The sequence below is a fragment of the Athene noctua genome, chromosome 1, assembly GCF_965140245.1.
Source record: "Athene noctua chromosome 1, bAthNoc1.hap1.1, whole genome shotgun sequence".
Classification (NCBI taxonomy): domain Eukaryota; kingdom Metazoa; phylum Chordata; class Aves; order Strigiformes; family Strigidae; genus Athene; species Athene noctua.
In genome coordinates, this window is record NC_134037.1 from 190,680,627 (window position 1) to 190,913,625 (window position 232,999).

The 232,999-nt window shown below is 41.3% G+C and overlaps 6 protein-coding genes across 13 annotated transcripts; 2 read left to right on the plus strand and 4 right to left on the minus strand.

The window, feature by feature from the left end:
- Nucleotides 1-20,093: 20,093 nt before the first annotated feature.
- CHST7 (carbohydrate sulfotransferase 7) lies at nucleotides 20,094-21,763 on the minus strand. Its single transcript, XM_074908150.1, has one exon. The coding sequence runs from the start codon at nucleotides 21,647-21,649 to the stop codon at nucleotides 20,198-20,200; it is 1,452 nt and encodes a 483-aa protein (XP_074764251.1). The 5' UTR covers nucleotides 21,650-21,763; the 3' UTR covers nucleotides 20,094-20,197.
- A 33,015-nt stretch (nucleotides 21,764-54,778) lies between these two features.
- Nucleotides 54,779-80,648, plus strand: TUBGCP5 (tubulin gamma complex component 5). 2 transcript variants are annotated; one of them, XM_074908162.1, is made up of 24 exons: nucleotides 54,779-55,045; nucleotides 58,040-58,093; nucleotides 58,170-58,278; nucleotides 60,361-60,457; nucleotides 61,037-61,147; nucleotides 61,698-61,777; nucleotides 62,255-62,390; nucleotides 63,417-63,534; nucleotides 64,953-65,042; nucleotides 65,586-65,679; nucleotides 65,980-66,226; nucleotides 66,421-66,623; nucleotides 67,358-67,473; nucleotides 68,650-68,918; nucleotides 69,882-70,080; nucleotides 71,508-71,696; nucleotides 72,597-72,779; nucleotides 73,037-73,121; nucleotides 73,219-73,339; nucleotides 74,343-74,521; nucleotides 75,296-75,421; nucleotides 76,004-76,092; nucleotides 78,528-78,628; nucleotides 79,618-80,648. In XM_074908162.1, exons 1-24 carry the CDS (start codon nucleotides 54,882-54,884, stop codon nucleotides 79,662-79,664), a joined length of 3,207 nt encoding a protein of 1,068 aa, XP_074764263.1. In that variant the 5' UTR covers nucleotides 54,779-54,881; the 3' UTR covers nucleotides 79,665-80,648. The 2 variants fall into 2 exon arrangements, with proteins under 2 accessions (XP_074764263.1, XP_074764272.1); XM_074908171.1 differs by lacking the exon at nucleotides 61,037-61,147 and having other exon boundaries at nucleotides 54,780-55,045.
- Nucleotides 80,649-87,781: 7,133 nt separating this feature from the next.
- CYFIP1 (cytoplasmic FMR1 interacting protein 1) lies at nucleotides 87,782-168,139 on the plus strand. Of its 3 annotated transcripts, none has more exons than XM_074908192.1 (31): nucleotides 87,782-87,978; nucleotides 106,157-106,280; nucleotides 106,466-106,555; nucleotides 107,933-108,010; nucleotides 109,042-109,143; nucleotides 110,372-110,553; nucleotides 111,687-111,783; nucleotides 111,920-112,048; nucleotides 113,233-113,337; nucleotides 113,509-113,600; nucleotides 114,844-114,961; nucleotides 115,680-115,802; nucleotides 119,311-119,436; nucleotides 119,688-119,854; nucleotides 121,250-121,397; nucleotides 123,271-123,424; nucleotides 124,645-124,801; nucleotides 125,373-125,469; nucleotides 125,793-125,869; nucleotides 125,962-126,070; nucleotides 126,645-126,764; nucleotides 128,793-128,992; nucleotides 138,594-138,681; nucleotides 150,830-150,973; nucleotides 152,491-152,581; nucleotides 160,531-160,661; nucleotides 162,899-162,971; nucleotides 164,109-164,203; nucleotides 165,347-165,585; nucleotides 166,455-166,602; nucleotides 167,073-168,139. In XM_074908192.1, exons 2-31 carry the CDS (start codon nucleotides 106,164-106,166, stop codon nucleotides 167,235-167,237), a joined length of 3,762 nt encoding a protein of 1,253 aa, XP_074764293.1. In that variant the 5' UTR covers nucleotides 87,782-87,978; nucleotides 106,157-106,163; the 3' UTR covers nucleotides 167,238-168,139. The 3 variants fall into 3 exon arrangements, with proteins under 3 accessions (XP_074764293.1, XP_074764284.1, XP_074764301.1); XM_074908183.1 differs by lacking the exon at nucleotides 123,271-123,424 and adding an exon at nucleotides 122,819-122,966 and having other exon boundaries at nucleotides 87,847-87,978; XM_074908200.1 differs by lacking the exons at nucleotides 87,782-87,978; nucleotides 106,157-106,280; nucleotides 106,466-106,555; ... (10 more) ...; nucleotides 119,688-119,854; nucleotides 121,250-121,397 and adding an exon at nucleotides 121,460-122,966.
- On the minus strand, nucleotides 143,195-147,517 carry LOC141972332 (fibronectin type III domain-containing protein 9-like). Its single transcript, XM_074930213.1, has 2 exons — nucleotides 147,155-147,517; nucleotides 143,195-145,158 (listed from the first exon to the last, which is right to left on the minus strand). The coding sequence occupies exon 2, from the start codon at nucleotides 145,026-145,028 to the stop codon at nucleotides 144,363-144,365; it is 666 nt and encodes a 221-aa protein (XP_074786314.1). The 5' UTR covers nucleotides 145,029-145,158; nucleotides 147,155-147,517; the 3' UTR covers nucleotides 143,195-144,362.
- A 2,246-nt stretch (nucleotides 168,140-170,385) lies between the features above and the next one.
- On the minus strand, nucleotides 170,386-183,888 carry NIPA2 (NIPA magnesium transporter 2). Of its 4 annotated transcripts, none has more exons than XM_074908211.1 (8): nucleotides 183,622-183,888; nucleotides 180,925-180,981; nucleotides 176,135-176,193; nucleotides 175,555-175,777; nucleotides 173,874-173,930; nucleotides 173,032-173,122; nucleotides 172,233-172,393; nucleotides 170,386-171,352 (listed from the first exon to the last, which is right to left on the minus strand). In XM_074908211.1, exons 4-8 carry the CDS (start codon nucleotides 175,691-175,693, stop codon nucleotides 170,715-170,717), a joined length of 1,086 nt encoding a protein of 361 aa, XP_074764312.1. In that variant the 5' UTR covers nucleotides 175,694-175,777; nucleotides 176,135-176,193; nucleotides 180,925-180,981; nucleotides 183,622-183,888; the 3' UTR covers nucleotides 170,386-170,714. The 4 variants fall into 4 exon arrangements, with proteins under 4 accessions (XP_074764312.1, XP_074764326.1, XP_074764319.1 ...); XM_074908225.1 differs by lacking the exon at nucleotides 183,622-183,888 and adding an exon at nucleotides 183,274-183,393; XM_074908218.1 differs by lacking the exon at nucleotides 180,925-180,981.
- Nucleotides 183,889-187,589: 3,701 nt separating this feature from the next.
- NIPA1 (NIPA magnesium transporter 1) lies at nucleotides 187,590-202,724 on the minus strand. Of its 2 annotated transcripts, XM_074908243.1 has the most exons (5): nucleotides 202,480-202,724; nucleotides 199,350-199,397; nucleotides 195,499-195,589; nucleotides 194,049-194,209; nucleotides 187,590-192,809 (listed from the first exon to the last, which is right to left on the minus strand). In XM_074908243.1, exons 1-5 carry the CDS (start codon nucleotides 202,637-202,639, stop codon nucleotides 192,298-192,300), a joined length of 972 nt encoding a protein of 323 aa, XP_074764344.1. In that variant the 5' UTR covers nucleotides 202,640-202,724; the 3' UTR covers nucleotides 187,590-192,297. The 2 variants fall into 2 exon arrangements, with proteins under 2 accessions (XP_074764344.1, XP_074764352.1); XM_074908251.1 differs by lacking the exons at nucleotides 199,350-199,397; nucleotides 202,480-202,724 and adding an exon at nucleotides 197,819-197,932.
- Nucleotides 202,725-232,999: the final 30,275 nt, after the last annotated feature.

A 232,999-nucleotide genomic window follows, 5' to 3' on the forward strand; every position in this document is an offset into this window, starting at 1 on the left:
CCTATGAGAGGACCAAACCAAATTTATTTATTTTTTAACACTGTAGGAATTGCTTTTGGAGAAAGGACTGCAGCAATTTTAACTGGAGGGGAATAAAATCCAAGCTTTTTTGGCTGAACTTCCAAAGAGCTGATCTGAAGCAAGTACATAGCAAAGGTTAAAATGATGTCTACTACTAATGTGATAGCTACTATGATTTACTCCTGGGGAGAGGGAAAGACCTCACAGTAGGAAGTCTAGCAACCTTAATAGATAGCATGAGCAGCTTGTAACAACCAAGAGGCCAGATCCTGTGATGTTAATCTTTATAATCAGTGAGACCATTTTGAGGTTGGCATGGAGAGCATGGTCCTTCTTGTATAAGTTAAATTAAACTTGAATTGCAGTCTCTCTTCAGACAGTATTGGTCAGAGGAGCTTCCTTGAGTCTAATTTGTAACAGTAAAACCCAGGAAACTAATATGCTTCACATGCTTTTCAAAGGAAGGTTCAATGTTTCTTTTAACTCTGTTTGAAGTAGGTCACAGGAATAACATGCTTGACCTCAGCTTTGGCAGACATGATCTCTGCTTCTGCACAAGTGTGGGAATGGAATTTGAGTAATCAGAAGCCTCAGCTTCATGTGCTTTTCTTTAAGATGTGAGGTGAGGACCTTTTCTGGGGAGAAACCAGAGAAGTTACAGATGCATCAGCAGGGACTACTCCTTGCCAAAATGCTGAACTCATGACCTGCTGAAACTTAGAAGCAAGAGAAGATAAAGCATGACCAGGAGGCACACACCATCCAGCAGGAAAGCAGGCACTAAACACCCCATGCTGGCTACGTACAATCTCAGTCATAATCAGTCACAGAAAGTAGGACAAAGCTGCTGAGTAGCTTGAACACATTCCAAAGAGAAAAACATGTAGAATAACAATTTCAAATGTCTCTATATTGAAAAATGTTCTTTTTAAGAAGAAGCCTATGCAAACTTTATTTGCAGTGCAGGAGGAGGGTCTCGCTTCCCAAGTTTGGGGAGGGGAGTTTACTACCACACAGTTGAGAAACCACAGATTCTTCTTGGCCTGGGATTTTTGGGAGTGTCCCTCTGAAAAATAACTTCCAGCAGAAATAAGCCTGCAAAGTGAAAAAGAAGGAAAGCATGGAGGAAATAGTGAATTACAAAGCCAGGAAATGTCTTAAACAGGCAGCTTTACTGTGGGAACAGTGTTGTAAACAACTGCTGCTCTTGCAGTCCTAAATGCTGAGCAGCTTTGTAGGCTTCTGCATACCTCATCCTAAAACAAGAGCCATGGGATACCTCAAAAGTCATTAAACTACACCATCGTAAGTGATCACAAAATCAAAGGCTTTCACAGGGAAGCACTGACCACCTTCTACTCCAGAACAAAGAAAATAACTGATAATTTTTTAAAGAGTAATCTCACATCACTACTATGTTTTCTTGAATCTAAAAAGCCTTTAGCAATTTTGAAAGAAGTTCTAGGGTGACATTAGTCTGATAAATATGGTGGTGCCTTACAAAAGGTGCATACATATAAACAGGGTGTAAATGCTTGGCCAATCATATCTGAATCTGTGTTGCAGACTCAAATGATGTTTCATATCTCCATTTGATACTTGCAATTTATGCAAGCTTTTGCTATGGAAATTAAGCAGTTGTGACCAAGTGATTAAATATTAGAACCAGTTCATATTTTAAGGTAATAAAATGATCTGGTTTGGATACTTTTTCTACTGTGCCTTTATCCTATGCTGTTTTCTTGATCATAATCTGTTTTGCACCACCCCATGTGGATTTGCAGACCTTCAAAATGCCATTGGCTTTGAAGCTTTAGTAGGGACTAAAACTTAACTGGGGGAGACAGCTCATAATAATTTATACTGGAATAAAGGACTTCATTGATTGCTTGCACTGTCCGTACCAGAGAACTTGGTGGTGTAGAAAGGTGTCTGCAGGGAAGGAGAGAAGCCCTGGTTTTTTGAATACCTGCCTATGCTGGTGTGGATAAAGCCAGTACCACTTCCAGGTTCATGTATGGAGCCAGAAAGGATTTATATTGGTACATGCAAGGGAGCCCTAGGGAAATTAATAACGTTTGGGTTAGCTCTAGCTTCTGTTAATGCAATGTTTTTTCATTTAATTTTCTGATGCTCCTAGTTTCCTGCATTTTTTTCATGTTTTGGAGCTTGAAAGTATCCCATATAAACACAGTGGATATATATGTAAAAAGGAGAGGTGGGGTGGGTGTAGAATAGACTTCATTTCTGTGCCTGAGCACAGTGTCAAAGCTATGCTACATTGCTAGCTTATACAAATTTGGTTAATCAGATGGCAATAATTTAAAATACTGCAATTAAAGGACACTTTCCCACTTTTATTTGCAGAAAACCAGATTTGCATTCCCTCAGAGAAAGTGAACACTCAACTTAAAAGGGTTTTGCTGAAGTGTTAAAATACTTAACTTTAGCCTATAAGAAACAGATTGGATTTATTTTTTTAACTAGTTAAGTTTCTGAAGTTGTTATTACAGAGGCAGGGAGAAGTAGGTCATGCGGTTCCATGTTATATTTATGAATTTTATTTCCAGATTTTAGTTTTATCAGGGAGGTTATCATCCACTGCCTGATCCTGAATTTCAGTCCTAAACTGCCTGGCTGAATGTCTTGATGCTGACACAGATTAATACCAGAAAGCAAAACACCAGAAGATACTCTTCTGGGTTGCATCAGCTGGTTAGTAATAGTCATTGTGAAATAACAGCTTCCAGCACACGGGGTCACTTGAGGTAAGTTTGTCTGATTTTAGTTTGGGGTAGCGGAAGTAAAGAAAGGGATATGACCCATAGGTTTCGGTGGAGCAGAGAGAACATAAGCCATCTAAGGACGTCCCAAATTTGCTTCCTTCCTTTAAGGGAGACAGGCTACTGTGCCTTTTCTTTGTACTTACAGGATGTGTGCCACAGGTTTTCTGTGTGTTAGTTCTGATCTGTTCATAAAGCACAAAATCAGAAGCAGCACTTTAACCTGATTTCCATCAGTCTACCGTTTTGTCCTTTAAGATATGAGCACGTCAGTAAGGCTGCAGGTGTCTTAAGATCCCTTCAAACATAAAAACATGCTAGGTATCCAAGGAATATCATGCTGTCCTGGGTAAGACTGCTATGGTAGATGGTCTGTCCAAAACTTTTGGTGATTTCTGTTCCCTTGTTATTGAAGCACCTAAAGCCTGTGTGGTGTGACAGGTTTGATCTGGGGGTGGGCCAAGCGCTGTGTCAGGGAGGGCCATAATGCATATTAAGTCCTATCCTTCCTAGTGGTGGGTTTATCTCTTGTGTGCAATAAACTGGGTGCTACTGCACCAAATGTCTTTTAACAGTGCTGAAGTAATTCCTGTAACCAGAGGTTTGTAGAACTGGAATATAACACTATCCCCCGATGCATCCTCTTCCTAGTGTTGATAGCTACAGCAACAACAGTCTTTCCAATACTTGCAGTTTAGGCTGTGAGGATTTAAGGAGGACAGCAACTATCTGCAGTGTCAGGGTTTGGTTTTTTGGCCTTCAGCACTTAGTGCAGGTGCTCTGAGCCCTAGTTTGGGAGCTTAGTACCTCAATGAGGTTAAATGGCACACTACAAGAGTGGGTGGGGAAGAGAGAAAAAGCAAGATATTGTGAAAGCTCTCCATGTTGTGGGGATAATAGTGGTGAAGGAGGGGGAATAAACACCTGCTGGACTTTCTGCTATTGGCTGACTTTTGTACATAGTTAGCGAAACATTCAGTTGTGTGGACAAGACACTGCAGTAATTTCAGCTTTGAGCGTGCTGATTGCAGCTTCATCCAAGCATTCCTTTCTCGAGAAGAAAGGCCAGTGCTGCTTAGAGCGCCTGCTCTGTCTTCAGGTTTCAGGTTAGGTATGAAGATGGTGTTACCATTCTAGGTCAGTGAAGTACTTCATCTTTCTTTTTCATTTTAGTACTCCCTTACTTCACATACACCTTGGAGTCACTGGGAAGTAGCAGGTACAAGGTGGTGGTAGCTTTTGTGGAGTTCATTGTTTTACATCGAGTTATACCATTAGCTGCACTAACACAAATAATATTTGTTATCTATAGTCAAGTCAGAAATATGTCATCTCTTCTCATTTGATTAATAGTGGTGCAAAACTTACTGTGGCTTGACATATACATATAAACTCCGTATTTCAGCTCACAAGTGAAAAGGGCTGATACTGGCAGGTCTTGCCTCAAGGCAAAGCTAGCAACTCAGCCCTCCTCTTGTGGTACAGAATTGACTTGGAGTTGCCTTCCTTAAAATATAATTAATGATTCCCACATAGGAGCATCACTTTAGGAAGGGCTGCAAGCCACAACTAAAAGTAAACATTATTATATTGAGAAATATAAATTGATATCAGTATGGCTGTGATGGGGAGGAGTTATAATTTCTGACTCTGTTCTTAGAGTGAATGATCATGCAGACAAAGGAGGTCTGGATGATATACTTTGTTTTATAAGATAATATTTGGAAAGTTCTTTGGCAAGAAGTCTTAGCTCATGCTGTCCTAGTCACTGTAGGAAGAATATCAGGATTAATAACTGAGCATTTATTCTTGGTTCTGTTGGTTATCTTCAGTTTTCACAATGGAGAGAAGTTGCTAGCAATGTCATCCATGGGTTTGTGCTGCTGGATCTGGAGAAGGGAGTGAATAGAAAGGTGGAAAATGTCTGGAATATTCAGTTGCTCAGGATTATGCAACCCAAGGTTGACTGTAAAATGTGGGAAAGCACTTGCTGAAAATCATCTCCATCTATACAAGTGCAACGCCCTCTAAAATAGCTGTTTCCTTGTAAGAAAAAGCTTGAAATCATTCTGGTTAGTGTTCAAATAACAGCAGGAACAGTTAAAAAAACAAATGGTGTTGGGAACTGAAGTCAAAATCACAACCTTCTGTTGCTCTATAAAACCCCCATGTGTCCCTGCTACCAGCATCCCATGTAGCTTTGGTCATCTCTGAAGGGACATAAAATCCCTGGAAAGTCACAGAGCAGGACAAAAGGTGGCCAGAAGTACAGTGAAATTTTCATGTTGTGCGTAAACACCTGGGTTGTTTCAGTTGAGAAGAGATGGCAAAGGAAGATCCGATACTCTTTTGTCAAATTAAAAATGTTATGGCAAAGGAGAACAGGGAATGGTGATTCACCCGTTACTAAAACAAATCAGAGGGGACTGGCAGACATGAAACAGCAAATCAAAACCGAAGGCAATGTAGTTATCCTAATCAAATAGTGAAACTTGCTGATCAAAAGTGTATCAACAGGTTCAAAAGTCAGTGTTTCTGACCAGACCAGCTGCACTGATAGTCGTTCCATGCAACCCAGCCTCTGCCTTAGGCACTCCCAGAACAGCTGAGGAGCTGGGGGAGAACTAAGGATGTACTCCATCGCACTGCCTTCCCCAAGCATGGCCTGCCAGCCTGCATCAGGTACCGCTGCTGTGAGTTTTTATCCCTTGTACACATGCAGTGAGCTAGTCTGAGTTTTGTAATAAAGGAGATGAAACGGGCATCTTGCGTTAACCCCTCTGCTGTACCTGCACAGACCCCGGGCTGGGGAGTTGGGGGTCTGGTTAGCACTGTGCAGAGCAGCGATGCACGGGGGGCTTTGCCTGTCCTCTGAGGCGGCATGAGGTGGAGCCTAGGCAGAATGCTGATTCCAGTGTGAGATACTGGTGGACAGTTTTATTTATCTTATGTTATCTTATCATGCATTTTACACCAAAACCACACTAGCTGCATACAGATTGAGGTATTTGTTACTGTAGTGACCAGTTAGCAATGGGATTATTTTTCATCTTAATGAAAAAAGGCACTTACACCTCAGGATAAATATTTCCCTCACATCTTGCCCTTTTTCCATAAGAACACTGAAGAAATGGTCACTTCTTGGTAGCTTATGAAATCACTGGTGAGGCTTCTGCTCACAGTGTGACCACCTTTGAGCAGGCACTGTTTTCCCAGTGACACAGTCTAAGGGCTTTGCTGTACTTTTCAAGCAGTATATCACTTCTTTTATGTTTTGATGGCAGTATGATCCAGAGAGTCAGCAAGTCTGAGCATGAAATATTACAGCTCCAGTTAAAGGAGGTGAAACCCATCTCGGGCTATTCTTGTTGTCTCATTTCCTTATGAATAGCTGGAAACAGTGTCTCCAGTCATTCAGAGTTGCTGCATTTTGACTGTACTTGTCCATCCTCGTCAACAATGAGATTTTTTTAAGGAGACTGGAACTTGTTTTAAGAAGAAGTAGTTTTTTAACCTTTCCAGAGGAAAAGTTTGGCTGAACTGCACAGGTGCTCTCCATTTGGGAGTGTGACTTCAGTAGTTCACTATCCTACCATGTATGCAGTGCATGTGCTTGCTGACAGGGCAGTGCAGGTACCACTGCTTTCAGTGGGAGCAAACTGCCCCCTGCACTAAAGTTCATCCTGCAGTCAAGAAGGGAACCTCTGCACTGAGTCTGCAAGCGAGAAGCATATCAGGTTTTACAGTAATGTGTAGGTTTTAGCATATGTGGGAAGACGTAAAAGCTTGTAATCGGGTAAGTTACGAAGCTCAGAACTGTTATTTAATGAGAAAGGGACTCTTCTTCAACATTACCAAGTGTGTTATCTTGGAAAACTGAGATCTAAGAAAATTACAGCTATTTCCTGCAGTAAAAAAAACTACAGAAACCCTTTGTTCAGGAGGCCCAAGAATTGATGTTTTTAATGCTACTAGTTTTCAACATTTTTGTTGCTGTTCAATCCAAATAAACCATTCTTTCGCTTTTGCAATATGTTTTCCTCACATATGTGGGAACTTCCTTCAAAAAATAAGCTTTTTAAGGGTACTCAGTAAATTTTCAGTATTCTAACATCGCCTGAATATTTGAACTGGATCAAACAAGGGAGGAGTGAAAATAATGATAGGAGATGGTGATCAGAATTAAATTCTCCTTGAAGAGCTACAGATGTTCTGTATGCTGTCTTTCTTTCCTCCAGCCACTCTGCATATTTATAATCAACCAAGGGTGTTTAGGTGTTTATCAATCTAATGTAGCTTCTGTTCCAAGATTAATGTAACTGTGATATGACTGAGTTCAGTATTCTCAAAGAAACTAAATTTTGTTAATTAACTTACCTCCTACTTTCCCTAACCTAACCCAAGAATTGGTTCACAAAGTAAAAACTATTTCTGTTAAACTAATCCCCACTCCACGACAAAATGATTTCTGCAAAACACTTGAAGTAATACAGGCCATGTGCGTTCCTGAAGTTAGGAGCTGTTTTCTTCTCTGTTTTTAAGAAGAAAAAAAAGCTAAGCTTACATTGTTGTTATAGTGTAATGCTTGAAAATGTGACTTTTTAAAAATATGCTATACATTCTGAGCCATCAGATCAATGAAATAAAATTATCAAATCCATCTCGATTAAGAATCTTAAACAAAACAAAGTCTACTTTCTTGTTATGGGACATTAATGGTATTTAAGTACTAAATCACAGAATCACAGAGTTGTTTAGGTTGGAAAAGACCTTGGAGATCATCCAGTCCAACCATTAACCTCACACTGACAGTTCCCAACTACACCATATCCCTCAGTGCTATGCCGACTACTCTTAAACACCTCCAGGGATGGGGACTCCACCACCTCCCTGGGCAGCCCATTCCAACGCCTAACAACCCGTTCTGGAAAGAAATGCTTCCTAATATCCAGTCTAAACCTTCCCTGGTGCAACTTGAGGCCATTCCCTCTTGTCCTATCACTTGTTACTTGGTTAAGAGGCTCATCCCCAGCTCTCTGCAACCTCCTCTCAGGGAGCTGTAGAGGGCGATGAGGTCTCCCCTCAGCCTCCTCTTCTCCAGACTAAACACCTCCAGTTCCCTCAGCCGCTCCCAGTACGACCTGTGCTCCAGACCCTGCACCAGCTTCGTTGCCCTTCTCTGGACACGCTCGAGTCATTCAATGTCCTTTTTGTAGTGAGGGGCCCAGAACTGATCACAGGAATCGAGGGGCGGCCTCACCAGGGCCGAGTACAGGGGTCAGATCCCTTCCCTGTCCCTGCTGGCCACACTATTGCTGACACAAGCCAGGATGCCATTGGCCTTCTTGGCCACCTGGGCACACTGCTGGCTCCTGTTCAGCCGGCTGTCAATCAACACCCCCAGGTCCCTCTCTGACTGGCAGCTCTCCAGCCACTCCTCCCCAAGCCTGTAGCGCTGCTGGGGGTTGTTGTGGCCCAAGTGCAGCCCCCGGCATTTGGCCTTATTGAAACTCCTCCAGTTGGCCTCAGCCCATGGCTCCAGCCTGTCCAGGTCTCTCTGCAGAGCCTCCCTACCCTCGAGCACATCAACACTCCCACCCAACTGGGTGTCATCTGCAAACTGACTGAGGGTGCACTCGATCCCCTCGTCTAGATCATCAGTGAAGATGTTAAACAGGAGTGGCCCCAAAACCGAGCCCTGGGGGACACCACTCATGACCGGCCGCCAACTGGATTTAACTCCGTTCACCACAACTCTTTGGGCCCGGCCATCCTGACAGTTTTTTACCCAGCAAAGCGTGTGCCCATCCAAGCCTCAAGCAGCCAGTTTCTCCAGGAGAATGCTGTGGGAAACAGTGTCAAAGGCCTTACTAAACTCAAGGTAGACAACATCCACAGCCTTTCCCTCATCCAATAAACAGGTCGTCCTGTTGTAGAAGGAGATCAGATTTGTCAGGCAGGACCTGCCTTTCATAAACCCATGCTGACTGGGCTGATCATCTGGTTGTCCATTGTATGACTTTTAATGGCACTCGAGATGACCTGCTTCATGACCTTCCCTGGCACCCAGGTCAGACTGACAGGTCTAGAGTTTCCTGGATCCTCCTTTCCACCTTTCTTGTAGATGGGTGTCACATTTGCCACCTTCCAGTCCAATGGGACCTCCCCAATTGGCTGTGATTTCAGGTAAATCATGGAAAGTGGCTTGACGAGCACATCTGCCAACTCTTTCAGCACCCTTGGGTGTAACCCATCCTGTCCCACAGACTTGTGTGCATCCAAGTGGTGCAGCAGGTCTCTGACCACCTCCTCTTCAACTGTGCTGACCTCAATCTGCTTCCCCTCCCCATCTCCCAGCTCATGAGGCTGGGTGTCCAGGGAACAGCCAGTTCCACTGCTAAAGACTAAGTAGGCGTTGAGCACCTCAGCCTTTTCCTCATCCTTAGTTACTATGTTTCCCTCTGCATCCAGTAAAGGAGGGAGATTTTCCCTAAGCCTCCTTTTGCTGTTAAGGAATTTATAGAAACATTTTTTATTATCCTTAACAGCTGTAGCCAAGTTGACCTCTAGCTTTGCTTTAGCTCTCCTAATATTCTCCCTGCATAACTTCACTACATCTTTATAGTCCTCATGAGAGACCTGGCCCCTCTTCCAAAGGCAATGGATTCTTCTTTTGTTCTTGAGATCAAATGATTACATACACTCTGAAAGAGGAAATAATAACCTGAGGTAAGACTACAGTTATCTTGAAAACACTTTATTCTAGAAAGGGTATTTAAACACATGCCCCAGCTACAGACAGAAACTTAGTTTATGGTGTAAGATTTTCAGTACCACTGGTGGTATTGAAATGTGCCTCTCTTTCTCTAGAAACTCCAACCTCACCTCTCCAGCAGTGCTTTTAGTCTTTGTGCTACAATGAGCAAAGACCTCTTCTCTGTGCTTGCCCATGTCCCACCTCTTGCTGTACACTAGCCATCCTGCACAGAAAATTAGAAAATTGTTTCTGTCGTATTATACCAGTGAGTTTGGTTTGTGTGGCGACAGCAGGTTTTAAAACAGTGAACGGGAGTGGCGCTGGGAAGGAGGCAGAGCTTTCCTGCTGTGCTCCGCTGTGCCAGAGGCAGCCTTCCCCTGGCACTGGGCCAGACCAGCACTGCAGGGCTGGATGCGGCCACGGAGCTCCAGCCACCTGCTCCCACACGGGTCCCTCGCTGCCCAGACCTAGCTGTGTTATCCAAAGAGTGGGATTTCAACTGTACACATCTGTGGGTCGGGTTTTCAGCCAACAGTAGAAATTAGGGTTTAGATCCCGGAAAAGCAGCAGCGTTGGAGTGGTTTAAGGCAGTGAACGGGAGGGGGGCCCAGGGTGTGAAGGTGCAGTTTTGTCTAATGGACCATGGGAGAAAGTCTCCTCAGGTGTGAGTAATGCCCATGTTGGTAAACCCTTCGTCAAAAATAAAAAGGACAAAACATGATTTACTCTGGCTTTTGGTATCTAGAAAGGGAGGAGAAGGGAATACAATCAAGTGTAATCAAAGCTACCCTCAGGTAACTAAAAGCTATCAATAGCTGCTAGCTTCAACAAAGATGGTACAGCTGTGTGGGGCAAGAGGCAGCAGTAAGAAAAAAAAAAATGCTTCTGAAAAGGAAGATGCTCCATCCTGGGCCTTTATCCAAGAAAATTTGCAAGATAGATGTGCATTTTTTTCTTGTAGATGTTCACACTTTATTTAGACAGTAATACTATGCATGTATGAAAGCACTTGGTTACAATAATCAACCTCATTTTAACTTTTGGCACTTATTCCAAAACCTGACTCTACAAAGGATGTAAACTTTGCTCTGTATTAATTGCACATGCCATTAGAGGTATTCAAATGACTGCTCACAGTTAGATGCTTCTAGTACCAGAGCTGCTTTAGTTTAAGGAGTAATTCACCTTCCCTAGAGAGTTCTTACCAGTTTTATCCTGGACTTTTAACTCCCATGCAATAGGAAAGATTTTTTTTTAAATAAACTTTATTAAAGGCACAGCCTAACTCTTCAGAAGGGTGGAATTTTTGCCATAAGGATGGGGTATCACCCACCTGCTCTATAGCCAGTAAAGTGGTTTCACTCTCTGCTTCTACCCACTGAGAAGTGCTCCAGGTGCAGGCCTGAGGAGCTCAGTGTCTTGGGGCTGGAATTCCTCCCAGCGGGAATCTACAGAGCTGTAAGTACAGGCATGACAGGACAGGTTTCGACAGCTCCAAGAAACCTGAAACTCGCTTTAGAAATAAGTTGAGTTTGTTCAGTCTTAAAACCGCTGAGTAGCTGTTTCTTTCAAAGTTAGCATTAGCAGTTTACAAGTAACACTTAACCTGTAGTGGAGAGCTAAAAGCAGCAAGATGGCCATTTTCCAGTGCAGAAATGTCAAGACAGCTACACATAACCTATACTACCTGCCAAGATTTTAACTCCTTCCCATTAAGGAAAAAAAGAAGTATCAGCTAGTTACCTCCAATCTGAATGTAATTGCTTTAATTGTAAGGTCTTAGAAGAGCCAAATAACACAAATATTTTACTGAGAATTTGTTATCAATAGGAAAATATGGTTTCCAATTTACAGTTTAAGGTGAAAAATGAAATTGATGCTAAAGTGACGGCTCATCTGCTGCACAGTATAATCAACAGTCACTTGATCAGAAAGAAGCAGCTCAAGTCCTCCTTTCTATCAGTTTCCATGTCTTAGAGCGCCCAACAATAAAACATAAAAACTTTTGTGAACAGCTAAGACCAAGTTTCAGGTATGCAGAAGCACCTCCTCAAGCAAGAAATTGAGGTTATATAAACAACTAAAAGATTTATCTGGTGGCATTAATGCAGAACTGGAAGTAGTTCTGGGGCTTGAATCAGGTGGCATGTGGCAGTTGCTCCATATGAAAGGATGAATGAACCAAAGCGCTTTATCAAAGCAAGAATTGTTAAATTGAGGCCTGAATTGGAAACTAATAGGCTTGAAGGCTGATTAGGAGTGGTGGTGTTGTTGTGTAAAAATGACTCATATAATTAACATGCTTGCTTGTGGTAAGACCAAATTAGCACAAAGAAATGGCAGCAGGCTGTTTTCTACAGCCAGTAAGAGAAGTAATAGGCTTAAACTAAATGAAGGATTCATATACATCAGTGAATATACTGACATATTGGAATAAATGACTGCTGGAGGATAAGGGAAGTCTCCATCCTTTATGGTTTTAAGAACAATTTGGGGTGGGTGACAAATGTCCCATCCTATAGTCTTTAAATCAATTTGAGACAAAGTTAGGTATCACTAATTGTTCTTAAACTGGTTTTAGAAAAAAAAGGAGGGGGAGGAGACAATTCACCCAAGTCATCCTTTCTCAAGCAGTTACTGAAATGACTGTGAAAAACTGAAGAAAGATTTCCAAAACTTCCACTGGAGAAGCCTCTGCTGGCCTTAGACTGATCTCCTGCAGCCCATTGCTATTGCTTTAACAAGTGCACTTAGATCTTTGCTGCACTTAGAATGCTATCCAGAGCACACCTGAAACTAGTACTGTTTCATGCATGTGCATAAACGAGGGGCTAATCATTTCACAGATCTATGGCAAAACATTAAAGACAGCTCATCAGCAGCCAGGGCTGTATGGCCCCACACCCTCTGCTTGCCTACACAGCCCGGATTTCTACCTATTGCAAGTGAACAACCACCCAGCTTTTGCTTACATAAACACATACCACCTTTCCTTTCCCCTCAGCTCTCTTCTCAAAAAACGGGGGCAAAAATTACTAAATAAATGGTGCGGAGTTTGTTCTCTTCTTGATTTATTGTACAGCTCTAATATATTTCATACAAATACTGGCAAAGACAAAATTACCAGATTTCCTCCTAGGAAATGTTATGAGACATTAACCCATTGCAGAATACTCCAGAACAAACTATTTTACAACATTTCCCAGAAGGTCAGCATTGCCTCCTTTTCACAGAGCATAAAGAAAATGTACAAAGCATCTTTAGACTGGTGCTTGGGTCTTTTTGTACATTAAAGCTGATTTTTCAGGAAACTTCAGCACTCTGTACAGAACTTTCCCTGGATCACAGGGCTCCTGGGCCACACAGCTTCAAATCTTGCCATAACATGGTTGTCTACCATATCAGTTCTTTTCTATTTCTAAATTAACAATTGTCTTTTAAAACAAGTTGTCTTTTTTCCTTCCCTTCCTGCCACACTGTTCTCATGGTGAAAAAAACACACCTTCTTCCAACTTCCAGGCTGAAATGATTCATTGCTCATGTACAAAAATCTGTTCTTATGCCAGTATTGTCCATAACTTGATTACCTTTCTCCCACACTGCTGCTCACGATGCTGTGCACCGCTATCCTCTTTCAACCTTGACTTCGAAGCTAATTAAACCATGCAGCTTACTCTTCTCCAGGACAGAGGGCCGTTATTTCACTTGACATTTCTCTGTAGCTATTAAAAATCTGAATTCATCCCCTTGGGACGTGGGAAGCTAAGACAGAGAACATGTCAGTGCCACTGTACATTTGCCCTTTTTACAACTAGCTGCTCACTCAGGGGTTCAGAGTCACCCCGTGAGCCACCGGTGCTCCCTGACGAGGCCCACCTGCATGCTGACTGCTGCTACAGCAGTTCTGCAAAACCAACTCCAGCATACCAAAAATGTCACTCAGCTGCTGGCAGCCTGATACGGACTTGGCCTCTTCAGAAAAGCTTACTTACTTGTCTAACATCTCACAGATAGTCTGGCGCCAGGGACTGAGTCCAGTTCCTCTTAAGAGCTTTTGAAAAACCTCAACCATGAGACACTGCCCCCATCTTTTCTCCTTCAGTCTCCTACTGGATTCCTGCATGCTTTCTAACTTCTGCCACAGAACAGACAATGCTCACTGTGTCAGACACGTTGCATGACCCGTTCCTTCCTCAGATGGGTTTAACCTCATGTGTTGACAGAGTGCTGCAGAGGAGAAAAAAATCACCACTTGTCATAGATGACTGTCAAGGAGCACGAAAGGGGAGGCAGCAGATTTCCTTTAGTGCTTGACTTTGCAGCACAGACATCGAGCGCCTCTGGAACAGCGTGCACATATTTCACAGGTTTCCTGGCATTTTTTAAACAGCTCATGCTGAAAACAATAGATGTCAGTGGTACACATGTGAGTCACTGCTAGAACTGTGACTTTCAAATCCAGTGTGCGACATCTGTCACTTGAACCAAGGCCAGGGACAAAGGACCTCCTCCAGACTCCTCTGTTCTGGTGGCTGGTGGTGACACCCACCACAGAAGGGACCACAAAGGCACTCCCAAACACACCTCGGGCAAAGGCAGCTGGATGAGACAGCTCTCGCATCATCCCTTGTACTCACATGCTGAGTCTGACAGGACCAGAGGCAGGGGAAGGCTCTATTTTTACAAGCTTAAGCTTTAAAACTTCAGTTTTGCAGGAGAGCACTTCTTCCCATGCACTTCACCCTGATGCTGCTAGGAGAGCTGTGGTGCAGTTAATAAATTCCTTATGCAGAGGGGAAGAGAGGAGTCTGGTCTGCAGGAGAAATGTGTTTGTACGGGCTGAGGAAGGAATAATGGAAGGCAAGCCACCCTTGCACTGTGGACCAGCACTCCACTGAGGGGCTGGTCCACTGCCAGTTGTCTACATAACTGTTTGAACAGAGAAGCAGGAAAACCTGACTTTGAAGAGCTACCAGTTTTCCCTCTACAATTTGGATTCTGCCTCACCCTGCTCTCCACCCCCCTGAGCTCTCTCCCCTGCCTCCATCTCCTCCAAACAATGGTCTCAGGGCAATTCCTAGCACCTCACTGCAGCCCAGCTCTTGGTCCCTACTTCTCCTCACAGCTTGCTCTCTCCATATCCCTTCCTTCCCTCCCACATGCTCCTAGCTGACCTTTCCAATTAAATCAGTCCCAGCTTCCCGCTGCTCCTCCTCATCAAATCCCAGTCCCTTATCCCATGCACATCTCAGCCCTTTGCCCAACAAATCCTGTTCTCTACAAGTTGAAGGCAATTCCCTTCCCTTGCCCCATCTGTCATCAACATCTTCTCCCTCTCACCTATAGCCCCTTCCATTATTAAGCACTGGAAAGCCACACGCTGGATTTGGGAATCTTCCTTAGGACTACCAGCAACAGGGGAAGAGGGGCTAGAGGAGAAGGCATCAGCGGGAGGCTGGGATGACACACTCCTCCCCGCTCAGCCCCAGTGCCACAGTTACGTGGCTGTAATTGTCGCTGTGCCACACTGAGCTTTTCTATGGGAAAGAAAGAGGTTTGAGCATGCTCACTGAAGATAAAACCAATGCAGATTTTATTTGGTATAAAACAAAGATACACACACATACCAAAACCACTTTTACTGAGCACATGCTATCTGTTTTTTACAAACATGAATGTATTTGGCCAAATTCAAAGGTAGAGGTAAAAACAAAACACGGGGGGCATCCTCTACACAGAGGTCATTTCCCCTACCCAAATGGGAGTTCCTATCCCAAAGCACTGAAGTGACAAATAATTTCAAAAAAAACATCTTTGAGAGTATTTGAACATAGACGAGAGACCACCACATCCTAACCCTGGGTTCAAAAGAACATGCACTGTTTTGACTGAAGTTCCCCAGAGACTTAAACCTTCAGACCAAGACGAAAAGCTTCAGCCTATGTACAATTAAAAGTTTGGCAAAGCTGGACAACTAGAAACAGGGCACAAACATGGAAGTGCCAGGGAAAGACCTGATTTCCATTTACCAACACCAAGAAATGGCACTGCAGGTGCCGCAGGTCAGCAGCAGAGCTGGAAGCAAGAATTCCTCAGTACTCGATACTCAGACTCTAAGTACTAAAATGTTAACCAGCTTCCAGCCTGTTGTCCAGAGCCAAGGCTGCCAGCAACAATCAACAGGTCCCATAGTCATCGAAACCAACCACCTCAACAAGTTTGGACTTAACATTCACCTCTTAACGCACAGTCAGGAGAAGGACAACCCAGAGCCCAGCCCCTCACTCACACACGCACACAGCCAGTGAGGTGCTGAAAGCTTCTACTAGTGCAAGATTTGATTTGACAGTCGTCTTTTTCCCACATCCTTCTCCACAGTGGTAGGGGCCATGTCAGGTTAAACAGGAATGGCAGGATAACATCCAAGGTAGTCCCAGTGCTGCACAGACGGCAGGGTGATTCTGAGAAATGACCTGCACCGTTTCTACTGTCCCAGTCCTCCAGACACCATCAAGAGTCACAGTGACAACTCTTTACGTTCAAGAAAGGAACAGAACATGCTGTCAGGCTTGTCGGCTCTTAGTGTTTCAGGAGATGAGTTCTTCACTAAGATGTTGTTTAAATTGCATTACCATAATAAACCCAGAAAATCTGCACACTTGTTTTTAATCATCGAGCTTACTGAAAACGGTAATATTAAGAACTTAATGTGAAAACTCATAACGATGCAGACTTATGGGGGAGGCTACCATGACCTGTGCAATACTGTTAAAAAACTCCAGGATCAGTCCTACATTTCTGTTAGATACTGCAACTGAGGCAGCTACTAAACTATTTCTATTGCATGTGAAGTATGCAAGTACCTACTGCAGATATCTATACGGACTCTGTCAGTAACGTTCTAGGGAGTAAAAGTAAGGCAGGGGCTAAGTATTTCTTGGCCCTGGACTTTCAGCTTTTCTCACAAGTATGTCACTACAGTTGTCTTGCTAAAAGCAACCATTTAAATACAGATAAAATGTTGCAAGAGAGTAATTAACAATTCCAGCGTGGAAATATCACAGCCTTTTATGTAAAATTACAGTACTCAAGTTTCCACCTCCCTTAAGGCAGACACATGACGACCACAAGTTAAGTAAAAACAGATGATAGAAGTAAGTCTTGTGAGCATTTGTCAGTTTTGTTCCTGTTTCCCACTATGTTTTTAATATATTAAAGCTGTTAATTCATTGTATGTAATGTAGCACAAATAGGTATTTCTCCCAAATCTCAGTCTGAACTACTAAAACTCTGTGGCTCAGTCCTGCTCTCCAATTCTACGCCTGCCAAGTTCAGCTTGGCTATAAAATGCGCTTATTGTTCCCTTGCTTATCATGCCATCCTCTGCTCTAAAAGATGTGGTTACGGTTCATTTTTCTACATCATATGATAAAGCTGGGACTTTACTTCAAGATCTCAGGTGAGCCCAGTAACAATAAAAAAGCTGGTGACCAAGCCATAAATGTCGAGCTTCTCTCAAATGCAGTTTAATCCCGGGTGTCCTGCTTTCAGCAAGTTCTGCTTGCTTCCAAAGACCTCTGCCAGTGAAACTCCACGCTGCTCATCCTGTTTCTGCCTTTTCAGGTAAGTACCAACACTGACATTTGACAGTACTTTTCTTTTTTTCTTCAAGGTATGAATTTCAGGACCAAGTATATGCTGTAATCATCCTGAACGATGCTTTCCAACACCATCAAACCCCTTGAAGAGAAAAATGGGATGCCTGTGTTGGTGAGCCTTAGTTGTCCTCCTTAGGCAGGGGCATTTTAGAAAGCCGCCTAGTGACTGACACGCACACATCGCAGCATCAGTCATTAAGTAACCGTCACGCAGTGCCGCCGTGATGCTCTTGCGCATCCTGCTCTAATATCCCACTCTGGGCTACTTACTCCTATTCCAGCTTTGGATATTCCCTGTGGATTGTTTTGAAGAGTCTTCTGATGAACTGAGGCACCCCAAATGCAAACCATGAATTGCACTTGCTGTATTTTGTTTGCCTTGCCCAACAGAGCCCTTTTCACAGTATACAGAAAAACCCTACAAGAACAGCTTGGGGTAAGAAAAAAAAAAAACCAAACTAAATTAATCACTAACAAAGAGCAATTGTGTTGGTGAACAACTTCCGTTGAAATAAGTCCTGATACAGAAAACGCATCTATGTCAAACACGGAAACTGCCTCAGAAAATACAAAACAATTTGCAATTAGTGGATTTCTTCCCAGCTATAAGCATCAAGTCAGGCTAGATGGCAACACTTCTTTCATCATGATGGATTGGTGTAAGTGAAACTAAGCGTGGATTTCTAAAAACTTCTTATGAAAGACATTTACCACCTGAAACAGCAAGATAAGATTCCCTGTGGAGGTGAAGCAAATGCTTAACAGTTGCACTGTAGGAATCTGTGTCTGCAACTTGCTAAAAACAAATCAGTAAGATATACTGGATTTTCATCTCCCACCTGACATAAGAAAATAAGTACCGTATCATCTTTTGGCACGCAAGAAAAACCTTGTTTTCTTCCCAAGCCTGTCAGTACAAGCCAGGCTGGGTGTATTCCCAGAAAAGCTTTCCAAAATAAGTTACCCGACACAGGTTATCAAGGTATTGCCCACCTATACAAATACCATTATTAAATACCACTAGAACACCCAGAGGTAAATTCTGCTCTCACAGTGTCTGTGAGAGAATACAGAAACATCCCTTAGATAATATGAAAGGTTGTTCCAGCACAAAATGAGCCCCTGTAATTTTACTTCAAGCAGAAACCAAAGGATGCAGAATTGTATGAAGCATGCTACCATGGAACGGATAGATTTACTCAAAAACATTTTCATGACTACATATTCCTGTCAGATAATTAAAGAAACCTGCTTCTCGTGCCACTGTACTCTCAGGTGGGAGGGTCAAGGAAGAAAAAGGGCTAAAAATACATGAAGGTTCATCCTAACTCACTGACACGTTTTACAGTACAATATTCAGAGCACAAAAACCTACAAAGCAATTCAAACATCTCCTCCAAGATAACGTCATGTCTTTGAACAGCCTTTATTTCAGCGCTTTATATTAATATTGCTTTCTTCCTGATCCTGGATTATCCTCAATCTGAAGTTCACATTATCAGTCTGTATTTGAGAACTGCACATAAACATCCCTATAACCCTGTATACTCTTGTGGGGCCGTTTGAACGTGGCCAGACCCTAACGGACTCAGCAACAGTCTCTAAGAAGTTAGAATACTGCATTCCTAAATTACAATGGAACCTTCTTTCCCCAAATTAAGAAACAAAGAAAAAAAGGTACTTACAGATACACATGCACACCCTTCTCATACAAGTTGCAGAATATCTACAGAAAAATGTAATTTTAAAATCCAAAATGAAACTTTTTTTTTAAACATTTTTTTTTATTTTTTAAATAGAAGCTTCTATTTGGGAACTCGCTATTAATCTGTCTTAGCCTCTTAGGAAACATTTACTTTTTTCCGGGAGTTGCCAGCTGAGAGGATGTTATTGTTCGGAAGGGATGTGACCAGGAGGACCACCGCACAATGTGTCAGCCCGGAAGCGAGGGGAAAAAAGTGATTCTCTCATCTGGCTGAGAAAACAAAATGAAGTATCGAGCGTTTGCCTTCCATTTAAAGTCACCCCTACGCACATCCCCAAGAACCATGTTAGTCACCTGTACCTCACATGAGTATCACCACCTGACTATATCAGTATATTAAAAGAATTCCTACTTTAAAAAGAATTTCAGGTTTCTTTAGAAAAGCAAAGATTTCTGCCACAAACATCTCTGAAACACGTAGAAGGCGAATGCTTACCCCCTCCGCACGACTGCTTACCCTGTGGCTCTGAACGACGGACAGAGTCGGACACGGGTCCCCTGCCCTCGGCTGCCGCCCCCTCTCCCGAGCATCAGCGGCCCGTGGGGCAGAGGCCAGCCCCACCGAGCCGCCCCCGGGCCGGGAGCGGGAGAGCCGAGCCTGGCCGGCGGCAGGCACCTCCCTACCCCCAGGCCTCCCCTGACCGCCGCAGCCCCTCAAACGCGCTGCAGCAGCAACGCGACAGCGGCCGGCGTGCGCCGGGGAACGGCGACGCTCTCACGGCAACGCCTTTCGGGCCCTTCAGCTCCTTGCCGAGAGCCTTCGGCCGGGGGGGGTTTAAGTTTCGACGCCGTTTTTTGGAAGAACACCCGTGCTTCACGCGCGGTGGCGGTTTCACACGGCGAGGGCTTCGAGCTGGCGGCCGCGCCCAGAGGACGCACACCTCTTGCCAAAGCCTGCTCTTCAAACCGCCGGGTGCGCGGGCACACCGCTCCCCGGAGGAAACTCGGTCCCCACGGCGGCGGGGCGGGCCGGGCCGGGCCCCGCCGCGCTGCCCGGACCCGGGGCCAGGCGGGTTTGCTTCTGCCGCATCGCCACTGTGTCCGCCCTGGGCTCCGCCCGGCGGCGCCCCAACTCCCGCCTGGGCCGGGCCCGGCCCGGGGGCCCGCCCGGGGCGCTGCGCCGCAGCCCAGCCCGGCCCGGCCCGGCCCAGCGCGTCCCGGCCCGTCCCTCACCCGGCGGCGGGCTCTCCCCGCCGGCCGCGGGTCGGGGCCGCTACCGGGCGTCGCCGCCGCTGAGTGGGTAGGCGAGGAGGCTCATGGCCTCGCCGCAGGCCGCCTCCACCTGCCGCACCTGCTGGCGGCTGAGGCGCTCCCGCCAGGCGTGGATGGCCTCCCGCGCGTCGCGGGCCGAGATGAGGAAGGGCCGGTCGGAGGAGTAGGCGGCGCCGCGGGTCATGTTGAGGACGAAGGTCTCCAGGGCGGGCGGCACCGGCAGCCCGGCGAAGCGCAGCAGGCGGCGCAGCTGGGCGCGGGGCTCCCGCACCAGGTCCTCGTAGCGCAGTTGCGTGTAGCGGCGGCGGAGCCAGGCCGGGGCGCGGCGGGCCAGCAGCAGGTCGCGCAGCCAGGCCTGGCAGATCACCTCCAGGGCGCCGCCGAGGAAGAACTCGGCGCGGTGCTGGGGCTGCGGCGCCCGCCCGCCGCCCAGCAGGCCGGGCGGCAGCAGGAGCTGCTGCTGCGGCGGCGGCGGGTGCTGCGGGTGGCGGGGCGACCCCCGCGGCTCGGCGCGGTGGCGGCTGCGCAGCACCTGGATGCTCTCCCGCAGCAGCGCCTGCCGCGCCTTCAGGCGGGAGTTGTGGACGGCGCGGGGGTCGCGGAAGAGCTGCACCACCCGCAGGTTGAGGCCGGGCTCCCGCAGCAGCGGCAGCAGCGCGCCCAGCTCCAGCAGCCGCACGTCCTTGATGACCACCACCGGGTACTTGCGGCACTCGGCCTCCAGCTCCCGCAGCGCCCGCGGCGGGCACGTCTCCTCGCAGGCGGCGCCGTCGACGAGGCCGATCTCCCGGCGGGGCCGCGGGGCGGCGGGGCAGAGCGGCGGCGAGCAGATCACCTTGTTGGTCCGCCAGCCGAAGATGCCGGCCGTGGTGAGGTTGGTGGCGGCGGGCGGGGCGGCGGCCAGCGGGTCCCGGGGGCCGGGCGGGGCGGCGTAGAGGCGCAGGACGGAGAAGTCGCATCGGAAGAGGGCACGCAGCATGTCGCGGAGGGCGCCCTGCAGGCTCAGCGCGTCCCCCGGGTAGAGGGCCTGCCACAGGTGCCACATGGGCTCGTAGAGGTAGAAGACGTCGGGGTGCTGGTTGAAGAGCTCCCCCAGGAAGGAGGAGCCCGTGCGCCAGGTAGCGTGCAGGTAGATGTGCCGCTTCCCTCCCGCCGCCGCCGCGCTGCCGTTACCCGCCGCCCCGGCCGTGCCGCCGCCTTCTGCCTCCTCCTCATCATCCTCCTCCTCCTCCTCGTCCAGCGGCGGCTGCCGCTGCTCCCAGCCCCACTCGCTCAGCGCCTCCTCCAGGCTGGGGCAGCGCCGCAGCAGCGGCTCCTCGTCCGCCCGTCCCCGCCGGGCCCCGTAGTCCAGCGCGTAGGGCACCAGCAGCAGCAGCAGCAGCGTGTACAGCACCAGCACCGCGGCGAAGCGGCGGTGCTCCCCCCGCCACCGCCACCGCCGGCGGCCCTTCATCGCGGGGGGGACGCGCTCCCGACCGCCGGGGCTCCGCCGCCCCTCTGGCTGCCGGAGGGCGGCTCTTCCCGAAGAGGCAAAGTTAGCGGCGGCGGGAGGGAGGGGGGGTGTGGGCTGCGGGCGGTCCTCCCCGCCGGGGAGCACGCCCACGGGCACGCCGGCCGCCCGCCCTCTCCTTCTCCTCCTCCTCCTCCTTCTCCTCCTCCTCCTCCTCCTCCTCCTCGCAGCGCGGTGCGGAAGCGCCCGCACCTGCCCCCGCTGCAGCTGGCGGGGCGCGGGCGGCCGCTGCTGCCGCCGCTGCGCGGGGCTCCGGGCCGCCCGTCGCCCGGCCTCCCTCCCTCCCTCCCTCCCTCCTTCCCCCCCTCCTTCCCCCCGCCCCGGGCAGGGCCGGAGGGGCGGGCTCGGCAGGCCGGGAGTCACCCCTGCCCGCGAAAGGGCGCACCGCGAAGGAGGTCTGTCAGCCGGGACAGGTACCGAGCGGCTGAGGCCGGCCTGAGGAGGGGCGTTTGGTCCTGTTATCTACCCGGTGGCCAGAGGAGCAACACGCTACAGTAACGACAAGAGGTGCAAATGTATTTCTGGGGTGGATGGCAGCTATTAAAATCTGCAGCGGGTTTCGGAAGCGCTGCAGTTCGGCGTTGTCGAGAGCTGAGGGATTTCTCAGCCACGCTCTTGTCTGTGTGTGCCTGCTGAGGGGATACGGACATCTCGTTCGTGACTCATTGCTTCGATTCATGCATCTAAAAGTTTCGTGTCTGTCTTGAGCTGGTCACCCTTTGCAGTTGGTAGGAAGAAATGGGCACCCACAGAGGGACATTCAACCTGTCTTGGATGTCTGATAGCCTTTTGATAACCCTCTTCTTTATTAACTGCACTGGAAGCATAATGTTACCGGCTCACACTTAGAATTCTAGGGTTTTTTAGACATCTAAGATTAGCTCAGATAAATCTCTTGTGGGGTGGAGAGCCAGCAAAGGTTGACTTCAGGTGTGTAAATTCGAATGTATAGTCACAAAAACTCCAGCCCAGCCCCTGCCTTCCATCTTGGAAGATGCTCACGGAAAAAGATGGACCACCTTCCTGGTTTCTGGTTAAGGCATCCACCTGGCAGGAAAGCCATGTCCCCCTCCTGCTGACTGTGTAGTGGGGGCTGCTGACCTTTCTTAACCTCTAGCCAATGGATGGCATCCTCTGTAAAACACTACTAATATTTATAGCGTGCAGAGTGAAAATCAGTGAGAATAACACAATTCATGCTCTCAGTGTGTAATGCTTTGACTCCCTGAATAGTCTGTGTGGTAGCACTCATGGTAAGGTACATGACCCAATCTTGGTCAACAGTATCACACACAACAGGGTGCAGAAATGACCCACTAGTTCCAAAGGTTCTAAAAATGGTCCTTCTGTACTATAGATATATAGATACGAAGTCTGCTGCTACTGCACATGGTCTGAATGACTAGCTGTTAAAAGAATAATCTTATTTCAAATTTATTGGGCAAAATACAAGGAGCACAAAGCCATGCAAGAGAAAAAACATCCTTCCTTCTCTTCTGTCCAGGTGGTGAGCCAGCAGTCTGCCTGCTAACACTTTACTTGACCTCTGTTAAATAAGTGTTTAAGACTGGGCTTCCTGCAGTTTATGGCGTGCTGAGTGAGTAGATGGTGCCAAACAGGACTTGTAGGCTCCTGAGCAAAAGAATGTAGAAATGATGGCATTGGAAAGAAAATTCTGCCCCAACATATATTTCACTGCTTGTATTTGTCATGGCTTTGGGCTTTTTAAACAGCCTCTGTAAAGGTCAGTATTTCATCTAGACCCTCAAGCGACTAAAGGAGGACAGCAGAATAAAAACACACTTGCCAAAACCCAGTCACAGTCTTGGCATGTTCCAAAGAACATGCGTATCTAGTATTTTGAGAGGTATCTCCAGTGTAGTTGACTTCTGTGGCATCATGCAAAACAGTAATTTTGGAAGATTTGCCAAGGTGGGATCCTGAGAAGTGCAGATAAGAATGAGTAACTGAGCTGCTTGGGTTTTCCACTTCGTAAGACAAAATGCTGAGTTAGCAGAGCAGCATCAGCACCATCACTGGCAAAGGAGCCACAGTCCAATACATGTTACCTTAAACTAATTTTGTGTTCATTTCTATGACATATACTTGTCTAAAAACTAAAATCAAGGTCTTAAAACTGCATAACTGAAGTAAAGATGTCTTGAAAAGAATGAAACATCTCGTAGAGTAAGACAACCTGCAGACATGAGAAACTAAAGAAATAAAACTACATATGTGTTACGCTGATTTTTTTTCAGACAATGGAGCTACAAACTTCTGTGGCAACTGTTCTGGAAAAAGCAAAAGACGTAAATCGCTTTACCACAGGCTACATCTTTACTAAGATAAAAACATAGTTCTTAAAAGATTATCAACCCAAAAAAGAATCACATTAAATGCTTTGTTCTGCACCTTTACATCAGTTCCTTTACTGAAAGAGGATTAGTCTGTGTGCGTTTACTTGGGTTGTTTTGGGTTAGGGCTTTTTTGGCAGGGGGACATTCCAGCAAAGCCAGTATTCATTCTGCCACCCAGCAGGTGCCTGAGCCAGGCTTGAAATCACCAAGCTCCAGCCTTCCTGAGGGGTCAGGTGGAGTCCCCGATTTGAGCGCTGGGGCACAGATTGCTGATCAGAACAGATGTGAGAGATGAGAAACCAGGCCTGGGCTGAGAAGAGATTGGCTTTCGCTTTTCTCGCATGTCAGTTCTGTATTAATTTGTTCTCTCTTCAGCACAGATATGGGGTATGATTTTCGCCCATTTAGGCTTTTTCTATGAACCATAAAGACACCATCTACACATGCAGATGATCTTCATCTCCTCTTGAAAGCAGGATGGTTCAGTACCTGAGAGAGGCAGCCAGGTTCTTCTTCACTAATCTGCGAAACAGCCTGTCCATTTGGCATCTAGTTCCTGCTGTTTCTTGGTGATAATTCTGTGCTTTAGATTATTTTATAATGGGGGGAGAAAAGAATATGGCATAACATGTTCTGCATAGTTTAGTATAGCGGCATTTCCTTTCTAGTTTCCAAGCTTGTCACTGAAAGTACTGGCTGGTTTTAATCTAAGATAACATTGGCTTCCTGTGTATTATCTCTCTAACTTAATTTTTTCTCTTCTGTCTCCCACAGTACTTCCACTGACAAGAGAGACAGTAAATGCTGGAACACAGTGTTTCAGCCTCAGAATTTTTATCTTCTCAGCAGGGGTTTCAAAATAGAAATAGTTGCCTCTGTATCTAGCCATCTTCCAGCTCTTGCATGCTCTTGTCATTTTCAAAGAGTGCTTTGTGATTAAAAATAGCATGATTAGCTGATAAAATTAAATATGCTTTGCACAGGGAGCACTGCCCTCAAACATCCTGGCTGTTAATGAGCGCTCTGCTTGCAGATATTGTCACTCACAGGCTTCAGCCAAAAGGAAGTATGTGGTTAATGGCAGCTTCAAAAGCTTCAAGAAGGCAACAAACTAGGACAGTGTTTTTATTTTTGAAGTTGCTTTGTCATCAGATGTTTCAACATTTGCAATACCATGTTTCACATGTGAGACCAATCTCAGTAGCTCACATTTCAGAAGGGACACGTTGAGAATGGCGGGATGGAGAAGCTGGTCCAGGCAAAGCAGCTGGTGCAGAAGGGATTTTTTGCAGTGCTTTCCCCCAAAGTGGAACAGAGATTGAGGACCAGCAAAAGGTCAAAAAGTACCACAGAAGTTTTGAGACACTCGGTGGAAATTTAGAGGATCTGAAGAAAGTGGAAAGTCAGACAAAAGGCGAGGGGCTGGTAAGCAGCCAGGAGGAAGGGGCTTTGCATGCAAAGCCATATGCAGAAGGTGGTAATTCTGCTCTCTGCACCTACCTTGGAGGTCATTCTTCAGTATCTGCCCTGCAAGAAAGATGAGGAAGTGGGACAGGAAAACTGATGTTCATGACTGTCTTGGTCTGTGCACTTCTTCTGCTAGTTAAAACAAAACAAGTTCAGACATCCGAGTTTGTGGACTGATTTGAGAGAAGTTGGGTGTACAGCTTCAGGCTTTGGTTAATATAACCAAGTAGTCAACGTGGGAGTCATACCACCCAGTGGCTCTCTGCAAAAGAGCAGGGGCAGCGGCAAAGTACGAGACCCCTCAGTGCCCCTCCAGGCTGAGGGGAGCTGGTGGTTGAGATTGGGGACTGTGTGAAGTTGGAAGGGAGGAGACACACTCCTCTCCCACATTTCTCCCGTTACTCCTAACAGCTGGTAAAGTTAACTGTAAAGTTAGGCACACTGCTGCTCTCCTCTGCCCAACAAAAGAGCTGAGCACAGAGCTGGGGAAGTGTTCAGGTGAAGCCAAAACCAGCACTGCAGTCTGCTTTTGGACTAAGGGATACTTCATAGCACAGTCCACCACCACTGAACCAGCTGCAGCAGTATAACACATACCCATCTAGGGGAGCTCTTCTGCAGCCCAGAGAAGCAGATACATTTCATTTCCACTTCTGATTTTAAAAAAATGAACCTATTACTAATATACTACGCTGTAAGTGTCAGAGCGAGGATTGTCTGTGATCTTAGCTGTCTTCTCTGGTTTTCCAAGATGAGGCTCTGCCAAGAATGTGAGGTCTGGGTATTGAAATGGAAAAAAACCAAATGGAAGCAGGGTTTTTTATAAATTTAGATCATGGTCCCTTCTATGTCACCAGTGATCTTGTGAGCACCTTTAACTTCCTCTAAGAAAATAATCATAAAACCACAGAATCATAGAATGGTTTGGGTTAGAAGGGACCTTAAAGACCATCTAGTTCCAACCCCCCTGCCATGGGCAGGGACACCTTCCACTAGACCAGGTTGCTCAAAGCCCCATCCAACCTGGCCTGGAACACTTCCAGGGGTCATCAACAACTTCTCTGGGCAACCTGTTCCAGTGTCTCACCACCCTTACAGTAAAAAATTTCTTCCTTACATCTAATATAAATCTACTGTCTTTCAGTTTAAAACTATTACCCCTCGTCCTATCATTACAGTCCCTGCTAACGACTCCCTCCTCATCTTCCCTGTTGGCCCCCTTTAAGTACTGGAAGGCTGCTATAAGGTCTCCCTGGAGCCTTCTCCAGGCTGAACAACCCCAACTCTCCCAGCCTGTCCTCATAAGGGAGGTGCTCCAGCCCCCTGATCATCTTCATGGCCCTCCTCTGGACTCTCTTAAGCAGGTCCATGAACTTCTACTGGGGGCCCCAGGGCTTAACACAGTACTCCAGGTGGGGGTCTCACCAGAGCAGAGGGGGAGAATCACCTCCCTTGACCTGCTGGCCACACTTCTCTTGATGCAGCCCAGGATACAGTCGGCTTTCTGGGCTGCAAGTGCATGTTGTTGGCTCACACCTTTCCATCCACCAGAACCCCCAAGTCCTTCTCCTCAGGGGTGCTCTCAATCAGTTCATTGCCCAGCCTGTATCTGTGCTTAAGATTGCCCTAGCCCATGTGCAGGACCTTGTTGAACTTCATGAGGTTTTTGTGGGCCCACCTCTCAAGCCTGTCCAGGTCCCCCTGGATGGCACATCCCTTCCCTCCAGTGTGCTGACGGCACCACACAGCTTGGTGTCATCAGCAAATTTGCTGGGGGTACACTCAATCCCACTGTCCATGTCGCCAACAAAGATGTTAAACAGCACTGCTCCCAGTACTGACCCCTGAGAAATGCCACTCATCACTTTTCTCTACCTCAACATCAAGCCATTGACCTCAACTCTTCGAGTGCAACCATCCAGCCAATTCCTTACCCACTGAATGGTCCATCCATCAAATCCCCGTCTCTCTAATTTAGGGACAAGGATGTCATGCAGGACAGTGTCAAAAGCTTTGAACAAGTCCAGGCAGATGATGTCAGTTGCTCTTCCCCTGTCCACAAGTGCTGTAACCCTGTAACAAAAGGATGATGATAATGCCCTCATTGAAGGTGATAGAAAATGCTACTAGGAAATGCAACAAGAAAATGCAAGAAGTGAATGCAGAACAAAGCACGTATATGAATTTGTTGAGGCTCAAGAGGGAGTTCAGAAGGAAGAATCTATTTTTATTTGTAACAATGGAAATCCAGATAAATCAGTAACAATGAAAGAAGAAAATGTCTATTCCATGATCCAACTCAATGCTAATGTAACTTGAGTATTTCTCAGTTATGCCAAGGATGACTCTAATCTGAAGTCTTTAAGCCTTTCCCCTTCAGAGTGTACTCTCTTATCCCACTAGCAGTGAGACAGTCATCTCACAACCCAGAAATGGGCTTAGGTTACGTGAATAGCCACCACCTCCCATTGAGCCTCCCACTGACTGGCCATTTACAGTAGCTGCCGAAATAAAATTATTCTGATGGTAATGTGTTCGGGGTCTCACCGCTTCAAATGCAAGAAATGCCTCAACACTAAAATGCATGGGAAATAATTATTTGTAATGTCTGAAACCGTGAATCTTTTTCTGTTTTCTTTCACTGTCAAAGACTCACTATTGCTGAATTAGAGATGCTGATTAAGAATAACAGCAAGCTTTCGCAACTCAACAACTTAAGCCATTGTGTTGGTATAATTAGGGAACAAAATCTTTTACAGTTCAGTCGAGCGAAGAAATGAACCAGAAAATTTGAGATCTATTTTTAACTGGGGATTATTTTTTCCCCCCAAAACCCCCCTCTGACAGCCTTTGTAACAAAATACAGCTCTCCTGTGCCTTCATAAGGGAACATTTTCATGCACAGAATGTAATTTTTGGACTGAGAATCTATCTGCCTTTTTATTCATTTCAGTCCTATGTGCAAATCTGTACTGGCATGTGCAAATTAAAATGCTGAGGGCTCAATCGCTGCACCTACTTTATAAATTTGTCTCATCAAGTTTTCTGAAGATCATTTTGTGAATTCTGAATTTCTGATGCAAATGATTTCCAGGAGACATTACTGGGCCTGTATGGAAGAAAGACAAATGCCAGAATGTATAATTCACCTGAAATTTATTCTTACATATGCTTGTGTCAAATGATATAACTTCTATGAGGAAAATCTTAGTGGGCAAAAAGGTAGCAATTCTGGGAAACTCCTGAGTTCCTGGAACCTCTGGGAACCAGTTTAGCTATCTGGCTGTCATTACTGATTATTAATGAGGAAGTCTTCCCTGGATTTGTTAATGCTTTTAATTGGAGCTTCCCAACTTGAATGGTAGTCAGCATGTCATAATTTATTTTTTCCCAGCTGTCTAATGAATGCACAGATTTAAAAATTGGTTGTCATTTCTTGCTTTGGGCCTTCACTACAAGCTTTACAAATCCTAGCCAAAAGGATCATAGCATAACTATGTGGCTGCAACACACCATTTATTTAGTGATGCTTCAATATGCTTAAAACACTACATGAAAACTCTTTTGGTTTGGCTGTAACCTTTGTCAACAAAGAACATGCACACTGGCTAACCACACTTCCTCAGGCTGTACAGGACGACGCTGCTTAAGTTCCCAGTGCCACCATTTCATTTTGTGTCTCCTTGTGGTCTTTGTGAGCACAGGCGTGTTCACCGGAGGCCGAGTCCAACTGAGCTGGTCATAAACTTCTAGATATCAATAGTTTTAAAAATAAATCTTCATGGTTAAGGTTTAAAATAAACTTTGATTACATGTAGTTTATTATACAAAAACCTAAAAGCAGTAAGCTCTGTTTATGTGTCTGTGAGGACAACAGATTATTTCCTGGTAGGATCCCCACACATGCCCACATGTGTGGAGGCTCATGTGTGTCTGAGAATCCCTGTAACAGAGACAACTGCACTCACGTGCACATCAGCTATCACGGGTATTTTATTCCTACTCACCCCGTCAAGTTTGTGGTTGTCAGAGGTAAGAGAGATTTGCTTCTCAAAGCAAAGCAGGGCAAGGACAGGGTGCTGCTCTCTTGCAGTCCCAGGACAGGTGTCTGCTACCTTCACTTCTCTTTGTCAGGACTGAGCTTAGGTGGGAGTAATAAACCACTTGCTCACTCTTCCCCCCCAGCCTCCAGTGGGATAGGGGGGAGAATTGGAAAGGAAAAAAAGTCAAGCTTGTGGGTTGAGATAAGAACAATTTAATAATTGAAATAAAATATAATATTAATAATAGTAATGAAGACAACAAAAAGAAAGAAAAATAAAACACAAGAAGGACAAGTGATGCACAGTGCAATCGCTCACATCCTGCTGACTGATCCCCAAGCAGTGATCCACCCCTCCCAGTCAACTCCCCCCAGTTTATTTATTGGGCATGATGTCATATGGTATGGAATATTCCTTTGGCCAGTTTGGGTCAGCTGTCCTGGCTGTCCCCTCCCAGCTTCTTGTGCACCTTCAGCCTTCTTGCTGGCAGGGCATGAGAAGTTGAAAATTTCTTGACTTCGTATAAACTCTGCTTAGTAACAACCAAAAACACCAGTGTGTTATCAACATTATTCTCATACTAAATCCCAAACACAACACTTATACCAGCTACCAGAAAGAAAATTTATTCTATCCCAGCCAAAACCAAAAAGTTACATGCAATTGCAGAGCTGCTGTGCAAATTAATTTGAACCATGCAGCTCAAACAGAAAGTATTTAAATGCAGCCTGAAAGCTTCAATCTGATCTCAGCACAGTTTCTGCAATACTCCTCACATTCTTCACCCAGAAGAAATTCCTGCCCATTTCACCTATCGCCTTCTGGCTGACTATAGAAATGTTCTGGGAAAACCTGACCTCAGCACCTCCTGGAATTATTCTCTGTCCAGGCAGGCTTCCAGCATAATTTATTAGCTGCTGGACTTGGTTGTATGGAGAAGAGCATTCCAGCATTACTGGTGGTAGGACTGAATGGGTCAAATCAGGCTGCTGCAGCTTGCTGGCCGTGAAGTTCAAGCCAAGACCAGAGTATGTGTTTTGAACTCCCTCCACCTCTGCTCAGCTTACAAAAAAACTTTACTGTAGTCTCCTTTGCTGTATTTTTTTTGCTAGTTGATTGGCTTTTCTTTTGTCCTTCCTTCACTGTTTTCATTCCTCTTATCTATAGGCGCTTTTTTTGTTCATCCTCTAGCTGGATAGTCCAGTCACCCAAACTCCAAGGAAGAGTATTTGCCCACCTGAGCCTGAAGCAGCTGCCCAGGCAGGAGCTACAGAGAGCTGTTGACGTTTGTTTTGATTCTGGGGTGAAATGGAAGGAAGCCCCTATTTTACATCTTGTTTTGACAAATTACCATACTTTGTGGTTTTACTGTTTGGGGATTTTTTTGTGATTTCCCCTTCAACATGCTGTTGGGAGACACTCCCTTTAAACACTGCAAGTATTTGAAATTGTCACTACAGCTGCCTTCATCAGAGTTCTGATGAAATTAGTTGATCTGGACTTTTCCTAGTTGACAGCTCCAAGCTGGGCTGAAGTGGGGTATTTGGGCTGTGGGCAGGGTGGGGGTCCCTGGGGTGGGCTGGGCAGAGACACTGGTGTCTGTGGGTGCCCTCAGGAGCCGTACACTTGGTAATTGATAATTTTCTGCACTCTTGCCTTTCATTTCTGCTAAGAGTCACTTTGAGGCATGTGCTGGACACCCACCTACATCTAAGCTGACTTGCTGCTGTAGGACCAGACCTGTACTCACTAATAATTACTAAAAGAATGGAAACATACTAGTGTGTTGTAAGGCTTAGTCCATACCCTCATATCTCCAGAATAAGCATAACACAAACATGGCAAGGGAGCTGTTTTGCGAAGGGAGTGGGGTGTCCTTTTGATAATCGGGACTGATTGAAATAACTTCTCTGCCATGAAGAATCATACTGACTTCTGAACCAAGCAAAACCAGGTAGCTAAACAACCCCTTTACATTTCAGCTATTTTGGAATTTTATCTGCTCAGTCTTGGTGAAAGGAATTCCAAACGGTTTTCCCCCAAGCTCAGTCTACAGTGTGACTTAAAGGGACTTCCTAGCAGCAGTATCACCTTGGGCTCAAACCATGACAGTCATCAAGAATATCAGTCAATCCAGCCATGCCTGGTACTTTGGGAAACTCTTTAGTCTCAGTTCTTTGGTTCTTGATCCACATTTTTGTTGTTGCTCTTGTAAAACTCTTTTTTTTCTAATTTACAGCGTGAACTCTCTCCACCCAAGATTACCTTGGGCTTTGATGTACCACACCTTACTCTACTAACAAAAAGGTTTTGCAGGAAAATCTAAATCACCACTTCTTACAATAGTTTGTCTTTACTGACTTCAAGTGTCTAGCTGACACCTGGGGATTGCTGAGGGATTGCTCAGTGCCATTCCTCTTCCTCTGGGAAGTCTGACAATATTTCTGCAGGGAAGTCAAATAGATCAGTTTGCCTAAATGTTTTGTCAGGGATCTAAGATGCCTTGTGTCTGTTTACTTGGTTAATTTATCTTTATCCTGTGGGAGTCCTAAGATAATTGAGTTCTTTTTAAAGGGGCTTCTGTAAAAACAATTGAAGTAATTAAAATGATCTGTGCTTGTGTTAGGAGACCTATTTTCCTTCCCTACATGGCCCACATAAAAGCTCCCTGTAACCTGAATTCCATCCCTACATGTTGCAGGATAGAGTTTTATTGCCTTGACTACAATTCCTGCTGCCCAGTAATGCACTCAAATTGAAGAATTTAATGTGTTTTCTGATTTAAGTAGCAATGCCTCCAATTGACTCATGACGAAAGTAAAACTGGTGTCAACGCCAAACTGTGTGGCTTTGCTGAATGCTGTGTCTCAATTTCTGCTGCCCTTGAATGAGAAGATAGTCAAGAAAATTAAAGCAATTTGATAGGTGTAGTAGATTATAGTGACATGTCTCAAGTTTTCAAATGATGGACATTTGTCAGTCATCGCTGCCCTCATCAACACCCTCATCAGCAATTAGTAGCTAACTAGGTAGCTTCTCAGCTGAAAAAATACACAGGTTTCCACTGTAGTCCAAAACATCTTAAACAGTATTTACAGGAAATTAAAAGTGTGAAAGAATTTTAAAATTCAAAATAGGTTTATCTATTTCAGTTTGGGAAAAACTCAGACCAAATGAAAGAGCACATGGCTAATATTTCAATCCCAATTAATTTGCCAGTCAAACTGAACTGCTGTCTTTCTATTATCATTTTGCAGTTCAGAAACAAAAATTTCTTTTCTCAGCCTCTCTTTGTTGATAACACATTGATGTTTTAGTTGTTGCTAAGTAGCGCTTATCCGAAGTTAAAGATTTTTCAGTTTCCTTATATAAACTCTAAAAAATGACTTTGAGTTTCATCAAGAAGTCTAATCCAGGACTGGAGAATTTTACTGAATAAATATAAAAAGTATCTGACCAGAAAAGCAGAGATTTTATTTTCTGAATCACAAACTCAGAACCAGTTACAGAGCTCCCTTTGGTTTTTGTTGTTGATGGGATTATTTCTGTTGTTCTCACGTTACTGTCACAGAGCCTTTGTAATACAAACATTAGCAAAATAGCTTCACGAGTACTCTTAACAACCCTTAATTTAACAAGAGTGCAGGACAGTCTCAAATCTTTAGGTTATTTTAGGTACATAGACTCTATGAAAAAATTTAGGATCGTGCTAAATCCCGGGAAAATTTTCTTACCTGCACTCTCCTATCATTATCCTTACTGACAGTTTTCGCTCCTTCCCCAGCCCTACAGCAAAAATCACTGTATGCATATCAGGAGCTCCCTGTGTTATAAATTGACTTCACATAATTTATTGAAGTAATATCCAATTAAAATTTATTAATTACAGCAAGCAAAGCATAAGCAAATTGCAGCGCTGGGCGGCCGGGGAGTGCAACTCCACCAACGGCACGCCCTTTCGAAGCTTCTCGCCTTCCTTATATGTTACAAAGTATTACATATTAATGAGACTCCTATACATATTTATGATCTATCCCCGCCTACTCTCGCTTCGTATTATAATGAGGTTTCTTCCCACTTGCGCCTGCGTAGTAAACTTCAATAGTTCTGGGCGGTGGTTGCAGAGCCCTGGGCGGTGGGCGCAGGGATGAAGTATCTCCTCTTCCTCGTTGTTGAACTTTACACCCCTGATAGGGTATTTCTTTGACATGTCTCTACAGGCCTCTTCAGCTGTTAAAGTTCTGATAAGGGCGTGCGAACTGTCTCTACAGGTCTCTTTAGTTTGTTAAAGTTCTGATAAGGGAGTGCCCGTATGCCTCCTATACAGTCTTGCTTTATCATGTTTTCTCAGCTAAGCGCTTGCGGTTAGTCTTACACACTGTAGCAATATTAGCTTTGCACGGCTCATGTGGCAACATATGTTTCCATTATTTTAATAAAATTTGGTGAACAAACAATTTACTAACTATCACACCTGCAGCGCTGGCTGGAGTGCTGCTGATATGCTCTGAGCTTCTGCACTCTTTGAACTTTTGTTGGCCCACACCACTGCCTGTCCAGGTATCCTGAACAAACCTAAAATAGTTAGTTGGACTAACGCTTGCTGGACATATGCAGACCAATTGCAGGAGCCCAAATCATCTGCATATTTGCAGAAAATTTGACATGTCTAAAAGATGCTGACACTTCATGGCCTTACCACTCATCTCTCTGGCTGTGTCTCTTCAGCTGCTGATGTGGCTGGGCTGCCTATAGACGTGTGTGCATCTTACATGTGACATGCGCAAAGCTGTCACTTCCCTTGTCACAACATTAAAAAGACAATAACACGGGCATGAATGTCCCATTGGCAATAATAATAAATGAGTGAGAATAAAAGGTGGGGAAAAGCTGGGGGCTCACCTGCTCTGTTTCCCCAGCCCCCAGAACTCTGGAAGGGCAGGGACTGGCACTGCAGGCAGGGAACTCATCACACAAAATGACGGTTTTTCACTGCTTCAAGGGGAACTGAAGAGCATCTGGGAGGCTCAGTTGTTGACATTGAGATGTTTTCTTTTCCCATGGTTTTCTGTTTTGAAGAGTCTAGAAAGTCAGTCTTTCCTCAAATACCATACATCTCAGACTCACTTGATTCTTTTTTTTTAGGAATTTTACACACTCCAACCACCAAGATTTACAGATCTATCAGGTGTGAGACTCATGGACACTTGAAGTAGGTCACTAAAAATGCAGTTACTTTGAAGAAAGCAACTAAAAAAGTGCTCACCATTTTCCACATTACAGACTCTGCTGTTCTGATGTCTTTCTTCAGAAAAACAGTATGACACATACAAGCAGGTTTTTAAATTCTCAACACAGCCTTATCACACTGAACGGTCTTAGAAACACATTGCCACTGTTTTAGTAGAAGTCACTACAAAAATGACTGTTAGGAAAAAACCTCTAACGCAACAAAGCCAGCTGCTCAAACATCAATTAATTGGAAAATTCCAACAAATAACTAATGATTAATTTCATAATCTCTGCTTTTCCTTAGTATTCCCTAAAACCAGGTGACTATCCTTGCTCTTGGTAACAGAGCAGGTGGGGTAACTTTCCTGTTTAAAACTGGGTCATGAATCATCTGACTCATTTCTGAAATCTTGATAGAGGAAAATAGCATGAAAGCTTACCAAAAAGAAATCATTTGACATATAAAACTATTCCTAGGCCAGTTTTTCTCTTCTGGCATAAGCCTGTGCCTCAGCAGCTGAAGGTCATGTACCACCACCCTGCTGTGGTACTCATTAGCCCACACTGCTTTTATAGCTGGTGCAGGCTGATTGTCATTGGGATTTTGTACCTGAGGCAAGTCTGATTTGGCTGTGTAGCTTGTAAGCCTGTGTAGGGGTTTGAGGGTGTTATGTTGGTCATTTAAAAGAGTTGCTAAATTAAAATCCCACTGCTCAATTGGAAAAATCCCCTGTGCCAGAAGCTGTCTAATTTGTTCAAGCACTTTGGCAGAAAATGTCTGGTGGAAGTAGCTGGCATAAATGAAGGAGCATATCACAGCAGACTACATCACCTGGTACAGTGGGGTGATTTTTTCTGCAAGTATGACAGTGTTATTCTCATATGCCCCTATACTTGAGTTTCAGTTACGAAATGCAAATGATGCTAGTGCTTTCTGGTTATTTAGGTGCCAAAGGCTGTGTGGTGATATTCCAGGTATCTGAGCATGGTCTCACTGTGTTTCTGATACTCTTTGTCATCTGTGCTATACACAGTGTATATAATATTGCAAGCATATAATGGCTTCATGAGAGTGCAAAACATTGAGCACTCTCATCTCTCTGTTTCTGCTGAAAGTGAAACATGCCTCTGCTGCAGTGGAAAAATTCAGTTTATATTCTGTTGGATTGAGCCTTATATGAATCTACTATAGTTACTTTTATTATGAGTACAGTGGTGTAGTCATACAGCTATGCAGCCTTACAAAAAATTAAAACCAGGCTCCATTTAAGAAAATAAAGGTTGGGAAAGCCCGTTTTGTTAAAGAAATGAAGTTAATCATGAGGAACATTGAGGATTAAAATGACCTAATATAAAGTGCTAATTCAAAGGATAAAGTGATAGCCACATAGCAGACAGTGTGTTGTTACAGATAAACCATTAGAGTAGGATTCAGGGTATGTGGATGCTATCACTTTTTCTTTTATACTGAGTTACTGCACGGCCTGGGACCAGTCGTTTCCCATGTCTGAGCCACTCAGCATTTGTTTGATCTGTGTTGATCTTGACTGGGAACACTACTGTAATAAATAAAATAAGGACAAATATGTAGTTCTCTGCAAGAATTGAAAACAGTATTATCATTAAAAGGACACAGCGTAAATATCCAGGTCTCAGGATAAACTGGAAATTCAGTGCTCCTCTAGCCACACCATCTGCTAACCTACAGACAGAGCTTGACTGGTGTAGTATCTATTTAGAGTTAAAACAATTTGCAGCACGAGGGAATAAAAGTATCTCTGCAGCGGACAGATTAAGCTGCTTTTTTTCTCATTCTAATCTGTTAATCATGCACAGGGCTTAAGTATAGCTCAAGGCAGACCAGACATTGAATGATTTAATTTTGCACTATTTATTGAACTGGACTGAATTTGAAGATATACTATTATCCGCTGCTCAACAGTTCTTCAAAAAAATGAATGTTCATAATGAGATTTCTTCCATGAATCGGTGATTGTGTGTTTAAAATGGGTCACGGGGCTGGCCCTTCTGGGCTCCTGCAACTGAAGCTGCCTTTACAACAGTTATGCAGGCTGAGCTTTGCAGAATTCACTTGAGGGTCAAATTTGGGGGTACTCCATTTAAAGTACTTGTCATCCTTTTATTTTGTTTATTTAAAAAATAAGTGACGCTCATCAGTACCTTAAAGCAACTTCAGCCAGCACAGAAAGCAGAGGATAAAAATTAAAAGAGGGAGTCACCTTTGGAGGTGAGGGGATGGAGTAGTAAATCTGAGCTCAGCCAAGAGGGTGGGAGTCCAGTGGCCCTGCTGGCCCAGGGGATAGTCCGCAGCAGTTCCTGGGGAGAAGGGGACAGCCCCCGCCACTTTCAGAAGCTGAAAAGAGCTGGGATGCTGAGAATGCATAAATGTGGTCTGGCACCCATAATGCATGTTATTTCTGACAGCATCACAGCAAATCCCAGAGGGAGAGAAACGACCAAACATAGAAATATGATTTGGGACAAGATGGAAAACCAGCTAAATAATGCACACTATTAAAGCGTGCTGAGAAGAGGATTCTATTAATTTCAAAATTTTTGCTTTTATAGTTTCTGGAAGGCTGTGAGCTCCTCCTGCAAGGTTTTTACCAACAAAGCCTTTCTTGAATAATTTTTTTTCCCGTATGTGATTTTAGAGTTGAGTGCACCAAACACCATAAGATTCACTGGCCAGGCCTGGAGACACTGTGCTTGTTCAGAGTAGGGTCAGATATTCTGGAGGCATTGCAAGACACAGGATAGTGTATTTTGAGGTGATCAGTGTCCACACTATGTCCTTGCTGATGCTGTGCATAGGAGTGCATGTTTCTGAGACTTATTCCTGGTTCACATTGGCCATGCTGTGACATTTGCTGCTGTTCCTTAACTCGCTTCAGACGTGTATGCCCATGTGCTCCTTCAGGGCAGTGATTGTTGGCTATTGTGAAAATTTATTTTGGCTAGGTATGTGAGGAAAGACTTTTGTGAGGAACTAAGAAACTGAATGGGACTAACCTAATATATTCATCTGAATTGGTCTGTTAGATCATCTACTCCCTTGCCACATAAGCTGGCTTGCTTCATTTAGCACAGTGAAACATACAGGTATTACTCTCCATGACTACCTGTCATGTAGTTCGTGTGGTGGTGTTTTGGTAGCGGGGTGGGGGAGCTACAGGGGTGGCTCCCGTAAGAAGCTGCTAGAAGCTTCCCTGGCTCCAAAATCAGACTCACCTCAGGCCAAGGCCAAGTGATGGTGGTAGCACCCCTATGGCAACATATTTAAGAAGGGGAACCTGCAGTGGAGAGAAGAGTGAGGAAAACACCTCTGCAGTCACCAAGGTCAGTTGAAGAGAGGAGGAGGAAGGGGGGAGAGGTTCCCTGGTGCAGAGACTCCCCAGCAGCCCGTGATGAGAGGGCAGGCTGGGCTCCTGCGGCCCATGGAGGTCCATGGTGGAGCAGATGCCCACCTGCAGCCCATGGAGGACCCCATGATGGAGCACATGGCTGTGCCCAAAGGAGGCTGGGACTCTGAGGGAAACCCACGCTGGCGCAGTCTGTTGCTGGGAGGACTGCAGAAGAGACCCATGTTGGAGTAGTTTGTGAATAGATGCAGCCTGTGGGAGGACCCATGTTGAAAAAGTTCATGGAGGACTGTCTCCCTTGGGAGAGACCACACAGTGGAGCAGGGGAAGAGTGTGAGGAGTCCTCCCCAAGGAGGAAGGAGCAGCAGAAACAATGGGTAACAGACTGACTGCAATTCCCATTCCCTGTCCTGCGCTGCTGGTGGGAGAGAAATCGGGAGAAAAGGTGAGCCCAGGAAGAAGGGAGGGGTGGGGGGAAGGTGTTTTTAAGATGTAGTTGTATTTCTCACTATCCTACTCTTGATTTGATCAGTAAATTATAGTGGTGGTGGTGTTCAAATTAAATTGATGAAGTTTTTTTCCCCAGTCAAGTCTATCTTTTGCCCGTGACCATAATTGGTGAGTCATCCCTTCCTGTCCTTGTCTCAGTCCCTGAGTCTTTTGTTATATTTTCTCCTCCCCATCCCACAGAGGGGGAAGGAGTGAGTGAGAGGCTGTGTGGTGCTCAGCTGCCCTCTGGGCTTAAACCACAACAACCTGATTTAAAACTGGATAGCAAAGCTGAGAATCAGATCCTTTATGAATTGAACATATCAGGAAAGCAGTAAAGAGGTTGAATATAAAATTGACAATGCCAACCTAATGCATCCATCTTTCTCTCTCTACCTGTTTTGGAGTAAGACAAGGAGTACTTTCAGTAGTCATAAAGAACTTTGACATTTTGTTTTTCCTTCTTCTCCTTCTCTCTTCAATTTTCTCTTAGCCACGCTCCTGGCTTGGTTAACAAGATTTAATTGCATAGTAAATGTACATTTTTGGGATATGAATTGGAAAGGAATGCTAACCACCAGAGGGAAAACTGTGTTGTGGAGATGAATGCTTACCTCACCTCAAAGCCCGGAGAGGGCTATAGCTCTTGAGTATGGTAGGCTGGGGGAATTAGGGAAACAAATTCTTTATTCATTGTCACTCTATTCCTGAATATTTCCCTTGGGCTTACTGATAAAGTCCTCAGGGCTGAAACTGCTGAAAAGTAAAAGGGCATATAAAGCAACAGAAAGTCTTTCCTTCTTCTGAGCACCTGTTTAATCCAAGACAGCTGCCATGGATGTCCATCTGTCCAAGCTACTCGCTGGTACTTAGCAGTGTTTTGGACACATGAGAAAGGTTACTTCTGACATTTTTTCCCCAAGTTCATTAAAAGTATGCAGGACATTTTAAGGTTTTTTTTTGGGGTGGGAATTATGGCTGTCCTAGGTCAAGGTGCTCTTGGAGGACCTAGCCAACTGCATTAAAACACAAACCCAAAGAATGCTGGAAAATAAATCCTATGATGATTACAAAGGGTATTACATTCCCTCTATAATGCAACCAACCTATGGGCAGTTAGATGCTGTATCTGACAACAGTCACAGAGGAGCACTTTCGTTTCCTCACACCTCCGTACTTCACACCCTATCAGCCCACTTTAATCTCTGACTCATAAACAGCTTGGAGATGACTACACTTACTCCTCTGAGTTGATCTATTTCCAGAAATTAGTGGCAGAATGAGACTTTCAGGCAAATAAAGTGACCTTTTCCAAGTTAGTTGCTTCTTTGGCCATTACAGTCTCCTCAGAAACATGCCATTTTGGTTGCAGGCCTCCATCTTTTCCTATGGTAGCTGCACATTTATTCCCTCCAGCCCAAGGCACTTTATATTCCTCGGCAGCTTGAACGTTAGTTCAGCATCTGTTGGTCTGGTCTCAAAGGGATAAAAAAAATATTATTTAGTAATTGGCTAACTCTCATCATGTAAAAAGTTGTTTATTCAGTTCCCAAGATCCACAGTTTCAGCCTGTCTCTTCTTGAAAATGGCCAATGGCACACAGATCAATATCTGAACAAAATTAGGGCTGTCTGTAATAGGACCAGCCCTTCAGTAACTTTTCTTTTGCTTTCCTGACAATCTCTTAATGACTCTCTGCACACGCTATCTTGTAAAAGTTTGCATTTTTTTACCCAGATGAGTAAACGGAGTGACAATATCACTTCCTGTTTTCATTTCAAATACTGCGAAAGACTGGATTTTACAGCTAGTTTGAGTACATGCCTTGAGGGGCAGCTGCCTTTGGCTGCCCCAGTTTTACATGTTGGCACTTTGCCTGGCCTTTACAGCATCACAGGATGGTTGAAGCTGGAAGGGACCTCTGGAGGTTGTCTGGTCCAACACCCACTTTGTCTTCTAACTTGGTTTTATACATCTATGTTGGAAGCATTTACAGCTGAGCCAATCTCCCTGTCTATCCTCTACAGTCAATTGAGGGAAACCAGCAATTTCAGGGTGCAGTTTGTTTGATCTACTACAAATAACATGTTTCAGACGGGATGAGTCATGCCCAGAAACATCTGCTGCTCTCCATTGACTATAAAGACAGCCCAATGCCAAAGCAGATGTCTGCACTGGGAATGTCGAATCTGAGCAGATTAACCTCCTCTCTCATCTTTGTATTCACCCTTTAAAGTCTCCTGACACAGCTCTGTGCATTCTTTGTAGTCTTCTAGCTTGCTGCTGAACTTGAAAATTTCGCCCATGAGGACTGGGTTGAATCTGCATTGTCCTGTCTGAATTAGTGCACATTTTATAAGTGTTTTGAAATTCCAGCTAAGTGATGAAGCCAGACTTTTCCCATGCATCTTCAGATCCAGTGTTTGCTTACCAGGAGTCCTTAAAGAAATCAAAAGTGCCTCTGTGTATCGTCCATACAGGTCAAGCAGGACAAGTACAGCACAGACCAAGAAATCTCTTGGTGAGCAAAGTGGAAATGGGATACTATCATTACTCTTTAGGCATGTCCGTTCCTACTTGCACTCAAGCATACCTTCAGTACTACTCACTTGCCTCTTCCAGCTAAGTCACCATTTTCTGACTGATGAAGAACAGAGTTCAGTGCTTTTTCCTTTTTCACTACCCTTTAAATAAAAGCAATCTGTTTCCACTTGTACTTCCTCGAAAGAACTTAATTTGTTAAATACACTGAGCGATATCCCCATCCCAGCCATAGCTTGTGCACTTAACCAAGTAATTGCTTTCTGGCAGCCTTCTCTAAGAATCTGCTCTTTCTCTCTCAAATGTCTTTCTGTATATTTCCTGCGCATATGAGGAAGTTTCCAGTATTCTTGACTTCAAGTGTCACACTGGGTTGACGCCCTTAGACTTGAAGATGCAAGATCCTTTTCCTGCCCTCAGGCAGGCTCTCTCTGACTCCTGCCTATATGGAGAGCAGACTTGATATGAGAGACAGATGTCTCAGCCCGTGCAGCACCAAGCTGGGCTACTGCTAGTTTGCTCTGGAGACCCACCCTCAGCAAAGTAAAACACTCCTCAGCCTCTCCCTGCTTTTCTTTTTTTTTTTTTTTGTTTTCCCCTTCTGTTATTGTAGTGTTAACTTCATTGTGTTTTGAACACAAGAATACACTTTGAGCATCTGGTTAAAGTCTAAGATGACCAAGTTGAGCTTTTTTCACAAGAACTTCTTCAAGTTTCTAGTAACCTGAAAAATTTATATCTCCCCTCAGATATCAGATCATCCTATTTCTCAGTGTTGAGCTGCCTTATCTTAGTTCCATGTTTCTTGGAAGCTTCCCCAGTTTACTGCTGTCCGCTTCTCGATCGATGATGTCATTCCACTGCTGACTGATTTTCTTGCTCTTTGTTACAGTTTTTCAATTTCCACCTCTTTTCCTATTTATTTATTTATTTAACTTTTCATGTTTTACTTAGGCAGTATTAGGCTGGCTTCTCTCCTACTTTGACTTGCTTAGAAGGCAACTCTTTCTTCTCTTTCACAGCTTCTCCTTGCACTACTTTCTTCCAGAAGGTCAGGACAGACTCTAATTTAAGCACGTGTAGCTTAATACCGTAGGTGTAATTTAGTGGAAGTTTGTTATATTGCTCTCCTCTGAAGTCAGGCCACCTGAGCTATTGCCAGTTCATGCTGAAAGTGTTTTCCAAGCTAGGTGACATTTGCCAGATGACCAGATGAAAAATAAAATAAATTAAGAAACTCCCAAGTAGATTCAGAAAATAAAAAACCAAAAAAAAATAAACAGAGCAACCACAAATATTGGCTATCTGTGTTTGGAGCAATTCCCAAAGTCCTCTCCATGTTTTGTTCATCTAAGAGCTGCCAGGACATGTCTGCAGCTGGTTGGAGCCAGGATCTGTCCCCCTTGACAAGCTGTATGCCCTGGCACTATCCCCCGAGCTACAACCTGCTGTTCACAGCAAAGCTCTTCCGATGTATTTCTCGGTACACTGATGATTCAGTTGAATATAAATGCGCTTCTGGAGACATCCTGTATCCCATGGTCATGACACTTCAGTTTTAAACACAGTATTAATTTATGAGTCCCCAATTTGTGAAACATCATCTCAGCTAGTATTAACTTGTGATCTGCCACCACGCTTTGAGGAGTCCAGGCTGGCCACCTGGCCTGCCCTCTGTTAGTATCAACTTACCAATAGACAGTTCACTTACCTCTCCCTTTTGACAACGAGGTTAATTAAGAGCTGAATTTATGAGAATCCAAGCATATAAATTTTCTATATTGCAGGCCTCATTTTATAACTGTTTCAGTGCTAACGAGAAATATAGCTTATTAGTAGCTTTAGACAAAAAATAATTACAATAACTTGGAGATTGCCCCAATTAGAGCTTGCAGGATCATGTTTTTGCTGACAGTAGGGTGACAAATTTGAAGGGCCTTGTAAGAATTTGGAGGTGATAAAGTCAGGTCCTCTTCCTTAAAAGGATTAGAGTCTCATCTCAGTGTTACAAAGCAGAACTAAGTACAATGAAAATATGCAGTTGTTCCAGCCTCAGAAGGAACTTCAAGCATATGCGACCAGGCAGGGCAGGAATGACTTGTCTTCAGACAAGTTAAGTACTTGTACGGCTTGTGGGACCTATAGGAGTACGAGCTACTAATGTATACTTGATCATAAGAACAACCTGCAATGTACTCTAGAACGCACACCCTTTCTACAGCCTTTCTGATGCTCATGGCAGCAAAGAAGGTGTTTAAAAATTGCTAGGAGTTATCATGACAAATCATAGCAAAGACAGCCAGCTTAAAATTATTTCCCTGACACCTTGCAGAACTAAACATTTGCTCCCACAAAGCCCTTAACTCTCAGAACTTCCTCACCCATAAGCATACTAAGACTGTGTATGAGGAAGAGAATTTTTATTATATAAAAATAATCACAGTCAGGAACTTGCACAAAAAATAACAAGAAAAAATAGAGATCAACTTTGACAGAAACTCATGCACATCCAACTCCCTTTCTGTGATTTCCAGATGGCATCCATATTATCCTATCACTTGTTATGGAAGTCATGTTGATGGTGTCCTAAATGTGTCTGTCAATCGTCTTGCTGTGCTTGATGCTGATGTGGGCTTGTCCTAGTTAGAATTTTTGATGTTGTAAGAAGATCCTTCTCTGAGGATTTCCGAACACCATTTACTTTGGAATAAGTAATTTTTTTTATTAGTCACCCTAGTGGTTTTCCATGTCCCCTCACCAAAACACATGAGGTCCACACTGAAAGCATATATTTCTGGGACGTTCTTAATTTACAGAGGTTGTTTGTTGCTTAGACATTTGTTGCTTGTTGCCTATGCAGATAAGTAAAACTATTTTCTTCCTCTTCTTCCTGTAATACTTCTCTATGCATTCAGGTGTTTTGCAATACACTTTGATTACTTTCATTGAAGAACAAATTTCTTTTGCACTGAGTAATATTTTTAACAGACCGGAGAGTTCAGAATAATCAAGATAATCCAAAGAAATCCAGCTACTCACTATAGTTACTCTCTTTATGGCTAGTAGTGCAGAAATGATACTGCAGTTAGGATGATGTGTATCACACTTCTAATTCTGGAAAAGTTATGGGTGGCAGGTGTCACACTCTGTGAGCACAGCTTGTGTCCAAGCTAGTAAGTCCTACCAGTACCTAAGCTGCTGTGCAGAGCTCACTGCCTTAGTCCATATGGAGACAGCACGTAAGTGGAAGGATATCATTGAATCCTGCATGTTAGCTCTATGAAGAAGCACTTCAGTGTTGTATTGCTGGGCTCCATATACCGCTGCACTCTTTGTTGTAATAGCTGGTGTGTGTGGTCTAGACACATCTGTGTAAGCTAGCTGTAAAAATCTATTTGAACCCAACAGGTTCAGGTTGTTCACTTGGGTTCAGAGTCATGAGACAGTGTTTATGTTGTCTCTGGACTTTGATCCCAAAAGCAATGTAGCTATATTCATACTGTCTGGTACCCAAGCTAGTAGGACATGCATGAAACCAGCCCGTATGTCTATGCACCCGCAGCATAGACCAGTAGAAAGTGGCAAGCAGACTATACATGTTCCAGCCACTCTTGGTGGCCTGCTTAGCTGCTCTATACAGGTTTCAGGATATTCTTTTGAGACTGCTTGCCTCTTTACCTGTTTTGCATTCATGAAGCTTGCTTTGGTCTTCTTTCTTCTGCTGCTTCCTGTTAAGCTGTTTTGCTATTGCTGTTATTCTCCTCCCTTTATAAGTAGTTCTCTCATGTTTTTACATGTTTTGCTTTTTGCAGCTGTTGTTCTGCAACTGAAGCAGTTCTTCAGCTGTAGCTGAAACTTTCAGCTGAAACTGAGTATTTCTGTCTTTAACTGGTGGACTACTGGGGAGGTGTCATAGAATCACAGAACAGTTTGGGTTGGAAGGGACCTTAAAGATCACCTATTTCCAACCCCCCTGCCATGGGCAGGGACACCTTCCACCAGACCAGGTTGCTCAAAGCCCCGTCCAACCTGGCCTGGAACACTGCCAGGGAGGGGGCAGCCACAACCTCTGTGGGGAACCTGTTCCAGTGTCTCTCTACCCTCACAGTAAAGAATTTCTTCCTTAGATCTAATCTAAAATCTACCCTCTTTCAGTTTAAAACTGTTACCCCTCATCCTACTACTACACTCCCTGATAAAGAGTCCCTCCCCATCTTTTCTTGTAGGCCTCCTACAGAAGGGAAGGCTGCTATTAAGGTCTCCCTGGAGCCTTCTTTTCTCTAGGCTGAACAACTCCAAGTATCTCAGCCTGTCCTCAAAAGGGAGGTGATCCTTGTTGAATTTCATGAGGTGTCTATTGGTCCTCTTCATTTAAATGAGTTTCCAGTTACATGCTAGTGTCATGACCATGTTCAACAGCCAATAGGGCATGTGCATTTGCCCATAATTGTTAAGATTTTCCAGAAATGTCTTTTTGCAGCGCCCTCTGGAGAGTTTCATAGCATTTTATGAATCTGTAAGTAGAGCTCTGTGAACCAGCAGCATATTCACACAACAAAATCTGACTTAATCATTCACCATTTTGATTAGACTCATAACCAGTCCAAACATGCCCAAGATTTTAAACAAACCATCATTGTTATTTTGCATTAAAATTGCTATCTAGGCACTAGATGTCATCCCTAAAGACCTCAAGGAACATATGCTGTAGCAAGTTAAAACAAGAACCTTCACATTTTCTGTTTTTAAAATAGGTTTTCAATACTGTATGTTTGCTATTTTTTGCTGATCTAGAAATAAACTCTAGTAGTTCTTTCACTGAGGGGTTCTCCCTGAGTCAGTGATTGCTTCCACAGCACTGAGACAGCGCTGACAGATTTGTGTCATAGAAATTCTGGAAGTGGACAGCAGTGATTTTTGTTCTGATGCTTAATTTGCTTAAACTGGGCCACATGCTAATAGTAATTTTAAGGATATCAAAAGCTCTCTATTTTACCAGATATTTTACCTGTTTCCCTCATTAATCTCACATTGTTCATGTGATCTACAGGACTTTTCAGGACCTGGCTTTCTTCTGTGTTTTGGCAAAAGGCCATCTTCAGATTAAGCTGATCTCTTGTTGAGGCCAGCTTGGCTCCCAGTATTTCTTTCAGCAGCGAGACTTGTTTTATGCAATAGGAAATCCTCTGAGCATAGAGGTGTTGGGTGAGGATGAAAATATTACATCCTCCCTAGCAACAAAACTACCTGGAGTTTATCACTTGGGAATAACCTGCTAAAACCCCATATTATTCATTCCCAAATCCCGCTTCCTTGACTGTCTTTTTGGGAATGCTGTGTGAGGTCATGGTGGGTAAAACTCTGGTTAGTCTCATAACTCTGATGGAAAATCACATAAGTAACTGGATAAACATTCCCCCCTTTTGCTCCCCAAATTTAAACACTTGCGGTATCTCAGTCATAGATCAGATGGATGAAGATTCCTACTTCCCAGATTACCTGGATAACAGAGCTAATAAAACCTTCATAATTTACGCTTGGTTAGCATCTCCAAAGGGATGTATTTGCTAAACTCAGCAAAATGTGTAAACCAGATATACTGTAAGGCATAAAACAAATGCTAATTTGTATGTAAAACTGCAGTCATGTTCTAATGCAAATACTCCTTTTTTCACAGTGATGTGCTACCTGCACAAGTTGTGGGACTAAATTGCATGCAGGCATCAATTTCACCCCCGCTAATGCAAAAGGTTTGTGTGGTATATAAATGTGGGTTTTGGTGCGGATTAGTTGATTTTAAAAGGAAGAATCATGAAGGATCTTCATTTCCAGCACAGTTCTCTGTACTAAAAAGAATGTACAGAGTTCTGCTTTTTTGAACATACAGAGAATCAGACAAATTGTCACAGTTCTCATCACCAAGCTCCTTCTCAGCAAGCACCCCACAAATATCTCTTCTCAGGATCATACTGCTGTGTTTGTTTAAACTGCTCTGAGGTCTGCCTACCTCCTTCACCATCTGGGACTATCTCTCATCCTTCCAGATACAGTTCTTAGAAAGCCCATGGTAGTTCCGGAGAAACTTCTGAGCAGCTGTCATTTTTCTTTCTTCTAGACAGGGATATTACCAGTGTTTCGGGTAAGAAGGCTGTCTTAATCTCTGATAAAGGAATTTATAGATTTCTTGCAATTGTCTCAAATGAAAAATGAAGGTTGCTTCCAATTATTTTGGCTTGTTTAAATCCAGCTTGTAAATAATATTGAATTATCAGTTTTTCCACAATTTAGCCTATCATACAACAATTATGTAATTTGCTATACGTTCATTAGAAATTTTCAGCTCAAGGACAAGCCCAAATTAATTTCTTGTACATCATTGATTCTTGAATGTCATCCTTACACTGTGTCTTCCATTCTATGCCTGGAAATCAGATTCAAACCCCACCATCACCACTGGAGCCCTCAGCTATGCACTGCAATTCCATTACTCAGCTGAATAAACAGAAATGCCCTTAACAGGAATGGGAAACCTCTCCAGCCCAACAGACAAGGCATTGCTCATTCCAGAACAGCACCTTAAATGATTTCAGATTTGCTGATTACCTGTACATCCAGGAGCTAGTGACAGATTCACCTAAGCATAATGCTTGGAAAGAATTTAAAACTTTGAAATGCTTTTCTTGAGAGGCATAAAGAGGTGTCTTTCTAAAAGCACCCCTTGGAAACTCCTGAGGGCCAGTTAAGTCAATGGGACCTGGTAGTATTTCATGCCCCTTTGCATGCTTCTACATGACTGCAGAAGGCAGTAGAGAATTGGGACTGAGGTGTGTTTGGGTACTAGGACCAATGTCACTCACTTGTTTCAGATAGGGCAGGGAGTACTCCCTAGTAAGATAATAGCAAATCCTAGGCCTCTTACTGATTGTCTTCACTTGATTAGATTCTTCTTAAATGCAGAGAGGTCCAAGAGAAAACACATGCTTTTCATTTTTGACTGGCTGATCTACCATATATGAGAAACAGTGGTCATGAACTTGATATCAGTGTGTCAGCTAATGTGAACTGTTAGGATCACAGAGCTAGGCAATTTACAGTAGTTGAGGATCTCTCTGGAGCTCTTTTCTTCCCAGGTGAATGACATTTTCTGCGGTGGTTCAGGCCCTGGCATGCTGTGCTGCAGTTCTAGCAGTGATAGGAAAAAGCCTAGCAAACACTGTGTAGTGCTAGAAGATAGGAAGGCATCCACAGCCAGTGGTGGATAGAGGTCACAATGGGTACTGGATCCCAGAAGGGGTGAGGTTGGAGGTCATCTGGTCCAACCCTCCTGCTCAAGCAGGGTCACCTACAGCTAGTTGCCCTGGACGATGTCTGAATGGCTTTTGAATATCTCCAGGGATGGGGACTTCACCACCTCCCTGGGCAGCCTGTGCCAGTGCTTGGTCACCCTCACAGTAAAAAAGTGTTTTCTGATGCTCAGAAGGAGCCTCCTGTGTTTCAGTTTGTGCCTGTTGCCCCTGGCCCTGGACACCACTGAACAGAGCCTGGCTCCATATTCTTTACTCGCTCCATCAAGTACTGACACATTGATAAGATCTCCCTAAATCTTCTTTTCTCCAGGCTAAACAGTCCCAGCTCTCCCAGCCTTCCCTCATAGGAGAGATGCTCCAGTCCCTTAATCATCTTGGTGGTCCTTCGCTGGACTCTGTCCAGTATGTTTATGTCTCTCGCTCATTCTGGGGAGCACTCCAGCTGTGGCCTCACCAGTGCTGAGCAGAGGGGAAGGATCACCTCCCTCAACCTGCTGGCAACGCTCCTCCTAATGCAGCCCAGGATACTATTCGCCTTGTTTGCTGGAAGGGCACACTGGCTCATGTTCAACTTGCCACCAGGATGCCCAAGGCCTTTCCTGCCAAGCTACTTTCCAGCTGGGCAGCCCCCAGCATACACTGGTGCTTGAAGTTGTTCCTCCTCAGGTGCAGGACTCTGCACTTCCACTTGTTGAATTTCAGGAGATTCTTGTCAGCCCATTTCTATAGCTTGTCAAGTTTCCTCTGGATGGCAGCATGACCCTCTGGTGTATCAACCACTCCTCCCCATTTTTGTGCATCAGCAAACTTGCTGAGGGTACACTTCCCATCATCCCGATCATTAATACAGATGTTGAATGGCATTGGACCCAGTATTGATGCCTGGGGTACACTGCTAGTTACTGGCTTCTGACTAGACTTTATGCTGCTGATCACCATGCCGTTCAGCCAGTTTTCAGTCCTCCTCACTGTCTGCTCATCTACCCCATACTTCAAAAGCTTTTCTGGAAGGATCTTATGGGAGACAGTCCTGGAAGTCTTACTGATGTCCAAGTAGACAACATCCACTGCTCTCTTGTCTACCAGGCCAGTACATGCCTTAAGAAAGTTTTGATCAAGAGATTTTGAAAGTTAGATGGTCCACTAGTTCATAGATTGGAGAGTTTTACAAAGAAGGCTTATGTGGCCAGATCCCTTTGTAAACAAGAGAAATCTGCATTTAAATCTGCAAAGATTTAGATGGTCTTGAAAGCCCATATATAAGGTATTTTTTGTGTATGAGGGAAGAAGCTGTTACCACATTTTTGTTTCTCCGTGAAGTGATTGCACATCACTGCAGCTGACAAAACCAAGCAACCATACTATACAAGTTATAACATTTCTGCACATAGGAACAGAATAACAACATGCTCCCAGAAGGATCTGTCATGGGTGGAAAATTAAGCCAGTGCATTTACAATTAAAAGAAAAATCAGCACAGTTCTAGAAGAGAAAAATATTTTTAGTTGGAAAGGGTACAATAAAAGAAGAAAGCATCTACTTTTTTTAGCAAAAGAAAAAGCAGCATATGGTAAAACTGTATAAGAAAGTTTGAAGGCTTTAATGGGTGGGAAAAGTGAAGAAAGCAGAGCCAGAATACAAATGGCTGTGACAAGCTCCACAAACTGAAACACTTGCTAGCATTTGTGAAGGTCAAGCCCAGTTCTCACAGAGGATTAAAATAATGGTTCCTCAGCCTAATCCACAAACAGGTAAGAAAACCTGGGGCCCAGGGCAACCCCACTCACCTTTCAGAAATATATTACTGAAGGAAAACCCAAGTAAAAATTCAGAGTAAAGCGTCATCGTTTCAGCAAAGAGACTTTCCATGGATCCAGTTTCACTAAGCTACAGCCTGAGGGTTGAAGAGTAACTATTCACTAACACTAGAGATATCTCAATATTCTAACAATTTGCTGCTGACAGTGAGATAGTGACCTGGTATACAACATGATTTCTATGTTCTGTGACTGAGTCTTCCATGAAACCAAACAGCCCAAAGTATTGCAGTGCTACCACTACTGCCCTGATGGGATGGTGCACATGAACCTAAGCTGAACCTCACAGTCTTTTACCCTCCATGTTTTTTAATCTGTACCACACTATGTAAATATCACACATCTCTTGCTTGTTCTTTGTTTTTGAAAAAGGGGTTTTTTTGAAGTCTCCTGCCCAGCTGTTTTTTTCTTCATTTTTCTCTGTGTGCTGGTTGCATCCCTTAAGGCGTCCAGTAAGCCTAGTATCTGCTTTCTATATCTTTCTTTACCCAGCATATCATATATGTTTGTGGGGTTTTTTGTTGATTTATAAAGAAAAATTTACAGGTCTGTAAGGTTTCAGCAATATGCATACCTGAAGGGTGATGGCTGGCTCACCCTGTCCTCCAAGGTCTGTAAGAATAAATCACACATCATCAGAATTTTATCTAATATTCTACTCTGTAATCAAAATAATGCCTTAGGTGCATCAGAAGTGTACAACGATCTTTGCTGAAGCTGATAATAATGGTGTAATTGGAAGACTGGCAGTATCCATTCTGTTTCAGTAGATGAATAACATCCTTGAGTGGAAATTTAACTGCACATTAAATCCTGATTTTTAAGCAGGACTTTAATACAATGGCAAATTCCTCAAATTACTCCTACTGTCCTACTGTTTTCTTTCCACTTGGTCAGCTTGGTACCTTACAATTTATTTATCTGCACTCCTTTATCCTCTTTTATCTTTAGGACAACATCAAAACTTTACCGGTCTTGAAGAATAATCTGTTGGATCTGCAATTAATGATACTCTTAACTAAAGCCCTGAAATGTCTGTTTAAACATACATCCAGCTAACAGGAGGAACAAACCATTATAAATTACAGACTTGCAGTCAATTTCAGCAATTTCTATCCTGTGTTATATTCAGTTGTGAAACTCCACCAGATGAAGAATTGAGAATAAGAAGTTACAGTGCCCTTAAAAAACTATTGTAGTAGAAAGTTATCAGATTACCTCCTTCCTGTTAAGGATAAAGATCAGGTACATCATCTTCCTGTTGCTTTACAGAGAGGTATTTTTGTGTAACTTCTGGTGTAAATCATGAGCCTTCTCTGGTATTCCATCACCGGGATTGATTTTTGTGTGACCATAAAGGCAAGTCTTACTCTTTACTGATAGCTCAGCACTCACATTAGTCTCATACATCCTGAAGTTAGTGTTAAAGGGAAGTATAGCCACAACATATGTATGATAAATAAGTTTTATGTAACCCCCTCCAGTTAGCTATTAAATAATGATTTCTACAGATGCACTGAAAATGAAAAAATCTTAAAATTTTTAAGTACTTCTTTAAACACAGTATTTTAAATACCACTGTTCATCTGTCCTGTGGAATTTATCCTATAACTGATGAAAGTGATGGGAGACCTGGCTAGTCTCATGCTTGAAGCGTGAACCCCATGTAGCTGGCTTGTCTAGTAGTGCACTGCAGCCTGACATGTTTCACCTCATGCATTCCCTCCTCCTGCCTTAGAATCCTGCTTAACAAATTGGCTTATCAATGGGGGTTGGGAAGCAGGGGAGAGTGTCTGCTCAGAGAAGTTTTTCTAAAGGACACACAGTTCAGCAAAAGACTTTCACTGCAATTCCTCATCCAATATGTGACTGGACACAGGTGTTTATATGACATTATAGAGAGGGACAGATCTCCCAAATATGACCTAATCCTGTGAGCAAGGGAGATCTTAGTTGAAATAGATCTAGTTCATATCAGTGTGACCTGGAAGGAAAGCTGGGTGGGAAGTGACATTACCACACAAAAATCAAGGAATATAAACTATTGAGCTTCCTAGCATTAAATCTTATTAAATAAATAGTTTAAATCTACTTTTAGAGAGGGCCTTTGTGTCTTCTCCCTCAGCTGAAATCAAATACCAAGCCTTGCCACTGTAAACTGGCAAAACAAAAATAGAAATGAGGTTTATGCTGAGGGAAAGAAGAAAAAAAAAAAGATGAAGATTTATAGCATTAAAGCCTTTTATGACTGAGGCAGCACAGATGTTATACATTTGTCCCAGCCCTTGTATCCTGTTTTGAAAACCAGCCACAGATTTCTGATTCACCAGCCATGGAGGGTGTACTTTCCGTGCCTGGGGGCTTTAGGGTATGAGGTTCTTCCCTCACTTCTTGACCACTCCAAAGGAATGGATCAATGAATTGATCTGGGTTAAAACTCCTGGCAAAACAGAAACAAAACTGTTTTTAACCCGGATCAATTCCGTGATGCAGTTCACTCTGTTGCTCCACAAACAGCACAGTTGAGGGTGTGGTGTGAGGGGAAGTGGACTTGTACTGGGCAGCCGGGAAGCAGGAAACCTTTCAGATAGTGCTGTCATTAAAGCCCATGGTACTCAGCTTGTCACAAGGCAGCTGTTAAAGTCTAGAATCCTTCTCACTGCAAAAATCCCTTTTCTTTTTTTCTGACAGGGTGCTGAAATGAGTGGCTCCCACACTCCTCACACCACAAAGGGCACAGGTGACACACACATGCTCTTGTCACGCTGCAAAGCCTGGAACTTCCCCTCTGAACAGCGATTGAAGCGATAGCATGGGTATGCTTAAATATATAGGAGTTAAGTGATAACCACAGTTATATTGTATGAAGAACACTCCAAGCCTTAATAGCTATAGTTTTGTTTAAATGCCATTCATGGTAGTTAGTACTGTACACACCATTCCAGCGTTGCGCAGATATGTAGGACTGTAGACCTTTAGTTAACATCTAGGACAACAAATTATGGCTCAAAACATTGTTTGGCTACATCAACTAAAGAGTAAAAAGACTGCTGCTAATCTAAAGTGGGAAAGACATACAATGTAAGAGGAGATGTAGGAACACCAGTAAAGTTTTATAGCCTTTTCCTCTGAATGTTTAGGAATTTAAAGCTTTGTAAGACCCTGGAGCAGAGCCCTTCCGAGCTCACGTTCATGCTGAGCATCCTGCCTGCAGGTGCACGGATGCCATCACTTCCTTGCAGTTCTGCATCTGAACCCGGAGGTAAGGTTTAGCTTACATGAGTAAAAATGTACTAGGGCTTCTTAATACATTATAATTTACAAGAATGTCAATGTTATTTTATTATTGTTAGGATTATGAAATTATACTACTATATTTTTACGTATTTCTTCACATTATGTTGGTACATTAAATATATTCTAACTGAAAAAGAACATTTCTGAGGCCTTCTTTCTACTGCTTCTCCTGATCCATTGCCTACTCCTTTTGTTGTGCCAATGCAAATGTTTTAATGGAGAAAAGGAATAAAAATTTTTGGTAGGGCAGATTACAGTCCAGTATTTATTGATGAGATCAAGCAAGATAAAGCCCAACGACGAAGGATACCAAAGCAGGGACTGTTACAGGAATTGGTCAATGATAATAATATTTCCCATCGATTTGGTTAATTTATTTCTAGAAGGAAGCTCATGGCCAGGCTGTTGTCCTTGCAGCCCTGTAAAACCATATGGAGGGACAAGAGCATTTTAAGCTGCTCAGCAAGTTTGACACGGAAGTAGGACAAAACTGGTTTCTTCTTCCACTCCCGACACACATGCTCGTGTCCTGCTCACGGCGGTTTATCCACCCGTGCCAGAGCACAGAGGTTCAGTCAGGGAGGAACGCACCCAGGTGCCTCAGAGGAGCCGGGTGGCAGCCAGGCCTGTCGGCGCAGCAGCAAGACGCTGAACTGCAGCCTCTGAAGTAACGGCGTACTAAGCAAGCGCGGCTGGGAAGGGTGACGGAGCAGCCGGCCTGATGTGGAAAACCTGAGTGATGGAGCGTCCTGCGCTAAATCACCGACTGGAGATCCTCCTATCAAGACAGGCGTCACATTCTGGTTTGCTGAAACGAACTCCGCAACGCAGCGCCAGCCCCGGGCCCTTATCCGGCCGGCCGCCGATAGCCAGTTACCCATCGCGGGTGATCGTGCCGTTATGGGGGCGTTTCCGAAGACAAGTGACATTTCCGTGACCGGAAGATGCTGCAGGAGCGGGGCTGGGGGCGCCGCTCGGGGATACCCGGCCACCCTGCGGGGAGGCGACGGGCCGCGCCCGCCACCGCCCCACTTCCCCGACGCGCCCTCCCACCTCCCTCCCCTCCAAATCCCGGGGGGCGGGCGGGGAGGAGGAGGAGGAAGCTGTCGCGAGAAGTCAGAGGGAAATCTCGGGCAGTGCTGCGCGCCCGCGCGCGGCGGTGGCGGCCTGAGGGGAGGCTCTGTGGCGCCTCCCGGAGGTGTCACCCCCTGCGCTTCGCCTCCCCCCGCCGGCGGTGCGGCCATGGCGGCGCCGCTGCTGGCCTCGCCCGGCCACCGCAGCCGGTTCGAGCAAGAGCAGGACCGGGCCGTCCGCGCGCTGGTGCGCAGCGTGACCGGCCTGCCCGAGGAAGAGCTGGGCGGCGGCCGGTTCCAGACGGCGCTGAATTTCGCTTGGTCCAACTTCAGGTCAGCGCCCGCCTACCCCGCCCCGGCGAGAAGCGCCGCGGTTGCGGCGGCCTCCGCCGTGCCCGTCAACAACGGGGCTGGGGGCGAGCGAGCGGGCCCCGCCGCGGCCCACCGGCGCCGGCGAGGGAAGGAGCCCCCGGCCCCTCCTCTGCGCTGAGGGGCTGCGGTGTGGTGTGACCCGCCTGGCAGGGGCTGCCGCTTGCCCGCCTGGAATGGAGGAGGGTGCCGTGTGGCTGCTGGGCTGTGGTACGGGGCCTTGTCCTGCCGTAGCCGCCCTGCGGGGTGTCTGGGGTAGCGCCGGGGGCCGTTTGCGAGTCCCTGCTAGAGGGCCAGCGGCCGGTACTCCGTCACTTTTCGATCTCGGCCTTGTAGGGCTTTTGTCCTGATCTGCGAAAAGGTACCTTCCAACATCTTCATTTAGCCATCCGAAATTTTATTTGTTGGAGGGAAGTCAAGAAATCATCATTATATCTAAAGAGCAAGTAAACAAAACTACATCAAATCAAGATAACACCACCGCTATCTGCGCAGCATACTGTGCTGCTTATATGAAAGGTTATCAGTCTGCAGACGATAATGTGTTTCACGTTATTCCAACTTGTCATAAACATGGTCCTTATAAACCCGTAATGTATATTATCAGTATCTGTTTAATTCTATTACCCTGCCACCTAAAAAGCCCTTACTAAAGTTTAACACACTGCTTGTGCAGTTACCACAGTTAATCATTTCAGTGTCTGCTGCCAATTTTTACATGATCTATTTCCAGTTTCCCATATATCACTTCAGAGTCTTATGTACTTCATGAAGCAAGTACCTAATCCATGTAAAATCAGTGTTACTTGCAATTTTTTATGCCATTTAAATCCATTTTTTTGGGGTAGACAATAGCATAACTGCATTGCATCAAGTCAGGTGGTGAATTCTAACAATTAATAGGCTTTAATAAGACTATTTGAATAACTAATATAATTTTAATAACTTTTAATAACTAATACTGTTGGTCAACAGCAAGAGTGAGTCTGAGCTGTGGGAGAGCTGGGTATGACTTGTAGCCGGTGCTTTGACGAGGTCAATTGCTGAATTTTGAAGTGGTTAGTTGTATTCATTGGGAATGTAGGAATGTGGTATTTGTAACTGCTGTCTCCCTGTATTTATTTTGCCAGAAATATTTTGTGTAATGCATCATAGGATTGTGTTTCTTGGGTTTGTAGCTGCACCAGAATAGTTGCTTGTAGCAGTCATTATTCTGAGTCTGCAGATTGGTAATGGCAGCGGGGTCTCTTGAGCCAGGTAAATGCACCCTGTCTCCCATCTCCCCTGGTGACATTTCTTGTGCTCTTGTAGACTGGGCAGTTGTTGGGTTGGAGTGTTTTTGGAAAACAACATGGCAGAAAAACAGGGAGTGATGCAGAGTTGACAACGAACTGTTTTGACAGGGAGGGTTGGGAAGAGGAAGAGTTTTATGTCAGAATTGTTGTCTAAGAAACATGTGGGGAATGTCAGCCTGAGATTGATTAGTGTATTTCCAAACCATGAGACCTTAGGTTGTAGCAGAAACTCTCTTCAGTTTCAAGTTTGTGAAACTTGTGGTTTGTATTGTTAGATTTGATGATGTTTCTATGCCATAGTTCTCAGACTGATCTGTTTCCATGCAGCACGGTAGTCCTATTCAGGATGTTCCCAACTTGCCTAAAAAAAGTGATACTTTTTTTTTGGGGTGTGTGTTAGGGTCATTAATTAAAGGTTTAAGTAATAGACTAAAGGAATTTCACTAACAGCTTCCCTTCAGCTTAATTTTTATTTTCAGTGCAGATTCTTGGTTTAGTTTTATTGTCTTTCCAGCCTGTTGTTCTAAATCTTCCAGTTCTTGTACTTAAACACCATTTTCCATTTGAACTAATGATTTCCTGTGTAAACTAATGTGCTCTAATAAATGAGATAAGCTGTTATTTTCTTAACCTAAATGTCAGCTACCTAGTTTATGTTACATTTCATCATGCTTTCATTCCGAAGTCTTCTGAAAGCAGACATCTGCAGTTAATAACAAAGTCATTTTTTCTTGGCATATCTCCATCCTTCAGTGACACGTATTAAAAATCCTTGCTACCTACCTTACAGTTTCATCTTCTAGTTCATTACTTTGACACTGAGGTGATTTTAGATTGTCTTTCCAAATTCAGTCTATTTAGCTTAACTTTTGCTCCTGATTCATATCCAGTAGTTTTCATTTCTGCCTGTGGTCATGAGAGTTTTATCCCTGTGTTCTGTATGGTTGTTGCTGGAAGCTGAGGCAAAATGTTAGGTTGGCTTTGAGGCCTACATATAGAATTTCTTGACCTTGTGTTCACTGCTGTCACATCCCATTCCCTGGTTTTTCTCTCTGTATAAACTGAAGAACCTTATTCATATTCTAATTTTTTCTCCAAAGTCTATTTTACCTTTCATGAGTTCTTAGTTTGTTCCTATATGTGCTGCCTTTGGTGGTGTATCTTTCTTTACTTTGATGAAGCTCTCTTTTCTTTTAGACACTCTCCTTTACTATTTATAAAGGAGCTTCATTTGTGTTTAGAGGCCTCCCCATGTGGGTCTTTGTTTTGCCTGTGCTTGTGATGAAAACCCCAGATACTTTCTGTGTGTTTGACACAGATGCCTTTGACAATACAGTTCTTGATCTCCTTGCTCCACTTGTCTTAACTGACAGTGTACTTTAATTGCTTACTTTGTTGATAGAGTAGTAATTTTCCATTCATCTTAAAGGGCTGGTTAAACGTAATCTGCATTCCATTTTTCCATCTTTAAAGTCAATTGTATTTAATCCTTCTTGAGCTAAGAGACATTGAGATTAAATTTTGTTCATGTTTAATGCTGTTGCTGAACTAAGCATGCATTATTAAACTAATATTGTTTTCCTAATGTATATAAATCAGCTTTGTGTTCTTCCTTATTTAAGCTTGGTTTTTAAATGCATTCTAATACAGATTTCTTACACAGGTTTCACCGTTTTCTTGATGTGAACAGTCACAAAGTAGAGAGGACGATAGAAGGGTAAGTTTCATGCTTATGGATTAATAATGGTTTAGTTAACTTTTTAAAACATTTTTGATACTGTTTTTGTTATTAGAATACATGAAAAATTGGTAGTTCATTCTGACCTTGGAAAAGCTGCAAGCTGGAAAAGACTAACAGAAAAATTTCTGAATTTGCCACTCCCAAGTACTGAAGAAACGAAGGTATGTATGTTGCAAATTCCTTGTTTGTTTGTTTTTTCCTGCATTCTTACTCACAGTGGGGACTTAAGTTTTAATGTTGTGTTGGAAATTTCAGATGATTTAGCAGTGGGGTTGCAGTTGCTGTTCAAGTCGTGGATTTTCAGGGTTATATTCTTTAGTTTTCCCATTTATTTTAGAAATGTGTTATCGTGTTATCAGGGTTTCAGCATGTGCAGTTTCATGACTTAATGGACATCTCGTTACAGAGCAGATGTTTTATGTACATTGTACAAATGTAGCTAGAATCTCGATGAATCTAGATTCCTGTCTGTTGTAAAACAATAGTGAACTGGGCATTTCTTACTCTTTGTCCAATTTTTTTTTTTTTTTTTACCTTAAGTAATGCATCTGTATGTCTTGGTTTTAGTATTTCCAGATGGACTGCTCCTGCCCTGTAGCTTCCTTATTGAGACTATGTATATGTTTCACCTTTGATAGACTTTGTATGAAATCAGTTTATGATGTGGACTGGATGAATATGGCAGAAGTTGTCTTGTTTAAACACTTTCCAGTGTGGTAGTTTAATAATGAATATGATCTTTGAAAACTGGAAGTTCCTGCTACTGGGAAATTTAAGCTTGTGATTTAAGATGTGGTGCTCCATATAATGATATTCTTTGATAGGGCTGTGTGTTCTGAGTTGTTCGATTTTTTTACTTCTTGTTGAACTTATATTTACCTTTCTTTGCACTGTTGTAGGTTCCCTCTAATTTTGGGGGAAAATCCTGGAACCCTCAATAGCTTACACATATCTTTAGTTATTATACTGTAGATTTTTATAAAAAGTACCTTTTGCTGTGCTTGTTTTGAGAGTAGAATAAAATGAAAAACAAGCAAACCAAAACAAAAGCTCAAGCAGGCACACTTGAATGTTGCAAGTATCCTAAGACTTGAAAGAGCCTTTATTTTATTTTATATTTTTTTCCATTTTGAAAGTGTAGCTGGGATATAGCTGGAGATATCATCTTATATTTGGGAAGTTAAACTGCATTTAGTCTTTAGCAGTATCATGTAACTGGAAAGATTGAGTATCATTTTTATTAGTAGTAAGTAAAACACCAGCTCACACGTGTGATTCTGTCAACAACCTACTAGTGCTCTTGATAAACTCTTACAGAGTCAGTAATGTTTAGTAGAAACATGTTATATTCCATACATACTAGATGAGCATAATGCTCCTTTATCAAAAATTTGAGATTTTTTAAAATACAAGTGGATGTCATTTTTAAACAGCTTTGTAAGTGTGTGTGTGTGTGTGTGTGTGTCAAAGTATGTAGGATGTAGATAGCAGAATCTCCATATATCTAGGTATGAAATGGTCTACTGAAGAACTTTGGAAAGTTAGAATCAGACCAAAGAAAAATTTTGCTTTAGTAGAAATGGTTGTACTGGAAGCAGATATTAGGGAATAGACCATTACACAGATCTATGCAGCATACCAGTGTTGGCACAGTATTCTAACCTGACTGAAGGCCTCTGTTTCACAGCTACTTTAGTGCAGTATTGGAGTTAAAGATGCATCCTCAATGCTTTGTATAGATTTTCAGATGAGGGAAGATAATGTGAATGTGTTCTTAAAACTGAGCAATTTTGGTAAAGTGTCTTAGCTAACTTCATTTTAGCCTCTGTTTGAGATAATCAGCTGTGCGATTAAGGGAACTAAGACTTGGTTTCCTGCAGGTTCGTTACCTGTGTCCTTCCCCCTCGTCCATGCCAGTGGAGCTGTCCATTACCCCTTGTCCTCTGGTGACTTCTTACTGTCATAATACTTCAAGAGTTCTTATTTCTTTTCCGTATTCTCAGACAGTTAGCTCAGTAAGAGGCAGCTTATGCTGTGGCTGCTTTTGAAGTATATTGATTGGCTAATTAGGAGGCAAAAGAGGAAGCATAATGTTCAGTATCATGTTGCAGATGTTCTTTTTGTAGTTCAAGACTGGGGAATGGAAACTAATGTGGAGCATTCCTGCAGATAATATGCTGAGTTTGTTCCTAAACAAAATCTTTTAGACTACTTACTGACTTGCTTTTTTTAATGTTTTAAAGACAGATACACACTATTCCATACTGTCTCTTCTGTTGTGTTTGTCTGATTCTCCATCCAACACCACCTATGTGGAAAAAACAAGAGAAAAAGAAGGGGGTAAGTTTGCAAGATGTTTATGTCGCTAATAAAAGATAGACTCCATTAATGCAATCTCATAAGAAGGACATTTTTCCTCTCCATTTTATTATCTCCACTTCAAACTGCTTTATTCATTGTCTTTTTATGATTTATGCCTGCAAATCTTTCCTACCCCCATTTATGTTACATCAGCTAATTAAGTTTTCCAGCCACAAAAGTACCTTGGGAACTCTTTTTGACTTGTACTGCTGTCACTTACATTCTCTGCCTGTTCAGCTGTGGCTACATGCTCAAAGACAGACAACGGGTTTCCATCCTCCGTGTCTGTCTTGCACCTCAATAGGAGGTCTGTTGAAACAGTTTTGGTGATGTAAATTCCAATGTTCCCTGTGCAGTCAAGGAAAGGGAGATTTGAAGGTTTCTAGAGGGAGATCTGAGCTGCCTGCTTTCTGAAGTAGGACTGTTTCACTCAGTGCCTAAAAATGAGGCTTGCGCTTAAGTTTGAGTGCATACCATCCCCCATTTGTTTACAGTGTTGTATCATAGACTGAAAGAAGAATATTTCAGACTAACCTAAAGAAAATCTTGCATCTTAAGATTCCTTTTTGAATGATCTCTGCACATTCCCTCGGCGGTGTTTTGAATGCACTTTCAGCCCATTCCAGGAATGTGAATATGAAGAGGTTATCTCAAACAGCACTAATTACAGTTGAGTAAGCTTCATGTTTAAGATATAATATATTGTAAGTGTGATTGTTATTTTTAAAGTATTACACATCACATCATGGGTATTTGGTGTCTTTTTCGGAGAGTAAGACAGTTCTTGCTTTATGTTGTTTGCAGTCCAGGATCCTTGTGCATATGTAAACTATAAATTTAGAATGTTTCCACCAAGCTAAATGGGTCTAGTCGCAATAAGTGATGTGTTGCATTCTTGCATGTTTTTCTAGGGTTGAAGCGTAGGGTAGTATAACACAGTACAGATAAATGTGCTGATGGCACGCTGTGTTGCATATTTTGAGTGTGTAAGTAACAAAGTTGAGAATAAATAGATGAGGAGTATATGTGGTTGATACGTCACAATTTATGTGTCTGAAAGTGTATAACCTTGTTAAAGGAACAGTTGATGTAACCGTAAGTGGAAGGGAATACCTTTAAGATTTATAGTAACAACATGATTTTAGCTTTGGAAATGTTTTTAGAGGACAAGGAAGTCAGAGTTTTATGATACTTACTATTTTTATCTTTATACTTCTAGAAAAGGAAGAAGAATTTGACTGGGGAAAGTATTTGATGGAAGGAGAAGAAATTTACTTTGGCCCAGGTGTAGATACACCAGTAAGTAATTTCTGAAGATTAAAACCCCAAATTTTTGAAGTATGTGGAGACCTGATTTGTATACTCTCTATGATTCTCACAAGATTACCTGATATGTTGCTTCTTAGTCAGTGTCAAGAAATACACACAGACCTAAGCAGAGGAACAGTAATGCAAATGCTTTTGTTCTTCACCGTGTTCTGACTTAATCCTGAAACTGAACTGGTTCCTCCTGCTGACACCTGCCTCCTCCTAATCAGAACTTGCAGCTCTGTGATCTTCTCCACTTGTCTCATTTGTCTGGTTACTAACATTGTGTATAACTTAAACCTGTCTTTGGCAGACAGTGATGTTAAATCTTAGTGTTCTGAATTTACTTTGGAGTGGCAGAAAGAAAAAAATGAGTTCATGTTCGGCTTCTCAGGTCAATAGGAAGTGAATATACATCTGTCTGTTATGTTGTACTGAAACATAACTGGGTTTTGTTGCCCTTAATAGGATTGGTCTGGAGAAAGTGAAGAGGAGGAAGACACTCAGCCTTTAAGCAGGGAGGACTCGGGTATTCAAGTGGACAGGACACCTTTAGAAGACCAAGATCCCAATAAGAAAACAGTACCTAATGTTTCCTGGAAAGGTTGGTTAGAATAAGCTATAATTGTGCTACGGTCGTACGTACTCAAGTTTAGCAAGCTAATGTGGCTTAATTTATTATTTTTTAGTAAGATGTGATGTTTTAGACTTAGAATTGTAGTTTTAAGGTGCACCTTAGTGTTCACTTGTTTTATTTTTAACAGGAAAGAAGCAATATGGAAAGTTTGATCTGATTTCTCTTGATGCTGATGGAGAAGACTTTTGTTTATTTCTGTAGAATTAGAGAGGGATATTCCATATAGATATGAAAACTTACACAGTAAATATATCGTGTGGTTGTATAGAAATAATGTATATTTTTAATACTGCGTATCGGAATGCTGAAACTTTTGTTGGCAACAGAAACATTTGACTCAGTTCTGGGTATGAAGCATTTCTGAAAAAAAAAATAGTTTTATGTAATTAAAACACTCATGGCTTACTGTTGAATAACTCCAAGGGAGTATTAACTCTAGCTGTGTATTTTTGCAGAGTATTGGAGGATAGAGGATACCTTGTATAAGAAGACTGCATAATATTCATATGTTGTATAAGAAGTAGCTATCTAACTGGGATTAGTAAAGTTTTCTTAATAATCACATTTAAGAAAAAACATTTTTAGGTAATGTACTAAATGCGTAGCAAAAAGGAACGTAGTGACAGATTTGGTGATACTTGTCAGTTTATTTTTCAAATCAGCTTGGTTTTGTATATATCCTTTGAGAACTGCCTGAGACAGAAGCATGCTTCCTGAGGAAGAATTGGAAACTGCATAAATCTCCAAGTTTATCTTTTAGGACTTCTGAAGCTTTTAGGAGATGAGGCATTTCAATATAAATGAATTTGTGCATGATGGTATCATATATGTGAGTGCATTAAAGTGTAAATAGTTGTAAATTGTAACTTACTTGAAAAGATCACTGATTCTGCAGCTGAGTGGATAGTCTTATTAATAAAACTTTTGTCTGTGGTTTATGAGCATTTCCTGAATAAATAAAAATGTGTCACTGACTGTCACGTGTGTTCACAGTTGGTGAACCTGATGCTCGCAGCTGGCTGGAGCAGCATGTAGTTCCTCAGTACTGGACAGGAAGAGCCCCTCGCTTTTCACATAGTTTGCACTTGCATTCCAACCTAGCTGCAGTCTGGTAAGAAAACAGTATTGCTAACATATTCTTTATTGGCATATAATGCTAAATAATGACTTTATTAAGCATCTTTATGGTGGAAGCATGAAGATAGTGTAGTTACTACTGATTTAGTTAAAAACAGAATTAAAAGGGTGTGAACTAATAAGTTGAACAAATGAGCTGGGTTTTCTGTTAATAGATTCTTTTATTTAGTTTTTACTACATTTGTTGTATCAGAGGGTTTTCCTTTTTCAAAGAAGCAAATCTTATCGTTGAATTTTGTTTGGGTGGACCCTTACAAAGATCTCTGAGGAACTAATACAAGTGGGTCGTGGAAATGAGGAGTTCCCCAAAGCTTAACTTTTTGTTTGGTTTTGGTGCCTCCTTTAAAAATTTCCTTTTAAACACAGATTTTGGGAAAGGAACATGAAGTGGTATATTGTTGTGATCTGCTGTGGTTTTGGAAAGAAAATGAGAAGGAAGTTCAATTTAAAAGGAAAAGAAAGAAAAGACTGATTCTTCCCTCTGTTTTCTTCCCTCTGTCCCAAATTCTCATGTATCAGTACTGCAGTGATACAGATCATTAGACTTGTCTTTGGTTCCTTAATTTAATGAATTTCTTAAGGAATTAAATTTATTTTAGTGTAGGTTGGTTATCTAGCCAGTTATGAATGAAAATTTGCAGTGAATATTAGAAAATCAGTAACATAAATAAAGCAATGATGTTTCTATTGCAATGTTGTTAGCAGATGTATGTTTTATATATATATATAAAAATAAAACCAGTATTAATTTGAATTTTGAACGTGATTACTTAAATTCTGCTGATGATGATATTAATGGGTCAAAATACTGCAAATGCAAATGATCTATACTTCACTAAAATATGAAAAATACTGTGGAAGGTTTACAAAGGATTATGTAACACAGAATCATAAGAGAAAGCTCATAGGTGGCTGTGGAAGTTTCCATTTCTTAAGTAAACCTCTGTGTTAAAGTGTGAATTTTCATATATGGGTTAGGGAAACTGGTATCTTACTTTCTAGCTTAGTGTTTTTAACAGAAAGTAACTATAATTTTTCAAAACATTGAATGAGAAATAAAATAATCAAGGATCAAGAATTTAAAAAACCCCCAAAAAACCAAAACGGCAAAACCAAATCAATGCAGATTCAGTACTTCACATATTTGCTACTGAATTGCTTGTCTTGCTATGTATGACTAGATGATATTTGAATGCTTTCCATAGTATTTTGCTTAGCAATATGAAAACAAACTCTGCTTTTGTTTATAGACTTAAAATGTCCTCATGTGCACTGAATCTACTCAGATATAATTAGAACAAACCTGAGCCCTAAGGTTATTCTTCATTCTTACTTTCAGGTGGTTCAGCTGTTATTTCTGCCATTAAATTGTTTTCATTCCTTTTTTCTAAGGGACCACCACTTGTACACCAGTGATCCTTTATATGTGCCAGAAGAGAAAACCCTAGTCACTGAAACTCAGGTTATACGGGAAACTCTTTGGTAAGACCAACATCACAAAGCTTGTATTCTCCCTTTCAGTGTTTCTGTCAAGGAAATGAGAGATTTATCTTTGAAGTTATGTCTGAAGAAAGAATTATTACTGAGCTTTTTGCTTGCACCATTGCTGACAATAAAGATGCTGCTTATATGTTATTAACAACTCACATTCACAAAGAATGAAGTGGCTTACTATTGCTTATGTGCATTGATTCTTCATGTCTAACTGTCAAGAGGAGCCAACTTGTTCTTACTCTGCCTCTATGGATTTTTAATACAGTGTCCAAACTTAGAAAGTAGGTTTGAGTCATCCTATAGCTGGAAATTATCTCAACTGGAAAGGAACTTTACGAGATGTTTACTGTGTTTTTTTTGTTCTTGGTCTAGCAACATCTTACAGTACCAGTAGCATTGTAGTTGATCTGTGGTCCCCTTTTATTTGAAGAAAATAAACTTCTAGGCAAGGGAGAGCTAATTCTTTTATTAATTATATAATTATGAGTCTATTAAGGGGGAAAATGACTACTCTTTTTGTTTCTTTTCAAGGTTACTTTCAGGAGTGAAAAAGCTTTTTATATTTCAGCTGAATGATGGAAAAGTGGCTGTGCGGAATGATATTATTGTAACACATTTAACCCATGTAAGTTGTTTCTGAATCTCAGCTGAATATATTTGTCATTAGGAAGATGTAATTTTGGGGAATAGGAAATTAAACTGCCTGTGGAAAAATCACATTTCCATAATTGTGTTTTGACTAAATTAAGAACAGCTGACTTAATAAAACTGAATGGGCTGTTCCTGTATCTGAGAATGTGATGAAGCAGTAGAGATCGCAGAATTTTATTATATTTTAATTCATAGAAATATCTTGTGATTTAATTTTTAAACTTTATAAAATCAAATTTTTATTAGATTATTTTAAAATTTTCTTTTTTCCTAGAATTGCCTGAGATCTGTATTGGAGCAGATAGCAGCATATGGTCAAGTTGTGTTTAGACTACAGAAGTTTATTGATGAAGTGATGGGACACAGCCCAGAAAGCATAACGCATGGAACAGTTTCTACTCCAAAGAAAACTACTGAAGCCCCGTTCAGAACCTACCAAGCTTTTATGTGGGCCTTGTATAAATACTTCATTAGCTTTAAAGAAGAACTTACTGAAATTGAAAAATGCATAATCAACAAAGGTACAGTGCAAAGGCAGTTTTACAAGAGGGGGGCACACAAGGAAATTTTTAGAAGAGGGAGACATGAAAACCATTATGGAGATAGTTTGAAACTGTGAAAGATGCCATGCTGCATTTTAAAACCTCATTAATAACACTGACAAAATTTGATCTGTTGGATGCTACCTTTATATATATTTGGGATTTTTTTCCAGATAAAACAGTCACACTTTCAATAGTAATAGATAAGTTGTCTCCCCGACTGGCACAGCTGAAGGTACTTCACAAAGTTTTCAGCACAGGAGTAGCAGAAGTGCCACCTGACACTAGAAATGTTGTACGAGCATCTCATCTGCTTAATACTCTCTACAAAGCTATTCTTGAATATGACAGTGTTGGAGAAGCATCTGAGCAAACGGTAGGGGAAATCATTCCTTCCTTAATAGAACGACACGCTAGAAAATGTAGTAACTTAAATTTCTTTGTGGTGATGGAGTACCCTAGCCTTCAGCTACTGAGGACCAGGGACAAATTTGATAGCCATAATGTATTACTGTTTTCTGACAGGAGTTTGCTCAACCTGGGTGAAATCAGATTTTTGAGGAGATCAGCAGCGGTGTTGTTTTAGGACTGAGGGAAGGAACTGGGGAATTAGAGGCTGGGAAGCTGTTACAAAAGAGGGAGCTTTGGAATAGCTTTTCCTCCTATTTCTACAGCTGCATAATTCATTTAATGCTGAAATGTAGGCTTTTGGGTTTTTACAGTAACTTGATTATATTACTGAAAATATAGTGGATGTCATTAGGTCCTTTTGTTTTCCTGTTTTCTATGTTATAAAACCACAATGTTTTATGATTATCCCTTACTGTTCTAGAGATGTTAGAGTGAAAAAAATTAAAACTGCTGTTTGGGTCTGAGTGTGATGACAAAAGCAACAAGGGGAAGCATGCACAATGTGGGCTCCCATTAAAACTACTAAAGCTCTAATTTTTAGTTTAACATTTTATCTTTAAAAACCCTTAATTGTAATTATGTGTATTTCAGAAACTGTAATTTCACAATTAAGAGGTTAGCTTTGCCATATTGTTTCTTAATGCTTCATATAAAAACATTCAGACACTTTTTTCTTTTTTCCCCCCCCTTTAAATACAGGTCTCCCTTCTGTTTTCTCTCTGGGTTGAAACTGTGAGGCCATACTTACAGACAGTGGATGAGTGGATAGTCCATGGGAATTTGTTTGATCCTGCAAAGGAATTTATCATTCAGAGGTAGGGAAGCTGATACTGGACAAGCATAATGCTGTGCAAGTATGAATATAAAACCTTCTGTAGAACATAGAAAGGAAAGGGTGACAACAAAAGTAGGTTTTCACATTTGTTATTTTACTTAAGCAGAATTAATTTCTTACTCATACTGTTATAGCTTGTCTCAAACTTCCCATTAGGGATATTGCATTATATATGGAGCCCTAACAGGTATTGTGTGGAATAGAAATAAATTGTTTTATTTTTTCCATCCATAATAAATAATCAGCAGTCTGACTTTGAGTGTGTTGACTTTTTTAAAAGCAGTTAGCCTTGTAGTACAAGCTAATATGGTGTCTTGAATTACATGCACATATCCTAAACATTATTTGACCTGTTAATTTTTTTTTCTGTTTGTATGCTATGTTTTGCTGGTCCCTTTTTTGACAGCTTGAAGTGGAAATTGAATGTAGAAGTTAGAATTTTGGCTTGTAATTGCAAATCCATTTCCCCCTATCTGCCAAACCTAATCAAACCTATGTCTGTTAAGGCAGGTCAAGGTGAGCATGAAGTAAAAGAGCAGCTCTCATACTGTTGTAGTAAATCCTTGGTAGCTGAGACTTTTTTAATATCCTTATGTGGTTCTGTGGTTGCATTTTCAGCACTACCAACAGGGGTGACTTCAGCTTTTATTTACGTGTGTGCTTCATTTTAATTATCTAATTTAGGTTGTTTTCCATCTTACTTCAAAAACCAAACACAAAAAAGCAAAGTGAACTAAGAATCAAGTTTCACCTATTCTAGATTTTTTTCAGCTTTCCCAGTACTATTTGCATAATTGTGGGTTTTAAATAAATCTGCAAGTCAATCACTAATCAGTTTGTTATCAAGGATGTATGCCACTGTGAACAGTTAACTTCCTGGACAAAATTAATTATAATTACTCTATTTGCCTTGTTTTGGAGGTTTATTGGGTTATACAGTTGTTTTATCTCTGAGCTGATTCTTTATCCTGCTAAAGATGTCATCCATTCTAGAGGCATCTAGATAGTTTGTGATATGAATAAGCACTTTGAAAGTGTTTCTTGACACTATTCTAAGAGAAAGGCAAAGCAAAGAGTAAAGATTATATGCATCTTCTGGTAATGAAGTTTTATCTTTTGAAAAGGGAAATACTCAACAACTTTTATTTCTTTGCAGAAACAAAAATGTTCCAGTTAACCACAGAGATTTTTGGTATGCTACCTACACGTTATATAGTGTGTCAGAGAAGACGGAGAATGAAGAGAAGATGAGTGATAATGCCAGTGCCAGTTCTGGCAGTGATCAGGCCCCTTCAAGCAGGCAACACACTATGGTCTCTTTTCTGAAACCGGTGCTAAAGCAAATCATCATGGCAGGAAAATCCATGCAGCTGTTGAAGAATCTCCAGTGCAAAGATGGCTCTCCCCAGCTGGCTGCGTCAAGAGGTAAGATGTCAGTTTTTGGACTGTCCTGCCTTGGGGTATCTAACTGTGTGGGTGTATTTTTTTTGTAGTAATCTTTCCATGGTTTTAGAATAATGTAACGCCCTATGTTGAATACCAGTATTGTAGTTGGTAGCTTCAGGTCTGCTTGGAAACGCTTACTCTTCCAGTTCAAACAAGTGAAAAGAGAAAAGTGAATGAAGATTGAGTGTTCCCTTGGCTTTTTATTGCTTTAAATTTTTGTTAAACTTGTTTTCATGTGTGTGCAAAACTTTGTTTTTTTGAAACAAATGAAAACACCTTCTATGTTCTAAGCTGTTTTGTTTTCATAAATAGTTGTTTTCCATTACTGTGTGGCTGAATAATTCTGAGATAGTATGTGGAAGTTCTTTTCCTCAAGAAAAAGCTTACTCATAATTAGAGAAAATATATTTGGATATTCAGGATATTTGTCTTGAATGATTGTAAAACATAGTACAACAGTGTAAATAAATCAACAATGTTGATTTTTTTTTTTTTTTAGGAAACAAATGTGTTGGTTTTGCTGTTTCTTGATGTTTAGAAGTAGATGGTTAAATTGCTTTGGAGACTCTAGGTTTATTTCCCTCTTTGTGAGAATATAATCTATTCTAGTGAATACTGAAGGGTTGTTTCAGCTGCTGAGAATTAACTGCCTTTGCACCAGAAGGAGGAAGTTCTCTAACAGTCTTAGAAATATTTCATATTTTGGACACCCATTCAGCAATCCATTTGAACATATGCCTGACCTTAGGCATTGGAGTAGTCCTACTGTTTTAGCAATAGTTATTTAAATGTGTATTCTTTTTTTTTTTTTCCTGAATAGTGGCTAAATTTAGTATGTTAAAAGATAGCAAGTAAATACTGGACTATGGAGTTCCTCTTTCGGTTCAGTTGATGTTTTCTCTTAGTACAAAATCTTACTGTGGAATGTATTGCCCAATTTAGATGCTGAACGAAAGAGCTTGTATACGCTGTTCTTGGAATCAGTGCAGTCTCGTCTGCGGCATGGGGAAGAGTCTGTTCCAGATATTATTACAGAACAGCAAGCCACAAAGCGGAGCCTCATAAAGATGCAGTCTATAGCAGAAAGACACTTGGAACTGGATGATGTCCACGACCCACTGCTGGCTATTAATTTTGCCAGGTAAATGAATGAACTTCCTGCTGTGTTATTGAGAGCAATGTTCTGCCTGATGACATTTGGTAGACGAAATTATGATTGCTGCTGCTGAAAACAAGCAATCGCAGAATAAAGAGTACCAACAATCAGTGACAGAAGCTAAATAAACACTATTCTTGTGCTTAGTTAAAGAAAAACAAAATCATTGAACAGTCTGCTACTCACATCTGTTAGCATAGAAGGTGGGAGTAGTCTTTATCGTAACAGGCTTCTAGCAAATAAGTGTTTTAATAGTGAATGCTGTTATAAAATCTGAGCTTTTAAATGTGTTTCCTTGGAATCTGTACATAATGTCTTTGATTTGCACCAAGTATATTCTTTGAAGAATGCAGCTTTGATTGTGCTGTGCTCAAATAATTTAACTTTGAAGGCCTTCCAAAGTTCATGTTAATTGCATAAAAATTCTTCATTCTTCATAATGAGGGAAGTCATACAGAGGTTATAAATGTCTTGGAGATTAGCAGGAAAGGACGAACTCTGAAAATCTTACTTATTTTGTGATTACAAATAAGAAAATTGCTATTTAGGTTTTCCGAAATACTAGTTGGTGACTTACGTGTTTTCAGTCTTAGGAGGAGTTTGGTTTAAAGAAGCGATAATTAATAGTAGATAAAAGACTCAATTACTTCCCTTGTTCATTGGGACTGTTTTATTTGTCAGAACTGATAGATTATTTCAGTGTCTGACTCATCCAGTCTATCAAGGCAATAGCTGCTATGAGCCGCCTTCCTTTTACAATGGATTCAGCTAGCAAGTAGCTTTTTACAAATTACTCTAACTTGATCCTTTCTGTGGCAAAACAATTAAACTTACCAAGTGTAGACTGCATATACTCTCTTCCCATAATATAATAATATAGATGACCCCATATTTAAGGTGCCCCAAACTAATTCTCTGTGTGTGTGGTGGTTTTTTGTTTGGGTTTTTTTGTTGGGTGTTTTTGTTGTTGTTGTTGTTGTTGTTAGGTTTTGCTGTTTTTTTGTTGTTCAAATTTTTACTTTGTTTCTTTATTTTTCTTTTCTGAGAAGTTCATCTGACCGCTGTATGTGGACAATACAGTTTTAAAACTTCCTATGAAAATGGTTTTGTTTGTTAAGCTGTGTAGTGTTTGAACTTGACATTGTTTTTCAGAATTATTCCTTGAGCAATTACGTGATTACAGTATGCCATCCTTCTTTATATTCTTATGCCTGGTCATATAAAAACAGTATGAAGGATCACTTAATAGGCTTGATATTAGATTTATGAAACAGCTTTTATTACTTCTGCACCATATATTTTAGAGCAGAGGATCCAATTTTGATTAAAATCTTTGAAGAGATAACATTTTTCTTCCATATATTGTATGAATCATGACCCTTCTTCTGTAAGTAGTTTATTTTATTTTGAAGGTTGTATTTGGAACAGAGTGACTTTCATGAGAAGTTTACTGGTGGGGATGTTTGTGTGGATAGATCCTCAGAATCTGTGACCTGCCAGACTTTTGAACTGACATTGAGGTCCTGCCTTTATCCGCACATAGACAAGCAATACTTGGAATGCTGTGGTAATCTAATGCAAACTTTAAAGAAGGATTATAGGTAAGGAAGTAGATTTGGTTTTCCTTAACACTTTTTTTAATCACTAAAAGCAGGAATTTTATGTTGTGTTTCTATCCAGTTTGATAATCAACAATAAAATCGTTAAGGAGGAAAGGGGGAATCTAATCTGATCGAATCTGAGTGAAAACTTAGTCTAATTTAAATCAACGGTCTTCACTAGATGCTCTGTAGGGAAATTGTTTCAAAAGTACTTTTAATAGTGTTGTCATTGGAAAATGGAAGACAAATTTTAGGAAGCCGGAATATATTTAATATGAGATTCAGTTATGATACTGTAAAATCAGACAGAAGCATATTATGTGGTAGTTCTATATTACAGAGTAAAATAACAACTTATGAAAAGTAAAAGGAATAGGTCATGGTTTTAATCTGTCTGAAGTGCTTAATGTATTTAGAGTCATGGTTCTTGTGAGAGTTGGAGCACTACTGTTCTTCCTACTTTATCCGAAAAGGAAAATCCACATCATAATTTTCTGGGGCTCCGTATTAAAGTCTCTTCTTAGAACTCTCCCTGAAATTGCATGTCCTACCCTAAATTCTGTTTTGGGAGAGGGACAGGATTTTGAAACTCTAAGCTATTTTAAAAAATTGCCTAGCCTGTAAGATAGCTGAATACCACGAGCATTTCCATTGAAGTTAATGGGGCTATTCAAGCTTACAGGAAAAAATGGCTTGGTTATTTTGTTTTGTTTGAATGTATGTGAAGGCTGTCTGAGGATTAAGCAAGGAATTTACTGTGGACTTCATTAAGTTTGTGTTCGATACTGAGTTCTTGTAGTGAAGAGTTTTAATTAAGATTTTTGTTTCTATAACAGTTGTGTTTGATTTCACTTGTACAGTTAAGACAAAGCAAATGTTATATGTTTGTTCCCTGTTTAGGCTTGTAGAGTACTTGCAGGCAATGAGAAACTTTTTCTTACTTGAAGCTGGAGATACCATGTATGATTTCTATACATCGATTTTTGACAAAATTAGAGAAAAGGAAACTTGGCAGAATGTTGCTTTCTTAAATGTTCAACTTCAAGAAGCAGTTGGGCAACGCTATCCAGAGGACAGTTCCAGGTAAAATGCAAAATCCTGCAAAATACAGTTTAGTTATGCTTCTTTCACACTTACCTATACTAATGTACTTAACTTGCGTAGTGCAATACTCATTACAGGAATCTGTTTTAATGTAGTTTTGAGCTGTTGTCATCTATTCTATCCAAATCCACCAGATTAATTCAGACAGTTGGTATTTAGCAATAAGAAAAAAATAGTAATTAACCACTCATTTAAAAGAGGTTATCACCAATTAAATCACTTGTTTCCTTGCATAGGTTGTCTATATCATTTGAAAGTGTTGATACAGCAAAGAAGAAACTCCCTGTCCACACCTTAGATGGTTTGACATTGAGTTACAAGGTAGTGAGTTAATATTGTTGTAATTCTTATTCCAGAACAGATTTGATATGTTGCATTAGTGATTTACATTTTCTGTCTTATCTTCTCTTCTTCTTAGGTTCCTTGGCCTGTGGATATAGTTATAAGCTTAGAGTGCCAAAAAATTTACAATCAAGTTTTTCTGCTCTTGCTGCAAATAAAATGGGCCAAGTATAGTCTAGATGTTTTACGATTTGATGGTAAGAAACTTCTTCAGTGAAAGATACTCTAAAAACTTGTTCTGTGGTCTAAGGATATAAATAGTCAGCTGTTTTCTGCAGTAAGTAGTATAAACCGGTGAGAATTTTGATTCAGTCTATAAAATACTAATCTCTATCAGCTTTGCAAATTAGACATATGAAGCAGGGCATGTTTTTCACTTCTTTTCAGCCTCAGGGACAACATTATCTATTCATGCATTCCTTTTGTCTCTATGATTCAGGTCTAGTTAGTTGCATTGGAAACTTACTTCATTCTTCAGACCTTGCTGTTGAAAGAAGGTCTGTCTACCACACCCTAATGTTCTGCTTTATGTGTAGTCCAAGTTTTTATGAGTTATACTTTGCAAACAAGTTAAGAGAACAAAATGAGAGAATACTCTATTTGAAATTGAAACAGTAAGATAAATAGTTTGGAATACATACTCTAAACTACAGTTTAAATATTTGGGATCGTAGAAGGAGACCTCTTAGTGATCATCAACCTTCACAGGTTAATGTTTTTAATTCTCCTCCTGTCCCATATAATGTGGATATATACTTCATGTCCTGGAAATAAATTGGAAAGTTGATGAATTGGTTCATCTATGTTTTGTACGTCAGTTAAGTAATTAACTTCCTAAAAATATGTGGTTTTCTATTATTTAAAATTCATGGGTATGACTTTGTGCTTAAGTTTTTTCCCTTTTGTGGAGATAGTATACACATTTATTTTTTTATGTAATTTTTTTTAATCCTTTCACATAATCTTTAGCTCTTAAATAGCATTTCCTATTCTAGTATTTATCAAATTGCACATATACTGTCAAATTATTCAGTATGTTGTTGCTATATTTTAATAACACATCTGAATTGCAAGAAAAATCTTAAATCAGTATTGTGTACAGAATAATAAGAAATAACAAATTCCAGTTTTAAGTAACATTTTTGCTAGAGTTTGTCTTCATAAGCACTTCAATATAATACTCTTGCCTTTTCTTTTTAGAACTAGTCTGTGCTGCAGAAAACCCACAGGTTAAGGAAGGAACTTTATCAGAACAAGGAACACTTCCTCTATTTGGACCACAACCAGAAAGCATAAAACAACAAATACATCGCATGTTCCTCTTAAGAGTGAAACTTATGCATTTTGTTAACAGCCTGCACAACTACATCATGACTAGGGTTTGTCTTATACCACAATTTCATTTATATTAAGAACTTGTAACTGGAGGTGATGCACTATCAATTTTCATTTAAAACATAAACACCAAAAATAAAATGCAAAATCTTAGTCTAATGTCCTTTCTGCAAAATGATTTAGAGCTAAACATGTTTCAATTTTAACTTGGCAGTTTTAAGTCCGTAATTTTAAAAATTCTGCATGCATATGATTGACCTTCAGTTATTAGTTCTTTCTGACTGTTTCTCCCTTGCTAGATGACTGAAGCAAAATCATGTAAATAAAGGTTTCTGTAAGCTGTCTTAAGAGCTATAATGCTTACAAAAGTGTAACTATAGACATTTTAGTTAAATGGATGCTTCTCAGAAATCTCTAATACACAGATCTAAAAGTATATACATGACTTCTCAAATATAAAGGCAATGCTTGTAGATTCGTATCTGCTCTACTATTGCCTTTTTTTGCCTTTAATAAAACTATGTATACTCCACATCAGCTTCTCCAGGGATTGACTTCCCTTGTGCAACGGCAGTATTCCTGTTTATGTGAGGAATGTCATTGTGCAGTTATGAGAAGAGCTTGATTTGTGTGGGTTTTTTGTTTTTTTGTTTTTTTTTTTTTTCTCTGTATTGATGGTAGTTTGGAGGGTGAGCTTAAAGTGTGGGAGGTAAGAGTGGATGAATCAGGCAATTTTAGATTCTTAAAAAAATATTGGAAGAGAGTCATAAGCACTTGCATGCAACGTGGAGTTTTGTAACTATGGTCTTCTCTTTAAGATTCTTCATAGTACAGGCTTGGAGTTTCAGCATCAGGTAGAAGAAGCCAAAGATTTAGATCAGTTGATAAAGATTCATTACAGATATCTATCTACAATCCATGATCGCTGCCTACTGAGGGAAAAGGTGGGTAAAAAAAATTGGCATATTTGATATATTGAGTTTAGCAGGAAAACAAAAATAGTTTAGTACTAATTATGCTGCCTGTTTTGCAGTTCATACCTTCTAAACATATAGGCACTCTTGAGGAAATGGTAGCGTTTCCAGAGTTAACACTGAGTTTCCCTTACAAGTCTCAGCTCAATTCTATCAAGGAGAGAAGATAAAATTAAATGATTTATATTGGATTTTACATGACTCATTTCTTTCTGAGATGGGAAGATTTGAACAAACTGAAGCTTGGTAATGTAATGAGAATGATACATACAAGTATGGCAGGAAGTAGAGGTACGTGGATAGCATTGTAGCCTTTTATCCCACGTACTGTCTGTGCTTAGTCCTCATGGAAGTAGTCAGCCATGAACTGAACTAGAGAGAATACAAAACACATCTTAAATTTGGAAGAATCACATTGTATTTAGGAGATTGTTTTTACAGATCACATTGAATGGCATGGGATACCTTTGTATTGCAGCTTAATAATGAAAATGATTGTGCTTAACAATGAATTTCTAACTGTTATTGCTTTTGTTTTAATTGTTATTTTAGGTGAGCTTTGTGAAAGAAGCTATAATGAAAGTGTTAAATTTAGTATTGATGTTTGCAGACCGTTGGCAGGCTGGTTTGGGGGCTTGGAAGTAAGTATGATACCTAAAATTCGACATGGTCATAATTTCACAGCTCAGAATATGTTTTCAAAATATTTTTTGTGTGAAATAACAAGACTTTGCTCAGTGTTTAACAGCAGATACCAAAGGCTAATTGCTGTTCCTTAGCAAAAGTAAAATTTCTTTTAGATAGAGCTTAAGAAGTTTCATGCACTTGTGTCAGTGTATGTTCAGTATTTTCTAACTAAAAAGGTGGTCAATATATAACTTTTAAGTGTATGAAAAGATTGTAGGTCAAAGCAACAAAGAGGGTTTTCTTTTGTATTTGTAATGGTAAAACGAGAGGTTCACAAGTTCAGTTTATGAAATGTTTCTTGGCTAGGATTTAAAAACGTAGGCAGTGGGTGCTCACATTCATTAATTGGTTTATGAAAAGTGGGATTCTTTAGTTGTATTTCCTTCTAAAATGAAGGCCCATTTTTGTTTTTCTTAAAAAAAATATAAATCTGATCTCTAAACCTCTTTATTTTTCTTATCTGAACTGTCCAAGTTATAAAGCCTTTGTAAAAAAAAAAAATGTAAAAATATAAAGCTGTTGAAGTTATTGAAAGTTCTGCTATTGACTCTGGAGTCAAGATTTTAATGCAGAATGTTTGATTCTATTAGTTCAAATGCTCAAATTCTGAAGTTTGTGGTCTATCCTCTCCTATAGTACCTTTTCTGTAGAAACAACTTGGGATGTGTGTCGTAGTTGCAATTTTTAGAAAAGATTTGTGTTTCCTTATATGCCATGATTGGAGTTGGAAACCTACCTGTAATTTCCAAAATAAGATTAATGTGTTGGTCTGTGAATCAGTTGTTCTTCTCTAAGCCATACCATAGACTAAATTAAGATTTGATTTTTTTAGAATAGAGTAGAATATTTCAGTTGAAAGGGACATACAGCGGTCATCTGGTCCAACTGCCTGACCAACTCAGTGCTGACCAAGTTTAAGAACGTTATTAAGGGCATTGTCCAAATGCCTCTTAAACACTGACAGGCTTGGGGGCTCCACCACTTCTCTAGGAAGCCTGTTCCAGTGTTTGACCACCCGCTCGGTAAATAAATGCTTCTTAATGTCCAGTCTGAACCTCCCCTGGTGCAGCTTTGAACCATTCTCACACGTCATCTCACTGGATCCCAGGGAAAAGAGACCAGCACTTCCCTCTCCACTTCCCCTCCTCAGAGAGCTGTAGAGAGCAATGAGGTCGCCCCTCAGACTCCTTTCCTCCAAACTAGACAAGCCCAAAGGCCTTAGTTGCTCCTCACAGGACATTCCTTCCAGCCCTTTCACCAGTTTTGTTGCCCTGCTCTGGATGTGTTCAAGGACCTTTAACATCCTTCTGAAATCGTGGGGCCCAGAACTGCACGTGGGACTCAAGGTGAGGCCGCACCAATGCTGGATGCAGGGGGATAATCACCTCTTTTGCCCGGCTGGTTATGCTGTGTTTGATGCACCCCAGGGTGCGGTTTGCCCTCCTGGCTGCCAGGGCACTGCTGGCTCACACTGAGCCTGCTGCTGACCAGCACCCCCAGATCCCTTTCTGCAGGGCTGATCTCCAGATACTCCTCTCCTAGTTTATACTTCTGTTTGTGTAACCCACTGCTTGAAGGGTGAATGATAGTGGGCAAGTCTCCAAGGCTATGTCTGACACTCAAGAGTTGATCTGTGGCCCTGAGTCCAGCCGATGTGGACTGGCTCACATCCGTATCTTTCAGGGCTAATTTGGCACAGATAGTACCTAGAACTTGGATCTCATTCTCCTGTGGCATTAGGAAGTTGCTATTTTTGAAGTGCTTTTCCAATTTGAAATGTCAGAAATAATTTGTCAAGGCTGTTGATAAAGTCTGAAACTCAGGGCATTGGTTACGTGCTCTTGGATGTGGCAGGAAAAAGTCATAGCTGATGTAGTGTCATCCGAATCCTCTTGGGAGAGGGGAAAAAGGAGACGAGAGACTCCTGTGAACTACGTTTTCTCTCTCTGGTGAGTGCTAGCTGGCACAGTCCAAAGTGGAATTTAAGAATTGGCTGATAGTAAAGCAGTGTGGGGATCCCTGTTGTATTTGCCAGTGTAGGTTTACCCCAAGGAGTTCTGAAGCAATACGGACCAGCAATGGCTGTCTTGAAATACAAATCTACATAGGAATAATAGTGGTCAGTTAGCACCATGCAGTGCCTCCTAGTTACTGCAGAGATTTTGAAGATGATGAGGAAATGAACGTCACTGTGATATTCGTCAGATGCTTCTGTCGAAGTTGCCTTTGTTTTCTCGTGGTATGCACAACCATAACTAAAATATTGTAAGTTCAAGTCAGAATGCTATGCAAAGAGTACTTTTGTCATTTACTGTGAAGTTTTGGTCGTACTTTGAAGATAACATAGTGGCTAGTCTGTTAAGCATTCTTCTGTTAAACTGTTTCATAGGATGGAATCCATAGAGAAGATGGAATCTGATTTTAAAAACTGTCACATGTTTCTTGTAACTGTTCTCAACAAAGCTGTCTGTCGAGGCTCTTTTCCTCACTGTAAGTACATGAAGCTTTTCACTTACCTGCATTTCCTGGGACACAAGCTTCACTAGGAATGTATTTGCTCTTTAATCTGTTCTAATGTTTGTCAGTTACATCTTAGAGAATCTCATTTTGTGAGGTATTCACAGAGGGGCATGAAGCCTTACTTAAGAAGTTAACCATTTTTTTTAGAGTATTCATGCCATGCTTTCTTTTTTTAATGACAGTTATCCTCAATTTACCTGTTTTCTTGATGAGGGGATGGTGATGTAGCCAAGCAAGTGATAAGCAGTTTTCCAAAGAAATGAATGAAACTAAGTTCTGGAGGGCATAGAAAAGCATTCTTTTTGTTGTTGATAGATGACAGATGTGATATATCTTGAACAGATAAAATTTTAGTATTATGGTGCCTCAGCTGCGACAGCACCGAGCTCTTGGCTCTGCTTATCTGTTGAAAGTTACTTCTTTGGTAGCAAAATCAGCAGAAGACGACATGTCTGTGCTTCTACTTGCAGCCTGGTATTATCTTAAATTGTTAATTGGTGTCAGTTTAAGTTAGGGGGGCAACTGCTGAATGGGGTTAGCTGGGATGTAGATGCATGTTCTAAGGGATTTCTAAATGTCTAATCTGACATTACTGCTACTCGGTCCATGAGAGGTTGTCTGCAAGAACTGTTTGTGAAAATGGCTTACTGTGTATAACTCCCCACAACGTTTATTTGTTTTTTTTGTGTACAACAGTTAGTATTTCAAAGAAGCTTATTTCCTACCAGTTCTTACCAATTGAAATAACTAACGGACAACTGATGATGAAAAGTGGTAAAATATTGTCTGAACTGTTGGAGATTTATAAAATGTCATACTGTCTTAAATCCTGAAGTGTTACAATTTAAAAAATAAACTGGTATCTTTTAAATTACAGAATTGAATATTGCAATAAATATTTGCGTATATTGCAGAAATATATGCAGATAGTAACTACTTTTGTATGGTTTCGTTCACAGTGGAATCTTTAGCTTTGTCACTGATGGCTGGCATGGAACAAAGTTAACGCCTGAGTCCATTGAATTAATAAAGAACTGAAAGCAGCACGTATGTTGAAATTCCCTAAGTTAAAAAACTGTAAGCATTCTACACTCCAGTTTGAAATGTGTGTTGCTAAGTGACGCTAATGGTTTGGAGCTGTGTAAAATACTTTAAAATGTAAATAATGTACAGGTATCTAAGTGTATTGATCGTGGCAGTATTTTTCCCTGTATGTATATGCTTCAACATCAAAGAACATGTACAGTGTAAAATTCATCCCATGTAAACAATCTAACTTGAAAATACATAAAATGTATTTCATGCTGTAAAAAAGATTTATTTTTTGTTTAATTATGAGTAATTGCTGATTTAATTTTGCAGCTGTGAATAGGTCATAGGGCATTGTGGATTGGTGTGACTCGATATTATTCAAAAGGTTGGTTGAGTTAATTTTTGTCCTTTTTTCCTTTGAACAGAGGCTAAGAAGCATTCATCTTATTTGCTTAATGGTTCTTAAGAACTTTTTGGGAACAGTTATGACTGTTACAATAAGACGATGTAAAAAATACAAGATTAACTTGTCAAAATGAATTATTGCAGACCATAAAATACCAATATTTTTTGTTATGATCAAATACTTACTAATTTTAATGGCAACTCTTGTCAATTTAAGTAGGATCATGATCACAGTGTGTAATATTAATTTTTACTACTGGATTGTTGAGATGTTTCAGAGATTGTCAGATATGACTTGACTGTTCTCCTAAGCATGTTGCAAACAAATCTTACATCTAATAGCTAGTTCTTGTAAAGCGGTAGATTGTAGCACAGAAGGGTACAGTTCTAGAGAAGTAAATGTGGAATGTGTTCTGCACAAGATGACTTGCCCTGTCTCCTCCCCATGAAAGTTTCTCTGTAATTCTTGCATCAGTACATCTGCCCTTAAGACGAGAAAATCAATCATAGACATTTACCAATTTATTTATTTGAATAAATACAAGATTTAGTAATTGGAATTTTGTCATTGTGTGTGTTTCTGCTGATATCCAGTTGGTAACTTAAAGTTTGAGGTCTGTTTCTGCAAGGTAAATGAAGTATATATATTGCTACCAGCTGTGAGGCTGTGTGACTTGCATTATGAAACTGGGGGGTTTTTTTAGCTGTGAACTAATGATTACTTTATATGAAAATGAATATTGGGGTTCTAGTCTGAAGAGGAGTTCTCAAAATGTTATTTCAAATTATAGCCATAAAATGGTTTTAGGAATTTTTTTTTTTTTTTAAAGTATAACACTAGGAAGCTTTTTCTGCTGCCTTGTAGCGTGTTCTTTTTTGCTTCAGTGGAGGTTTTCCTATGGAGAACATTATGTTTGTATTATACCTGCTGTTGTATAAACTCTGCTACCACATGACACACTTTTCCAAGTGGATGCTTTTTGTGGTAGGTGAACACCTATTAAGAAAAGTAATTTGTACTTCCAGTTTACCATGACTGGCTCTCATTTGAAATTCCTTGGTATTTATTGCATGCAGAGACAGACAGTGTGTATGTTTTGTTAACTGTTTCTTGCTCAGATTAATACTGAATAGCATACTGATAGTTTTAAAAGGCATACTTGTGGTTGGAAGTTCAGTGTTTGTATGCACTGGTTCGCTATGTTTTGGCTATATGTATGTCTAGTACTCTGTGCTTTTTTTAAAAGAATCTAACAAGTGGTTGCTTTATTTCTCCTTTCTACACAGTGGTTACCTTCAGTGAAATGACTGCTTTTCATAGACTTACCTTGGATAATAATTTCTAGATAGGGGAGAAAAAATCCTTCAATCCTTCGTGTGTTGAAACAATAATTCCTAGTAAATCCCTTTGCAGATTTTACTTATTTTATTTGAAAGACCGCATGCAAGTGAAAGATTTTACTCTTTCACCCAATTTCCTGCAAGGAATTAACCTTGCATTCTGCAGGGAGAGGTGGGTAATGCCTACACACCATTTTTCAGCCAGTTTCTAATACTTGTTTGCTCTCCTGCTGTCACTAAAGCACAGTGGAAAATCTAGCTCTGGCAATGTTGGCCAATTCTAGTCATGGACATCCTCCATGCTTAGCTTTTTGTGTGTCAGTAATACTCAGCTAACAGATTCCCTTGAATGAGTCTGTTGTATGGCATCCCTTTCTCTTCCTTTAGAACCACAGAAAAATAAGTCCTTGCTTTTAGTGTACATGCCGTGTAATGCCACCAGGACCTTTTCATCACTCCCCTGGTAGTAGTTAAAATGGCTATTTATCTCTTTGGGGAAAAAGAAAGCTCTTAGTGAGTTTTGGGATATTTTAGCTGTTTATTTGCTCACATTTCCTTGTAATTTTTTCTGATTTCTTTACGTATTTCTTTATGTGTCTGTCCTGGGTCCATTCCTTCTGGACATTTTTGACCCTGTTTCCAAATTCCCATTTTTGAGTTCTGTCTGAATTGATTTGAATCTTAATTTTTGGATACTCTTCCTGTTTAATGGAGAGGACCTTGCATTTGAGTATGCTTTACTTGCACTTCTAGAATTTCACGTAAGCAATTGCAGATGTTAGAAAAATGAGGCCTAATTTATTGCATGCATGTATAGATTTAAGGGGATTCTACCATAATCTATTTTTTTGTAAATTGTCAAGTCGAGCTAAAAGAAGGCATTAAAAAATATGCTTCCAAGGGGGCTATCTTCTAATTGAAAACCACATTTTTTAAAAAGCCCACTAGGTGGCAGAGCTTAATATTTCAAGGGAATTTTATTAATTGATCTCTTTCTGAGCTCATGGTTGTTGCTTTCATAATATCAAAGGGTTAATCTGTATTTAAATGACAGAAGTCTTGTGTTTTCCCCTAATTATGTCTGATTTAAAAAGCATAAAGAAATAATTATAGTTTAAAAAATAATTAGTATAGAGGTTTTTATGTTTTCTCTCCTGCAGTAACTCATTATCTGGTTATAGTCATAGCCAGACTATTCTGATCCTAGAGAACTTGAAAGTAGAAAGAGAAAAAACTGTTAGATCCTAGTCTCAGCCATATTCTTCTGCTTTATGATAAATACAAAAAGGCCTGCTTGGGTTTTTGAAATATGAGAGTAAGTACTTAAATGATGTACAAGGGATAAGTGAGTGGCTTTTAAAAGCAGCACTGATACGGATGGAATGGCAAACATGGATTTGGGTGCTTAAAAGTAAAGATTTGATTAGGTGGTATTAGAGAAGATTATATTATTCACAGTAAGATGTTATGTCTGATGTCTAAAAATTCTTTGGAAAAGAACACCCTGCATTATTGGATGCTGTCAGTTTCATCTATACTTCATTTCCACCTTTATTTGTTCTCTTTAACTTCCATAAAATTTGCAGCATAGAAGCCTTTATCTATCTGATTCACTACTTTTCTTCCTTTTCTGTGGGCTTCTGTAATTTTTAGGCCATATTTTACTGCAGATTTAGTAAATTCTCTAATGCTTCCTTTGCTGTTTAGTTTTAATGACACCTGATTAACCACTAGGTCCTTGAGGACTTTTGCTTGTGTCAAGCTATTGATCTAAAAAAAGTTAGCAACCAGTTGTTGATTGCATGGTTTCCATGGTAGCATAGATTAAAGATAGTGTCTCTGAATTGAAGGCTGATTAAAAATATAAAAACATCCTTCTGACATGCTTTTTAAACTTATTAACTCCAGAGATTTACAAATTTTCCAGCTTTCCTCCTATACTCTTTTGCACACTTACAAACACACTTTCCTCACTGATACCATTCATATTTATAGGATCGTTCAGTGTCTTGTTGCTGCAGTGTGCATTTATTGTTGGGACAGCTGTAGGGGATCGCACGTCTTGGGGTCTAGATGGGTAATAAAGTTACCAGCAGGGTGAAGAGTGGGTGGGGTGAATTGCCTCTGACATCCGCGCCCTAGTTTCTGTACTGATGTTCTGCATGAGCAAAGTGGATGTAATTTATAATAGACTCGAGAAGGGGTTTCATCCTTAATGTCTGTTGGGGAGTCAGCAGGTGAGCTCTGCACAGTGTGCAGCATTCTTGGAAAGCAGGGTGGGGGACATGGCTGTTACACAGATGAAGAGTTAAATCCCTCAGAGTTAGCAACAGAACTTTTGTCTAGTGTTTCAGGGAGCTGGAAAGCAGAACTAGGAAACCCTGCTTGCTCAGATCCATTTGAGATGGTGGCATTTAGCACTTGGAGGGAAATGGGAGCCAGAGTGCTTGCATGTGTCATCGGCTGCTGGTGGATATTTATGAATATGCAACATGCGTGCTGTTGTCAGCTGTGCTCTTGGCAGCATGTGTGCTCCCAGGGGTAGGAATCTGGCTTTTCCTGGAGTCAGAGGTAGGTGTAGGTGAGCAGATCGCTCTGCATTTGCGTAAGGCCTGGTGGAGAGCTCCTGACAGTGATGGTAGGAGTTACTTTTAATGTAGCTGGGCAGGCTTCCTGCTGTGGGCAGGTTCTCATTTTCTAAGCTTGCTGCTCACTGAGACTTCTGAGACACTTGCTGCTTTCTACTCGTCTCTTCCACTTAAGCTTTCCCAAGTGCTGTGCCCTTTACGTAGGCATCTGTCTCCTCCTGAGAGGTGGAACAATGGGTTTGTTTTATGTAGTGTGGAAGCATGTAATCTTTCTGTAGCCTTGCTATGCTTTAAACCGTTTGCCATGTCTGACACTGAATGAAGTCTGTACTGACTTCTTGTGCGAAAAATCTTGTTCAGTACTTTAGAATATGGACAAGTGGCTGGTGTTGCTAGAGATTGGATTTAATTTTAAACTGATTTTCTTTGTTTGTAGTTTTGCATCATGTCCTGTTCTTGGAGTCATTGCAGCCATTGCCTGTTGTGACTTCATAAATACTTTTCTGGGTCAGGTCATGACAGTTGCCTGTGCTGCCTTACCTATTTTCTGTGGATGAAAAGATTTCTGTGGACTCAGCAGGTTTAAAAAACAAACAAAAAAGCTAGATATGCTATTAAGCTTAATCGCTAAAATGTCAGAGTGGAAATGTGCAGAACCACAGAGTACATCAGCACCTTAGACATGGCAAATACCTCCTGGCAGGACCATGAGATTCCTGTTGAATCTCTCAGGCTGCTGTGGAATGGAAGTCTTCTGTGGATTTCTGTGGGCTCTTGTGGAAGATTTTCTTTCACCGACTTCGGATAAATAAAGCCCAGAGAAAGAAATAAAAATGAAAATAGCTGGAATTCAGGAAGCAGACTTGTGGGTGTCTGTGGCTAGCACAGTGCCTTGAACAAAGGCTTTATCTAGTCTGCAGACAATTGCATTAAGCTTGTTATGACCATATTATCTGATGTTCATCTAGTTTAGGTGTAGGGTACATAAATTGCCAGGAGCATGATACATAAGTGTTATAGATCTCACCTAGGATTGTTGACAGGCATGGGTTAAATATCAGGTTTAAATAAATACCACCCAAGAAAGGGCTGTTTGAGATCCTAAGTCTAGCTATTGGCCTCATAAAAACCACATTTAACTTCAGTGGATAGGAGATCAGTTAATGGCTTGTTTGGGAGTATGTAGATACATACATCTTTACCTAGGCCCAGAAGGCATGCCTGTGTTCAGTGTGACAAGGATAATTAAGAAAGATGAATATAGTAGAGGGAGAAGCAGGTCACAGAGGCCTGCTGAATGCCTTTAATCAAGTACTGTAATTGCAGTACTGAAATTGGAAAGGGCAGGGAGTCGTGGGGCCATTACAGAATTAAATCGGGCAGCTGGAATGGTGTGACGTGGGCTCTTTTAAAGGGGTTCTGGTAAGCATGCCTCGTGTTACATGAGAACATAGACATCCCGATGGTAAAATGTGATTGTCCTCTAATTCCAGTATCAAATAATAGAAGAACAGCACAAAACTTGACTAGCTGCATGTCACCATCAATTATTGTCGGTATTATTTTATCTGATCCTATGGGTAGCTCTAAATTTGAGTATGGGAACGTTAATAAAGAGCAGATTGCTCCAGCAGCGGGGAAGTAACTCTTTCGGCCACTCAGTTCCTTGAGAAGGAGCATAGCAAGACCCAGGGCACCAGCCAGTCCTCAGGACACGCTCTTATTGCACTGGTTGGCAGCACCTTGCTTAAATGCAAAGCAGCATTTAATGCAGGCTCCTGGCACCAGGCGCCTTTCGGCAAGGCCGGGAGCTCGGTGGCAGTCCGGCACTGGAGCAGTGTGGAGCGTCGCCCGTCTGGGGCAAGGTGCTCTTGATCCGATCTTGCTGGGAGCTTTTGACTTTGCATGGAGCGAGTGCCCTGCCCTTGCTGCTCTGCTGTGGCTTGGTAATGGAGGTCTCGCTGCTGATGTTGGCCGAGTGTCTGCATCAAGGCAAGACTGTGCTGAATTTGCATTCACCTAGGACAAGGAAACAAAAGCAATCCCTTTTTTACGGAGGTGGGTTATTCTTTACCTGAGTGAGCTCATCGCTGCAATCAGGGTTTGTGGAAAGGGCGTAGGATGAATTGCACTGGACAGCGTCAGCTGTCGTTTTAGAAACAAAGCATCCTACTCTGCTTGTGTTTTACAGTTTTGCTTGTGCTGGGTTTAGAAGCTAGGCTGATAAGAAGCTGTGATGGGTGAAACTCATTAATTCGGTATATGCACTCGAAATACTTATGAATATAAACAAACCATCAGAAGAACAATAAGCAGCCACATCCTAGAAACGAAATTGTTTCATAGAAAAGACTATATTGCAGCACTGGCAAAAATATGACTGTGAAGATGTGTCTGTGATATGATGAAATGGTAACAATAACATTTTGTAGTGATGCATAACTTCACAAACTGTGGGAATTCTTGATGATACGGAATGGGTGGAATAATTGGATTAGAGAGTACTTGAAATAATGAGAATTAGGGGGTTTAACAATTTATCCCAACTTTCCAAAGGCTTTCTTGTAGATGCTGTTACAAAAAGGCTATTTAAGGCAACTTAATACAGTGGAAACTTGTTTGAGAAAAACAATAGATTAAGTAAAGGACTAATTAGTCTGTTCTCAGCACAAAAATCAGTAATAGCACAGTGTACTACTAACAGCTGTTGAAAAGAGAGACCCAAAATTGCTTGCTGCAGCAATACTGTGTAGTTTGTTGATGATTAGAGCGGATTTACAAGAGTAAATGAAATAAATGTTGGATGCAACTTGAAGCAGTCAAAGACAAGGAAGTAGGCTTTGGGGAAAAATTGTTTGGATGTTCCCATGCTGTCAACCGACTGTAACCTTACGTATAGTAGGTTTGTGGATTCTGTCTGCCATGAAATAGTGGATGGAAAGAATAATCTTGACAAACTTCAGTGAAAAAGAGCTGGCAGTTTCATTTTGTGGTGCAGCATCGAGTTCCTTAGGTGAATCTTGAAGAAATAAAAACAGAACTTGAAATGAAAGCACATTGCATGGAAAAGGTAAGAAAAGTTAAGAATGCGCAAGTTATGGACGTGTTTGTTGTGTTTTACAGATAAATAAAAGCGGGAGGTTGTCAGCAGACAGTGGGAAACAGCCCTTCTTGGCTTTTCTATTTTTAGTTTCAATCAACAATGGCATTTCGGATGCAGGTAAGACAGGCACGAGCACCCTCTAGAGGACATCTGGAAGGGTTTCCTACGGGATCCTCTTTGCTCCTCTAGGATTTAGGCCCTGCTGGGCTCTTTCCCTCGCCATCCTTCCAAGAGTGTAAAAGTGGAAACTTCTTAGGCCGAGCCCAGAGTCCCGGGACGCTGGATTTCCCCGCGGGGGGTGGGGCGCTGCGGTGATGCTGGGGGCACCCCGGCGCCCCGTCGGACTTTCTCTGCTTTGGATACAAGTGCGGCGGGAGCGCGGGCCTCTTAGAGATACATTTGTCGTTTTATATATACAGATTTCCCTGTGCCTCAGGCGCGGAAAGGGTCGCCTTCGTTAAAAGCAAGGAGGGAGCTCAGGCCCTGGCAGCCCAGCCCGCGGCTCCGCCGCCTGCGGCAGCCCCGGGACGGCTCCGCGGGAGGAGGAGGAGGAGGAGGAGGAGGAGCCGGCGCCGGAGCCTGCCGGGGGGGGAAAGGGGCGGCAGGTTTGGGATGAGGCGGGAGGAGGAGGAGCTGGAGCGGCAGGAAGGGTGTTTCCCTGCGCAGCTCCCGGTTGAAGTGACTCAGACAGGAAACTCCCCGCCAGGCGCGGCCCAGGAGCGGAGCCGCCGGGCCGACGCGACCCTCGGCGGCGGCGGACGGGCCGGGCCGAGCGGAGCCCCCGGGCGGGCGGACAGACGAGCCCCTCCCGCCGCCGGGAAGCGCCGTTCCCGGGAGCCGGCGGCGAGCGGGTGAGCACTTCCCCGGGCCCGGGAGCGGCCTGCCCGTCGCGGGGGGACCGTCCCTCCGGCGGCGACGGTGGCTTCACCCCCTCCCCCGTTAATGGGCGCTTTATCGGAGGCGCCGGGCGGTTCCGCGGCCCCTCTCGCTCGTCGCCGCCAGCCCCATACGCTTATGGTTGATTTATTTGTTCCCCCCGCCCCGCGCTGTTTTTGGCGCTCCCCCAGGCTGACCGCCCGCCAGCTGCGGGGCCGGGCCTGCGGGGCCTCCCCGGGGCCGTCGGCTTGGAGGGGCCGGGGCCGGGGCCGGCGCTGCTCGGGCGGAGCCGGGCCCCGGGGTGCCGGGCGTCGCCCCGGAGGCGCGGCTGTGGCGGGGCGGCGGGAAGGGGAGGGAAGGGTTGGCGGCAGGCACGCAACAAGCAGGTGGCCGTTCCCTCAGGCGGGCCCCGCCGGTGGGTGAAGCCTCAGGGGTTCGTTGTGACCTAAAAGACAATTTTAGTCTCTTCTTCTGGGCATGGGGGTCTGAGTTCTCTCTCACGGTTAGCCAGTGTGTCTGTAACACAAGGGTGGTCGGAGTTCTGCTTCCTAGGTTGTCCAGGAGCGGATCAGATGGGGAAGAAAATAAAAGTAAAAAGTCCTATGCAAGTTCATCCCGCTCTTCAGATGAAGTTGATGATCTAGTGTCTGTCTAAGGACATAGAGTAACTTTGTCTCGAGGAAGCTGAGTTTTATCCAGTTAAAATAACTATAGTGAAAGCAGAAATGTAAGCACGAAACTCCCCAGATGGATGGTCTGGTACCCCATCCCGCGCCTATCTGTCTCTGACAAGCAAAGAGATAGAGACAGACATGTACTTCATCTGTGTGAGTTCATCAGCAACTCTGCTAATTGACTTGGCCGTTCAGTAGGTTCTCACTGCCTTGATTTTTATTCCTGTGCTGTTTGATGTCAGGTTTGAGGAGCATTTAGGCATGTAAATGGTTGTTTGGGCCAGGGAGACTGTTAGGAGGAGGTTGCCTTTGTGGATGTAGCCAGTCTGCCTGAAGTGGTGGCTGGAGAGTGTGCATTGGAGGGGGAGGAAAGATGTCTGGAAGAATTTCTTCTTAATTATAAGGTCTATACCACCCTTTGCTGTAAACTGTGGGAAATGCAAAGCTTAAACTAATGAGCAATTCCAGTCCTTATTGTGTTCCAGTTGCTTATTTGCCATAACTTATTATAATAAGCTTACTGAACGTGTACATCTGCAGTGTTGCTGGTTAGTGTGTTTTTCAAAGTGGAACTTATAATAACAACATAATGCAATTCCATGATCTCTGGATGATGTTTATATTAATTGTGCTTACATGAACTGTTTTATGCTCAGACTGAGTATCTCTGAGCTATATGCTAGAAAATGCACTGCTAGTCCTTATGTGTTCTGGTTCTTGGCTTTATTTAAGTCCTACTTTCACCTTTTAAGAATTTTTTTTTTTTTTTTTTTTTCATTTGTAGACACAGAGTTTCTCCTGATCTGACGTAAAAGGCTCTTTAAGTATTCTCAGCCAACTGGTCTGTGAAGTCTGGCTGGTGTAGTCAGCCTGTGTCTCTGTAGCTGCCAGGAAGGAGGAGGAGGAATTCGGAAGCAGCCTGTACAGCGTTGGGATATAGCAGGAAGGCTTAGTCCCTGTATTGTCAAAGCTTGCTCAGATTGCCCTCTTAAGAAACGTACAGTAGTCCTTCCCTGCAGCAGCTTAGAGATTTTTTTTTTTTGTAAAGGACTATTTGATTGATGGAATAGTTCAATTGTACTTTGTGGTTTTCAGATTGCTATACCTAATTTGTTTAAAGAATAAACATCTCTGAATCTTAGAAAAATAATGCCGCCCCACCTCCCTGCTGAAGATGAGTAGGACTTCATGTGTTTTGTTTACAGACCTTGGATTTGGTCAATCCCTGTTGAGGATCATGATGAGGAGAGTGGAGTGGTGTTTGAAATTTGTTCAGCAGTGTTAATTTAAAACTTGTCACTTAATAGATATCACAAAATCTAAACCTAAGTGGAGCTGGATTACATACATTGTTTAAAAAAAAAGTTCTCCATTATAAGAAAGGAAATGCTCCACAGACAATCCAGTTCTTAACTTCTGAATGTGTGACTTACAAAAAACTGGTAGTCCTTTAATGACATATCTGTAATATCTAAAGTGTTCATTAATAAAATTCTTAATTCTTGTTTCTTTAGTTTGCCTTAGGTGGAAATCAGCCCCTGGGCTTGAACCCACAAGTTCTGTTGGCCCATTACACAGACTTTAAATTATAATTAAATAATTAACAGTTATCTGCTCTGGCTACGTGTTTTAGGTTAGAAGTTTGTCTGATATACTCCTTAAGTTTTGGTTAGTGCTTTGTTTTTTCGTTCTGAGAGAGAGGTGTCTTGGAAGGTGGCTTGTTCCTGAGGATAGGTTTTACAATCTTGTCATAACTCTCTTCAGAATCATCTGGGTGTTTTTATTTTTTGTTATATTTCTCAGAGATTGCCAAGATACTCAGGCTGAGGTTGGAAGGTTCAGGGCAGTTGGATTTGAGCTGCAAAGCTGGAATAAAAAGATGGAACAAAAAATCCCCACAAAGCTCCTTTTCTTGGATTCAGTTTTATTCATCCTTTAACCTGAAAGCTGCTAGAATTGCTTGCAGTGCTATACAAGAGAATTAATTTTAGCGTAATTTCCACACATGTGCGCATCAAGACAATTTAATTTTACAGTCGTTGCTCTACGTTCTCGGGGCAAGTTCTTCATGTGGTTCCTTTGCTGTACCAACAAGTAAAATAAACTTTAATGTTGGGAGGTGTGTTATGTCATAGTGAATCGGAAGTCAGCCTTATGATTAACTTTGCTTCTCTCGAAACAGTGACAGTGCAAGTTTCTGAATTTTTATTATTTATGCATTTATAAATAGATGTAGGTACGATGACAAGCCCCAACTTAATAAGCAATTATTCCTGAACCAAATTAAGCACTTGTTTACCTGGGGATGCTGCAGAAGCCTGGCACAACCCAAGCATGAATGGCTGGGGGTGGGTCCATCCATGAACTTGGGAATGTGATTCATTTAAACAGTCCTGAGCTTCCATTTGGACATGCTCTTAGCTAGATGGCACAGAGAGGGAGCAGTAAATATAACAGATTCGGAAACTGTTGATATTTAGAACATATATCTTGTTACAAGCGGCTTCTGACAGACCTGATTCTTGCAGAGCATTCTGCTAGTTTTTGGCTACATTGTTATTTGAATACATAGCAAATGAAAGCCACCTATATTTGTCTGGTTTTTTGTGCATGTGTGCATATCTGACACAGTAACAGGAAAGAAGGACATTTCAACATTGTGAAATAGGATTGTATAACTAAAAAAACTTACTAAGAATTTAGTCATGGTACTTATGTTACAGACATCAGTTTAGGATTCCTCTTTACTATACATCCATTCTTAGAAGCTGATGTTTGCAGGGCTCAAGGTTGTGCTTTGCTGTGTAGTACTTATAACTGAGTGTGTATTGATTTGCTTGCTTTAGGTGTAATTCCATTAATCCACATCACCTACCTTTCTAGTGGTAAAATTAATGTATGATGTATTGATGAGACTTGCTACAGGAAGGCAGAGAGTCCAAAATAGCAGATAATCTTTCTATATTCACACCAAAAATGTTGCAACTCATCTCTTGGTTAGCTCCTTGTCTCTCATAAACACAATGGCAAAAAAAACCAACCCTGAAGCTTGTTTTCTTCCTAGGACTTAAAAGATTTTCTCAGTGTCAGTACATACCGTTTGCTCTCTGTCTATAAATATATCTGCATTCATAAATGTGTGTGTTGTGGAGAAAATCCTGTCTTGAAACAGTTCATTGTTTTTTGGAAGAAGTGGCAGTATTGGACTGCAAAAAGTAGGGTTGTGGTAAAGGTGGGTGTGGCACAAATAGTTGTCAGACATTTGCCACCTCAGTAGAAACCCCTCTCCTGTCAGGCTGACCGTCAGCAGGACAGCAAGTGAATTTATAGCTGTGTAGCCTTTCTAGAGAAAGACCATTGTGGGAGAGGTGGTTTAAGGTTGCAAGCAGCAGAGTTTAGAGCAGATCTGGCTGGGGGTGCTGGGGAGGGAGCCCAGCTCTCTAAGCCTTCCTGTCTGGGAGGTGGTGGTCCCTGCTCCCAGGGGTAGCTAGGAGCAGCATTTGTGCCCTGCTGCCATATCCCTTCCTCGCATCTTCTGTAGCTGTTTCATTCTGCAAGACCTCTGCTCCGTGTGGCAGGGACCCCAGTAGGGCATCAGTCTCATGGCCAGGTGAGGCACTGAGCTCAGAGAGGGCTTACAGGGTGGAAAGCCCTTCGTAGCTAAATGAGCTGCTTGCTGAGCACTCCCTGTGTGGGACTTACCCAGCTGTGGTCTGCTAGGTGTGGATTTGCAACCCTCACAGTCATGCTGTGAGGTCCCCATTAAACTTCTTAATAATCAGAGAGAAGTAAAGGTGAACATGGTGGTCCTGCAGTTGAGTGGTTGCTCCATGGTTCTGCGTGGGTGTTGCTGGGACAGGTGCCCTGACATATGCACAGCTTAAAGCGAATGTCCTCTGTGAGAGGAGAGGTTCTACTTGCTGACTTCATTAAAGCTTTTCTTATTTTAAGTAATTGGGTAACACATGAGGAACTGATGCTTCTGGTTTTGCTTTCATTAGAGGTAAATGCCAGGGCAGCAGCTGTGGTGCCCTCCTTTCCCTGGTTCGTGAGCACTCCTGGTTTACAAAGTGGTTACCCATGGAGTGAAGTTTCGTGACTTCTCTATACTTGGACCAGATGTTGGGAGATTTTCTTAGTTTAATGGGGTGTTTCTAAGCAAGTCTCTCACAGGGCTGGTTTCTGCAGGTCTGCTTTTCAGGAATGTTGTTGGTCAGGAGACAGTAGAAGGACCGAGCAACTTTTTTAAAGGCAAGAATTACTCATCTGATGCAAAAAATACCATTCCCCCACGCCTCCCTCCACTGCAAGGCATCTTAAGACTTCAGGCAGTGTGTAGACATATGATTACTAGATAACACTCTACAAATGATTAGCAGGGTTGAGTCTCACTAATGTTCTTATGAATGAATACAGTATTAAGTAAAAGAAACAAATTAAATGGTGTTTTTGGTTTTGGAAACAAATAGTACTGTGGTTTTATGTTAGGACATGAGTCTCAAGTTGACGTGCTGAGTAGTGATTCCAGCTGTATAAATGGTACAAGGAGCTTTTGGAGATGCTTACTTTGTGCACTACTGATATATGAGAGATTTGTTTCCAGCGTTTAGATAAAAATATGGTAGTGCTGTATGTCACTTTAAAATACTTAAATTTTGACAGGGACATGGACACTTTGTTGGCAGGAAATATAAATGCTATAGACCTGATCTTGATTTATAGTCTTTCAGTATAGCTGTAATTATTTTAAGTGGGTTCACTGACCTATATTAAATCAATAAGGAGAATACACTGAATTATACATCCTGAATGCAAAGTTCAGGTAAACTGTCATGACACATTGCTCAAGATAGATGTGGATGCTTATTGGGTGACAGCAGCAGTAAAGCTTTCAGTGAATTTTCACTGGAACTGCATATGTTCATGTATGAAAATGAAAGTATAAAATGTTACAGATAATGAACTTTTTTAGAAGAATAAAATTGCTTAAGAAACTAAAAGCTATTATCTGATTTCCGCTTTTTCCTCCACCCTGTCCTGTAGTATGTCCTTAATTTTTTACAAGAACTATGAAATTATAACTTCTTGTCTGATTCTTTCCCCTCTCCCTGAAATACATCTACTGGTACATTTTTGTTATCAGCTTCTGAAACCTGTCTTTTAAAAATACTGTAATGATGCAAAATTGTACATTGTTCTCGTACTGTGTTGGATATTAAATAGAAAGCTACTTTTAAACATGAATAGTACAAATTCACCTAAAATATTTTCCAACTTATTTTTTCAGATAAAGCAGTGTAGCTTTTTTTGCTTAAGTGAAAGTTGAGAGAGTTGTGTTGTTGACTTACTAAGTACTTACAGGTAGAGGGAAGGAGTGGGAATGACAGCACACAGCCTCTGTTTTAAAGTGTCATTTTTTAATTGAAGCCTTTGTTCATTTAACTTATAATAAGGCAGTGCCAAAGCCAGAGCTTCAGCTGCAGGTTTGCATTGAAAAAGCCTGCTGGATGTAGTTAATGCCTGTCATGTTGTCGGGGGGCACATGCTGTAAGACTGAGCAGGATGCATAATGCGAGGCACTGTGGAAGGGAATCGTGGGGGCTGCCCCTACACAGGCAGCTGCCCGCAGCGGTGCCATGGCTGGCGGTCACTCTGCAGGCAGGGGCTGCTGCCAGGCAGGCTCTGGCAAGAAGCGGTAAGGCTGATCCTGGAGCAACCATGTCTGGAACTGGGATTGGGAAGAGAATGCTATCCTCCTTCTCTCTGAGAAAACAATATTTCCTTCTTTATTTTTCTCCAGTCTTGTGAAATAAAATACAGTTCAAGAGCTCACATGATTAAATGGTTTGTCTAAGGCTGAGGGGTTGTATTGTTCATTAGATTGAAATAGAAAGATTCGAGACTCTTGTCTTTCTCTCGATCTTTGTGGTTCATCTCCCTTATCTGTAATGTGGCAGACTGGTGCTCAGCCCACCCTATCCACTGCCCCTTTCAGCATAAGCACAAAGGTATGCCCTTTTTGATCACGGTAACAGCAGTCCCTCCACACCAGATACAAAGGACAACCAACCAAGGCCATGTTGAATAGGCCTGAGCATGAGCAGTCTGTGACGGTAGGCTTTCTGCAGGATGAAAGGTGCTGTGTCAGCCAGGTTAACTCCTTGTGCACATACTTTCTCCTTTCTGGGGTGGTTATTGCTCTTGCTGCTTACTTCCTCCTCCTTTGAGAATCCTTACACTGAGAATCTTATCTTTGCTAAGAAATGAGAGAGAGGTTTTCACAGTTGCTGAACATGCTGTGCTTCAGTAGTAAGCTTCCATGCTAAACTTTAGTCTTGCCCAAAGCAATGTGGTGCAGTATTGCTTCCTAACATACCCCTGCAGCAGCAGGACGAATGAGAAACAGAAGTATGGAAGAAATCCGTCTTGGGAACAGCTGCAGGAGGTAACAGTAGCAGCGGCACAGCAAAATGGCCAAAGCAGCAAAACAAGATTAAATGACAAGGGAGGGCCGGAGTAAACTGGGTGAAAGGAAAACAACATGAAAAGGAGAAGGGGAGGGAGGTAGTCAAGAAGCAGTAAGAAGAAAGAACTGGAAGTTGAAGGACAAGCAAAACGTAAGTTGTGGTTGCAACTCAAATACGTACTATCAGGGACTATTAAAGGGGTGAGGCAAATAAGTGTAGCAAACCAGATCTCGGCGTGCCTAACCTAGAATGAGATTAGTGAAATCTTTAACTTCATTCCAGCCTGAAGAGAGGCCAAATATTGCAGAAGGGTTTTTAATATGTACATACATTTAGGATTAATAAATTTTTTTCCATATTCACTCAGAACTGACTCAGCACTGTAAGAATTAATTGGTAAATCAGCACCAACCCTCTCAGCCATCTAACCCCACCAATAACAGATTTTAAAAATTTTATATTGGTGACTTTAAGGCTGGTGACACAGATAAAACAAAGCAAGCAAAACCACTCTGTGAATTCTTGTAGCACAAGTACCATTGCATAGGGGGTTGCATGCTGCAGATCAGGCTGCAGCAACAGGCCCTCCCTCCTTGTTCACATGCGTGGGATGCCTTTGGAGCAAACTTGACAGGGTTAGGCTTCTCCCATGTCATCGTAATGGATTCTCAAACAAAATGAGCAGGGGATGAGCAGAATCAGTTTCCCATTTTTGAAGTGTGTGCATCTCACAGCACTTGAGATTCTTGCATGGGGATAGCATTTGACCCTACATTTTGTCATCAGGAAGTTGCATCTGTCCTCCAAAGCTCCAAGATATGGAATGATACTGAGGGTGCGTAGTACTAGCCAGGCTGCCTGTCAGAATGCCTGGTGATAACTTGCTGCATTGTCCACTGCAGGTGCTGCTGCTGTAGAATTAGTACGTGTTTGTCCATGTGCTACTGCTGACTGCTAACACAGTGGGAAAAGATAAACCCAGTCTTAGCAAGAATATAGCGACTCCAGCCTTGTACTATGATACAGGAGTGCTAGGGTTACACAGTGCTCTCTAAATGTGGGAGAGTTTTCTTACTGATGCTTTAAAAGGGAGTAGCTAGTAGACCTGCACTGGGTGGCAGGCATCAAGAAAGGTGATGCTGTCCTACTCGCTGGCTCACCAGTCTTGATGTAGGCTTCGTCCAAAGAGCCTGAGAGTTCCCGTTTGTAACCTGTTGTGATGATAGTAGAGTGTCAGGCCTTCATGTCCATGGAAATGTGCTCGAATTCATCCAGGACGTTGGAAAAGAACGCCTATAGTTGCTTGACAAATGTGACTGATTGTCATCTGAGTGCTGGTGGTCTGTGTGTCAGCGAGCCGTTTCAGCTGCATGACAGCATTGTTAACAGCGGTGTCCTGACCTTGATTATCTTATGGGAGGGAGGGAGGAAGGAACAGTAGTGACTCATGAAAGCATGGCTTTTTAGGTTGCTTTAATGGCACTGCCACTGCTTGCCAAAGTATCTGATACTGCACAGAATTCGAGGTGATAAGACTGGAGTATCACTGGGTGATTGAACCTTGATTGCACAGTCATAGCATAGGTATTGCTTTTGTAAAGTGATGGGGTTTGCTTGTCCTGACGTTTCCCTGCAGGGGACAGAAGCTGGACAAGTAGCAATGTAGGCTACGTTAATGAAGAAGGTTGTGTGAAAAAATCACATGTGACTGAACACAAAGAGATTTTTCTTTGAGAAGTCGAGATTTTGTAAAAAAGAAATCCCCCCCAAAATAATTTTCTGTGCTTTCGCCTTACATTTTCCCCCAAATCTGTGTCTGCTTTTGTTCCCCCTATGTGCCCCTCCAATGGCAGGGCAAAGCATTTAGTGAGCCATGCTGCCCCGGAGGAGTCTAATACTAAATTAATTGTTTCCATTATGTGGCCATTCTTCTGGGACTTGCTATGGTGCTGGGATGGCATAATTCAGTGCTGGAATTTTTGTTTCTCTTTTGCACCTATTGAGCCTTTTTTTATTCCAATCACAGATGTATTTTTGAAAGCCTAACAGTATGTCAAATCTGTTGCACAAAGAACTGTCAGCTGCTGTTTGCTTTCTTCTGTCTTTTACTTTAATTAGGCAGACCGGTAAATGATGTGAAAAAGCATTTTTCTTTTCTCCTTTGGCTTATGCAAATCTGTTGCTTAGGAACGAAGAGGAGCTCCGGTCCCAAAAGGAACATCCTACGCTGATCCCCTTGGCAAAAATACAGATTGTGCCCTCCAGAGCACAGAAAAAGAGCATTCAAAAGGAGAAGATCCAGCGCATTGCTGTTCTGTGAAGCACTTCAGTTATCAGTCTGTTAAAATATTTTCTGCTCAGTATGAATTGATAGGTATGCAGCTGAACAGCTGAGGCTTTTGAAGCTTAATTAAAAGAGAACTGAGAGGGATCTTGGAAGTTTGAAAGAAAAGTGAATATTATAGTAATTGCTGTGCTGTTCTTGGAAGAGAAAATCCATTCCTTTTGTTAGCTTTTCCCTTCACAAGGGCCTTTTGTGATCAGAGTCTTATGGTTTAATTTGAGCAGAAAAGTTACACAGAATATTGAATCAGAATTTCTTCATAGGAAAATGATTTAATTCATTTTCTGCAAGCCAGTGATACAGAAGAATGACAAAATGGAACAGGAGAAACCTAAAAATGTTGTGTTGCTATAGGGATAAAACTTCTGCTGCTGTGCAGACCAAGCCTGTTCCTGTGGGAATGTCGTCATTGGTTCCCATGGAGTTCACTGAGAATTGGTTCAGCAGGCCATTTGATCATCTTTTAAAATTTATCTCTCTTTTATCTTCTATGCATGGACTGCAGAATGCCTTTGTTCCTCCTTTTTGAATGATATGCTTCTCTTCTCCCTCTTAAGCTGTTGTACATAGTATTTTCCTGATTTTCATCATGGTATTCTGTCCTGTAAAGCAGGGTAAGTTTTGCTTTATCTATTTATGCCTGTTTTAAAAAGACAAAGCAACTTATGTGGATACATAATTCATGGATTGCATGGCAACTGTAATCTTCAGTATCCATGCCAGGATTGAGATTTTGTTTTAAATTAAGATTCCAAGATGCTTTTGCAGACTTAGGGAAGAAAAGAGGCCATGTCAAAGGAAGTTCTGTTTAAAGTGCAGACAGACTTCCTCTTTGTCTTATTTTGAGCCTGGGAACATGTACAAGCACTTGGAGATCAAATGCATCTATTTAAAAGCAAAATGAAAAAATGTTTCCAGTGGGCTGCAAAAAGGCCTGGGGCATCCCTTCCCACACCTGTTTTCAGTCAAATGAAACTGTTCTCGTCTGCAAAGTCATAAAATATTCTAAAAGTTCTGTAATCCAGCATTTTTTTGTTAGTCACTTAAACTCCACCTTGATTATTTCACTCTTTGGCATGTTCCTTCTCCATTTTTTTGGATATGAAATGATTTTTTCCACTTAAAAATTTCAGTGTTTGAGATCTCTTTGGGTTATGTAGAGGGTGGTCTTACCAAAACCAATTCCCTGAACGTCCCAAAACACTACTTCTTTCTTGGGCTGTATTTTCACACTAGTATTTGCATGTTTTTTACTGGTGTTGGATGGATGCTAGTTTCAAGATCTGACACTGTACTGCGTGCACATTCTGTGCAGCAGGAGGTGGGGTATGCTGCAGCATCTCTTCTTGCTTGAGCACTTGCACTAGCGCATTGCTGAACGTATGCTGGGAACTTCTCCCACAGTAGAGAAAGAGAGAAGCTGTGCTCGAGCAGGTCAGGTTTTGCCGATCCTAGCTCAGAGCATGGCGTGTGTCCCCTGGCTGCCAGCTGCAGCCCAGAACTGCTGATCCAGCCTTTTGTGACTGGGGGGGCCCCAACCTCTCCTCTCAAGCGAGCAGTGGGAACTTGCCCTGCAGTTATGGTGTCCGTGGAATGTCTTTTTCCTGAACTGTTTCAGGCTGTTTGAGGTGTAACTATTTGCATTTTCTGTGGATTCACTCTTCTTTTAAACTTCCAAGTTTTCTTGGAGCTTGTGGTTAAATGACTGAAAATATAAGCTTTGCAGAATTTCTTGATTTTGTTTTTTGAGATGTGTATTATTTAAGATGGATGAGTCCCTGTGGTCTGTCTTGTAGGGTTTGTAAAAATGAAGAGTTATGATCAGTGCTCAACCTTCTTTTTTCCATCTGAATTGTGTATTTGTTTTATGCTTTGCTCCTGGAAAAGCACTTGCCCTCTTGTGTTTTCCTGTGTGCCCTGTTGCTTTTCGTTAATTACAGTGGGAGCTTAGCCAATGCTGCTGCTTCTCTGACTCTTCTCACCCAGAGATTCAGTGTTGCTCAACTCTTTGCCCATTTAGCTCTTCCAATCTGCCTGGCCAAGCGCAACCAGAGATGGTGGCGTGTGTGTTTAGGGAAGGGAGGGACAGGGTCTGTCAAAAGATAAAGTGGCAGTACGAGGGCTATTCTGAAGAGGATAGGTCCTCAGGAGAGGTTTGCTCTGCTGTCATTGCCGTGGGGACAGCCTGGGCAGCTGGCAGTTTGTTCAGGAGTTGGTGGGATGTACCTCATTTTTCAGCACCTGTTTTCAGAGTCCATTGGACAAGTGAGATGAACAAGTGAGGGAAAGTTATTTCATCCATCACTTATTCATCTGCCATTGCTAGCTTGCTGCAGCACTTCATGCCAGAGCAGCTTGAAGACCTGACCCACCCCAGCTGAACACAGGCAGTTGTTTTACTCTCAGACTGTTGGGGCTGTTTGGGTAATTCAACTGGAGAAAGTGCAGATCCTTAAAGTCCTCTCTTTCATACTTTTTTTTTTTTTTTTTTTCTTTCGTAGGAGGTTAATGATAAAAGGAAATCACTGTCCATGAATAGTTGAGCTGTTGCCTAAATGAGATGAGCCTTTGGTCACCTTATCAGCTTGAGTGGCCTGGACGGTGAAGTTGGCTGAGGAGAGATTCCCTCTCCGTGGCACTGCCTGCTCACTCCTCAAATCATTCCCTTGTGCTATCAGCCAAACCCTTCTGTTTTCCATGGCAGTTTACTTTCCAGGGCAGGAGATGAGCATGTGGTAGCAACAGACCCTGTTGTGTCCATTACCTGAGCTTTCTGTTATGCAGCAGTATGGCAAAAGATCTTCTGTAAGGAGCTGATAGCAAAAACCACCTGGAAGCTGTCACTGTGTCCAGATCATTACCTGCTGCAACCTTACCTTCCATGTTTCAAGTGGTAAGACTGCTGGCTTACTGTTCTGATGGTTGTGTGAGGATAAATCCTTAAAGGTGAGGGTGCTGAGGTGTTCTCAGGGTGTCAAATATTTGAGTGATGCAAAGGAAAAAATTAGTGTCAGCTATGAGATTTAGGTGTGAATTATTTTTTGTTTGTCTGAGGGAAGTTAAACCTTGTAACTCATTTTTCCAAAAAGGAGAGTAAGGTTTGTCATAGTGAATGCTTCTGCTTGCTGTATAATAGTCTAAATCAGTGCCTTCTGAAGAAAAGTTGGGTTTGTTATAGCATGATTCTCTCTACTTTTTTCTTTTTTTGCACCAAAGGACTGAATTATACTATTTATCTGCTTTCTGTGGGGATGGTTACTTGACAACCTTATTCCAGGGGATAATGCGAGTTTGCAAGTAATTTAAACAGTATTTGTACTTGTACGTCTCCAAGGAGTCACTTCCCGTTCTTTCCCTATATATTTTCAAGATACTCAGTATACCTTTTGATTTTTTTAAAAATTGTTTTGTGATAACATGATACCATCCTTGTCATTTCCTGATCTTGTCTAACAGTCATAGAATTTGATCTGATAATTTTTGTAGTGAAGTGCTTTCTTTTTCATCTGTAAGTAGAAACCATCAAACCCAGTTATCTGAGGCTGAATTTTTTTTATGTTGGGCATTGATACCTTTTTAAAGCTCAGCTGGATAAATTCTTGAGGCCATTAGAGGCTGTTTCTGGGGAAGTCTTGGCCAAGTGACTGTGGCAGAGGCTAAAGAGGAACTGGGTGGTAATTTCTGCATTTCTAACAAGGTCTCAAGAAGCCTACAGTTACTTAAGGTCATTTGCTTTACCCATATTTATTTTTTTTTTAAACTTGGTTGCTAGCTATGAGTTACATCTGTGGGATTGTGTGCACCGTTGTTAAACACATGTAAGAACTATCTCTTACCATCAAGCATCGTTTTCCTGTTTTAGCTATTTATAGACTTGAGTTGTCTTTTGATCTTCTCTTTGGTAAGTAATCTGACCTGCTTAATTCTGTCACTGGAAGAAATCTTAAAAACTCAAAGGTTTTTTTGTAACTCCTTAACTCCTGGAATTTGGGGGAATTTTTTTTTTACCTTTGAGCTGGAGAGCAGTCCTTTCTCTCACAGTGATTCTGAAGTTAGTGCTCTTTTCTCTTCTCTCTGCTTTCTCAGACCTTACCTTCTGATTTTTTTATTATTTCTTTTGGTTACTTTTTGCCCAAAAGACTTTTCCTCATAATTGGCTCCTGTTTGTGGTTGTGTTCTTTTTTTTTCTTTTTTTTTCCAAATAGTCTGAAGCCTCAGGAGGCTTAAAAGAGTAAGGCTGAGAAATGCATGCTGGGTGTTTTCTGGTATGCTTGGAATTAAGAATATAGATCTTCCGCAAAGGCTTCAGCATTATCCTGTAAGGATGGAGATGTGGAAATGGTGTCTCTACTAGGATTGACATACAAAAGCTATGTTGTGAGCAGGGCACTGCTTACCATGCATTTACATGGCTGAGAACAATGGTACAGAATTACAACATCTAAAAAAGGTTGGCAAATCTTTTGTCTGAATACGTTCCAATAATAAGCCAGCTCTGCAGTTAAATCAAAATGTAAACAATACTAAAGGAGCTTCAAGGTCTGGTGCCCCTTTTTTGTTTGTTTGTTTTGTGGATAAAATGTGATGGAGGCAGCTCAGCAACCTTCTCTACAGCACAAGCTCTTCTGAGCAGGTCAGGCCCACCTGATACTCATCTCCTTCAGAACTGAAGAAAAAGAAGAATATCTTAATTTAAGATAGTCAGTGGCCTTACACTGACATACTCAAAATTTCCCTAAAAACCCTTGTGACCTCCAATCCTTGGACACTGGAGGACTTGACACTGTAAGGCTGAAGCTTGTCTATGCAGGAGACGGGAATTTACTTGCTTTGAAATCCAGAAAAAGGACCTGAGAATTGGCACAGGCGGTGCTGTCTCCTGCTTAGAAAGCTGTGTGTGCTCATCAAACTCCAAAATTTAGCAGAACAGCTTGCTGGCTTATGTGATTCTCTCTCCTGGAGAGAGATAATGTTAGATAATGAATGGTTTTTAATTAAGTTGTGTATGTCCAGGAAAACATGTTCCTGGAGTGCATTTTTACTTCAGTGCTGTAATGATGGGTCATGATACAAAAATAACAAAAAGAACAAGAGGGTGATTTCAGCAGTAATTCTTACATGTCTTCTACCTGAGAAAATCTGTCCTGGAAAATCTCAGGGAGGTACAAAGCTGAAAACACAACGTTGTAGGAATTTAGTAAGAAATAATTCTCACAGCTTGGGTAAATTTACTAGTATAACTATAATTATCAGTGTGATTACAGTGTTTTAATCTGTTCTCATTTAGGTTAACTCCTAATCAGACTTTTTTTTAAGTAGGTCTTTGAAGTTTCTTATGTTCTCTGCCAAAAAGAAGTCTGGTAAAGTACTAGCTCTCCTGCCCAGTAATTTCAACTGTAAGAACTCATAATGAATGACTCTTAAGGAGGAAAAACAATCCAATTTTGTGTCTTGGGAATTTTAAATTTCTTAGATTAATTTTGCTGAGACTTAGGAGAAAAAAATTTCTGGTTTTGCCAGTCCTCCATCTTTGTACTTTAGAAACAGCCATTGTCTTTTGGAGTTGGTTTTACCAACAATAGCAGAAAAGCGGAAAAAATCCCAAACTGCAAGGAAATCTTTTCTGTCAAGGTCTCAGGGCTTCCCCATCAGGCGAGGATGTGGCAAGGACCGTGTGGTGGTGTCACCTGGCTGTGGGACGTTGTCTCCCAGCTAACAGGGTGTGAGTGTAACAGAGCTCCAGCTGCCCCCACTGCCATTGTCAAACCTCTGCTGCTTGCTTCTTGAGGGGCGAAGGGGAAGCACATATCATGCCCTCACAACATTTGCACATGTGTCAAAGCTGGACAGGAAGGGGCTGCTTCCTCTTTCAAGTCTTGCTGGGTACCAGAGTAAAAAAGCTGAATGACAGGAGCATTGAACTTAGTCAATGAAACACCAGGCGTGTGGATACCTTTGGCAAAATTACAAAGTGGAGCTGTCAGTGAGTGACTTTAAAACAAGAAGGTTTTTCTAACAGTCTTCACCCAGTTGCTTATGTAATCCTGGTTCAAAAAATGCTGATCTGTCTTTTGGAAATCATGCTGAAGGACTTGGAAAAATGCACCTTCCCGTATTTCTTTTCACAACCCAGGCAGCAGGAAGCTTTTGTTTCTTAGCTTGTGCCTCTGGCTTAGTAATGGGAAATTCCCAGACTTCTGCTATTAAATAGATGTCAGTGTAAATGAGATGGGATTTTGGTTTTGCTTATGCTTTGGTTTGTATTTTTACATTCTTTTCCAATTATTAAAGAAAAAATCCACAGATAGTCTAATGTCTGATAGTCTGAACATAGCTGATGCTGGAGGATTACTCCTGTGCAGTTGTAAATACTGAGGCCAAAAGCATGCAGATATGCTTTCTAAAATAGCATGTATGGGGAGTAAGGGCCATACCTTCAGAATATTTGCTTGTAGTGCTGAGGGAACAAAGTCAGGAGCGTGGCTTTTGTGAATGCCTGGCTGTCTCCTGCAGCAGGGACCCGAGTCATTGATGGACTCTGTTTTAGGAGGAGAAGGAAGATGTGTGGATCAGGGAGAGGGTGTTGATACTTTTCTTGTGCTCAGTGATGGCTCCCCTCTATGTGGAAAAGAGCGGTAATTTTTGGTGTAGAAGGGGCAACCATTTTTTTACTATGGTTTTCGAAGCATGGGTGGAGCAGGTTTTTGTAGAATGCCCTTGTTGTGCTTGCTTGGAGCTGGTGCCTTGTGGCCATTTTGCCTGTCATGCGGTGCAGTGGGGGAGAGGGCCATGGGCCCATTGGTCCCACCACTGTCGCGTCCCAGAGCAGCTGCACAGCCTGGTGTTTCTGCTTTGTCAGAGAGGCTAGGAGGAGGAAAAGTTTCCATTTGTAAGGAGACTCCCAGTTAAACTAACCTATGTAGAGTGTTGCGTTGTTTTCTTTTTTAGCTAAAGCTTGATCTATAGATACTCTGACCGACAGTTAAAATACTGTTTGTTTTAAATGCTCTGACTTATTGTCATCTCTCTTCCACTTGCTGTAGGGTAAAACTGTTGAGAGTCTGACCTCCTCGCAGGACTTTTGCCCACATGTGGAATTTTTTTGGTATTTGTTTATTTATCGAAGGGAGGACGCAGTGGGTTTTGCTGGTCTCTAATTTGAAAATAACTGTGGTTCTTGTGATGGAGCTTGAGCTGGGTATAGGCAGGTGTTGGGCAAGCATCCCAGGCACAGACAGGTCTGCCAGCCAGCACTCCTGTCAGTCCAGTCCTTTTTTGTTTTTTTTTGGCAGGGATTGAAAATTGCACAATATAGGTGTTTATTTTAGCAAAAACTCATATGCTTAGGCATGAACCAAGGTTTGGGCTGGTGTTTCAAGAAGCAAAAGGCCCCTGGACCTTTCTGATGGTAGGTGTTTAAAGTTGTCAGTGAACTCCTCTGTGTGTGGCATGTTAGCTTTGTGGCAATGGTTTGGGATGCAGGGTTGGTCTCTAAAGGTAGATAGGTAATTGTGTTTGGCTGCTTCCTTCCCTTAGCTTCGGGTTTTGTGTTGTTTGTTTTTTTTTTTTTTTTTTTTTTGTCAGCTGAGGCCTTCCTTGGAGGTAAAGCTGCTGTTTCTGTGGGGCTTTCCCCAGGAAACTTGTAATTAGGTGAGAGAAAGTGAGGAGGTTTTTCTACCAGGCCACTAAAAGTGCAGTGAGTGGTGGAATTGCCAGCCTATCCTGGCTCTCTCTTGGTGAAGTGTCGGCAAAGCTGTGGTGAGATCTGCTTGTTCACCGCCCTGAACGTGGGGATGGCACAGCTCCAGGGGGGTGACATGAACCAGGCAGGGCTCTGCTGCTCTGGGGTATGGGTGCTCAGTGCTCCTGCCCTCCTGGTTAGTCAAGAGCAATGCTCAGCTGCTCCTCTCACAGTGGGTGCATGGTTTTGCTCTGCTAAGTGGAGGAAAATAACTTGCAAAGCTCTATAGAGGAAAAGAGACAGCTTGATTAGATGTGTTACCTTAAAAACAAGTAATTTTTTACTCCACTGAGGAGGATGAGTTTTATATATGTGTATTATACAAAAGTGGATGGTTTAGTTGTTCCACCCCACACTTCCTTCCTAAAATATCTTCTTGTTGCTGTTCTTGGTGCAAAACCCCATGTGGTGGCAGCAGTCAGAGGTGTAGGGGGATTGCCATGACCCTGAGGGGTTTGGGGCCTCTCTATCACTGACTACTCCATGTGGATCGAGATGTCCTAGGACATGAAGCACTGGAGACTGCTGACACCTTTTGACAGCAAGGTCTCCTGAAGATGAGATGACAGTAGTATCTGTGCATAAGGGTTTGAAGACATCTTGGCTCAAAACTGAACATTAGAGGTCATCCTTCCCTCTATTTTTGGTGTGTTTCTGGTGTGCAGCAGTGGGGGAAGAGAAATATTTCTCAACTCATGAAAGTAAGGAGGAGAATGTTAGTCCTAAGTGTGTTTTTTAAACTTGTATACTAAAACAAACTGGGTTTCAGTTTGCTGTTTCCCTTCCATTATGATTGAAGGGAAAGTTCACATTTCTTTCAACATAAGTAGTTCCCTGCTTTTCGTATTACTTGTTTTCTGTAACACATAAAAAGTTTTATGTATATGTCTATACATACATACATATATGTATGTATTTTTAAACCAGGTGCAAAATGACTGCTCAAGTAACACTGGAGGATGCCTTGTCCAATGTGGATCTCTTGGAAGAATTACCCTTGCCAGATCAGCAACCATGTATTGAGCCCCCGCCATCATCTCTGCTTTACCAGGTATGTTGTCATTGTAGGAAAAATTTCCATTTCCCATTGCTGTTAAGAAAAACAGTATGTGCTTTTCAAAAAAAAAACCAAACCCAAAACAAAACCAAAGTGTGTTTATGTTTGTAGTATATAAAAATTATTATTATTATAAATATATATAAAAATTATATAAAAATATTTTGCTTTCTCTGCAGCCAAACTTCAACACTAATTTTGAAGACAGAAATGCATTTGTCACTGGCATTGCAAGATACATCGAGCAAGCTACAGTCCATTCGAGCATGGTAAATAGATGGTCAGATATATACTTTTGTATTAGTTAGAATAAAAGGAGAGGAACTTGTCTTTTTGCAGTTCATTATAAGAATTGTGGTCACAGAAAACCAGAAACCAGGTTATCTACAACACTTTCAGGAGGCAGTAAGATGAAAAAGTGTGTGGCTTTTCTTTTTTTGCACATGTACTTCTTGATAATTTTAAAATTGTCTGTCTTCTTGATCAATCAATGCTGCTCAAAAGTTTCCTGCTTTCATTGCATATTTTTCCAGTATTCTGAGGTGAGTTAATTGTATTGACAACTGTAGCTTGAATGAAAAATTACTTTCCATCCTCCCAAATTTCCACTATTTCTCTGTCAGTTTAGTGGTGTTGAAGGGTTTTTGTTGGCTTCCTCACTGAGGAGTGTAAGTTAGTGGTTTATTGGCCTGCTTTTTTGTAAGGTATTCTGTGGTTTTCAATAGTTCCACAATAGAAGATAAGACTTTATGCTAGTAACTCAGTCTGTGCTGATGGTATAGCTGTTTTGGGATACAAAAGAACTTGCAGGCTGCAAATGCTGGTCTGTACTGAACTTCTTGTCGTTTCATGGCACTCTTGGAAAATGAGGAATAATACATCTTGTAATTCTAGTGGCCAGTTCACATTGAAATGGGCAGATTAAGCACCTGATTACATGCTGCTGAAAAGTATGTAAATTTACACCAATTTACTTTTAAAATTATCTGGCGACTCCTTAACCTGTTTTGATTGTTTGGATGTTGTTGGACTTCTCCTGTGACCTATAAAAAAGGATATTGCTCTGCATGTGTTGACTCTTTTTCATCCTCGACTATTTGACCTGCAGTGCCTGTGTTTAAAAACAAACATCACCCCACTACTCTTCCCCCTCAGATTTGCATTTTTATTTGTATTTATAGATCACAGTGCCTTTAGTTTTGGGAAGAAAGAACAACACAAAAACCAGTCTGATCTGGGGAGATAATTTTTGTTATTATGTAAGCATAATTGCTGCAGTTGCTGATTAGTGATCTGATAGGTATTTCTTGGCTTAAGTGGTATGAAGATGATGATGTGAACTCTCTCAGAATTAGGTTGGGTGCTAAAACAGATACTGAGAATAAATGGAATTTTTAGCTGTTGGATTATAGCCAAGATGGAAGTCAGTAGCTGGTCAGCTCTGACACATGTAGTATGTCAGCTGAGCCTATGAATTATGGTAATGTTATTTTACATACATACAGCTTGCAATATATGTGTGTTTGTACATATATGTTCTGATAAGAGATAGGTTTGTTTGGGCAAAGGTTTGGAATGAGGGAAGAAAAGTGGATTTAACCCTTTTGTATTGCAATGTCTAATTATACTGAGTGTCTTTCTTACAGAATGAAATGCTAGAAGAAGGCCAGGAATATGCAGTCATGTTATACACATGGAGAAGCTGCTCAAGAGCCATTCCTCAGGTAAAGGATAAAAATTAAATTGTCATGCAACACGTGAACTTCTGTCTTGTTTTGGTGTGGAGTTGCACAGATAGAGCTTTGTTAATGAGCTCTGAAATTTAGTCTGCTTTGACTCCTGAATTATTAAGTTGGGCATGCCATAGAGTAGTGTCTTTTAGCACTTGGGGTCCAGTTGGACTTTTTTTTTTTTCCCCCCTGTTGATAAAGCATCTATAGGAGTATCTCACAGGTTTTGTGTCAGTCTGACTGATCGGTTCAAGAGCAGTACAGTGGTAATGTGCTGTGGAAGGAACACCTTTGTTGGATCTGTTTGAGGTCAAAATTTCATTCAAGAGAATGGACCCTTCTTGCTCCCCAACTTAATATTTAAATTCAGAACAGGTTTAACAAGTAGCATAGCATGTAACAACTAACGTTCGGGTTAAACATTTAAGTTTCTAGACATCCTAGGTAGTAATTTTCTAAATGTCAGAGCTAGCATTTTCTTGATCTGTATACAAAAATAAACCCTTGTGAATAGGTGACAAGTCAGCCTCAAGTGTCTGGGAATGGTTGGACAGGTGTGGAGTGAGAAGAATATTAAGATGCATCAGAAAACTGAACAAAATTATAACCATGAGTCGACACTTGCCTGCTTTATAAGGACTTTGCAATTATTTTTGTACTGAAATGCAAGGAAAGCTTATCCTGTGGTTTAAATATTTAAAGTGGAAGTCGGGTAGTCTTAATTTCTAGTTCTGGCCCTATTTTAGTGCATGATTTTGAGCAAGTGGCTTAATGTGGAAAGAGTATTGTCCTAACCATACAGAGGTGTTTGACAGCTAAATTATTTGCTGTGAGGTAATAGAAAAATCTTTTTTTTTTTTTTTACACACAGTTAAGCTTAGTAGATTAGCATAATATGACCAAACCCAGAAATTTGTGCCTTATGTTTGTGTCTTTAGGATGATAATGCATTTTCTCAGGATCTTAGTTTCTGAGGCTTTATCAGGGAAAGTTCCAAGTGTAATGATCTCTTTAATTATCCTCAGGTCAAGTGCAATGAACAGCCTAACAGAGTGGAAATTTATGAGAAAACTGTGGAAGTTCTGGAGCCAGAAGTCACAAAGCTGATGAATTTTATGTATTTTCAGGTAAAAGGAATGGAAACAAGATTTGCCAGTAGGCTTGTATTTTTACATTCCTATTTTGTGTGCTTGATATTATGTGCTCAGATACTGAACCTAGGCATTATACTTTGAAAAAACCCCAACCCCATATTGTCTCACAGAAGGGCAGAATTTCTAATGCCTATCTAATGCCTAAAAACTTCAGGCAATCTCCATTAAGACTTTGAGCATAAAATGAAAGGTAATTGCATACGGTCCCTACATAGCACATGGGGACAAAGATCTGGCACTTTAGGAAAACAGGAAATAGAAATATAATATGTTTCAGATGTCTACATAAAAGCATCTTGGCACAGAAACCATTTCTTGGGGAGTGAGGGATCCACAAGTCTGGAGACCAGAGCAGCAGGTGCAGTTTGCTATGGAAATCCATAATGGAGGCAAGCTAACCCAGTTGTTGTGACCTGCCAGCCCCCCGAGCTACATGGGTGCTAGAGAATAGCGGTCTGTCTTGCTTTTGCCTCCCATGCTGGCAGCTTGCCATTTGGTTCAAAGGACTGAGGATGTTTCCAGGCATTATTTGGGGGGAGCTGGAGCAGCTAGAGCCTGTGAGCTCCAGAGCACACAGGAAGAGGAGACTGAATGAAATGGAATATTTCCTGTCGTCTTTCCCAACTGGCAGAACTTACTGAGTACAAACAATCTCCTTTCATTGAAGGAGATTAGTGCTCTAAAGTCAGAACAGATTCCTCTTTACATTCAGAGTTGCTGTCTTGTTTGTGCTTGTAATCTCCATCTCAGATGGCCCTGATGTGCACTTGGAAATAAACATGTGCCAGGGTGATTTTGAGAGTTGGCATGAACAGTGTGCAGTGGATTTTTTGTTTTAAGGGAACATACTTCGAATCTGCCTTTTAATGCATATACACTGCCTCACTAAAGAGCATGAAATCACTTATTTCAGAGGGCTTTTAAAGTTTTATGACTTTTACCTGCAAAAAAGAACCTTGGCTCTTGTGCCACGCAAGCTCAGTGGCAAAAATTACTGGTGACACTTGTAGTAGCACAACAGCAAATACACAGAGGTGGAGCTGGAAAGTCTGTGCTGATGCCTTGTTAGCCATGCATGCTTTAAACATTTTTCTGCTTCAGTGGCTCTCTTCACTGGACCAGCTCCAGTTACCCGTTGAAATTTTTTTCCTGGAAATGTCATGGCTTTTACTCTCTGTTTCTTCTCTTTTTTTCCCATTAGAGAAATGCAATTGAACGATTTTGTGGGGAGGTAAGACGCTTGTGCCATGCGGAGAGGAGGAAGGACTTTGTGTCTGAAGCATATCTAATCACGCTGGGCAAATTCATCAACATGTTTGCAGTACTGGATGAGCTGAAAAATATGAAGTGCAGCGTGAAGAACGACCATTCAGCCTATAAGCGGTGAGTGGTAAGAAGCACCAGGACCCGGGTTTCTGTTGCCAGGATGCAGGCCTCCCGCAAGATGGCAGCAGTTGCTCTTTTTCTGACAGCTTTCTCTTCAGAAGTAGTCCCTCCACACGTGTGCCAAATAACCTCAAAACTAGGGATGCATTGACTGCAGTTAGGCTATTTTCTTTACTCTGTTCTTCCAGCAACAAAAGAATCCTCTGCCTTTTAATGCCAAGCTGTCAAATACTTCTGTCTTGGTCTATGCTAAATGTACTTTTCTCAGTAAAGCTTTTCTTTTTACGTTTGAGAAGAAACTAACTCTCTTGTGCCTATCCCTCCCCATCCTTGGCATTTGTGGCTGAGTTGTTAACTCTTGTTCTTAACCTTGAACAGCACAGCTGAAATGTCTTGTCGTGACCACAGATGTAGCAGGGAGGGGAGGAGGATGGGATATCAGTGGCCAAGTTTTGTGCTTGAGCTGCCATATAGTATCGGGTATCTTTTGTCGAACATGACTGTCAGAACAGCAGGGGAAGACAGTCTTTATGCCAGCTGTAGCATCTGTGGTCTTTCATAAAGAGAACCATTCATGCAGTGATTAGCCAGTTTTATCTATGCTGCTTCCATTTACATGAGATTTAATTTCTGCATCTACCTTTTGTTGTTGTTGTTGTGCATGGAGATCTAGAGTGCAGTGGGGGATTTGGGATTGGAAAACTGTTAATTTGGGATAAGTCCATATCTCTTTGATAGTGAACTTACACCTTTCTTTTCAGCTATTTTGATAAAAAGCCTTTCCTTTGTCTCTTATGAAACAGGCTCTTCACACAGATTTGTTGAGTCCATAGCCTGTGTTTGGATAAGTCACTTTTATAAAGCTGTGGCAAAAAAGTACTGGCTCTGTCTGCCAAGTTATCTTTTTGCTGGATTCATGAGTTTGGAGGTGGGAGATGCAATGAGGTTGACAATCCTGGATGAGCAGTGAATGATACGCCATTGTACTGGCACTTAAAGATCTGCTGACACCTTACACTTCCTCTGGCAGATTTGGGGATGAGTGTGTTTCTGTTGAGAGGGGGACAGATCTGCTTACAAGCAGCCCTGCTGAAGGGAAATACTGTTTTGTTTTTTTTCTGTTTTCAAAGGGCTGCTCAGTTCCTGCGGAAAATGGCAGATCCTCAGTCCATTCAAGAATCGCAGAACCTCTCCATGTTTCTTGCCAACCACAATAAGATAACACAAGTAAGCTTTAATTGTCTTTTTGCTAAGTACCTAATGCTTTATAAAACTTAAAATAAAACTCTTCTAGTTTTGTAGTAACTGCTGATCCTCAGGGAGTATATAGTTGACTAATACCCTTTTCTTATTTTTTTCCCAGTCTTTACAGCAGCAGTTGGAGGTGATCGTTGGCTATGAAGAGCTGCTTGCAGATATTGTGAATTTGTGTGTGGACTACTATGAAAACAAAATGTATCTAACACCCAGTGAGAAACATATGCTTTTGAAAGTAGGTTTATTTTTGGTACAAAATTAAAAAAGAATGGTTGTGGCAGGACACAGACATTTGAATTCCTGTTTGTTTGAGGTTTTGGTTTGTTTTTTTTTAAAAAATGGAACAAAATTAATGAAATAACTCAAATGATTCCTTTTTTTTTTTTTTCTATCTCCATTTTCTTTTTATGTTATTACATGCTAAATCTATTTAGAAACTTTCTAATCCATTTTTGCTTTGAAGTTGACCTAATGGAACAGCAGCCTTGTTAGGAAACCAGTTCCATGGAATTGTGTCTCTATGAAGTATAATGACAACAGAAAGGAACTTCTACGTTTTGGTTTTAGATATGTGGCAAGTTTGTATAAAAGGCTTTTGGAGATATTGAAGTGGTTTTTGTGTATAAAAGATTTCAGGGAAGAAGCAGCTTAAAATTAGGGTTGGTAAGTAGATTAGTTAGCTGGAATATGTACATGTAATAAGAGGGTGCAGGGCAACATGAAGTGATGTTATCAGCTGCATGTCTTGCAATGGAAGAAAAGGTATAGATTTGGAATTGAAAATTTGCCTCATGAAAAATGTTTTGAGTCCCTTCAGTGTTTAGCTTCTGAAGAGCTCTGTTTATTAAGAACAAACTGAAGCATCATGAAACAATACATGAACTCTAGAACATTTGCATTCTGTCTGCAGGGATGTGCAACGTGTCTTTCATATTTAGGCCTTTGGTTAATTGATGCTTAGAACACATTAAGTTGCTGATGCTCAGCTCTTGCTATTGTGAATATGCAGTTATAACTTTATGTTAATGAATAATTTGGACAAAATTACACATTACTGTTACAGATCAGTTTGCACATACAGAATTTTAATAAAATGGAAGTGAAAAAACCTGTCTAAAACGAGACAGACTCTAGTTTCAGTGAGATTTTTTTGTATGCTAAACCTTTATACAAACAAGTATCATCTTTTAAGGATAACTGATCGGGCTAATGTTAATGTAAAAACTACTAATAGGCATATAATAAAAGAATACTACAAAAATGTATGTATTTGAAAATATATCCTGTTTGAAGGAGGGTGGGTGTTTCAGGACTGTACTTTTAAAGTATTACTTTTTTTATATGAAGAACGGTTTTACTGAAGCAGGTTTTTATCTCTGAAGTCCTTTTGCAGAGAAGTTTGGGTTTGCTTTTTTTCAGGTTATGGGCTTTGGATTGTATCTGATGGATGGAAGTGTCAGTAACATCTATAAGCTGGATGCGAAGAAAAGGATAAATTTAGCCAAGATAGACAAGTTCTTCAAGGTTGGTTAAGAGGTGTTTCTTAATACATGATTTTAAGGGTCATTTACCTTGCATTTTAAATATAATTAAATAGAATAAGGATCACTTTGGACTTTCATATGGGTAAAAAATGGTTTCCTTTCACTAAGATTTGTGGTTAATAATTTAATCTGATTTGTTCCTTGTGTACAGCAATTGCAGGTTGTCCCACTGTTTGGTGACATGCAGATTGAACTTGCAAGATATATTAAGACCAGTGCCCATTACGAGGAAAATAAATCCAGGTAAGGGGGAGAAGAAAAACAAAGAGGGGAGAGTCTGGGCTCAGGAAAGTCAGACCCTTGGAGTTTATTTTCATAATCACCCATTAGTCTATGGGCCTGTGGTATTTACTTTAATAGGATTTTTGCCTTGGTCTACTTTTTGGTGTGGGTATCTTACTATTAACATACTTCATGTAATAAATACAACTAAAGAAGCAGGTTGTTTAAAGACCTTTCTATGCTGCTGAGCTCATTCTTGCATCTGTGACGTTTTTTATCACCTGGGTTGGAGGAAATTAATTTTATCTTATACTAATTTAATTTTTATTTTTTTCCTTTAAATATGAAACTTTCTTTAAAAGAAATGAAGGAATTGCTAAGCAAGGTGAGCAGTAGTAGTGCATGGGTAAATAGGCATGTTTATATTGTATATGGAGCAGCAACTTAGCTTGTCTCCCCTCTCTTTTTTTTTTTTTTTTTGGCTAGGTGTGCAGCACAGCAAAATGGCTGGAAAATGTAGCCAGTTTTTACATAAATGGTTCCATTGTTTATGGTTATTGCTTTGTTTTAGTGAACGTTTCTGTGCTCCTCCAAGACCTTCCCTCCATGCAGTTACATGAATTTAGAATGTAGTGCTTTGCATTTTAATTTCTGCAGAAAAAACATAACCTGCATGTAATTGCTGAAAGAAAATCAACAGTAGTGGGCCTACTGAGCTACTAAAAATATGAGCCTACTTAACATGACATTCTTGGTAGCATGTCTTTTGTGTCCCTCTTGATAACATGTTGATAGTATTTAATAATGCTTTTTTTTTTTAAAAGTTGGGAGCATACTGTAGGCTCTTCATAGTTAAACAAGAATAACAAAAAACAATCTGAAGGTAGCTGGATATATCTTACAGCCTTTACCTATACTTCTGCCCTGCCTTTCAATACTTTTCAGTTCTGTCCCTAAGTGTATGCTCCTGAAGAGAAATGCTGATTTGCATTTCACAGCAGCAGCCTTTAAAAAAGAAAAGGAAAGGAAGAAGGTTTGGGGTTTTTTTTTAAGACTTGGAAGAAGTGCTGTTTGGACTCAGAAGAGCAATCTGTCACTAATGGCTTGTGCAAGGTCAGAGGTAGAGGTGTGAGGAGAGGAAAGGCCTCAGAGGATAGGGAAGATTTTTAAAAGAAATGATGCATTGTGGTTGGTTCTCTGCAGAATCAGTTGTACTATTTATTGTCTAAAATGATTTAGGTGGATTTTTTGTTGTCTGAAACAGATGGACATGCACATCTTCCAGCAGCAGTCCCCAGTACAATATATGTGAGCAGATGATCCAAATCAGAGAAGACCATATGCGTTTCATATCAGAACTGGCTCGATACAGCAACAGTGAGGTGTGTGGAATTAGAGCTATTCATGCAAATTTCATGTCACTGTTAAATATCTGAAGAGGAGTAAACCTCAGGCTAGGTAAATGACAAAGCTTGATCATCTGAATCAGGAAGAGCTGGCTGCAGGACTAGTACCCAGTTTCTGCATGATATTTACACTATTTAAATTTAAAATAATAGTGATAATCATACAAACTGCGGTATTATTCTGCTTGTATGTGTGTGTATCTATCTATCTATCTATCTATCTATCTATCTATCTATCTATCTATCTATCTATCTATCTCTACCTATCTAGGATAATATCCTAGAACTTTTGGCATGTCTCTTTTGAAATAGGTTGTCTAGCCCTTGCTCCAAATGGGTGCTCATAGCAGTTCAAAGGAAACAAAAAGCTAAGAGGTTAGCTAAAAAAAAGGGGAAAAAAAAAAAAAGCATGCATATTAACATATGTATGATATATATAATCAGTGTCTTGAATTAACCTGCAACAAAGTTTTGGTGATTAGGGATACCAGTGGTTTTCATCATTCAACCAAAATCTGTGAAGTTTAACTATGTAAGTCTCTAGAAGAAAAAGGTGATATTAATATAAGTGTTGGTACATGATGCTGTTTTAATGATTAAAATAAATCTGTGTGGAAATTTAGCTGTAGATGCTGGATATAGCATGTTCTGATGTGGATTTGGGGTTTTTTGTTGTTGTTGAATAATGTTTTAGGTGGTGACTGGATCTGGTCGACAGGAAGCTCAAAAAACAGATGCAGAGTATCGGAAGCTCTTTGATCTCTCTCTCCAAGGCCTGCAGCTTCTCTCCCAGTGGAGTGCACATGTCATGGAAGTGGTATGTTATCTGGGGAATAAAACCAAAAGAAAAAGAGGTGGCTTGGTGAGATTGAATGGGCTGAATGGAATGAAAAATGTGTGTTGTGTTTTGTTCCCATAATTCCCATCTTACTCCTTCCTTCACTCCTTTTCTCCTCCTACTCCAAACCACATTCTCAGAGGAAGGCACATGAAATTCTCCGTGGCTAGGAGTAATGTTGCTTCTTTGAAGATCCAGTAGCATGTACAATCTTATACAGTACATTCAACTTGTTAATGGATAAGTGATCATCTGTGAGCCTTGACCAGATGCTTTTATGTTGCTCTTGATATGTATATATTGTAGAGTAATAATTCATTATTTTCCTAAACATTGTTTAAAATTGCATTGTTAGAAATATCCACACCAACATGCAGTCACACAGGAGGTGATAGAATACCTTCAACTGGCTATGTTTAGACATCATCCCTTAGTAAATTGAAACATATAAGATCTTAACCAAAAATGGACGGAAAGGCTTCCATTGGCTTTAGATTAGGCTTTTAGTCAAAAGGAAAGTAAATGTGGAGGAAGAAAAATTTGAGAGAAGATAAGGAAGAGGAAATAAAGAATAAAATAGTAATTTATTTTAAAAACAGGTGACTGTTAGAAAAGTGACTTTTTTTTTTTTCCAGTAAGAAACTGCTTAAGGCAGAAATCGAAGTGGAAGATACAGGAGTCCTTTTTATACTGCAGACACTTAGATAAAAGTTGCATGTCTTACCTGCATCAAAGCATGTTCTAGAAGGGGTTGAAACAGATGATGTATTGTATGAGAGAAGCCAGACTTGCTTTTCCTGGTGAAACTGGCTGCTCAAGGCTTGGATGGGTACACGCTTCACTGGGTTAAAAACTGACTGGATGGCCGGGCCCAAAGAGTTGTGGTGAACGGAGTTAAATCCAGTTGGCGGCTGGTCACAAGTGGTGTCCCCCAGGGATTGGTTTTGGGGCCACTCCTGTTTAACATCTTTATTGATGATCTAGACGAGGGGATCGAGTGCACCCTCAGTCAGTTTGCAGATGACACCCAGATGGGTGGGAGTGTTGATGTGCTCGAGGGTAGGGAGGCTCTGCAGAGAGACCTGGACAGGCTGGAGCCATGGGCTGAGGCCAACTGGAGGAGTTTCCTTAAGGCCAAATGCCGGGGGCTGCCCTTGGGCCACAACAACCCCCAGCAGCGCTACAGGCTTGGGGAGGAGTGTCTGGAGAGCTGCCAGTCAGAGAGGGACCTGGGGGTGTTGATTGACAGCCGGCTGAACAGGAGCCAGCAGTGTGCCCAGGGGGCCAAGAAGGCCAATGGCATCCTGGCTTGTGTCAGCAATAGCGTGGCCAGCAGGGACAGGGAAGGGATCTGACCCCTGTACTCGGCCCTGGTGAGGCCGCACCTCGATTCCTGTGTTCAGTTTTGGGCCCCTCACTACAAAAAGGACATTGAATGACTCGAGCGTGTCCAGAGAAGGGCAACGAAGCTGGTGCAGGGTCTGGAGCACAGGTCGTACGAGGAGCGGCTGAGGGAACTGGGGGTGTTTAGCCTGGAGAAGAAGAGGCTGAGGGGAGACCTCATTGCCCTCTACAGCTACCTGAAAGGAGGTTGCAGAGAACTGGGGATGAGTCTCTTAACCATGTAACAAGTGATAGGACAAGAGGTAAAATGGCCTCAAGTTGCACCAGGGAGGGTTTAGACTGGATATTAGGAAGCATTTCTTTCCAGAACGGGTTGTTAGGCGTTGGAATGGGCTGCCCAGGGAGGTGGTGGAGTCCCCATCCCTGGAGGTGTTTAAGAGTCGGGTCAACATAGCGCTGAGGGATGTGGTGTAGTTGGGAACAGTCAGTATGAGGTTAATGGTTGGACTGGATGATCTTCAAGGTCTTTTTCAACCTAGATGATTCTGTGATTCTACTCTTTCTCTGATGTCTAAGGGAGTGTTAAGCCATTTGCATTGTGTGAATCCAGTGCAGTCAGTGGTCATAGCTAGAGAACCAGTCTCCTCCTTATTTTTAACTGCTTATTTTTAACTGCCTCTCTTCAAAGCTGGTAGATGAGTTGTGCTTTTTCCTGTATTATCCTATTCGTATTTAAATCAACAATGTATTTTATGGTGAAAGCCTTGTTCTTCTTTTCTCCTTAAGAGAGGTTGCTGTTGTCTATTTCTGGCCTCTGCAACTCCCAGACTTGCTCCCTTTATTTCTGTCATTGCAAATTGCTGCATTCAGGCTCTCTCTTCATGGTGACAATGTTCCTATTTTATTATATCTCTGTAGGAAGTATCTCATTCTTAGCTCTGTTTTAATCCTCCTGGTTCCAGAACAAACTTTCTGAGAACCACAGCAGGGTTTTTTGCCTATTATCGATGCTTTTCTTTGTCTTTCTGATTTCTGTGGATTCCCTTAAGTATTTCCTGTGTAAGTTCATGTTCCCCTTCCCCCTGACCTCCTATTGAGAATTTATTGCTCTCTGGAATATCCTACTTATTTACCTGTCTTCTGCATTCAATCAGTACCCATGAACCTTGTTACATGCATCATGTTCAGATAAAAAGTTTCAGCATATGTTTGTTATCCAACTTAACCCTGTCAACTTATTTCTCCGAAAATACTTAATCTTTGTTTAATAATTTCCTCAGTGTTCTCTTTGTAGCACTTAAGTTGCAGTGTGGGATGATCTTCTTTGCCATAGGTAAATTGGTGCAAATATTAATCCGTTATAATAGGCAAATATATATTGCTCTGTAATCTAACACACAAAGGTAATATTAACCAGACCTTACTACTCACTGAACTCAAACTGAGAAAATTGTATTTGAATGTGACTAGGATTTTTTGCTAGATGTACCCTGATGGATGTTAGATCAGCCTGACGCACTGCTCAGGAACGTTTTGAGCTGTGTTTGCAGCGACTGAAAAGGCAGTATTTAAGAGAAGTGCATGCTATGCAGATGATAGTGTCACAGATAATACAGCTATTTCCATACTTTCAGCTTAGTAAACATTTAAAAAAACCTCCAAAACTGTGTAGTTTTCCAGTTGTCTTTTGAGTTCTAAATGTGAGTATTTCACCAAGTTGGAAGTTCCTCTTTTTTGTGTGTGAGTGTGATGGATTTTTTCATTATGCTCTAAGGTCTCTCTGTTTCTCATGCTTGAAGTGAAGAAGAAATTTGCCTACACTAGCATCTGCTCAGTGAAAAATACCCTGAAGTGCACTACCTGCTGAGTGTGAATTGCGTTTTTTGAGCTAATACAGGATTGGTGGCTTCCAAGAAAATTTGTTAGGCGAATTATTTTTTGGCATTTGCATTAGATAGTAGTTTCAGAATTTTTGCAGGTTTTGAGAATAGTACCAAATATTAGTTTTCAGATACTCTTGAATACACTGAAGTATTTCTTAAAGCATGTTATTTGTGTCCATCTGTGTTTTGTGTTTCTCAGACCGTTTTTTTCCCCCCCTCCCCCATCTTTTTTTCTCCCAATTCTGCTGTATGAACTGCAGTATTCGTGGAAACTGGTACACCCAACTGACAAATATTCTAATAAAGATTGTCCTGACAATGCGGAAGAGTACGAAAGAGCAACAAGATACAATTATACTAGTGAGGAGAAGTTTGCTTTAGTTGAGGTAAGATAAATTTCTTTTTTGACAGGGATTTTCTGAAGATGAATTCTTCACTAAGCATTTTATATACTCAATGCAAAAAGACAGCATGTTGACTCTGAAAGAGCATGTTTTGTTCCATTCAGTACATAGAAGGACCACAGGAAAACTATTCTTTATCTTTTGGAACTTATTAATTCCCTATTTCTCCATTTCTGTATTTAAAAAAGGGCTTTTTGAACAAAATAAGAAAAATACACGAATATTTTTTGCAGGTCATTGCCATGATCAAAGGTCTTCAGGTGCTGATGGGAAGGATGGAAAGTGTTTTCAATCATGCCATTCGTCATACCATTTATGCAGCTCTTCAGGACTTTGCCCAGGTCACACTTAGAGAGCCGCTAAGACAAGCCATCAAAAAGAAGAAAAATGTCATTCAGAGGTAGCATTCTTGTTTTTGTCTTCTCCTATATTCTGTCCCCCAAGTCTTACTAAATTTGTTGCTGAATTGCACAGCTTCTAAATTTTTGCCTCTTGTAAGTCTGTATTCCCCTACTAGTCTGTTTGGTATACTAGTCTGTTTGGTATTCAAAGTTAGCTTGGTTGAATATGTATTGGAAGTTGAAGAAGTCTGAAGTCAAAAATAAATGGCTGCCAACATGGCTACTGTGAGTCCAGGCTGTCTTGAGCCACTTAGGACTACTGCAGGAAGCCTTGTGTTCCCTGTAGTTTATTTTAAGGAAAGAGAAGTATTGTAATACTGAAAACAAGACTAATATTTTTATTGTGAAGTGTTACTGTCTACCTTTTCTATGATTCCAGTGTTTCCTCTCCTTGCGTCTCATGTTTACATCCCACTCCAGAGTCTTATCTCTGCTGTCTCAGCATCCTGCCTTCTTTCTCAGCTTCTGCTGCTTTTGGCTTATTGGCCTTACTCTTCTTTTCCAAGTGCTCCATCTGCTCACACTGATCGGTGGCATTTCCTGACCTTATTTTTATCCCTAATTGTTTGCTTTTAATCATGATTTGTTTACCATTTTCTTACTTCCATGTTTCATTGCAAAGATCTTAGAGGTCAAAGCCTTTGTCTAATTAGGCTATTGCTAAATGCTCTGACTGACACAAAAAATTCTGTCATAAGCCAAAAATAAATTATTCCAAATTACCAAGTTTGCAGGTAGACTCTTTTTGTCCCAGGGACTTTCATGAGATAGGGAAGTATGACTTTCTTACTCAGATCTGGGAGGAGACATTTGCTTGATCATTCAGCATGCCAAAGGATCGTGCAGCATGCCAAATGGCTGGCGGTGTTTCTAAAAAGTATCTGAAGCTGAGTTCAGTATTTGGAGTTGGAAGTATGAAGCTGTTTGTATAAATTCCAGCTGAATTCTGGAGTTCTGCTGGAAACAAGAATTCTGCTGCTTTTTTTATTTCAAGCCAGAGTTGTCTCTCTTCACTTTTGTTAATAATCTTCATCAATTTGATTGAATAATCTGCTTTTTGTGATTTAGGAGAACAAAATGGCTTGATGCACTTGCTGAGGATCCCAGAAGTGAATTCATGCTCTGGCAAACCAGTTTCAGAGATCAACTTTATTCTGATAGAGGAGAAGGGCTCTGGACTATCTTTTTTGATAAACAGTGTGGAATGATTGTTTTGTGGCTGTGGCATTCTTGAAGTTGTTGACAAAATTAATTGTGGTTGCTCTGAGTTACCCTGAGATCTCAGATGTAGTTGCAAAGTTTCTGTGCCTGTGGAAGAGTGTTTAAAAAATAATAATATTCTCATCAGTGCACTTGGATGCATACTGGTCTGAAGTAGTGTGAATTGTGTTCAGTGTTTTGCAGGCCATCAGAAAGACAGTCTGTGACTGGGAAGCAGGTCACGAGCCGTTCAATGATCCAGCTCTAAGGGGAGAGAAGGACCCCAAAAGTGGTTTTGACATCAAAGTCCCAAGGCGTGCAGTGGGACCCTCCAGCACTCAGGTATTTTCCTGTCTGGTGGTTGTGATATCTGTCAACAATTATTGCATGAAATATTTTTTCTCTGGCCTGAACTATTTTAAAAATTGCAATTTTAGCATTTAAAAAAACAAACCTAAAAATCTACTCTGATTAAATTTATATTTGCAAAATTATATATACTTAACCAAAATACTCTGGGTTGCTGTCACTTTCTACTCTGCATAATTTTTCTAAGTGTTCCATCTCTTTAATTTGGTTTTCTGGGAGAAATATTTTCTCATTGAGCTCCTGATGTTTTTTAAATAATATTTTTGAACTATTGAATTTTTTCTTGACTGACTCCCATCTCTCGTATGGCTGGTGGATTTTTTTTTTGTTAAATCCCATTATTCAATAGATGTCTATGTAGTTTTAAAATATGTTTAAAATATACATGATTGCCTGTAAAATATGGAGAGTATTTGACTTCTAACAAGATCCCTCTTAATGTTCAGTAATGAATGATAAAACTGCTCCCTAAAATCTATTTAATCTGCCACTGCCACTAAAACGAGATATTTCAAGTGTGTTTTCTGTGGTAGTCAATGAATCCCATACCTAGCTGCCCCTTCTTGTTACCTCCATATAATTGTCTTTTTTATTTTCTTCGTGGATTTGTTTGGAGAGTGTATGGTCTGATATTCATAGCTCATCTGAGAAAATGAGGTACTGAACACTTTGAGTGAAAAATTGAAGGCAACGGTGGTTTGTAAAGACAATCTTTTAATACCCAAAATCTGTGGGGAAGAGAGCATGTATGGAAAATAATCTTGGGTAATAAAAAGTTGCTTCAGTTGTGGTTGGATGGGTTTAATGAAGATTTTGGCTTGGGAATTGGAAAAAAATGGTTTGATTTCTAATTTTCTGGGGGAAGAAAATTAAGTATCACCACCAGTGTGCTTCTCCTGTGCTTGGTATGTTTAAGGGCTTTGTTTCACTGGCTGCAACCGGCTGTTTAGCGTACACACTTCTGTCTGCTTTTTCTGCTCTTGGGCTGGCACACTTATCTGTCTTGGCTGACAGGAGGAAGGGAGGTCAAATATATTGATTCTGGATAGGTTTTACTCAGTTTCATGCAGTTCTAAAATGGCTGTGTATGAATTGGTAATCTTTCAAATGAATTTGAAATCTTTGCAAAATCATTTGAGAAGATAATGGCTCTCTGAGCATCCTCTAAAATGAGCGGGAACTTTTTCCTTTGCTTGAGGGAGCACCAGATTGCAGTGATTATTCTGAACAAAGAAGCCTTTCTGTATGTCCTCCTCTGCATGCTTACTGTGCTGCTTTTCATTTTTAACAAACTAACACGTTTTCTCTGCTTCTGTTTCCCCTTCCTTATTTACCCACGTGTTTTTATTAACGGATTCTCTCTCCCCTGCCTGCCCCTGTCTGTTGGTTTTTAGCTCTACATGGTTCGCACTATGACAGAGTCCTTAAACTCTGCTGAGCTGTTGAAGCAGCTCAAGTCTCTGGGATTGGAAAAGCTATTGCATGTGACACACAAGTTTCTGAGGCAGTCCTACATCTATCCGCCTCTTTTAAACTTTGGTGGTAAGACATTACTTATTACTTTTACTTTTTGTGGTGATGTGAACTGTTCCACTGCAAATGGTCTGCTGCTAAGTGTCAGTGGAGGTCCCCTTGGCCTGGGTAGGCATTTGTGCTGGTGCGTAGGCTAGCGTTGCATCTGTTCCTCTCGCCTGAAAGGCTTTTACCCACACAGTGCCAGTTTTCAATTTGAAGTGGAGCAGTCGCTTACTGATAGTAATTCTCAAGTGTTGCTCAACTAATGTACCATGTGTATTTTCCTTTTTTCCCCCCTTTTCCACCATAATTGTTTCCTTTAATGATACAGCTTTACATGGTGAGAACTATGTTAGAGTCCCTCATTGCTGACAAAAGTGGTTCCAAGAAAACCTTGAGAAGTAGCCTTGAGGGGCCCACCATATTGGACATAGAAAAATTCCATCGCGAGTCTTTCTTCTACACTCATTTGATAAATTTCAGTGGTAAGATATGTAGATGATCAGTGTCCAGCTTAGCATGTCCTAACACCTCTAACACGACCTGGAAAATGTTTCCGATTGCCTAAGTCAACTTACCTTTCGTTTATTTATCAAGAGCCTTGGTCTGTCCAAACTTTTTCTGAGACATGATTATTCAGTATTGTGGTGGGATTTTTATTTTGACTTGTTATACATTTGTTTATAATGCGTCAAATTTCATACTGTTACCTCCCTTTTCTATTTTTTTATGTACGTATTTATATAAACAAGGGACAGATAAGTCTATACACATTGAAATTTTAAAAAGGAAGTAGTTTTTGTGTTTTGTTTTTTGGGGATTTTTTTCGTTTTGTTTTCAGTACAGAGGAAACAAATTCTGTTGTGGTAAATTTGATGTCATTTCACTGCTTTTACTATTCGGTTAATTGTAATCGGAAACATGCTGTCCTAAAGAATTCACCTACTGACATTGAATGTATCTAGTCCTTGTCATCACCATGCTGTGTTGTCTTTCATTTTTGTTTTGCTACTGGACTCGTTTACCCTCAGAGAATGGGGAACCTGTTAATGTTGGTTATAATGCTATTGGGAAACACCCACTGCAGGTCTTCAGAAGATCTTAATGTAAAAAGTTCATTCCTGTTTTGCTTCTCAAGCCTTCTGCAAAAGAAGGCTTGTGCCAAGGGTTTTCTGGAGAGGTGGGAAGCACACCTCTGCACCACTGACAGCAGCCTTAGAAACTTTTTGTTTTAATCCCTCCTTCATGTGTGTGTCTGTCGTTTCCTGCCCATCTAATCAACAGGAATGTGTGGAGCGATTCAGTCCTCCAGAGGGAGAGATGGTACTGGTGGATCCGGTACAATTTTGTCTCCTTCACCTGCTGCTTCCCAAGCTCAGTATATGGATTTCTCAGCCCCCAACTAAGAAATTAAACAAAATCCCACTTTATTGGTGTACATAGTTTTTCAGTTTAACTGGTAGTCTGGTCCACTTCCACGCTTTTTTCTGTAATAAGGCACCACTTCGGGGGCAACATGGAGTTCAAAACTCCGAAAAAGTCATGGGCTTTGCGTTTTGAATTTGGTTTACATATTTGGCCTATGTATAGCTCTAGTGACTCACGCCTGCTTTTTTTGTTTCACATTGCATCATCAGAATCACAGTTGTATTGTTCCTAATGTATTTCCATAAGAAGTGTAATTCTTCCTTATTTATTCTGAAAGAAACCTTGCAGCAATGCTGTGATCTGTCCCAGCTGTGGTTCAGGGAATTCTTCTTGGAGCTGACCATGGGCAGAAGAATCCAGTTTCCCATTGAGATGTCCATGCCTTGGATTCTGACGGACCATATTCTGGAGACCAAAGAGGCATCAATGATGGAGTAAGATGTACTTGTGGTCTTCCACTGAATGATTATTCTTAGTAATTGCCATTCCTTATTATAATGTTACTGTTTTAATTGGTTTTATCAAGCAGTCACTGAGAAGGTATTCTAAACCTTTATAAAATTTTCCTCTTACATTTGCCAATTTCCAGATTCTCAAAGTTTTCTTTTTGAAGTGAATAAATGAAATACAAAACCTTTCATAGAAGTATCATTGCACCAGCCAAATATATTGCTCCCTGAGTAGGTCTTCCTTACCGCTCAAAGATGTCAATATAATGCATAGTGGTAAAAACAGAGTTCCCTTTTGATGGAAAGCTACATCTAGAAAACAAGCTTCAGACTGCAAACTTATCTGTACAATTTCCTGAACTAGCACAATACTTTCTTAAAGGAGAAATTGTGATAGCTTTCATATAAACTCAAACAAAACAAATGATCCAGTTTGCTTGAACCATATGTAGGTTACAATATTGGCTGGCTTACAGTGTCTTGACTGCACCCATCCTAAAGAATCATAATTTCTATAGACATGTAACTCATTTTTATTTTCTTCTTTTTCATTCAGGTATGTTCTGTATTCTTTGGACCTTTATAATGACAGTGCTCATTATGCACTTACTAAATTTAAGAAGCAGTTCCTCTATGATGAGATTGAGGCAGAGGTAAAGTTATCTTACTTACTGGAGAAAAATAGTCTGTCCCTGAATGTGAAAATGATGCTAAAGGCCAAGACCTATTTTAAGAGATTGAGAACAGTTGGAGATAATAAACAAACTGAGAATGAAGACCAGAAGATGGATAACTGGTTGGATGATATGTTGTGAGGAAACCTGTAGACATGTGCAAAACACTTCACATTAATGCAGAAGACTGAATGTCATCTTTTGTGCTGGGAAATTTCGATGCATTAACTTTCTTAATCATGTTTGATAAACAGTGGGAGGTCTTTTAAGTATCTCTAAACACACGTTTTTTTTCCCTCAAGGTAAACCTATGTTTTGACCAATTTGTCTACAAGCTGGCAGACCAAATATTTGCATACTACAAGGCAATGGCTGGCAGGTAGCTGCTCCAGTAGTGAGAACTTTCATTCATGCATTTCTGCTCTGCTTTGCTGTCCAATATACTTAAGTGTTTTCTCCCTTTCTTAATAGCCTACTTCTGGATAAACGATTACGATCAGAATGCAAGAATCAGGGAGCAACCATTCAGTTGCTACAGTCCAACCGCTATGAGACACTGCTGAAACAGAGACATGTCCAAGTGAGTTAACTCATACCCTGTTGTATTTGAGTTGCTTGGCACTTTTCTAATGGTGTTGATTTATATAGGTATATAAAACGCTTTCTGTACTTTATGTTCTGTCATCTAAGTGGCATAACTGACATTTGAGATCAGCTTTTTGTCATATGAAGGAGTAAATTTAAAAAAAAAATACTTCAAAGATCCTGTTTTAATGCAAATGTCTGTTGCAGTTAAGCAAACACAAGCCAAATAGAAATGTCATGTGTGGTAGCGTTGTCTTCCTGGTAATGTCTTTCACCAGTTTTCAGTATGTTGTTGGCACAATGTCATGGAAGTATAAAATGCTGATATAAATACTTAGATGTAAATGCAACATGTGATTTTACTTCTTCTTGGGAGAACTAGGATTTAAGTTGTAGTACCTCATTTGTTCATGAATTTATAAATTTTGTCCATCTGCTTTGTTTCTGTGTGTTTGGAATGCAGGTTCACCACGTGAGAGTCTGTTAATCTGTGGAGTCTCGTAGTCCTTCTGCAGCTTGTCTTGTAATTTGAATTTCAGTTCAAAACTTCTTTTTGTGTTTTTCTTTAGCTTCTTGGTAGGTCGATTGACCTGAACCGACTGATCACTCAGCGGATTTCAGCAGCCATGTACAGGTCAATGGAACTGGCAATTGGTCGATTTGAAAGTGAGGATTTGACTTCCATTGTGGTGAGTGTTATGTTGCAGTTTTGCCAGAGTACTAACACTGCAGTTGGGGTCTAGATCCTAGTTTTGTTTTAACATTAATTTAATTTTTATTTCTTTTATTTGCATCAAGAATGATAGACATCTAGCCTTTTTCTTTTTTCTTTTTTTTTCCCATTATAAATCTGCATTTGCTTTATAATGGCAGAAGCAAAAAATTTTTCTCAGGCTTTGCTAGAAGTCCTCTAAGTATTCTCCAGCAAATAGTTGTACAGTCACTCCTGACAGGAGAAAAGGCTGAATGACTAGCAGGCAAACTTGTTTCATCCTAACCTTAGTTAAATATGCGTAAATGAGAAATATTTTTAAGCAGTCTTATAGAAAAATAACAGTGTTTTTCCCTCTGATGTTTTGTTTTAATTTTTCTGTAAGTTTGTCTGGTTTACAAAGTCTAGGTTAACAAAACCTCATACCAAGAGAAGCAGCTTAGTATTGCAAAAGGCATTCTTTTAGTCACCTCCAGCAACATCATAAGTTATACTGGCAAATCATCTGTTGCCATTGTAGTATATTGTGGACTTTATTAATTCTGATGTGCTAAGATTTTTTTTCTTCCCATACCTTAACCTACATCTCTTTTCAAACAGTGCTTTGGCCTGACCTGATGCAGTACTCTGGAGTATGCTGCCCTATATGGGATCATGAAAGTCCCAGTCTTGTTGAGACTGAGAATGTTATTCTTTCCTTGCCCAGAAAAGAAATAAACCTGCTGCAACCATGGCCTTGGGACTAAGGTGTAAACATCACCTGTAGAGAAGGCATACACTAGGAGCCATGAGGAAACAAGGAAAATGAGGATTCTTGTGATTTGAATTTTTGTAAATGCCCACTTCTGTCTGTGCTTATAGATAAATTGCAGACCAAAACAAAACACCCTGGTGTCTGGTAGAATCAAAATGAGGGGTTTTTACCCAGGCAGCTTGGTTTTATAGCCTGACAAAAATATCTTTTTGTGGAGGAACAACGTCTAAATTGTTCCTGCGAAAGAAGAGCATCTGTGCAATGTTGAGGTGTCTTTGAGTTAGTCTCCTGATAAAAATGCTAAAAAACAAATTTTATTACTAGACAGCGTGAATTTGACAAGTAGATATGCAGTCAACAAGAAAAATATCAGAAACAGTTCTGCTGGAATGAAAAATAAATTAGAAGTTACACAAGAAAGTTTACCACTGGTCTTTCTGTAATAAGTTTTTTATCAGTAAGATTTTGTCATGCAGTTAACAACCTTGATTTAATTTAATTCTTTACTGAAGATAAATCAAATACTAAGGCCATAGAGCCTCTTGATTTTTCAGTGCTTGGTGTTATAACCTTTGAATTACTGAAATGTAGTTTTTCTTTGTTATGTGCAGGACTTTCTTAGTGGCTAGGTGAACAGAAACCATTGATTATGTGTTTCTTAGGCCACAGGTTCTCACTCTTTCTTGAGTTAGAATGTGGCAGGGCAAAGGTTTTGTCCCTCCAACATCCTCCTTTTTTTTTTTCTTGTTTTTTGTTTTATGCAAAATAATTTCTGCTGAAAACTGCTTGGTTTCCTCAGTGAGAAACTGATACTAATAGCTGAACTTATCAGTAAGTTCTGCTGTTCTTCAGACACATAAAGGTAATGTTATTCCTACCAGTACGGCTACAGAAGTTAGTTCACCAGTTGCCCTACTGAGCAGAAATTACTTTGTGATAGCTTGAAAAGTAGAAAATGCAGAAGATTCTTCTTGGCTTATGTCTGGTAGAAAAGTTTGCACAGATCTGTGTTTGAGACCCATCTGCAGTGTGAACCGATTTTAATAAATACCCTTAAAGTCTCAGAGAGTTTTGGTGGGAGATAAGTTACAAAACAATCCCAAGACCACTGATTCTTTCCAGCTCTTATCATTATAGTAAGAGACTGGGGGACAGTCAGTTGTTCATTTTGGCTGCTTTTTAGTCTTCTATTCAGTCAAGGTTATTGACGTACTTCTGTGTTTCTCTTTCTTTCTTCTTGTTTCTTTGTAGGAGCTGGATGGCTTGATAGAGATAAACAAAATGACTCACAAGCTTCTGAGTAGATATATGACCTTGGACAGCTTTGATGCCATGTTCAGAGAAGCCAATCACAATGTGTCAGCCCCTTATGGACGAATCACTCTTCATGTCTTTTGGGAACTCAATTATGATTTCCTTCCAAACTACTGCTACAATGGATCCACTAACAGGTTAGCATGACAGCCTCTTCTTTGCAGCAGTTCTTCTACCACGTGCCTGCAACTTCCTTCCTAGCAAATGGTGACAAGTGTTTTCCACTTCTAATGCTTTACTTGAAATGATGCAGCATGAGTCATTTTACTAAATACTGTCAAATGTATGAAAGCCCGTTATTTGTCCACAATTGAAGTCAAATGTAACCACAGCATCCAGATTCCGACATTTTAATGACTTAGCTATGATATACTGAAAAATAAAGTGCGTCCAAAAATACTGCAAAGTGCATATCAGGAAGATACTTTGGTAAACAGTATCCTCAACTGTGAGACAATGGAAGTAAAATTATATTCCTGATTCAGTGTTAATGTGAGGAAAAGTATTGTTTACTGGAGAAGGGAAGAGCGCTGTGTTCACTGCATCTACAGTTGCAGCCTTTGAGGAGAGTGAGTAATGGAAATAGAAAGAGGTAGGATCTAAAGTTTGAATGAGTGGAAGGCACAGTGCTTGGGACTTTGCATTTCTGGGCTTCCTGCTTGTGTGCTGTTTTTAGGATTTGTGCTGCATTTAGCCTTTACTCAGGTTTTGGTTAAAGCACTGTGAAGTGACAGTAAAGTGATACTGAGTATTGAGCTGTAGGAAGAAGAGGAAGCCTGTTCTCATCTTTCACTGTCTCCTTGGAGAGCTTTCCCTGTCTGACATGTTCCATGATGGTTATGTTGCATTTTAAATCCAAGATTCTGTCTGCAAAAAAGGAAAAAAAAAAAAAAAAAAAAAGGAGTGTTTTTTATGGTTAAGTTTTAGCCAAGAAACTTCTGTTACATGAATCTGTTTGCACAGGAGATTTTTTTCTGAGGAAGCTGCTGTGCAGTTGATGTATCTGGAGATCAATGTTGGAATATTCTATGTGGTGTGTTAAGAATCATATAAGCGTAGTATTAAAAGAAAATCTTGATGAAATGCTGATCCTTCACCTGTCAGCTTTAATGAAAGACATTCAGTAGCTCCTACAGCATTTCAGTCTGTGTTCATCCTGGCTATAACACTGTTGTACTGCAGACCACAGTGCTTGAGAGGTGAGCGTGGAATGCCAAAGGGCACTGCAGGAGCCTGTGGGACTGTTGCTTGTCTCTTTGAAAACTGTATGCATGAATTAAGTTAAGCTGATCCTCAAGTCTGCTAGGTAATTAATTCACTATAATTAATTTAAGAGATGATAAAGGGAGCCAGATTTTAGGCAGTGTGTGTACCATGTGTCCAATTTCATCATAGAATTGCTTTGGTTTTAGTCAAAAACAGCAGTGTGGAGAGAATTAATGTGTGCATTGCACATACTATATGGTGCCCATTGATATTCTTGCTGGGAGAGGGAACAAGAAGTTTCTAGGCCTTTTATAGTTCTTAAGCACATTCATGATGTCTAGTGCTGCTTTGCTGTTAGCATGAACTTCATGTTCTTTCCACATTCAACTGTACGGGTTATTGTGTGTGCAAATACAGGAGTACACAGTGAGGAGCTCTATGAAAGCTGCTAGTTTAATTCTTGACTCTTGATAGGTAATGTCTTGCATGAAAGCGATGTGTAGATGAGGGAAGAAAAGTAACAACGAAAGGCTGGAAGAAAGAAATAAGCATGACAAAAAGCAAAGAGGTTGCTTGGTGGTGAGAGGTTTGAGGTAGAGCTGCCAGGAAATGTGCAATACATGTGGCTTGCCTTTTATTAATTTGACCACAGCCTAGGTGTAAGGGTCCTTCTTTTAAAGATGTTTTGGTCAGATTAACTTGTATCGAGTACCTTTAGAAGCTCTTTTACTAAGAATGCTTGAACGTGATGATTTCAAACATCTGTAAAAGAGTTATAAGTGTTTAGAAGCCCTGCAGGTTTGGTTAAAAGGCTAAGGCTATTCATGCAAAAGTATGGAAATACGTTGCATGTTTAATTATTTGGGATTTAGGAATTTTTTTTTCATATCTGATAATGTACTGAGATTGAACAGTGAGGCTGTTAGTAAAAGGTTCAGCAATTTAATAATTGCATTTGCTAGTTTTCTGAAATTTAGTCTCATTAGTGCTTGCCAGCTGCACTGCTGTGTCCAGAGTTGGGTGCAACAGTTTGTGGAGAAGGAATGGAGAGGTGAGCAAAGGGACGTCTGCAGGTGGGCATTAGCAGTGAAATCCAAGGGTGTTTTTAATCCACCTGTTGTTGATCACAAAATAAAGAGAACAAACTTTTGGATAATGGCATGAGCATATAAACTGCAGGTGAGGTCAAAGCCCTCTCTAGTCCAGTGTCCTGATGCCACCAGCAGCCATGCAGAGCCCGAGTATGAGAAAAAGGGGGGCTTGTGGTGACTTTTCTCTGAGGAAATGTGCCGGCCTTTAGCAATGATCAGGTGTTTCTGTAAGACAAAAATGGTGGCATGTTAGTGCATTTCTGACCTTTTACAGGTATATTTTTTTCCCCATAAACAGCCATTTCCCACTTGTTCTGTGCTGCTTGGGATTTTTTTTAAAAAACCCTCTCTCACGTTGACCCTTAGTTGCATGTTATTCAAAGCTGAAGGTCTTTCCACACAAGAATCTTTGTCCTGTACTTTTTCTGTTCCTCTGAATCTTCTTAGAGGACTAAAGCTGTCCAGAAGATTCAGATGACATGAGGACAACTTCCAGATTTTTATTCTTTGTTCATTTTCTACTATCTGTTGTGTTCCTTTTTTTGCTTTATTTTCTTTACTAATTCTAAGCTGATCTTTTCTTTCCGTGATAGCTTGTTTAGTGCTGAGGGCTAACAGAGGAATAAGTGTGAGACAGCCTAGATATTTATTTGGATTGAGGATTTTCTGTGCTTTCTTAATACAAATGATACAAGCTTCTGGGGACAGTAGTCAGACTTGTAGCTCCATCTCCTCTCAACACATTATCCAAATCTGTATTCTCTGCTAAAAATTCATGTGTATAGCACTCATCAAATGCATTATGACATGTTTCTTCTGAGGATACAGGTTTGTCACAGAATGAACAAAAAGACCAGCTTTTTATTTTTCAGTCTTCCTGCCTGCCTCTCCTCCTTCCTTTTGTAGAGCTCTCTCTTGTACTGCTTTTGAGACTAGCTTTCACAGGAGAACAGCTGTGTCATCATATACTCTGATAGTCACTGTTCAGAAAAATTCTCAGCCCTTTCAGATACTGCTGGAGCAAACCTGAAAAGCAGTACTGGCAGTGAAAACTACCTAGTTTCTGCTACAGAGAGCCAAATGGTGCAGGGATATAGGCTTATGCAAAGTAGGGGTGACTGTTGTCAAATACCTTCTGCCACCTAAAAAAACAAGCAAGCAAACAAAAAAGCCTTTCTGCCAAGAGGAAAGGTAATAGCAATGGAGTGGCAGATATCTGTTACTCTTTCACGCTCCATTTTGTCTGCTGTTTCCTCACGCTTCAGTTTGTAGTCTCCTGTTCTCTCTAAATTGGCATTCATGTTCAAGAAGGGTGACTTAGATCTCGCAGTCACTAAGAGAGGAAGTGTAGGGCTACCCTTAGATCTGGTAAACAGGACAAACTAATTTGAGAAAGCTGGAAGTTAAGTGTGTTCGTTCATACCAATTAAATAGGGAAATGCAGAGGGATGCTTTCTGTATGAGCAGAGAGGGGGGACTGTGATATCTTAGTACTTCTGAGATGAAGCTCAGGAAGTTAATGAATGAGATAGTCGCCTGCAGTAGTAGGGCAGCAGGCTCATTGACCAAATCGGTCTCTTTTAGATTCATCCTTATTTTCTTAAATAGGTTATGATAATTAGAATAATAGAATCATTTAGGTTAGTCTGTAAAGTGCTCACTATGAACTCCTTCCTGGTAAGTATCATAGAAACACTGATATAAAATTATTAATCCCTAAAATACTTACTTCAGGGCTCATGTCCCTTGGCGATCACTGCTGAAAAGCTTTGGTAAACCAGCAGGCTTTTCATCTGCTTAACCTACTTTGATTACAACCTGTGTTGATTAAAATGCATAAATTGCTGTGAGATCATCAACACTGATTAAAATGAAAAGCACTGATTATCTTGGAGTATGCCAAAACCTGCATCCAACAGTATTCAAGGGAAAGTAAAAATTTGCCTAGCTTTAGCACTGATACTCAAACAGTTTCAGTCCTTCAAAGAAATGTTTGTTTCTTGGAGGAGGAGCAGAAGGAAGCCAACCAGCAGAATGCCAAAAAGAAAACACACACACACATTGAAAAAGTTTGAAGAATAGTAGATGATGCTGAACTGTAAAGGTTTCTATATAGCTCTTAGTTTTGAGGGAATAAATCTCTAATATTTATCTGAACGATATATTGGGATGAGTTACATACCTCCTAGAATTAAGAATGATGCACTCTCTGTAGCCTGTTGTATCCTCAGTTTTAGCTGCAGCCCCTCTGTAAGATAATGAGTGACTGTATCTCTTCCTTTTCTTAACCTCTTTCTTCTTCTCTCAGCATCTTTCACCCAAGGAAGTATAAAATGGGTGCTTGCTTCAAGTCTTTAAGAAAGCTTTAAGACTATTTTGCTACTAGTCTAAAACATTAGAGATGGAGGAACCCCCAAGAATGTGGCAGAACACTGGGTAACACACAAGAGTTACTTGTGCTTGTAAAAAGCTAGTGAAATTTAGGGACTGTGTCTCAGAAGTGTTTCTCCAGTATTTGATTTCTGAGACTGTGATTTCTTCTCCTCCCAAATACAGTCTGACTGGTTTGCTCCCAGACACTAACAACACTGTAATTCAAATATATTCATAATACCTTTTTGAAAAGACAAAGAATTATAGTTACAGCTTCTAGAGTCATGGGATGCACCCACATTTATATTCTGAAACACTCTTTTCCTTGTGAGGGTTTTAATTTAGTGATAACGAATCAGCTCTTGCCCAATACATTTGCACTCTGAAACTCAGTCTTATCTCAAATGACATGTATCTCTAATGACTTATTTCATTTTAGAGATTCTTCTTAGGGCTTGAAAATTGATGTCAGTTTAAAAAAGAATAGGATTTGGAGAGAAAGAAGGGGGAATAGAGTAGTCTCTGGGACTGTTGTATGTTGCAGATTACTTTGAATTCCATCAAATGTTTACAAAATCTTTGGTAAACATATTAATGAATTATCTGTGCAGAGAACAGATTCAAGTAATCTCAAGAGGAAGTTTTCAGTTACTACGTAAGTGGGAGAGAAGGGGGGAACCTTGTAAACTGAATAAATGTAAGTGTGAGGAGATTTAAATTATGTATAGAATATATATAGTATCAAAACCAAAACCATACATCAAAACCAACATAAATGATCTTTTTTCCCTCAGAATCTCTAAATGCAAGCACTTTCTGTACTTGAGCAAGTACAATTACTTTTGGAAAGATAGAGCTAAAATACTATGGGTATACCTATTTTAGAGCAGGTTAAAAGAATACAGAAAACCTTGTCCTGAAGTTATAGATTCTCACAAGAATGATTCAGATCACTCAGAGATAAAGCACAGTGGAAGCAACATAGTGCAATTTATACATGTTTGCGTGAAACATTTTTTGGTTAGCATGGCTGTTTTTGTTTTCAGCTAGAAAATGGATATATTAAAAATAGAATTTCTTCTTTCTAGGAAAAACTATTAATGAGTCATTTATTTTGTGTGCTGATTAAATTCAAACATACTTTAAACAAAACCACATCAAGATATAATTGTATTTTATGATATTATAATGTACTGCAAACTTCCTTTCCTGAAACGTTTTCCTAGATGCATTTATTTTACTCAGCTATCACTCAGAACAGCTTGATACAAACATTTAATGTACACGTCTTAAAGAGCTGGTTTTCCTCTTCTCTGTATATACAGCTTTGCACAATTTACCAAGAAATAGTTTTTATCAAGTTAAAAAACAAAGTAGTCATCCACCCTGTAAACACACACACCCCAGTAATTTTGCTCAGTTTAGTAAGGTTAAGCAGAATCAGAGTTGTAGTAGATGTTGATTAACTTCCTTCTGCACTAAAACTGTAGTGCTGCAAAATGTGCATTATACAGTCAACAGGCAACATCAGGGGAGTGGGTCTGTGCTGCTTGTTCACGAGAGGACTTGTGCCTCCAGAGTTCTGCCCTAGGACTGTTCTTCAGACTCTGGGGCCCTCAGTTTGGAGTTGGCTGTTTGATTCTATCTTTTGCACTACTCCATGTCCTTGCAGTTCTTTTGTCCCCCTCTTAACAATATACAAAGGTAAAGCTAAACATGATTTTACTGGCACGTTCTCACACTAAATTATGATCAAACTTTTGAAACATTAATTTTGCTACAAGGATTATACCCTTCCTCCTGGCTTTTTTTTTTTTTTAAAGGTATTGACCTAAAGCATTTCTCCTGCTGTAAGGAAAATTATGAAGTAGTGGCTCTTACAGAAACATAGTGGGATGTCTCCCATGACTGGAGTGTGCCAGCTGATGGCTACAAGCTCTTTAGGAGGGACAGACAAGGAAGGAGAGTTGGTGGGGTGGTGCTGTATGTTAGGGACTGTTACGAATGCTTTGAGTGCAAGTGTAGTGAAGAGAGGGTAGAGTGTCTCTGAGTTAGAATCAGGGGGAAAGCCAACAGGTCAGATGTTGTAGTAGGAGTCTACTACAGGCCACCCACCCAGGACAGAGAGGTAGATGAAATATTCTACAGGCATTTAGGTGAAATCTCACAATCGCTTGCCCTTGTTCTTGTGGGTGACTTAAACTTCCCAGACATCTGCTGGAAATATAACACAGCAGAGCGGGACCATTCCCAGAGATTCCTGGGATGTGTGGAAGACAACTTCCTGATGCAGCTGATGATTGAACCGACCAGAGATGGTGCCCTGCTGGATCTCCTCTTTGTGAACAGAGAAGGACTGGTGGATGATGTGGTGGTTGGAGGACGACTAGGGCACAGCGATCATGAAATAATAGAGCTCTCTATTCTTAGAGAGGCCAGGAGAGAGGGAAGCAGAACTGCCATCCTGGACTTCCAAAGGGCTGACTTTATCTTGTTTGGGCATCTGCTTGACAAGATCACTTGGGAGATGGTCCTGAAGGGTATAAGTGTCCAGGAAGGCTGGGCGCCCTTTAAGAAGAAAGTCTTAACGGCTCAGGAGCAGGTGGTCCCCAGGTGCTCTAAGACAAGCTGGTGACAGAGAACACCACCCTAGCTGAACAGGGAACTTTGGCTGCAACTCAGGGAGAAAAGGAGAGTTTACAACCTTTGGAAGAAGGTGCTAGCAACTCACAGTGATTACAAAGAGGCTGTGAGGCTGTGCAGGGTGGAAATCAGGAGGGCTAAAGTCCAGCTGGAAATTAATCTGGCTTCAGCAATCAAGGATAACAAGAAATGTTTCTTTAAGTATGTCAGTAGCAAAAGAAAGATCAGGAAGAGTCTCCATCCCCTGCTAGATGCAGAAGGAAACATGGTAACAAGTGACAAGGAAAAGGCTGAGGTGCTTAATGCCTTCTTTGCCTCAGTCTTTAATACCAAGACTAGTTGTATTGAGGGAATCCAGCCTCCTCAGCCAGAAGACAGAGACTGGGAGAACAACTCCCCCCCCCCGGCACTCCAGGAGAAGACAGTCAGTGACGTGCTGCATCACACAGACACACACAAGTCTATGGAACCAGATGGGATACACCCGAGGGTACTGAAGGAGCCGGCTGGGGTGCTTGCCAAGACCCTTTCCATCATTTCCCCGCAGTCCTGGCTGACCAGGGAGGTCCCAACAGATTGGAAATTGGCCAATGTGACGCACATCTATAAGAAGGGTCGGAAGGATGATCCGGGAAGTTACAGGCCTGTCAGCTTGACTTCGGTGCCCGGGAAGCTGATGGAGCCTCTTACCCTGAGTACCATCATACAACATGTGTGGGACAACCAGATGCTCAGGCCCAGTCAGCATGGGTTTGTGAAAGGCAGGTCCTGCCTGACAAACCTGATCCCCTTCTATGACAGGGCGACCTGCTTATTGGATGAGGGAAAGGCTGTGGATGTTGTTTACCTTGACTTTAGCAAGGCCTTTGACACCGTCTCCCACAGCATTCTCCTGGCGAAAGTGGCTGCTCAAGGCTTGGATGGGCACACGCTTTGCTGGGTAAAAAACTGTCTGGATGGCCGGGCCCAAAGGGTTGTGGTAAATGGAGTTAAATCCAGTTGGCGGCCGGTCACGAGTGGTGTCCCCCAGGGCTCAGTGTTGGGGCCACTCCTGTTTAACATCTTTATTGATGATCTAGACGAGGGGATCGAGTGCACCCTCAGTCAGTTTGCAGATGACACCCAGTTGGGTGGGAGTGTTGATGTGCTCGAGGGTAGGGAGGCTCTGCAGAGAGACCTGGACAGGCTGGAGCCATGGGCTGAGGCCAGCTGGAGGAGTTTCCATAAGGCCAAATGCCGGGGGCTGCCCTTGGGCCACAACAACCCCCAGCAGCGCTACAGGCTTGGGGAGGAGTGTCTGGAGAGCTGCCAGTCAGAGAGGGACCTGGGGGTGTTGATTGACAGCCGGCTGAACAGGAGCCAGCAGTGTGCCCAGGGGGCCAAGAAGGCCAATGGCATCCTGGCTTGTGTCAGCAATAGCGTGGCCAGCAGGGACAGGGAAGGGATCTGACCCCTGTACTCGGCCCTGGTGAGGCCGCCCCTCGATTCCTGTGTTCAGTTCTGGGCCCCTCACTACAAAAAGGACATTGAATGACTCGAGCGTGTCCAGAGAAGGGCAACGAAGCTGGTGCTGGGTCTGGAGCACAGGTCGTACGAGGAGCGGCTGAGGGAACTGGGGGTGTTTAGTCTGGAGAAGAGGAGGCTGAGGGGAGACCTCATTGCCCTTTACAGCTCCCTGAAAGGAGGTTGCAGAGAGCTGGGGATGAGTCTCTTCAACCAAGTAACAAGTGATAGGACAAGAGGGAATGGCCTCAAGTTGTGCCGGGGAAGGTTTAGACTGGATATTAGGAAGCATTTCTTCACAGATCAGGTTGTTAAGCGTTGGAATGTGCTGCCCAGGGAGGTGGTGGAGTCCCCATCCCTGGAGGTGTTTAAGAGTCGGGTTGACATAGCGCTGAGGGATATGCTGTAGTTGGGAACTGTCAGTGTGAGGTTAATGGTTGGACTGGATGATCTTCAAGGTCTTTTCCAACTTAGATAATTCTGTGAGTTTCTTTGGGGGGAAGAAGTTCCAAAATGTTAAATAGAAATGTCATGTTCTTTGAAGATGTATTTCATTGTCTAGGACTTAATTTTGGAAGCACCAGGCACTTCATTCTCTCTGTGATAGCCTATTGCTACTTTGTTAGTTGCTTCTCTTTTTGCTGGGCTGGGCTAGAGTAGAGATGAGAAATGTTTTGGGACCATGCACACCACTGGAAAAAACGAGTCTCAGTAAGTGATGAAGAATTGCATTATGATTTGTGTCCAGGCTTTTGAGCAATGCAGGCTATGTCCTTCTCCAGTTTCAACTTGGGCTGAAAGGCTGCCAGTGTGGCTTTGATTTTATACGTAGACAAAAGCAGCATTATATAGGGCAAGGTGCATTAGGTGCACACTTACTAATCTAAGTGTAATTAATGAATTCTTTATTTTGTATTTATAGATTTGTTCGGACTGTGCTACCATTTTCTCAGGAGTTTCAGAGAGACAAGCAGCCTAATGCACAGCCACAGTACCTCTACGGATCGAAGGTTGGATTTAATTCACTTTATGATTTGCTAATGTTTAAAGGTATCTTTTTTGATTATAGAAATTACAGAATATGAAAAAGATTAAAAATGGACTCAAATACATTTTGTGAGTATTTTAAATTCAACACACACGTTTTTTTCAGGCTTTGCTGTGAAGCTCACAATGTTTCAGCCAAAGATCAGGTGATTAGTCTGATGGTTAGTCTTACCTGACATAACTAAAAATAAGTCCTTCTTTCAACCACCTTGCATTGCACAGTTGCTTGTAGTGGCAGTGCAGACTCAAAGAAAAGAGAAGATTAATTAGACATCTGGTGAAGTGAGAACCAACTTGGGTGCAGCTGCTCCCTTGTTACAGTGATGAAGACTGTGATGGCAGGAGAAAAGGAATCAGATAGGAAAAACTGCTTCAGATGTTATCTTACTTAACAGGAGTATAGATTCTGACATCCTAAACTATCAGATACCAGACTGCTTAAATTATTTAAAAAAAAGTAAGTAGTATTTCTTTGGCATCTTCAATCCAAGGACCTCAAAGTTGATGTGATGAACTTGTCCTTCTGGTCATCTCATCTGCTATATTAGCATCATCTTGCTTTGCAGATTAGGAGTGCCTAGAAGGTTTATGCAAGGTTTCATTAGAAGTGCACATGATATTTAGTCACATACTCTGTGCCTTAAGGCAGTGCCCAATACTGATGTTGGAAAGGAGCTTATGTGGGTGACAAGTTGAGAGAGTACTTGGCACAAGAGAATAGTCGTGGGCTTTTGCAGAGCTACCCAAGTGAGGAAAGTTAGCCTGTATTCACAGGACCAATGCTATGCTCATGTGTGCAGTATTGTATGTTGAAGGGATAGGTTTATTCTCCCTGATCACTGCAGATTTATTTTCTTATGCTTTAGAATTATTACCTGAGTCTTAATGACAGTTGAAGGCATAGCACATTAACATATATCTGCATTTTTAATATCCAGTCAGAAATATTGATCTACTTCAAACAACAGTAAAAACCAGCAGTGGTATCTTCAGCAAATCATTTGAGAATATTTAGCAAGATGTTATTCTTTATTTTGCATTGTTTTATTGGGTATGGAAAAGATCAATAAAAATGTAAGGATCAAATTAGAGGATTGTTGACTAAAAAAATGCTTTAAAATGATGTACTCTGTTATCCTTGTAATTTATACAAGTGCACTGTGTCAGTTTCATGTCTAGCTACTTTATCTCCTACTTAATATGAGCATAATTAGTCCTTGTATTACTGTTATTTTCTGCACATCATATCCCAGTTATATGGTGCAATCTCTGTGAAGTGATTTGCCCAGCAAGATTGCTTTTGAGAACTGAAGAGATAGCTCAGAAGTTACAAATTTCAGTCCTAATATATCTGCTACATTTGTAAAACTTACGCTTTTAAAATGTAAAGGAGGTGGAAAAGGATTCATGGCTTTAATGTGGAATGTAACAGCTGATTATCTGGTACCTTGGATAGTGTTTTATATAATTGTTCTCCAACAGGGAACAATAATTTATAGGAAAGTGGGATTTTCTTACATTAGAGTTATTGTGTTCCTTACTATTTTAGGAATTCACCAGATGCAGTGTAAAAAACCAAAAACTCCACTGAATTTAGTAGAGTTTGATAACAATTTATCTAAGTGATGATACAGTGGGGTAAGTGACAGAGGATTAACTGAGGAACCCTTTTTTTATCAGTCAGGTTACATTATTAAAATGAGTTTAGTAATCTTTACTCTGAGAGCTATACATTTTTAGAAATCTGATTATTTTTCTATATGAGCGGGAGGAATCGAGGGGATCCTTAGATGAGTTTCTGGAGCAAGTTTCATAACTAGATATGCCTATATTAGCAAATATTCCTGACTGTAGTTATAAATTTTTGCAAGAGTATGTTTTTATTCTTGAGTCTTATGTGTTTTGTGATTGAGGACATGTGAGTGGAGTTTTAGGAGGACGTTTCTATTGTGTATAGCAAATAACAGATAGTAATTCTTATGTGATAGAGGCTACACATTCTAACCTGTGGTATAATTGCATTGTATTATTCTGTGTACTACACAGCCAGGCTTGTCACAGACCATATCCTTGTTTGGGTCCTTTAACAGTTATATTGTTGAATTGCCTCTGGTGGGACATAGTGCAGCTATGTGTTTTTTATTTTATTGTCATCTTTGAGTTCTTGAACTACTCAAGATATTCAGGTGAACACTTCATATTGATCACATAACTAAGGAATATGACTTTTTGTTTTCTTTATTGGACTTTTTTTAAGCAATCCATGGTGTGTGTTTAGGTCAAGACAAGAGCATTGTTGTTTCTTGTGTATATGTACACTCATACATGCATGTGTTGGACTATAATGGCTAAACACTTTCTGTGCAGAAGCCTTGCACAAGCAGTGTGCTTGCTTAAGAGAAACTAAAGAAATTTTTGGGTTTGATTCTCAGATATTCCTAAATGGATCAAAGCATTTGGTCTATATTAATGTGTATTGATGCTTAGCATAGACAGTTGTGTCCACGTTCTCTGTTGCATCTAAGGTTTTTCTAAGCAGTATCTTCATCCAATTGTCAAAACAGAAGCCCACAGATACAGTTTACTTCTGGCTGACACGGGAGCAGAGCTGTCAGGTGGGAAGGAGCCAAACTGTAGAAGCTTGTCAGTCTTTTAAGTGAGCTGGAGTATTTTAAAAGCTCATTGAGCATGGTCATTGAAATCCCTTTACTCAGGTGAAGTGTGTGTAGGATTAGTGAAATGAATGCTAGCAGATGCAAATTTGACTGGATGTATAAAATACTTAATAATGTGCATGTAAGAAGGAGTCTCTTTTGGGGATTTGGAACTAACTGCATGTTAATGAAGTACCTGGTTTTATAGAGTTTGTGTAGACCAGAATTTAAGAGCTTCCTTTCTGGTTTATACAGCATTTTCATGTTGTTTGTCTTCTGTATTTTGTAGATGCCAACTCACTTGTTTTTTGTGGAAAAAAGACCCCTTTGGAAAATACTTCTGAATGTGAATATAATGTTTTTTATCTACTGCTGGTGCACAAATTAACGTCAGTTTGCACTATGTTCCATCTTGTTATCAGTTTAGTAATCACTTAGAATATTTGCCCCTTACTAGGTCACTGTTAAAACCGGACAGTGAACTACCAAAACACGGAATTGCCAGAATGAACCAGAATGAATCTGTAGTAAAACTTTCTAAGCAAGAGACAAAGAATTGTGTAGCTCTGTGAATGTGTGATGATATGAGTTCTTCAAACTTAGTGCAGATGTCAGATGACACTACTTATGCATTGCTCATTTGCAGTGTGTGCAAGATGGTCTGTTGCTTGTGAGGCAATAAAAATGTTTGTCTAAGCAGTGCATAGTAAACTCCTTGCGTGGAATGGCTTTATATTTAGATAAGGTAAATTGCATTCCTGGGAGCACTTCCATGGTAGCTCCTTGCCTTCTCAATCTGTTATATACATGTGTCTTTTTGTATTTATGTGTTTGTGTATAAGTAACAAAATTCAGTAGGTGAATTGCTTCAAAACTGCTTTGACTGAACTGCTCCTTGTTCTCAGTATGGTATATACGTGTGTGTAACATATAAATGCATGTAAATATATGTATCGGACTGGCTTAAAACTCACATAAAGAAACAGGTGTGCAGAGAAGTAAACAGATTTTTAAGGGCCTAAGATGTTGGTGGAGATGAAAGTATATTTCTTGGCTCTGTCCCTTTAACATTAAAATTATCTTTTCTCTTTGATGCAATCCTAGTCAGAGAACTGTTACTGTTAATTTGATTACAAGCTCATCTTAAAGTATTTGGTTTTGTTCCCACTAGCCAGCCGCCTCTTTTTGGCAGGAGACCTATAGTGTTGGCTTCATGCTCTGAAGAGAGTTTTTCAGTGTCTGTTTCGTGAAACAGCAGTAAACTGTTCATCTTAACAGTTTATTTAAGACTGATGTGTAAGAGGAAGAAAAACATGTGTCAGCTGGAGGAAATGCTGTGTAGGGGGTGGAGAACACGTTATTGCTAACTTAACACAGTAAAGACACCTTTTGAAGTGTTTTCTAAAAGGAATACTCGCCCCCATTCAGCACGCATTTCTGTGTGTCGTACCTATCCTAGTAGAAAAAAGTAAGGACGACGCATCGAACTTATGCCAGATCCTGTCTTCCTAGCAATATGAGAGTTGACGTCTTTCACACGCTGTGGGAAATGTTGTCAAAATACAGTAGCTGAAAAGACCCACTGCCTGCTGTGAAATATTCAGTAGCCGCTTTCGTGCCAAAATTGTACACCCCCTCAGTTTCCAGGGCATGGTGGAAAGGGATGGCAGCTGCCCAGCCAGCAGTTCTCCAGCTTTTACTGGTACAACTGAGCTGTGCCAACAAGAGCTGACTTTATGCATACGTTCCTATCAATAGCGGTTTAAAATGCCTACAATCACAGCATATCTTTGGTTTTTGGACATACCATACTATACAGCAATACTAAGATTTATTATGTTTTTATGGACACAAATGCACTTAAGAGATTTAAAACAGGATGACTTATACACGTAAGCCAGGCAAGATGCATTGTGTTGTGAGAGTGAATGGGTTTCTGTCTGAAGATCCTTTCTTGGCAGTTTGCCATGAAGCTCAAGGCAGAGTGAGATGATCAGCAGATTTGATTGTTACAAAAATAAAATGTGTTTTGCCATCTTTTTACTTCCTTGCCCCTTCATTACACAAGATGTAGTCTGCGGTTGGATAGAAATTTGTAGCTGGTGAATGAGTTTTACCATTAAAAAACTGAAAGGGAAAGAGAGAAGGAAGGGGCAGGAGTTGCTTCTCTGAACTCCGTTTTCTCTACAGGGAGTCACTTGCCCGTGGAGCACAAGGTGGGTTTGTGGTGGGTATAGGAGAGTGCAAAATAGAATAACCCAGAATATTTCCTTAGTCTGATGAGAAGTGTCCTTACAGAGTCACTATCTTGCATATGCTTTTAGACCAAGGGAAAATTTCAAAGACAGACAAAAGGATACCATTAAAATTCTGGTCAATTTAGCTTACATGCTGAGATTGACCTAATTTGGATGGGAGCTTTGGAGAGCACCATGGTTGGTGAAGTGCGTAGTCTATGTGTAGTAGTTTGTAGCTTGTAGTTTGAGAAGCAGTTCAAGTGATGATGGGATGGTGGGGGTAAAACTCACACTGGCAAACCACTGCACTTGGGGTGTATGTTCCAGTTGCCTGTAGTGAAGTAGTCTGGGTTGCCATCCAAAAACTTTGACTCGGTTTTAATTTATGCTAGTAAAAAAAAAAGAGTCTTCTGGTCACTTCTGATTCATTTTTATGTTTCTTTGCTGGTTTAAACTAATGAAAAGCAACCAAAAAGTCCCCTCAAAATGTAAACCGATTATCTGCTACATACTTCATTTTTAAGTAGTGGAGTGCAGCTGAAGTATTCACTTCTTGGGAATCTGGGCCATTGCTTCTGAGTACCTCTGGCTGCATAGGGGCTGTTGGAGAGGGATGTGGCACTGGAAGTACAGCCAGGAGTGCTGGGGGAAGCAGTCGGAGCTCCCCATTGTGAGCGCCGACAACACACGCAATATGTTTGAAGCAGTTGGGGTGTCGTATGTCACAAAACTCTCCTCTCTGACAAAAAGTTTCTAATTTATAGCAGAGCACTGTCCTGTCACTGGTACTCGTTCCCAGCTTTTGGAAGTCGGTGTGATGGGCTCCTTGCACGCTGAGGGATTCTCTATGATTGTGGACAGCTGGATGCCACCTGGATCCCTCGTGTCCTGCATCAGTTGACTCTGCCTGCCAAGCTCCTCTGAGGTGTACGCTGCACTTTTGGTCCGTGCCTTCCTGTGGTCTTGTTTGGAGGTCCTGTTTTGCCCTTGTAGACGGTCACGTCTCCTACGGCATAGGACGTGCAGGCAGCCGTAGAGGAGGATTGCAGCGATGATGAGGAGCAGGACGCTGCTGGTGAGCCAGATACCCAGTGCCAGCTCTTTCTTGGTGTTGCTCACAGATGCTGGGTCTTTTTCCAGTGTGTTAAAAACTCTGCACTGGTCACTGGAGGGGTTTGCAGACTGGCAGGTTACGCATAAGATGTATGTCGTTAGTGGAGTTAGGTTTTCAACAACAAAGGAGGAGCGACTGGCAGGCACCCTCTCTTCCTTCTGAAAGCTCTTTCTCGAGTAACTGGACAGCATGCTGTTCCAGTTAGGGTGGTACATGATGCTGTAAAAGCTGTCAGCACAACTGGCCATTTTTGGCCAAATTACCATTGCTGTGTTTCCTGTGATGTTTTGGACAGTTATTCCCATTGGGATGTTGCTCAGGTGTTTTTTTTTCTCTCCTGATGCTGACCTTGCTGAGGAAAGGGAAGATGTTCACTGCGAGGTAACTGAGAAGCTGCAGCACTGGGGATGTCGCCTGGATCTTAATTGTAGTACTCTGTAATTTAGGAAAGGAGTTTGTTAGGAAATTATGCTCTTACCTTTGGTACTGCTGTGTAAAATGGGAGTTGCAAGTTCATAAATTTTGGGGTATTTTAAACCATGTATTTCTTTCCCAAGTGAAAGGATAAACATGTGGTTATAGAAATTCAACTGGAGCTGCTGCCTGTACAGGTGACCAATTGTATCTTGTCTCCATGCAAGATGATCTGTTTTGCAGAATTTGTCATCAGGGAACTGTTTCCTTTCACAGTTGGTTTGTTTTTTTTTTTTTTTTCAGATGACTGAAAAAGAAATGCAGCAGTTGTTTTTCTCTCTAGTCTGAGTATCTTGGATTTTATTATATTACTTGGTGTTTTATATAATCTCCAAGCCTGCTTTTGTGAGCAGTGAACTGTCTTATGTTAAGTGACAAGAGAGGGGTTGCAGAGGTGGATAATGAGGGATAAATCCCTCTGTCATTCAAAAGTCTTAATTTTTGCCAGTCACAATCAACTGAAAACCAAAACAGTATGTGGAAACACCACCAGATATTATTTTGTTTCCAGTACCATTTTACATACATTCTTACTCGTCGATGCTCTCCATTTTTTGGTGGTGAGTTAGCACATCTGTACCCTCTGATAGAGCAGTGGCTGTGATGACTGCGCATTGGTGACATCAGTATCACAATATCTAGTCTTGATGCTAGTCAGTCTCTTGGAAAAGCTTTCTCAAGCTAAGTTGGTGAAATACAGCTTTCACTATAGCATACCTTTTGGGTAAATAGTGGGTTTTTAAAAAATGACTAATAGTCTCTTCTATTCCAAGTGATTGTATGTAATTCCATAGTGTGTCTGCCTTGAACTTATACTCCTCCTTCTCATAAAATTAGAATTGGAAAAACAGCCAGTATTTTGAGATTCTCAGTTTGTCTTACCACTGTAAACAGTGAAAGAAAAACATCTATTTTCTGCAATTTTCTATGTGCATCTACTAAAGAATATATAATATCAGTCAGTGGATATTTTCATTTGTTTGGCATGGGGTTTTTGCTTTTACTTTTGTGAGGGTAACTTTTGAAAAAGAGTCTACCTCAGCAATTTGGTCTGATTCTCTTAGTTTAGTAGTCAGTTTCTAGTGGCACTCGTGAAAATTTTTTCCACTGTGAAAGTTTCTTACTTTTAATTATGAAGATAAATGCCCGTGACAGTATATTTCACTGTTTATGACTTTGTTATAAAAATGAATTAATTTTTTTTATATGATCAGGTTTAAAATGTTAAGTCTCCTGGCTAAATAACAATTGACTATTGAAAATTCTCCTGATGAAGAAAGCTTGTAAGATTCACTCATAACATATTCTAAAATTATTCTGTAATGCTGCTTTTGTATTTTATATTAGATAGGAGGCTGGCAATATATATATTATTTTAGTGGGATTTTGATAGTTACATTAATAGTAAAAATTCTGTGATTGTTTATGCATAAAAATTGTTGCTCGAGGCTTTTGAATTATACTTACTGGGAAGTGAGAAGACAAAGATGTATGTTTATTTCCATTACAATGTAAAACCTTAGATGTGACTGATCTGGGTAGATGCTGCTGTTCTAATTGTGTGGTAAATGCACACTTTTTGATACAGTAACAATATAAAGGAACTGACTTTGCTATCAAATAAACTTATTAGACACATTTTGGCATCCAACCAACTTGTGCAAATACTAAAATCTGGTGCATTAGTAGGGTCAGAGCTTTTACTTGCTCAGTTGTCTTTTCTTTATCTGGTAGACCCCCATTACTTAAAATTATAATTTATTTTTGGTACACAGTCTAGTCACAATAGTTTCATCCTCACAACATTTTGTAAGCAGAATGTTTGGATTTTAACTAAATAACAATAATACATTTGTATTGTTACAAAACATGAGTTAGTAGAAGACATATAATTACTGACATGTAAATGTTTGGAAAACCAATTTGATGTTTTGTAGATTATAAAGTCAGTACTTACCGTCACTTCCTGATGGAAATTTCAGAACAGAATTTTCATATGGTGATGCTGCTGTGAAAATTATAGAAACACTAAGTTTTCTGTATCCCTTTTCACATGAGTTATTTCCTGGCTGATATCTGCTTGCCAGTTTGCTTTTCTTCCCATCAGATTCCCTGGACTGAATTCTCACTGCTTATTGCTTTCAGTTTTTTTCTCCGATGCTGCTGGTGGCATGGTTGCTTTGTCTCTTCCACTTAAATTCATGCAAGAACACATCTTGGTGATGTTGCCTTGCTTTTCAAAGAACGTACAGGAGAAAAAATAATGTCTTTTCTCCTCCTCTCTTGCTTGCCTCCCCTTGGACAGTGTACTGCCTGAACATCCCTGTTATATGCTCTTGTGCGTGTACTAGTGATGCTGTGAGTGATTAATGTTAGCACTTTGATGACATCAGCAACTAGCAACTTTTTTTTTTTTTAAGTAGGGGAGGGAGCAAGCATAGCTTAAAAAAAATAATGAACTCCCTCTTTCCGTCCCTCCCTCTCCACTCCCACCCCCCTTTTGTTAGTGGCTTCTTCCCTAAGCATTTTATACTTCTGTGCATCATGGGAGGGAAGTAGCAGTGGCATGTGATGGTATTTTCTAAATTCCTTGTCACGGTTTATAAAGCTCTGCTAATCCAGCATTTGCAGTTGAACCATTTTAGGTACTTTCTCATGAGGGTTACATTAAGGAAAGATGTATTTTTAGATTGGCTGACATCTTATTGTTATGTATGGGTGAGTTTTTCAATACTGAAATCATGTTTTTAGGGCTTGCTTTTTTATGGCAAATTTTTGCTGAGTGAAGAGGAGTTTCTTCCCCTTAACATCATGGCAGTAAAATGCTTTAACCTACAGGAATAAAATTCCCCTTGTGCTATAGCAGAAATAGATTGGACACATTTATTGTGGAGACTTATCTGATTGGAAACATCAAAAGCAAAAGATGAAATCTCACTTATAGGGGGAATTGTATAAATGCTTAGTGTATCCGAATATTCATCTGCATGTATTCTTTTGAGGTTTTAACAGTTCTCTCCCCTGTTGATGCCCCAGACCGCTTTTCTCTGTGTGGAGAGCTATGGAAATGCACACGTTGTACTAGAGGGATGCAGCTTTAGGCTCTCCAGCTGGTGGGGTGTGTTTGGAGTTTAACCTTTTAGCCAGCTCTGATCTAATAGGAGGACTGTGTTGGGTATTAGGAGTCTAATCATTAGCCAGGTGTTTGTTTTAGTTTGTGTTCACAGAAAGCATGGCTGAGAGCATTTGAAAGGAGCCCTCCTCCACAAAATGAACACAAGCCCACGGTCCTTAGAACAGAGCTTCCTGGACTGAAGGATGGCTGAGGCCGGGGGACCCTCCAGAGCAGGGTGACCTGCAGCGGGTTGCTCAGGGATGTGTCCAGTCAGTTCTCAAACATCTCCAAGGGCAGAGACTCCACAGCCTCTCTGTAGTGAAGCCTCAACCACCCTCAGAGTAGTGAATATTTTTCTGATGTTTAAATGGGATTTCCTGTTCGTGCCCATTACCCCTAGTCCTGTCACTGGGCACCACTGAGCAGACTTGTTGGCTCCATCATCTTTACTCCCCCCATCAGTTACTTAGGCTTGTGGATGTGATGCCCCCGAGCCTTCTCTTCTCCAGGCTGAACAGTCCCACCTCTCAGTCTGTCCTCATAGGAAAGATGCCAGTCCCTTAATCATCTTCGAAGCCCACTGCTGGACTCTCCCATATATCTCTCCTGTACTGGGGAGCCCACCAGTGGACCCAGCACTCTGGCTGTGTCTTACCTGTGCTGATCACCTCCCTCCACCTGCTGGTAGTGCTCTGCCTAATGCACCCCCAATGGCTGTTGGCTGCCTTTTCCAACCTAGATGATTCTGTGACATACTGCTGGCTCGTGGCCAGCTTCTTGTTTGTCAGGACCCTCAAGATAAGAAAAAAACCCAAACCCCAAATCCACTTTCTGCAGTTCAGGATGTTCTGCTGTATAGTTTTGTCACACAGACGGAGACAGAAGTTCAGGCATGTGGGAAATACAACTGAACCTTTAACTAAATTTCAGCACTGGCAACTTCTTGAATTTTCACATTGCAGAAATAAATTTCTGGTTATAACTTTCTGTGGCTGTTGAAGCATGATAAAATTTATGTACTTTCCTATGTGTGAGTATTTTAACATATGCAGTTTCTCACTTTGTTCAGGAGTTGCTTGATTCAGAAAGTTGGGTTTGTATCACTAGGTGTCTCTTGTTATGACCTAGATAATCTCTTCTGAGCCTGCTTTCAGGTTTTTCTTTCATAGTGCAACAATTCTGGACCTATAAGGGTTTGTAAAGTACATCTAAGGCATCCACGAAAGGTGGCCAAGAATTGTTAACCTGTTGCCAAATTTGCATTTGCTATATATCAGTCTCAAATCCAGTTTTTAAATTTCTAAGACAAAAGTTCTAAACATGTTGACAACTGGTGTTTATATATAAAGATTTACAACATAAGTAAAAATGTGTATCTTCTTTCCTGATCTCTTCTAAAGATGTAAGTCCTTTTATGAGACTAAAATCCTCCAAGAGCTTGGTAGTTTCGTGAACTTTGAATTCCTAGCAGTTTCTTTGTGCAATGCCATGTATTGCAGTATCTGGCACTGACCTGCGTGGATGACTGGGGCAGGATCTGCACTGAAGGGATGGTCTATGTTCTTCCTGGGTACTGGTGAAGGAAGGTTTTCTGTTACAGCTGATGTGTGTGGAGTTGAGAGTCTAACAGTATCCTGACTTTCATGCGTGTATTAGAGAGAATGGAAACTGTGAAGAAGAGAAGGAAACACAACAGGACCTTCTGCAAGAAAGGTTGACAAGATTCCCCTTTAGAATTAAATTCCAGGATATTAGGAGAACAACCTACTTACAGAAATGGAGGATGTTAGGTTAGCTAACTCCTCTTTGATCCACAGCTTCAGCAAACAGTTCCTAAATCCCTACACAGCACCAGACTGTACAGTTGTGTTTGCTTTGAAGAGATAGTCATTAATATGGCACAGCACACAATCCTATTTATACAACTCTGGAATAATTTTCCATGAGGTTGCATCCCAGACTTAGATTTGCTTTGATCTTGTGTACAGCTAAGGGGTTCAGGAAAGAGAGATCCTTATTAATTAGTGGCAGAGAACAGTAACTGCTGAAGACTGAGTTTTTTTGTAGTTTAGTCCTCAGATACTTAAAACACCTATTATGAGCTGAAAATTGAAGTAACTTGTTTCAGGTTTTTTGTACATAAAATGGACTATATAAAAATAGAAGCTGTGCTTCAAATTCAGGGATCTGAACATTAGCATTGACTACTCTTTTATACTGTGTAAACAGAAAAATACAAAAGAGGAAATGTTCATGGCTTTATAAATGGTAAGTGAAAGATGCCTGGTGATTAAAAAAAAAAAAGTGTTTACAAGTTTTTCTTGCTAATACAGAGATTTTGGTTGAAGTTCCTGTCTTACGAAAGGGAAGCTTTGTATTTTAACTCCCTGGAAAGAGAGTGAAATATGAAGTTGTTGTTTTATTTTTAACATGCTTTAAAATGTTGTTTAAATGAGATTATTATAAAGAAGCAGTCAGATGAAATTGTCATTAATCATTTCTGTTCTCTCATTCCAGGCATTAAATCTGGCATATTCCAGCATCTACAGCAACTACAGGAATTTTGTTGGTCCCCCTCACTTTAAAGTCATCTGTAGACTTCTTGGGTATCAGGGTATTGCTGTGGTGATGGAGGAGTTGCTGAAAGTTGTCAAGAGCCTGGTATGCCAATTGTCTCATTTTCTGCTATTCCAAATGGTTTCTGGTAGGAAATGTCTCAAGAAAAAAAAAGTGAAAGTAAGATCTCAGATAAAACTAATTAAAATGTTACTTCATTTGAAGTTCAATATAAGCTGTTTTTGAGAGTACTCAATGTCTTGTGGAAGCAGTAGATGATGTGCCGTGGTAGCCTGAGCAGTGTTTTGAAAACCTGTGCTGTTAGGTCCTGGGTAAACTCTGGAGTATGAATGTTTCAAATTAGTTGATTTCAACTTAAAGATTGTACTGTAAATTCACTTTCTCCATATTTTTGGAGCAGAGCTGTGATGTGCTTTCTGCTTTGCCTAACTTCAGGGTTTTCATTAATAACATCATTGATAGACGACACCTTGATAACAAAGAAGGTTTAATCTCTGTGCTTGATCTAGCAACGGATCGCATCAAGCCTATTTAGAAGAGTGCTCAGACCAAATGCTGAAGAAGTTATCCCTACAGACTGTGTCTTGTATAGGAAAGGGCTTTTCTGTAACTAGGAGGAGGTTGAAGTACTGGCTGTTTGCGGTTTTTTTAGTATCTATGTATATAGGCATAATGCATTGCAGTTAAGTTTAAGCCAAAGAAATTGTCTTTTCCTCCCTGTCCCTGTTGCCTCTAAGGAGCATGTTGCCAGATTAATCCAACTATACCAGGGGATAGCTGTAGCATTCAAAACCTCATTTCAGACACTCAACACATTTGACAGTTTGCTTACAGTAATTCCACAATGTTCTAAGTACATTTTTGATATTCTAGAAAGACTGGAGCTTGCTTGAAGGGGTGATGTGGTCTAATCATCAGGGAAGGAGGAAAACAAAGATATTTTTCATAGTTTGGGGTTGTGTTGGTTTGTTGTTTGGGGGGAGATTTTTTTTTTTTTTTTTTATTTAGATGGTAAATCATCTCAATTCGTTAAAGGTAGCATTGAAAGCTTGGATGTTTATAAAGAAGGCTGAAAGGCCTGGGGGAGGTATCCCGCTGCTGCCTGATGCAGGTGCTCAGATGTAAGGAAACGGATAGGAGTTAGGTGTCTAGTGGGAGGAAGGCAGACTGACTAGGCTGGGACTGTGTCTTAACTGGTATGTCCAGAATAGCCAGTGTGAGCTGTCACAGACATAATGCTGAGGGTTTTTCTCATGTTGCTTTTGAAAGCACCCAAATGTAACCTTTTTTACCAAAAAAAAATAAAGGTTGGTTAGGCAATAGAGACAGTCTGCAAGAGAAGAATATGGTTTCCTCTTTTTCACCTTCCTGGCCTTAGTTGTTGTGCCACTCTTCCTGCAGCAAAAGGTGGCTAATGCCTTATGAAGGAAAATGCAACTGTATTCATTTGAAAAAGTTGCCTTTTTGAAGGTGATGAGTGGCAGAATTAAGCGCAAGATTTTTAGCGCTTGTTCAATTCACGTGTAGTTGGAATGCAATTTGTTGTGAAGTTTCTCAGTTCTGTAACACTGACATGTTTACACACATCTGTTTTCTTGTAGTTACAAGGGACGATTCTTCAGTATGTCAAGACCCTAATGGAAGTGATGCCTAAAATCTGTAGGTTACCAAGGCATGAATATGGTTCTCCAGGTTAGTTCCTGTCTGGTGTTACTGCAGTAGCCTTAATACAATGATACTAATGACTGTATTCTGAATCATGTGTACCTCGATCTTTCCCTCCCTTTCTTCTCTCTCCCAATAATCAGCACAGTCAGGTTTGGATTTTTTTTTCATAACAAGAATCATTCAATGCTCGGCTTTCTGAAAGTATACTACTTAATGAAGTTTTAAGGCTTCTGTAGGGCAAATAAAAGGATGACAGCCTGTATATAGAGAGCCTTATGACATAATTGATCTTAAGCCGGGATGTTCACAGTAGTTTCTATTTCTGGTCTTTTTTCGTAAGTGTGTTGAGCTTTTCCTTCTGCAAGTCAGCCTCTCACACTTGTTTGGTTTAAATGTCTAATTTAGATAACCATGATTCTCTGGAAAAGCCTCTATTCCCTCTTCCTTTGCCCTTATCAAACGTAAGATAAAAGGTCTGATACTGCTGAGGGGTGAACTGGTCCTGCTAGAATAGTTATATGAAGGGTGCACCTTACCCACTTAACAGGAGGTATGATAGTTGCAGATGAAGAAATGATTTTGAAAGCTGCTTGCCACTGTGGAGAAATAATTGGCTAATTAGTATTTATCACATTGTTCACTGAAATTCTGAAACTGCTTCCCCCCCACCACCACCTTCAAAATACTCCTCCTCCACAACTTCTAATTAACACAAATTAATCCTTCCATTTGCCACCCACCTCCTGAGTATATCTTTATTTTCCCAGAGTCGCTTAGGTTTATTAAATGCCACTCCAACTGGAAAGAGGTTGGGTTTTTTTCTGCTTCCCACAGATTGCTTGACGTTGATTACCAATGTTAAATGAAATCAAGGACTTACTAAGTGCTTCCTTCCTGTTTTTCTCCCTGGAACGTAAAAATGGATGAATCATGGTAGTTAGCAGTATAAAAATAATCTATCTGAGGTTTTTAGCCATTCATTAAGGTCTGATTGCAAAAGCAGTAGGTATTCTCAAATATAGATTATGCATCACCAGAGTCTATGATGCTACAGGTGACATTAGAAATCTCGTAGTCTCTTACCAAAAATCTTCACCTGTAAGTATTTGGCAGGAGATGTCCAGGAACTTAAGCAGAAACTTTCTCTTGAGGTTAAAAGGCAATCCATCCTATAGGAAAGGCAAAACTTTACGTGGGCAATGGTAGCCTTCACAGAATTGATAAAAACATTTTAAAGTCCTTCATCGTTTCCCTGTTTTGTAGAGATCACAAACTGCTTTGACTTTGTATATACTCTTGCTAAAGAAGTCCTGTATGTTTAGATGCCTACTGTACTGAGAGATCAGAGTAACTCTTGGTTTTATGATGGATGATCGTAGCAACTAGAATTGGACTGGATCTCAAAAACCCACCTGATTCTCTGATCCTTCACTGCCCCTGTTGACAGGTTTTATCTTGACACGTGTATTTTTCCTGTTCTGAACTATCTCTAGCAGTGGACACTTAATAACCTTCTGGAGAGTCTCTTCCAAGAAACGGCAGAGACAGCCTTTATAGCACTGTCACACTACCTTTCCCTCTCCTTTTGAAAACACTAGACAGAAGAGGTGTGTGGAAGCTCAGGGCACCTCCATTCCTCTTTTGCATCACTGAAGAATCGTATTGTGCTCTCTGATGCCTCCCCATCATGGAGCTGTCTGCTCATGGAGCAGCTCTGACCGATAACGGAAAATGTTCTCTGTGATGGGGATGTGTAGATTTTAGCCCTCATCTGGCATCTTAAGAGGAACTGCCAGATTGTAGAAGGGCAGGCTCAAACTGTGCTTGATTGAAATCGCTGTTCTCTCCTTTCTGTGCAGAATTCTCCTCTGTAGTAGTCTTTGCCACATTTTGTTTACTTGGTTTGCCACAGAAAATGCAAGCTAATACATGCCAACTGTTCTCTGTTCCCTCCTCTGCCTCTGAAAGCTTCCTGCAGAAGCTAGTAGTTGTAGTAGTAAGTCTGAGTGCGATGGAGCATGTCTGTGTGCTGCTTCTATTCTTTCATAAGAAATCATTTAATCACTTCTTTATAATTGGCACACACTACACGTACAGACCAAAAATGTGATTCCAATCTACAGCTTAAATATGTAGATTCTCATCTGTCTTGACGTAACGTACGTTTAGCAATTCAGAACTAGTTTCCTGAGTCCATTCTCTATATGCAAAGCAGTTTAATTATGCACAGTAAATAAGTTTCTAGTTATTGCATACACTTCCGACTTTTCACTTGAAGAGCTTTGTTTGGACTGTTGGTTGCAGTTCCTTGAGCCCTACACAATCAGCCCTCTAGACTTGTGGATTTCTCAATGGTGATATATTCCTCCTAAAAGGAGCAGGGTACAGACAGTGACATCAGAGTTGTTCAGGAGTCCTGTTTGCCAATGGGTTTGTTTCCATAGGAACAGTCTAAAGCACTGCGGAACTTGCTCATCTTGTAGTCTTAAAAATATTTTTCTAAAAATACATTAAGCATAAGGATTTTTAAAGGGACCTCTTAAAGTCACTAAAGCTCTTAAAGGAGTAAGCTGATAGGAGTTTTAGCCTGAAATTTCATCTTGGAGGGATCATTTTTCTTATGCTATTTTTTGAGTATATGAATACGACGTTCCTGCTTTTAATAAATGAGTATTTTCATGTCCTGCCACTCTGAAGTGTCACTGGACACGATGGGGAAGCTAATTTGTCAGCTCTGCTGTGAGATGAGACTGAGATTTTTGTCACTGGTATGTCACCCGTCCAAAAGAAAGTTTTTAAAAAAGAAATCAATGAGCTTAGTAAGATATAAACTTGGTGTGAAAGTAGCCTAATTGTGGGTTTTTTTCTAAATACAGCATTTCCGTGTTTCTTCTTTAAAAAAAAAAATAAAAATCAAAGAAACAAAAAAACTAGAGCTGGTGCAAGGCAAAATACTCATTACACCAGGCCATGATCTCTTGAAATCCCCTGTGTTCATACAGCAGTGTGGGGAAGCCTCCCAGTGCCTCATATTGCTGACTGCGGTGTTCCTGTCTCTCCCTGGGTTGATTGTGCTGCTGTCAACGTCTTCTGAGCTGCTCCAGCACACCAACCTGGCAAAAAACAGTCTTCAACCCCTCCTTTTTCTGCAATATTTTGGGTCAGGGTCTAATAGTAACTGGATCTAGCATGGGCTGGGAAGCGTGGTGGAGGACAGTAGTGCCTAGAGGCTGCTGGGGAAGCATCACATGGGTTAAGCAATGCTGCCCATTATCCCAGGTTCTTGATCAAACTTGGATGAGTAGGAGAATAAGTTAATTTCTTGGTGGGGACACGATGGCTTGAGTCCTCATAGGGAAGAATATGAAAGGAATTTTTTCATAGGTTTTTCTGGAACCTGTCCATTGGAGAAAGATTTGGGAGGGAGTCACAGACTATTTGAAAGAATCTGTGGGCTACCCAAATCGTCTGGATTATTGTGAAAGGGCAGTAAGGACTCACTAGGTGTGTGGAACAATAGGATATTTCTTTCTAGCAAAATAAACAGAGCACAGGCTCCATGATCATGATTCCCAGATACATGGATATGATTAAACCTTATGAACATTTCTGTTGAAAGGAATGGCATGGTTGCTAATATGCAGAGGTAATGATTTCTCTTGTGAGCCAAAGAGGTATTCGTAGCTAGCATTTGAAGGTCTGTGTGAAAGTGACCATAAACTAAAGGTCATTATAGCACCCAGTTTCTTGGGAGCAGTTTCGCTGTTGCAGATTAGCAGATTTTACTTGACAATAGTCAAGTCAGTACTCTGCAGAAAATAATCCAAAACACAACTAGACCAAGAATTATCTTCAAGATCTAGTTTGTTGTTAGTCAGCAATTCAGTTCTAGAATTAATAGCTAATTTATGTCCTAATCTCTGAGGAACCAGAATTGTTACAAGCTCTGGAATGTGTTTAATTTGAGTCTGTAGGTGTGAACTGAGATTGTTTTATAGAAAACGAAAGGTGACCAAAGTGAAGAAATCCAACCAGCTTTGCATTGCATGTGTTGATTCAGTCTGACATCCTAAATTAATTACTGTACAGGCTGCACAGCTGAAACCTGGCATCTGCTGTTTGAGAGCTGTTGAGACAGGATTTTGGAAGCAGAGATGGAACCTAATCTTTTACTAATCTTCTATGCTTTACTGGATCTGTTTTATATCAGCAGCCTATGCTTCTGCTGAGATCTGTGTAAATCAGAAACTGAGATTATAACATCGATTATTATGACACCTAACATCATCCCGTCTGCAGGAATAGAGGGGTTAAATTAAAATTGCTTTCTTGAAGAGAAGAAATGAAAAACCTTGATTCATTTGCCTTGAAAAAATGCTATGTATATATAGATAATTTAGTAATTTGTGAATTGTACCCATAAATAAAATTAGGGGAAGCAGGAAGGTTGCATGCAGTGAAGTGAAATAAACTTTCCTAAGACGCTTGTTCTTTTTCCGGGGCTTCAGTATGCAAGCTTAGGCTTTCATAAAAATACAGTTCTGTGTCCTGCACAGTATAAGGAGGTGTAACCAGGAATGCCACTGTTCAAACATTAATGAAAACATGATGATGTATTTCTGCCACAGGACTCCACTGTGGAGCAGATCATGCTTTCGGTGTCATTTCTGTTCCATGAAAAATAGCCTCTGTAGCGCTGTAAACTTTAGCCTGTTTTGCTGGTAAATCAAGCCCTTCATCTAAGGGGAAGTAATGCACTGTTGATGGCAACCTTTGGAACAACTGCATGCTAAACACTGGGTGTATATATTTTCAAAATAATGACAGTTTGTTCGTGAATGTGTATTAGTATATCCGTGTATGGAGACTGGGGCTTTGGGTGATGAAATAAGGTTCTTTGTTAAGGACTTTGAGAGAAACTGTCACCTGGAGTGACCATCAAAGACAATATGTAATTTTTATGGTATGAACTTCAAAACTCTTTGACTTCTGCTATCCTGCTGCTTTTGGATGGACTTACTGTCTTGCGCTGGTTTCAGTCACACCTGCAGTATGAGTTTCTTGCTGATTGTCACAATCCTCTGTGCTGCTCCTGGTTTCTCTCTGTGCCATCTTGCTCCTTTATATTTGCTGTATGTGACATGGGTTATTCTCAGGATTTCACTGCCCACATAGCATTGGAAAGATGATGAGAAAATTTTATCAGACATCAATCTCTTTTCTGAAATCCCACAAAATCCACAGGCCAGATGGGGGATTGAGTGGAGTCTGAAACCCCTCCTCTTTTCCATCCCTGTCATGACTGATGGTTGTTACCCTTTGCAGTAGCAGAACCATCCTTGCTGCTGTGATCAGCTTCTATTTCTCACCAAGTTGCTCCCCGCTCGCCATACAAGCTAAAGGGAAAAACATCCCCATGTCTGTCCTGCTTGCTCAGACAGTGCTTTCTCACCATGGTGACTATGTGGAGAAGTCTGCAGTTACTCACTGTGTTTCAGGGAGTCTTCCAGCCCTCCTCTTGGTTCACCATCTATCTCTGTGTACATGTCATGGATACTTAGACCAGAAGTGTTGGTAGACATTCTAATTTGATTTCCTCTATGGCACAGTTCTAAGTCCAGGATAACACAATGGACTTTTGTTTCCAGAAAGTCTTGGTATGAGAAAAGTATTGGAATTGACTTCTAGCAGTTGATCCTTAGAAGACCTTTCTTGCAAGGCATGGAAGCCCTTGCATCAGCAGAGAAAAAACAAAGGAAATACTAGGGTGTGTAACTAAAACACACTGTAGACTTGTGGTAAAGCTTGCTTCAATTCCCTCACACTGCATTTTTTTTCCTAGCATCAGGAATTGTGAAAAATCTTCTGTTGTATCACGCTGCCTTTTCAACCTCATCTTTAAAACAAGAGCCCCAGCATTCAGCACTGCAGCATCCCATTGCCATGGTGGGCAGGTTTGTTTAAACAATAAACCTAAGAGCTCACTGGTGCTCAAACACCTGGGAATTGCAATTGGCCTTTATACTGAACACTGACAGTCTTTTCCAGAGGTTTTTCATTACATAGTTCCCATGTTACGGGAAGGAGGGAGTTGGTGTTGCACTGGCATGACTTGTTTGCTTTTTAGCTAGATTTAAATGTTTTTCTCTGAATAAATCAAGCTCAGCAAGCACTCGCTACATCTGACCCTTCTCCATTAGTTTTTCAGTTCTGTTTTTCTGTTGAGTCATTAAACTACTAAAGTTAGCTCTGAAATGTATGTCTGCTGAACGCATGTGGGAACGCTCATTTACTGCAGATTTTCTATTGACAAACAGTTCTTTGAGATGTATCAGATTCAGCCTTGCATCCCCTTGCCATGCACTTTACTGATGTTTCTTTCGTGTTACTAATTTTAATGACATGAGGCTTCCAGTAGAAGTGTGTGGATTAGCTACACAGTTCCCTCCTTCACTGTACGTTTTCAAGTTGTTCTGCTGAATTTGAGGGATTTCCTTGGAATAGATACACTTCAGGCTGTACTTCATGTTTGTGCACTCCCCTCTCAGCCATTGCCTTGCTGGGTAAATACTGAAGCCTAATCTCCTGCATGGGAAGTGTTTATCTGTTGTGTCCAAGGAACACATGGGAAGGTGGTGGGGGGCATCTGTGCTCTCTTTCCTTGTCTCCTCTCAATTGCTTTAGATGGGATTGGGTGGTGATTTAACTGTCTGACTTAATTCAATGTAATGGAAATGAACTGCCATATGTAGCATGCAATTCAGAAGCTTTGCATAATGTATTTTCCTCTGTCACTGGTCGAGGTTTTTGGTGGCATTTTAAAAGGGCCAGGCTTGTGTGGACAGATGGAAAAATGCTGATAAAAATTGACTTGGAAAAAGCCAGATTGCTGTCTGACCTGCTGTAGTTCTCTGCTTTTCCTTGCCCATCCTGCACATTGCTTTAACCTCCACGGTGCTAACCTTCTCTGCAGAGGCTTGGGATTTCCTGGGCTTGTCTCTAACCAAGGGACTGCACAACCTTTCTGGGCGGGGGGGAAAGGAGCTGGAAATACACCAGCATGTTATGCATTACCATTGTTTGGGACAGGTTTGGTGGAAAAGACATATGTTTATGTAAATTATGTGGTTTTGAAAATCATAATTTTAGCTGGGTTTTAACAGCTTTTGGCAAAACTTGACAGAAACAGTGTTCTGACTGTGCTTGTCAGCAGGATCTGATGTACCCTTGCCAGCAGAGCTTGACTTGTGATTCCTGTATTTAATTGTTTTGTGAGGTTGCAGATCACCTCTGGCTATCTGTGACACTGACAGAGTCATAGCCTGACACCACCCCTGTTCCCTGTACCTGTAGCGCTGACTCCTTTCTGCCTCTGTCATCCTTGAAAATAATATTGAATGTGCTGGTTAGTGTGGCAGGTTGGGGGACAGAGGCTGGAACAGGACTAATAGCAGACCAGAGCCCTAGTCTCTCTTCCCGCTCCTGGAATTTATTTTCTTATCTCTTATACTGGTTCTCTTTTCTAGGAATGAGAAGCTAGGCATTCTATTTTGCATGATTTGTCCAGTTAAAAAGGTCAGCACACCACTGGCTTAACACTTTGTAACCTTTGATTTTTAATGTATTTAAATACTGCTCCTTTCAGTTTTCTCTAGGCTGCACGTCTGAAGATCAAAAAAATTTCACGTGCTGATACACAGAGAGAGAACTATAAACCTGCACCCTCCATTAGTTGTGCTCTGATACTGTGTATTTATGCCTATTCGATGCAACCTTTGAATAGGCAGATTGGTTAGAAAATTGGTACGCTTTTGAGGCAGAAAGAAAAATTAATCCTGATCCTTTTGACTCTTATCCACATGATCAGAATCTTTTGTCTGCTTTTACAAGGTAACAGGTCTGCCTGTGTGATCATCACTAGATTCTGTTCTGGCTCCTCAGATTTAATTTTTTTTCTTCTCTTTTGATTTCAGGTATCTTGGAGTTTTTTCACCATCAGTTGAAGGACATTGTTGAATATGCTGAACTGAAGACCGTCTGCTTCCAGAATTTGCGGGAAGTGGGAAATGCCGTCCTGTTTTGTCTCCTCATTGAACAGAGTCTGGTAGGTGCCTGCTGGGATAGTTTGAAAACCCATCTGTTTCTCAAAATGTACTATCAAATTTTTGTTACTAATGTCATAAATAACAAGGCTGAAATCTGCAAGCTTGCTATTGCTGGTGGGCAGATGGGTAGCAACAGTTTCCCGCTCCGATCTCTTATAGTCTTGGAGGGGCTGTGAGGTGGCAGGGATGCCTGACTTTGCTGGATGAGAGACCTTGCCTCATTTATGGTGCCTGAGGATCAAATATTGTGACTTTTGTCATAAATTACGATCACATACAGTACTCCTGCAGTCAGTCATGGGGTGGTTACTTTCTTATGTCAATGAGTTGTGCATCTGGTACTGTTGTTTTCCTTTCCTGCTTGTCATTCCTGTTGTCATCTGAAACATCACAGAGTTAATGTGGACAGCCTTGGACATCCTTCTTGCCATTTGGATGGCTACCAGCAGCGCCCGCTCTGCCAGAAATTCATCTGTCCTAGTTTGAGAGAAGCTGTGAAACATGTCCAGTCTTTCAGATGCTTCCTATAAGCCTAGCCTCTACCTTACAGCGTGCAAAGCTGCCTGCTGTTGAGGGCATGGTGCTCTTTATCCCTACCTCTCGTTTTCTTTTCTCGCTCTTCCACGTTATAATTATCTGCTGTTTAAACAAATGGCCAGACGTGTCATTTCTTTGTCTTCATGCTTTTGGGTGCTTACAGAGGGAAAGGTGGGTGTTGCTTATGGACCAGCAAAGCAACAGGTGTGCTGTCTTCCTTTCCTCTACCTGGGTTATGCCTTTGGGACTTGGGTGGGGAGTCTCCTCCCTGTCTGTGCACAGAGGGCGATCTGCCCATGCTGTGCAAGCACATGCTGCTGCTGAGGCTGGGCTGCCCATCGCCTTGAGATCTCTCCTGACTGCAAACCAGCTACGGCATTTCCTCAGCAAGCTGGCTGGGGGCCTGCCTCTCTACAAAAATAAATTCTCATGTAAGACTCCTTTTCTAGGGTGTGTTAAAGCTGTTGATGTTAGATAAGGTAATGAAGACACGCTGTTCCTCAGAGTGCTGCTCATGGTGTTAGCGGATCCCTCTCTTGTGGTGGAGAGTAATTGGAAGGCCAGGTGACAAGCAGCAAACCCATAGTCAGTAATGGGATAGCTGAAACAAAATCAGGAACTGGATTACTTTGGATTCAGACTAGGAGGATGCGTAAGGAAGGGCCAGGCAGGTAAGGGCCCTCACTACCTCCTGGGAGGATTGCCTGAGGGTGTACCAAAGTGACACCAGCACTGGAGGTACCTTCTTTGGGACACTGCCTTGGTGACACTTCCTAGTCATACACCTCTGCTCGCTACCCATCTTGTTTTTGCCCTTGGTGTTGCCCCAATGTCGTATCATGTATTTCAGTATTTTTCTACTGTGGTCATCCATCATAGCTAAACTAGACTCTACCCTGGTACAAAACGTAGGTCTGTAGTGCATCTCTGCTAGTGGTTGGGTCTTGTTAATCTTGACTTCCTAGCACATGTATTTTCGTGGTGTTGGCATCAAGGAATTAGACCTGGGAAAGGTACACAAGCCCCGGTACTCCAGCCTTGCCAAGGGTGTGGCTGATGAACATCTAACACTAGTGGTGAATGATTACAAATGAGCAGGGACTTCACTCCAAAAACGAGGAGAGGGGTTTATCATGTCATGTGTCATCTTTTGGTCATCTCTGCATTTTCTCTGCACATACGTACAGCAGCCAGGATCCAGGAGACGTGTCTTCTTTCACTCTGTCCCTAAAGATGTAAAGTACGTCCTGAGAGGTGGTTCACCGCTGCTGTCCTGTGTCTCAGCCCGCCTGGCGGGCAGATGCCCCCACCATGATACCAGGTTGTGGGTATAGGGCTGGTAAAAATAACCAAGAAGTGAGTCATCTTCGCCACTCTTTGTCTGTGCAGGGGCCGTCTGCTGCTTTCACTCCGCAATTACTCACCCTGTATTAGTCCTTTTAATAAATACCCTGTCCTTTAAGAACTGCCAGCTGAGGGTGGGAGGAGAGCTGCTGGAGTTTATTTGGGAATCCAGGGTAACCTGGTGAAATCAATCCATCTTTGGGAGCGATCCAAAGAAGAGAGCGAGGGCTGGGAGCAGCTCCATGCAGTGGCGATGGAGGCTGCCTGCCCTCTGGTGTTTCTATGAGGGTGTGCTTTTGGGAGCCTGATTTGGGGATTCTTCCATCCTAAATGCCTCATTTCCTTTTTGTTCCAGTCACTAGAGGAAGTGTGTGACCTGTTGCATGCGGCGCCATTCCAAAATATCCTGCCCAGAGTTCACGTCAAAGGTATCGACTAAGTGAAAACACCTTCCTGGGGTAATGGTTTCCAGTTTTCTTGCCTGTTGCTGCAGTTTCTGTGACTGTCCCCAGCCATCCTTTACAACACTGCTGTTAATTACGGGACAGAGGTAACGGATTCAGGCCTGATTGCCTGGCTGAAAAATATATGCTGCTTAGTGAGGCTCAGTGCAAATTACAAGAGGAGGAGGATGAGGATGCCCTGACAGGAAAACATGGGATAGATACCCAGGATAGTATTACCCCTCAATGTGGGTGTGGTGAGAGGCTTTTCCAAAGGTGCTCTTTAGCTTATGTGATTGTCAGTTACGTGGGGTGGGCTTGATCATACAGAGTATAGGAAGTCTGTCATCAGAGTGAGTAAATACAAGTGGTCCCTGGTCCCAGGAGACTTTTCAGGTGCGTTTTTACTAAACTGGGCATGCAGTGGTGAATCTTTGGAGGATTGCTTCCTTTGGTATCTGCTTTCCTCACCATCATCAGATGATGAGCTTTTTTCCCCCCCTCACGCTTCTTTCTGTGTTGTTCCTCTTGTCTCCTTTCCTCTCTGTTTCTCACTGCCAGAGCAGCTGATCTGTTCTGCTCAGAGAAATCCTCTTGGCTAAAAATCTTTGCGAATATGTCCAAGCTCACAATTAGCTACTTGCATGTCTGCATAAAACCAACCAGACCATTGTAAAACAGTATTTTGCCATTTGCCAGAGAACATTTCCTACTTGCCAGTGATTAGGAGGTGCCAGCTGCTTTTTTAAGCCTTGCTACACATAAAATTCCACCCTCATTATACCCCACCTTCTAGAGTCAAGCATTTTATGGATGATAAGGACAATTTTCTTGGCTTAGTACAAGTGGGAGTCAAGTATGTTCACAGCAGCAGCATAATAGAGCCTTATATTCTTTCTTGAATTAATTAACTGTATTCTACTACAAATCCTTTCTTTTTGCATATGCAATGCAACATTTTAGAATATATATTTGAAGATTAACCAGCTATTTAGAAGTAAAATTATCTATAAAAATGATACACCCAGTTTTCTTCTGCACTGAATAAAGACTGTGTGAAAATAAGAATTTTCTTGGTTAATTGCAATTTATCAACGCTCTGTTTTGGTTTTTTCCTTTCAGAGGGTGAAAGACTTGATGCTAAAATGAAGAGACTGGAATCAAAATATGCTCCACTACATCTTGTTCCCCTCATTGAAAGACTGGGCACACCTCAGGTAATCTCTCTCATTTGTGTCAGAAGCAATTCCAAGAAACTTCTGAGCGCTAGAAAGCCTGTCCTTTCACATGTGCTGTGTCAGAACCTTTACATCCAGCTTGTTCACGCAACAGGATGATTTTTTTTTTTTTTTTTTAGATCTATGGATCTGGTAAAGCTATTAAAGCTCAGAAGCTTAAAACATTTGAGACTGGGGTGGAGGTGACATGTCTTTGGGAAAAAATTTGTATGTCTGTTGCTATGTGATACCTTCTCAGCATAAGGGCCAGCCTAGGAGGTCTTAATGCAAATTCCACCAAAAGCCATCAGTTTTCTTGTGCATGTGTATATATTTTTTTTAAAAACTATTTATTCCTCTTTCAGCCAGACGATTAGAAACTCTTGGAAAATCAGCTGGCATTTGAGCTGAGCTCTCCTGGAAACAGTGACGAAAAAGAACGTTCTTGAACTGCCTTTGCAGTTTCAGCACTATTTTCCTTTCTCTCAGTGTGAGGGATGCATTCATTCCCTGCTAACCTTAGCAGTTTACAAGCAATTGAGATGTGAATAGTAGAAGCTAAGAGCAGAGTGCTCTGAAGCAGACTTCAGACTGCTTTCGTTGGCATAGGTGCTGCAGTTTGGTAGGTGCTGCTGCAGCAGGAGAGAGCTCTCAGTGTGAAGGCACAAGCTGGGACAAGCCTTAATTGGCTTTGCCCCTATGGATTTTGTCTGAGCCTTTTTGTGCTGCCTGTGGAGCTTTCCCATCTCTGACAGCAGCAGTTAAGGGAGCCGTGCAGCAGAGCACAGGGAGGAGCTACTGCCCATACTAGCAGCACAGCATTGAACTCTTTGGTTTTGCTTTCTGCCTCCATTCAGGAAAAGAGTTCTTTAATAGTCCTTGGGACTAGTCCCAGATTAGCATTACTGCAATTAGTGTTACCTTCCAGCCTCTTGGCTTGAAAAGGCTTTTACAGTTTTCTCCCAATTTTTTTTTCACTAAACTGAACTTCAGGTAAGCAGCCTCTGACCTCACTTGAAGTCAGAAAAAATTTCTGCTAGAATAAACCAAGTGAAAGTGAAAAACATGTTTGTTTGTTTTTTTCTAAAGAATGTGTTGTGGTCATGTGGCTTTTAGCAGGATTCTGCACTTTGTCGCCCTTAGCAAATAGCAATCGCAAGGGAAGGGGACTTGCTGACCAAAGAACGTCTCTGCTGCGGCCTGTCCATGTTTGAGGTTATCCTGACGAGGATCCGCTCCTTCCTGGACGATCCCATCTGGCGCGGGCCCCTGCCCAGCAATGGGGTGATGCACGTGGATGAGTGCGTGGAATTCCATCGCCTCTGGAGCGCGATGCAGTTTGTCTACTGCATCCCCGTGGGAACGCACGAGTTCACTGTGGAGTACGTACTGCCCAGCTGCCAGCAGTTTGCCTGCAGGCAACAGCACTCTGCTTGTCACTGGCCAGGGGGCCTAGAATGGAGGCGTTTGTTCGCCCATCTGCAAGAGCTCAGTGTGAAAACAAGGGAGAGGGTTGCAGTTGCTGGGAGGGGCTCATAATCCATGAACACAGATATTATTGTATCGTTATTGAAAATAACCTTCTATTTTAAAGTACTGCCAGTGTATAATGAATGAGCCCATGACAAACAGGCCCTAGAACACATATTTCAATAGTAGTCAGACCCCCACGGATGGTGAACTTCAATATAAAATAGCTGAACATTCGTGCATATATTTCTAACAAGTATTTTTTCTCTGAATTAAGAACGAGCACTTGGAAGTTAACATGATTAACACGAGTTACCTAGGAACTGTGGTTCTTGGTTTTGTTAATTTTGGTAATACCCTTATTTTGAAAAACCGTTGAGCTGTAATGTGCTTTCACTGAGCAATTATGGAGGCAACAGCATAGGACATTTGCCTCCTTTCATGCCTGCAGCCCAAAGAAGCAGAGTGGTGTTGAATTCCCACTTTTGTTTCCTTTGCAAATCAAATGTAATGCTGCTGGAGTCTCATGGGGAGTAAATGTTTTTGGAGTAATTGCTTTGTGTAAAACTGAGAGGGGGGAACTTTTTTTTTTGTTAAGCATCCATTTGCATTGCTTGTGGTATCTGGAAAGAGAATTTACTAGAGATTTTGCAGTATTTTCTAGATTAATGTCTAACATACTCGGTTTTTAGTATGATGGCTGATTAGTGAGCATTTCCTGTGGATATGTTTCTGAAGACTTAGGTGGAACGTGCTTTACATGGTGTGTTTCCTGTCTCAGGCAGTGCTTTGGAGACGGCTTGCACTGGGCTGGTTGTATGATCATCGTGCTTCTGGGACAGCAGCGTCGCTTTGATGTGCTGGATTTCTGCTACCACCTGTTGAAAGTCCAAAAGCATGATGGCAAAGACGAGGTTATAAAGAATGTGGTGAGTTGGAAACATCTGGTCTGTATTTGCTGCAGTGAAAAAGACAACACTAGATCAGAGCTGTTTGTACTCAGATGTAGTGTAGATGTAGCAATTGCTTTTTAGAGTGAAATGCTGAAAATGAGGGCACTGGGGGCTTTAGGAGCAAAAGATTAAAGGCATTAGTACTGGAGTTTGGCGACTGGTTAGTAAGAATTCGGATTTCCTCCATATGTGGGATTTTCTTAATGCTTTCCATCTCATCTAAGTGCATTCGGATTTTGACAAGGCTGCTGTAAATTGCCCTTCTTTGCATATAAAGCAGGACTGTCAAAAACCAAAATGCACCTTGGATTTTCACTGGATTAGCAGTGGAAGGGAAGCATTCATAACATTGCTGGGAGAGGTGAGGCAATAGCATTTGCTGCTTTTGTGTCTAAGGCTTTTTATCTCCAAAGCTAATTCCTCTGTGTCTGTTTTTGATGTTGCAGCCTTTGAAGAAAATGGTTGAGAGAATTCGCAAGTTCCAGATTCTGAATGATGAAATAATTGCTATTTTGGACAAGTATTTGAAGTCTGGCGATGGAGAGAGCACACCCGTGGAACACGTGCGCTGCTTCCAGCCACCTATTCATCAGTCCCTTGCCAGCAACTAGACTTCCCACCTAACAATACTTTTTGCAGCTATTTAGGCTGAAAGTATGAGGAAAAAACCAACAAACGAACCCCACACCAGCAGTTCCAGGGAATACTCTCATCAGCATTTTTCAGTATGCCTGTGCCATTTGAGTGGTGCACTGTCCTCTTCAGTCTCCAAGCACAGTAACTGTATACAATCCATACTTATTTTTCTAGACTAAAATTTTATACACTGACTAAAAACTTGTGACTGTAAAAGATTTTTGAAATCTCTTTGCATTCCTGTACTGAGGTGGCAATTTTTGACTGGACTGATGTAATTTTCCCCTGAAGCTGTCAAAATAATAGCTGTGGAGGATAAGAAACTGAGTTCTGTAGGGAAAAAAAAAATCAGAAATCAATTCCTAATTGTTTGTATTAGAGCATAATTGCTTAATTAGCCTTTATTAAAAAACAAACAACCAACAAACTCTGCTGGTGCTTTGTGAATAATTTTTCTAGTCAGTTGATTATTTTTTCTCTATGTAAAACTATTCTCTGAGATCAGTAATTATGGAAATGAAGGCTAATTAAGGTGATTGTTTCAAAGTTATTTAACATGGAGGTGACTGATAGTATTCTGATCTTTTAAAAAGGCAGTAGTTTGATTGAAATGGGACTGTTTACTTTTTCCTAATGAGAGCTTCTAACACAATTTCTATTTTTGATTGGCGAGACATACCTGTGTACCAAAATACATGTTTACAAGTGACAAGGAATTCTCGTTTACAGGAATCTTGACTACAGTGATCAGGTGTAATCTATCCCAGTACAGAAGCTCTAACGATGTTAATCATGATTTACTTATGGAAAGTATTTGTTTAATTACACTTACTGTATCATGCAAACACTGCATCAGTAAAATTGTTTGTAAAACTTTGCAACTGTAAAATCTGAATTTTAAAGCAACCTCTTAAGCCGAAAGTAGTAACTCCTGCTTGCTTACTGCAGGATCCTGGCAGCGCTTTTCAGTTGGCCATCAGCATCAACCCAAAAAGAAAAGTGAGTTAAGATGGCTGGAACACATACAGATGGATAATAACCCATTTTACCCAGGATATGGATTTCTGGAGATGGTATTTGGTTAATGTTTCTAACCCCCAGTGGGAAACCAAGAACATATCCCTTTGAGAACCCCTTTTTCTCCCTTCCTTCTTACTAGTTCAAGGTTAGTTTCCAGCACATCTCTTGTCCTGCTTAGCTCTTTTCAACTGTTTCACAGCAATGGAATTGAGTCCAGTAATGGGTAGAAACAAGCATCTGACGGAGGAGGTACACAAGAGATAAGGAATGTGGAGGTACTGGGGTGGTAGGGAACTGGATTTGTAAGGAAAGAAATTAACTGAAATTCCTCTGCAAAAGAGAGGATAGAGATTTGCCAGGCACTCTATAAGCGAGTTTCTACTACCGCTGTTTTTCCCATGATATCTGTGCTCAAGAGCTGCCGTTGTGGTGGGAGCGCACAGGAGGCTGCCCAGTGCATGGGATACGCAAGTAGGAAACACTTGTGCTTTACTACACCAGCTTGTTGCAGGATTTCTTTCACAAGGTGCTTAACAGACAGTTTTCTTAAAGAAATGTTTCTTTATAGTTCTCAGAAGACTTCTAGTCATCCAAATACTTCCCTATGCTTCAGGCTTCAATTAAGGAAACGAACAACTTCCTTAATTTGTTGAGATAATCACTGGTTTTCAGATAAGTCTCACAGACCTGAGGCTTTGGCTTGGCACTGTGGTTAATTAATAAAGCCTGGTTTTATGTTCAAGAGCAATTTAAAAATAACTAATGATGAAAGTTCCAATTCCTACCAGTTAACTTTTAGAAGTAAGAGAATTGGTCTCTAAGTACTAGCATTAGTATGTATTTTATGATCACTTTTGTCCATTTAGTATAAGAGAATTCAAACATTAGTCTTATGAGATGTCTGTTTCACATTTTTCAAAGGTAGGTTGCTTTTTTTTTCAAACAGGATTATTAGACTTGATGGGAGCTAAAACCTCTTCATCTGGTGTATCTGCTTCTCCTACCTAAAAGGAAAAATGCAGCAAGGTGCACAAAAGCCTTAATTTTTTCATTATTTCTCATCAAAAACTGGGTCTTGAGGCCAAAGTACCTACTGCAACGTGAAGTAACAGACTCCACCACCTGAAGTTGTAACCTGCTGTTTGGATAAGCTGCTGCTCTGGTACTGGAGGAGGCAGCCTGGAGTTTGGTGACCGGGGCAGTTTAGCTGCTCCCTGGTCCTGTGCTCTTTGCTGCCTCAGCGTTCAAGGGTGGTGTTTCCATGACTGAGAGCTGCTGGTATCATGTCTTAAAATTAGGTAGAAGTTCAAGTCCCATTCTTCAACCAGCATTTAAAGAAGCTTTTTCTGGCTTGACACCTTCGCCCCTCCTGCATGTATGACATGTACCAAAGGAAGGCAGCAGTTAGTTGCAGAGGTGGGAACTGTTTTTTGACCTAGTAATAATTATACTCTTAAACAGTAAACCCCTAAAACTGACACCTTACAGTAGTAACTGGTTGTTTCTGTCCCAAATAATTTCTAACCTTCACATCTATAGTAAAAATGTGCTTATCACTATTTTCTGCCTTTGCAAACTTAAATTACCACCCTACCTGTCTCACCCCTTTTTTAAGCAATGACATTATGTTGCAATTTTTGGCCCTTTTTAAAAAACTTACTGGCTGTGACACCATTACTGTAAACAAAACTACAGTTCTGGGAATTGCAGCTGTAACATCAAAAACGCAGCACAGCTCTACTGTGCCAGGGCAGCACAGCAGAGAGACAGAACCTGACCTCTTCTACAGAAGAGGGAATAGCTTTCTTTGGTTACTATTAACAACTCCAATCCTTCCTCCTGCATAACCTGGCATGGCAGGAGCTCCTGCCTTGTTGTTGGTGCCAGCCAATTATGCTATTTGGTAAGGTCGGGGGGATGCAAGTTTAGCATACAGCTGTAGTTAAGCAGTACTTTCAAAGGATGTCTTGCTTGGTTGTAGCTTTCCCTTTCCTCTTTTACAAACAGGGACAGCTCCTCTCTGAGTATGTTTACAGTCCCTCAGTGTTCAGTCAGGGATCAAGTACAAAGGATCCAGGGTCACTTCAATCTTTTTACCACCAATGCAGAAATAAAGCAATTTATTTTTGATAAAGTTGTCATTAGTGCAATACATCTTAAAACAGAAGAATGAAATGAAGTATTTACACATAACTTAAGCAACAAAACCAACTGTGGTCTGAGGTCATTTTAGTATTTTTTAAAGTAAAAATAAGGCAAAAAAAAGTCCTTCAGTGTTCTTTATCCAAACTAATCAAACTTAAAAATTAACGATTGTCTACACAGACTGTTAAAAAGTATATGATTTTCCAGACAAGCTCAGACATTTCACAGCAGAAAAAAAATTCCAGAGTTACAGAATTGCTCTTTCCTTAAGTAACATGTAGATATTTTCAGAAGGCTGACAGACTTCCATTCCTCCTGGCTGAGAGACTCTCTGTGGTTTGTATTTCACCTAGACAGGCAGAACTTTCTTCCTCATGATTAAAGCAGTCGTATGTGCTCAGCAAAGTACCATTTGCTGCTCTGTCATCCTTCCGCAAAGAGACAGGCAGATTTGCTAGGGTGAAATTAACATCTTTGAAGGCATGCAATAAAAAGATCCCCACAATGATAGTCAGGAAGCCACTGAAGGTGCCAATAATGTCATCAGCCACCATGTGTTGCCATTCCTTGAAAAGGATGGCAGAACAAGTTAAAACAGATGTTGTAAAGATCACGTAATAGATTGGAGTCACTACCGAAGTGTTGAATATATCCAGAGCCCTGTTTAAATAGTTGATCTGCGTGCTCACACAGACAATAAGGCTTAGCAGCAGAATCCAAGACAAGGGATGTTTCAGCACTGGTTTTCCTGCAAAAAGTTCCTTTATAGCAATGCCCAAACCTTTTACACAGGAGACTGATAACGCTCCAATTACAGAGCAAATTGTTATGTACACGAGAATGTTGGTCTGTCCATGGCGAGGTCCCACCACAAATATTAGAATTAAAGACACAATGACAACAAGAGTTGCGAAGACCACAAAACCTGTGGTTGAGGGGGGGAAAGAAAATCTTGTTACTTATGTACAATGTCAAAAGCATCCCAGAGGTACCAAGAAAACATTAACAATGTGATCGGCTCAGCTTAAACAGGAGAGTTCAGGATGTTTTTCATTTGATGTTTCTCCAACATCAAAGTTAAAATGGTTTTAGAGCAAGTTAGTTAAAACAAAGAATGAAACTCTGGCACATTATATTACCTTTACCAGTCCATCAGCAAGATGACTAGAGGATGAGATTCCTATATTGCCTTCCACACAGACCTGCTGAGGTGTAGATGCCACTGGATCCAGGCTTGTGTCTGAATGCTCTTTAGGCAGGTACAGTTTGGCAGGCTGCTACATTCAGTGGCAGATTTCCAATAATAGGGTCATTCCTTAAGATCAGCTTTTAATCTCTGTGCTGGCTATTTCCTCATGTTTAAAATGGGATTTGTATTTGTATATATAGTATTATGCAGATCTATTTGTGAGTGCCTCATCTAGAGGAGCTTGTCTTCAGGATTACATTTCTCAGCAGACACTTAACACAGTATCTCCTTTTTCATTTTAAGGATAGATCAAAGGGGGGGGGGGGGCTTAGAGACTGACACACTTCAATGAAAACTCTAATTATAGAAGGTGCTGCTGCATTCGTTTAAACTGTCATCTCTGTGGTTCACATCAAGACACTTTGTCCAAGGCCAGATGAGTTCACTGGCAGCATGCAAAGCTCCCTATGGAACTATATCACAGAACTTGAATCTACTTCGTTTTGGCACCATGAAGCAGGCATGGGCTATCTTCCTGGAACTTGAAAACAGCGGTAATGAAACTATAATAAAGAAATGATGGGCTGCCTACATATCAAGCCAGCATTTTTCTTACCTGGATCACCTAGTTTGTGGGACATTTCGTTCAAAGTTTCTACTTCCTCCTCTTGTGGAGCATGAATTACCATCACAGTTGATCCCAGTATACTTAGCAAACACCCTATTTTTCCATGTAGATTAAGTTTTTCATTTAAAAAGAAGGATGACAGAATGGCACTAAGAAGAAAAAAATGCACCAGCAAACATGGAATTAGTAATATCTCATTCATTTGCTCATCAACTTCCTGGTTGCTTTGACTGTACAGGTCACTAGCATATGCAGTGTGCAGCTTTTGGTGAGCAAGAACACATATTAAAGGTCCATAAATCTGTTATGATGAATCTACTAATTGAGCACTTACTTAGAATAGCTACATAGTTGCTCTTCTATCTCAAGATACTTGCCATGGATAGAACTACCTGTTAATATTTGGCATCTTTCCCCCAAACCCCTTCTTTATGCTGCCTCCCCCGAAACTCTGTATCTAAGCACTTGTAAAAATAGTTTTTACAAGACAAAAATCTTATTTCTAATTAGGAATTTAAATACTACTCTGTTGTATACAACGTTTTTGAAATGCAGCAGATGGCAACTTTTTACAGATCAAGGTATAGATGCATTGCTAGAACCCTTTTAGAGCACAGTTGCTTCACATCTGGAGAAACTTAAAAGTTACTCCTGAGGTTTATAAGCAGACTTTATGTATAGTTAAGAACAAACCACATTTGTTACAGCATAATTCAGCGACACATTTCTAAAGAAATATTTTACTTCTCTCTCCGACATCACATTGCTGTTTGTTAGTGTTTCTTACCTTACAAGAACACTGAGAGCCCCTAAAGGAGTCACTAGCGTAGCTGGTGCAAAAGCATAGGCAGCAAAGTTAGCTACTTCGCCAGCTCCCACTGCAGAGTAATAAATAGTAATAAAAAAGGAGTTACACTGTCTTGCGCAACACACCTGTGAATCAGTGCAAGTGTTCTTGTAGACACAAACATGCGGTAAGGAAACAATGGAAGATTCGCATTATAGCATTCAGCTAGCAGTACTAGAATGCTACAAACCCCCTATTACTACATCTTAAAAACAGGCCAGGGGACCAAAACAGGTATTAACATTAATTCGGCCAAATTAGAAGGTGTTTTATTTTGGTGTCTGTGTTGTGGCTCCCCAAACTGCCAACTTCAGTCATGAACTTCTGCATAGAGAAATCTGCAATAGCAGGATACAGAGCAATGCATACATTAAGCCATAGTTACCTGAACACAGCCAGTAAATCCAGAGTTTAAGCAATGAAAAAAAAAAAAGTTTAGAAAATAGACATCATCCCAAAATATGCTTCCCTCTAAAGAATCTTGTACATCTAAGCAGTTCTCTGCTAAAACAAAAACCAAAATACATATGCTAGCAAAGAGAACCAGGAAGTCTGAAGTCTACCTCGTCCCACTGCCCAAAGAGGAAAATTAAGTTAATGAAAGAACTTCTGGTGTGAGAGATGTTCTATTAAATCATTAGAGCTGCACTCATCAAATCACCAGACAGCATTACCTTACATCACAGAATCCCCATCTTGCTCATTTTTTGTAACCACTGTGCCACCTGTGGTACAGTCATTTAATGAAATTATATAGGGCAGATTATATTTATGATACTTACTTGAAAGAAGTCCAGCCCACCACAGCCACTCCTTAAGGTACGCATGACCACCTTGACCTAAAATTGAAAGAATGTTTGCTACTCCACTAAAAACATACATTGACAGAGTAAGCCCTGTCACCGATGACATCACCAAAATAATTTTTGCAGCCCATGCCCTTAAAAACATGGGCAGCCTTTTGATACTTAGGCTTTATAGTTAGAGGGGTTGAAATAAAATCTCATTTCTACATGCATATCTCTTACAGCCTACTCTGAAAACTAGATAGTTTATTTCTTTTGTAATAGAAATGGCACTGCATCTGCATTACCCTGAAAAACAGATCTTTCAACTCATTATAGTGACATGAAAAGCCAAGTTTTGTGTCTCTTATGAGAATGCTACTTTGTGGAAATCGTGTGTGGCTTATGTGGTTGATTACATGTACAAACCAGGGAGCATGAATTACTTGAGATCAACCATCTTTTAGAAACAGAGATGAAAGGTACTAAATTAAAAATATTCTGATTCAACCCTCTGAATCATCTGAGGATGCTGTAACTGTCCCATCTAAATCTATCCTCTTTCAGTTTAAAATCATTGCCCCTTGTCCTGTCACTACAGGCCTTGGTAGAAAGTCTCTCTCCACCTTTAAGTCCCCTCCAAGTACTGGAAGGCTGCTATAAGGTTTCCCCAGAGCCTTCTCTTCTCCAGGCTGAACAACCCCAACTCTCTCAGCCTGTCCTCACAAGAGAGGTGGTCCATCCCACCGACCATTTTCACGGCCTCCTCTGGATCTGCTCGAGCAAGTCTATGTCCTTCTTACGTTGGGGGCCCCAGAGCTGAACACAGTACTCCAGGGTGGGGACTCATGAAAGCAGAGAGGGGGAGAATCACCTCCCTCTACCTGCTGGCCACATTCCTCTTGATGCAGCCCAGGATACAGTTGGCTTTCTGGGCTGCAAGTGCACGTTGCTGGGTCATGTCCAGCTTTTCATCCACCAGTAGCCCCAAGTCCTTCTCTGCAGGGCTGCTCTCAATCCCTTCATCCCCTAGTCTGCATGATCCTGGGGACTGCCCCAACCATGTGCAAGACCTTGCACTTGGTCTTGTTGAACTTCACGAGGTTTGCACGGGCCCACTCCCCAAGTCTGTCCAGGTCCCTCTGGATGGCATCCCCTCCCTCCAGTGAATCAGCTGCACCACTGAATTTGGTGTCATCAGCAAATTTGCTGAGGGTGCACTCAGTCCCACTGTCTATGTCATTGATGAAGTTATTAAAGAGTACTGGTTCCGGTATGAACCACTAAGGAGCACTATTTGTTACATGTGATTTTTATTTTTTCTAAAACAATCTCCTGACACTCAAACACAGTTAACATTCTCCCAGATTCACTCATTCAGGAGCACAGATGTAGCTAAGAGTGCTGGTTCCAAGTTCAATTTGCAAGTACAATTCAGATTTAACTGACATGTGAAGGAATCAGCAAGTGTCCCTAGAGAGCATTACATGCAAATTAAATAGCATGTATCACACAGAGTTAGGTGTATGACACCAGAGGGAAAAAAAACATATGTTATATGTTTTAAGTTTCAAATACCCTGAACAAACAAAAAAAGTCAAAACAAGATCGTAAGTTTAGTAATCTTCTGTTAAACAGCAAACTCAACTATCAGAAAGTTTCTTAAACATGTATTTACCTGCTCTCATGGAGCCTTTCCTAGCTAACCGGAGAAGGCCCTTCTTTTTCAGGATGAAACTTCCTCCAATGAAAATGCTGGAGCTCATAGCCAACACCAGACCAATACAGAAGTCATATCTCCCACGAGTTTGGCTCATTGCGTAAACTACTAAAGACTCTCACATTGATCAATGAACAGTAGAACTTCTGTTACTCAACACAAGATGATGCAACACTGAAACCTGAGCAAAATAAACACATCAGAATTAAACTGGCAGAAACACATACTGTAGGAAGGAGGAAAATCCTCAATAGCTCATGTGACTAGTTCTCCTGTGAATGGTCTCTGATAGGAGTGTTTCAAATGAAAAAAAAAAAAGGCTATCTTTGAAGCATGTGTAAGCTTGAACCATGGAAGAGTGACTAACAAGTCTGAACACAGCACGAAGGACTTCTGACCTGGCATATAAAAGCTGAAACCCAAACAAATAAAAGTTCTTTGAAAAAAAGTTAAGGAAAACTTAAAGATGTGTGATTTATTACTTTTCAATAAGCACTCAAATCTATGTCTGGCACACCATGTAACAGACAATACTTACATGGATATCAGTTTGCAAGAGTTTTAGAACTGCCACAGCATTTCTTCCATATAAACTCACTAGAAAAATGAAAGACAACGTTAAAATTGGTGTTTAATCATATAGTAATCTCCCTAAAACAAACTTGTGATGCATGCACATGCACTTATCCTTTAACGAACAGGCAAATCCGGAACAAGAAATAAGGCATCTGTTCGCTGATATATTTTACAGTTTCCTATACCTGTACAAAGCATCTTTTCAGCTTAGCTACAGTAACTATTACGAGTTTACAGTTTAAAAACTTCCATCTAGCCTGCCAAGACTTCAAATTTAGTTAGGCAAGACTTTCAACAACATCTTAGCAGAAGGTGATAATTTTTAGGCTAGAAATCAAGATTTTACATATTCAACCTCCAGCTTAACATGAAAATTTATTTCAGTGCATCTTTTCTCCTGTTACCAGCTGCAATGAGGATATCCTGGATTCTATCTAACACACAAGATTTTGAATTTAAGGTATCTCTACAAATAACTTTAAAACTGAAGAAAAAAAAGCTTGAAGTATTTTCAAGGTGATTAACCTTTCTATAGTATGAAGGGAAATAAAAACTAATTTTAGCCTTTGATTTCAAGACAACTGATAATTATGACAGTACAGAGAACTGTTCTAAAGGAAGAAAACACCCATAGATAAAACAATTTTTATTTTCTGGAAACACCAATCACAGATGTGCCAAGAAGAGCATTTAGTTCCCTAAGCAATTATTTTCCAGATACTCAGACGCATGGCTTATGATGTAAGTTGCATTAACAAGCTTTGATTTAAAAGTAAAAGGGGGGAAAGAAGAGGATAAAACGTTTCCATTTCAGTGCTTACTGGAATCTGAATTCCACAGCTTTGATGTTGAGATACAGCTTCCCCAAGCAGGGGTACAATGCTGGTGTCAAGGCACTGCAATGTCCAGCACCCTCTTTCATGCTCAGGCAGAGATGGACGCACCCACTGGGAATACAGGACTAAATAAAATCATATTCTGATCTGCCATGTGAGTTCACAGTTCCAATTCCTGCATCTGTTTCTTCAAAACCTGTTTTCGTCCAAAACTACCCTTCCCTGTATGTTCCTGCTTCTGTCTTGAATTTGCTACAGGCCTAGGAAAAACGTAGCAGAGAGCTACAGGTAGGTTAACACTAAAACTGAACACAGATCCCCTAACTTGCATTCAGTTACGCTGTGAAAAAGTGTAGGAAAACAGTCCCATTTAATAAGCACTCAACACAGCACCGTTCAAAATGCTTCAAGATCCACAGTTCAAAATTTTCAAATCCTCTTCCCTTAATCCTTGCAAAGTAATTTTTAGTATCTTATTTTGTAGGAAAAATTTAAGCAAATGAAGTGCAAGGGTCTGCTTTAATTTTCTAGCAACTTTTAAAAATAAGTAGATTCTTGCATAATACAAAATCACCTATCAAAACCAAAAAAAGACAAATCAGTGTGGGAGACAGACCAGAACGAGGTACCTTACTAACTGCATCAAATATTTCACTGCTTTTGAATTCAAAGCAAGACTTTCAGTCCCCTGAAGGGTAAAGGCATCTTTTAAATGCAAGTAAAAGACATCGAGGGACTTTTGCAACCGTTCGCTCTTACCATCTTTTCTAGCAGTCGGAAGTCACGCTGTTCAGGTAACCAAGCTAAGAGTTCTCTTCCAGCTCCAGCTGATACTAAATGTGATACTGGTGTAGCATCACCTGCAGGAGGGGGGCTTCTTTTGTTGAGCTTGTGTTTCAAACAGTTGCTACTACAGTCATATTACTAATGGGAGTATTTTTACTAGAGTAGCTTTTTGCTAAAACAGAACTCACCATACTGGCAAAACCACTTTTTCTTCTCTGCCTAGCTTGCATAGCTTCCTCTACATGAAAACATTTCTGACAGAGGTGAAGAGCATCAGTTAGTCCCGTCCTGACACCCTTCATTTCAGAGACAAGGGAAGAAGCACAGACTGCTTTTCTTCAGAGTAGAGGAAGAATCTGATTGCAGAAGAATGGCGAAAACTTGCAGGCTAACAGGCAATTTTCTGAATTTAGACTTAAAAACACTCTAAGGATGTTACACTTCAAAACTAGTAGTTCTACTCTCCCCCGTGGCCCAAATACATTAGAGGAGTTGATTCTCTGTCAACCACTTTGTTAATCTTGCAAACAACTCAAATCTTAACTGCTTCTTCACACAAATTATTCCAAGCTCTTCTTGCCAACTTTATTTGTCCTCACAGACACAGCCAGTCCTATTTCTGTTTGGGCTGGACTGCCATACTTCCACCTGTTTATAAAGATGTCTGCATTTGCTGACCATTTCTGCCGCCCTGTCAGGGTGAACCCAACTTCTCTCTGAGAAGATTTGGTTCACTTTGCATACAGTGCAGATGTAAGTTGTATGTGTAGAAATGACAGCTTCAACGTCAAAGCAATAGCAGGCACAGGAAGTTCTACCCTTCAGGAAATCTGTAGTTTAAGACTTAGTAAAATAAGAGGAACTAATATGTCTTCATAAATATCATCAAGAAAAATTATCTTCTTTGGAAATAAGAAAATGCCACAAAATGAGCAGTTTCTGGAATAAATACTCCTCTCAAGTTTCAGCTTTGGGACACACCAAAGCTGCCCCATTCCAGCAGCCAGAGCCAGTACTAAGTTATAAACAGGAGAGAAGCCAGAAAATGCAGGTGTTAAAGCTAGCAGTGGTTTAGTTGTATTTGGTGTAGTTCTGCAAAAGTTCTTTAATCAAGTTCACAGCTGATTTTAACACAGAGAATATCTCATCCATCCAAGACTAGCAGTTTCATGGAGGAATACTAGTTTGCTGCTCTGATTTCAGATATGTAGGGAGGGGATAAGATTTTCCTAACCACTGAAGCTACAACATTTACAGTGCTTTGAAGAGCCACCCATTTACGAACGGCCTGTGGATCTTCCAGTATCATGAGTCATAACTCTCAGCGTGCAACAGTACGATGACAGACAACACAGGAAACTTATACTGAGTTTGAAGGTTATCAGACAGGGAGAGATGGAGAAAAAGCTTTCTGAAAAAAACAGCGGGACATAAGCAAGTCCGGATTAGTCACAAAGTTTGTTTGCTTATTTCTATGATATAACCAAGAAGTATCACAAATGCTGATAAGATACAGTCTCTCTGGCCTAAAACACAAGGAAAGACTTCTTTGTGTCTTTGCTCAAAAGTCCTTTTTTCCCAAAAGCAACACATACACAGAGCTCAAAAGATGTTATATTTTTGTTGTAACAAACAAGCTATCTAAATATTCAAAAGCACTAAAAGTGGTGTCACGAGATGAAATCATATTTTATATTTAAAAGCAGATAAGCATAAGTAGGAGGGAGTTATCAGCCAGAGAAAATTAGTATCACTTCCACAAGTTGTACATTGTATGGAAGCAATAATCACAGTCAGGGTAAGTTAATATAGTGGGTTGTTCCAACTTTGCCTACTTGGTCACCAGTCCTCAAGAGTTCAGTAGACAGCCTTTTCTCCTAGAAGTAATCTAAATATATGATAAAAGATTTAAATGTTAGAATTAATGATTTACTTGTCTAAAACCTGATCTTAACTGTGAAAAAGATGATGTCACTAAGCTAAACAGGATCTAACAGGCCATTTACTTCAACACTTTGCCATGTGCTGCTTCTCATTACAGACAATTCAGCCAAGCTTCTCTCAGGAAAGAGTTATGAAGGAAACTTCACAAACACTGCAGACATGCTTTGATCCTGTTAGGAACTCTTCATTATCTAACGATCTATATCTAGATTTTCACTTTTACCACCAAACGTTTGTCCACTCTGGAAATGGAAAAGATACAACTCCCTCTACCTTTGCACCCATATCTTAACATTACTCTGCAAAGTCAGGTGCTTGGCACCTCCTGCCTTGCCACCCTCTGGGTCCTTTCCCAACAGTCAACCATTTTTTTATGAAATGCAACTCCCAGAGACGCATACAGTATTCCAGCTAGTTATTACTGCTGCCACAACACAGTGGAAGACTATACTTCTTTTCATACGACCCGAAATTGGTGGGGTTTTTTTGCCCTTCCTGAGCAATCATCTACTGTTGATTCTCCAACTTCTCTCTTGGTATAAGCTCTGAATTCTTTTCTACAGAACTACTGTTCTCTAAACTGTATTTGTATAGCAAATTATTCCTGCCTGGGTGTAATAACTTTCATTTACTCCTATAAAAAGCATCTCTCTTTCAGAAATGTTTCCTGAAAATATTCATCTGAGTTTACACACTGGTGACCCTTCCCTGCTCGATGCTCTTACTGCTTTGTCCTTTCAGACAGATCCCTAATACCAAACAGCACAAGATTCAGGTATGACACTCACATGGAAGGATTTTTAAACAAAGGTCTGTTTTGACAAGACATTAGTAATATTTACTCCAGGTACAGCCATTCAGCATCTTTTGATACACCAGCCCAGCTCTGTGGTATTTTAGTTTTGATTCTGCTTATTTACAAGAGCTCCATGAGAAGTTTTATGTTTCTAACATTGAAATAGCACCTATTTGATGCCCTTCTAGCCATAAAGCTTTTAATGGAAGAAAAAGGGGTTGAATCAAGTTCCTTTTAAAAAATGCACGCTGACTATTATGTGTCTCATTAACTATTACATGTTCCCTTCTTCCCTTCCACAGACATAAAGCCACAGGAAACAGATACACTCCCTAACAACAAAAATGCAAATAGTCAGTGATGAGTCTTTCGAAGGCTCGTTATACATACCGATTTTGTTCCAAAATCCAGAGGCATTTGCTTCTTAAATATTTCAATGTTAGGTTTCTAAAATGCAAGTTAAAATTATTGATTGGTATTTTAATAAATCAGCTAAAAAAATTATGTCCATCATTTCAAGTTAATCTCATTTTCATGCATGATGCACAAAACTGTACATTGTCTCACCTGTACTTTAAAACGGGAGAGGATTTTTGTTTTTAAAAAAACACCTGAATGACAAAGCAGTGTGATTTTAAATTTGATCTTCCTTAGGTCTGTCTCACCTGAAGCGTTACAGTTATTTCATCACTTTGGATTTCACTTCATTTATCAAAAGAAACTGATTTGCAATCTAAGCTACTCTTTAGAAGGTAGCATGCTAAAGCTGAACTGAAATACTATCCAAGTCCAGTTTTGTTCCGTGACTTAAGTGCTAAGGCTAAGGCACTTTTATTACAAAAACTAATACAAAGTTTTAATTACTGGCTTTGGTACAGTGTTTTTAGAAGATGTTTATATACAGAACTCCAGGGTGGAGTTAGTGGTCTCAGTAAGATTACTAAAATCTCCAAAATACAGCTAACTTTAATCCAAGTCTTTTTTGTCAGTTATGTTCTGTCAACTCACGAGCATATCTTTTAAAACAGAGGTACAGAGAGAACACTGAAAGGACAGATACAGCACACTAAAAGAGCTGCTGGTTCAAAACTTAGTCACACACATCTTTAAAAACCCAAGATCCATGCGTACTGTATTCAAAGATTCTGTGTACATTATTTAAGAAAAAGTACCTTCAGTTTTGCACTGTAAGTCTATCTAAATACAGACATAGTTTTCCAGCTTTACTGAAGTTAAACAAGTGGGCAAACTTATTTGCATTCTACACCAGCAAAGTAAAAAAAAAAAAAATTGTTTATAAAAGATAGTTATGTATATGCATATACATAACCTAATGTCAGAGGCATTAGCACAAGTACTCAGAAAGCAAAACATATGTTAACAGTTCTAAAGCTGCCTATTTTAATAGCTTTAGTTAAACTGTAGAGAAACTTATCCTTTATAGCAGATTTCTATTAATAATGAAAAAGCAACAAGCATTCCATTTTAAGAAACCGAGGGGGGGAAAAAAAAAAAGCCACACTAAAAATTTTTGTACATCTTATTCTTTGTATTTGCTATTTGTAGTTATTATCCTCTATAAAAAAGTGACCTTCAGTTAAAGCATTTTCACATAAAACTAGAAGTATCTTCACTAAAAGAGAGTGCTATTCATGAACTAAACACAAACTACAGACAGTGTTTTATAGCTGATACTGCATTGACTGTATTTCCTAGGAGTCTATCATAATAGATAAGAGCAGATTACATGACGTGCTTCATCTCTGCTGTACGTAGTATATTAGCTCCACTCTCAGCAGCATGAGTCACCAGAGCAAGTTCATGGAAGTTCTAACTTTAGTTTTTAAGACAGGTAGTTTCATACTTAAGATCATAAGCTAGAAGTTAATCTGCTATAACCTGCTTTCTATTTGTCGGGATTTTATCCTGAGAATTAATAACTAATGAAAGCAGAATCAGTGAGACTGTTCTCTAAATACGATGATTCTGATGAAGACTTAGGCAATAATTTCCTGTCAGCAAACTTGTTACGTTTCAGGGCAAAAAAAAACCCCTAACTGTAGACAGTGAGGCACATCAAAAGCATTCAGAAATAGCCATGATGACTTACGTTTATTATGTTTTAATTAAAAAGAATGTTAAAGACATTGCTGGAAAAATGGCAAAGTTAACTGGTTGAAAGAGATCAGAAAAAAAAAAAAAAAAAAAGAGAATTAAAAGCGCCAGACCAGCCAGTATTTTCACAGTATGAGAAGGAACACAAATCATCATTGTGAACTACAGTGCAAAGGTAAAGTTACTTTTTTCCAACTCAAACTAAAGTGCTGCCAGGGCTCCTAAATTCCGCGGAGGTAGATCTGGAACCAAGCCGCGCAACCCTCAACCTCGGCTAAACTCAATCCTGAACCAAACGGTAGACAGACTGGTTTAGCTCCTTGCTCGGCAGCACGCGCGCTCCCCTCCGAAGTACAACAGCTCCGGTAGAAGGAGCCGACCATCACCCGCCCATCCGCCCAGGTAGAGAGCCTAACAACCCCCCCGAGCTGTACTCTTAACCTCGGCCAGCAGAGCCCAAGTCACAGCACGCTGCCCACTACGGAAAAACCGGCACGGTGAAGGTCTCCAGGGGTTTCTGCGGCCAAGGTGCAACGCCCGGCGCCGTGGCCGCCATGCAGCCCCCCGCCCCTCCCCGCCGCGCCCGGGGGAAGCACGGCTCGCCCCGGGCCGCGCCCTCCTCACCAGCAGCCCCGACCGCCGAAGACCCTGCGCGGCTCAGGATCGGGGACCCGAGGCGGAGCGGGAGGCACCCGGGCACCGGCGCTCCGCAGGCTGCATCAGGAAGGCGGTCGGGCGGCAGCGGGAACCGCAGCGGGAACCGCAGCGGGGTCCCCGGGCGGCCGGACCCTCGTCCCAAGCCGGACGCGCCTCGCGCCCGCAGTCACCGCCCGCCGCCGCCCCCACGTCCCTCCCGCGCCGCCCCGCCCTCCGAGGGGCCGGCCGGGCCCGCCGCCGCCCCCGCCCCTCAGCCGGCCCGCGCCCGGCCGGGCCCCCTCCCCCCGGCGGGGCCGCCCGCCTCCGCCCGGTTACCTGCGGTCGCCGCCGCTCACATCCCCGCCGGGAGGGGCCCCGCGGCCGCCGCCGCGCGCGGACAAAGCGGAGGAGAGGGGGGAGGGGGAAGCCGGAGCGGGCGGTGGGAGGGGCCGGTGCCCGCGCGCTCCGCCGCCATGAGGGGAGGGTGGGGAACCGGCGGCGGGGCGCGGCGGGCAACAACGACGGGAGGCGAGGGCGGGCGGCGTCCCGGGCCCGGCCGCCCCCTGCCCGCTGGTTCCGGCAGCGCCCGCCGGAAGGGGCGCGGCCCGGCCCAGAGCGAGGCAGGGGCGGGGCGGGGCCGGGCGCCCCGCCCCGGTGACGTGCCCCGTCCCCCCCCGCCCCGCCCTCGCTCCGCCCCCTCCCCGCGGGCAGCGCGGGAGCCGCCAGCGCCGTTAGCGGCCGGCAGCCGCCTCCCCGCAGCGCCCCCCAGCGGCCCGCCGCGGGCAGCGCGGGCCTGCGCCTCCGCCCCGCCGGGACGGCGAGCACCGGGCCGCGGAAGCGGCTCTACCCGACCCAGCGGCAGCTGTTCACGTACCCCGCAGCGGGGGGCGGGCGGCCTCCGAGCGACGCCGCTTCCCTCCAGCCCGGCCTAGTCCGTTGGCGCGTCTTGCCCCAGGCCCTGTCGCCTCAGTCCACGTTACCCGTTTTTTACACTCTCACGAAAAGGAAACACGTACAAACCGTATGCGAGAAGGGAAAGAAACGTTCCACAGGGATGGGAAAATGGCGTAGTTTATTCTATTGAATTCAGGTCCCACGTTCTTAACTACATGTTTTACTAATCTCCTATGAAGTAGAATTGATCTGTACGTCTCGACAAATATTTCTCCTCAGCTTATAGTGAAGAAGTCTTTGAGACAATTGTAACAAGCTTCAGACTCAGAGGGCTCTTCAGTTTCCTCGAAACTATTTAAGTAGGCTTTACGCAGCTGACTTGTAACGTCAGATCTAGATGACAACCCTGCCAGAAGACCTGTGATACCTCCGCATGGAAGACACAGCTCTGCCTTTTCAAATCGGACCAGGCTGTTTCGTCATGTCCCTCAGTGGCAACAGTTTCTACTTCTTTATCCATCATGCCTCAGGATTTCTGAAGATGTTATCATGGTCTGCACAAGCAGCCGCTTCATTTTTGCTAAACTTGGAAACAAAACCAGAGAAGCAATCTTGGCTTTCCCTCATTGGATACCCATAACAAAAACTATGCCTCATCACACTACCTGCTGTGTGCTTCCTCATTAAAAATGGTCCCTCTGTCACCAACAAGAAAAATTCTACACCACTCTAAGCAAATGGGTAAACTTTAGGCCTATTTTATTCTCTAAAGCAACATTCCATTCCCCAATTTAAAACTAGTCTAGTATTCATAACACAAACTTTGTACTTTTGAAGTAGCTCTATATATATGTGTGTATATAAAAATATATTTTTAATATCTAAAACCCGCTAAGCAATATGGAATTATTACCTATGTAATTACACAGTAGGAAGCTGGCTTTTCGGAGTTTTATGAGATACCAAAACTGTGAAGTCTTTGAAAAACTTCAACAGCTAGTGAAAAGAGTTCCTCAAATGCATTAAAAAAAATTAACTGTACCACCTAAAACAGTACAGTATAAACAGGAGCATCTATGTACCAGGATGTAAAACAGTACAAAGTTTAAAGGAGCTAAAGAAATTAAGGTGCCTGCGATCATGCCAAATGCTGGAAACACATCTACATACATGTCGCTAAGTTAAACAGTAACAATGGCTGAAGGAAGTTCAGTTTTCTCCCGCTCTGCACTGCTTCTACACTTCTCCCTTCAAAGCCACCTCTCAACCAACCTAAAACAATAATGAAGGGAATAAACACCTGAAAATATTAACTGGACTCATTTAACCATTACAGACGCTTTGTGGGACTTCAGTCATCTGTTAAGTCTCTTCCTCTTGTTTCTTCAACTCCAGTTCTACTTAACATACTGTCATCTGTTCACACAAAATACAAGTTTTAAGTGCTCTCAATTCACCACAAATCATTAAATCTTTACTTCAAAGCTAGGGGTTGTGCTCAGTAACACAAATACTCAAAGCATCTCCGAATAATTTACCACAGCATGGTATTTCAGGCATGTTTTCTGAGTATCTGGAAAGAACTCCAGGTATCAGAACAGCAGTAAATTGCCTAACCTAACCCACTCTTGTAGGGTAACTCAGCAGCGCAGGCTGTCTGTGCTCAATGAATTTCACAAGAGAGGTCAGCTAGTGTAGTTACTTTTGCAAGGCTACGGACAGGGTTTTTCAGGGCTTAATGTCTATTACATGTATAAAGAGCTCATAAGGTTTAAAAGGACAAAGAGCAAAAATACCACCCATACAACTTCAGGAAACATTACCAGGTGAGCGGGTAGTCTAGCTTGTGTTGCATACCAACGGATGGACTCTTGTGCAGTGATTTCCAACCGTGTGCACACAGTGAAGGGGTTGTGAAGAAAGCCAGCACACGCCAGCTGCCCAGAGCTGCTCTCTGATACACAGTCCCCCGGCAGAACAGTGCCAGCTGGCAGGGTTTTAAAGCATCCCACCAGGGTGGTGAATCCAGTGAGCTCTATACCTGGCAGAAAATTGATTAGGGAACCCGGCAGCTGTAACGGGGTCTCTGGTGACCACATCCCTGCTACATTTCACGAAGACAGCTGAGCAGAACAAAGAAACAATGTCTGTGAGTCTACTCATACAACAGTTGCACTGTCACATACAAGGAACCTAAGAGACTCTACTTAAGACTCAAGCTCTTAGAATAAACCTCAGAAATGGGATTTTTTTTTTTTTTTTTTCCTTTTGGCACTATCAGATTCTGGTCTTGCAACACTCTTCCCATATGAACTTGTGTTGTGGAAATACATATGCTCAGGATTGGTTATGTCCCAGACTATCAACAATAACAGTGGTGTAAATGGGATAACTGCCCTTACTACAATGCTGCCTTGCAGGCCTGACTCCTGAGATGCACAAGAAGAGAACAGAGAGTTTAATTTTCCTGTTAAAATGTGTTCTCAAAATACATACTTCCTTATCCTATTTACTTAAAAATCAGAGACGCTGCATGTAGAAGGGAAAACCTCTAAAGTTTTCTGGCCTATCTTTGTACGTTGCATTAACATCAACACCTTTAAAAAGAAAATTGCAATAACGTACCCAGGAAAGAATCCATGCCAATCTTTTTCACTGCATACAGTATTTTATATCGGAGAGGAGCTAATTTCCTTATTTAAAAATAACTTTCAATTTTGCCCAGCAGTAATCCTGATGCTTTCCCTAAAACACAAGCACAAAGACTGAAACTGTTCTTAATCATAAATCCCACCATTTAAAACAAAACCAAACCCTCCTCATGCCTGTAAGTCATGTATTTGCCAGTACCTGATACAAAGAGCTAGGAATTTACAATAAAGGATTGGATGGGCAGCCACTGTAATTTTCCAAGTGATTCTTTCGGCAGGAAGCTCTTGTGACAGTAAATTAGACTGGTGACACAGACTTCCTTACAGCTGTTGCCACTCAATGCACACTCAACTGTGGAGTAGTAGATCTTGAAATAAAAGCTCTAGCAAGTAGCTAATGTACAGCAATGAATGAACAGAGCACATGATAACCCTTAAGTCACAAGTGACTCAGGCCCCAACAAACATTTCTGACAGAGAAGTGTTCATTTTACCTGTAAGCAAACTTCACTGCTATGAAGACATTAAGACTACAGCTTGTTGGTAGACACTACATGACAACTGAGCCCTCTGTGTTTTAACTGATCTGTACCCAAAAGCAAGGCTGCTATTTTGTGAAAGTGTAATGAAAATAGTTTGGTCTTATGAATTGGGATTAGGGTGTACAAGCAGCTAGAGGTGTGGGAAACTGATTCCGCCCAACCCCTCCCCCCCCCCCGTGATAAAGAAAAGTCAAAACCAAGCATTGAGCTAGAAATAAATCTTTTTATTTTAAAACAATACAGGTTAATAAATAGATTAGTTATCAGAAAACTTAATAAATAGCCTTTTATAATTTACACAAGGCAAATACAACATGCCTATAACTATTTTTTAAAAAGCAAAGAGAGTAAGCTTGACTTGTAAGCCATTAACAAATCTATATATACATTATTTGGAAGCTAATAAAATAAAACATTTTTATCTAATCTGTAGTAACTATATTGCAATAGCATTGAAGCAACCAAACCTGACACTGTATGTTTGTTGCCATCCACCTTTTCACCATATTCCATTAGAACTATTTTTTACATTCCAGAAAAAAACCCCAAACAAGTAAAAAAACCAAAAAGAACCCAAACAAGAGAAAGATCCACAGTTGAAAAAAGATTTAACTTAAAAATAACCCTTTTGTGTAATATTTTCCACTCTGTAGAGCAACTGTTCAAAGCTTTTTAAAAAGATTTCTTAATCCCTAACATTTCAACACCACTGTCTGAAACACTTGGGCACTAGTAATAACAACTGTTGACATCATTGGTGCCTAACACGGTACATGCTAAAATTCTGCATCACTTAAGCCCATATTCAGTAGCACCGAAGAGTTATTACAAAGACTAATCTCTGTAAAGAAAAGGTAACAGGTAATAGATAAACATTTGATAACATTTGATTTAACAGTAAAACTTCAGCAGTTACACCATATCAAGATGACAGAGGAAGATCTGTAGAACCCTTGATATTTTATATTTATGAAACAAGAAGGTGAGTGGGGTACAACATGCAAACAACTGCCCATTTAAAGCACCCCATATTTATTAACCCTAAATCTTTCTTCAAATACAAACCCTCTATTTTTTTTTTTTTTTTACATAAAAAGGAAAGCTAAACCTTAGTTTCTACTGTTTTAACAAATTAATCCAGTGTTTTCATTTTTCAGTGCTAATTACTTCAGAAAAATACATGTTCAACGTAAACCAAGATTATTAATAGGAAGCCTCACTTGTCACACTGTGATATGACAGGTTCTTATTAATGTTAGTTGCAGCTCACTAATAAATAGACTCTATTTACACATACAGAGTCCTGGAAAGTCAATACAGCAGATAACTTGTTTAGATATTCTTCTTTTTTACGTAAGTATTTAAGGTGTAACAAATTCTTTTTTGGTTGTATCAAAAAGGTTTCTATTCTCCTACTGAACATTTGAGGGATTTTTGTGTTTGACACCTAATAAAGATCGTGACTGACGCATGTAAATCCTCCATACACTGAAGGGATAATGATCAAAGAACTTCAAGTGAGTACCAAGTAAATATGTTCAACAAGTGTAATGGAAGCCAGACATACAGAGTGGAATGCCCTTCATGCAGATCTGAATTTTATTCAAACACATCCCACCACTGTAATGAGTCCACTTTTCGTATGTATAGCCTCTCCCACTTCTACTTTGGAATCAGAACTGAAGTCATCTGGCTTGTAGCTATCAATAGACATAATGGAAAGAGAACATGAAAAGGGCAGACCCATGAGGGACACCAAAGCTCAGGAGACAACTATGCACATTTCCTCCCTGAGATGATGGAACTCGGATATCTGTCTTATTCAAAGTGCTTACTTGTCAAAGGGGTGGGGAAAAAAAAAACAAAAGAGGGAACGGCTAAAATTCAGCTTCCACAGTGCCCCCTCTTAAATCAGAGAAACAACAGGACTAAAAAAAGGTAAGACACCTAGAACAAGGAGGGCGTGGGATGGAGAGGGGAAGAATCATACCAACAGTGACAACAGAAAATGCTAATACATTTCTAAAGTTAGAACTGAACCAGATCCAGGTGCAGCAGAGCTCAGAAGAACACTGCTACACACTGAACAAAGTAGCAAAAATAAAGGTGTCCATTATTTAGCATTCATGATGTAAAAGGCTGCAGATGCAAATGATGTGTGCAAGGCCACAAGAATTTCTTTCACCTTATGTGCTGGCTTTTGACATCTCTGTTTTTAACAAGGTTAACTAGACATTTCTAGAAAGCTCATCACGGATGAGGAGCGGCTGGGGAGAAGAAACCTATGCAGACATTTATCAGCTGTAAGGATGGTCAGAGGACCACAGAACATGGCTGCTACTTTATTCTTACTCTGCATAGTGAGTGCTTATCAAGTAAACTTGTGTGTGGTGCAGAAAACAGCAAGGTTTAGACAGGGCAGTCAAGTTATTTTGGATCTAGTAGTTACTAACAATTTGCATACGCACCTAACATACTAGGATAGGCACTTTCTAAATAAATAGGAATTAACTTTGAAACAAAACAAAATAAAGAAATGTGGCCAATGGAGGACTAAGATGAGACCACAATCATTTCCATCCTGAACTCAAGATTTTCATGAAGTCTTTGGAGATAAAAGGATAGTACAAAACCAACACAACTCGTGAATTCCAAATATGAATTTTGAAAAGACAACTTGACTGCTTCATAAAACAGTCAATATTGTTTTAAAAAGTAGGTCACTACGGGTCTCAATCTATGTACAATTCCAGTTTCAATCAGAACAAAGGGAATTAGTACGAAAAAACGTAACTGTCTGCCGAGAACTGAGATACCATCTTCCAATCAATAATGGACAGAGGTTAGTTTTAACCGGCTTTCATAGTCCAATTTCCCTCATCTACAGTTCTCAAACTTTATAGAAACCATACACAATATTTGAAAAATCTGTAAAGATGGACTTTTCTCTTTCACCAAGATACCCAGTTTCCATGCTGGCCTATAACAACATACGTCTCTGCTAACTCAGTCATTCCCCCCAGTGTGGAGTTACAAAAAAAGCTTCCAAATAACATAGTGGGGCTCTTACTCCCTCAGAACAGTCCCTTCAGAATACCACATCTTTAGGATTCACTGTTCACAATTATTGCTGCCATCAAAAGGGCTTATAACACCCCTCTTAAATGAAAATGGAGGCTGAGTTTTAAGGTAACATTAATTCAGGTTAAAAAAAAACAGTGCAAGAGTGGACAGTATTACTCCCCATTAATCAACATCCTCATAAATACTGTCTTGTAATCATGTTGGGGTTTTCTGTTCGTTACAAGAGACGTTCTGAACTAGAGATGTTGAGTTCTATTGTACCCTTACATTTCCGTACTTAAATGGAAACCAACATTCATTACTTTTCAAGCTTTCCTTACAATTTTGACTTGTGATGTTTTAAATAGCAAATATAGCTAGAATGTGAAAATTAATTTTTCTTTGACATATCAATATTCTCTAAATGATTTAAACTGAACAGTTCAGAACCATTCCAATCATAGCTTACGCTGTCTACTACTTGTTAAAATATTATGGCTGAACTGTTCACACAGGTCTGTAAATTACTGGATCTCAATGTATATCCCTGTTAGTTATCTGAAACCCAGCTCTCTGAATGCCTATGCTTTTTCAGTCCTTAACCTCCTTTTCTCATGTTTACAAGAGGGTCAGACCTTTTTTATTTTTTATTTTTCTGAGTGATGAGAAATCTCATGCTTTTCAATTTCTTTTTTTTGTGGTCCTTGCTTATTAGCTACTTCACAAAATTATTTCCTGTATTTAGTCACTTAACTAAAATAAAATAAAGGTATGCTGGACTGTTTAAACAAGTCCTCCCATAGATTACCTCTTCCCATTAGGACTATGGGTCTTTCAGAAGCTGTCAAGGCATCTAAGGATTTCAGTTCAGGTCTGTAAATGCTTCCAAAAATGTGTGGCTCTTGGATGCTTTACATGTTTAGAATTTGAGTACAGTCCAATATTATAGACAGTGAAATTGAATTATTAAACTGATATAAGCCATCTGAAACAAATACATTCACATTTATGCAGTATTTTTGGATTACAAAGGCACTGAAATAGTTCCGAGATGCTTACAAATAAGCCACCATATAGGCAATGAGTCTGTGCATCATTTCCATATCCTTCACAGTCTTTCTGTTTGCTCCCAATTAAAAACTCTCAGATGAATGCGGTATGTCTTAATGCACATAAGTTACAAAGAAAAATGCATACCTGGACACTACCATCAGCTGATAAGTAATTAGTGAAAGATCTTTAAGGGTCCAGTGCTCTGTATAAAGAATTCAATTTAAAACTCCCCAGTGTCTTCACCGCATGGCAGACCAAGTTGCCGAGACAGTCACTAAAAACAAGAAATCTGCAGTCCATGGTTCAACCAATATTTGTCTCAGAATTCACAGCCTTGACGGTGAACACATCGCTATATTGAGATTAACAAATTGTTCCACTTACTTTTTTCCCCCCCCCATATTTTAAGGTATACATCACTCATGAAAGGTGTCAGATTGAGTGCATTAGAAACTGATGTTCTCTGCCCACAGGAATGGTACCTCAGAAGCCACAATACAAGCTTTCACACACAGGTCTGTCAGAATATCCCCAAATCTTTTCTGATGGATTGCCTTTTACAGTAAGGAAATACATCAGTCTCTATGATGACTCAATCAGTGGTTCCAATTAAGGTCATTTATTGTGTTAACTGGGGTACATTGGCAATTGTTCCTTTGAAACTGGATGGAGGCCCCCAATTCATTTCACATAGGCCACCAAATTGTCAGAGGGTAAATACCAACCTGAATCATATTTGAATCAGTGACCTAGAAATGAAAGGCTCTGCATCCTTCCCTGAGCCATCCAGTTTCCCCTCAAAAAATATTTTAATCTGTCTTCATGTTAGGTTTATTTAAATCTCCGATATTGAAGTTGAATTCCTTGAAGACTTGTATAAGAACAATTCCAATAGATACTGTGGTGAATCCACAAGCCATTCCCAAAAAATCTACCACTCCTACATTACTCCATTCCCTGAAAAGGATGGCTGAAGCCAACAGGACTAGGGTGGTAAACACAACGTAGTAGATGGCACCAAACACAGAGGAGTCAAAACATTCCAGTGCCTTATTGATATATCTGAACTGAATGATAATGCTACATCCTAATACTGCCAGAAGTACCAGACAGAGGTACAGAGCCCTTTGACTCGATGGGTTATTGTGAAAGATATCTTGAGCAGCCAGCCCAATGCCTTTCGTGCTGGGAACAGTGAAACTGCCCAACAGAGAGCAAATGCTGATGTAAACCATGATATTAGTAGGTCCATGAGCTGGAGCTATCCAGAAGATAAGCAGGAGAAGCATTAGCAGCACTATGCAGAGATAACCCACAAAAACTGGAAAACAAAAAGAAAACAAGATAAAGCAAGGTGAGAACTCTCGGTCTTCTAAACATTCATGTCATAACCAGTGAACTTCAGGTATACACCACAATTAAGATTTACTATTGAATAGAGATCCAATCCAGATGTTATGGGATTTTGCAACTGATGCTGCCATGTTCTTTGGGTAAAACAAATCATCATGTAGTAAAATACACACTGTTGCACAACTGAACTGGATTTAAGATGGCTCTTTTTTTTTATTGTCTCTTCCATCAGGACAATACTCCTTAAAGGCCCCTGTGACAGATAGCTGTGATAACAACTCATTCATAACCAGTTTAATAAAGCATGGTGTGTGGATGCTTAAACATAAAGCTAGATATCATTAAGGTGAGTAGGGAGAGTTGGAAGACCTGGGAGGCCATATCATTTAAATTATAGCATCAGTACACAGATTAGAGGGTGACAAACAGTTCCTGCTTTACAGTTTTAAATAAATGTATTTCCAGTTCATTTTGGTCAGATTGAAATGGTAAATTTAGACCAGGGTATTTGTTTTCTTTCTTTGCAAATTTTTTGGATAGCTGATGTTACTAGGTTTGAGTTTCTCTCATCTAAAGAAATTAAAGGAAATAATAGCTGGCAGTTTAGCTCTTATGCAAGAAAAATAGAAGTGGGTCTAGCATATATTAGCACTAGTATGTGTCCCCCAGCAGCTGATGGGGCTTCACATTCTCTGTGAGAAAGAACAGACATTTCAGCATGTCACAGCAGCCTACTTCTACTGTTTATTGTGCAAAGAAATCTGCTTGGAACATAACTGGTGTCTAGTATAAACTTTTAATTAAAAAAATGCAGAATTAAAGACAATCAGTATTTTTCGTGTCCTATACAACAGCTTAAATTGAGATCCTAGAATTATACCTTTCATCTCTAACTAGCAAGATACACTTTTTCGTAATATTAGAAAATTACAAGTTCAAATGGCAATTGTTCTGAGCTTGCTGTGCAGAATAATGTTGTCAAAAGTATCCACATTTCCCTTTCTGTACAAATGTATCAATAAACCTGACAGTTTCAAGTACAGCAAGGCATAGTTTTCCTACACAAAAGCTGTACTGGTTTCCCTCTCATATCATGGTTTCTTCAGAAGTCAATTTTCCTACCTGGTAAAAGTGGTAAGCCTCTTCCTCCTGCATGTTCTCGATCAGTCTCACAAAATCATTATGAGCTAATAAAAGAGCAAAGTACCTGGATTTGTAAGCTTCTCTTCAAGCTCAGCCTGAGTCGTTACACTCTCGGACTTCGGGGAATGGATGATGAGAACAACAGACCCAGCGCAGCTCAGCAAACATCCCAGCTTGCCAAGAATGTTCAGTTTTTCTTTCAGTAAGTAAGAAGCTAAAATGGAGCTTTCACAAAGAGGAAGGAATTAAAAGTTTGACTACGCTCTAAGAGTGATGTGCCACATGAATTTCTCTCTTAAAGGAATAGTATCAAAAGTTGGTGGATCTTTGACCAAACGTCGGTGGATCCTCAGAAATGCATTTCTGACTTATCTTAGGAAAGATTCATCCAGTCTCAGTCTTACTCAAACCTTGATGTCTCATATCAGGGGGAAAAAAAAAACCCAGACCAAAAACCCAACAAAAACCCCAACCGCAGCACCACAAAAACCCACACCAGATCACCCCCTCACCAGGCATCTGGCACTCAAGCTAGATATCACCAAATCGTTAATGAGTAGCTATCTCAAAGCCCCATTTTTATAGGCACTACACAGTTATAAGATAAAAGTGACCTTTGGTTAGAAAGATCAAAGGGCTCAGCTCAGACATGTAGCTGACCAAAATACAAAAAATTATGTGACCTAGGATAAAATAAGAGGTGGTAAGTAGAGCACCATCAGTGTGCCTCAATGTATGAAACTAAAGACAGCCGTGAAGCCCATACAAAGCAATCTACACTCTGAAGTAGATGACCAGTGCAGTCAGATACACAATGCAGCAGCCAGCAGTAGGCAACAGAAAAATCTCGAGGCAATGCACAGCTTTGTTTGTAAAGAATTGTACTTTTTCAGTGCGGTAGTTTCACAACTGTAGCTTAGCTATTCACAAAACATTTAGCTGCATATTAAACTCCTTTTAGGAACACTCACTGCCTTTTCTGTTCCTCCCCCACCATGAACATAACATTCAAGAAGCTGGGGTCATGCATATGCAAGAGACTCACTCCCTTGCTTCAAGAAAGGGGTCAAATCCAGTTAAATGAATATCAGCACCAAAAAACACATGTGGGCTGTGGATAGCAGGGGAGAGAAAGAATGTGAGATAAAAGGAAAGATCTACATAGTAAGGGAACTGTGAATAAGAGAATAGACAGAAGAGTCCAGCATAACCACAGTGAGGGGGAAAAAAAATGTTTATTTGTTCCGGATCACAGCGATAGTTAAAGCAGAAGGTACTCAGGAACCCTTGCATCACTATAGCCTTCCACCCCTCCTCACCCCTCCCCCTGCCACTTTGCTGGGAAAAACAGGAATAGGTGACATTATAAGACACAATTAACAGATATCTTCAGAGGTGACAACTTAGTAGAGCCTGACCTCTTCTCAGTGGACCTTCAGTGATCAGTGAGTCTATCTGACATTTTACTAAGTAGTAACAACATTCAGATAAGAACAAGAAAAGCAAACTCTTACCCAAATGGAACGCCAAGAGCTCCCAAGGGCGTCACTAGCACAGTTGGGACTGCAGTGTAGGCCAAGAAATTCCCTATTTGACCCAGAGCCACTGCCAAGAGAACCAGAAATAAACCTTTGTAAAAAAAGTCATGAAAACTTACCCAATATTGTTTGGGAAAGACTGACTTAACTGGAAAACAGATGGTACATACTTGCTTAGTTCTCCTGATTTTGCACTTAAACAAAATGGCTGTAATTTTTCTATATTTTTAAATCATTTTTTAACATAGGATTTATATTTGCCACACAAGAAGATCCAAGAGGGCACAGTAAATCTCAATTGCAAGTCCTCTTAGTTGAATATAAATAAGACTATGAATTAGACACACTCATGGATTACACTCAAATATCTCAATATTAAATTCAAATATTTATATGAGGAGGGTTAAAAGTATATATAACGCATAATTTCATTTTTAGAACGTGCATACATGTAACACGAATGCACTTGGTCATAGTTCCTAACAGCAGTGTTACCTTTTTAGAGGGGGAAATAAGGACAGTACTGAGGAAAGGAATCTACTAATAAAATATGAAGCGCATGCATAAGGGCTCTTCAATACACAGCAGACCACATCAGATTTTTCACAACACTATATAACATCAAAAGTAATTCCTGACCACTTCAAAAAGAACAGATCCCTGGCAAGTCACAGTAACAGCCTCACAATCTTTTTTTTTTTTCCTTTCTCCCAATAAAAGCAAATTCCAAGATGTACCACACTATTGCACATCACAGCTGTGATAAACAAGTCATGCGTTCAAGTTTTCAGTTAAAAAAATAAAAGCTGGATGGTTTTACAAGTGCTGGCAAGTTTGTAATAGATCAATATGATGCTTGCATAGTTACAAGGTCTGCGGTAACTGGCAAGAACGTTGAGATTGAACACAAACTAAATACAGCTCAAATTTCCAGTTGATGTTAAGAACCATTATCAGCATTTAAAAATATTTCAAGAATCCAAGCTGTCTTTATGCTCAGGCTGTCATTGCCCTCAACTATCAAATATCGTGACCATTATCCTGTTCTTTACACCTGCAAAGCACAGTGCAAACATTAATTAATTTACCAAATTAGCTCACATTACCAGTAAAGCTGAAGACCTGTGTAACCTACAGGAAACGCGAAGAAGACAAACAAACCTACAAAACTGCAAAGTGTGGCAAAATTACACTAATTCAATTCACTGGGGCTTTTTCTACATGAAGAAGTGAGCCAGAGAAGTTAATGAGCAGCATTTCTAGAGCACAGAGTCAGTGATAGTCTCACTGCCCCTGGGAACAGACTAACTCAGCTATCTGCCTCAGGCTTGGTTTTCAGCAGATGTATGTGGCAACCTTGGCATCAAGGCATCCTAAGGCACTGGGGCAGATCTTGCACGGAGGATGGGGCACAGCTGGCATGCTCTGTTTCTGCAGATGACATACATTTCCAAGTGACTCTGACAAAAGGTTGCTTATTTGGGGGGTCAGATGCCTTAACGTTCTGTTGGAAGAACCCTAACAGATGGCAACAACAGCGATCCATAAATTAGGTCTTTGAAGCTTCGGTTAAACTGCACATATTGTAAGGCAACTGAACTTACCAGAGGTTTTCAGTATCATCATGGAGTAATAGTAACAGTCTCCTACCACCACAAATGAGAGACCAGGGCTAATTAAGCCCAATTTAAAAAAGGATCTCAGTAATTGTTACCATCTACCTGATGTTGAAGACCTTTCCTGTCAACCTATCCGTTTGTCTCTGGATAGAAGTCCTCTCCTGATACATCAATGCTGTAAGTCAAGACATGGCTTCAGTTCTTGAAGGCACACCAAGCTTGCTAAAGGAGTACCAATATCCCCAAAGTTATTGGAACACAAAACTTGATGCACACTGACATCTCTACATTAGCAAGGAGACCAGGAGTAGATCCATATAGCAAAAGCTATCTGCTCTACGCATGTCAGGGGTTTTATTTCAGACTAACTTCAGGCTGCTCCCATGGACTGAAAGTCTATTTGCAGCTGGTGTGCGTTAGCCATGTTCCTGGAGTGCATCTTCCCCCTACTTTCATGTTAAAGTCCAGTTCAGGAGCTCCAAAACCACTCCACAATGTGAAATAAAGCCCAATTCATGGAAACAAACAGATTTGCTTCAGAAATGTATTCTGCACCTGCAACAAAACACTAACATAGATGTATCCACTATAAAATCAGCCACATCTACACTGCTATCAAAACCTGCACTGAAACTAATTAATTAGCCAATTAATTAGTTTAATACTCATTGAAATACCTGTACACATGCTGCAATCACTCTTTTGACTACAGTGTAAGAAAAAAGTCCCTTAGAAGAATCTGTAGCCCTTCCTTTGAAGTCTTCAGTAATCCAGTGGATCCCAAGGCCTCAAAATGGTTAGGCAGTGTTACGCTCAGTCAGCATGTCAACACAGAAATGCTTGTTCACCATCTGAACAAATATTGTGAAAACAAGTTGATAGAGTTTATGTGGGTTTTATTAGTCATCCATACTCCAAATTCCCTGCTTGAAAATATTAATGCGAGATAACTGGGGATATTGCTAGTTTCCCAAACATCACTTTTCTCTGCATCCCATAGGTGCCTACCTGGCCCTTTCTACTCCTCTTTGTGACTCTGTTGCAATTCTGAATCTGTAATATTCTTAAGTAATTCTTCCCTTGGTTTCTTTGTAAACTTACTGGGACTTTGTTTTGAAATACCTGCACCTAGCTACTGGACAAAAGCCAACTGATACCATTCCCTTCAGCTGTTTTGCTTTCATTCAATTCAGTCAGCTCTTTTAAGCATGAAATAATTTTCTCTGATTCACCAAGATAAACTCCTGTAATAAAACCTCTCTTATTTTAACTCCTTCTGCTTGGAGATTCAAGATGGGAGCCCCATGAGCGATGAACAACAGTGATCAATGCACAGATTTATTGCTACTTAGGCAGTAGTAATAAATCCTCTGGGCAAAGGAGGAAGATGACAAAGAACTACTTAAACTCAAACTAAATTAGCTGAGGAGTTTCCTCTGAAACAATGTTGGCTTCTACACTTGCTATGAACTTAGTTCTTCAAGGAATTTATCAGCATAGCTTGAAGATGACAAAAACAGAGACTTACCTTGCTGCCATGAAACAATGGGCACAACTGGACTCACATACTTCTCAGCAACAACATCAGAACATTTCCAAATAATTCACAAAAGGCTGGGTTAGACGCTAGAAGTGGGGTATGATTTTAAGCTTGCGGGTACAACTAGGGCTGAACTGCAAGAGTAGAAAGATAGCTGCTCCCCATGCTCTAGAGTCACATCAAAGAGTGAACTTAGTGTCTCTGTAAACCCTGCTCACACCAAGAATAAAATTACACTGATCTCATATCAGCACCACAAGGCTTCACATTAATCTTGTAGATTAAAAGCAAAACTGAAACTGTATCTGTCAAACTAGAAATCAAAAAGGACTTTTTCTTTTAACTGAGGCTGGCTAAGTGCTTTCTGATCTAAAAAATAACATGTGCTCAATAAGCCCTTTTGTGCAGAGCAACAATTTCAGCTTTGACGTTTATTAAAAACTGAGCAGACCAGTGCAATCCAGAGACGCAAACCATGCAGGAACCCAGAATCAGAGCAGTGCATGGCTGCCAAGGGCTGCAACTACCAAATGGTTTGGCAATGTGGAAAGATGTCTGATTCAGGTTTGCCCCAGCTCTTTGCCTTCTCAAACATCGTCAGACACAGTAGCCAGAGTGAGAGTGCAACTTCTTCTTTCAATAAGAATCAAACCTTTTAAGATACTTACTTGCAATAGTGCCAGACCACCATACTATATCTGTTAAGTACGAAGTACCTGAAAGAGGAAGTATTAGAATTATTAGAATTAGTATTAGAAAAATACGACATTGCAATATTTGGACTACGAAACAGAAAAACTTCAACAGTCTCAACTATTAAGGATGTTAACCTTAACTCTGTTCTTCAAGGCAACTGAGTGGGAGAAAAAAAAAAAAAGAGAGAGGGTGCTCAGATTTGGCCCATTAATGTGATGCCTTAAGACTGTCTAAGTCAGAAGTTCTGATTTCCATTTTGAAGTACCTGTGCTAATGTGATATTACATAGAAAAGCATCCAGAATGTCACCAGATGCTTCTGAGTGTGACATTAAACATACAGATTAGAACTACTATTAGAATGGGAAACCTATGGAAACAAAACATGATTTGGATCAATTCGTTTGCTAATATGACCTCAATGAAATTCTATCGGAGACACTGCAGCAGAGACATTGTTTTGACAGTACTGTAGCGTGGACCAATCCTCCAGCATTTGAGCGCTGGAAAGTGCTATGACTGAAGTCTCTCAATTCCTGACATACTATTCCGTTTCAAAGAGAGGAATTAAAAAAACCTCTGGATTGTCCCTTAGTGCCTTCCAAACTCAGGGAACATTATTTTCACTGTCAGATTACAGGCTCTTGCCTTGGGATGTGCCAGAGAAGCCTGTGCACCATATTTTGTAAGTTCTGTTTCTGCAGAACATCAGGGCTAATGACCACTTACTAAACTAAAGCATGGCTTCCACCAAGTAGACCTTGGCATCACGTTACATTCTTATGTTCTGCTCTTTCTAGCAATTCAGCTCTGCGTTTATATGGGAAGATGCTCTCTCAAGAGCTGCTGAAGCAATAAGCAATGTTGTACCAATTCTGAAATCCCAAATGAAAGACAGTAATCTATAACTCCAGAGATGTATAAAATACTAAGCACTTGGAAATCACACTATATAATTGAAATGGGATGGAAAATGACTAATGAAAATGGCCAGCTTTAGAGTGGGTGTAATAATTTTTTAGACTTTTGTTATTGCATATAAAATAAAAACACTGTTGGGGGCACAAATTATAGAAAATATTGACTCAAGTAAGATAACTTTGCAAAATATTTGTCACCCTCTGCTGTTTCTAACTAAGCAATGATTACTAATTGCATCAATACTATTGAATCAATAGACGAGTCAGAAAAGAATTAAAAGTGCTTCCTTGTTAATTATACACCACCTACTGAAGCCAATGGAAAAAAGACATCATCTGACACTGATGATCTCGGGCTCACAGTTCCAACTGCTAGATTTAAGGCAGAACTACACTGCTTCACAACATTAATTCAAGAGAAACCTAGGGTATTTGCCTGGATGTCTCCACACTGAGCACGGCAATGAGAAAACTACAAATCGCTCGGCAAGATACACACACAAAAAATCAGGAATACCTTCAAAATGGGATGTTTTACAGCTGCCAGGGCTGAAAAGGCAGGCACACGCCCATCACCCACTGAACCCAGTGCTCCACTGAAACTATTCAAGAGTAATTAGACCAACTATACTGCAAAATAGAAACTTCCTCCAACTGCCTTGGGATGGAAAGTCAGTCCTTTCTCTTGTGTTTTCTCATTGTTTCCCTTACAGAAAAAAGACTTGTATTTATGATGCAAACATGATCACTCTGTGGACAATAAAAATGGATTACAGCCATCTTGGAGGGAAAGGGAGACTATGCTTGCAAAACAGTAGTTTGAGGCCCTTAACTGTAAGGTCATTGCAGAAAAAGGCAAACTAAACTTGTTAGATCAGGCTGCCAACTGGTAGTAACATCATCGCAAGCTTGCTCTGCTCCCCTGCATCCACCCTGAACACGCTCGATACAGGGGGCACTGGAAATGGCACTGCTGCTCCAACCCTAACCATCTCAAATACATGCATGTGTATACGTATATTTACATACACACCTATATACAGAGGAAATACTCAGCATGTCCTGGTCCCTAAAAAGAATTTTTCATGAGAGAGTTCCCAGAACATGCTCATACACACGCAGACACCACCACCTACAAAACAAATGGCTACTGACCACAGAAATACAAATAAAAGGCCTCATGCGACCTGTGTTTACAACTTTCCCTTCACATAAAAGCATGATACAAAGAACAAATAAATATATTGCATTTTCCTATATTCAAAGCATCAAGATGCAACTAGCAAACGCTATTCAGAGGCTGCATGCTTTGGGGAGCTCCAATTTCAGATTAAAATACAGAAGATCCTCATACGGTGTGAATTTACAGCTTTGTTTTGGGTAAATTGTCTACATAGCCCAGTCAGTTCCTGAATATGTTTATCTCAGAAAACAACGAGGTACGGGATTTCAGTGTGAAAAATAAAAGAAAAATTATTTCATGTTACTGGCGTGCCTGACTTCCCCACAAAAGGAAACCACCACGCGACTGATGGAACTGGACGCTTGTGTCCGCGGATGAGCTAGAACAAACAAGTGACAGGTCGTGCTGCTGCTGTTCATGGCAAGACACTGTCCGAGCCAAAGAAACGGGTAGAAAAGTCCCACGAGTACGTGAAAATGCCGCAAGAGAAACCTATGTCCACACGCACGCGAGCTCGGAGTCCTTCATGACAGCCCTCACGCCGCGCTCCAGGCAGCGACCTCTGATGTCAAACACGCTTAAGGTGACAAACTAAGGCCGAGCCCCCCGGCCTCGCCGCCGGGAAGGTGTCCCCGCTCCAGGTGACACCGCCACCCCCCAGGCACAGAGTCCGCCACGAACCGGAGGTGCCTGTCCCCCGCGCCCGCCGGGGCCGGGCCCCGCGGGAGCTCCCCACAGCCGCGGCCCTTCCGCGGGGGCTGCGCGGGGGCGAGGGGAGGGAGCGGCCCCGGGGGAGGCCGGGCTGCTCCCGGGGCGGAGCGGGACGGGACCGGTCCCGCACGGTGCCGGGGGCGATGCTCCGGAGACCTGTGAGGTTACCGGGGGAAGGCGGCGGCGCAGAGGGGGGGAGAGGCTGAGAAAGCCCCGGGGACGGAGCGGGGGTGGGGCGGGGGGTGCGGTCCCGCCCGCCGCCGCCACCACCGCAACGGCGGGCCCCTACCTCGCCCGCGGGCCCGCACGATCCCCTTCTTCTGCAGGACGAAAGTGGAGCCGTTCACCAGGCTGGAGACCACGGCCACGCTCAAGCCCAGCGACACGGCGGCGGGGCCGGGGCTCTGCGCTGCCCCCTCGCCCGCTGCCGCACCGACCGCCATCCGCATCGCCGCGCCGAGAGCTGCCGCTGCTACCGCTGCTGCTGCCACGGCGGCTGCCCGGGCCCAGCGCACCCGGCCGCGGCTCTGCGCCGGGACCCGCCCTGCGCCGCGCTGCCCTGCGCCGCGCTGCGCCGCGCCGCGCGCCCCGCCCCGGCCCGGCCCCCGCCCCGCCGGAGGCGGCTCCGGGCGGGCACCGGCGGCAGCCGCGCTGCTGGCGCCCGGCCCGCGCGGGGACGGCAGCACGATGACGTCATACCCGTGGCATGTCTCCCCCCGCCGACCGCCGCTCTGACGTCACGGCTTCGTGCCGCCCTTCTCCGCGCTGGCACCGCGGGGGGCGAGGCGGCACCGGGCGGAGAGGTGCCGCGGGCCCCGGTGCTGCCGCTGGCGGCTTGCGGCGTTTTGGGGCGCGGGTGGAGGGTTCCCCGGCGTGGGGAAGTACGTGGCAGAAGCTGCGGTCCCCGCGGGAGGAGCCGCTACCGCTCGTGGGCAGGGGAGCGCGGGAGGACGCGCAGGGGGGTGCGGGAGGACAGAGGGATGCAGCGGTGCGGGAAGATGTGCGGAGGGATGCGGGAGCACTGGGCGACGCGGGAGGATGTGCAGGGGGATGCAGGAGGACGCTGCAGGACAAAGGGATGCGAGATGCGCAGAGGGACGCGGCCCGCAGGAGGACAGAGGGAGCCAGGGTTTCTGGCGTGAGCAGCGCTGCTTTGCAGCGCTCTCGCTTTCCCTTGGCATTTTTTAAATTTGTGTCGGCTCCCCGGTCTGGCCGAGAGCACGGTGCCCTGTGGTGGCAGAGTAGGACCGAGCAAAGGCCAGGCAGGGGCTCAAGGCCACCACTGTAGCCCCCACCCGTGACCCAGAGCTGTGGCTCCAACCACCCCTCCACTAGCTGGGTCGTTGTGCTGGGCAGAGCTGGAGAATCAGCAAAGGAGTGTGTGGCTCCAGGCTGGGAAAGTTCAGCCCCTGCCAGGGGTCGCAGACATTGCCTGAAAACTGTGGGATCCATAATCACATTGGTTTTGTCCAGAGTAAATCCCAGAATCTATGTTTATTTTCAGGAAAAAGTTCGCTCTCTTCTCATGGCACAGGGCAAGTTCAACTGCTCAAAATCACAAGTCTCCCAGCCTCTCTCAGCTATCCTTCAGCAACTTCCACGTTCTGGGAGGGCAAAACATAAGTGATCCCGCCATCACGGAGAAGGGCTGGAGGTCCCTCTAGCAGCAATACCCCTGGGCTGTCACAGGGCTTTCTTTCAGAGAACGTAGTCTCTCAAAGAATGAAGTGCTGAGCTGTAAGCAATCTTCTTTGCTAGGCAGAAATATTTCATATCATGTATTTCATTGCAGTTCTTACCATTCCCAGGTATGTGTTGAAATAAATCTACTCATAAATGGATTATTGAGGTAATATCCATCGAGGGAAATAGGATATGGTATCTTGGCTCAGTGTAAATGGAAGTGGACACTTTTGTCATTTGTAACTATTGGGCATACTTCCTAGCATAAATTTTAGCATTCCCAGGAAATACGAGTTTAGAGAAGAGGCAAACTCCTCAAAATGTTTCTCTTGTTAGCATATTTCTCAGTTTGCCTACACTGCTTGAGGCAGCAAGAGGGTGCAGGAAGGCGGCAGTATACTTTTGTTAAGGTTTAACAGCAAGAAGATGTAATACTTATTGCAGTATTGCCAATATTTTCACCTAGATTGCTTCATCGGGTCATTGTATAAATATTGAATGCAATGGGAGAGAGGATTTCATCCTTGTGAGGCTCACAGGACCTGCAAAATGAGAACACAGGAGGTGGAAGAACAGTTATCCATAGCAACCCTTGGAAGCAAAGATAGAGGTGAAGACAAATACAGGCTAATTATAAATATCCATTTCTGATCTATATACAGCCTAGTAACATGTACAGTAGAATTTATTACAGGAAATAATTTATGCTTGCACAGTGGAAAAATGATACACATTTAACAGCCTTTGCATCTAGTTATCAGGCAAGTTTCTCAACAAAGCTCAAACCTGGCCAGTTTTTATACTCAAGATCTCTGTCTGGGTGGTTGAACCAAGACAGAAACAGGTACCAGAGATCTCAAGGAAACAGTTTCTTTCTCTCTAGCCATGTCACTTTAATCTCCTAATTGTAAAATTTACATATGCCTTTCTAAAGTATGTCTTTGGATAGGTAATTCTAAAGACACTTAATCTGCCTTATTCAGTTAGTTACTATTACATTTGCTATATAATAGTTGTAGTGTTCTCAAGGATTAGTCATGGACTAAAATAATAAACACAGCTCTGATAAATATTACATTTACAAGTATCTTGAAAAACAGAGCCTGACTTCTCTAATGTCTTATAAGATCACTTGATGAAAGAAAATCTGCCCTATCTTATTTACAAACATTTTGGACCAAAACATAAAGGTATCTCAAAGATAGCAGCTGTTATCATTACTTGAATGGAAATTAGATGCCTTTCTTAAACCATTACATACAGTATATAAACTCCTAAGGTCCATCTAGTCTTCTGAGTTTTATTGTGACAGCATCATTCCTCCTGCCAAAGTTGTGTCACATGTTTGTGGTATTCCAAAACAACATGCTCTGGGTTAGTTTGGATTGCACATTGCAATACTGCAGTATTGCTGATGTTGCAGCGGTCTGATCAACACAGAAATTGCATAGGAGGAACCTCAGATTTATGTGGCATTTCCTCCAACAAACTGTTTCTCTCCATCAGTCTTATCCAGCTCTGATGTAAGCACTCATAGTACTAGTTGGCCACTTACTGCTTAATTCAAGCAATATGTGAGAGCTGGTATAAAAAGTGTACAGGTTGCTTTATCAAAGTAGCTAACTCTGCTCTGGTAGAGTATGGGTGTTCAGAATTATTCAAAAGGTAGGAGCAGTATTTAATAGACTTATGTAGAGCTCCTACCCAGAGGAAGGGATGAGCGATTCAGGTAAGTCTCTTGGAAGTGAGTGAGCAAAGTTGGTAGAGGTTCCACCATTTTGTTGCAGGGTAATGGACCTTTTCTGGTTAAGATGGGTTCTTCCCTATTCCAAAGGGGAAGAAAAATGCTTCTGCCTTATCTGAAGGAGTGTATTGTTTCATCTGTAATGGCTTGGATTCCTCTGTACGTAAAATATTTTTTTCTTCTTAATTAAAGCTAGTTGGAGTGTTTTATCTAGGTTAGAGGGAAACCTGATCATTCTGTATCTGACATAGAATGAGAACACTATCTGTGCCCAGAAGATAATCTGAAGCTCCTTATAGAATAGCTGGGAGAGCAGGGTGGAAGTTTACCAACAGCTGTATCAGACCCTGAAGCGACAGCAGTAATTCTTCTTGGCAGAAGCACTATAGAGATCCACTTTGCCAGCAACTGAAGCAGTGAGAACTGAGACTGCAAGGAAAACAGCAAGAAGACAGTGGCAATCGTTGCTATTTTTTCCAGCTCTTGAGAATCAAAGACTATTGTAAGGGCAGTTACGTGAAAACTTGTGTAATGGTCCACAGAACCTAGGCCTGAAGATGATCTAAAAATCCCTTCTAAGGAGTCTTGGGCTGTTGCCTGGAGTATAAAAGTAGCTTTGGTCTAAGTGGGCCATCATTGGTATAAGTGGGTCCTGCTTTGGCAAGGAAGTCACTTAAATCTTGGTTGTAATCTAGCACTTGATTTGCTATGGGCATCCATATCTGTGGATGGGAGAATGAATGGAAACCTGCTGAAAGGTACTGCACTGCGCTGATGGGGTCCGTCAGCTTTTTTTCTCTCTACTCCATTAATAAGGACTTTGTTGAACTGAACCAGAGAAGAGAGTGTAGAGTCTTTGAGCCTAGATTTGGGCTTTTAAAGTCTGTAGTGGCCTTTGTGAAATGAAATTGTAGTACTGTCTACTGCACTGTAAACAGTGGCCATGAGACTCCTCAAAACATCCTCTGGAGCTGGAATTAAAGAAAGTCAAGCTCAGCCTTAGTGTCTGAATGTCTGAAACCGCAACAAAATTCTGCCTTATACCCTATCTGCAAAACGGGTTGTCACACAATTTTCTGTGGTCTCTCTGTTCTGTAGGTTACAGGAAGAAAGTCAGCCCTTGGGGTACACCAGCTCCTTTCCAGGGCAGCACAACAGTCTACAAATCAGCACAGTCCTGAGTGGAAAAGTGAGGGGAGGTTAGGATTCCTTTGTTAAAGGGTCCAAGGTTCATGCCATGAAGCTTATTATCAATGTGCAATTTCTTAAAGTCTGGCCTGAATGAATAACAGAAGCTTGCTGTCCATGGAAAACAAATTATTTGCTAAATGACAGTGGACACATATAATTCTGGAGTTTTGGAGAACTTCAGCATCCTTCCTGAAGAAATGGTGCAAGACTGATGTTAGATTATTGACACAGAAAGCATGGCTGGTATACTGCAGACAGATCATACTATTTCAGCTCTCCTGGGAGGAAAACACATCTCTTCATAGAGAATCTGTGCTTTGTTCAGCAGGCAGAAGCTAGACAGCTAGTTCTGATGTATGTTCATGATCACACTGCAGAGAACCCACATTAATTAACATTGTGTCTACTCACATTCGCTGTTCAGAAATCACTTCTAGATCCCCAGTGACTAGGGACACAGGAAAAACACAGATTTTCCAGTTAAGCTTGCAGCACATGGTATATTCCACCTACATTAGCTGCAAACTCTGACCATGGCATACTCTTCTGTGCTGATTTCCAAATATTGAATACATCAGCTTAAAGTAATGAATATAGTATATGTATATCCAGCTCCTTGTCTTCATATATTGAAAGGGTGGTGAAAGCCTAGCACACAGTAGTATTTTAGCATGAACCTTTAGAATAAGTCTTCCATGGTCATCACAATCATCTAAAAAAAAAAAAAAGCAGGCTCTATCACAATCTTGCATGTGAAGAATTTGCATGTCTTTCCCATACCTTGGCTGTTATTTAGCCACATTAATCTGTGTGAGCTAAAGGGAGTTCTGGACCATGTTTCAGACTTACAGATGTTATTGGTATGTTATTATAAGCTTTGACGTGGTGATTTAAATCAGTTCATTAGCTGCATATCAAACTAGTGTGTAGTAATCATTGAATCACCTATGGTGGTAGTCTCTTCCCGTTAAGCTGATCAGCTGATGAGTTCCATGAGTGGACACCAATTTTAGGATATACCTTGGAGACTTGGATAATTCACATTCTCTCAAGTGAAGAACATTGGAGGAACTCCTACTAATCAAGTAAACTCTCTCATAAGATTTTCAGGGTAGTTCCAACAATATATGTATGGGTTTTCTACTACGTTGTTCCTCAGAAAATCATCTCTTTTATCAGATGCCTCAGGGAATATAGCAGCCAGCTGCCTGCTCAGAGATCAATCTTTGTATGGTTAGTGCATCTTGTATTCCAAAGCCTGAGTTTTATTGTAAAGTTTATTCTTACATGGGCGCTTTTGAATGGACTTTCAAGGCAATATTGTTGGAAAGCTGGTAGTGCATTGCAATGTATCTGAACTGGGGTTTTTTGTCATCAAACTAAACAGTAGGGTACCAATTTCATCATGAGAATGGCCCATATTTAACTACTTTCCTCCTGAGGCTTCACTTTCATGCATTTACAAATCCTAAGCCATTGAGCTCCTGGGACCCTGTTATTCAATTCTAGGTGTTTACAATATGCCACCATCACAGTAATATTATCTACTAAATATGTGCCTTCTCAGCTGAAAGCTACATCTGACTTCACTCACCATTGCCCCTGAGGGCACAAAGAAGCAGCCTGTCTGCTCTGGGAGAACAGTACAGAGAAGCTGGCATTCCCAGGTAATGGGCTTAAACAGGGTCCTAGCAGGAGAAATGGTGATGGGCTGATGCAAACTGTTTCTAGGCAGAGTCAACCAAACAATGCATGGTAGAAGGAGACTTCCCATGAAGTTCCTCTGCTCGAAATCAGAGCAGCTGCCGCGCCAGCTACTTTAGTACTTAATATTTAATATTTAAAACTGAGTTTAATATTTAAAACAGAGCTGATTTGAGGGTTGTAATGGAAGGCAGCTGTGGTAGTTACTTGTCTAAGCTGGAAGGAAACCGAATGGCATAAGGTTAGTCTCACTGTGTTCGGCAGATGGCCAGTGTTATCCCACAATCATCACACATGCTGATCTGCACCTTTTAATAAGACAAGCCTATATTTATATTAAGTGTAACATTAAGATCTTAGGCAATGTCAGAAAGGCATTGTCACCTTCTAGAGAAATTCATTCATCTTCTCTAAATCGTGGCAATGTCTATGCTGAAAAGTCGTGTTCCATAGTAGTTAAGGTGCCTATTATGTGATATGTCAATATTAATGCGCTGTTGTATGTCATGGGTCATAACACAAAGTGGGTTTTAATGATGACTAAAAGGCTTGGGCTGAATTTGGTCTAAGTTCATGCAAAGCAACCAACAGGAATGCTAACTAATTTAGGTGAAATTGGAAGTCATGTTTCTGGTTCATAGCAGATGAGGTACCGGGGATGCAGGACAATTATTAGACTGAAATTCTGAGCTGCTTCTTATTTCAGCTAGTCTACTTATGCATTTGGGTTTTCTATGGCATACATTGGTCTTAAACATTTCTTTGATAGTGCTTGTCCTCAGATACTTACTCTGAAGGGGTCAGTCCCTCTTACAGTTCTACTGCTAGTTGGCACAACGTTATGTGTGGTTATATGAAGACTGTCCTGGTACCCTGACAACAAGTGACTTGCACGCAAAAGGTATTAGGGTTGCTACGCTGTCAGAATGAGATCTGAGAACAGGAATCCCTGTGCTTAGGCTGTCACTAAATTTGAAGTGACTAAAAACCTTTTCTGGCTATATGAGATGTCCAGCAAATATTGTAGGTAGCATCAACCTTCAGGGCAAGTCTTCCTTTGCACAGATTGCAGATAGATGAAGTGGTCTTTAATGTACATCATACTATCTCTAGTTTTCATGATTAAGAGTATTTTCATGATGATTTTAATAATAAGCACTGCTGAAATGCGATCTTGTGGTTGAGAGTCATGGATGATTATAACAAATAATAGTGTCTCGGGTCTAGTGATCTAATCTTAAACTCAGTGAAAAGATGAGGTTCCTTTGTCAAATAAATGTGACTTAAAAAAAGAAACAGAACAAAACAACACTTTTTAAAAGGAACCTGCAAACAAAAGAGTATTTTAAAATCTTTTGTCTCAGGACATCTTCCCTTGGAATGAGGCTGACTGCATAATAGCACTCTGAAAGGCAGATAAGATAATTGCTACTTCAGCAATAGAACAGCGACAACGCCTGAAGTTCCTTCCTCTGTGATTTAGCCAGTAGCTGAAACAGAATAATTCTCGACCTTAATGTTTCTTTTGGACTCTGTTTGGCTGACTTCAGTTTTGCCAACCCCCAAAATTAATATTTGGGAGACTTCCCTCTTCTGGCCCTTAAATAAATCATTGTGTTGTCTGTTTGTTTGGTTTGTTCTTTTTTTTTTTTTTTTTTTTTTGGTTGTTGTTGTTGTGGTTTTTTTCTTCCCCTTTTAACTTCTTCTGCCCCACTCTGAGCTCAGGGACAATGATAGGTGCAGCAACACCTGCCAGGTTAGAGCAGGGAAGGCTTTCAATCACCGTTGAAAATTCAGAGTTCCCTCTCCGCAAAAAGCAAAAAACCAGCTGGATTTGGAGATGGGAATTAGTCAGATGTGTAGGGAAAAGGAAATACGCCAGCTGCAATATCAAGTAGGAAAACAGAGATCTTAGCTCTGGAACCAGAAGTATACTTCACTAACACTGCAGGGCACCCAGGACTATTGCCTGGCTTAGGAGAAAAACACATTTTGGATAGAGGCTGGCTCTGTCTGCAAGTTCTTCTACCCATGCCAATTCTTTTTGCTGTGGGAATGGCTGAGGAGCACTGTGCCTATAAGGTGTCCTGCACAAGTCATGGTGGGCCACCAAACATTAGCCCATTCTTCCTTCTGCCTTTGAGATGGGAGGATGCCAAGTGGTTGCTGACAATATAACGGGATGTAAAAGTGCTCTCTGCTTTGGAGCCTGGGCACCTGTATTGTAAAACACAAACTCTTATCAAATGATCAAAATAATGAGAAAAACAGTAGTATCAGAATCAAAGCCATGGCTTGCCTTGCTGCTAGAAGGTAGGCTACAGCCGTGCAGTAGCTTGAGGAAATGGCCACCATGCTGAGATGCTGAGACAAAGTGGATGGAAGGGTTTTTTTCTGTCAAGTAAGCCAGCCTGCTATTTGCAGTAGTGCTTAAAGCAAATACATGAAAACACTTGCTCATCTGAACTGTGAAATGAATGCATTACAGTTAGCCTCTGAGATTCAGTACTGAGCTCTTCTCAGTATGTAAGATTAAGCACATGGATCCACTAAAACCAGCATGCCGAGCAGGAAGTGTCACACCTAAATGCCACCTAAATGTCTGGGCTGTGAGCCTTCTTTTCAACTGTTTCACTAATGTTTAGGCATCTTTCTCCATGCACAGAGGACTGCAAGCAGGAGTATACAGGTTTTTGAGTACACAGCAACTATTCATTAGTGATAGCACCAGAAGATAGCCTAGCATGCAAGACTCAGCACTGCAGGGCGGCATGTTCTCAGTGCCATACAGTTGTCAGTCATATGAGAAAATACCAGTCTTTGTTGCTCCTTGGAGCAGGATAATCCTCTGGTTTGCTGACTTGCAGTCTTCTAACTACCTTCTGGGTTTTTTTATTCAGTTTTCAAACTTTCACATTAGCAGTTTTCTCTGGAGGCCTTGAGCTAATAACTAATATGAGTCAACAATTCCACTTATCTTTTTTTTTTTTTTTTTTTTAATGTGTTTTTCTTATCTTGCCTGGCTCTCTCACTGTCTGACAACAATTTTCTTCTGTAAAGCCACACATCTTACTTAATTAATTGGACCCTGGGCTGTGGGCTACTGTTTATGATCTTTGGAGAGGACATGGCATTTTAGCACAGCTATTCTCAAATCGATAATGGTTGCTCCATTAGGGACCTAGGGAATACATCACCTAGTGAGGGAAGGTGGCCTGTCCCAGGGGAGCTGCTGAGAGATGAATGGGGGAGAGAGGAAGGCAAGAAGAATGCCTGGGAACAGAGCCAGGAGGTGAAGAAGTGCTTAAAAGGTTCCCTCTGGGTGAGGAGACAGGCAGCACCAAGAAGCGTGGCTGAGACAATCTGTGGATTTTGAAAGCTGTTGGAAAAGTCTTCTTCTCCAGTTGTCTCTGATCCTGGTGTTCCTGCTGAGGGGTGCTGGTTTGGCTCTGTGGCTTGCAGCAGTTACAGACTTCCTTTCTCATCCTGGCTGTCAGGAGCTCCTTCACCCCCTTCTCTCTCTGCCCTCTCCTTCCCATGCACCCATCCAAACCAAAAGCAAAGCAACTCTTATGTGGGAAGAGCACCCTAAATCCAGAATGTACTTATGGTGAGGGGGATGTAGAAAAGCAATCTGAGGACTGCTGGCTCAGTGCATCTTCTCCCACACTGCTGAGGAGGAAGTAGCACCTCTCTGGATCTCAAAATAGCATGACAACATTTGAATGCCCAAATGGCACAATGTGCATATATGACAGGGGTTTCTCTGTCACAGGAAATAGAGCTTTGTAGGGGCCAAATCATGCTAATACCTGGCTGGCTCCCAGGGTAAGAGCTAGGAAACCTGTGGGGATGGATGCTCACTCTAAAGAAATTGCAGGTAGCATCCATCCATCTTATGGTCCTTCTAGGCAGATGTCCACCATGTCAGTCCTGCCTAGCAGATGCTTAGGTGTGAATATTTCAGTGTGTTGTTGTTGATAAGGTCCCACTGTCCTTTGGGATAGTACTCAGAGGTGTTTCCTCCATCAAAGGGAGACTTAGGTCTATCTCCTGTCATCATGTGACAGGAACGGCAATCTGCGTCATTCATACAAAACCTAACAGCTGGGAAAACTGTCATTTTGGCTGCTGGCTTTTATTTGTTGTTTGAGTGTTGACAGAGTCCCTGTCCTTCTCTGGAGTTTCCTCCCTGCTGTTTCTTTAGTGGGTTTTGTTCTTGGATTTTTTTTTTTTCAAACGTCAAACTGTTGTGTTCTACTAAGTATTTTCTGGTTGCTTACCTATGTTCCAATGACTAATGTGTCTAAGGGGTGAAACTTTGTGCTTTCTATCTCCTTTCTAGTCAGACACTTAAAAATTACTCCAGTAGGTCTCCTACACTGAAATGAAGTGCAACAGTAATCATTAGCTTTGACACCCTACCAATATGCTAGAATTAAATGAAGAAAGTCCCTGCTGTGAAACTGTTTTTCTTCAGTATAAGAAATACTTGCAAACTGAATCAGCAACTTAACTGTAGCATATATATTTTTATAGTCAGTCATTTTTTCTCAGTCTGGCCAGTTTAGATGGCCCAAGTGGGTTAAACACAAAGTATGTTTATAATGATGGTTCAGTCAGGAAATGCCCAAATTCAGCCTTCCCATGCAATTTTAGTATGTCCCTCTAGTGAAAGTATATGCCGATATAGCAATGAATCACTGCTGTGATTCACTGTACCTGTACAAGAAGGGTAGAAGACAGGAAGGAGGCTACTATGAGGCAGAGGTCCTCAGCTTGGAGTAGCTGAAAGATGTTAGATGACTTAGGGGTCCAGATGGAGGGGACTGACATTTTCTTCAACAACTGAATACCATGTAGGACAGCTGGACTGTATTGCTGCCAGGATCATGAGGGCCCTGTAGGTATGACTTGCCCTGACTAGCCTCAGCTGGGACTCCCACTCCCACTCTCTGCCCACTGATCCAGGAGTTCCACTGAAGCATGGGCCTGGGTGTAAGCTATGTCGTAGTGGTGTATGCTCCCAGACGGGTCCCTGACATGCCTGAACTGTTGTTTGCATCTCCAAGACTCAGCTCAGATCTGTCCCCTTGCCTTTGCCTGTCACCACCCTGCCCTGTTTGCCCAGTTCAGGGACTGTGCCCTATTGGTGAAGGCACTGCTTGTGCTGTGGTGACTCTCAGCTCCTGGCCTGCCATCCCTTCTAGAGTAGTTCTGCTGCTGCTGCTCCCTGGCAGTTAGCTTGGGTCTTCCAGAGCCTGGAGCTGAGTACCATGGAGCCTGTTCTCCAGTCTGAGCCAGAGTCTGTCCCCAAGAGCTCATCCACCTGGCTCCCAGGCTGCACATGGGGTCTTGCCACTGTGGTTCCTCCTGCTGCTCCTGGAAGCTATGGTCAGCTTGCAGAGGCAGACAGCAGCCCATCAGATTTCTTTCACATTTCCAGCACCCAGAGCAACTTCTGTCCTCCAGCTCCTTGAACCCTTCAGCTAGAGTTGGGCAAGGTGTAGTGGTCTTGAACAGCAGACCACTGTACACTGGGGAGTTAGTGATCCACATAACAGTCACAGAATCACTAGGTTGGAAAAGACCTTGAATATCATCCAGTCCAACCATTAACCCAGAGTTAACAGTTCCCAACTACACCATATCCCTAAGCACTATGTTGACTCTACTCTTAAACACCTCCAGGGATGGGGACTCCACCACCTCCCTGGGCAGCACATTCCAACGCTTAACAACCTGATCTGTGAAGAAATGCTTCCTAATATCCAGTCTAAACTTTCCCTGGTGCAACTTGAGGCCATTCCCTCTTGTCCTATCGCTTATTACTTGGTTAAAGAGACTCATCCCCAGCTCTCTGCAACCTCCTTTCAGGGAGCTGTAGAGGGTGATGAGGTCTCCCCTCAGCCTCCTCTTCTCCAGACTAAACACCCCCAGTTCCCTCAGCCGCTCCTCATACGACCTGTGCTCCAGACCCTGCACCAGCTTCGTTGCCCTTCTCTGGACACGCTCGAGTCATTCAATGTCCTTTTTGTAGTGAAGGGCCCAAAACTGAACACAGGAATCGAAGGGCGGCCTCACCAGTGCCGAGTACAGGGGTCAGATTCCTTCCCTGTCCCTGCTGGCCACGCTATTGCTGACACAAGCCAGGATGCCATTGGCCTTCTTGGCCACCTGGGCACACTGCTGGCTCCTGTTCAGCCGGCTGTCAGTCAGCACCCCCAGGTCCCTCTCTGACTGGCAGCTCTCCAGCCACTCCTCCCCAAGCCTGTAGGGCTGCTGGGGGTTGTTGTGACCCAAGGGCAGCCCCCGGCATTTGGCCTTATGGAAACTCCTCCAGTTGGCCTCAGCCCATGGCTCCAGCCTGTCCAGGTCTCTCTGCAGAGCCTCCCTACCCTCGAGCAGATCAACACTCCCACCCATCTGGGTGTCATCGGCAAACTGACTGAGGGTGCACTCGATCCCCTCGTCTAGATCATCATTAAAGATATTAAACAGGAGTGGCCCCAACACTGAGCCCTGGGGGACACCACTCATGACCAGCTGCCAACTGGACTTAACTCCGTTCACCACAACTCTTTGGGCCCGGCCATCCAGACAGTTTTTTACCCAGCAAAGCATGTGCCCATCCAAGCCACAAGCAGCCAGTTTCACCAGGAAATCAGAATTCAATCAGAATAGGCCCAGGTCTGTGCTTTGCTGCATGTACAGGTTGGCTTTCAGGCTTGTGCTGTGCTGCACATACCCCTTGGATGCAGGAAAACCTCAGCATGCTTACTGAAACAGCTCTCACTTGGTACCGGTGATTACACCACTCAGTCCATGCCCTTATCTAGCAGTGCAGCAAGAAGTTCTCATGTTAGCATCCTTTCTGTTTGACAGTAGAAGTGATGAATAGAGTTGTTTGCTTGTAAGGGAATACCATAATAACTTGAATGATCAAAATGATGTAACCTTTTCCATGGAGGGTGTGGGAATACAATGGAAGATTGGTGAGGAGGGTTGTAAACATGCTCAAGTGATTTGGGCTTGGGTGTCAAAAACCACATATATCAATACTAATTGTTGTTTAGCTTTGTGTGCTTGATAGGTAGAATGTCTGCACTTAGATATCATAGGCCTGTGAGAGAGGCACCTTATCAAACATCCTTGAGATTCCTGCTCTGCTGTGGGAAAGATCAAAGCACAGTGGAAAATTACGCCTGCAAAAATCCCTGATATACATAGGTGAAAGTATCAGGTTTGAGATCTTTTCTTTCTTCTCCTTTTTCTGGCTAGCAAGGACTGAGCTCTGCAGTGCCTGCATTCCAGATTGCATGCCTCTGTCTGGGTGCTGCTGTGGAGAACCACTGGGTCGCAAGGTAATGAGAATAAATTTACTTTTTGCATTTCATCCATGGTTTTGTGGTTGTTCCTGTGTCCTGCCTGTGCTGGCTCACATAGACAGGGTCTACACAGTGTGCTGATTGTGGATCAGAGGCCCATTCGATGATGCGTGACTTGGAGTTTCCAGCATCTAAAGAGACATCAGATTATCTATACTACTCTCTCTTTCTTTATAGTGTTAGATTTAATAAATAGGATTTTATATGACACTTTACAGAGTCTGAGGGACTTTCTTACCAGTATGATCATGGACAGGCATCTCCTAATGCAATACGAAAGGATACAGGGATTTACTACTCAGATGCAGCTAACCTTTACTGCCTATCCAGGGACCCACTCAACAGATACCAGCTGTCAGTCGTGGCAATCACTGCACCAGAGAGGAGCATACCTGGACCCTTGGAGGAGCCCTGCCATGTCCTCCCTTACTACCCCCAGAGGAGGACCCCACAGAGGTAGCTGTCATCCAACCTCACTCTTCATCCCAGAGGCAGGATGCAAATAGAAAGAAGGGGTGAAGAGGGCCACCGTCCTGGTAGAAACTCTGCCACCCCATTGGTCATACTACTGCCCCATTGACACGATGACAGGAAAGGAGGTGCATTTTGGGCACGTCTATGTTTTGTTGCTCTGAATTGGCAAGGACAATCTGGCACATGGGTTCATCTGTCCCCCTGCCTCCCCCGCTGGGGCCCCTATGCTTTTCTTGGCAGGAAGAAGTATGGGGTTTTTGTCCCTGTGTAGATAGCTAGTCTATAGTGTTAGACTAAATTAAATAGCTGTGAAAGTCAACTGATTTGTGGATAGTTTTATAACTATCATCCTTTAAGACTTTGGGAGAAAACATAACATTATATTAAATTTCTGGTCTAAGCAGCTTGACTAAAAGACAAACCTTTCCATATAAGGTTTTTCTTTCACTAAAAGATGCTGCCTCAGTATCTGTTTTCCAGCATCTAAGCACACTATGAAGTGACAAGGAGATGGGCCCAATTTCCAGTGTCATAGTGGGAAGGAGGGAGAGGCTTATCACTCACTAAGTTTTGATGGAGTATAAACACGGAAGATTAAAGGGTAGTGAAAAAGATGATGGCTAGCTTGTCAATGGTAAGGGAAGGAAAGTACCGTGAGCAGGAAAAGGGTGATTAGATTGGCCACTGCAAAAGAAGTGAGACTAAAAGGCAGCGAGAAAATTTGTAGGTCAGCAATGGCAGTGGGAGGGGGTGATTCTGAGATTAAAAATTGTGTGCCAGCCAGGAGTGGAAGAACTTGTACTCAAAAGGAAAGGTGTCACAGAGAATAGGCTGACCACTGTCACTAACAGGGTGGAAGAATTTTTTTAAAATTAAAATATTTGCCAAGTACAAAATTAGCACACCAAAATGTCACACACAAAATTTCATGGTATGAGCAACTTCATTTTTAAGGGTCATGGCACTCTGATTCTCATATCCTGCACTTCAGACAATGAATAGATAATGACTCATTTATTACCTTTTCTTAAAATAAGGGAGGTAAGCATGTGCCTTAGAATAAGCCAGTTTGAATTTGAATGTCTAAAATGGACGGAGAAACGATATCGGTGTGAAATGACAGCATAGAAAATTCTAGTACATGCGCTTTCTGAGTAAATCATCACTTCAGCAAGATGAAAACATTTACTAGGTTCAGATTTAGTTGCTTCTGGATGCTGAACTGTGCCTATGATTCCAAGACATCTAAACTTACCATCAGCTTAACTGGGCGTGTATTTAAATAGCTGGTTGAAGTGTGATGACTCTCCCTTTCCCCATTTCTATGCTGTATCTTAATTTCTAACAGCTTTGACATGCTTGGGAAGAGTAGCATAAAACAATGTTGTTATCATGAGTCTATCCCCTTCGAAAAAGAGAGATTAGAGCTTTCATCTGACACTCCCACCATGAAAAAACGATTAGTGAAATAGCAGAGCAGATTTTCTGCAATGCATTCTCTTTTCAGCATCCCTTATTTTTGTTGCTCACCGTGCACGTTCCTCCCACGATGTGGAGCTCTCTCACCAGGGAAATGGGAGGATGGGCTGGTAAATCCTAAACTTGCACTGAAGCACACAGCACTATGCAAAATTCTCGGGCGGTAGGCCATCCCAGGAGGGAAGAATGGGTATTAAAGAGGAGAGCATCAGTGCTATATTTGACATCTTGTTCTAATGCCTTAAATGATTTTCTATTCACTTAGTGAAGGAAATCTAATGTTTGAGATAAGCAATCAGCTGCAAACCATCAGGTGAACACTTTTAGCTCTCAAGATTGCTGCTCTTTGATCCCAGTGCCCCTTCCCTTCCTTGCCCGGCACTGAACCAGATTTTTATAAATTATGGCTCACTCTAGGACAAGTTGGAAAGCTCAGAAGCTCAAATACACAGGCAGCTCTTGTTAAATATGCAAAAAATAGGTTCTTGAATGCACATCTGAAAGGAACACTGTTTTTTTCAGAGATAACTTACTTAAAATCCTTTGGAGCTAAGGCAAGAGCTGACCCCAGACCCTGACAAATCTCATTTGTAAGCCATTTCAGAACAGCTTTGAATAGCCTAGGCCAGAGACTGTCTCAGTACTACATGGTTTACTGTACCTATGTAGACTGATTACACCAGTGTGTACGTTTCCTCCACTCCTTTACGGCAGAGGAGGGGAAAGGTGTCTGAAAGATTTGGGCTGTTGTAAAGTCTTGATACATTTTAATCTTGTGCTACATGGCTACGAAAATGGAGAATGCCATGATGAGTATGAAGTAGTATCCTTGTGACAGAATTATTTTTAACTTGCCTATGATTCTATGTGGGATTATTGCATGTTGTGTACCCATGAAAAAGTCGTGTCAGTGAGCAGCAGGGAGAAAAGCTGCCTGTTTACCTCCTCCCCAGCTGCTGAATTTTGGTCATGCTGGACCTTGTGGAAGGGAGGCGGGATAGACCATGGCTCCTGTGGAAGGACCAGCAGAATGGACTTGCTGACAAAGTGAGGAGGGAGTCAGTAAGAGGGGAGCAAGTATGGAGAGAGAAATTCTGGTCAAAACAGATAGCCTATCTCTGCAGAAGACAGGCCCACAACCATGCTTCAGAGGTCACGGGAAAGAGAGTTTCCATACACTCTTATCTGTGTACACCTGCACTTGGTTAGCACAAAAACCAACTGTGAGGCGCTTTTAGACTTGGGGGACCCCACAGTTCAAGGGACATATTTTCAAGTCTTTTTAATATGGCTCACTCAGCAGATCTGAGGCTGGGTGATATTGCTCTGCTACAACACACAAGATTCACACAGAAGCCCTCTGATATATTTACTATGGGGGAAAGGGAGGAAGGGGGGGAAATCCATCACTGCTCTTGGCTGACTCATGGTCCTCTGAGTCATGGAAAAAGCTGTGGCCTGCAGACGGACTCTGCATGGTCCCACAGCCATGACGTTCAATGTTCCTAATCCTGTGAATCTCCATACCAAAACACAGTGCTGCTTGTACCTACCCTTTTATTTTAAGGAGTGCCATTTATATGAAGATAGTGGAGTCTACAGCTTGTTATTTACATTGCATGCAGACTAAGGCTATCATAAGTTAGATCTTTTATGTTCAGCTACCCTACTAATGCTTAAACCAGTAACATTTATTCAAAGGACTTCTCATTCACTGGAAGTTGTAACTGGTGAAACTATGCTATTGCAAACATTGTTGAAGTTCAGCTGAGACTTAAAGCCTTAGATGCATCTGTGAGAAGAGAAAGGTCTGGAGGAGAACAAGGGACCTACTTGTTCCTCTACTAAAAGAGCTTCAGGGCTTTACAGTGCCTGCTGCCTCCCCAGGCTTTTGCTGTTTCAAGGAGAGGCTGGGTAGGCTCTCATGTTTAACTGGTACTTTTGTGAGTAATCTTCATGAAAACAGAGAGGAGTGTTCTTAATTCTACCATCCACTATGTGTAAGCGCTCACTAATGTGCAAGATGCTTATGGTCTAGTCTGTGCTAAAAAAAAAAAAAAATCAGCTATGCAATTTCTCATACAGTTGTTAAGATGTGTGCTAGGTAAACACTTTTCACTTTCTTGTAACTTTGAATGATGTTCTTCAGCTCAAACTTTTCATTATCAGTCTTAACCCAAGGGAGACCGAGTTAGAGTGTCATATTTTTTGGTACAGATTCTTGTACTGAGAATTTAACCATATGTGATATTACTGTGATGCTATTTCTGCCTTAAAGAAAACTTAACAGAAGACCTCTGTTGTTATAGAATTAAGGCTTAAAATATTAATGCGTCAGACACTGAGACAGAATCAAATATGTATGCTTCCTTATAGTATTAACCTATGTGCAAATATTATGTGTTGCCTCTTATTCTTAAAGCTTAAGGGGAAAAGATTTAGGGAAACGAAGTGTCATAAGGTAATTCTCATTTGTCCAGGCTCCCTTCAGGCCCTTCCCTGAAGAGAAGAGCACAGGCAGCAGGAAGGAGCCTGGAGGCTAAAGGCTGGCAGGGTTAGATGACAATTAATTATTCCCTCACTGCTGAAGGACTCTTTGCTGCCAGTAAATGTGGAAGCAGAATTATCTTTCGCAGCACTTGCTTCCCTGTTGAGGAGCAGGATTTGCAGGAGGTTTGCTTTTAGTAAATGAGCGGATGCTGCTGAGGAGAACGGACATGCCTTTGAGTGCCTCGGTCTATCTATAGCAGGAGCTAAAAACAGCACTGGCAGGTGAGTCCCTGATACGACAATGTGGGGGAACCATGCTGACTAGAAAGGCAGCCAGTGATGCCTGCTTCTTACTGGAAGGTAGATTCAGCATGTCTCTAATAGCCCTTTCCTCCCTTGGAAAAATAAAGCTTCAGGATAATCCCTTTTAACACAGGCAAGAGTCCTTTCCCTGTTCCTCACAAATAGTCTTTCCCCACCAAATCCATTTCCTGTGAAATTATTGTACGAGTAGATGACTTGGAAATAAGACCTAGGCATTAATTAAAATATGAGGCATTAATTAAAAATGGACAACTGCTGATTCCATTTGTATAGTTCCCCTTTTCCCCATTTTCCCCCTCAAATTCCAAGTACAAACAGAAGTTGATTGGGGGGGGGGGGGGTTTGCTAGCATAATTCTCTTCTTTTTTGGACTGGAAAAGGAGCTGGTCATCTCTGAGAAGATGGAAGGAAAGAATGAACTCATTCAACAATTTTAGTAAGTCTAATACTGACAGAGGCACTGCATAATTTGTTTGCTTGTTCACAGTGGTAACCTACATATAAATCAATAGTTATATTTCTTGACTTGATGTCTAGTGTGATGAAGTAGGAGCAGTATCTGATGCTGCTGAAAATGCGCTGCATTATGGTAACAACTATAAAGTCAAGGAGCATGAACTGTGAACAAGAGGTGTCCAGAGCAGCAGCCAGGCTGGGATTAACACAGGTCACATGCTGCTCTCTGCTCTGCCCCTTTGTAAAAGGCAAGGATAAAACCTGTTAGCTTCCTCAAGTCAGAGAAAAAGGTACCTTCCCTTTCTGAGGCCCCTTCTGGGACAGCTCCAGAGTGGTTTTGGGGCAAATATTTGCCACATTAGAGACATTTTACACTGCCAGTCAGCCAGTGGAGCAGCAGGCAGGATCTTAAGCTTTCTTCTTTCATACCAAAAGTGAATCCCCACATCTCCCAGTTCAGAGGCTCAAGATCATTTTGACAGTAATTAAGAATACTTTTTCTACTACAAAATATGATTTTAGGCTGAGGCTAACAAACATCAGGACAATGTTCAGTCTGAATTTTGCAATTATAAATGGCTGTTCTTTTTTGATTAACTCTTAAAGGCTGTTGCAGGAATAGCTGCAGTTATGAGATCAGGAAAAGATGAACAACAGCTAGATTTAAATTTTAGATTTAAATTTTCAAAACAGTTCCAAACAAATACATATTTCTGAAAAGCATGATAGAGAAATAAAAGCAGGAGGACAAGATGCGATATGACTTAAATTAATTTCCTTAGAAAGACAGTTGATACTGGCATTGGTCCAGAAATGTAGTTTAAAGAGGCTGAAAGAAATAATAAGAAATAAATCAGTCTGAAACATAAATGTGTGGGTCTTTTGATAAAGTGAAACGGATTCTGGAAGGATGATGGGTGGGGGAAATAGGCTGAGCTTCTGACATTATGAAGAAAAATTTAAACCTATTTTTCATTGTGATTAAGAGTGCAAATCTAAGTCATATTGGGTAACAGGTGCGGATAACTCTATTAACCTTGTCTCTATCCAGTAGGTAAAGTACTTTCCTGCTATGCCATGGATGAGTGGCTAGTGCAGCAGCACCATTTCCATCTGCTCTGGCACAAAGAAAGAGAAACTCTTATGAGTTACCCCCAGATCTCTTCATCATACTACACAAGCCATTTATCCTTGTGTAATAAGTTCATAATGCATGTAGGAAAGGGGGCACAGTCTTTGGTAGTCTCCAATCTTTTGAAGACTCTGTGCCCATGCCCTGTGGTGTCAGCCTGTCAGTGGTGCAGACACGAGGTGCATAATGATTATCTGAAGTCACTGTCTTACAGGTTTTGTATGTTCTCTTCATCATACTACACAAGCCATTTATCCTTGTGTAATAAGTTCATAATGCATGTAGGAAAGGGGGCACAGTCTTTGGTAGTCTCCAATCTTTTGAAGACTCTGTGCCCATGCCCTGTGGTGTCAGCCCGTCAGTGGTGCAGACACGAGGTGCATAATGATTATCTGAAGTCACTGTCTTACAGGTTTTGTATGTTCAGTGTTTTGGGGCTGAAGACTTAAACTCCAGTCTTTCAACTATGTAGAGCACATATGAGCAGTTACAGCCAACAACAGTTTGTGTCCCATCATGCTGTATGCCCTCTCCAGTGCTCCTCTGGCCTCATGGCATGATTAAAATCCCTATTCTTCTCTTTCAGGAGCCAAAGGATGTGGAATTAGGCTGTCTTCATGATCAACTTTCCATGGACACTCTGGAATCAGCAGGTCTAAGTAACTTCCTACAGAAATACCTGAGATGATATCTGCATTGCTTATGCTAATACATCTGGGAATACTGTGGAAATAAAACAAAGACAGGGTCTTAATGTTGGTCTGGCCTTAGACATCTAACCTTTTTGGATAATTAGGTTTCTTGGATTGACATTGATCCTAGGCAAAATAACAGGGGAAAAACTGATATAGCATTACACTACAGGAGTTAAAAGAGAAGGGATAGATGTAAGGAGATTTGGAAAGCTTAATTGTTAAGCAAAACAACTAATATTTGCTGAGATGAAAAATTTTATTAAAGTAATTTTATGTGTTTAATAGACATAGCTTTGTTAAGACATTAGGTTGTTTTGACCAGAAGTTAGTTTTGTACAGCATTAGACAAGTACATATCAGATTAAATAGTTGGAGGATACCAAGATCATGAAGATACACTAACATAGCTGTCATTGTGGAATCAGAGTAGACATGCTCCAGTGGGGCTCTGCACTGTTCCCAATGTGCAGATAATGAACCTTGCAGATGACACAGGGACAGGAAGAGTGCCCCGCTCTCATCATGCAGAGAAACCTGCACTGTCACATAATCTGGGTTTTATCAAATTCAGCCTAAGAACAAGGAAGGTAAATTACCACTTGCTGAAGGGGGGTGGGAGCTGAGGAAGAAGAGGAAGGGGAAATGTATCCTCAAAAGCAGTTTTCTGTGAATAGGATTAGGCACCTCAGTGGACAAGAACCTGACCGTACATCTTGATATGTCAGAGCAAAGAGGACATATGGACGTAAGTAATGTGACACAGAATAGAAGCTCTGTATGATGTACTGTATATAGCATACTGAAATAGGTTGTGTAGCTCTGGTCATAAAGTTTTAAAAGCATGTTGAAAAGCTAGTGATGTAGAAAAAGCTTGTAAATTATTTGAGAGATAAAAGAAAATGTTTAAGAATGACCAACTTCAAGAACTTGGTTTACATCTCAACAAACAAAGTACAATTTGATCAAAACATACAATCCCTTCCTTCCTAGTGAGGGGGTATTGATGTTCTTCAGTTCGGTGGGAAAAGCAGCAAGAATGAATAGTTACTAGTTAGAAAGGAGTGTATTTCTTTGATCTTTGTTTAGCAGTGGTGATGACCTGCTGGAGCAAACTCCCAAGGGGAGTAATGGAAGATATATGGTCAGGGAGCTCCAACCATGAGCTGGCCAGTGAAGGAAGGAGAGCAGGGCAGCTAGGGGCAGTGACCTCATTGTCGAGTGGCGCAGTCCCACAGTAGGGTGAGTATGGCCAGGTTCATCCAACGGTCCAGATCACTGAAAAAGTCCAAAGTGGTGAATCAGGTCTGAGGTCAAGCCTGGAAGTCAAGACAAGTAGTCAAGGTCTGGATCATTGGTACATGCCAGGCATGCTGGAACTGCACTGTAGCTTAGGCAGAGACCAAGGGCAAGAGTCTCATTTTAAACGCATCTCTTGAGAGAAGAGGGGTGACCCACCACCAAGGCTTCTTACAGTTCTGATTCAAGGCCAGACAGTTGCACTACAGATCAGCCTGGAGCCCAAGCAGCCAAACCCCCAGAAGCTGGGGGAGGATACAGTCGGTCCCCTGGTAGACATTTGTCTCTTGATGGCTTCACATCTAGGCTGGGTACATATTTTATGCCATCTGTATTTAATCCCCAAAGTATATATTTTTACAGCTTATGCTATACTGAAAAATGGACTGGATGATGTAATAATTCTGAAATCAAGGTCTACAATTGTATACATGAGTAAGCTATAAAAGTTATGTTCATTTAAGATGTGGAAGGTAATAATGCAACTGTGGGAGTTGATCAGAAAGCATTTAGTGAAGAAGAACCTTTGTATTCTTGTTCACCTATGCAAGCAGGTAGTACAGTAATTACAGCCACAGTTTCCTTTACTTGGTCCTTAATTAGACTGAAGTACTTTGATTCATATCACGTTAAAATCTGCAATGTTAGGCTTTTCTGGTTCTAAGGCCAGTAGTTCATTGCCATTTCTTGGTTCATGTTATTCCTTCCTGCAGCGCCGTTTTCAGTTGTTTAGTTCTCATGACTACAACACCCAGGTTACTCAATCCCATGTCCCAGTATTCTGGCCATTCCAAAATGCTGGCAAGTGTTTCCCTTCTGCCTCTGCTGCAGAGAAGCCTCCTGCCCCCAGAGCCTCTCCTACTGTGCAAATGAATGCTCAGCCCCTCAGAGTGTGTGTCTTTCAGACTGCTCTCAGGTGGCATTTATTCAGCCTGTTGGCCATTCTCCATGCCATCGGGTCTCAGCTGCATCATACAACACGATCTCTAAGCCGGGGTTTAGGTTAGTCCAGCATCCCTTAAATTATATTAAAAATCATATAGATTAAAAAATTAAATTCAAAATTAAATTATATTAAAAATAGGTAAAAATGTATATGAAATTATATAAACAGGCCTTGGATGGAGAGGCAAAAGTGGCCGTACTTGAATTCCAGGAAACTTACAGTTGTGACCCTTTCTAATAAAAATACACAAGGTGAGCACTCCAGCTGCTCTTTTTGCATGGAGAGGCACAAGACCTCTTGTACAAGAAAGAATCAACCACTTAAATGGAGCTCTAGTCACCATACCTCTTACCCACTTGAAGCTAAGGAATGTCTTTAGGCTTATAGTAGAAATATCCTGGTTTCATCATGACGAGAGGTCTGCCAGGTATCCTAGAAACTAACAGGCATTTTGCAATGTATATTTATTTAGTGCATTCTTTTAAACAGATGCAGTGTAATTCCACCTCTAAATATAAAGGTAGAGTACTGGAAATAAGAATCTAATTATCTGTAAGGCACCCAGCCAGTGCTGCAGCTCCTCCAATTTTTCTTTTGTCCAATAATGGTAGGGCGGGCAAAAATCACCCTCTCCTGTCCTTGATCTCCACAATATCCTGGGTGTGGTGAAGTGGATGAGTTCCAAAAAATGCAAAGCTGTGAACCCTAATTGTTGTACAGTTTCAAATGCAACGTTTGCATAAATCTCTGGCTCTTGTTACAGGCATTGATCCTATACTCCAATAAGCCTATTCTAGAACAGGAGAGGGGTTTTTCAAGTTCATTGCGATCATCTGAGATTTTTCTTGTAATATTTTTACACACTGAGATTACAGGGTTTGCTTAAGACTTTCAGCAGACCAGATGTGATCTCAGCTTCAGCCATGCGGTTGCTGCAACTCAGAAATTTTTTAATTGATTTTTGTCAAAGTACTCAAGGTCATTCATCTGCTTATGCGGCATACCGTAAATCCTGGTGATTATTTTTAGCAATCTAAGTAATTTATGAGAGATTCTGTTCAAAATATGCAACAATAAAATTTTTCCAGACTTAAACATGATGCAGCAGTACAGTAGGACAGAAAATGCTTGCAGAGTTTAAATTATGTGACTTCTGAAGGCAGAGTAACATCTCATCCAAGTGGATAATTGTCAAACAGATGACTACCAACCTGCTTTTCCTTCAGAACTTTTGGCCTGTGATGTTTAGTTCTAATAATCAGTTTTCCTTTAGTGCTGTTCTGATGATCAGGGATGGCTCTTCTGTACTTTTCTTAACCTTGTTGGTGCTCTCTGGTAATACACTGGCTTTTGAATATATTTAAAAATAGATGTTTACATGAATGTTCACAACAAATAGGAGAAGTCTGGGAATACAATTTTAGTTCAGAATTGCACAAAATTTTAAAAAATCAAATAAAAATTGGGTGATATATTATTAATGAAGTCCACAACAAATTACTATACATTATACTGATGAAAATAGTAAAGCTTGTGTGGTGTGTATGGCATTCTAATAGACTTGAGTGAAACACAGATAATCAGGACTGCTAAGGAGTTGTAATCTTTAATTTAGAGGATGGATTCTGTTAAGTACTTAAGATGGCTCTGCAAGATACTTTCATTATAAATGCCACTGATCTGAGAAAAAATGTATCATTTGTTACTTTATTTACCAGTTGGGTTGTTAATGGAGACTAACTGTACACCATTTGTCATTTCTTTTCATGTCCAGGGTGGGTGTGTCAAGGAAATACATGGGATGCTGTTGAGAGCTAAATTTGAATGTAATATTTGTGTAACAGGCAAAAATGTCTTACAGTGCAAAATTATATTTACTCTGTATCACCAGTGCAGTTCTGAAACAAGACTCTGAAAAGCTAAACAGCAGAGCTGCATTAATACATGCAAAGTAATTTTCATTTGCAGAGTTACTTGTTTTGTACTTTTTCCATTATTATAATTATTTACTTTGTTGTAGTAATATTTTAGACATACTAAAATTAGTGACGTGTTAATTTTTACTGTGGTTACATGATGGACATTTAATGCTTTAATGGTCAAACTCTAACTTAATTTAGCTCTGTAGCAGCCCTTTCCAGCTAAACTAATATAACAAGGCTGTCATGTAGATTTAATAGCAGGCACTAGATGCCAGTGAAGTAAGGTAAAGCACCACTTAGAATCTATCCAAATGGTCTTTGTGATACTGTAATCTAAAATACATTCAATTTACCAAAAAGTAGTCTAGTAATATAGAAGTAGCTGTAAAAGAACTGGTAGGAGTACAATGATTTCCTTTTTGTATTGGAGTAGTGATATATTAAAGCTATATTGGTGCCCTCATTGCTACTAAAATGCCACTTGACCAGGCAGCAGTTAGTAAGCCTTTGATATGTGCAGAGGAATCAGTGATGTTAGCTACTGAAATGATAGCTGTTTGTATACATGCAAGTCTTCAAAACTTCTGCCCATATGTAGTTTTGACCACTCAAAGTATCATCTGTGAAGCCACTTATGACAGTTATGCTAGTTAGTTGGAGATCTGTTGCTGATCTTACAAAGAACTAAGGTGTTGGATAATTTTGGCTCCATTGGCCTCTGTCAGGGAAGCCAATTTACAGCTAAGACAGTGTGTGATTCTTGTACAGAAGACAGTTAAAACTTATGCTACTTCTGAGTATGTGAAAATATCTGCCAGAATACATACAGCTATGTATGTGCAGCATCTCCTACCTTACCATACTTACAGGCAGGGTATTGACATAGTGGTGAGGATGTTACCTCAGCATGGTTGCTAATATTTCGGACAATCTGTAAAAGGTGAAAAATCTGGGCATGGGCTGGTTGATGTGAAGTAACATTTGCATGGGCAGGCCTTTTTAGCTGCTCCCTTTTGTTTCCAATTCAATTTGCCTTCACTCTGTGCTAGTCAAGTTTTATTGCATCTACTCTCCTCTGTGAAGTGTGTGGAGATGATCAGGGGGCTGGAGCACCTCACCTATGAGGACAGGCTGAGAGAGTTGGGGTTGTTCAGCCTGGAGAAGAGAAGGCTCTGGGGAGACTTTAATAGCAGCCTTCCAGTTCTTAAAGGGGGCCGACAGGAAAGATGGGGAGGGACTCGTTATCAGGGAGTGCAGTGATAGGACAAGGGGTAACAGTTTTAAACTGAAAGATGGTAATTTAGATTAGATATAAGGAAGAAATTTTTTACTGTGAGGGTGGTGAGACACTGGCACAGGCTGTGCAGAGCAGCTGTGGCTGCCCCCTCCCTGGCAGTGTTCCAGGCCAGGTTGGACGGGGCTTTGAGCAGCCTGGTCTAGTGGAAGGTGTCCCTGCCCAGGGCAGGGGGGTTGGAACCAGATGATCTTTGTGGTCCCTTCCAACCCAAACTATTCTACGATTCTATGATTCTTCTAGTGACGTCACTGCATTAAAAGGTGGAGGAACTCCCTGAACTTTGTAAAAGGACCTAGAAAGATCTAAAGGGCTTTTTGGACTGTGGGCTGAATATCTCCTATAACTTGTACCCAGAAGGAAAGATAGAAGCAAATTACTATTAATTAGCCAGTTAATGAATAATGAAAATAGACACCAGACACTTCTGTCTGCAGCCTCTTTTTGTATCCACAGACTGAATGAAACACAAGACTCGAGAGAACAATCTGCTCTAATGCCCTAATCCAGCATGGTTTCATGCCAGGGTTAAAGGTCAGAATGTGCTAAAGTAATCTGGAAAATGGAGGTTTCTGGAGCTTCTTGGTGCTGGAAAATCAGTGTTAGGGAAAAATCTCACTGTAGAACAATCTTCAGTAAAAGGTACCTCCAAGAGAAGCTCATGTCAGTTTGAAGGTCTGAGAAAACAGATGATCTGTGGTTATAGGCTTAAAGGATGTGCCTTTTCCCTAGCAGGTTCCCAAGTGGACTGAGTAACTGTTTTGTTAAATATGTTGTCATCTTACATTTTGGAAATACTTTTTCTTAACTTGTTTTTTATGCACATGTGAAACACTTTATCCCAGCTTGTTATTTTACTATTAAACAATGAAAATGTAATAAGACAAGAACCATTGCATTTGTATTGCTATTTTTGCTGTAGTGGCTTAGGTTAATAATATTTTTTATAAATTCGGGTGCCATAATTCTCTGCTGGAAAACTATTCTGATACTTCTGGGAGGCTGTAGTGACAATTTTTAACTATCGTTTTCTGAACAGAGAATTCAATATCAACACATAAAATGTTAACTAAATCCAGCTTGTAATTTCCTTGGAGTAAGACAGCTCTAATAACATAACATAACATAACATAACATAACATAACATAACATAACATAACATAACATAATTAACATAACTGGAGTGAGTGGAGTTAACTTATCTGAACTGATTTTAGAAATGAGATCTAAGTCTTTTTTTATAAAAAAGGATTTCATATTTTTCTTAAAGATCATTGAAAGAGTCAAGTTTTTATGATTTGAGTAATTCATAGAAGTAAAGGGATCTTTTTACCTATGAAATGATAATTAATAACATATTAATAAACAACTTCATTAATGTCAGCCTCAGAACTAGTTCATTACAAATGTGACTGGCAGTAAAACTAGATTTACCTTTTGGCTCTGCTTTCAAATGTAGTATGTCACCTTAAAAGCCAGCTCAGACTTTCTCAGGTTCTCTTGAGGCTATATTAATAAATAATAGTATCACAGAGATAAAAGAATAAACAAGCAACTTGAAAGAATTTAAAATGCCATCAGTAATTAAGATGGCTGGTGGCATGAGCAACAAAAACTAAAAATTTTTTAAAATGTTGCTGTGTCAAATATGTTGAAACTTAGAGTCCATCTGGCACAGAAGTAGGAGCAGGAATCAAGACTCTCCAGGTGGTGGTGGAGGAAAACAGGTATTTTAATCTTTTGAAATGTGTGTGTATACACATTGTGTGAGTGGCAGGGATCCTGTAGAAGAAGGACCCTGAACTTCTTTGTGATAAAGCTGGAGTCTTACCACCACAGCACAGCCATCACATTTTTCTATCATAGTGGAGCAGTCAGTCAACCTTATAGCAAAGGTTTCATAAATATTTGTTAAAATCTTATATATTGTCTGTAAATGGAACAGTAATTTGAAATTGGTATGGAAGAGAAGATTCATAACAGCGATTTCCCAGGCTCTAATTTCAAAGAATTAGGAACAAGATAAGAAAAAAAAAGACATTCAAGGTCTGAGATAACTGGTATGTTGAAATGACAAGGCATAGAGACAAATTGGTGATCTGTTTGAGAGGTGACACAAAACTACGGCTCTGAAAAAAGCACTAAAAGATTGGTCCAACTGCTGTACAGTATTTAGTGGTGTTAATACTCCTGTACTGAAAGCAGAAAAGATAACAGGTGCAAATGCTGTTTGTTGCAACAGTTTATTGTGCTTGCAATGAACATATCACAAAATCAACAGAAGACTAGCACCAGAACAAGCTAAAGCACTCGTTGTCTTGGTAGATTGTTTTCCTTCCTGTCTGGACTAACTACCTCCTTTTAGATCACTAACATTGTTGGTATCCCCTCCCCCAACTTTAAGGGTGCAGTATACATTATCATGCCTGAAATACAAAATAAAACAGTTTCTGAAATTGTAGTAAGTGGGGTGGGGACTGGCAAAATCGAAGAGGTGAAAAAAAACCCACTTTATAAATAGGCATGTTGGAGAAACAGCAAAGATTCTCCACAATTGTTTTTATACATCTGTGGAAAGGGAGCTGTGGACAGTTGCCTGATTCATAAGCCAAGCAGACAGATGCTGTTTTGGGCTGGAATTCATTTCACATATAAAGGACAAACCTTACAATTTCTCTTGATTCCCTTCCCTCCTCCCTGCGCCCTGGCCATTATCCCTTGGCTTGTGCTTTGACCAACCTGTCCTTGACCTTTCTATTCCACTCCCAATACCCTGCAGCAAGGAAAAAACATGGCATAAGCCCAACTTGTTCTAACTTTTTTTCTTTAAAAAAAGTAAGTTTTTTTTTTCCCTTATGAAGCATTTTTGTATGAAAGGATACCATATGGCTCTAGGTTAACAAATCGTTTATAGAAATACTGCTTCCTTTCCTGCTTAAATGAGTAAAGATTCCTATCAGCATTCAGAAAGTGTTTCCCTATATATTAAGCAATGTATAAAAGCTAAAGTGCTTTTGGCCACCTTCCAGGCATTAGGAGAAACTCAATACTTGGTAGCTTCTAAATGGAAAGAATTAAAATTAGTATCATGCTTCCTCCTTATATATTAGGAGATTTTTCTCATGCTCTGATTATTGGCTAAAGGATACTGTTCCCATCTCTGTCTAGTAAAGTTTCCTCCCACTGTATCCACCTACTCTAACTAAAGGGCATAAGACTTTTTTTATTTCAGAGATCTATTGGATTTAATGCTTTTCTCATTTTGCCAAATCATTTCCATTTTGTTTCCAAGTGTTCTGCAATGAGCTATGCTTTGCATAATAATTTAGGGAAAAAATGCAACATTCTTGTTTATGTGCTTAAACTCAAAATCAAAAATGTTCTTGCTGCAAGTGTCTACTGAACATCCCTGCATCACCAAGTGATTGTGAAGCATATTGCATTGCCCAGTGATGGGTTAATTTGTAAATGTTAACTAGGCAACTAGCCTCCTGTCAGATAGACAGTATTTGAATACTGAAAATACATTTGCATGGTATTATGATAATACAGAATCATTCTGCTCTCAGGGTTAGTATAATAGCGAGGATATGTTCCAATTTCCAGTGTAATACCATGTTGATTTTTACTAACCTTAGCCTTGCTTTGATGTTTGGGTGGATTTTTGAATTCCATCTTGATCATTTTGCAAATCTAGTATTTGTAGGTGAACAGTTTTATGAATGTAGCTTAGTACTGTAATACATCTTTAGATGGTATTATTAGCAAATCTTATACAGAATATTCCTGTAATTGAAAAGGCCTTTTAAATGCAAACATTTTCTATTTGGCTTTAAGTTAATAACTTTATTTAATCTGAAAATGATAGAGAGGTTATGGAGGTTGATATTTTTTAGTATATGGAATATATATATTTTGAATCTGAATTTCTCATATATCTATCCCTTACTGTATACCAAAGGGTTTTCATTTCAACAAGTCTGTAATGGATATCTGAATATTTATGTAGTGTTTACTTCCGAAGTCTCCTGAAGATCTGTCTAGTGACCATACTCACGCTGGCATTTCCAAAGCTACTTTGCAAGTCAGAGACTAACATCCATCTTGAATACTTTATGAAGTGATTATTTTGGATTGATAATTTAAAGAAATAACTGGAACAGCCACAGAGCATTCATTATTGTTGTTGAGTTCAGAGATGTAGGATGAAATCAGATCAGACTGGTTTGGGCTGTAAAGCAAGAGACTCCCTTGACAGAAACAGTGGTGCTGGCCTGGGGGGATGTAATGGAATAACCTGGAAAGCAAGGTTTTAGGATTGTGTTTTTCTGGGAGACTAAAAACTAGTGTGGTCAGCACTGGATGAATAAAACAAAGAATATATGAGGCTGAATGTCTGAGCTTAATGAAGTAGATGGAAATGTTACTGCTTGCTGTAACAAGGACAGGGTTCACTCTAATTTTAAAAATAATTAATTATGCAAAATGTAATTAACAGTGGATTCTAATTAACTACCTGTGGAAATTGTGGCTTTATTGTGACAGCTTTTAGTTCTTCCATCCTTTTTTTTTCCAGTTCTCTGTACTCTGA

Excerpts from the sequence above, each read along its gene's own strand:
- TUBGCP5 (XM_074908162.1), top strand. The coding sequence starts at position 54,882 with ATGGCGGCGCCGCTGCTGGCCTCGCCCGGCCACCGCAGCCGGTTCGAG. Across the intron at positions 61,778-62,254 it reads GCCCAGGTGTAGATACACCA|GATTGGTCTGGAGAAAGTGA; the intron begins GTAAGTAATTTC and ends TGCCCTTAATAG. Across the intron at positions 70,081-71,507 it reads CTGGCTATTAATTTTGCCAG|GTTGTATTTGGAACAGAGTG; the intron begins GTAAATGAATGA and ends TTTATTTTGAAG.
- NIPA2 (XM_074908218.1), bottom strand. The coding sequence starts at position 175,693 with ATGAGCCAAACTCGTGGGAGATATGACTTCTGTATTGGTCTGGTGTTG. Across the intron at positions 173,931-175,554 it reads GAAAGGCTCCATGAGAGCAG|GTCAAGGTGGTCATGCGTAC; the intron begins GTAAATACATGT and ends TTTCAATTTTAG. Across the intron at positions 173,123-173,873 it reads GTGGGCTGGACTTCTTTCAA|TGGGAGCTGGCGAAGTAGCT; the intron begins GTAAGTATCATA and ends ATTACTCTGCAG.
- CHST7 (XM_074908150.1), bottom strand. The coding sequence starts at position 21,649 with ATGAAGGGCCGCCGGCGGTGGCGGTGGCGGGGGGAGCACCGCCGCTTC.
- NIPA1 (XM_074908243.1), bottom strand. The coding sequence starts at position 202,639 with ATGCGGATGGCGGTCGGTGCGGCAGCGGGCGAGGGGGCAGCGCAGAGC. Across the intron at positions 199,398-202,479 it reads CGTGCGGGCCCGCGGGCGAG|GTACTTCGTACTTAACAGAT; the intron begins GTAGGGGCCCGC and ends TTCCTCTTTCAG. Across the intron at positions 195,590-199,349 it reads GTGGTCTGGCACTATTGCAA|TGGCTCTGGGTCAAATAGGG; the intron begins GTAAGTATCTTA and ends TTCTCTTGGCAG.
- LOC141972332 (XM_074930213.1), bottom strand. The coding sequence starts at position 145,028 with ATGGGAATAACTGTCCAAAACATCACAGGAAACACAGCAATGGTAATT.
- CYFIP1 (XM_074908192.1), top strand. The coding sequence starts at position 106,164 with ATGACTGCTCAAGTAACACTGGAGGATGCCTTGTCCAATGTGGATCTC. Across the intron at positions 126,071-126,644 it reads TGAAACAGAGACATGTCCAA|CTTCTTGGTAGGTCGATTGA; the intron begins GTGAGTTAACTC and ends GTTTTTCTTTAG. Across the intron at positions 160,662-162,898 it reads TCCTCATTGAACAGAGTCTG|TCACTAGAGGAAGTGTGTGA; the intron begins GTAGGTGCCTGC and ends TTTTTGTTCCAG.